Source organism: Tiliqua scincoides, chromosome 5, assembly GCF_035046505.1.
Source record: "Tiliqua scincoides isolate rTilSci1 chromosome 5, rTilSci1.hap2, whole genome shotgun sequence".
Taxonomy (NCBI): Eukaryota; Metazoa; Chordata; class Lepidosauria; order Squamata; family Scincidae; genus Tiliqua; species Tiliqua scincoides.
Window position 1 is genome coordinate 76,961,691 of NC_089825.1, and position 285,125 is coordinate 77,246,815.

Here is a 285,125-nt window from a genome sequence, read left to right on the forward strand (position 1 = left end):
CAGCAATCCATACTCCTTGTCAAGTGCCATTTTAAATTCTCAGGTGCCTGGCCCCTGACAATGTGTTGGGAATGGGACATGTAGGAATTTTTAAATGGTGCTGGCAATGAGGACAAACAACTGTGACCTGTTGCTCTGTTTCCCATCACCTAGCAAACCATGGGGATGCTTATCAGGTGATGGGGGGGATAGCAATGAGGCAGGCAGAGCATTGCCAGATGTGGACCCCTTCACAGACGTGCAGGCCAGGTGCTGCCTATGTTCCCAGCTCTGTCCACTGTATTCGCAGACTGGGGATGCAATCCTAACTGCGCCCTGGGCTGGTGCGGGTCCCTTGCACTGGCCCAGAAGGGTCACAAACGTACCATACAGCATGTTTGCATTTCCATGGAAGTAAGTCACACTGGCACAGGGAGGTGTGTTGGCTTGTGGAAGCCAAATCTAGCCTCCGCGGCAGCAGGAGATAGTAGGTTCGCACCAGCCAAGCTCAGCTGGCACAGGGGTCTGGGGGGGTGGGTGGAGGGTGGAGAGGAGGTGTTTCAGGGCGGGGGGAGGGTGAGCGGGGAGCAGGAGGTAGGGCCGGGACCCAGCAGTTATGCCAGATTCTCACCTCCATTCACAGGCTGTGTGGAGCGGCTTCTAGCTGCTCTGTTCTGCTTGGATCTGCGTCACCTTGTCAGGTGGTGCAGATCCGAATAGACCCATTGGGGCCACTGAGGCTCTCCCCAGTGTAAGGGGGAAAGTTTCCTCTTGCCCCTGGCAAAGCCACATTTAAAAGGTTAAAAGAGAAGATGTTTCAGACCTCACTGATAAATTAAAGATCAATAAGTCACCGGGCCCTGATGGCATCCACCCAAGAGTTATTAAGGAATTGAAGAATGAAGTTGCAGATCTCTAGACTAAGGTATGCAACTTGTCCCTCAAAACGGCCACGGTGCCAGAAGATTGGAGGATAGCAAATGTCACGCCTATTTTTAAAAAGGGAAAGAGGGGGGACCCGGGAAACTATAGGCCGGTCAGCCTAACATCCATAATGGGTAAGATGGTGGAATGCCTCATCAAAGATAGGATCTCAAAACACATAGATGAACAGGCCTTGCTGAGGGAGAGTCAACATGGCTTCTGTAAGGGTAAGTCTTGCCTCATGAACCTTATAGAATTCTTTGAAAAGGTCAACAGGCATGTGGATTTGGGAGAACCCGTGGACATTATCTATCTGGACTTTCAGAAGGCGTTTGACACGGTCCCTCACCAAAGGCTACTGAAAAAACTCCACAGTCAGGGAATTAGAGGACAGGTCCTCTCATGGATTGAGAACTGGTTGGAGGCCAGGAAGCAGAGAAGTGGGTGTCAATGGGCAATTTTCACAATGGAGAGAGGTGAAAAGCGGTGTGCCCCAAGGATCTGTCCTGGGACCAGTGCTTTTCAACCTCTTCATAAATGACCTGGAGACAGGGTTGAGCAGTGAAGCGGCTAAGTTTGCAGATGACACCAAACTTTTCCGAGTGGTGAAGACCAGAAGTGATTGTGAGGAGCTCCATTAGGATCTGTCCAGACTGGCAGAATGTGCAGCAAAATGGCAGATGCGCTTCAATGTCAGTAAGTGTAAAGTCATGCACATTGGGGCAAAAAATCAAAACTTTAGATATAGGCTGATGGGTTCTGAGCTGTCTGTGACAGATCAGGAGAGAGATCTTGGGGTGGTGGTGGACAGGTCCATGAAAGTGTCGACCCAATGTGAGGCGGCAGTGAAGAAGGCCAATTCTATGCTTGGGATCATTAGGAAGGGTATTGAGAACAAAACGGCTAGTATTATAATGCCGTTGTACAAATCGATGGTAAGGCCACACCTGGAGTATTGTGTCCAGTTCTGGTCGCCACATCTCAAAAAAGACATAGTGGAAATGGAAAAGGTGCAAAAGAGAGCGACTAAGATGATTACTGGGCTGGGGCACCTTCCTTATGAGGAAAGGCTACGGCATTTGGGCCTCTTCAGCCTAGAAAAGAGACGCCTGAGGGGGAACATGATTGAGACATACAAAATTATGCAGGGGATGGACAGAGTGGATAGGGAGATGCTCTTTACACTCTCACATAATACCAGAACCAGGGGACATCCACTAAAATTGAGTGTTGGGCGGGTTAGGACAGACAAAAGAAAATATTTCTTTACTCAGCGTGTGGTCGGTCTGTGGAACTCCTTGCCACAGGATGTGGTGCTGGCGTCTACCCTAGACACCTTTAAAAGGGGATTGGACAAGTTTCTGGAGGAAAAATCCATTATGGGGTACAAGCCATGATGTGTATGCGCAACCTCCTGATTTTAGAAATGGGTTATGTCAGAATGCCAGATGCAAGGGAGGGCACCAGGATGAGGTCTCTTGTTATCTGGTGTGCTCCCTGGGGCATTTGGTGGGCCGCTGTGAGATACAGGAAGCTGGACTAGATGGGCCTATGGCCTGATCCAGTGGGGCTGTTTTATGTTCTTATGTTCTTATGTTATGTCCACTCCTAAGGCCTTCAGATCCCTCTTGCAGATGTCCTGGTATCGCAGCTGTGGTCTACCTGTAGGGCGCTTTCCTTGCACGAGTTCTCCATAGAGGAGATCCTTTGGGATCCGGCCATCATCCATTCTCACAACATGACCAAGCCAACAAAGGTGGCAAAGGTGGCATACAGCATCTTTGCAAAGGTGGCATACAGCAATACCTTACACTTTCATTTCAATAGGGGCAAGAGCATGCATGAAAGTCAAAAATGGATGAATGTCAAAGCATAGCCTTATTTAGCTTGCAAATTTATTTTGGCTATAACACATGCAAATGCATGCAATACCTAAATGAACAGAAATTTAAAAAATAAACATAAGAACATCATGGATGGTTGGATGAAACAGGACAAAAGGGGAAAGCATGTGGACAAAATTTGAAATGTGGTTATAGTTGAAAATGGCTGAAAGAGCAAAGCGATGGAAGTCAAGTGGATGAAAGTCAAGGTATTGCTGTGTACTTCACTCTTTTTACACAGTGTGAAGGAAAGCGCAATACTTCCAACTTTCCTTGTTAGGGAAAGTAGGGATCACATTGAATCTCAGAGAACACTACAGAAATGGGGTACTTTTCTTCCAAAGTTAATTTTTGCAGAAAGTGCTGGTGTTCTTAAAAATTTGGTCAGCCAAACACCACCTTGCAGTGCCTGGCATGGACTGGTATCTCCCAACTTTACGCTGCTTCTGACATTGGAGCCTTTCCAAGGACAGATATCTGCAAAGGGGGGGGGAGAGAAATAGCAAGCCCCCTCCCCCCAGAAAGAGGGAGACAGCAGGGGATGAAAGTGCAAGAAACTTTAGGAAAAGGTCAAGAGGCAATCTTGCAAATAACACTTTGTCAGCCAGCAGAGGCCATGTAGACATTCGTCATCTCTCTCAGAACAGATGTAAAATGTTGTGTGCTTTGGATTACTCCACTTGTATTAAGGACTCAGCCTTCCTGTGTTGCAAATAACACACGACCTTTGGGGGCAGTAAACATTCAGGCATGAGGAAAGCCATGTGCGTTTGGATTTTTCAGGCCATCCTTTGTCCTCGTGGTCGACCCACAAAGTGCTCTGTGAACTCAGTCCTCCAAAGGAGGGACATTGCCCCCGGTCCTGCACAGCACGGTAAAAACAGGAGAGTTAATATGTAACAATTGTATTGAATGAGGGGTAGAAAGGTGGGTGAGCTGAGATCCATTGCCCTTGGCTTCAGGAGCACCTCACTGCTTTCCTGGCACAAGAAGCAGTCACCAGGAACTCCTAACTTGAATGAGCATCAGAGAATGCTAACGTGTGAGTCACTCCTATTGCCCAGTTCCAGTTGAGACCCATCACTCCCTGCAACATGTGCAAGTCAATTCCTGCTTGCTGTCAGCTGGACTCTGACCCAAGCCATCCTGGGCTGCCTTCCTCTCAGGCGGTTACCAACCTTGCCTCTTCTCTCTGGAAACAGCATCACTGTGTACTGCCTCTGTAGAAAGTATAGCAGCCCAAAGTGGATGAGCTTTCTTTAGTGCCCCACCTGAGAATCACACCAGTTGGAGGAAACCAAGGGAGGCATTTATAAAGAATAGAGAAGAACTGATGGGGGTACAGTAAACAAAATTGCACAGCAGCGCAAAAGACAAGGGCTGTTTCTAACCTGAATTGAGTGACCCAACTTTCACGGTTGTTATTTTTCAACATGATCGATCCATGGTGAGGGGAGGGAGCTGCAGTGTCTCACAATAAGGCATCCCCTCAAAGATCTGCATTCCCTCTGAAATCCCTCGCTGTTTATCCTTAATGTCTTACTGCTGTCACCAGCCAGATGCAAAGAGGTTAGGCCGGCCGTGTGGGGCCTTGTGCTTCCATTTCTTGGAAAATGCCATTGGTGAATGCCAATTCGTTTAGAAGAACAAAGAAGCAGAAATACTACTCTGCCCCCTGCCCCCCCCCACCTCTTCCTGTCCTCCTCGAGGATTTGGGAATTCCACCAGGTATTTTTAAGATGATCTTTGCAATCTTAAGGGCAGAAGCTCACTTTGATTCTTTTTCCATTTAAATGTGTGACCTTTAAAAATTCTAAACATAGTGCCAATTTCAGCACTTATACAGCACAAACATGAATTGCATGTTGCCTTGGAGACACATCACCAGGAGATACGACTGGTATTGTATCACCTGCAAGGTGTCATTTGTTGCACAAGGGGTCTAGTCTCAATGCTGGGATTCTTCTGCCTTAGAATCATAACCACATAATAACACACAGAATCATAACCACAGTCAAGGAATGCCCCTGAATAGGTGCAGAGTGTGTGTTGTACAATCAGAACCGGCCTCCACATATCATTTATTGATCAAAGGGCGTGATTCCCAGGTAGGAATCAACAGATCAGAGGGCATGATTCCCAAGTAGGAATCAATTTTGCTCCTGTTGAAAATTAATCAATTTATACCAGTTAGGGCCAAACTACGTCCACAGGACAGCCATGATTGGATTTCCCAATGTCCTTTTGTTTGTTTTTAGAGGTTCCTTGGAACCTCTGCATGTACACAGCCTGCCTGCAAAGGAATCGGCTCTGAAGGCTGAGCAGTGCAAGTGAGGCTCATGGCTGCCAAGTGTTCCTCCGGCTTCCCCCTCTGTGCGCCATTCCTTCATGCTAGCCCTCCGCCTTCCACCAAAAATGTTTATGTAACACGTGAGGACAAAGCCAGGATGTGATGCTGAATAGCATGAAGTTAGATGATAAGCAGAGAGGCTCTGGGAAACTCAGGGAACATACTTTCCTCCGTCTCTGCAGTCTGCTGGCATGGTTAGTGGGACAAAGGTTGAGCAAAGGGGAGGAGCAGCAGAGTGTGCTGGGACAGTTAAATATAGTCCATTGGTGTTTCTCAGCACAGAAGGTGCCTTCTTGGCCTCCACATCAGCCCCATGCCAGCAGGAGTGGCATTGAGACCATAGAAGGAGCAACTGGGCAAGGAAAGCACGAGCTACTCAGTAGGCTGCAGATGTTGAACATGCAATGCCAGGACAGCAACAGATATCAGCCAGGTTGGGCGCCAGCCCAAGACCCACATCTAGCAGAACCCCCTGGACTCGAGGCGCTGATAGCATTGATGCTATCAGTGGATGGGTACAGGCTTTTGGGGGGGAGAGTCCCTTGCAGTGCCCCAAGGCCTTCAGCAGCCTGAGGCCAGCACTGTGCAGGGCAGAACATACAAAACGGAGTTCCTTTGTATATAAGTAGATATGCTGAAACAAAACAGAGTCACACAAATCCACAGAAAAAAGGGAGAAGACCATCCAAAGAAGCTGTGGAAAAAAGTTTTACTGTATCTTTTTAAAAAAAAGTTTAGGCAACTTGTTTTGAGCCATTGCTCTTTATTCAGCTTTAAACAACAAACGGGTAAGTCTGCATCAGTATCTGCAGACTTGGCCCTACCTGAGCCTTCCAGAGGTGACTAGAGCTTCATGGACTTTCTGAAGCCCGCAGAGGCAGCACATATCAACCCGCTGTGGCTGTTTTGGCCTAAAAAAGTGACTTCCAGTTTCCCTCAGGAAACTGGAAGTGACGTTTTTATGCCATATAAGGCATTCTGAGGGCCGGGAAGCCCTCCGGGGATCCCGGACATCAGAATGTCTTATATGGAATAAAAACATCACTTTCGGTTTCCTGAGGGAAAACGGAAGGTGCATTTTTTCTGCCAAAAAGGCCATTCTGAAGCCCAAAGAGGCGGCGAGCAGACATGAGCTGCCTCTGCAGGCTTCAGAAAGCCCTCTGGAGAGGACTGGAGAGCCCTTTGGAGGGCTTATGAGGCTAAAAATCACAATTATCCACAATTTTTGGTATCTGCGGGATGTCCAAGAATGAATCTCCCACTGAGGCCCCACCTATACGTGCAAATGGTTAAAGGGGAACAGGAATCTCCGCAGGATGAGGATTCATAGGATTGCATGTGTCAGAATTCTGAATTGTTGTGAGTTCCTTCCTATACAGGAAGCAATTGAATGACTGCCCAAGACAAAATCTATTCAGGATGTTGGCATGCTTCTGCTCCCTATGTGTGTGTATGTGTAGGGAGGAGAAACAGGAAGGAAAAAGGATCCTAAGTGACTTTTTTCTCTGTCCAGTCAAGGTCTGCCTTTCCCATGGGGAACAGATTTGGTTGGAAAATGGTGTAAAATATTTTAAATAAAAACAATAGGCAGGAGCTACCATCCTTCTAAGGATGCAGGTTTATGGAGCAATCCTGTGTGTTTTGTTTCTTCTAGGGGAGGGGACAGAGCTCTCAACCTATTTAGGACACTACAATGGGGGGGGGGGAGAGAGAGAGAATTTTTACAAATTATACTCCACCTCTCTTGAAATGACTCAAGGTAGTTCCCAATACCAAAAACAAAAAAATAATGTTAAACCACAATGGACAAAATTATTAGAAGCCATGAAAACAATTTCAGGAACAGGAAAAATAGAAACAAATCTAAAAGCTAGGGAGGAAACTATGGAAAGGCCTGGCAAACCAATGCGTACAATCCTATGCACACTTTACTGAGAATAAGCCCCATTGAAAACAATAGGACTTACTTTTGAGTAGACAAGCATAGGATGGGGTTTTTGTTTTGTTTTTTAAAAAAAAGCTTTAAGTTCTTAAATTCCGTATCATGGGAGCCATCAAGAAAGCCTTCCTATGAATTATCACCAGCAGAGTCTTACGGGGTTTTTGTTTTTTTTTTTTAAAAAAAGCTTTAAGTTCTTAAATTCCGTATCATGGGAGCCATCAAGAAAGCCTTCCTATGAATTATCACCAGCAGAGTCTTACAAGTGGTGGAACCTGCAAGAGAGTCTATCTTAACTTATAGGCCAGGCTTAGCTCTTCCTTTATTCTGCTAAGGGTGGGGTTGGGGTTGTAATGCCTGAGTTGGTTATAATATGGTTTTCTTGAGAAATCCCTATGTCTATTTTTGTAGGGAGATGAGGTGGAGAGGAGGTGGAAACCAGCCAGAGGAGTCATGGAAAGTTGTTTCAGTTTCCAACTGGATCTGTTGTTTATAGTTGGGCAATTTTAAAACAGCCTAGTTTGTTGGTTTCTGCTTTCTGACCCTTTCCCTTTATGCTAGGCTTCACTGCCTGGCAGTGGGCAGCTGCAACATTTGCATTCATTATAATAAATTAACATTGAAACTAAAACTGCCCATTTTGCTCCTTTGCTAGAGGTGACTATTGTATAATTCTTCTCTCTTATTCTCACACTCCCCTTGTTTCTAAATGCAATTAATAATGAAGTATGAAAAAAATGGGAAAGGCAGCAATAATTAAGAGTTGAAAGTTCAAAAATATACCTGTGTAAGCTTACTGTGTAAGGGTCAAACTACAAACGATGTCAAATATATTGGCACAGCATCATCATCATTTTTTTTTAATAGCAGCTTTGGGGTGTGTGTGTGTGAAGGAGAGCGGGAGAGAGCGAGAGAGAGATGGGCTGTTCTGTAGTGGAATCATGTTGTGCAGGTAACGGAGTTAACACTCTGCCCCCTCTACAACCCTGACCCAGATCACACCCTCTACCCTCTGATGTTGTTTGCCCCAAGAGGAAAGCTGTCATAATTTCAGGGCAGTTCTAGGGTAAATCACTGCAGCAAAGCAGGGAGAGGATGTGACCTAGGTGAATGCTACAGTGGGGACGGAACCCTTTCCCCTCACAATTTTGCAAATTGATTTCCCCTCCCAACTTTGTTAGCCACAAAGTGTGCATGGGGGAAAATTTAAGTATATAAGTATCAGCCTTTTCCTTTCTGCACAGTGAATGAAGTTCAGGAAACAGCACCAGGAGAGGGGTTAGAACCCCTCCCCCCCCCACAGTGCCAGAGCCACAATCCAAATTGAGCCCTTGCAGGTACTTTTCATTAATATCACTGGGAAATCTCTGGATTATTTATTTAGGGTCTTTATGTACCACCATTCAACATGTTTCTCAAAGCAGTTACCAAGTAAATGCAGGGATTTCCCACATCATGTGAATTTTGGTCTTCAGCCGGTTTTCTAAAAATGAAAACTGAGCAGGATTGATCTAACTTCCCCAGGGAGTTTCAGCATGAATAAAAAAATGATTTCCCCATATTTAAATAATTCAAGTTTACTTAAGACCGCAATAAACAGATCTGACTGTAATGTTTCATTAATCCTATGTTCCAATTAATCCTATGCTCCATTAATCCCAAGATGGTCACCATTACATTAGAGTTGTTCTAGCATCAAACACTGGAATTCTCTGCTCCCCCACAAGCAATAATAACAGCAAGGATAGCTGGAATAGCAATGAGGACAGAAGCTCTGAATCTCCAGCAACACTGCCACTGCTAACCAGTCACAATGTCATTCCTGATTATGATTCTGCACTGGCCATGTATGGAAAGCACCAATCAGCAAACAGTGATGGTGGGATCACCATGCTGATAAATTAAAACCATTCAATGCCTCCTCTTACCCACAAGCATGTTGTTAAAAATAATTCACAGTGTATGCCATTGCTCACTGAGTTCGCCACTGTGGTTGCAAAGCCTTGGTCAGGGTCAAAAAAGGCTGCAGATCTTCCTCAACAAATGATCCTCTGCAGATGGTGGTGGTGATGTCACTGCTGCAGAAGGCAATGTGTGATGACCACCCCAGAAGGAGAAGAGTGCTCCATAACTCCAAGTGACAGCCAGCTGCAGCGAAGGCAACTTACACTAGGCAAGCCCAAGCCTGGGAACTCCACTGTCTGGTGCAGTACACGCCAAACGTGATGCAAGCTGGCGCACAGGAGCAGATGTACGAGCAGCATGCCAGGAAGGGAAACAGCAAGCAGCAAGACTTCAATGCACATCCCTAGCCCCGGGCAAGAACAGGGCAACCTCTCCAGTACACATCATCCCAGTGCTGCACCAGGTTGGAATCCTGGGGGCAATGCCCTTCACTGGGGCCCCCTCAGTTTGTCCTCTGATAATATATTGGAGCAAACAGTGCTTCTGGAATATAGGGGTCAGCCTAGTGAGGTGAGCCCTCTGGGCTTAGACCTTTCGCCAGTGCTCAACCTGGACATCGCTTGATCCCCCCCCCGCATGCAGCAGCCGTCTCAGTGTGGGTACCATCTTCTGGGCTTGATGGTTGCCTCAAAGCTGTAGGGAGCTATTCTGATAGTCTCTCAGATCCTGCATCCCAGACCCTGACTGGCAACTCCTTACCAAAAGCTCTAGAGCTGGCTTTTGATTTCCAAAGTGAGTGAGAGGCTACCTTCTTAGGCAACTACTATTTCAAATTCCAATACTGATGCTTTGTGCTCCCAACATGGTGGACTCAATAAGAAGGAAACTTTCTAGTGTGATAGGACAAATAGATAACAAATTGGCTGAAATTTTTTTAGCCTATTTTTCCTTATTTTTGGACATTCAGGTTCCATTCTGTGCCGGCTCAGCAGCTTTTAAACATATTCCTGCAGCAGTTTTTGTTTGAAAATGCCATTTCCAGACAGCCATGTGCTGGATGTGGGGTTTGGGTGTTCATGTTTTGAGTAACCAAGGTTCCTACTGTGACAGGCATGACTCCACCAATTGGGCAGCTAAATCTGTCTAAGTAAAGGGGGGAATGGAGCGGCCAGGTGGATCCCAACCTCTACAATCCAGTAAAACAACAACACCATCAACCTAGCTTACTTAAGCCATTTCTGCCCAACGCTGCATATACACAACAGGGTTCAAATGTGTACACCTATGGGCTGGGCAGAAATGTGTTAAGTTCACAGGGATCTACCTAGCTTACTTAATGCACAGGGATGCATGTATGTGTTTCTGCCAGGTCTGCCATGAAATCTAGTACTGGTCCATGGAAGGCATACCCACTTACTCTCCAGTAAGTACAGGGACTTTTGCATTTTGACTTCTTGCCAGCCTAGTCTATGGTCACAGGTAATTCACAGGTTGTGATGTCTGATCAATCACAGATGTTACTGCAATGTGAATTATTGATAAGAACCCTAGGGTTCTGTGCTCTCCTGGAAGTTTTCCCCACCTGCTCCCTCAACTGGTCTCTTTAGCCTGGGATGATGGCAGCAGATAGAACTACCAGTTTACCCCTCCCAATTCAGCTGCTGACCCTGCAGAAGGGGAAAGAAGAGAGCAGGAAGCGGTGCTTGAATGCTAACCATCAGGCGCTACTTCCCTTGGTCACCTTGGCCTTCCCTGGCTAACTTCTTGGACAACCACACATTAAAGAAGGTGACACAACATTATTGCTGCAATTGCCAGTTTTGCCTTGCAAGCATAGTGTGATTAAAGAGAAACTCAACTTGTTGGTGAGTTGAACCAAAGGTGCAGAGCAAAAGGCTGATACAGCACTCAACATGGCCTCTAGCCCGCAAAGAAAATGAAGAACAACGAACTCTAGGACACGCTTATTGGTCTGGAAAATAGGTCCCCCAGGAACAATTTACTATTTTGAGTCTTTCCTGAATGGGTCACAGATTCTAATCAGAAGCAATTCTAACAGGACTGATGGGCAGAATGTTTCTGTAAGATTCTACCCAACACAATCACAATAAGGCCCAAATCCTAACCAACTTTCCAGCAGCGGCATAGCGGTGCCAATGGGATGTGTGGTGCATCCTGCAGTTGGGGAACACTCGCAGAGGCCCCCTCAAAGTAAGGGAATGTTTGTTCCCTTACGTCAGAGCTGCATTGCCCTTATGTCAGTGCTGGAAGGTGGTTAGGATTGCGTCCTTAAATACACACTTATATCATGACAACAAGCTGCATGTGAACACTAATCCTTGTATTGCAAGACTATGAGCCAGTTCCTATCTTGCATTTTTTTTTTCCTGCCTGTTCTTTGACTGATAAACTAGCCATTATGGAGCCCAGATGGAGTCATTCTGAGGATCCTTACTTTGGAAGAGCTTCTGTTTGTTGACAGACAAATATACATTCAAAGACTATTAAAAAATTACAGGTTGAGCCTCATTATTCGCGTGGGTTCTGTTCCAAGCACTCACGTGGATGGCAAAAAACGCACTATAGCAAATCAATTTAAAAAACAAAGTTTCTTTGCTCTGTGATTTAAAAACAGCCTTGCTGACCTTTGTGATGTAAGATAAGAGTCATTAAGAAGACAGTCCATCAATCAGTCATCCTCCAAGCACTTAGAAAGCTTCACTCAGCCCCTCCCTTCACCAATGTTAAGTAATCACCTTTCTTTCACGTGCTCAGGGGGCAGGGAGGGGTCACCTGGGGAGAGTATTGATGGATTGTCAGCCCCCTCTCTCACTCATTAAGGAGACTATTGTAAAAGGACTGTTCAGTCTTTTAAACTGATTTTAAAGAGATGCATTTTTCCCCTTCTCTAGGGATCAGCACATTCCTTCTCATTTGCAGTGGCCATTCGTGTTGAGTCAAATCCGTGTATAAAAAATCAATGTATAAATAAACTGGACCTGTATATATATTCAAAAGTTAGCAGACAGGAGGAGGACAATAAAATGAAATTGGGGTCACACAGGTTGAAATATTATTTGTAAAGGACCTGATCTCATGTTTCTTCAAGAGATACCTACATCAAAGGTGCAGAAATGTCAGGCTCCTCTAGTACTGGAGGCAATTTATAGCTCCTGGCTTCTGAAAAACTTAGAGTACCTGATGTTCTGGGTGAAGATAAGAACTTTGCTCTCTCTCTCTCTCTGTCTTTAAATAGAGAACTGGATTGATGTTATATTTCATTAACTAAACAAAAAGAACGAACAGTATAATCTTATCCTTGTCTTTGCAAGATGGATACAGTATTTTCTAAGTCCCATATGCTAGTGTAACTTTGGGTCACAATAGCATAGGGAAGGTACAGTGGTGTCCTGATGTCATTACAACATCACACCCTTAAGTCCATGTGAGTCTGGTATAGCTATACTGGCCTAAGGGGGAAAGGAAGGAATGGGGGTTTTATTGGGATAGTGAACAAGGACCAGAGGACTAGACTACTCGGACCTGAACCAGCAATTTAGTGGGAGAAGTCTGACTGGACTTGGGTAGGCAGCTCAAGGCCAGAATGGGGATAGGATATCAGCAGTGGCACTGCTGCTGCTACCACCCCCTTCCACCCTTCCCCTGCCCTGTTCTCCACCCATTCATCCCCCTCCCCCTGCCCCATTCCATTCACTCCCTGCCCCCACACAGACCAGTGTCAAGGCTCCTTTCCAGGCCACCGGCCACGCTGAATGCTGTATTGCTGTTTTGCAATAACCCTAAAAGACCTCACACTGCTAGAACACTAGTCCTCATAGGATTGAGCTGTAAGACAGCAATTCAGTACACATATACCTGGGAGTAAGTCCCAGTGAAATCAATGGGGCTTATTTCTGAGTTGAATGCATAAAACTGCACTGTAAGTATTTGAATAGCACTTTTGAGTGTTCAAAGAATTTCACATGTACAGCAATATCTTGAATAGCACAGAGGATATGTCCCCTGAAAGTAGAGTTGTTTGAAACAATGCTATTGGAGACATTGTCAATCTAACAGGTAGGAATGAGTGCTAATTGGCCCAGAATGTAATGCTCCCATGGGTTCCAATGGCTGTCAATGGCCCCCAACAGCAGCTTGCAAGGAGGGCAATATATTGTACATTGGTGGGAGCTTAGGATCTCCTGTGCTTTATCTTCTTTGGCCCAAAGAGGAAGTCTGGTTAAAATCTTCCTCAGTTTCCTTCGCTCATTGAATCCTGAAATAGTCATGAAAGATTTCTGCACGCATTGTGCTATGTAGAACAGCTAAGGTGGGGCCTGAAGGTGACTGATTTTGGACCCTCCTGAATCCTAGTTCCACGTCTGCACTGTCCTGACCTTCAGGGACATGGCCACTGACTGCGCAGATTGCAGCAGGTCAAGGGCTCTGAGCCTGGACTTTCGTTGCTAAGTGGAGATAAGTCAGGCATTTTCACTGGCTGGTCAGCAATGATTAACCCCACTCTTCCCAGGGGCGCTGGGACTGGACAACATCACGTTTTGGTCAGAGAAGTAGTTGCTTGCGATATCAAAGCTCAGAGTTTCCTGGAACACAAGAAGAACAAACTACATCAATGATAAACAGAAAAAGGTGGCCATTTTCCTCAGTGAGAGGTCTAGGGAGATTCCAACCATTGTGTTTTCTGCCCAGACAAATTGGGTCTGGGTTTGGCAAAAGTGACATTTTCTTTTCCTCACTTACCTCCAGGTTCTGAGTCTTATACACACCAACCTGGTCCAACCTTATAATTTTTCCTGCATGGTTTCCAGTTCCTCTCTCACACTCCAAGGTGACTGGATTTCTCATACCTAAGTATTCAAGACTTCCTAAACTCTCTACAACAGTATATTTGCAAAAGACTCTGCAGCTTTGAAACCTACCACAAAGTAGTGTCAATATCTTTCTTATGTTCCTTACAGCCCAATCCTATGCTTTTCCCCACTATAGCTTGCAGCCGGTTTCCTGTTCTATCTGTGTGTGTATGTGAGTGCACTTGCACTTTAGTGCAATCGTGCAAGTGAATAATCAAAAACAGAAAATAAGAGCCAAATTCAATATTGCCAGTGGTCAGAACAACTAATTAAAGAATTGATTTCAGGGACGTTCTCCCATGAGATGGTTTAGAATGGCTTTTGATTTTCCTGGCTTCCAATTCTTTAAGTAGTAATATCCTAAAGTAAACTACAAACTACAGTGTGTGTGAGGAAACTAACTCACAAAATTACCGATTCAAGTGTAGTTACCTACAAGGAGTTACTTTAAAAGACATCAGGTGGGGACAGTGGCATAGCTAAGGCATCTGACAACCACAGACACAAAAATTTTTAACCCCCCCATAAACAAAATCAAATTTAATACCCCCCCCCCATTCACATCCAGGAGGTGGTCTGAGGCAGGGGAGGCCTCAGACTTGATTCTCAGCAAATATACTGAGGGTATTACCTGTGGGAATGGGCATGGGATTGGTTAGGTAATCTAGCACTAGTAAAGGCTGTGCGGGACCACAATTTTCATCCGACTTCCAGTCAATTGCAGACAGACAATGCCTCAGCAGTGCTAAATGGCCCTACTGTGGAAAGGGCTCAGAATTTGTGACTCTTGCAATGATATATACTTACTTAATCAGCAGTAGCAAAACTGTGATTGCAGCTTCTTTACTGTTACTGTTTTATTTTTGGTGTTAACTTTTTTCCCCTGCTCCAAACAACAAACTACATATGACAGATAGCAAAATTTGATTTGTCAAAGGTGTTAGAATGTTTGTGGCATGTTCAGGAGCCTGGTGGCGGGTACACTGTGTCAATAGCCAGCTGTTAAATGGCCCTTATCAAGTGGTTCATGCTGATAGTGCTGGTCGAGAGGGTCAGAATATGGCACTCGGCGAAGCACAAGAACCCGGCGTGCACAAGAACACTTCAGGCAATCAAATTGGATTGAGTCAGCATTCTCCAGGTCCCATTTGCAGCTAGTGTGATAGAAAAACTGCTGAACAGAAATGGAATAGGAGATAGCAAGGTTGATGCTGTTGCAGAAGGAAGGTGAAACCCACCTGAAAATGGATGAATCAGAAGAAGAAGCTTTGTATCTCAAGTGCAGCAGAATACTGGGCTTCAGCGCCTTGCTCTTAGTTGGGGAACCCACTTGTTACGTCTTCACGCCCCACTTCCTCAAAAATCTAGCATTACCCATGTTCAAGCTTCTATTAGAGAACTGGTCAATGGAGGCTTATGGCATCTTTATAATATTTACAGTATTTGCGGATATATAGGTTTGTGCATTTGAACAGGGTTCAGTAGCATGCGCTCCTGCAAACGTCATCATCTACATATATTTCCTAAGCATGTCCCACCTCCCTGCCTACACCTGGCTGCTTTCCTAAGCAGTGGGCAGCGGGCAGGTGTGTGTGAGACTTTGGATGGGCAAAATTTGTGTGCCATCTTAGGCGGCATTTGGTCTTGGACCAGTCCTGGAGCAAAATTGGTTTAACGAAAGCACTGACTGGCCAGCGTTCCTGGCTGATAACCATTTCACATGGTTGCTTTCTGATATATTGGGTGTCTCATTGAATTGTTCAAAGATGTTAAGTGCTGCAGTCAGAGACGTGTGGTGGGTGGGGAGGCAGGTGAGGCAGAACCTCCCCACCAGAGTCCTTTGAAAAGCACTGCTGCCATGTGAGGCACTCAAGAACCCACAACCCACGTGCTCTGCGTGTGGGTTGTAGGTGTTTGGGTGCCTCAAACAGCAACAGCGCTTTTCAAAGGACTCCAGTGGGGAGACTCTGCCTCACCTGCCTTCCCACCCACTACACGTCCCTGGCTGCAGTCACCTCTACACTTTAGGGGAGAGTGAGGTAATACTGAGTCACAAGTTACCCACTCAATGAGCTGTACTAGCATCTGGGCACATTCAACTCAGAGAATCATATTCCCCTGTCACAAGAGTCCCATGTAATTCCATGTGAGGTGCAGCATACAGACCCAAATCAATGATGGAAAGAGGTGGGGTGGAAAGAAAACGTAATATGAACGTGATTATGACACTGTGAAGAATTAACACACTTTCTGCACGATGGCATCAGGCTGTTTTGGATGGCCTGCTTGTCCCCTTTATGTAAGTTGCTTTAACTTGTTTGTCCTGAGCAGATGTGGGGAAGGGAAGCACCTTTGACCAAGAGTTGTTTTTGAGACCAAACTGATTTTGGGTCCAAAGCTCAACCTACCAGACATCGGAGGGGATAAAAGGCAGAGAGAGCTGGTGAACAGCGCAGTGCAATCTCAGCACTGACCAAAATAGCTTGTCGCTCACCCAGTGACAGAATGGAAGCCAGCATGGACATTCTCCACCACTCAGGCATCCAGGCGACGCACTATCTCCAAGCAAGCTACCCAGGATCCCAGGATTGGTTCCTCTTTATTTCTTTTGCTGCTGACCTCCGGAACACCTTCTTTGTCCTCTTCCCCATCTGGTTCCACCTCTGCCAAGCAGTTGGGATCAGGCTTATTTGGGTGGCTGTGATTGGTGACTGGCTGAACCTTGTCTTCAAGTGGTGAGTAGCCTGTCTGCTTTTCACATGAATGCAGGGCTTCCTTGCCTGGACTCAGCCCTGCCACATGAAATGTTACATGGTTGGAGTGATTTTGCACATGTGCCTTTACAGCTTTCCCTCACCATTCAGTAACCATAGCTAGCTCACGTACATTTGGAAAAGAAAGGATGATCTTGCAGCTCAAAGGGCCTGGCTTCTAGCCTATCTATTTAATAAAATAACCATTGTGGTTACTGATCAGGCTACTGCCTGACTACCCTTGCCTTCTTTCTGCCCTATGCTTCTGCCTGCCCTTTTCCATCATCTTCCCTTTAAGTTCAACCTTAGCTTGATGTGCTCTTTTCCTGGGTCCCAGGAATGGGAGGAAAGATCCTCAGTTATCCCTAGTTTACTTGAGTAGTATGGCTGGTGGTTTGTAATTATTTTTGGAGCTAGCATCTAGGACAAATATCTGTTTACCAAATGGATGGGCCTGCCCTACTTCTGTTTCTTTCCAGCACCAGACACCATGAATGTGACCCTTTGCCCAGGTGTCTCCTAGTTCACCTGTTTATCTACATGCTCACAAGACTTTGAGTGAATTTGTGGAATTATCTTTTGGCCCTAACCAAGTCTGTTAAAGGGAATATCTACCACATTGCCTGTTGCAAATCCTCATAGGCTCCCAATGCCCCTAATAATCCTATTCCCTTTCCTTGCAGGATCCTGTTCGGCCAGAGACCATACTGGTGGGTGCATGAGACCAGTTTCTACCACAACACCTCAGCCCCTGCAATCCAGCAGTTCCCCGTTACCTGTGAGACTGGCCCAGGTGAGACTTCAAAGGACCTATAGCCAAGGCAGGGATGGCAACTGCAGCTGCAGCAGTAGTACAGCAGGCAGGGTGGGGTGCAATGGGCTATGATGGGGGCTAGGCTAGTGTCTCCCTTAGATGAGTGTGACTGTCTTGTACTTAAAGTAGTGAAGCATCTTTTTAACCTTTTAGCCTGGCTGCATTGTACATGCCCAGTTTAGGTATTGTTGTCAACTGCTGAGCACCCAGAGAGATGGAAACGGGGTGGGGAGGAGGAGCCTGATTTCGGAACCCGCTTCCAAGTTATCAGACTTTTTATCCTTCTAAAGCAGTGATTTCCAGACTTTTTCATCTTATGGCACACTAACAAGGTGCTAAATTTGTCTAGGAGCACCACCAGTTTTTGACAATTGACAAGGCATATGCACTGCTGGTGGGGGCTCTTGCCCCCCCAATGGCCTTACTGTCACCTCCTGAGCGCATCACCCAGTGCGGTCTGCACACCCACCCCACACCCTCCTAGAGATGCTACTGTACCACATGCAGCTGTTCCAGAAAATGCTGCTTTGGCTTTGATTCTGGTAGCCTCCAAGGGGAGGAATGTTATGTCTGAATGGGATATGTGGGGCTCATATAGTCCTAACCAACTTTCCAGCACTGACATCAGGGCAATGCGACTGTGAGGTAAGGGAACAAACATGGCCGTACCTTGAGGAGGCCTCCATGACTGCCCCCCAACTGCAGGATGCAGCACATGCCCCACTGGCACAGCTATGCCAGTGCTGGAAAGTTGGTTAGGATTGTGCTCTATGTCACATCATTTCACACATTTTGTTTTTTCAAAAATGTGCATCACAGTGATGACTTGGAAAGGTTTTGCTCAGCAGTTCCGAATCTGTGGGTCTGTGGCCCAGTTTTTGGGGGTTGCAAAACTGACAAGGCACATTAGCATCAAGGGTTAAACAACCTGCTACTTGGGGGAGCACTGCTGTCCAATCACCATTATAGCCAAAGATGCTTGAGTGGCTGGTAAACTTTTTTTAATGTGAATTCCGAAGCTAAAAAGTTTGGGAACCACTTTTCTAGTGGCATCTTTCTGGAAAAGCTTGAAAATGACCTGTGGTTTTTAGATGCAAGGTCTCTAATGCTTGTCTTTATTTTAGGCAGCCCCTCTGGTCATGCAATGGGTTCAGCCGGTGTGTACTATGTGATGGTAACAGCCATTCTCTCCATCATCTTGGGGAATAAGCAGCCATTGTGGAAGCATCGGTAAGCAGCAGCAGCTGAAGTAATAATAAAAGACATACTTGGGGGTCAAAACAGATGTGACATTAATAATAGTTCCACTTGTGGGATCCCACTTGAGTGAGTAGTGATCTGGTCTTCTGTTGCATGTGCCTCTGCTTTTCGGTATTTTTATGCATGTTGTTCCTCTTTATATTCAACAGCAGGGACAGAAAGCTGTTGGACTGAACCCTTGGCCACTTTCCTGCCTGAGATTATTGGATAATTGAGTACTTCTCTATGAGTTTCAGTAGTCTCAATAGTTAAATGTTAATTTAGCTGATAGTGTTAAAGTTAAGTATTAAGTGCTGATCCATGATTGGAGAGTCCTCCGGGAACCTGAGTGAATGCAGTGTGATTGCGCGTCTGATGAGAGAAAGAAAAAAGACTTGTGGGGATTTTTTTTTTTAAAAAAGGAATGAGATAGAGAAGTAAACATGCATTAAATGTCACATCTCTTTTGACTCTGAACAAGAAGAGGGAAGTGGTGGAAATGTCTTGTGCTTCAAGGAGAATGTATTTTAAAATGTACAGTCAGGCACATTTTGATCCAGGTGCTTCCAATACTAAAAGGCCAAGCAAGCAGCCTTTGTGTCCCCTGGTGTTCAGTCTCAAATGGTTAGGCAAGAAAGCAGTCACCCCGTAGTCCCAATCCTGCAGACTGCAGATCATAGAAAGGAAGAGAGTGGGAGCTCACTTTAAACCACCAGTTTCCTCCTGCTGAACTGGGCCAACCCCAGGGCCACAAACGGAGTCTCCAGGCAACCCATGGCTTTCTCCCAACTATCGGGTTGCTGGTGATCAGGAAAAAGTGATGATGCCAAGAGAAGTGGCATAGCTAAGGCATCTGGCACGTGGGGGCACAAACATTTCAACACCCCCTGGGGGCATCAGGAAGCCTCAGCGAAAACCAGAAGTACCTTTCTGAGGCCTCCTCAGAACTCCTCCCAGACGTCCGTCTGGGTGTCCGTCTGCTTCGGGATCCATGGTTGGGGGTGCAGGTTGGCACCCCTTTCAAGGCATGGTAACCAGGACAATGTACCCCTCTGCCTCCCCTTAGCTATGCCACTGGCCAAGAGTGAACAAAGAGAGTCCATGTGTAAATGGTGTTATCACCCATATTGTCAGCATGGCCTGAAATAAAAAGCAGGTTGGGGAAGAGAATCTGTCTCACTTGGCTCTGGGTGAAGACAAGTGCTCCATATCAGAGCAGTAGGGTTGCTCTGGAAACAACCTCACTGTGATCAGCGCACAAACATGCCTGTTCCTCCCCACGGTGCTACTCTGGCAAAATGTGGTTTCTGCCTGGCTGAAGCAGGATCCAGCTCTGGATGGCACTGATGCTGTCACAAGAAATGTTTTCTCCTTCTCTGGAGCAGTTCTGCACTTATAAAAAGGCTTGCTTTTTCTTTCCAATGAATTGGGCCATGAATGAACAGAGAGTCATGCACATTCATGGTGTTTTAGAAGTTTAAAAAGGCAGACAACCTGCTTGAAGCATGGCAAAGACCAACAGCTCATCCTCTGAGATGCCCCACATCTGTCATTTCGTTTGCAAGGCTGCACCATAGCCATGCTCACCCTAATTCTTAGCAATATGCTCTGAGCTCTATTTTTATATTATGGTTGTCTTTGCCTGAAGTCCCACAGAGGCTGAATGTAGAGTCTCATTGAATGTCCAAATAGCAAGATGCCCAAAGTCCAGTGTCCCAGCATCCAGGTGGCAAAGGTAGAAAATACCTTTTGACCAAGCAACTGAGCTCAGGGAGTGTCAGACAAGAAGGCATGCTGTCTTGCTTGCCTATGCTCACCCTCACGTTCTTCTCTGTCTCCTTTTTCAGCCTTTTGCAGGCAGTACTGTGGACCGCATTTTGGGCCGTCCAAGTCTGTGTCTGTCTCTCCCGTGTCTTCCTGGCTGCCCATTTCCCTCACCAAGTCATCGCTGGTGTCTTCTCAGGTCAGTGTTGGCTCTTGTGCATTTCATCTATCACTGTTTTTATAGCACCCTTCCTCTAAGGGGCATAGCGCTTTATATTTAGCTCTGCCCCCAACTTGCTGTGGGGTAAGTTAGGCAGAAAGCATCTTGGCTGAGTCGTAATTTAGCCTGGGTCTTCCTGATCCAAGTCCAGCACTCTGGTCACAATGCTACATATGCTCTCTACATTTAACTCACAGTTGTTACCTAAGCATGTTAAAGATATAGGTGGTTCAACACTGTCAGGCCACTGCTTTGACGGATGCATTGGTTACTAATTTGTTTCCCGGCCCAGTTTAAAGTGCTGGTTTTGACCTTTAAAACTCTGTATGGCTTGGGGCCAGGGTATTTGAAAGATCGCTTACTTCTGTGCAATCTGGCTTGTCCCCTCTGGTCAAAGAAGAAGGCCCTTTTAAGAGCCCATGGACGTGGCAAAAAATAGGGCCTTCTCAATAGTGGCACCATTCTCCCTCATAGTTTATGAACTGCTCCCTCCTAAGAGGCTTTCTAGTGGTGCCGAAAGACTTTTCAAATAAGCCTTCTGAGTTTGCTGCCTTTTAAATAATATATATAAATTATTTGCCAGGCGGATTCGATTTTACATGTTTTGCCCTTTCTTAAAAAGTCCTGTTGCTAGTTTTGTGTTTCTATTGTAAGTTTTTAAAGTTTATTTTCAATGTTCAGTGATATTTTAATGGAATATTGTAATAACTGTTCTAAATAATATTTTATGATTTTTTTTTTTTTGGTAAGCTGTTTTGGGTGCCCTTTTGGGAGAAAAAAAGAGGGTTAAAACTGAGTAAACCAACAAACAATACAGTACTGCAAGGCTGCAGCCGTTGAGCTCATTAGTCTTTGCAGCCATACAGCCTCACAAAGAGACCAGATTCTAATAGGGAACCACCAACATCACCATCCACTGTTTGGCAGACAAATAAACTATTCTTCTGCTACCTGATGATAGCTAATCCATGCAAAATTTGGAGTAGGCTCCAAAATGAAATTATGAGATGTCTCATAATTCATACCTGCACACCTCTTGAGGCATGTCTGTGACTGCCGGGTATGTCCTGGGACTTTGTTTCACTTGCAAAAGTCCTCCGCTATTTTGCAAACTAAATATCTACCTTACAGTATTTGATTTTCAATACGTTGGCAGTAGGAATTACCTGACCTGCTCTGCTTTCTATTCCCAATCCAGGCATGCTGGTTGCCGAGTCTTTCCAGCATATACACTCCATCTACAATGCCAGCCTGCGGAAGTATGCAGGCACCACTCTCTTCCTCTTCTCCTTTGCCCTGGGCTTTTATTTGCTGCTCAAGATGATGGGCGTGGACCTCCTCTGGACTCTGGAGAAGGCCAAGAGGTGGTGTGATCATCCTGAGTGGGTCCACCTCGACACAACCCCTTTTGCTGGCCTCCTGCGCAACTTGGGGGTTCTCTTTGGACTGGGCCTGGCCCTCAATTCCCCAATGTACATGGAGAGTTGCAAAAGGAAAGAAGGACAGCGGTTGTCCTTCCGACTGGGCTGCATCGGGGCCTCCCTCATCATCTTGCACCTCTTTGACTCTTTCAAGCCACCTGCCAAGATGGAGATGCTCTTTTACATGCTCTCTTTTTGCAAGAGCGCTGCTGTGCCCCTAGCAGCCGTTGCCCTCGTCCCCTACTGTGTCTCCCAGCTGCTCAGCAAGCAGAACAAGAAGACTGTATAGTTGTGGGGGCTGGGACTTTTGTGAACTTCAGCAAACGAAATGCTACAGTGCAAGACTTCAAGGGCCGAAGAACAGTGTTCATGATGATGCTGGTATCTAGGGATTCTGGGTTGGTTGGTCAATGTGGGTCCATGTTTGCCTTATGATCCCTGCTGGATTCAGGGTGAGATTGATACTAATCAGGCACCCCACTGTTAGTTCCCACTGCTGCCAATAGGGCAGATATCAGGCAAGGCATGTCCCTAAAGAGGCAAACCTGCACTCTTTTTCACCACCAAGAAAATCGGTTACCGGCTGACTGGATGGGATTCTCCAAATGGGAGCATGCTGGCACATTGTTGCAAGGGAGGGAAAGGGAATCATATGGGTCATGTCTTGTGTCTTCATTCTTCAGCAATAAAGAAGCAGGGAAGGATAAGCCCTTGGGCAATCCCAAGGCATCTGTGCCCATCACCACAATTATTCATACCCCAGGGGAACATCTCAGTGCAACTAGCTGGTGATTAAAGTTCAGGTAAATGTCCCTAACTGCATTATGGGGATTTTCCATCACTACAGGAAGGATGGTGGGGAGGATGTAGAGATGGTTAATCCCTCCATGGCCTACCACAGCCTCAAAATGGCTGGTCATGTTTAATGCCCAGAAATGTGAGGTTTTTTCTTTTTTTTGTATGCATTCCATATTTCTATATTTGTATCCAGATATTTTTGTTATTAATAAAAAAAATTGTCTGTTTCATTGGCAAACTAAGAACAGGTCACCTTGCATTTGAAAACATTTTAAAATGAATTAATCAGGGCAGTGCTTCCCCCTTCCCTGTTTAACCATAAGTGAACCTGTGACGCTACTCTTCCACTTCACTTGTTCCAGAAGCACCTAAGGGCCTAATCCTGTCCAACCTTCCAGCACCAATGCAGCCATGCCCATGGGGCCAGGGTGACCAGATGTCCTCTTTTTTCAGGACATGTCCTCTTTTTTAGCCTCATGTCCTGGAAAAGAATTTAAATGTCCTCTGTTTCTCTGTCAGCAGCTCCTGCAGGCAGTGCATAACCTTCTTGTAATTAATAAATTATATGTAATAAATTATATGTAATATAGCTTTACATTTAATAATAAGTAATATAGCGTGTAAATTAACCACATGAAATCAATATACAAATGTTTTAGCTTTTATTTTGTCATGTCCTATATTTCTCTTGAACGTCCTACATTTTGGAATACCTAGTCCTCTTTTGCGGTTATGACATCTGGTCACCCTGAATGGGGCATGTGCTGCATCCTGCAATGGGGAGGTAGCCAAGGAGGCCTCCTCAAGGTAACAAAATGTTTGCTCCCTTACCTCGGGGCTGCATTGCCCTTAGCTGAAGAAATCCCAGCTGGCCCCTACACAATCTTTGCTCTAGGGCAGGAGTCTCCAAACCCCGGCCCAGGGGCCAGATGCGGCCTGTGGCAAGCCTCTATCTGGCCCGTGGCCAGCCTCTGGTCCCCTGAGAGCCTCTGGCCCAGCTGACCAAACACAACTAGAGCTGTGCTTGTGGGGGGGGGGGAATGGGGGTCAATTTAAGTGTGTGCCTTTTTTTTCCTGGGGTGTGTGTTGGTGCTTGGAGAAATCCTGGAAATTTGAGCTCATTCATTTATTCATTCATCTAAGTTCCATCTCTAATGTATTTATTTGCATTTTATATTTCAAATTATTTTTTCTGGTCCTTGACACTGGGCCAGATATTTGATGCAGTCCTTTGGCCAAAACCTTTGGAGACCCTGCTCTAGGGCACTAACATAATGTTCATATAGTCATATCTAGACTACAGCAAGAAGAGCCTGCATTGCCTACTCATCTGAATGCCTTCTAGGGCTTTTATGAAGTAGTTATTAAATATAGATTACAAAATGACCTCAGCATTAAACCAGAACTGTTTAATTAAAACTAACATTTGTAGCATTTTTCTAGGGTTCTGCTCCAGTCTCTTTCTACCCTCTTTCATTACTACATGTAACTGATGAAACATTCATAGTACATTCAGTATCTATACAGTGGGTGATTAGTTCATGCCAAAAAGTACGTTTCCAGGCTTTGGTGATTCTGTCACTCATTGAAGGGGATGGGGAGAATGGTTTGTGGTGCTTAATTTATACAACATGAGGCTCTACACTTCTTAGAAAACTGTGACTTCTAATCATATCACAGCCTCTAGTCAATGTTATGCATAAACTAGCTGTGTTGCTCACTACTGAAGGAAAGACACTCTGCACATGGTCAGAGACATGATCCTCTTATAATTTCATGTCTTTCAGAACTAAGAACATAAGAACATAAGAACAGCCCCACTGGATCAGGCCATAGGCCCATCTAGTCCAGCTTCCTGTATCTCACAGCGGCCCACCAAATGCCCCAGGGAGCACACCAGATAACAAGAGACCTCATCCTGGTGCCCTCCCTTGCATCTGGCATTCTGACATAACCCATTTCTAAAATCAGGAGGTTGCGCATACACATCATGGCTTGTACCCTGTAATGGATTTTTCCTCCAGAAACTTGTCCAATCCCCTTTTAAAGGCGTCTAGGCTAGACGCCAGCACCACATCCTGTGGCAAGGAGTTCCACAGACCGACCACACGCTGAGTAAAGAAATATTTTCTTTTGTCTGTCCTAACCCGCCCAACACTCAATTTTAGTGGATGTCCCCTGGTTCTGGTATTATGTGAGAGTGTAAAGAGCATCTCCCTATCCACTCTGTCCATCCCCTGCATAATTTTGTATGTCTCAATCATGTCCCCCCTCAGGCGTCTCTTTTCTAGGCTGAAGAGGCCCAAACGCCATAGCCTTTCCTCATAAGGAAGGTGCCCCAGCCCCGTAATCATCTTAGTCGCTCTCTTTTGCACCTTTTCCATTTCCACTATGTCTTTTTTGAGATGAACCAGAACTGGACACAATACTCCAGGTGTGGCCTTACCATCGATTTGTACAACAGCATTATAATACTAGCCGTTTTGTTCTCAATACCCTTCCTAATGATCCCAAGCATAGAATTGGCCTTCTTCACTGCCGCCGCACATTGGGTCGACACTTTCATCGACCTGTCCACCCCCCCCAAGATCTCTCTCCTGATCTGTCACAGACAGCTCAGAACCCATCAGCCTATATCTAAAGTTTTGATTTTTTGCCCCAATGTGCATGACTTTACACTTACTGACATTGAAGCACATCTGCCATTTTGCTGCACATTCTGCCAGTCTGGAGAGATCCTTCTGGAGCTCCTCACAATCACTTCTGGTCTTCACAACTCGGAAAAGTTTGGTGTCGTCTGCAAACGTAGCCACTTCACTGCTCAACCCTGTCTCCAGGTCATTTATGAAGAGGTTGAAAAGCACCGGTCCCAGGACAGATCCTTGGGGCACACCGCTTTTCACCTCTCTCCATTGTGAAAATTGCCCATTGACACCCACTCTCTGCTTCCTGGCCTCCAACCAGTTCTCAATCCATGAGAGGACCTGTCCTCTAATTCCTTGACTGTGGAGTTTTTTCAGTAGCCTTTGGTGAGGGACCATGTCAAACGCCTTCTGAAAGTCCAGATAGATAATGTCCACGGGTTCTCCCATATCCACATGCCTGTTGACCTTTTCAAAGAATTCTATAAGGTTCGTGAGGCAAGACTTACCCTTACAGAAGCCATGCTGACTCTCCCTCAGTAAGGCCTGTTCATCTATGTGTTTTGAGATCCTATCTTTGATGAGGCATTCCACCATCTTACCCGTTATGGATGTTAGGCTGACTGGCCTATAGTTTCCGGGTCCCCCCTCTTTCCCTTTTTAAAAATAGGCGTGACATTTGCTATCCTCCAATCTTCTGGCACAGTGGCCGTTTTGAGGGACAAGTTGCATACCTTATTCAAGAGATCTGCAACTTCATTCTTCAATTCCTTAATAACTCTTGGGTGGATGCCATCAGGGCCCGGTGACTTATTGATCTTTAATTTATCAATGAGGTCTGAAACATCTTTTCTTTTAACCTCTTTGGCATCAGTTAGAGTCCTGATGCCAAAAATATATTATCAAGCAAACCCCTGTCACAGATTAAGCTGTTTACTAGAACACACCTTTCTATCTGTAAAATATTCCTCTCAGAGAATTGTGTGCAGTACTGTCAGATTTGATATCCCTGTGGCACAAAGCACCCTTTTACAGTAAGTCAGATGGAGAATGGCCATAACTGGAGATTGATCTCTTGCCCAAAGTGAAATGAACAAAGGCAGCAGAAAGAGAGGTGAGATGGTAAGGCCACAAGGACAGACCCATTCATGGACAGTGCATGGCAAGTATTGAGTTAGTATTGCAGGTTAGAATGAGGGCTGAAGCTGGTTTGGATTCCCAACGGAACATCCCCCATACAAAACACCCTTCAGGCTGTACCACAGATCAGATCTTAATCCATTTCTGCCCAGCCCATTTGAACCCTGTTGCTTATTTGCAACTTTGGGCAGAAATGGCTGTATTTCCCCTTCAAATATCTTCCCAGTCCAAATACTGCATTCCAGTGCAGGCAGGAACAGTGATTTAAGTGCAGATGCATTGCAGTTTTAAATTTAAATTCAAATTTTAAAACTTAAAAAAAACAACAACCCAGAATAACCAACCATCAGCCATCTTTTTTTCTTCCTTTCATCTAGCTTAAGGAGTTGTAAGCCGCCTTGTGTGCCCCTTGGGCAAAAAGGCGGGGTATAAATTAATAAAATAAATAAATAAAAATAAATATTCCTCCATTCCCTTTTCTTGGGAGCCTTGCTGTTTCATGCATGCATGTGCAATTTCACACAGCATGAACATTCCAGCTGCTTTGAGCTGGGGAGTGATGCAAAACAGTGAAACTGGAATTCTTGTCCTGTCTTGCCATATGGGAGAGCAAGGAGAAGATACATAGTTGGTTATGTTCTCCCTGCCTTCCTTTTTCAATTCCATGAGCTACTGGAGAGATTCAGCATTACTCTCTCCTGCCCAGCCTTTCAAAGTGAGTTCTTCAGGATGTGCCCTGGTTTAGAGCAGCCAGTTAGGAGCTAGGAAGCTTTCATGTTTTGGCATAAACTATTTTCCTGGCTATCAATATTGTCTTAGGCAAGATGGAGACCAGAGGCTAGGGTGTTTAGTTCAGAGTTAAAATGACCAGAGTCTGGGATGTTGGTAGGACAAATCATGGTCATTGCAGTAGACAATATGCATTCTGCCATGCCTGGCTATGCATCTAAATAAGGAGCCTAGTACAAATTAGGCTTCTTACATTAGAAACATAAGGAGCTGAAACCAAATGACCAAAAGAAGCCAAATGATGCCAATCAACCCTCCAGTTCTTCCAAACAAGAATCCCTTTCTGGAGGAGGGATCGTGGGAAAGGGACATGTCACAAGTTAGTATGAGGCCCCAGAGAAATGACGCCTGAACACAGAGATCAGGACTGTGCAACTCAGCCGCTGGTGACATTTCCTCAGCACTAACTTGGTGATTAAGGCAGGCATAGTTTAAACAAGTCCAATGAATGGTTGACCTCTAGCTGGAAAAGAAAAGAAGTTGGAAAGGAAAATAGGTTCCCAAAGCCAATTTTTTAAAATTACATTTGTGCTTGGACCAGTGGCATAGCTATGGGGGTGGTAACTACTGCAGGCGCTGCAACACAGCATGTAAGCAGCCTGTCCCACTCACCATTGGAGCCAGTGACAAGTGACTGTGCATTGCCATTGCTGCTGGGAAGGGCTCCAACAGGGAGTGGGAGAGGCCACTTACACAGTGTGTTGTGGCACTTGCAGTACTTACCACATCGTCCCCCTGTAGGGAGGATTTCTCCTGCAGCAAAGCTACTGCACCACCACAACCTCCTGACCCTCCCATGTGCCATTACGAGATGGGTTAAAGGCTGCTGGTCTCTGAACTTGCTTATCAACAGTACTTGATCCACTCAGCAGCTGAAAAGCACTGGGCTAGGCCCATTCCAGATGCTTTCTGGGAAACCTTTTCTTAGAACTAGCAAGTAATGTATTAATCTCAGAAGCTTCCTTTATCACCAGTTCAATTACTCAGACAGAGTGCCACAGACCGCACCCTGGCTCTCCTAAGGTATGCAGAGAGGCTGCACTGGACCAGCATTTTTAGTTGCAAGGCCCACACTGTCACAACACAGCCTGAGCTGGCCTCTCTGCTTCAGCAGCACTTCTAAGTGGAGTCAAGATGCCCTTCCTTGGCATTCTAGACCGGATTTGAAACAAATCTGGAGAAAAGAGCTGGAAACATGATTATATGTTCTCCTAATTCTGTTTTTCCACCTAAAGAAAAGTGATGGATAAAATATTGTCCTGCAAGTGAATACCTAACACAGCTGTCTTGACCTTTTATAATTATGATTAATCATTTTTGAGAATATTTATATAGCGCTTTTCAACAAAACAAGTTCAGAAAACAGTTTACAAACAAGATCAAATAATTAAATGACCCCATGACCCAAAAGGGCTCACAGTCTAAAAAGATGCAGAAGAACACCAGCAACAGTCATTAGAAAAGACCTTGTGCTGGAGTGAAAAGGGGCAGTTATTCTCCCCCTGCTAAATATATAGGAACAACACTTGAAAAAGTGTCTCCTTGCCCAGTTAGCAGGGATGGGGACCACTTAATCAGCTTCAAGCACTCCCATCAATCAATGAGTCCCACTATGAAACAAGCTTGAATTTCTCTAGGCATTTTAATTTTCCCCTTTCTAGTGTGGGACTGGAACACGTGTGTGTGTTTCTGTTGGGGGACAGCCACATTCTATTAGCCAGGCCAGATGGGTTTGTGGGTCTGTGACTCAGAGGCCGAAATTCCTTGTACAAATAAATAAAGACAAAAGGGCTCTCTAAAGAGATAGCCTTTAAGATTCCACTGTTGTTTCCTAGTAACAGCAATAGTGTGGGATGCAGGGAAGAATGTTTCCAAGAATAGATCTGGGTTCTCCCCAAAACCAAAAACAACCATGGGGTCAAATTCCATGATATGTGACCTTTTCTGCCCTATAAGCAATCCTCTCCTGCCACTTCTAAAAATAGAGCCAAAGTGTTGCATTCCTAAAATGAGAGGTGCTGGGGCTCAAGCCCACTCAAAGTTACACTATTTGCTGTGGAAATCCTAGAATTTGTTTGTTTGTTTAATGTTTGAAGAAGTAGAAGAAGAATCCCCTACACTCAAGGGGATTCAAGGCGGCTTACAAGATAATACCAGTACTAATAAGTTAAAACAATGCTAAAAACATTAAGTATAAAAAGGTCAAAACATTAAAACAGAACAGAATCACACAACTATTAAAATCCATCTCATTAAAAATGTCACCCCACAATGTCAGTCAAAAGCTTTCCTGAATAAAAAGGTCTTGAGCCCCCAAGAAAAGGTTTCCAAAGAGGGAGCCATTTTTCAGTAACAAACCCAGCGCTTTATAAATGGGGCAAATGCCCTGGGCGCTGAGCCCTTGTGATGCTAGGACCAAGTGGGAAGCCTGCCTGAGGCTCCCAACATGGTCGGAAACTATACTTCTGGTTTCCCGGAAGTATAGTTTAAGACCACGGCGAAGCCTCAGAACGTTTCCCCAATGGTTCCTGGAGTTGTGCGAGGCTCCGTTGTGATCTAGTGAGTGGGGGGGTACTATCTCGGGAGGTACTATCACAGACCTTTGCCCTGGGCATGGGGAGGGGGACATTTGCCACTGCCATTTATAATTCCAGGGGAAGGGAATTCCATAAACAAGAACCCACCACTGAGAAGGTCCTATTTTAGCCTCCATCCCCCTGATCTCTGCTGGTGGCAGCACAGTCAGAAGGGCCTTACAGGACAGGTAGGATTGTATGAAAGAAGGCAGTCCCTCAAGTGTATGCAGTGTAATTACTCTTTATATGTCAGTAAAGCCCTTTAAGGGATACTATTAAAGGATGCATAAGGGCCCATCTATATATATCAAAAGACATGAGAGCCTGAATACTTCAGAATTTGGAGCATAAATTGAGGGAACATCTGGCAGATTGCCATGTCAATCCCCAAATCTAGAAAGAGGTTGAGCTGCTTAAAACTTAATTTGCAGTGAAACAAAGTCCAGGCTCCAAAATTAAACTACTTGTTCAACTTTCCTGGAGCTTATAAGCAGCCTGTAATTACCTGCCTGCCTCTAGTGGCTGGAGCTGTGCAGCACACCCACTGCTAAAAGCCTAGGTTTTAACCCCATACTTCCCAGGCCTGGGCAAGGGGCCACTGTTGGTACCACACCTTGGGGAATCTTGCACATTCCACTACATGGGGTTGCAAAGCCATATTTGTGGGATCACAGCAACTTAGAAAAACAAAAATGGCTGACAATTATGCCAAGTCATACTGTTGAAGTGGCATGGTGCAGTATGGGGGCAGAGGGTTGCATATGGGTCAGCATTCCACACGTGAAGGTCTTGACACATTGCTTACATACATAGAATTGTTACTGAGCCTTGCTCCACTGTTATACTTTGCTGTCTGCTGCATGTCATCCTATGTTACTCTGTAGTAGCCAGTCCAGCACTGATATAGAAGTCAAGAGACTTTTTATCTTGACAAGATAAAACTTATTATCTTGATGGGACTTATTATCAGACTTATTATCTTGATGAGAAAATTGGTTGTGCTAAGTTCAAAAAGAGCCTTCCCTACTATGGCCTGCGGGGGCAGGGAGTGGGTGGTAATGGGGTGGGGGTGTGCAGATTGGGTCCCGGGAGGGGGGTGGGATCAATGATGGGTCCCCATTTTCTTTCTTTCTTTCTTATGGCATGAAAAAGATTGGTCTAGAGCAGAGTTTCTCAAAACTGTGGGTCAGGACCCACTAGGTGGGTCACAAGCCAATTTCAGGTGGGTCCCCTTTCACTTCAATATTTTATTTTTAATATATTTGTTGCTACCATGGTATGTGACTGCATTTGGGGAAATGTTAGACCTGTACTTTTGATAAGCTACTATGTATATTCTTTTAACAATGATAGTCGATGGGACTTACTCCTGGGTAAGAAAAATTTTCCTGCTTGATGATGTCACTTCCGGTCATGACATAACTTCTGGTGGGTCCTGACAGATTCTCATTCTAAAAAGTGGGTCCTGGTGCTAAATGTGTGAGAACCACTGGTCTAGAGACTCACTACAAGGGCTGAATTGGAGGATGTTTGCATGATTCTTAGTCCTATGACCCGATTTTGTTTCCTCTAGTTGTGGTCTGGGTCCTGTCAGTTTAGTGCAGTGCTGGAACTGCTGTCACATCAGGTCATTCTGCAAAACCCACATGTGACTATGGAGAAAACTAGGGCCAACCTATCACAGACAGCATATCCATATTTTTTACAAATTGAAGCACTTGGAAATGCCCCATGAATGTTGCTCCTGGGAATGTGCAGAAGGTCAAGACAGGCCTCTTTCAAAGGAGTGATCTCTTTGGGGCAGTTTCTTTCCCATGGCATGCAGTCCTTAAGGTCACGACTTTGCAGATGTGAACTATACCATGGTCTTTGGTGGGGATGAGCCAAGAATAGTGACCCATTCCCCCCAGACAGAATTAATATGCATCAAGTACACTTAAACCAGGAAAGGCTGACTGGTTTGAACTAACATTGTGGTGATTTTGTGAGGGTTTCTCAGTTTGGCTTTTATGTTTTTGTACACGTTAAGTTGCTTATGTACTTTGCAAGTTGAAAAGGAGTGTTAGAACTTACAGGAGAGTAGGCAACTTTGTCTGAAGCTATTCCTGGAGATTTTCTTTTTCCTAAGACAATATGATGTCATTAAATGGGGGGGGGAGGGGGCTCTTAAAATCTCCATGTTTGGTTCCAGTGGTCAGCTGGAGATGGATGCCAATTCCTGGAAACTCCAGGTCAAATTCCAGCAGGTACAAACTGCAACAGAGGAGATTCTGGTTGGACATCAGGAAGGAATTCTTGACGGTAAGGGCAGTTGGCAGTGGAACAGATTGCCACAGAGGGAACAGAGGAAGGTAGTGGATTCTCCCTCACTGGAGTTCTTCAAGCAGAGGCTCGACAGGCACCTGCTGGAGAAGCTCTAGGAGGATTTCTTGTGACAGGAAGGGGGTTGGAGTAGATGACCATGTGGATCTCTTCCAACTCTTATGATTCTATGATAATCCTGGAGGGTTAGCAATAGTATTTAGCAGCCACTGTACCTTTTTTCACCACAATATCTCAGAGGCTGCAACTGTGTAGAGTTGGGGTTCTCAAAGGTTCTCAAACCCCCATTGGAAGGGGGTTGCAAAACTCTGAAGAAGTAGGTTACATCCCTGGAATCTCCAGAGAGGCCTTGGGAAGACCCTTCTCTGAAACTACAGAAAGCCACTGCCAGTAAGTGCAGGCCAGTGGTCTTCAACCTTTTTTGTACCACAACTCCAATATATAAAGTTTGAGAGTGGGGATCCCACTGTCAATCCTGCCTCCTTCCCAGGACCCTATCTGCCTATTCTCTCCCCCCATAATGCTCTCCCAGCACTATTCACGGTAACCAAATATTCTTATTAAAGAGAACAGAAAAAGCTATCATTTTGCCTGCCACTGGTGAAAGCTATTTTAGCACAATTGCCATGAACCTGAGCATGACTGGGGCACAATCACCTGGTACCTGAAGGGATATACCAGATACCTCCCCCTTTACCTGGTGGTGCTCTAGTCCAGTGGTCTTCAACCTTTTTCATTCCCATGTTGCCACGACCCCACAACTGAGGCTTTGTGACCCCTTTGGGGTCCTGGCCCCAAGGTTGAAGAGTTGGATGGACCATATCATACTCAAGTGGTTTTCAAAGTGTAGGTTGCAACTAACTGTTGTATGGGAGGGTTATGTAAATTTATACATTATTTTTCAGGAGTGTCATGAGGTTTGAGAACCCCTGGTTTAGAGTACTATAAGGAAAAAACAACGACAGGGCTGCCAGAAGGAGCTCTGATGCTCCTTGAAAACTTTAAAAGCAAGTCTGCTTTTTTAAAGCAAAAACTCCAGCTGCTCTGCAACACCACAAGGCAATTGCCCATAGCCTGTTAGTTATGAAGATGAATGGGGTCTGAATGGACCATGTGGTTCATGCACCATTTGGGCCTCTTAGGCATTAATTTTCTGATGAATGAAAATTCTTCGGAATGGGCCCCAGGCCGTTCAGTTTCCCATTTGTTCCAAAACAGACGCATACCCCAGAATGTGTTGGAGCCAGTAGCGTAGCTACAGGCGACAGGGTGGGGGTGCAGGGGCTACAGCGCGCAGGCAGCAATGCCCACGGGGCTGCTGCAAGGCAGACACAGGCGGAAACAGGCTGCTGCAGGCACGCAGCAGGAGAGAGGAGACAACAGTCGACTCACTTGCTCCTGGCTGCCATTCCCCACCCCCTGCGACTTAGGCGGGGCGGGGAGCAGCTGAGATGGCGGCAGCAGCTGGGGACTGTGTGGTCTGCTGCTGCTTGCCCTCCGAGACTGCTGCGATGTCCAGCAAGAAGATGATCTCTGCTGCCTGCTGGGGGCGGGGCGGGGGCAACAATTTAGCTCCAGACAGGCACAGGGAAGGAGAAAGGAGAGAAGCCCAGCCCTATGCATGCCTACTCAGAAGTAAGTCCCGTTATAGTCAATGGGGCTTACTCCCAAAAAACTGCATAGAACTGCAGCCTAGGTTCGGCTGCAGGCGAGGACTGGCAGCCAAGAGGGAACTGCCTGATGTTGCTCCTCTTCCGTTCTCCCCTCGCCTTCCCACCTCCCTGCCTTCCTGGCTGCGATCTCGCCCGTGCCAGTTGCGGTGGGCTCCCTCGGGCGCCAAGATCTTCCGCTCCAAACATTGTCGGGCAGGAGGGGAGAGCTGGCAACCAGACACTCGGAGCTGGGACCAGCACAAGGGAGGGGAGCAAAAGTTGAGCCAGTGTGTGCCGACAACTGCAGCCCAATCGAAGCTGCTCACCGGGGTTGCAATCTTATCCACACTTTCCTGGGAGTAAGTCCCATTGACTATAATGGGACTGACTTCCAAGTAGGCATGCATAGGATTGGGCTCCAAGGCTGCAATCTTATCCACACTTTCCTGGGAGTAAGTCCCATTGACTATAATGGGACTGACTTCCAAGTAGGCATGCATAGGATTGGGCTCTCAGTTGGCTAACTGGCTGGCTGTGATGAGTTCCCTGCACAGGAACCTGAAGAGGAGAGCAAGGCAAGGTATTCCAGGAAAGCTCCAGGAGCACTGAGCAGTACCTGACACTCAGAGCAGGCCTGGCCTGGCCTCTTAGTAATAATCATCATCATTTATTTGTAATTCATTGATCCCTATTCTATTCCAGTTCCTAAAGGTAAGCTGTTGGCTCTTATCATTGTCTCCAGCTCCCTGCACCTCTTAAACTGTAAATGCACACTTTCCTGGGAGTAAGCTCCATTGACTATAATGGGACTTACTTCTGAGTAGGCAGGTACAAGATTGGGCTCTAAATTAGATATGCCTTTTAGATTTGTGGGTGGTTTGAAGGAGGGCCCCTTTGGTTTCCTCCCTTTATAGAAGCCTCCAGTGATCTCTAAGAGCATTTCTATTTCACCAAGCCTTCTGATTTTAGTCTTCTCTAGCACCTGACACCTGCTAATGTTATTGATGGTTTTATGATTTATTGTATTTTATGTGCTTATGTGTTCATCCATTATGCCTGTGATTGTTTGCTGCTTTTTTACATACATACATACATACATACATACATACATACAGGTATTTATATACCGCCTTTCTTTGGTCGTCAGATTTCTCCTCAAACTTTAATCCAAGGTGGTTTACATAGGCAGGCTGTTCTAAACCCCCCCCCCCCCAGGGATTTTTACAATTGAATAGTTTTAGTCTTTCATAGAACTCCTCCTTCCAGCTGGATTCCTTCCCAGTCTGGTCTGTCAGTTCTCTGGTACTTCCAGTTGTTTCAAACTGGCAGCCTCAGATCTTCAGGCATACAAGGCAGCAGCTCTACCAACTCAGCCAGACCTCCTGCTCCTTACATTGCATTTTACAGTTTTATTTTAGATGTATATATGTTCAAATCATTGTTAGCCACTTTGGGTGCCCCTCAGAAGAAAGTGGGATGAAAAATTAAATAGGTAAATAAATATATAACTCAACTTAGTTTTAATTCATACTACTTATGGCCCAAACCTAACTTTCAACAAATGCTTGCTTTTCTAAAATATTAACTAATCTCACTCACTTTAAGACCCAATTTAATTAATTAAATTGGATTTCATTGGGGGGGGGCTACAAAATGTTCTTTGCACTGGGTAGTAAATGGCTTAGCTATGCCACTGGTTGGAGCCACCTTACTACTGGTGCAACAAATGAGAGAACCTTTCACTTCCCTCAGGACCTTCTGGCACTGGCCTGAAAGTCACCATTCTTTACCAAAAGAACTTCAGTTTGTTATTTATTGAAGTATTTATACCCTGTGTGATGATGCCCTATTCCCCCCTCCCATTTGTCCTTACATTTGGACACTTCTAATCAGTGCTTTTTTGTAAATAAAAAGGTGCAGGAACTCACAACTTGTTAATCTTTTATTTATTTATTTATTTATTTATTTATTTATTTATTTTTAAACCATTTTTATTGGAGAAATAAAATATTTTTTATGTGCTTCCCCCTTAAAGATGAACTTACTTCTGAGTAGACATGCATAGGATTGGGCTGTCAATCTCCACATCCCCTTCCCCCTAGCTACTTTTTCTACACATGGGAAAAAAATACTGTACAGGTGCACTTGTAGCGTGTAGTATGTAGTGTGGCACTACTTCAAGGAGAAGAAGCAGTGAATGGATTCCGGAAAATGGCTTACATGAGTTCCATGTAGTAAAATTACTCGAAGGAAGAACGAGCCTGTAACTGTGGCCTTAGAGAGGTAGACTGTCTTTTACACATTGTTTTGCACTGTGTTGGAAATCAAGTGCCTAGAGATCAGTACCTTCTCCCATTATTAAGAACTAAAAAAGGTCTTTCTGAGAATGCTTGCCTACAATTTTTGTTAGCGGGAGATTCTAAACTCGTGACCCTTCCAGTTGCGAAATTTTTACACCTGAGTAACTTGAAGAGGGCTAATCTGTTGGTCCTAAGCAACCTGGAGTTACCGTGCAAGTAAATTGTTGTGTTTTAACCTTTATCTTTATTTGCTTTTTAACATATATTTGTATATTGGTTTGTTTAGAGATATTATGTGTTAATTTTTATGCCTAATAAAGGTTTGATTGATTGACAGTAAAATTACTCTAAGCAACTGTGGGAGTAAGAACAAAAAAGGAATTCTTACATGAGAGGGGTCCTTAGGTGCACATAGAAACAGCTACGTTTGTAAACAAGCTATTAAATATGATTTAATTCAGGTATCAGAATACTCTGTGTCTTTGGGAAGGCGCTTGGCATGCAATTGTATGTTCTCTGCTGCCCTGAGCAGCTGCTGTGCATTGCTGGAGAGGGGCTGCAAATGCTGCTGGCAGAGGGCATGCTTGTGGGGGAAGGATGAGGTGGATCTCTGGCAAGGCTGGACACACATTGTACACATGTAGAATCCCTTTTCACCTGCCCTTAGCATGTGAAAACAGGTGCAGATATATATCTCTGCCAGGATTTTAAGAGCCCAATCCTAGGTATGTCTACTCTGAAGTAACTCTCATTCTAGTCAATGGAGCTTACTCCCAGGAAAGTGCCTAGGATTGCAGCCTAAGAGCCCAATCCTATGCATGTCTACTCAGAAGTCCACTTTAGTGAATGGGGCTTACTGTGGATAGGATGGCAGCCTCAGGGCCCAATCCTGTGCCTGTCTACTCAGAAGTCAGTCCCATTAGAGGCAGTGGGGCTTCCTCCCAAGAAAGTGTGGAGAGGACTGCAGCCACAGAGCCCCTCCTCTGCCTGTCTACTCAGGCTGCAAGGCTATGACTTTCCTGGGAGTAAGCCCCATTGAACACAATGAAACTTACTTCTGAGTAGACATGCTTGGGCTCTCAGGCTGCAAGGCTATGCACCCTTTCCCAGGAGCAAGCCCCATTGAGCACAATGAGACATACTTCTGAGCAGACATGCCTAGGCTCGTGCTGCAGATTGGCACGGGGGCTGCACCAGCCAGCTTCCTTCCCCTCCTCCTCCGCCAAGCCAGTACCTGGGCATTCCATGGGTGCCGCAGCTCGTCTCCCTGGCTGGCTGGCTGTCCGTCCTCCTCCTCGGCATCAGCGTGTGTCCCCCACCCCCTCCACCGGCTTGGAAGCTGTGCTGGGAAGCAGAGCGCGGGGGGAGGGGAGGCGGGCTGGGCTCAGGCGAGAGCTTGGAGATGGGGGCAGGAGGGGGTTGTTGTGCGGTCAGGCAGGGGCCAGGTGTCCACCCGCCCTGCACCCCCCAGCACCCACCCAGCAAATGCCTCTATTTTGCTCCCCCCCTCCTGGAATGCCTCCAAAGGGGAGGGGCCCCTGCAAAAAGGTGCCGGAACTCCGTCCCCCCACGTTCCATTAGAAAAAAAGCCCTGCTTCTAATTCCCCAGAAGCTACTGCGCTGGTTCAGCAGCCTAAAAGCTGCTGGGATGTCATCATCATCATCATCATCATCATCATCAGTGGTGTGACAGCCCACCCAATGTTTAGACTAGAACTTTTGAATGCTCACTAGTTTGAATTGTACCCAAGAGTTTAAGAACTAGTGAGATATTGCCATATAATATCTGATGTTCCTAGTAGTGCAGCTTGTTGCTGTTGTTCAGCTGCTATCTTGTCAGTGCCTATATTGGCCAGATATTTCTTAAGGGCCTTGGGGTTTTAGTGTACCAATGATAGCAGGGTTGGTATTTTTTACTTTTCCCAAAGGCACTGTATTTCAATTTCCAGGTCTTTGTATTTTGTGATCTTTTCCAAATGTTTCTCTTTGCACATGGCCACATCAATAAGCATCCCTTGTTTTATTTATTTATTTTATTTATGTTTAATTCCTTTTTCTTTTGAAGTTTTAATGAAAGCTATTTTTTAATAAAAAGTTTTAATAAAAAATAATTAATAAAAATATTTTCACTCTTTGCCTGTTGTCTATATTCATTGTTAATTCACTGGATAATCATGGGCACTAATATTATTTTAAATTAGAACTTGTAGGGTTCCATGCTGTCCTGGAATGGGTGGCTTTTCCCCAGATAGCCCCCCTCTGCCTTGTCTCAGCCTGGGGTTGTGGTATTCTATCCACTAATCTTTCCCTCCATTCAGTTGCTGACCCAGGAAATGAATGAAATGGAAGGAAGGAAGAGGTGCTTGAGTGCTAACCATTAGACCAGGGATGGGCAAATCCCGGGCCTGTGGGCCATTCGTGACCCTCAGGGACCTCCAATCCAACCTGCAGGGAGCCCCCAGTCTCCAATGAGTCTCTGGCCCATCATAGATCGTTGGAGCCCATGCTGGACCACAACTGCCAGTCGCAACTGCCAGATGCAAGCTGTGGCCTGAGTTACAGCAAGGCTTTTTATAGTCTCAGTGTGTTTTCTGCTTTTCCCTGGGCATTATTTTAACCCCTTTCCAATTGCCTCTGAACAATTTATGTCTCCGTGTTTTTCTGGTTTGCTCTGTATGTTTTCACTGTGCAAGAGATGTGTGGCAAACAGTTCATAGTTCTCATGTGGTTCTACATGCCTGTATTATAGTTTTCATGTGTATTATAAATAAGCTCAGCATAAATAAACCACCACATCCCTAAACAGCTCTTATATGGTGAGCTGTCTCAAGGAAAGCGATCGCATGGGGGACAAAAGAAGCGATTTTATATTGCTGAAAGCTTCTCTCAAGTTCTTGGATATTGACACCACCAGCTGGGAAATCCTGGCACAAGACCGATCGACATGGTGCACACTGATCCACCAAGGCTGTCAGGCATCTGAAGCCAGAAGGACAACCATAGCACAAGAGAAGCGTGCACTCCGTAAAGCCAGAGCTGCAAATGCTGCAACTGTGATCCCTACACATGTCTGCCTGACATGTGGCAGAACATTCCGTGCTCGTATCCGCCTTATTAATCACATGTGGACACACCGTGGACAGTCCACAACCCGTTAGATGTCGAGGTCTTCTTCGAAAACGATGGATGAACATAATCAAATAAGCTCAGTAAAATTCATAAGTTTTGTCTCATAGAAGTTTTCCTTTTTGTAAATGTTTGTAAATATATTCAAATTTGAAATGTAAATTAATTCTTTTTTTCCCTGGCCCCCCAACACAGTGTCAGAGAGATGATACGGCCCTCCTGCCAAAATGTTTGCCCACCCGTGCATTCGTCACTACTTTCTTCAGTATTTCTTTCTGGTGGGCTCTCCTTTCCTGCTCAGTTGGCTACCAACAAGCAAATAAAATGATAAAACACATATAAAGCAATAAAAGACGATAAAGCAGCAATAAAATCAAGTAGCAGTAGATTTAAATCCCTGTTAAAATCAGCAGTTAAAAGCTTTAGGGAACTTCAGAGGAAGAATTGACCACGACACTGTCGAATTCGCAATCTTCAGAGAATTCGATTCCATTGGGTTAGATTTGCTTGAATAGAGACCATGGTTTCCTCTCGCTACAGACACTAATCCACAAAAGTAGGAAGGCTGTGTTATCATCTACTGCAGCTGTTGTGAAAGGTCACTGGCGCTTATCTACATTTAAACTTTACACAGAATTGTCACAGACAGATAGGTAGCCATGTTTGCCTGTAGCAGCAATAACAATAAAGAGTCCTGTGGCACTTTCAAGTAGGGCAGCCCAATCCTGAGCTGCCCGGGGCGCGCGGCTGCAGCATCCTACACACCTCAGCCTGCCACGGGCAATGCCTCAGGAGAAGGGAACTTTTGTCCCCTTCCCCCGGGTAAGGGAAGCAGCCCCGCAATGGGGCTACTCACTTTACCACTGACCAAAAGGTCGACGGTAAAGTAAAGGCATTTGTGTAGGGCACCGAGCCCTACATGAACAGCCAGGATTTGGTGGAGCTGGACCCGCCTCCTGCCTCCCTGCTCCCTCCCCCCAGCATGCCTCCCGCCTGCCCTCTCTCCATCCTCCACCTGCCTCCCCCCTGCTTCCCCCCTCCCCGGAATGCCTCCTCGCTGCCCCCGCTTACCATGCTGTGGCTTGGAGGTCCATGAGGACGGGTGCCCGCCCGGCAGTAGCCCAGTGCTGGCCTTGCAGATGAGCTCAGGATTGGGCTCTAAGGCTGCAATAGGATTGGATACACACTTTCTTGGGAGTAGAAAGTGTGTATCCAGTCGGAGGGGAGCCTCATAGAACACAATGGGACTTACTTCTGACTAGACCTGCATCAGCTTGTGCTGTAACTGTGTACCACATTTATTTCACACTAAGCTTTTGTGGACTGCAGGGCCCTTCACCAGTTGCATGAAATGAAATCTCCAGTGAGCAGGGTGTGCATGTGCTTGTATAGTATTGTCACAGCAGCATAAAAAGAGTCCAGACTGTTGCCTTCATGAGCAACACAATGAAGTTCCATTAGGGCAAAACCAAGGGTTGCTTCCTCACTTCAAAATGGTTGTGCTGGTTTGAGGGAAAAGTGGGGCCTCGGATATTAAAGGGGCAGCCATCATTCTTGTTTGCATGCGTTCCAAGGCCAGAGGCCATCAGTTCTGCAAAGCAGAACACTCTGTGCTCTGACTGGGAGCACATAGGTGAGCTTGCACGCTGGTAGGGAAGGGGAGCGCTCAGACTCTGCTCTCTCCCTCTTATCTGCACTCTCTCCCTCCCCCTCCTTCTGGGAGACTAACCTTGACCCCAACATGTGTCACTCAGTGATCCTGCCTGCCTGCCTGCTATTGAGCTGTTTTCTCCTGTTATCTGGTCTTGTGGGGTTCCCCACACACTCCAAGTTCACCCACCACGTCTCTGTCTGCCTGCATCACAGCCACACCACCCCCTCTCCTTCCTTGTTGGACTTATTATTCCATGTGCTGTATTATCACTGGCTCTTGTCACATAATTGTATTTAGGACCTTGTTCACTTTGCTGCTGCTACTGCATGTCAGTCTGCTAGCTGTGGTGTTTCTCCAGTTATGCAAGATCATGCCCTTTGAGTCCCTAGATTAATTAAGCATTCTGGAATGTCTACTTATTCTCCACCCCTATGCCTCAGTAGTGAGTTGGGACTGAGATCTGAATGAGAGCTGAATTATGCAACCTGTTGAGCAAATGTGTTTCTCTTTGTTTATTTGACGTAATTTATTGCATTCTGCCTGTGATAGGGAGGGACAAAATGCAACTTAGGGTGTGGAAGCCTTGGCTACTAGAAATGCACTAACCTGGCTTCTGCTATCTCACATGGCCTCACCACACCCTTTCAAGACTGCCCTTGAAAGGCTAGAAACCCTTATGGGCTAGAAACTTGCTTTTTTGAACAATGAAGTTACACATTTTCTTAAAGTTTCACAGATGAAATTAGAGATGTGCTTCTATGATTCCCACTCCAAGGCTCACTGTCCAAGGTGTCCCTTTCCACACCCACCCACCCACACACACATTGCTGAAGGTTGTATTCTGACTGCCATATGCTGTGTTCATTTATCTTGCAGTAACCTTGCAATAACCTGCCATCCATTTTGTTACCAAAGGAATTGCAAGGGGAACTGAATGAGGATTCCCTAGAGTAGAATACAGGGTAATCAGTTCTGGGAGGCTGGAATAGTTAAGGCACAATGAGACAGCTCCCTGATAAGGAATCTTTTAACTTTTTACAAGCTGCTTGCAATACAGAGAGGTCTTTCTAAAACCTTATGGTACCCTTTCAATATAAGGACCAGTTGAGGCTTGGGAAACCGGAGGATCCTAATAGTTGTGTGTCAGCTGTTTTGGGGAGGGACATGTTTGTTTGTGTAAAAGATGTTTCACTTTCCCAAACCCCCAAACTGATAAGAGGCAAACTCTGCCCAGAACAATCTTATGCCCACACATTCCTTCTCAGAACAAAGGACTTGCATTGAAACAACAGGCATCAGAGGCATCATTTAATATCAGTCCTCATGTTTTGAAAGAAACATTTTTCATTGTCCGTTGATTCATCTAGTCCAGAATACAATGTAGAGTTGGCATAAGCAAGCCATTTGGCTTGAGTGTGTAGCCTTACATTAGGGCATATACATATCATGGTTACATACACACTTACACACCACACATACCATATATACAAATACCCACATCAGCACTTCCCAAAGTGTCAGCCACAACTCACTGGTGGGTTGCGAGCCCAAGCACAGTGGGTCATGATCTGGATCCTCCTGCTCGCCCTTGGGCTGGTTTGGCTTCAAGTAGGAGCCATTCCAGAAGCCCCATTACTTACTGGAGCCAACAGTCTTCAGAATGGCCCTCAGAAGCCTCAGTAAACCACTTCTGATTGGTTTCCAAAAACTGGAAGTGGCTTACAGGGGCTTCTGGGGGATATTCTGAGGCCCACAGTGACCTGTAGAGTGTGTCTCTGGGCCAGGAAAGGCCTCCAGCACCACCAGGAGCATTGCAACCCACTGCAGAGGATGAGGTGGTTCATGGCACTGCAAAGTTTGGGAACCCCTACATTATACTAAAAGCAATAAAAATAAAACCAGGGGGAAAAACACCAAGGGGAACAATTGATTTAAAATGCAAGTTGCTGTTTTGGCTTAAAGATGGTCCCACATCCCTCCCACCAGAGATGCTAAATAACCACTGGTGACTAGAACTGGGAGTTAAATCCAGAACAATGATAAAATTTTCAGCTTGTCAGAAATAACAAGGACAACATATGAACAGCAATTTGCCAGGACCAGAAAATAGGGACTATCGTAAATAGATATGAACGTGAGAGCAGTTATAGCTGTGATTCTCAGAGCGCTGAATTCTATGCTTGCACGATGCAGTCACAGCATGCAAAAGAGCCCAGATTGTGGCCTTCATGACCTCCTAAGAAAGAACTGCAGGATAAATCAAGGGGCCATTTAATGCACCAGTGGCCAGCCAGGTGCTTCTTGGGAACTCCCAAGCAGGGCGTGAAGGCCACATCTTATGGCTAAACAAACAAACTGATGTGTTTCCATCCAATCGGTTTTGTTTGTCTATCTGACTCTTAGCAAGTGTATTTAATAAAAATATAATACTAATAATAATATTCACCTTACAAAATGAATGGATGTAGAAACAGCAACGAGATGGTAAACATGAAATGCTTCTTGGATTTTCAAGAGACATGTGGCAGGTTTGGAAAAAGGCCTTACCTGATGATATGCCAGTCTCTGCTCCTCCCCCTCTCCAGTGTTCTACCTCAGCACTCTCCTCCTTCCGTCCACATTTCCTCTTTTTCTCTGTCCCTCTCTTCCAGTCTAGGGAGTGGAAGGAGAAGGAGGCGCAGTGGAGGCAACTAGGTGGACAGAGATGGGCATCCCCCCCCCCAATCTGTTGCCTGAGGTGACTACTTCAGTTGACCTCATGGATGGGCCAGTCCTGTGAACAGTACCGTTTGGGAATAACAAGGCTCCAGTCTGAGAAATGCAGGTGGACCCTACACTATGCAGAAGGCCCATGGAGGCACAACTTAAGCAGGGATTGTCTTCAGGGCAGAGTCAGTACTGGTGGTGGAAATGTCACGTCAGCTGATTTGCATCACTGCCACAAACAGGATCTCTGTTGCATCTTCAACAAACAGGAACATCTCCCAGAAATGCTTGCATCATAGCAGAACGGCCCTCAGAATGGCCCTCAGTTTTGGAGGCCAGGAGATGCAGTCGTTGGATCTTGGGGAGGGTGAAAGGATGAGTAGCTCTCCAAAAGACTTGTATGTCAACTCCTTCTCCCTTCTGGCCAGTTTTGCCCCCACCTTGTCTCACCTTGACCCTTGGAAGCTTAAGCCTTTATCTCATGTCTTCTTATAAAGAATCCTGGCAAGGCAGGGTAGCTAGAGCAATGTGCTGAAAAAGTGTTAGAGAGCCTTAACCTGCTCCTTCACAGAGCCACAGTTCTCAGGGTTCCATGGGGAGAAGGAATTGCAGTTGAAACCATTTTAAGTGCATGCTGCAGCTGTGCCCTCTGAATTGAGACGGGGGGGGGGGGACTCCTGCCAAACCATGGCACACAAACACACACTTTGCTTTATGCTGCAACCTCTGTCAATATTATTTTGAACAGGGGAGGAGGTTAAAGATCAAAGTTCAGGGGGTTTGGATGTGATAAAGGCTGCAGAAACTAGCAAGAACAGAGGTGGAAGTCAATCCCTCTGTAAATTACACCATGGACCTCTTGCACGGAGCAGGGGTCCAGGCCACCATCTACCTCCAAGAGAACTTCATGGATTTCCGGGACTGGTTCCTCTTCATCTCTGCAGCTGCTGACCTTAAGACCACTTTCTTTGTCTTCTTCCCCATCTGGTTCCATCTGAGGGAGGCTGTAGGGATTCGGCTCATCTGGGTGGCTGTGATCGGCGATTGGCTCAACCTCGTCTTCAAGTGGTGAGCATGGATTCTAAGAATCTTGATCACCATATTTACAGTCAGGGACAATTTCTGCCCTAAGCACATTACCCAGAGACACTGAGTGCTGTTTTCGTTTTCCCCACTGCCCATGCAGTGTGCACCTGTGCTTAATTTGATTCTGGACCCTTTTTCCTTGCTGTGGAACAGCAGAAACAGTACAGTACTGTAATATAAACTTGGTTCAAATGCAATGGCAAACCATAGTTTGGCACTATGAGAACAAGTCTAAAAAGTCTTGATTCTCGTTTCCAATAGTGATTTACAGGGCAAATGCAAACCATTGTTGCCTGTTCAGATAAAACTGCAAACTATGGTTTACTGAAAACCAAGACAAAACTGATTAAGCTTGTGGGCAGAAGGAGCAAGGAGTATGCAAGTTCGAGTTTCTTCTAGCTTCTTTTCCATAATGCCCAAATAAGCCTGCCTCATAGAGAGTGCCTTTGGGTACTTGCAGGTTGAATTTTCCCCTTTGTCAACTAACGCCAGCCAATCCCATGGGGCAGGGCTCCCAGGTCAGAAGGTGTGGCTTTCAAGCAGGCTGGAGGATCCTCATCAGTTTATTTAAAAAACTAAGGGCGCAATCCGAACCCCTTATGTCAGTGCTTTCCAGCACTGACATAAGAGCAATGCAGCTCTGAGGTAAGGGAACAAACATTCCCTTCCTTTGAGGAGGACTCCATGAGTGACACCCAACTGCAGAATGCAGCACACCTCCCATTGGCACCGCTATGCCAATGCTGGAAAGCACTGATGTAAGGGGTTAGGATTGCGCTCTAAGTTAATTCCTGATGCTTCTTTCAGTAGCTTTGATGATCTGGAGCTGGCCATGTCCCATAGTTATCTTCCTGAAGTGCATTTGCTCTCTGGTAATGGCTGTCTGACACACCACAGTCTAGACTTCATGGGCTGGTCTGGGAAGATGTTGATTGTGCCTTTGTGGCAAGGAATAAGCTCAGCTATCTTTGACTACTTCATAGTCTGTGATTCTCCAGGATATGCTGCCCTTAAAAATGAAGCAACATCTGTCTCTTGTAACTATGCATTCCTAATTTCTATTATAAAATTAGTTTTATTTTGCAGAAATTAAAAAATTAAAATAATAAGTTTAGTCAGGGGCTGCAGTTTAAGATTTTATACACATGCAAATACGGTCACTTTTCTATTGAAACAATGTTCAAAACAGCCCAGTTCTTACTGAGGACTGAAATATTGCAACTGAAGGACAATAAAGGACAATAAAGGTCAACTGAAGGACAATAAAGAATTGAGACCTTTTAAAACTTAGAAGTGGAAATGAAATAAACAGAATAAAATAAGTAATTAAAACTGACAGCAAAATGAATTTCCGGTAAGTGCCAAAGAAGAATCCATAAGCGCATAGGGGAAGGGGAAGCACAGCTGGGAACTGGAAATGGTTCAGAGTCTAAAAGACTCACCCCAGATTATTCCCCTTTCTGAGGCTTTTAGGAGTAGAAGCTCTCCTGCAATACTTTGATGTTACTCTGAAAACACAAGGGCTAGAAACATAAAGTTATTTAAATAAATACATTGCATAGATTCATGAAGGTGCTTGTAAATGGCAGTGTCTATTTCTTCCCTTATACCGTCAGGCACCTTCCACAGTTCCTGGGGTTATGGCTACCACTCCTTATTTTTCCCTTCCTACAGGATCCTGTTTGGGCAGCGACCCTACTGGTGGGTCCATGAGACAGATTTCTATGGCGTCACAGCACCTCCTGAGGTCCAACAGTTTCCCATCACCTGTGAGACTGGCCCAGGTGAACCTGCAGCTGTTTGCTCCCATTGATTCTCTGCCCCTTTCTTAAGTAGGGTCCCCTCACCTCCTCCCACTAACTTGTGTGCTTCTCTCTTCCAGGCAGCCCTTCAGGTCACACCATGGGGTCTTCTGGGGTCTATTATGTCATGGTGACCGCACTGCTATCTCAACTATTGCTACTGCAACAAAAGACTTGGACTGCTAGGTGAGACCCCCACTTCCATTCTGCTCATGACAGCTGAGACCTTGCTTTTAGGCACGGGAGTTGGTGGTGTCTCCAACAGAGCCCCTCCAGGATTCCTATTTTCTCTCCTCCTCCCCTTTCTTTTAACTGTGTATACTATTACAGAAGCCATTCCAACTTCCGTGAGGAGACTTTAAAAAAACAGTACCCTCTGAACAGGGCAGTGGAACTATTCTAGAGAGCCTTTTCTTGGGACAGTTCACTCTCCAATTTTTTCTGCATATTTGATATGATGGCTGTCAGTCCACCACATGGCGAATCTAGCTGCCATTTATTATTATTATTATTATTATTATTATTATTATTATTATTATTATTATTATATATTTATAAACTTTATTTATATGCCGCCCTTCTCCCCAAAGGGACCCAGGGCGGCTCACAACATATTAAAAACAGATTAAAAACATAATTTAACCACAAATAAAAACATATTAAAAACACATTAACATATACCCATAAAAACCATAGTCAGATAAAAAGTCAGATAAAAAGAGCAAAACGTAGCAAATCAGAGGAATCAGGCCTGTAAAAATACTAAAAAGATACAGAAAAGATGTTTAAAAAGGCCATGCACTCAGAAGGCTTCTTTAAACAAAAATGTCTTCAGGCCTCGCCGAAAGGTCTCAAGAGAGGGAGCCATTCTCAAGTCAAGGGGAAGGGAATTCCATAATGTTGGTGCCACTACTGAGAAGGCCCTATTTCTTGCCACCGCCCCACATACCTCCTTAGGCGGCGGCACTTGTAAAAAGGCCTTCTCTGATGACCTAAGAGGACGAGCCGGATTGTACTGAAGAAGGCGATCTCTGAGATACCCTGGCCCAGAGCAGTATAGGGCTTTAAAGGTCAAAACCAGCACCTTGAATTGGGCCCGGAAACGAATGGGCAGCCAATGCAGCCCCCGGAGAAGTGGGCTGACAGAGTCAAACCGCCTAGCTCCAGTGACCACACGGGCCGCCGCTTTCTGCACTAATTGCAGTTTCCGAACCGTCTTCAGGGGCAGCCCCACATAAAGCACGTTACAATAATCTAACCTCGATGTCACCGTGGCATGGATCACCGTGGCCAGGTCTGCCCGATCCAAGTACGGCCGCAGCTGGCGCACCAGCCGAAGCTGAGCGAAGGCCCCCCTAGCCACAGCCGCCACCTGGGAATCCAGGAGCAGCTGCGAATCCAGGTGAACCCCCAAGCTGCGGACCTGCTCCTTCAGAGGGAGTGCAACCCCATTCAGAGCAAGCCAATAGTCCAGTACCTGTATCGAGGATTTAAAATAGCTGCCTTTGTTTTTCACTCAGTGTAACAAAAATGTAATTTTTCAAAAGCTAAGTCTCAAAGCTGCCCTTTAAAACAGAAAAATCTGCAGTCAACATTTCAGACTCTGATATCAAATCTTTGCCAAATTTTGAATGTGTGCAAAATTTCATTTCCCCCGCTTCAATGTCTCTAAATTTTAGCCTCCTGGTGCTCTTCTTCATTTCACTACTGGAGCCTTTATGAGGACCATGTTAAGTGCAAGAGCATCCTGCAGCCATCACCTGATTGGTTTATTCAAATTGCTTAGGTCAGTGGTTCTGACACATTTAGCACTAGGACCCACTTTTTAGAAGGAGAATCTGTCAGGACCCACTGGAAGTGATGTCATGACGAGAAGTGACACCATCAAACAGGAAAAATTTTAACAATCCTAGGCTGCAATTCTGCCCACACTTACCTAAGGAGTAAGTTCCATTGACTATCATTGTTAAAGGAATATACATAATAGCTTGGTAAAAGTACAGGTCTGTAACAGTTCCGGAAATGCAGTCATGTGCCAGGGTAGCATCAAGTCTAATATATTAAAAATAAAACATTGAAATGAACGGGGACCCACCTGAAATTGGCTCGCGACCCAGCTGGTGGGTCCTGACCCATAGTTTGAGGAACACTGGCTTCTGTAACGCAATCTGTGGTGACAGCTATAATCAAAACCAGGCAGCAGTAAAAGGTTTTCTCTAGCAAGTTTATCGTTTCTGAGGGGGAGAGAGAGATTATGGCTTTTGCCATCTTGAAGATCCTCAGTGGTTGGTTAAGAACTTCTGCTCTTGCTCCTGTCTGAGTACATCCTTCTCACTCCCAGATGTTTGCGTGGCCTCCTCTGGATGGGATTCTGGGCTGTGCAGCTCTGTGTCTGCTTATCCCGAGTTTTCCTGGCTGCACACTTTCCACACCAGGTGATATCAGGTGTTATCTCAGGTGAGTTACTCCTAGACTTGAATATTTCAAAAATACAGCGCACTGTGGAGCATCTATGTGTAAAATTAGCATTAAATTCCATGTCTGATAGAAACAGCAGATTTAGGGAGGAGGGAAGTCTCTCAAATGTTTGCCTGGCAGTATCAGGGACTGCACGATATTATTAAGAATATTTATATACCACTTTTCAACAAAATAGCAGTTCACAAAGGGGTTTACATTACATGCATATTGGTTTATATTACAGAAGATGTTAGAAGTGCACCAGTAATCCCTGTTGAGGTATGATGTGTAGGCTGGCAGCTCTTTCTCATGCTCAGGACCTGACTGATCTTCTTACTTGGAATCATGAATGAAATTTTACCCCATCCTAAATTGATGAGTGACCCTCCAGATTGCCATTTTGTATTTTTGTGGTCTGCTGCAGTGCATGCAGCTTGGCATGTTTGTATGAGCTACCTGGAGCTAATGCTACCTCCTGCTTGCTTTTAGCAGTGCACCTGCTCACTGACTTGGTGCTATTTGTCTTGCTTGTGTGGACTTTCCAATATAGGGGGCTTCCAGGTGAACAGTTCAGAACAGGAACATGAGTTGAATGATCTACTGTTCCCTTCCAGCTCAATGAATCTTTGAAGGGGAATATTCATTCTGTTCTATGCAAGACTGAGACATTCTGGTGGAACTGATGGCCTACACTAGCCTTTGTGTGCCCTGACATCAGTGCTTTGCCCAAGGACCTGGATACTGCCTAGGAAGATATTTATATCCTGAATTTTCACCCTATCAGAATGTTGTTCAAGGTGACTTGCAAAAATCAAACAATTACAAAGGCCAATTAAGTTCAATAAAAGAGTTGGTAGGACCAGGGGTGGTCTAAGACCTCCTGACACTTGAGGTGGTATGCCAAATGCTGCTGCTCCTCACCCAAAGATGTGCCAGCCTCTGCTCATCCCACTCCTCAATATTTTCGCTCAGCACCCCCCTCCCCTCCAATTTTTTCTTCCTCTCTGTCTCCCTGCTACATAAATGGATGCCCCCCTACCAATCTCTTACCTGAGGCCACCACTTCAGTTAGCCTCATGGATGGATCAGCCCTGGTTAGATGCTTGGCTAATCCTGATGTGTGCTTGCATACCTGGGCAGGAGAGACAAAGTAGTTCTCATGCAGTTGATATTATGAAGCTGTATCATTGATTTCTCCTCCTGTGAATTATTCACATCTGGGTTCAACGGGGAGCCAGGGAGAGTATTTGATACTGCATGCATGAAATAATTGCCTGTTTGTTCAGTGACGTCTCAAGCCTGCTGCCAGGCCCAAGGCTGACAACGCTGAAAAGGAGGCAGCATTTCCCTTATGCATATAGATATTATTCAGCCCCAGCTAACTGAGTGATTTTACTCATTCTCCCAGGGATGTTGGTGGCAGAGATTTTTGAGCATGTTCACTCCATCTACAATGCCAGCCTTGCTCGCTACATGAGCATCACTCTCTTCCTCTTTGGCTTTGCCCTGGGCTTCTACCTGCTGCTCAAGATGCTGGGTGTGGACCTCCTGTGGACTTTGGAGAAGGCCAATAAATGGTGTGAACAGCCAGAGTGGGTTCATATTGACACCACACCTTTTGCCAGTCTGCTCCGCAACTTGGGAATCCTACTTGGGCTGGGGATCGGCCTCAACTGCCCAATGTATGCAGAAAGCTGCAGAGGGAAGCAAGGCCAACAATGGACCTTCCGCCTCACCTGCATTATTGCTTCACTGATCATCCTGCACCTGTTTGATTCTTTTGAACTGCCCACTGACAGGGAGATCCTCTTCTACATTCTCTCCTTCTGCAAGAGCACTTGTGCAAATGTATGTGCTGTGTCGCTGATCCCTTATTGCGTCTCCTTGCTCCTCCGGCAGACAGAGAAAAAGGACTTGTAGGAGATAGCTTGAAATAGTATGACCTCAGTCATGGTCTTCTCCATCCCAGGGCTTGCAGGCACCATGGGGACTCGTGCCTAAAGGTTTACATAGTCACTCAAGGAGTGTTGGCTCTTTAGTGGAACATGGAACAGAAACACACATACTGATGAATATTGTCTCATTCAAGTTGGGAGCATTCTGTCATACAAGCAGGAAGAGCTATGAAGTTCAGAGTGTTACAGCCCAAGAGTGGAGGGAAACTTATGCTTGGCTATAGGTCTTGAAAATCTTTGGGGAGTCCAATTTAGAACAAAGTCAAAATACCAGTTACATTTTCAGGCAATCTGGATCCATTTATGAGAGGTATCCTATGTATTTGATAGTAGTGTGGGAGAGTTAATTTCAGTCTCTGCCATACTTTTTTGTCCCCTTGTCCTGGTGCTTAAAGTAAACCAGTGCTTCTCAAACTTTTTAACACTGGGACCCACTTTTTAGAATGACCATCTGCTGGGACCCACTGGAAGTGATGTCTTTAACCTGGAAGTGATGTCATGGCCAGAAGTGACATCATCAATTTAATGAGCTGTGATCAGCCAAAAAGTCCCATTACATAAGAACATAAGAACAGCCCCACTGGATCAGGCCATAGGCCCATCTAGTCCAGCTTCCTGTATCTCACAGCGGCCCACCAAATGCCCCAGGGAGCACACCAGATAACAAGAGACCTCATCCTGGTGCCCTCCCTTGCATCTGGCATTCTGACATAACCCATTTCTAAAATCAGGAGGTTGCGCATACACATCATGGCTTGTACCCTGTAATGGATTTTTCCTCCAGAAACTTGTCCCATCCCCTTTTAAAGGCGTCTAGGCTAGACGCCAGCACCACATCCTGTGGCAAGGAGTTCCACAGACCGACCACACGCTGAGTAAAGAAATATTTTCTTTTGTCTGTCCTAACCCACCCAACACTCAATTTTAGTGGATGTCCCCTGGTTCTGGTATTATGTGAGAGTGTAAAGAGCATCTCCCTATCCACTCTGTCCATCCCCTGCATAATTTTGTATGTCTCAATCATGTCCCCCCTCAGGCGTCTCTTTTCTAGGCTGAAGAGGCCCAAACGCTGTAGCCTTTCCTCATAAGGAAGGTGCCCCAGTGCCGTAATCATCTTAGTCGCTCTCTTTTGCACCTTTTCCATTTCCACTATGTCTTTTTTGAGATGCTGCGACCAGAACTGGACACAATACTCCAGGTGTGGCCTTACCATAGATTTGTACAACGGCATTATAATACTAGCCGTTTTGTTCTCAATACCCTTCCTAATGATCCCAAGCATAGAATTGGCCTTCTTCACTGCCGCCGCACATTGGGTCGACACTTTCATCGACCTGTCCACCCCCCCCCCCCAAGATCTCTCTCCTGATCTGTCACAGACAGCTCAGAACCCATCAGCCTATAGCACAGCACGCTTGTGCTGTTATTTTGCATAGCTTGGAATTCAAACATTCCAGCTCGGAAGTCAAAACAGAATGTAGACTTGAATCCTTGCCCAAGCACACAGCCCTCTTCCCTTTCCAGCATCCCATCTTCCCACCTGTTCTGAGCAAAGCACCATACCTCTTTCCCACTGAGAGCCCACCTTGCCCAGCAGCTCTGTACCCTGTATTTTCAGCTCTGTGTTTTCAATGGCAGCTGAGCTAGGTGCTATGCAACCCACCTGAAATTGGCTTGTAAACTACCTGGTGTTTCTGACCCAGTTTCAGAAACACCAAACTAAACCATTAGCCCCTCTGTTTCTCTGTTTGTTGCAGTGGCTAAGAAACTGAGCTGTGTCTCACAACTTCCCCAGTCTGAATCTTGGCATCAGGTGGCATTAGGCCAGTTGCTCCCTCTCAGCCTCAGTATTCCCCATCTGCAATAAAGAGGTAATAATGGGCATGTTACTGGGTTGCTGTAAGGATTACATCAATATATGTGAAGTGCTTTTGCACACTCAAAAAGCCTATACAAATGCAAAATATTGATATGTACATCTTTCCATTTGCTCCCAACTCTCTGTCTCAGATTGTCTTGTTTCTTCCCCCACTTTAGTCCTTCCTGTTCATACTCTGTCCATATTTTGTCTTGTGAACTTTTTGTATAACTTTTCCATTATCGTAATGGAAGGCACATTCTATTTGCGCAATATAGTCTAGTCCACAATCATAACCATCTACACATTCCTCAATCCTGTGTGTTTCACTTTCTTTTGAAGGCACCTTGCTGAAGCAAACCACCAAGTTTTGTTTTATTAGGGCTGCAATTCTAAGATACTTCCTAGGAAGTGAATCAGTCCGAGCTGGAGCCCAGGTCTACCCAACAGGTTGAGCTGGGCTATGGAGTTAAGAGAGTACTCATGCCCCCCCCCCAACACAAACACTGGCTCTGCCCTTGGGGTGACCAGATGTCATAACCACAAAAGAGGATAAGGCACCCCAAAGTGTAGTGCATCCAAGAAAAATGTAAGACATGACAAAATAAAAGATAAAAACACTTGTATATGGATTTCATGTGGTTAATTTAAACACTACTTGATGTTGGCATCCTTGAATCTTGGAAGACTATGGTATCACGCTCTGAATAGTGGTTCTGGAACAGAGTGTCCTCTCCAGTGCGCGAAGCCTGGGTAAAGTAGGTATGGAGGATAGGCTGTTACCCATGCAGCAAATCCCCCCTCTCCACATCGCTGAAATGGTCCAGTGGAGAGGCAGAAGCCAATACGGTTACAGCAGCATCGCAGGAGTTACCAGAACGTGACTGTGTTTAGCCATGAACTGCCTCAGAGACTCCGGCTCTAGATTTTGCCTCGAGGTTGACTCCTGAAGCCTTTTCCATAACTGGATGTAGCCATAAAGCAGCGGAGGTTTGGGAGGAGAGTTTTCCTTCTCTCAGATGAGCTGCCTTCCCAGGCTGACGAGTCCCATCTAGCTGGTGGCTGTTTAGTCGCCTCTTACAAGTACAGCCAAACTGAGGGCTTATTCTTATCCCCAGCCCCCAGGGGAAACACTACTTATTACATTTATAACTATATTACATATAATTTATTAATTACAAGAAGCCCTGTGCTGCCTGCAGGGGCCTGCTCACAGGGAAAAGAACATTTCAGTTATTTTCCAGGACATGAGGCTAAAAAAGAGGACATGTCCTGGAAAAAGAGGATGTCTGGTCACTGCCTCAGGTGGAATCAGTGGACGTGTGTGCTACAGCGCAATGCGATGCATGTCTTCTCAGAAGAACGTCCCATTGTATTCAGTGGGGCTCACTCTCAGGAAAGCGCATACAGGATTGCAACCTTAGAAGCCTCCTTTTCGTTTGCAAACAAGAGACTTTGAAACTGCTACACCTCACAAGTGCCACAATTGACAATTGAAAACACAGACCTGAACACTTTTTGAAATGATAGCTATCTACTTCCTCATTGTGTCTGTAGAAAGATTAACTAGGATCTCTAAACAGGAGCCGGTGCACAATGATTTAATCAACCATCACTTTTCCAATATATATTGCAGGAGAATAGAGGAGAATGGCGATGGCAGGCTGGGGAGCAGGGAGAAGAATCTCCTTGAATGCTTGACCTTGTGCAGCCATCATCTTAGACTGACTTATTCAAAACCTTATTAAGGATTTTGTTCTCCACCTGACAAGTTAATCCTGTCAGATCCTTCATGAAGTCCTCTTAAATCATTTCTGCCCTACGTTGTATACAGGTTGTACCTTGTTATCCATTCCAGAAATTCCAGAGGATTAAAAAAAAATCAGTGGATACCAAGTAAGTGGAAAAATAGCTTTAAAGACCCACTTCCAGGTTTCATGCTCCTCCATTACTCCTAACGGAATAATTTCATTCTATTCGATTCCATTATTCACCCCGTCTAATGTCTGAATATCCCATCCAGTGGCTACACCAGTGCATTCTGGGGCAAGAATCGAGGGGCAAGAAACCTGGAACTGGGTCTTTAAAGCTATTTTTAACCCCAAGAAGCTTGCAGCTGGTGCATTTTAATAGCACCAAGGTAGGAAATTGGATTTTTGGTGCTTTTTTTCCGTGTTACAAGGCATTTAAATGTAGACCCCAGTAACAGTGGTAAGTCAAATCAGTGAATACTGAGGTACTACCTGTATACACAACAGGGTTCAAATGTGTACACTGTGAGCTGGGCAAAAATGGGTATGTTGCAGCAAAAGTTATCACTCAAACAACCTTCTCTTCCAACTGTGCAAGAAGAGCAATCCAAAATGCAGGAGATCGTTTCTGTGGAAAAGCCCACATGTTTAGCTAAGCAAATAAATTCTTTCTCCCCTAAAGTGGTATTCTTTCATTAGATGTTTGACCCAATATTCATACTTACTGGTGTTTGATTTTTAGCCAATAAATATTAAAAGAGACTGTGCTTTGAACAAACAACCAAGTGAGCATTTTGCTCTGTATCAAGAAACACAGAGATAAAATGACAGATCTGCAGCTGAATAACCAGGGTCAGAGAGTCCCTTGATGAGCATCAGCTGGGCTCCAATTACAAACCCATAGATGACAAATGTGCATGGAGAAAATTGTGGGGCTGGCAGAAGGACTTACTGGTAGCCCCTCTGGCTGAAAGCTCTTCACCCCATTTCATAACAGCCCTATTTTAAAAGTTAGGAACTAGACTTGGTAGAGATAAAATGATGCCATCTCTGATAAACTGATTTATCTCATAACTAACAGACCTCAACATACAGACCTCATAACAGACCTCATAACTAACAGACTAATCTCATAACTAACAGACCTCAACATAGGACTTAAATCTACTTCCTCCCAACCACAGTGTTGCCTGGGGTGATGACACTGTAATACCACTTCCAGGTTTGGAGGAGGGTAGCAGCAGCTTCGCAAAGGGGCTGCCACCACTCCACCCCTTCTCCAGCAGCTTCCCAGCCAATTTTCAGTTTATGCTGAGCCACAGTGCTTGCAGGAGCTTGGCGGAAACTGAGAGTCAGATGGGAAGCTGTTGCTCAATGGCACCCAAGGCATGTGCCCTACATTAGAAGTGGACTGACAATTTACTTGGACCTTTCTCTCTAAAGATGGTAATTCTTCATCACTTGGACCATTGATAAAAGATAAGATCGTGCAAGGTACTCCCTTAAAAATGACTGGAGTTCAGCAGATACCCGAAAGAAAGAAAGAAAGAAAGAAAGAAAGAAAGAAAGAAAGAAAGAAAGAAAGAAAGAAGTAAAAGTGTTTGTAACTCCAAACTTGGACCACTTAAACACATACATCTACCCAAATAGAAAATTACTCCTAATTTTCTTACATAGTGTAATGAGAAGGAAGTAGAAGTGACAAGAGAATGTAGAAGGGATACCAATGGCTTTCTATCTCTCTGACTTAGGTCCCAATACTATCCAACTTTCCAGCACCGATGAAGCTGCAATTCAGCCTTAAAGTAAGGGAACAAATGTTCTCCCTCATGCAGGGGAAGCCACCATGATTGGCCCTCCCCCACAGCGGGATGCAACTAGGCCTTGTTGACACAACTGCATCACTGCTGGAAAGTTGGTTAGGATCGGGCCCTTCCTGTGGGAGGGATGACCAATCCTGTATTAGGCAGGAAAGTGGAGGACTGATAGCAATACAGGTCCATTCAAAATAGAATTAGAGACTGCAGTTCAACTCTTATACAGGAAGCAATCTCACTCTGAGAACCTGAAATTTCACTAAGGTGGTCAGCTACTGCTGCTGAGGGGGATTAAGGTGTGTTAAACACGCTACCTGCTGATATTACAAACACAAGGTCAGCACACCACCAATCAAGTCAGATTTTTGCCTCTGAAAGCATGGGATGTTTCTACTTTTCTTGACAATCAGTAAGGGAGCATTTTCAGTATATCAAAACTCAGCGGGAGGTACCCCAAAGGTGAGATTTCAAGGGGGAACTTTGGGTGAAGACACCTTGGCATTACAGGGTTGGGAGTAGCATAGCTGGAAGGAGTTCCACCCCAGGGCACATCTTCCAGGGCTGTCCCCTGATGTGGGCAACCCTGTACTCTGAATGTGACTGCCCACACACGGCCTCCCTGGGCCTCAGAAGGCCTTCCAAGGCCTCGGTACAGTGGTTCCCAAACATTTTAGCACTGGGACCCACTTTTTAAAATGACACTCTATCGAGATCCACCTAGCTTAAGAAGACTTTTTTAAAAAGAGAACTAGAAAGACATAACAACCACCCTTAAACATTTATCTCCTGCTTGCAAACTGCAGGAGCCAAGCTCTTTGCAGGGTAGTTAGCAGTTACAGTGTCTGATTTTTCAATAGTGTCAGGGCTTGAGGCAGTTATCTGATCTTTCTATCACCCTTTGGCAACCCACCAAATATCAGGTCATGACCTACCAACAGATCCCAACCCACAGTTTGGGAACCACTGCCTTAGCATGTCACTTCTGGTTTTTCCGGCAAAAACTTGCTGCTGCTCTATGCTCTTTTTACCTATTTTTATTCTGACTGCTGTTTTTTTATGATGTGTTAATATGTTTTTATTTGTTTCTAAATTATGTTTTTTAATATGTTGTAAGTCGCCTTGAGTCCCTTCGGGGAGAAAGGCGGGGTAAAAATAAAGTTATTATTATTATTTATTATTAACATATTAAGACCTTCTGAGGGAGCACACAGCATCCCTTGGGCCTCAAACACCCTCCAGACATGACCAGAGCACAGCTCCAGTCATGTTCTGGGGGGTGATTGCTGCAGGAGCAGCATTGCCACCCTCCCCCAAACTTTGCCCTGAAGCACAGCATCTCCTGTGCCCTCCCAGCTACAGAACAGCCTGTTTTTTGACATCCAAAAGGAGTGTTCAAGAGTAAGTAGTTCAGGATGAGGTTCATTAGCCTGTCCTGTAGAAAAGAGCAGGGATGAGGGTGACAGAATTTACTGTAGCTTTGAACACACAAAGGCTCAGGCAATTCAGTAACTGGCCTAGATGGTGTTTGTTTTGCAGTTAGCGAGGAAATGTCTTTGGGCACAATCCTGCCCTTCACTTAGGCTGGTGCAAGTCCCTTGCGCTGGCCCAGGAGGGTCACAAACATGCTATACAACTTGTTTGCGCCTGCTTATAAGGAAGCCGGACTGAAAGAAGCAGGGGAATGGCGGGCAATGGGTGGCCCTGGGGGCGGGCGGGGGGGAGCAGCTCATGGGCTACACTTTGAGCAGCCCTGATCTACGTGAACTTGCAAGCTAAGTAATAAACTACTTTATTTTTCTTTTGAACTTGCCTCCAGTTTCAACCCCTCATATAGATTTGGGGAAGACATCAAAGCTTTTTCATTCATTAGGAAAGGATTTATGTGAACTATCCTGTTAGAAATGCGCAATGTTTATACATACAAGTGCTGAGCTTATTTTCAGATGTTCTTGTAAGACAATGTAAGACAATGAGGGCACAATCCTAACCAGGTCTCCTCAGAAGTAAGTCCTATTTTGTTCAATGAGGCTTACTCTCGGGAAAGTGTGGTTAGGATTGCAGCCTGAGTTGGGCAGTTATGCCTTATTTAAGGAGACAGTTCAACTCAGCTCAGAATCCGGGCAGAGCAAGTAAGGCATTCAGAGGCTTAAAGGGAAAAACAAACCCATGAAGTATAGCCCAGTGTACTCCATGCTTGAAGAATCCTTTCTTTCAATGATCAGCTTTCAAGGCAGAAAGCAGAGTTTGCTACTCCATACATCTATGGCCAAAGCTTTTTGGGATTAATAGCCCCACAGGAAGAGGTAGGAAGCAGTGATGATTCTGGCTCCTGTGCTGCCTGGGGCCAGGATTAAAAAATGCTGGTCGCCTCTGGAGGCCTTCTAGGGGCCTGACAATATCGCTTCCAGTTTTCCAAGAAACCGAAAGTGATGTTTTAAGGCCCTCTGGAGTGCAACCTCTCCGGCCCTCAGAAGGGCTCTAGATGGAGAGGCAGTGGAACCTTGGTGACCCTTGGGGCAGCACAGCTTAGGGGGCAGCACCCCCTCAGCCGTGCCACCCGGGAACACTTGCACCCGTGTACCCCCCCCCCCCCCCCGGTATTCCACTGAGTCAATCACATCTTCCAGGCAAATCAAGTTCACCTAGCTCTCCTCTGTGGGGTAAGTCAATTCTCACAACAACTTGTCATGTGCCTGAGTGGAGAGATTTTGAACAGACCCTAATATACTGGATGAGAACCTCTGTTCTCTTTTGAGTGATCCGATAACATATTATACTTGAGAAGTTATGTAGTGTTCTCGGATGCAAAGGTAGGAACCATCTAGTAAGACAACTAGCAATGAAAAAAATAACTATTTTTATTCCAACATTATATAATACAATAATTTCTATTTTTATCCAGAGCACAGTTGTCCATTTTATCCACCAACACTGTTGCTAACTTTGATAGAAGGTCAACTTGGGAAGCAACAAGATTGTGTGATGCCACAACTGTTGTCCTTGCAGGAATAAAGATTCTGGAGGAACATGTTGTTGAAAGTGTCCATTCAAATGCTGAACTGATTGCTGGTCAAATGGGAATGAATTCTCTACTATAATCCCTCTGTGCCTTTCTTGAATTGAACTGGATGAGTCAATGTAACCATAAGGATGTTGGTCACATAGACGTGCTGTAGATTTTCTCTCACTTGTCTCCTGTGCATGGCCTTTCCAAGAAAAAGGTGAGGGTGGAAGCAGCCAGAGACTGCTTGGACTGCCCTCCTTGATGTCGTCCAGCTGGAGCAACGGTGGCCACCCTATAAGAATATTGTGTTGCAGGCAAGGGAGAGTTGGGTATGCAAGGCAAGAATTAGGAAGGCTTGCAGGCCTGGCTGTGTTTGCCTCTGTCCAAGAAAAGTGCCAGAGTCTAAATAGACACAAACTCCTCCCCACAACTGCAGCAAGGATTCCAAGAAAACAGCAGCACCCCTGTCTCCACATAGGAAGATGGAGGAAGTTATGAAAACGGGACACAAGATAATAGTTTTCACAGTTCTTCTCTTTTCTGCCTTAGTTTTTGTTTGGAAAGAGTTGAAAATGTTGATTTGAAGATCTGTTAAGTTTCTCTGCATATAAAAATGTTCTCACTTTCTTTTCCTTCCCCTTTCACTCTCCTGTCCCTTCCTCAGATTACAAAAGATCTGAGTTTGTTATCCTTCTTCTGACCACTGCCTCAGTTTCCCCTAAGATTCCTTCCTTCCTTCCTTCCTTCCTTCCTTCCTTCCTTCCTTCCTTCCTCAAGGTTCTCCTCTCATCCTCCCTTGCACAGTTTGTGACCATCTACCTCAGTTTCATTCAGGCCTTTCCATTTCCCACCATCTCTCTTTTATTCCCTCTTCCTTCCATGATGAAACCTTTCTACCGACTGATGGCCCAATCCTATCCAATTTTCCAGTGCCGGTGCAACTGTGCTAATGGGGCATGCGCTGCATCTTGTAGTGGGGCAGCAGTTACGGAGGCCTCCTTAAGGTATGGGAACATTTGTTCCATTACCATACCATTGTAGTTGCACCGGGGCTGGAAAATTGGATAGGATTGGGCCCTGACTCTTTTAGAGCACAATCCTAGGTGCTCATTGGGCTGGCACAAGTCCCCTGCGCCATCCCAGGAGTGTTGCAAACATGCCAAAAGGCATGTTTGCACCTTCTTGTGAATTGGCTGGACCAGAGCAAGGTCGGGTGCCAGCCTGCAGAGGCCAATCCAGCCTATGTGCCAACACAGCCAGGTAAGTTTGGGTCAGCCTCCCTAGGTCAGCACGGGGTTTTGGGTAGATACGGGGAGGGTGGACCAGTAGGCAGACCGACCTGGGTGGGATCAGGATCCAACACCCTGGCCTCAGCCCAGTCAATCTTACACAGGCTGGCACAGTGATTTTGCTGGCAGAAATCCGAGTAGCCCCATAGGGCTGGCTGGGGTGTTACTTGGAGTAAGGGGACACAAGCCCCTTACCCCAAGTTGTGCCCCAGCCCACACCTAAGCTGCGCTGGATACAGCACAGGCTGGTCCACCTACCTGTTCCAGCACAGGTTAGGAATGTGCTGCCCTTCCCTTTCCCTCCTTCCCTTCCAACATCCTCCCTAAATTCACCATCATCATCATCTTTTATTCTTCCTTCTCTCTTCATGTTTTGGTGAACTAAATTTGGCCACACTGAGCTCTCTTCTTTCAACATTTTCTTTCTTAAGTTCTTTGGCTCAATATGCCACCACATACTTGTCTTTTATTCCTTTTTTTTTAAACCACAGAGCTCTCCCCTACACTTTTAGACTCAAGCAGTCCACATAGCTCTCTTTTATTATTTTCTTCTTTCTCACAGTATCAGACTCAATCTGCTGCCACATGGCTCCATTTTCTGCCCTCTTTTCTATCCTCCATTATCAGGCTTAATTTGGCCACTACTTATTTAATTTTTCTGACGTTATCAGGGTCAAACTGACCACACTGAGCTCATTTTTCTTCTGTTCTTGTTACGTTACCAGTTTCTGTTTGGCTACTATTGATCTCTCCTTTATCCTTTTTTCTTTCCCACCAGTTAGCTCGCTTTCATTCCTTGTTTTCTTTCTTTCCTTATCAGGCTTTCTTGGGCCACTGATCTGTGTCTCTTTCCCCTTTTCTGCTTCCCACTGAGCTTTCCTGATTCCAATGCCCCCCCCCCCAATGTTATCAGGCTCAAATTTGCTACACTTGGCTCTCTTTTATTCCTTCTTTTCTTTTTTCCCTGATCAGGCTCTATTAGGAGGCCACCACTGACCTGGGTCTTCTTTCTTTTATTTCCTACTGAGCTCTCCCTCATTCCATCTTTTTTCCTATGTTATGAAGCTCCATTTCTCTGCACTTCTATCTCTTTTATTCCTTCTTCTTACATTATGAGGCTCTATTTAATCACCATTCAGCTCTCCCTTTTTCCTTTTGTTCTTTTTTCCTGTGTACCTGGTTAAAAATGGCTGTCTCTTACCTCTTTTGTATTCCTTCTTTTCTTTCTGACATTGCCAGGCTAACTTTGGCCACACTTCCTTTTCTCTTATTCCTTCTTTTCCTTCCTACATTTTCAGGCTCAGTTGGGCCAACACTTACCTCTGTCTTCTTCCACTTTCTTTCTTTACCACCAAGCTCTCCCCTATTCCTCCACTTTCTTTTATGTTATCAGGCTCAATCTGGCTACACTTAGCGCTACTGTACTCCTCATTTTCTTCCTTAAGTTTTCTGGCTCTATTTGGCCTCTGCTTACCTGTGTCGTGTTCCTTGTTTCTCTTTCCCACTGAACTCTCCTTCCTTTATTCTCCAATATCATCAAGCTCAAGCTGGTCACATTTAGCTTACTCTGATTCCTTCTTTTCTTTCTTGCCATATCATGCTCTGTGTGGCTCCCTTTTATTCCATCTTTTCTTTCTTAGATTATCAGGGTTAATTTGGTCCCACTTACCTCTCATTCCATTTCTTTTTCTTTCTCACTTAGTTCTTAACAGGATCAATTTCCTCACACTTAATTCTCCCTTATTCCTTGTTTCCTTTCTTAAATTAGTTTTACTTTCCCACTGGGCTCTCCCTTATTCCCCCCCTTATTTTATTTTTTTGTTGTTGGTATCAGGTTCAATTTGATGACCACTGAGCTCTGTCTGTTCTGTCTTACATTATCAGGCTGTATTTGACCTGTACATACCTATGTGTCATTACTTTTTTCCTTCCCACTGACCTCTCCCTTATTCCAACTAGGTTATCAGGCTCAGTTTGGCCACACTTTGCTCTCTTTTATTCCTCCTTTTTTAAATATTACCAGGCTCAACTGTGCCACTACTTACCACTGTCATTTTTCCCCCTTTTCCCACTCAGCTCTTCCTTATTCCTCTGCTTTTTTTGTATGTCACCAGGCTAAATTTTGCCATCTCCAACCTTCCTGTATTCCTCAGTTTCTAAAATTCTCAGTTTCAGCCTGGCCACCAATTAGCTCTCTTTTATTCCTTTTCTTTCCCATTGAGGAAATGACCCATACACCCCCCCAGCTCTCTCCGATCTCCTGAAAATCAGCGAACACACCAGGGGGTCCTGACCCCCAGGTTGGGAACCGGAGGGGAATATTTCAGTACTTAATAACCTTTCAGTACTTCTGTACTATGTTGGCAATGTAAGTTGGGAATATTTCATACTTTACCTGGTTCAGACAGGTCATCTTTTAACTCTTTTGTATTCCTTCTTTTTACTTATTTTACCAGACTGAATGCTTTCTTTTTACTCCTACTGACTTATCAGGATCAGTTGGGCCAACACTGCTTAAAAAAGAAAGCCTTAAGATAAGAAAGTCTTATCATTATGACTTTCTTATCATTATCACTGAGCTCTCCCTTATTCCAACATGTCTTCCCTAAGTTCCCTAAGCTCAATTTCTCCACTATTTAGTTGTGATTCCTTTTTTTTTTCTATTCTCAGGCTCAATTTGGCCACTGCTTAGTACTCTTGTATGCCTTCCTTTCTTCCATTCATTAGCAGGAATGGGAACTCAAGTCAAGTGACACGAATCCAAGCTGCAAAAATGCACGTTTTTCACTGACTCGTGTGAACTGGAGTCACGCATGTCAAGCACTCAGGCAAACACTTGAAACTGGGGCTCCTAACTTGGGAGCTCCCATGAATTAGGGCAACTTGAGTTGCCCACAGGCAGCATGGTGTTGCACCACCTCTGTCTTGCCCAAAAGACCTCTTGCGTTGATCCGGAAGCCAGGATATGGCATTTGAGCAGCAACAAACACAGCAGGGAACATTATGTTTAGAGACGGGCTGGGGGTGGTGGAGGGAAACGGTTGATGTTTTTGTTTGTTTTGGCTCAAACTTGCAGGGTTGAGAGTTGTAGAAGTAACAACTTTTGCAAAAGTAACAATTTTAGCTGGGTGGGTACTCCCAGTGAGGGTCCTGCACATGTACATAACATAGGGAAGGAGGGGCTTCTTCTTGTCCCAAGGCCATCCATTGGATGGAGGATGTGTGTCTCTGGGAGAGGGAGGGGAAAGGAAGAGCCATTTTTTGCAATAGGGACAAGTGGGTTTTACAAGCGAGGGGGCTGAAGGAGGTGAGGGGAAGCTGGGGGGAGGCGGTTCCTGGAGGGATAGAAAAACAGCCACCCACAGCTCACATGCTCATTGCGTCGCTTGCTCCCATGCAGCAAGCCATAGTTCTGTCTGTGCGCTCTCTCCCAGCACAGCGGCCATCCAGGCACGCAGTGTCTGTAGTTTTTGGCTAGGCAGGCAGGAGGGGCTTCGTTGGGATATTCTTCTGCAGCATCAGGGCCTTTCTTTTTTGGGGGTGCTTCCTATACTATACAGGGCAGGATTGTTTTCTTCTGCTCAGGGGTTGCTATAATGGTACGCACAGCAATGCACAGTGTTTCTCAAATATATTTTCATTAGCAGCCCAGTAGCTTCAGCTGATGTGGGTTGGGTTCTTTGCATCGACTCTGATCTCTCATTGTCAGCCAGCCTGGGCAACAATTACCACTTTCTTTTAGAGACTGCATTAGGCAGCCAGAGATGTAACAAAGAAAGAAAGGCAAAAGATTAGCATTTCCTAGTCTACTCTCAGTTCCAGCAGGCAGTGATCTGGTGTGCTTTTCTGCAGCACCGAAAAAAGTCAGGGTCTCTCTCTCTCTCTCTCTCTCCCCGATTTTGGGTAAGGGGTGAAGAAGCTAACGCTCAGCTTCCCACCACCAGCCAAGACAAGTATTCTGTTTTTTGGGGGTGCAGAGAAGTCAAGACACAGGCTCTCACACCCCAAGCTTATAAAATCGATCTTCTATCTCTAATAGTAGGCAATACATACTCTGCCTCCAGAAGGAGGGGGACTTGCTGCTGCTATTATTATTATTATTATTATTATTATTATTGTTATTATTATTATTATTATTATTATTATTATTATTATTATTATTAACAGTATTTATGTACCGCTTTTCAACTAAAAGTTCACAAGGCGGTTTACAGAGAAAAATCAAATACCTGATGACTCCCTGTCCCAAAAGGGCTCACAATCTAAAAAGATGCAAAAAGAACACCAGCAGACAGCCACTAGAAAAGACACTGCTGGGGTGAGGAGCCACCAGTTGATAGGGTGGGTCACATTATAGTATGCATGTTTGACCGAATGTAGCCAACCACTGCCCAGCTGGATGACAATCTCAGGAGAATACTATTATTTCCCTTCTGAGACATTAGGATACAGACTCGTTCTATGTCTTGTAGAACTCACTCCTCCTCCCTGCTATCTCTGATTCTGGGGAAATGGATCCTTCCTTTCTCCCAGGAATCTACTATATTTTGGCCAGTCCCCTCCACTGGTCCTGCCCAACACAAAGAGGCAGGCACCAGGCAGACTGTTCCGGCAACAAATTAGAAACCTTCCAGAGAAATATACACTTTTTCCTTCTCTTTCCTGCTGGCTCTCTTGAGATACTTAAGAAAAGTACAGTCAGTGTGTAGAGCTGAGCATCGGAGCCTCATTTTTCCTAAGAGCTGCAAGCATCCGATTAAGTCCAGCTGCCCTTCAGCTGCACTTCCAGACCTGACATCCTTCTCACTCGGTGTCCTGCCTGGGTGAGCAGTACAGCCCGTCTTTGGCTGCATCTCAACACCCAAACCCCCCGCTTTGAAGACCAGACAGATTAGACTGCATACTGCCCACTCGGTCCTTGCTTCAAAGCAATGAGTTCTTGCAGGGTGAGGACACTGATTCTTTTGGGCTCACCAACCTGCAGAAACTTGCCAACGATCGCACCTCTGCTCAGTGCATTTTCTGCCAGATCACCATCAGTGGCAAATCATTCTCCAACTCCCCAAGGCACCTCAAGGCCTGTCATCTAGCAAAGTTGGAGGAGTTTGAGTGTTCTGTATGCACACATGCTGCTGCCATGCCCTCCCAGACCACACTGTCCAATTTTTGTCCTCTCCTGCACAGACTGCAGATCAGGGCCCAACCAACACTTACATGGCTGCCAACCCAAAGCAAAAGAGAATCCTGTGGTCTGCTGTCCACTAATTGATCATTGGGTGTTCCCTCCCTCTGTTGTTGGTGGAAAGGCCACAATTTCAATGCTGCCAAGAGGAGTTTGACACTCTTTGTTGAGAGATGAACAAAAAGCTGGTTTGTGTTGAAACAGCCAGATGGTACTCCGTGGCTAAAGCCGACATCTGCAGCCTTCTGGCCGAGGCAAGCGATATGGCTCTGACCCTCGACATCTGCTCAGACTGGAGAATGCGATGCTTCCTCAGGGTGACGGCGCATCCGATCATGGACTTTGAGCTGCGGACCAGATTGCTTGCTTGCCAACAATTTCAGATGAGGCATAACAGCGCAAACATCCATGAGGTTTTTGAAGGGGCCTGAACCTCATTCAAGATTGAGGAGAATGTGAGGTATGTGGCAACAGACAATGCGGGCAACATGGTGAAAGCGTTCACGAGAGACTTCCCTTCCCAGGAGGACTGGTCCAATAGCCAGGAGGACAAGGCCAGTCTTCCTGAGGTGGAGGGGTGCCAGTGTGGAGAATACAGACCTCTGGCACGATACAGAGGACCACATGGATTTTTCCCTCATGCATCAGGTGGCGTTGGCAGATACAAGCAGCCCTTTGATGAGAATGTCGTGCTTTGTGCACATCCTCTGGCTGTGTGTTGGTGATGGCGTGAAGGAGGCCAAGATCCAGGCAGCCCATGCCAAGGTGTCGAAGATGCGTGGTCTGCTTCACACCAGCACCGTCTTCAAAGACACGTTTAAAAGGAGCTTTCTGGTCAGCGTGAGCATTGCGCAAGTCACCAGCAGCGCTGAACAGCATCCTGCACGGCATCAATTCCTTCCTGGCTCTTGAGGAAGAGTGGCTGAGGTCAGTGCTGGACAAAGCGAGCCACTCCAACTTGAAATCTTTTCTCAGGGAGTACTCACAGTTGAAAGAACTGAGTGGGGTTCTGCAACTTTTCTAGAGCCCAGGGCGTGCAGTCCGACCATTTCCATGGTGGTGCTCTTCATGGTTGGACTCTGTCGCCACCTGCGCAGTCTACAGCCCATTCACCTGGTGCAGATGGTGAGGAGCAGCCTGGAAGCCCGCTTTGGAGGCATTCTGGCGATTGCTCGTTTGATGCCCATGCCACTGGGTCCAGGGGATAAACTGCTCAAGTTCAACGAGTACCTCCAAACTCCAGCAGTTCTGCAGCCTGCTTCTTCATAATTTTCTGAAGAAGTCTATACAGTGCACGATGAGGAGCAAGGGAGGCCATGACACCAAGGTTCAGCTTCCCAAAGAAGAAACTGCATGTCCTCTTCTTCCTCCCTCTATGAGTACCCAGAGGTTGACAACACTGCGAATCCTGCTGCTGCCACCTCCGGCACAGTCAGTTTCAAGCATGAGATGCGCCTCTACCGTGATCTGGTCAAGCAAAGCGCCAACTGCTGTCCCAGAGGTGTTACAGTTCTGGAGAAATCACTGTAGGGAGCTCTGTCTGCTCAGCACTGCTGCTCTGAGCCTGTTCCTGGTTCCTGCCAGCCCTGCCCCTCTTGAGCAGGCATTAAGGCAAGGCGGCCTGGTGATGAGCCCTCACTGCAGCAGGCTGGGGGTCGGTCTCCTAGAGAAGATTGTCTTCCTGAAGTGCAAAGAAGCAGAGTTTGCCTGATGACCAGTTATGCTGCTCTTATGCTGCTCTTCAGCATATGCTGCTCTTCAATAAATCAAATTCTGTTCTGTTCTGGCAGTGGTGTCGCCAATGTCTGACTGCTTCCTGTCCATCGCACTGTGATAGGAGACAGAGCCTCCGCTGTCTGCCCTTCTCCTCCATTGGGCTCCACTGTGGCAGACAAGCTGGTGCCAGCCATGGTCAGCGTCATTCTCCCTGCCCGGCCTGCTGCACTCACTCACTGCACTCTTGTGCTGGATCATCTCACTGGGCCTCAGCCCCACATAGTGGGCATCTATCTCACCTGGCTGTCACCTTGTGGACCAGGTTCACTGTGTCCAGGTCTGCACAACTGCATGATTGTGTAGGTGCAACTGGGGCCCCAGCCAAACCCAAGCTCAAGGTCTCTGCAGCCCCCTGGGAAGGGAGTACATGACACCCTTCCTGTCTTTCCAGAAAGAACATGCTGCTCCCTTTGTCTCTCAGACCAGGCTGAGCCCACCACCTTTCCTTGGTCTGACCCCTTCCTTGAGTTCCTTTGCAGGCAGTGAGCATCACACAACTCTCTCTTCTTTCAAGGGGTTTATACGCAAGGGTGTGTTGTTTGTTTGACATGAGCTGTCCCTTCCCAGGGTGGATCTATAGCCACCTTCTCTAGGTGCTTTTGGAGCACACTGCACACACTGCCTGTATGTACTCCACAAGTGAAAGGTCTTGGGCCCTCATCGTGATCGTCTCCCACCCCCTCCATCGACCCTTCCCTTCCTATTGAGATGTAGCACAAACCTATATATTAGAAAGAGCAGGCGGCCTGTATGTTCGACCTGTCATGCTATGCCCTTTGCAACCCACAGTGGCTCAGTCACACACACATCAAGGCTATGTGCAAAGTAAGGTGGTCCCTTCTTGTCCATATCTTGGAACCCTCAGACTGCTCTGTGCTGTGGCATCACATGCCCTGTGACTTGGGGCCTTGCCGTCATGGTCTGCCCACCTCATCAACCCTTCCCTTCCTATGGTACTGTATTCAATCGTAGCACTGTATGCCAGAAACTCCAGACTTCCTTTATGTAGGACCTCACCTGCTGTTCCTCAGCTGCACGTGCACACAGGGTGTGTGCGTGAAGCAAGACAGCCTCTTCAGGGTTGGGTCCATATACTGCCACCCTCATACTGCTCTGTACTGTGGCGTCACAGGCCCACTGACCTTGGGTCTTCATCTTCAAGGTCTGCCATTGACCCTTCCCTTCCTATCATATCATATTGTAGCACAACCTTCCTGTATTCCAGAAAAGAGAGGCTGCCAGTATGTAGGACCTTGCTGGGAACCGTTGCTGCTAGTGCCTTAGACCACTGGGTCATCTGAGTACTTTGCTGTCTCTGCCTCTGCCACCAGTCATTGGCTGGGCCACTGAGATGCTGGTCAAGGTGGGACTGTTGTCCTGACCAAGGGTGCCTGTGTGCATGCTTGGAGGTTTACGCGCTGGGGGTGGGGATTCCCTGGTTGGGTGCTGACACTTCTGTCTCCTCTAGGCCAACTCCAATGATTCTTGCTGGAGCTAGTGCCGGTCCAACCATGGTGACGTCCATCTGCAAATGTGTCACCCCTGCTTGTCCTGGACTCTCTGAAATGCCTGACTGACTGTCAGCCTCTGTGTCTGGCCTGTGCCACTTCTGATTCCCCAGGGCAGTGCCCTCCCTTGGCGCCATGGGTTGCAATGTACCACATCTTGCGCATTTCCTTGGGAGGGGGCCAGCCCTAATGGAATGCAATGCAGTGTGGGACCGCATTCTTTGCACCTGATTACAGGTCTGCCTCTCTTTTTGGGGAGACCGAAGGCATGTCTGAGCCACACAACTGGGACATTGGTTCCCCTGCCTCTGGACCACACTAAAGGTCGGCCCATCATTACTGGATGACTGGAGGCGTGTCTCTCAGTGGCACTCCTGGCACTTCTCCTGCCTCCACTTCTTCCTGACACTGATGCACAGCGTCCACCCATGGTGACATATGTTGCTGTGTCAGCCCCGCCTGTCCTGGGTCCACCAGAGTGCCTGACTCTCTCTGCCTCTGGCCCATGCCAGTTCCTGGCCCCGGTGCAGCCCTTCCTTTGGGGCTGAGGCTTCTGCAGGAAGCGGCACTATCTGCAGGCATTCAGAGTGGATCATGAAGCTCAAAAACCTCAAAGATGACTTGCTGGTGGCAAGTGCCTGGGCTCCCTGCCCGCTCCTCCCCCTCTCTCCCCACCATACGTATCAGAGTACACCCCTCCTATCTTCCAGCAACAACAGGCTGCCACCTGTGATTCCAAAAACAGTTGGTCTGCTGACCAGGCCTAGGCCAGATGCCTGCCTGGTGGTCCCAGGCACTTACAGATGCTTTATTGTTCAAGAATTCTTTGCAGGTTTCCTATGGCAGGTGGCCTCCCTGCTTATCATTGGAGTTGCTGCATCACCATCCTGCCCCCCACGGGCTTGTGTCTTTCCTTCCTTCCTGTGAAGGAGGACTGGGAGAGACTGTACACTTCCCATCTCGGAGAACACCCCCTCCTTTCTTCCAGAAACGCCTCCAAGCATGGCGCTGCATGAGGAGGAGGTCTGGGGCCCCGCCTGAACCACTGGGCACTCTGCTCAAAGGATGAGTGGAGCGGCACAGCTGCGTCCATTCTGCTGCTTGAATAGTTTTTTGAAACTGTCTCAGAGAACACCCCTCCGCATCGTGGAGAACACCCCCCTTTCTCCCAGAAACATCAGGTTGCCTGTAACTGTCAGTCACTGTGTGACTGAGCACAATGTTGTGTCTCTAGCCTCCCTTGATTCGGCCTGCCTGATGGGGTTTACGGAGCTCCTCCTGGTGCTGCCAACCACTATTTCATGCAGTAAGAGTGCCACCCATGCCCTTTTCCACCCCTGGGGTTCTGGCCACGCCGGCGGCAAGCAATCAAGTGCCCTCCCTGCTGCTGCTGATTGTGTGGTTGGCGGAGGGGACTGGGGTGGGGTGGGTGCACCGCGCATCATTCTTCCCTGTTCCTTCTCACTGTCCTCCTTCTCCCATAGGCTTTGTGAAGGTCCCTCTAATCAGCCTGCCACCATGGGTGTGGATAAAAGGGGGGGGGTAGAGTGACTGGGTCTCCCTCTGTCTCCTTTTGCTGCTGCTGCTGCTACTCTTCCCATGCACATGTACTTGGACAATGGAGTAGCAGTCATTACTCTGATGAGGTCACCCGCCAGCTGGCCCACCTGCCTGACTGCCTGCTTGCTCCCAGACTGCCTGTGTGTGTGCCTCTGTCCTGTGCCTCCTTTCACCTGTGCGCCATAGGCCAGGCTGCAATCAGTGAATGAATACTGCAGTCCACTCGTGACTCCACAGTCACCTGGGAGGAGGAAGCCCCTGTCTTTGAATGGTGCAAAGAGACTCTTGGGGTTCTGAGTACTCGTAGAACTGCAAAGGAGGAGTGGGTGGGTTGTAAGCTATCCTCCCAGCTGCTGCGGATGAGAGACGCATCTCGCCCACCTGCCTGCGGCCGCTGCTGTTGAGCCCTTGTTCGCTCGCTTGTGCTGCCCCCGTGTCCTCCTGCCTTGCCAAGCTGAGATGCATCCTCCCTGTAGGTCCACTCGTGCCTCTGATGTGAAGGGGTGGGTTTTGTCACAGCTGGGGTGGGATAATATAGAGGAAACCGATCGGCATGTTCTGCACTACTGCCTTTCCGATGGGATGGGCAGGGATAGCAGGGAGTGTTTAAACAGAACTCTGAAATACACACACAGCCCGGCAACAGCCCCTTCTCTTCAGTGGAACCGTAGCTGAGTTTTGAAAGGAGAAAACCCTTCACTCCAGTCTTTTTGAGTCATGAAAACGCTCTGAGCGACTCGGAAAGTCCACCTGTGAGGTCTTGTTTTTGAGTTGAGTTGCGGGGGGTGGAGACTCGCGACTCAATTCGAGTCAAGCTGTGCTGGACTCGCCCATCCCTGTCAAATAGAGCCTCATAATATGAAAAAGAAAAGGATTAAAAGAGAGATCAGTGTAGCCAAATTGAACCTAATAACATAGGAGAGGAAAAGAGGAGTGTGAGAGAACTTGGTGGAAAAGGAAAAACAGGAGTAACTTTTTTTTACAAAAAGGAATAACACAAGTGAGCAGAGACCAAATTGAGCCCCATAAAGTAAGAGAGAAAAGTGGAAAAATGCAGAGCTATGTGTGGGCAAACCCAGGCTCATAAGGTATGAAATAAAAGATTGTAAAACAGAGGGCTTTATTTGGACTTCTAAGCCTCATAAAATAGGGAAGAAAAGGAGGAATAAGGGAAACCTCCATGGGAAAGAAATCAAGGAAGAAGGTCCAGGAAAGTGGTGTGCAAACGAGCTTGATAAAGTCCTGGAAGTGGTACGCAGTGGCCAAATACAGTCTGATAATGTAAGACTGAAAACAAGGAATAAAAAAAAACTATACTGAGCCTGATAATGTAAAGGAATGAAAAACAGTTAAGTGTGTCCAAATTGAACTGGACAAAGCAGGAAGGAAGGAAGGAGACTCAGAGCCCAATCCTCTAGTGAGTGCTTTCCATAAAGTGTTTTCCAAGAGCAGAGAGTAAGCAGCACTGGAAGAAAGACCTGCACCGTCCTGCAGACGCCACATCCTATCTGAAGGCCACAGAGGCAGGTAAGTGTTGCACTGGGCAGTGGACGGGCAGAGGTTAGGGTAACGAAATGGCATTCTGGAAGTGGGAAAGGGGTGTTAATAAGAACATAAGAACATAAGATCAGGCCATAGGCCCATCTAGTCCAGCTTCCTGTATCCCACAGTGGCCCACCAAATGCCCCAGGGAGCACACCAGATAACAAGAGACCTGCATGCTGGTGTCCTCCCTTGCATCCCTTGTACAACAGCATTATAATATTAGCCATTTTGTTCTCAATACCTTTTCCATTTCCACTATGTCCTTTTTGAGATGTGGCGACCAGAACTGGACACAATACTCCAGGTGTGGTCTTACCATCGATTTGTACAACAGCATTATAATATTAGCCGTTTTGTTCTCAATACCTTTTCTAATGATCCCAAGCATAGAATTGGCCTTCTTTACTGCCGCCGCACATTGGGTTGACACTTTCATCGACCTGTCCACCCCCCCGCCCCCAAGATCTCTCTCCTGATCTGTCACAGACAGCTCAGAACCCATTAGCCTATATGTGAAGTTTTGATTTTTTGCCCCAATGTGCCTGACTTTACACTTCAGGGTTCAGGGTGGGAAGGGCGGGGAGGGGGTGGTTTATGCCCCAGAGGTAAAGGGGGCCGTGAAGCAGGCCTCCACTACATCCTGACCCCTGTTCCAGGTCTGCCAGGGTTTATGGCCCTTTCTTACAACCAGAGCTTGCGCTGTGGCCACAGTGCAGTTACTTATAGCCCATAGGATTGGGTTCTGAGCCTGATGATGTAGGGAAAAGGAGGAGAAATGAGGGAGAACTGAGTGGGAAAGAGATCCAGGTAAGCAGTGGCCACAAATAGCTGAAGGAAAAGGAGTACAGAAAAGCAAATGTGACCACACAATGCCTGGTAATGTAAGGTATTAAAATAAGGCATATTAGAGAGCTCAGTGTGTCAAACCTGAAAATGGAATCTGACACCATAGTGGGAAAAAAGAAAAAGAAATAAGACAAGGCAAGTAGTTGCCATATTCAAATTGCTCATGTAGAGGGATGGGAGAGTCCAACATGGCTTGACTCGAGTCGAGTTGTGGGTCTCCACCCCCCTTAACTCGACTCAAAAACAAGTCCTAAAAAAAGTCATGAATATTTCCCTTAAAAGAAAACGGGGCTGCTGCCAGGCTGTGTGTGTATTTCAGAGTTCTCTTTAAACACTCCCTGCTATCCCTGCCCATCCCATCGGAAAGGCAGTAGTGCAGAACATGCCGATCGGTTTCCTCTATATTATCCCACCCCAGCTGTGACAAAACCCACCCCTTCACATCAGAGGCACGAGTGGACCTACAGGGAGGACGGGAGGGAGGATGCATCCCAGCTTGGCAAGGCAGGAGGACACGGGGGCAGCACAAGCGAGCGAACAAGGGCTCAACAGCAGCGGCCGCAGGCAGGTGGGCGAGATGCGTCTCTCATCCGCAGCAGCTGGGAGGATAGCTTACAACCCACCCACTCCTCCTTTGCAGTTCTACGAGTACTCAGAACCCCAAGAGTCTCTTTGCACCATTCAAAGACAGGGGCTTCCTCCTCCCAGGTGACTGTGGAGTCACGAGTGGACTGCAGTATTCATTCACTGATTGCAGCCTGGCCTATGGCGCACAGGTGAAAGGAGGCACAGGACAGAGGCACACACACAGGCAGTCTGGGAACAAGCAGGCAGTCAGGCAGGTGGGCCAGCTGGCGGGTGACCTCATCAGAGTAATGACTGCTACTCCATTGTCCAAGTACATGTGCATGGGAAGAGTAGCAGCAGCAACAAAAGGAGACAGAGGGAGACCCAGTCACTCTACCCCCCCCTTTTATCCACACCCATGGTGGCAGGCTGATTAGAGGGACCTTCACAAAGCCTATGGGAGAAGGAGGACAGTGAGAAGGAACAGGGAAGAATGATGCGCGGTGCACACACCCCACCCCAGTCCCCTCCGCCAACCACACAATCAGCAGCAGCAGGGAGGGCACTTGATTGCTTGCCGCCGGCGTGGCCAGAACCCCAGGGGTGGAAAAGGGCACGGGTGGCACTCTTACTGCATGAAATAGTGGTTGGCAGCACCAGGAGGAGCTCCGTAAACCCCATCAGGCAGGCCGAATCAAGGGAGGCTAGAGACACAACATTGTGCTCAGTCACACAGTGACTGACAGTTACAGGCAACCTGATGTTTCTGGGAGAAAGGGGGGTGTTCTCCACGATGCGGAGGGGTGTTCTCTGAGACAGTTTCAAAAAACTATTCAAGCAGCAGAATGGATGCAGCTGTGCGCTCCACTCATCCTTTGAGCAAAGTGCCCAGTGGTTCAGGTGGGGCCCCAGACCTCCTCCTCATGCAGTGCCATGCTTGGAGGCGTTTCTGGAAGAAAGGAGGGGGTGTTCTCCGAGATGGGAAGTGTACAGTCTCTCCCAGTCCTCCTTCACAGGAAGGAAGGAAAGACACAAGCCCGTGGGGGGCAGGATGGTGATGCAGCAACTCCAATGATAAGCAGGGAGGCCACCTGCCATAGGAAACCTGCAAAGAATTCTTGAACAATAAAGCATCTGTAAGTGCCTGGGACCACCAGGCAGGCATCTGGCCTAGGCCCGGTCAGCAGACCAACTGTTTTTGGAATCACAGGTGGCAGCCTGTTGTTGCTGGAAGATAGGAGGGGTGTACTCTGATACGTATGGTGGGGAGAGAGGGGGAGGAGCGGGCAGGGAGCCCAGGCACTTGCCACCAGCAAGTCATCTTTGAGGTTTTTGAGCTTCATGATCCACTCTGAATGCCTGCAGATAGTGCCGCTTCCTGCAGAAGCCTCAGCCCCAAAGGAAGGGCTGCACCAGGGCCAGGAACTGGCATGGGCCAGAGGCAGAGAGAGTCAGGCACTCTGGTGGACCCAGGACAGGCGGGGCTGACACAGCAACATATGTCACCATGGGTGGACGCTGTGCATCAGTGTCAGGAAGAAGTGGAGGCAGGAGAAGTGCCAGGAGTGCCACTGAGAGACACGCCTCCAGTCATCCAGTAATGATGGGCCGACCTTTAGTGTGGTCCAGAGGCAGGGGAACCAATGTCCCAGTTGTGTGGCTCAGACATGCCTTCGGTCTCCCCAAAAAGAGAGGCTGACCTGTAATCAGGTGCAAAGAATGCGGTCCCACACTGCATTGCATTCCATTAGGGCTGGCCCCCTCCCACGGAAGTGCGCAAGATGTGGTACATTGCAACCCATGGCGCCAAGGGAGGGCACTGCCCTGGGGAATCAGAAGTGGCACAGACACAGAGGCTGACAGTCAGTCAGGCATTCCAGAGAGTCCAGGACAAGCAGGGCTGACGCATTAGTGGATGGACGTCACCATGGTTGGACCAGCACTAGCTCCAGCAAGAATAATTGGAGTTGGCCTAGAGGAGACAGAATTGCCAGCACCCAGCCAGGAAATCCCACCCCCCAGCAAGTAAACCTCCAAACATGCACAAAGGCACCCTGGGTCAGGCCAAGAGTCCCACCTCGACCAGCATCTCAGTGGCCCAGCCAATGACTTGTGGCAGAGGCGGAGACAGCAAAGTACTCAGATGACCCAGTGGTCTAAGGCACTAGCAGCAACGGTTCCCAGCAAGGTCCTACATACTGGCAGCCTCTCTTTTCCGGAATACAGGAAGGTTGTGCTACAATATGATATGATAGGAAGGGAAGGGTCAATGGCAGACCTTGAAGATGAAGACCCAAGGTCAGTGGGCCTGTGATGCCACAGTACAGAGCAGTATGAGGGTGGCAGTATATGGACCCAACCCTGAAGAGGCTGTCTTGCTTCACGCACACACCCTGTGTGCATGTGCAGCTGAGGAACAACAGGCGAGGTCCTACATAAAGGAAGTCTGGAGTTTCTGGCATACAGTGCTATACTTTGACATGATATGATAGGAATGGTCGATGAGGTGGGGAGACGATCACGACAAGGGCCCAAGGTCTGTCACTTCTGGAATACATACAGGAGGGGTGTGCAGTGCGCTCAAAACCATCTGGTAGAGGCAGGTAGAGAAGGGCGGTTTTCCCTTCTTCCGGGGAAGGAATAGCTCTTGACAAACACAGCCCTGTGGATAAACCCCCAGAAAGAGGAGAGAGTCATGTGATGCTAACCATCTGCAAAGGATCTCCAAGGAGAGGTCTGACCAAGGCAAGGGTGGTGGGCTCAGCTTTGTTTGAAAGACAAAGAGAGCAGCACGTTCGTTCTGGAAAGACAGGAAGGGTGTCATGTACTCCCTTCCTTTCTCAGGGGGCAGCTGTGCCCAGCGGTAGCAGTGGCCTTGAGCCTGGGTTCGGCTGGGGCCACAATTGCACCTACACAATTATGCAGTTGTGCAGACCTGGACACAGTGAACCTGGTCCACATGGAGACAGTCAGGTTAGAAAGATACCCACTACATGGGGCTGGGGTCTAGTAAGAGAATTCAGCACAAGAGTGCAGTGAGTGAGCGCAGCAGGCGGGTTCAGGGAGAAAGGCAGAGAGACTGATGCTGACCGTGGCTGGTACCAGCTTGTCCGCCACAGCAGAGTCCAATGGAGGTGAAGTGCAGACAGCTGAGGCACTTTCTCCTCCCTCAAGTCCCTACCACAGTGCAATGGACAGGAAGCAGTCAGACATGGGCCAGAACAGAACAGAGTTTCATTTACTGAAGAGCAGCAGAACCACGGACTGGTCATCAGGGAAACTTTTCTTCATTGCACTTCAGGAAGACAATCTTCTCTAGGAGACTGACCCCCAGCCTGCTGCAGTGAGGGCTCATCACCAGGCCTTGCCTGAACGCCCGCTGAAGGGGAGCAGGGCTGGCAGGACCAGGAACAGTCTAAGAGTGGCCGTGCTGAGCAGGCAGGGCTCCCTGCAGTGACTTCTCCAGAACTGTAACAACTCTGGGACAGCAGTTGGCCCTTTGCTTGACCAGATCACTGTAGAGGCACATCTCTCACTTGAAATAGACTGTGCCAGAGGTGGCAGCAGCAGGATTCTCAGCATCGTCGACCTCTGTGTATTCTTAGAAAGAGGAAGAAGAGGACATTCAGGTTCTTCTTTGGGGACATGGACCTTGGTGTCATGGCCTCCCTTGCTGGTCATCACGAACTGTACTGACCTTTTCAGAAAATTATGAAGAACCAGGCCACAGAACTGCTGGTGTTGGGAGCTGCTCATTGAACTTGAGCGGTGTATCCCGTGGACCCTGTGGCGTGGGCATCAAACCGGCAATCACCAAAATGCCTCCAAAGCGGGCTTTCAGGCTCCTCTTCAAAGCCACCACCACCTGCTCCAAGTGAACAGGCTGTAGTCTTTGCAGGTGGCAATAGAGTCCAACCACGAAGGGCACCACCATGGAAACGGTCACCTCCCTATCTGACTCCATGGCCAGGGTGACCTCTAGCAAGGGTCGCAGAACCTCACTCGGTTCTTTCAGCTGTGTGCACTCCCTGAGAGAAGATTTCAAGCTGGAGTGGCTCGCTTTGTCCAACACCGACCTCAGCCACTCTTCCTTAAGAGCCAGGGAGGAATTGATGCAGTGCAGGGTGCTGTTCCAGCACTGCTGGTGACTTGTGCAATGCTCACACTGACCAGAAAGCTTCTTTTAAATGTGTCTTTGAAGACGGTGCTGGTGTGCAGCAGACCACACATCTTTGACACCTTGGCAACGGCTGTCTGGATCTTGTCCTCCTTCATGCCCTCACTGAAACAGTGGGAAAGCACGGCATCCTCATCAAAAAGCTCCTTGTGTCCACCAACGCCACCTGATGCAAGAGGGAAATATCCACATGGTCATCTGTATCGTGCCAGAGGTCTGTGTTGTCCATGCTGGCACCCCCGTCCACCTCAGGAAGGCTGGCCTCATGCTCCTGGCTGTTGGGCCACTTCTCCTGGGAAGGGAAGTCTGTTGTGAACACTTTCACCATGTTGCCTGTGTTGTCTGTTGCCACGTACTGCACCTTCTCCTTGATCTGGAAAGAGGGGCACATCCCTTCAAAGACCTTGTAGATGTTTGCACCGGTATGCCTCATCCGAAATCATTGGCAAGCAAGCAATCTGGTCTTCAGCTCAAAGTCCATGATCGGATGCGCTGTCACTCTGAGGAAACTGTGCATTTTCCAGTCCTAGCAGAGGTTGAGGGTCAGAACCACATTGCCAGCCTGGACCAGAAGGCTGGAGAAGTCAGCTTCAGCCACAGAGTACCGTCTATTTCAACACAAACCAGCTTTTTGTTCATCTCTCAACAAAGAGTGTTGAACTCCTCTCAGTAGCATTGAAATTGTGGCCTTTCCACCAACGACAGAGGGAGGGAACACCCAATGATCAATTAGTGTGTTCTGGGAGGGCATGTCAGCAGCAGCATGTGTGCATACAGAACACTCAAACTCCTCCAACTTTGCCAGATGACAGGCCTTGAGATGCCTCAGGAAGTTGGAGGACGATTTGCCACTGATGGTGGTCTGGCAGAAAACGCACTGAGCAGAGGTGCAATCGTTGGCAAGTTTCTGCAGGTTGGTGAACCCAAGAGAATCAGTGTCCTCACCCTGCAAGAACTTGTTGCTTTGAAGCAAGGACTGAGTGGGCAGTATGCAGTCTAAGCTGCCTGGCCTTCAAAGCCTGGTTTGGGGGTTGAGATGCAGCCAAACACGGGCTCTACTGCTCACCCAGGCAGGACGCCGGGGTGAGAAGGATGTCAGGTCTGGAAGTGCAGCTGAAGGGCAGCTGGACTTAATCGGATGCTTGCAGCTCTTAGGAAAAATGAGGCTCCGATGCTCAGCTCTACACACTGACTGTACTTTCCTTATGTATCTCAAGAGAATCAGCAGGAAAGGGAAGAAAAAATGCAGTGTTTTTCTGGAAGGTTTCTAATTTGTTGCCAGAACAGCCTGCCTGGTGCCTGCCTCTTTGTGTTGGGCAGGACCAGTGGAGGGGACCGGCCAAAATATAGTAGATTCCTGGGAGAAAGGAAGGATCCATTACTCCAGAATCAGAGACAGCAGTGAGGAGGGGTGAGTTCTACGAGACTTTGAACGAGTCTGTATCCCAGTGTCTCAGTAGGCAAATAATAATATTATTATGAATAATTCTTCGGAAATTGTTATCCACTGGCAAGTGGTTGTCCCCTGCACAGTGGATGGCTGCCTCCGGTCAACCCTACATACTATAATGTGACCCACCCTATCAACTGGTGGCTCTAGCAAGCCCCCCTCCTTCTGGAGGCAAGGTATGTATTGCCTACTATTAGAGATAGAGGATAGATTTCAAAAACCCAGTGTCTGGCCGATAAGATGAGAGAAAGCAATCAATATTCTAAATTAATCATAAGCTGGGGGTGTGAGAGCCCCCAAAAACAGAATGCTTGTCTTGGCTGGTGGAGGGAAGCTGAGCTTGAGCTTCTTCACCCCTTACCCCCAATCGGGGGGGAGAGAGAGAGAGGACAGACTGAAGACCCTGACTTTCTGTGCTGCAGAAAAGCACACCAGATCACTGCCTGCTGGAGCTGAGAGTAGACTAGCAAATTCTAATCTTCTGTCTTTCTTTCCTTGTTACATCTCTAGCTGCCTAATGCAGTCTCTAAAAGAAAGTGTTATATCATTGCCTTGGCTGGCTAACGATGAGAGATCAGAGTTGATGCAAGGAACCCAAACCACCTCAGCTGAAGCTACTGGGCTGCTAACGAAAATATTTTAGGGAAATGCTCTGAATTGCTGTGCGTACCATTAAAGCAACCCCTGAGCAGAAGAAAACAGCCCTGTCATGGGTGGTTGTTTTTCTATCCCTCCAGGAACTGCTTCCCCACCAGCTTCCCCTCAGCTCTTCCAGCCCATCTCCCCCCCACTTGTAAAACCCACTTGTACCTATGGCGAAAATGGTTCCTCCTTCCCCCTCCCTCTCCCAGAGACACACATCTTCCGTCCAATGGATGGCCCAGGAGACAAGAGAAAGCTTCTCCCTCCCCATGTTCTGTACAAGTGCAGGACCCTCACGGGGGGTACCCACCCAGCTACAATGGTTATTTCTGCAAACAGCAACCCTGCAAGTTTTAAGCCAAAACAAAACAAAAACATTAACCATTTTCCTCCACCACCCCCGGCCCGTCTCTCAACAGAACGTTCCCTGCTGTGGTTGTTTCTGCTCGCATGCACAAATCCCAGCTTCCAAACCAATGCAAGAGGTCTTTTGGGTGAGACGGAGGCGGCGCAATCCCAAGCCATTTGTGGGCGACCCGAGTCGCCCAAGTTCATGGTGACTCCTGAGTCAGGAACCTCAGACTTGAGTGTTGGCCCGAGTATTTGACATGCGTGACTCGAGTCTGCACAAGTCAGCAAAAAACGCTCATTTTCGCGACTCGGACTTGAGTCACTTGACTCAAGTTCCCATCCCTGCAATTGGAACACTCATGGCTCTGCCTTCTGCTTTCTTCTCTGTTTTATCTTATCCATCTCATTTTGGCCTCTTCTTCCCTGTTCCTTCCCCAGTGAGCATTTCCTACATTATCAGGCTTCATTTGTCAAACTAAACTCTCTTTTATTCCTTCCTTTCATTCTTATATTAACAGGCTAAAACTAACTACCACTTATTCCATTTTTTTCTTTCTCAGCAATGAGCTCTCCCATATTCCATCTTTTCCTCCCCATGTTATCAGGCTCAGTGTGGACACCCAGCTCTCTTTTATTCCTTCCTTCCATTCTTACATTAACAGGCTAAGGGTGCAATCTTAACCCCTTATGTCAGTGCTTTCCAGCACTGCGCCCTAAGACTAGGATTGCACCCTAAGACTAACAACCACTTACCTGTGTCTTATTCTGTTTTTCTTTCTCATCAATGATCTCTCCCATATTCCACGTTTTCCTCCCCATGTTATCAGGCTCAATGTGGACACCCAGCTCTCTTTTATTCCTTCATTTCTTTTTTCAATTATGAGGCTCTGTTTGGCTAGTCCTGACCTTTCATTCTTACATTAACAGGCTAAGACTAACTACCACTTACCTGTGTCATCAGTAAGCATTCCCATATTCCACCTTTTCCTCCCTGCGTTACCAGGCTCAGTGTGGACACCCAGCTCTCTTCTATGCCTTCATTTCTTTTTTTCAATTATGAGGCTCTGTTTGGCTAGTCCTGACCTGAGTCCTTTCATTTTTACATTAACAAGATAAAACTAAGTAACACTTACCTGTGTCATCAGTGAGCATTCCTATATTCCAGCTTTTCCTCCCTGTGTTATCAGGCTCAGTGTGGACACATGCCTCTCTTTTATTCCTTCTTTTCTTTCTTACATTATGAGGTTCATTTTGGCCACTTCTTATCCTATTCCTTTAGGCAGAGTTTGAGCACACTATTTCTTCCTTTCATTCTTACATTACCAGGTTAAAATTGACTAGTACTTTCCTATATCTTATTCTGTTTTTTCTTTCCCATCAATGAGCTCTTCTGCCTTTTTTGCCCTGCTACATTATCAGGCTCAGTGTGGACACACTTGGCTCTCTTTTATTTCTTCATTTCCTTTTTTTAAATTACCTGTGTGTTCTTCTTCCCCCCCCTTCCCACTGAGTTCTTCTTTATTCCACATTTTTCTTTCCTTAGGGCCAACAATTTGACTACACTAAGCTCCCTTTTCTTCCTCCTTTCCTTTGTTACATTGTCACTCCCAATTTGCCACCACTTCTGTGTGCCTTATTCCCTTCTTGGGCTTCCAAGTAGGCTCTCTCTTATTCCCCCTTTTTTTGTATCTATATTAACAGACTCATTCAATGTGGCTGCACTTCGGTCTCTTTTCGTGTCATTATCAGGCTCTTACTGACCACAACTATATCTACATGTGACTCTTCCTTTCTTCACACTGAGCTCTCCCTTTTCCCTCCATTCTCTCTTTCTCTTTTCAGGTTCAGTTGGCTACACTGAGCTATACTTTATTCTGTCTTGTTTTATATGCTTAGTATGCCCATGCTGAGCTCTCTTTTATTCCTTCTTTTCTTTCTTACATTACTAGGCTCTAATTGACCCCTGCTTACTTGTGTCTTACTCTTTTCTTCTTTCCACCTGTTAGCTCATCTCTATCCCTTCTCTTCTTATTTACATTCTCAGGCTCAGTTTGGCCACTGCTTCCTTCTCCCTCATTTCTCTTTTTGCTCCTTTCTTTCTTCAGTTTTGCTTCTGCTTCCCACTGCTTAGCTCTTTTTTATTCCTTCCCCCTTTCCTTCTTCAGTCAACTTCCCACCATCTGTCTCTCTCTTTTTCTTTCTCATGTGGACAGGTTCAACTTGGCCACAGTTTGCCTCTGTATCAATTCTGCTTCAATCTCCTACCATCTGCCTCCCTTTTACTTCTTCTTGTTATGCATTAATTTAGTTGAGATCTTCCTACCACAGCCTTGCAGCCCCACAGGGGCCAGCAGGCTGCCCTTCAGCAGATATTAAACACAACAGCAGTATTTTTGCCCATGTTTCATATGATCAGGGCCTTAGTTTCTATTCTATCTATTCACCTCCTATCTCTGGCTTCCTTTCCATAGCCTCAGTTTCCCACCACCTCCCTCTCTTCTGATTTATTTTGTCTTCCGTTCTTTCTTCCATCCTGCCTGAATTTCCCACCTTCTGCCTCACTTGAATCAATTTTTCTTCCTTGCAAGAAAAGAGAAAGAGGCTGTGTTAAAACTTGCAGGAAAGTGTTTTGACATGTCCTCTTTCTTTCTCTCTTTCTTCTGCTTTTGTTTCCAGAGACCTTTGTTTTTCTGTCCACCTGTCTTTTTCTCTCAGTCTGTGTACTCTCTTTTGTTTTTCATGTTTCTTTCTCATTCCCCCCCCCCATTTTTATAGTTGTCCTCCAGTTCATGCAATGTTCTTTTTAGTTTTTTTGCCTTACTTTTGGTGAGAAGTTGGTTTCTTGGGCAGAGGGAGAACAACTCCTAAGCTTGCCATATCCAGGCTGTGGGAACCCCCAATTCTTCCCTGGTTTCAGAAAAATCCTCATTGCCTAAAGTCTTCATGTTACTCCAGCTGGGACATCTGAGGTACGGCACTCAGGTTCTGAATGTTGGCTCACATCTCCTTCTTGGTCATCAATATATTTATATAATGTCATCTGGAGAGAAGAGAATTGAAGAGAAGAGTTACTTATGTTTTTGATTTTGGAAAGGAGCTAGGAGGGTTGGTCACCAGACAAGTGGAGGAGGCTGGGTTGGATGGGTCAGGGTTGTGCTGGGGTTCCCAGAGCAAATGGTAATGGCTACTTCTGTACTTGCCTTTTGGCTGTGAATTCTTCTAAGAAAGGGCCATATTTGTTCTATGGTACATTTGGGATTTTGGGAGACAGTGACTTGGGCTGTTGGTAGCTGGACCCAATTAGACATGACTTTGATCATTTTATTGGTCCTTACATTTTGGAATCTTTCTCCCCTATAAATGCCATATTGCCTGAGGACAACCCAGATAAGAGTTGCAGTGAAAGGCAAGGGAGGTTTAAAGCCTAACTTCTTTTGCAGTTTTAGTCAGGGGCTCCCTGTGCCTGTTTTATATGTCCTGGGAAAAAAGCTTCTGTTTTGGCTTCACTGGGTAAATGGCATGAACAGAGCTCCCTGGTTTCCATCTGGATAATGGGGGTAAGTAAAGGCTAAAAGTGGCCAGACCCCTCCACAGTCCCAGCCAGGATCAGAAGACTAGAAGGTCAGGGTGAACTCTTCTCTTTGAGTATCTTAATAACCTGTGTCCAAGGATTTCCGTTTTAGGTCTTGCAATCTTCAATTTTCTTTCTCTGTTCAAGCAGTTCTTCATGGACCTGGAGATTGTGCTTAATGCCACTCAGCAGTAAAAGCAAAAGATGTGGTATGATGGTGTTTCTGCATCTTTAATTTACCTGCTGAGACAGAGAGCCCCAGAGGAGCAAAGTGGATGATCCTGTTGTGGCTGAAGGTGGGGCCTCTGAGAGGAATTTTATCAGGGGGTATGAAGTTTCATTTGGGCCCCTTTGCAAAGGGGGAGGGGTGCAGCAGAACAGGGCAGGGTGAGCACAATGGGGAAGGGAGGGTGAGGGTGGAGACAGTTGGAAAAGTCTTTGGAGTCCAGCTCCACCCACCCATGTGGCATCAGCAGCTAGATACTGTAATATGGAAAACCAAACACTTTGGCTCCTGGGCCCCCTTTTTGACCCTGGGCCCGGGTACAAATTACTCCCTTAACCCCCTTCTCTTAGGCCCTGGCTGAAGGGCAATTGTCCCTGGGCAGGCTTTCTCCATCCCTGCTTGAAATGGAAGGAGCATTTGCCACACCTTCTCCTCCATGTGTTTACCTTGTCAGTTCCCACAAGGTGTTGTGTCTTTGGGTGCTGCCCAAACCAGCCCTGCAGCAAGATGCTGAATGTTCCAAAGAGAAAGCCATCGTAAGGCTGCTTTCCTTAGCCTCTTCCTTCTCTGTGGGTCGCATAATGCCCCCTGGCCAGCAGGAGTATTTGTTTCAGCGCTGATAAGTGTTGTCCTGCTAAGTCACCCTCAGGTCTTGAAGACAGGAAAGAGCATCCTTAAAGTCGGTAAGAAGAGTGCAAGCTCTGTTCCCATTTGAGGGAAGGCTGGATGGAAGAAAAAAGAGGACACTGTGTGAAGAGGGACAGCTATCCAGGCATTTGGGCATCTGGTCGTGGCAATGGTGGACCTCCCCAGCCCCACACCTGGGGCAAAGGTCCACAATGGAGCCCTCCCATGGTCTGTTGGTGCCCCCCGGTGTGAAAATTCTCCCTCCCTACTCACCTGAGGCTCACAGAGCCTCATGCGACCTAAGCCTGCGTCAGAGAAGCCTCTCTGACGTTCCCCCATGCTATAAACTGCTTCCAGGAAAGCGGAAGCACAATTTCCAACCCCGTCAGGAGCCTCAGAGAGGCTTCTGTGGGATTCCAGAGGCTCACACATGGGGCATTTGCCCCATCAGACCTAATGGTAGGTACGTAACTGGGTAGTGGGCAGGAGATCATGAAACCTCACCTGCAGGAAGGTGAGAACTTTGGGCTCCAAACACCAACAAGTGGTTTAGATCTGCAGTGAAGTGAAGCTTCTTCCACAACTGAGAATTTCCTGGTGCAGATGAAAAGGGAAGAAAGTTGGATTCTTAGATGCTCAGGGGTGGGGGAATTAAATGGTCTTCTCTTGCCCCTCTCAAAATCAACATTTCCCAATTCTTTTTGCTACTGCTACTACTACTTGTTGAACTGCCTGTGTAGAGACCAGGGCAGTGAGACATCCCTTCCTTTCTTGCAGAATATCAACTTCCTCTGTGTCTTTTCCCAGGGCTTGAACAGTTCTGTTTCCTTGCCTGCACAATGATGCATTCCTACCCTGGTTCATCATTTCCCCCACCCTGACAATGCCTTTTTACTGTGAAGAGATGTTCACTGGAGACATTTCATCTTTGTTCATATGTGATGGTCCTTGTAGCCAGGAAGGCGGGTGCAGGCTCCGATCTGAGCAGGGCATCTTTCATCACTGCCTGAGGGAGAGCAAGGGGCGAGACAGAGAAGATGAGAGTTGGACTCCACGCAGTAGAGTCCAATAGGGTCGCTCTAGCCCCTCCCACATTTCCTTTACTCCAAATGTCACAGTTCACTGGTTCTTTGTCAGTTACAACTCCTCAGGACAGGAATCACCTCTCCACAGTACCTGTTTAATGTTCTTGAAATCGGATCTGGCAATTTGGTTACAAATGGCTGCATGCTCCCTTCCTGCAGCCACAACTTCAAGCTTGGCTTCGCTGGACTTTCTTTCATCTGATCCTGGGTCATCTCTCCTACCAGGTGGATGCTGTGGATTATAAAATACAATCAATATCATCATCCTCTCCTTCTCTCCCAACAATTTCTCCTTCTCTTCATCCACCACCACCACCTGATGGTAGACTCCAACCCACCTCTAAAAGTGATCCCAAAGCCAAAGAGTTTCAGCATTTCCTTGTACAGATGGTTTTAAACAGCACCTTGCAAACATCCTCTTCTTTGGACTGCCTTCTAAGCCTTATTTCATCTTATGCTGGTTCTACAAGGGCTTTATTCTTCTTAATTTCTAAACTGCTGTTCCCTGGATCCCTCTGAAAGAACAGGATTCAAGATAGTTCCAACCTAGAATAGAGCAATGGAGAGTTGCTAAACAGTGGAACTGGCAACATCCTCTTGCCCTGGGTTTACTGGCCATCCAGAGATTGGTTAACTTCCAGAGACAGAATCAGATGAGGAGTCCTTCTCAGAAGAGAGTCCTCCCAGAGGCTTCTGCATTGCTTAAGACTGAGAGGGACAGCACATTTCAAGGGGATGCCTGATAACACCTCAGGATGATACACTGTCTGGGGCACATGAGAATGAGAGGGCCAAACATGCCCCAACACCCATGCAATGCAGCAGAACACAAGCGAAGCTCAGGCAACAGCAATAAAGTCCTGGGATTGGATGGAGGAAAGTAGCTGTCTCTTCATGTCTGTGGATGGCCTCCTGTTCTCTGGGTCTGGTCTCAATAAAAATCTCTGGCCAGTTATGAAGGACAGAGAGGGACAAAGCAACACAACTGGAAGTGTCCAGTTGGAGTTACTTGAGATTAAGGGATGCACTCAGGGGGGTACCCACCTTATTCTATCAGGGGGTCTTCTGTCTTAATCTTGAGCCCTTTTGTCTCCGCAGATGCTGTTCTTGCATAATGTATTTGTCCAAAAGTAAGACAGCCACGAATGGATGATGATTCCCCTAAAAAGAGAAAGGTTAAACACAAAATGTATTTTACTCCAAGCCGGTATTCAATACGCACTTTGGATATAAATTCTTTACTAATAGTCAATCATTCTTTGCCACCTTCTTATGCATTACGCACTGGACTGCAGCCTCCCCAACCCCTAGCCAAGCTCAGCCAGGGGTCGCCTGAGGGGTGTTTTCGGCATGCACCCACTGCAGACCCTAGTCACACCCCTGGCACCTCAGTGGTGGTGTCATTCATGGAAATAAATGAAGCTAGAAAGCAAGACTAATAAGCCTGGTGAAGAAAAGCCCCCCTTCCCCCCACAATAGAGTCCGAATAAATCAGGGATGACGAAAACAGCCACATTCAACTTAATTTTTCCACCCCCAAAATGCCCTTTGAAAGAAGAAGAGGTTTTGACTTCAGCCTCCAGTATTTACAGCAAAGGAAGTATTTATCAGCCTTCAGCACAAAGAAAGGAGCGTGAAAGGGATTGGTGAGACTTTGTTCAATCTTGACCTCATGGCCGGTGTACGATTCCTTGTGGTCCTGGCAGTGGCAGGCCCAGCAGCTACCTGGGGCCTCTCTTCCAGGAGATGGTAGCAGAACTGGAAGCACTTTCGAGATGCCCACCTCCCAAATTTTGATGATAAACTACTGAAAAAACTCTTCATCTTCCTTTCAGGTAGATATAGGATTTGTGGATAAAGCAAATAGAACTGAAATGCCACAAAATCTCCTGTGGTCTCTCCTCCAAAGGAAACTGAGTTGAGAGCTGATTTGCCAAGGAAAAGGTTGGCTGCCTTAAAGCATTTAATCTGGTCCCAAGCATCACTTTTCAGATAACTCTCCCTTGGCTGGCAAGAGGCAACTACCCAAGTTTGCCTCCAGTATCAGAGAGATTCAGAATGTAGAAGCCATTAAGAAGTCCTTCCTAGATCTTTCATATGTTCTCATCTTTCAATCAGTATAGACAGGAGGAAAAGAATGAGATCCCTAACAAAAGCACTCTCTTTCCTGATTGTTAGAACCAACACAATTACTAATAAGCTACAATAGCCAATGAGATCACTAATAACAATAACCAATAAGATCACTAATTCTTCATCCCTCCCTCTTCCTCTCACTTACTCACAGCCCAATGCTGAGCTTCCTGGGGCCCACTGGCGCAGTGGTGCCAAAGTGGCTACACTGCATCCAGTAGGCACCAAGAAGCAGCCAGAGGTCTTCTTGGGGAAAGCCCCAAGTCCTTCTCAAGTCTGCACCAGCTATTTTGCCGGTGCAGACTTGAGAGACTCCGTGTCAAACCTTGTGGTCCAACATGGAGTTCAGGATCTGGTAGAGCAGAGCACCACTGGTCCCACCCCCCCTCCTGCCTCAGTTCCTCCCCCCACCCTCCCCCACCCCCAGAGGCCATACCACCACCTGGCTCCCTCACTTTTTCCTACCAGCAGCACATCCTCCTTTTGTTCACACTGGACCTAGAGCCTGACTGGCACAGGCCCAGCGCCAGAGCTCCTTACTTGCCAGATGTAACAAACGAGCTATATGGCATGTTTACGGCACCCAGCACTGGCAAAAGGTCTCAGTGCCAGTGCTGGTCAACTTTAGGACTAGGCACTTAGTCTCTTTATAATAGTAAAAAAAAAATTAGAGAAAGCCAGGAAAGATTTACTGGTCTTTCTTGTCTAGTGACAGCAATGTTCTGACCAACTGACTGTTGAACCAAGGGATTATGATGTCAGAGTGTGATGTCACAAGAAGGCCATCACACTACCAAAACCCCCCTGCATAATCAGAACATAGTGGCAACATTAGTCTAGCACCCTGCTTTGCACAGTGATTAGTCAGAGGTTTCTGGGGAGCCCAGAAGGAAGGTGTCAAGGCAAAAGCAAGTGATATTCAGTGGCCTCTGAACTAAGAGGTTCCACCTGACAATCATGTTTAGTAGCCACAGATAGGCCTCTTCTCCATGAAATTGTCTCCTCCCCTTTTAAGCCAGCAAACTGGTAGCCATCACCACTTTCTGTAGCAGCAAATTCCAGAAGTTAATTTTGTTGTCTTTTATTTATTTTCCCAGTTTTTCTCATTGCCTTGTATACTGACCTTTGGCATAAGTCATTAGGACATTTGGCAGCATAGATACTGTACATTAAACACTTATCTGAACAATAAGTCTAGGGGCTTTATGAAGTCTCTAGCTGGTGCCAAAATGACATTGTATGTTGCAGGGATGGGCAAGCACGCGCGGCATGACTTGAGTCAAGTCACAAGTCTCCGCCTCCTTTTCCCTGTGACTCAATTCGAAAATAAGTAGGCAGACTTTCCAAGTTGCCCAGTGCGGTTTCACAACTCAAAAAGACTCGAGTCACGAGTCTTTTTGATACACGTGTTGGGCACAAAGGAGACAGAACTGTTGCTGGGGTGTGAGTGAGAGAGAGTTCACTTTACTCTCCTGCTGACCCATCCCAACTGTAAGCAGGGCAGGAGGGGGTGGGATGGAGCAGGACAGAAGCGGCAAGAAGGTGGAGGGTCACGTGCAGTAGCTGGGAGGTCTATCAGGATGACCCAATCCTTTGCAGCAGTTGTACTCAGAAGTAGTCCCATGTGTGCCTATCATTCAAAAGGGACTTCCTTCTCCCAAGTAACAACAGAGCTCACAGAAGCAATGCAATTGGAAAGCATGATCTCTACAAATTAACCCCCCCCCCCCGCTTCTCCACTTCCTTTTTCTCTGGCCTTCTCCAGTCAATTCTACAGCAAGAACCCCTTGGCTCCTCCTCCTGCCCTCCCTCATCCAAAGAAACAAATCAGACAACCCATCCCTCATCCAATGACCATCAGTTCCTTCTGAGATGGGCGAGAGAGCCCGCTCCCGCCTCCCCCGCTCCTGCTCACTGCTAAAGCAATCATTAACCCTTCCCTGCCTCCTGGCTGGAACTTCCCTGCTGCTCGCCTGGTCTGAATGATGGCCCCATGAAGTCTTTCATGCCACGAAAAAGTAAGCAAGCACATCCAGACACAGACAGACTTGAGTCTACATGCGTGGGGACCAAGTGTCAAGTCAGTGGCCTCAGACTCAAGTCAATTCCTGAGTCATCAGCGCAGATGACTCAAGTGTACATGAGTCAGCAAAAAATACTGATTTTTGGGATCGAACTCAGGTCACCTGACCTAAGTTCCCATCCATGGTATGTTGTGTGATTAACTCCTCTCTTCTGAATCAATGTCCATCAACTTCATTATGTCACCCAGAGTTATGGGAGATGGAAGAGAACTCGAGCCACTTTCTCCACAGCATGTGTGATAAATCCTTGTATTTCCCTGGGGTCCCCATTTCTTTTTTGTGTCTTTTTGTCTGTTTCCCTGTATTTTGGGCCAATTTAACTCACCAGCAGCTTCTGTGCATTCAGCTGCTAGGAGCATCACAGCGGGTAGCTTTGTTACTTTGTTTTGTAAGCACCATAAACTCCTCCTCTACTATTTGGGTTGGAGTTTCTGCCAGGGAGAAGGATGTGTCTGCTCACTGGCTCACATTCCCATGAGGCGGGAGGGGGGCAGACAGATATCTAGGTGATCCCTTTCCACTAATCAGGTAAACGGGTGACATAATGATAGCCAAATCTTAAAACTTGCAAGCCCACCGGGAACTGAGTGATTATTCCAACTGCCCAAGAGCCCGCTTTGTGGGTCTCAGAGAGAAGCACCCACTCGCAGATCAGCAAGAGAAAGTGAGCTGCCATCTTCCAAATTCTATATTTCAGATAATTAGGACAAGGACAGAGTCTAGCACAGATTCGTCAGGCTCTGATTCATTGCAATTCAGATTTCCCACTGGTTTACAAAATGTTTCTGAATGAGGCAAGCAGATTTGTACTGGAGCTCCTTCTGCTGGCCATTAGCAGTAACCTTCCATTACCCTTCTGATCGCACATTTTTATCCGGTTGCCTTGTTCTTTTTCTGCTTTATTTACTTCTCTTATTTAATCTTTGAATAAAACTGGTTATTTTTTAACCCTTGGTCTGCCTGGTTCCTGGTATGGGAAGTACAGCTTGCCTGTTCCAGCACAGGATAGGATTTCACCCTTAATTCCTAGAGGCAGGGTGCTCCAGCCCCTTGATTATTTTATTTGCCTTTTTCTGCATCTTCTCCAAGTCTACAGTTATCTTTTGTGAGATGTGGTAACCAGAACAGTACACAATATTCCAAATATAGCTGCACCATCATTTGTTTAAGGGTATTGCAATACTAGCAGTTTTGTTTTCAATTCTTTTCCTACTAAATCCCTAGCATGCTTCTTGGCATCCCTCGCACATGATCAAAACTGTCATTGAGATATCCAACAAGACCCCAAGTTATTTTTCTTCCACAGTCATCACCAGTTTGGACCCCATCAGTGTTCATATACAGTTTGGATTTCTTGCCCCATTGTGAGTCATGATATTTACTCACAATGAATCTCCTTTACCATTTTGTTGACCAGTCACCCAGTTTGGAGAGGTTCGCCAGAGCTCTTTGCAGTCAGCTGGAGATTTCTGTGGGAGAAGTAACAGCAGGTGAGTAGATATACACCAGAGGATAGTTACAAATGGTACAATTTGTTGCCTGTAACCTATTTTGTTAGAACTTGTTGGTTGTTTCTCTTCTTATATGTAATTAACATCCTTGTTTGGTTTTGGTTTCCTATTCTGTAGTACAAGCTGTGTAACAATGCCTGCAGTTTTCTTATTATATTAAAGTCACCACCAACTCAACTTTGCTTTGTGTGGAACTGATCATTTGAGTCAGCTCTAACAATTTCATCATGACATATAGTGTCATTCGAAATAACCTCTCTGAATTCCCTCTTAACAACTAACACAACATTCATTCACATTCTTAACAGTAAATCACAAGGTATTACCCTTGCACCTCCTGGAAATAAAATGTGGATTTAATCTAGGGGGTTTAACCTAAGGCCACTTTATTTAAATCCAATACAGAAAATTTTTTGCAGTAGGGCCTAATTCAAGCCCCCTGTTGTGTGATATCTAAGATGGGGAAAAGTGCTGGTCATCTGTTTCCCCCTGGCTAACCATGGGCATGCCATCTGCCTCAAAGTTAGGCTGGTTTGTCACAGCCAACCCCAAGGTGAGGTCAAGACAGCTGGCCCGTGCTGAAGGCTGCAGTAGCCCAGCAGCCCACTTTGCCTTGGCCAGTCAATGAACTTGCCAGCCTGCCTCTCCAAGCCAGACAAGCAATGTGTGAGCAGTTCTGGCTCGCCCGTCAACTTTGTTGTCTCAAGATACACACCAAATATCCTCAACTGCCATTAGCCTGCATGACACCTGCCACACAGGGTCAGCCTAGGGCTTGACTCCCACCGCCCTAGAACGAACCCTGCTGTAAATCGAAAAGAAAACCATCAGAACCAATAGGAGATAAGTGCACTTCATCAGCTCTGAAACACTCAGGTCAAGTGTATTGTATGTTTGGGTGCAGAATACCATCCCATTCTGATGAACATCCCATCCAGAATAACATCCCATCCTGACGAAAACCCTCCCCCAGGTAAGTGTTAGGTTTCCACCTGGTGGCATCCAATCTACGGGGAACCCTAACCCCTCTCCAAACCCTTCTAGGGAGCAAACAGGACCAGAGGATAAAATCCCTGGGACCCAATCACATTCAAATCCTGCCTGACCTGCAGCCTCAAGGACAACAATGTCCTCTGGCTGAAGTGGTTTTCACCTAGATGGAGCAATACCTGCAGGGGGAGGTGGATGGGAATTCAACTATTCAACAAGTGCTGGTAGCAGTTGGCTCCATTTCATGCCCCTCATCACTACCCAGTTAATGCTGGCCAGGTTGCCCAGGCCAAGTTAGGTGCCGAAGTCGCTCGAAATGGCTTGTTTCTATGCCCCTCACAAGATGGAGTGTCTGCAAAGGAGCACCCACACTGTATATGTCCAACCAGGACCTGCGTAAAGAAACAAGAGCAATCAACTGTCTTAATAAACGAAGAGCAATTCATGAATGACCTCACTTCACTATCCCAAAACTGACCAATGAAAACCCAAAATACCTAGAAACCCATACCCAGGTGAGCAGTGCCAATGAAGGCAAAACAGACGCACCTGCAGATACCCTGAGACAACCAGACCAATGAAGGTCAACTGGACCAATCAACAGGCGGACCAAGAAACTGTAAAATCCAGCACCAATGAAGGTGTGACAGGGCAATATCCCCCAAATTTCAACCAGCAACAGCAAAAAAGGGGAGTCCCCTCAGGGACAAACAGCAAAACAAAGAAGGGGGGGTGGCTCCTATTTTCTAATGTAATACTTAAACACCCCAGACCACCACTTGTCAATCCTCTGAATGGCCTCCCCCAAAAGCCCCAAACTGGCCGCCATAGAAGCTGCTCCGATCTGCAGCGAATGGAGCTCATAATCATCAGGTGGCAGACCCATAAAGCTAAAGAGGGTAAGAGGGGACCAATCTGTGTGTTGAAAAAATGGGCCCTCAAGCAGCCAACAGATCCATCCTGGCCCACACAGGGCAAAAGAGGCTTTTGGGATCCTGCTGGAGCCAAACCATACATCCAACCCCCCACTGATTAGTCTTAGACTTTTGGATCCTAATACTCAAACCCGTCCTGTAGCATCAGATTTTGAAGGGTTCAGCACTTCGCCTGACCTAAAAGCCCCAAAGAACATTACCAGGCAGGCAGCTTTAAATTAAACTGTATCCCATGGTGAAGCACATAGGAAATTGAAAGCTCTACATAGGCATGGCAAAATCGGGGGGGGGGGGGGAAGTGATTGGTCTTCAACTATCTGGCAGAGGAGGACTGTCCCTGTGAAAACCCTCCATTGTTTTCCTAACATGGAAGCCTGAAATGAGATTGGGCATTCTGGCTGCCCTTGAGTAAAAGGCAAGAGCGACCAGGAAAATCCCACATGATCTCACTGCAAAACCCAACTCCCGCAGGTGGAGAAGAAACCACATAAAATGTTTGACCGGCACCAGCCGCTCATTGGGAAGGGAAGCAGACTGTCTAAAGGCCTGAACATGCTCACTTGCTCTCTCACCTGACTCCACTTCTCCAACTGACACTCCAAACTGCCTCAGAATGCTCTTGTCCTTCAGATGCAGCTCCTCACCAACAGCTGAAGACGTTATAAGTTCCAATTCCAATTCCAGTTCCATGATATCCTCCCAGCAGCCTTAAGAAATTCATTTTGCAGAAAACTAAATATACTCACAACTATCTGGAGGGGCATATGCTAAGTTCTGGTCCCAACCCCTGGCCAACCACTGGGGGATGCCTTGTTTAAGACTAAGCTCAGCTGTGAGTTGTTCAGCTGCCTTTTGACCTCTTGATTCCCCTGGCATCCTTAGGTTCCAGTTAGGAAGCCTGGATAGCACCTTTCCATTGCTCCACAGGAATAGGGACCATGTAATCCCAGGAAACCAATTCCCAAGTCCCTCATAAAAGGGGAAAGTTGGCAGGGACTTTGAGTGAGCATGTTGGAAAGAGGCATGATCCAGGCAGCCTCTCCAGTGTAGGAGGTGAATTTGTTTCTTCTGAGACAGTGGATCTTAGTGCAAGGACTGTTGAGTTAGAAACTGGCTTTCTTTTCTCTTATTTTGCCTGCAAACCGTGTGTTGTCCTCTGCCTCTTCTTTCAGTCTCATAATACATCTTTTCTATAATTTGAATGCATCCATCCTGCCTGCCTGGAAAAAGACAAGAGCCAAGAACTATTGGCCTCCTTGTTCGCCAAGAAACAAGATCTTGGAGTTTGACCAGGAGCAGAGGAAGGCCTAGTCCATTGGCTCCCCTTTTTCTCCCCCAGCAACACGTTCAGCACTGAGAGATGTGTAGGTCAAAGGGTTAACTCACAGACCAGTGGAAAGACTTGAGAGGAAGCCTTAACCTGTCTCTGCTGGCAATGAATCTACTCCTTCCCCCCCCCCCCAGCTATTGGATGGGGACACAGCAGTAACAGCCAGAACAGGCTGCCAAGGTGTATGCTGAAGTCTTCCCTTCAGGAACCCAAGAGTGAGTGCAAGGTGAGACATGGGCCAAGTGTCCACACTGGCAAATATCTCAAGGCATTTGGCCGGATGTTCTGGCTTCTGAACTAGCTTGCAGTCTCCCAACTTAACATCAGGTTCTGTATTCTTCCTGCAAATGATTTGCTGATTCACTTGTATCCTTACCTGTAGGCTGCTGTGCATTGTTTTCTTGTGTTTTTATTCACTCTTCTCTCCCTGCCTCAGATAGTGTGAAAGCAAATAAAAAAGGTGTGTTTTTTTTAATTGTTCGTTGGTGTCAAAAATAAAATATAGACCTGGCCTCCCAGTCAGAGTCTGCCTTTTTGTCACCGGGGCCAGATCTACCCGTCTATGGGGCTCACCACTTACCACAAGCATGGCAGCTGTACTCATGGCTGAGATGTCCCTCCCCTCTCCCCACCCCTTGCTGTCAGTTGTGTCAAAGGAGGCTCTGCAGCTCTGGTGTACCAGGCTTCCCGATGTGGGGCCCCAGTTTATCCGCCTGGCAGATCTGGCCTCCTGGTTGGCCTGGCCAGGAAATTTCTAGCTCCCCTCCTTTGGTGCCCCCCCATTGTGTCATCCAGTGCAGTCCACACCCCCATAGTGTGGTCGTCATACAGATTGTTGAGGACCCCAGCTGCTTCTCTCCATTGCAAGAAGTGCCCCTTTTTTCCTACCTCCTGCTTCCTGATCAGTAGCGTAGCTAATGATCATGTAGCCAGGTGCCAAGCTCAAAATGTTGCCCCAGATGCGATGTCACGACCAGAAGTGATGTCACACCCAGGCTTTTTAAAAAGTGAAAATTCGGAGGAACCTACTTCCTTTCCCCAGCAGCTTGCCCCCCCCACCAGACAAAATCAAATTTAATTAAGTAAATAAATAAAAGGTGTGCCCCTGATTGGTTCGAGACACTGTGCTGGTGTGCAGAGGGATGGTTATTCTCCCCCTGCTAAATATAAGAGGCACACCACTTGAAAAAGTGCCTTTTCACCCAGTTAGTAGGGATAACTGTATTATGATACATGGAAATGAGAGCTGACTCATATTAACACCTTATTGGTTTCATGCTGTATCATAATAACATGTCAATAACATAACAACATGTCATTGGCTCTCAAAACAATCAGTCTCATAGGTCAGTACTGAGTTAAGAAAATCCACTTTTTGTTCCGTAATGCAGTTGTGTTTTCATTTTCTGGTTAATTGGCCATAACTTTTGATAGAATATAGATATTCCAATGCAGTTTGTTTAATTTCATTCTGCATTAAATTACTTTTCCAATGATATATAACATGATGGTATTATTCATGCATACCAAGATTTTCACAATTTTGGTCAGTAGTGTCAAGCTCAGCTTGTTGCCCCCCTAAAGCTTGATGCCCAGTGCAACCGCTCCCCCCTGCACCCCCTAGCTACGCCACTGTTCCTGATGAAGACCCCTCCTCTTATCCCATGATGGCTCCCTTCACTCAGAAACCTTGGCAACCTCACAGCTCAATCCTATCCACAGTTTCCTGGGAGTAAGCCCCATTGACTCTAATGGGACTTACTTCTGAGTAGACATGCATAGGATTGGGCTGTGAGTCCTGTTCAGTCATTCAAAAGCTACAAACATTTGACCCATCTGAGGAAGAAGTGACACTGTGATGCTCACTCCATTGGCTTGGCTGAAACTAATGGCTATTTGACTCCTTCCTCCCAGAATGGTCTTACCTGGCTACATCTGAAAGAGAGGAAGGCAGCAAGGCTCACACCATCAACTGTCCTTTGGCTCCTCCCTCTCTCAGAACTGTCACCCTCAGCTGACATTCCATCTGGGCATTAGAACAATTGTGTTGCATTATGCAGGAACTGAGATTTGCTTGCTTCCACATTGGGCAAGCTGAGGAAGGCATGAGACACTCCTTAACACAGGCTGCAATCCAAACCACACTTTCCTGAGAGTAAGCCCCATTGAACAAAATAGGACTTACTTCTGAGTAGACCTGGTTAGGATTGTGCCCGCAGTGTCAAATCTGGGAGGAAACTGGCCTGCTACAGTAGCTCTTTGACTTGTGGATCCACTTACCATGAAGGAATGTAGAGGAACTGAGGGACACAGCTGTGGGGCTACAGCAGCTGCAGAAGTACGGTTTGGTACATACAAAACACTTTCCACATTCCATAAATACAGTGATGCTAATTTTCTGCCATGATTTTGTATACTTAAAAGATTTGAGGGAGAGATGTGTTTGGTTTTCGATATTACTGTATCTAGTTGTCAATGCTGTGTAGGCGAATAGACCTGGGCTCCAAAGACTTTTCTGGCTGTCATCATCCCACCCTGCCCTGTTTTGCCCCCTCCCCACTCCTGTTCTGCCCGTCCTTGTCACCTCTCCCCCTTTGCGCACAGGCCCAAAATAAACTTTGTACCCCCTGATAAAATTCCTCTTGGAGTCCCTGGTATGCCTGTATGTTTGATTTGTGGATCAAGGATCCCAAGGTCCAAACTGTCGAGGAACAAAAAAAGTGATATAGCTGGAACAGTTTCTATTCAGGATTTCTGTGGATATGAAATGTCAGATGCTGGACAAAGGACCCAGTAGAAAACTGGGAGGTTGGTTGACCAGAATACATGAAGGATGGAGGAATTGCACAGGATGGAAACTGTTGTTTCTGTGCCACCCGAATCGCCCCCTGTGCCCCCACCTGCATGGAAGAGGAGAGAAAGCATGTGGGTGAGCAAGTAAGCAGAAGGACAGGTGAGTGGGCTCATGGCATTCATGACCAAGCACCCTTCAGTGGATGCTGGGAGGAGATGTGCCACCTTCCCCCTACTTATCAGGAGTGCAGTGTGCAGCATCCCTCTTCCGCACCACTTTTGTTTTCAATGAAGAGAAGAAGTGTGTGCTGCTGTACGCACTGCAAAAAGCAGCAGCATGGAGGTGGGAGGTGACCTTTACTGCCCATGTTGCTTTAGAAGAGACAAGGAGGAAAACCCATTTCCAGCATCCTCATCCCAACCACAATCCCGGCTTGAATGGATCCCTCTTTGGCACACAGAAGAAAAGTCATGATGGTGGGGGAATGCCATCTATCATCCAGGTATGTCTAGTGCAGGGGTGGCCAAATTTGCTTAATAAGTTCTTAAATATATTTTCTCACTGTGTATATTAAACTTCTGTTTTAATCCAGTGGACTCCCAGTTTATACCTGGTAAATTATGAAGCTTGAAAAGGAGCTCAGCCAACATATTTTCAAAAGCTGCACATTGTCAAAGAGCTGCATGTGGCTCATGAGTCATGGTTTGGCCACCCCTGGCCTAATGTATCCCCACCAGTTTCTCTTGGAGAAAGTGGTGGAGATATGACTCTTTGAAGCAGATCCAAGGCCTTCTAAAGCCTCCAGAGGGCCTTTAAACATCACTTTTGGTTTTCAACCAAAAACTGGAGTACTTTAAAAGGCCTTCTAAGATCTCCAGAGGGCCTTAAAACATCACTTCTGGTTTTTGGCCAAAAACTGGAAGTGAAAAAATCACTAAGGCCCCAGAGGCCTTAAAAGGGGGGGTGGCACCTTCTGGTGTGCCCCTGGGTGCCACAGTGGCAAGGACCGCCACTGCCTTCCCTCCTTTTGTCCTCACAACAACCCTGTGAAGTAGGTGAAGCTGAGAGATACTGACTGGCCCAAGGTCACCCAGGAAACTTCATGGCTGAGTGGAGTTTTGCATCTAGTTCTTTCGGGTCTTCCAAATGTACTACACCATCCTGGCTCACCCAGGAACAATGTGAGTAATTAGAGTAGGGATAATACTTGTTTAGCCACATCAGCTTGAGATTTGTTTGACTTTCAGCTTGACTTTTAACCTTTGTGCCAGTCTATGCACCCCTTCTTGTTTAATTCATTGAGCAGCATCTTGTTTTTGTCTGTTTCTTCTTCCCTCCGTTGTCTGGATTTTGCAGTCTTTTAATAAACTTTTAATAAACAGTACCTTAACTGTTTTACCTGCCTGGGCCAAGTTCACTCAGGAGGGAGACGGCTTGCCCCATCTCTGAGACCATCACATTCTGCCACTGCCTGGTTTTAAGGGATTCCCTGGATTTAGGGGCTCTCTGTTAAGAAAGGCTTTCCCCAAGGTGGTCTTTTTAGCTTCTGGACTTCCTAGCTTCAGTTGGTAGCAGTAAAGACCTACCTTTTCCCAATTCTTCCCAGTTTAACCACTAAGAAGAGTGAAGAGGTGAGCAAAAGAGAAGGGAGCCATTGCTAGATGCTGTGCCAGTTTTGTCTTTTAACTTCCATTACAGTACACCAACATGTTAGGGCCCAATCCTATCCAATTTTCCAGCACCCATGCAGCTGCAATGCAACACCAAGGTAAGGGACTAAATGCTTCCTTACCTCCAGGAGGCCTCCCATGTAGTGTTTATGTGGAGACGCTAGCCTTAGCCTTAGTATGTTGGCAATAAAGCAAAGCACACTTTGCACTTGCACAGAGCAAACTCGGCGCAGCCTTGGTGACATGCTGAGTCTGAAGCTCTGTAGCCTGTCAACAAGAAGATGTTATAGAGAATCATATCTAGGAATGTGGATTGCGGTTAAGCTAGAGAGCCGGCTAGTTATAGCCAGTGTGAATCTCTGCATCCTCTTTTAATTTTCCCTATTACGCAGACTTCTGACTCATGGCTTAGTATTGTAAACAAGATAAGAGAATGGAAAACCCCAGCCTGTTGTGTATTGTTTGAGAGGGAATAAAAGCCAGAGAAGGCTGAATCCCAGCAGCCTTCCTTCTGCATCTCGCTTCTATACATGTCTGTTGTTTTATTCATTGCTCTAACTCTTTGCTCCTCGAGTTCTAACTTTTAAACCCTCAGAGTGCTTCTGCTTTAGCACTCTCCTTCAGGCAACAAGATACAGTCTTGTGTGTCTCCCACCAAGCACCAAGGCCCCCAAAAGCCTTGAGTGCTCCCCAAAGCAGCATCTTGTGCTGCTACACTTCCATGACTGCCCCCCACTGCAGGATGCAGTACATGCCCCATTGGCACAGCTGCACCGGACCTGGAAATTGGATAGGATTGGGCCCTTAGTCTCCTTCATTCAGCCATTCTGCTTGTAATGTGGTGGGACAGCCCTGAATAAGAATGTGAGGAACACACCAGCATTTAGTCTTCTCTCCCTTGTAGGCACTGCAGATGAGGTGCACCGTTCCTTGACAAATCATGTTTCTTGGGTCTCATTAAAGCCTGGAACTGGGATAACAGGATACAAGTTTTTTGGATATTGAGGAACAACACAAGATAAATTATCTTTAGATGACATTTCAGCCAGACATCTTGGAGAAAGAGTGCCCTCCAAGGACAATGTTGGGCTGCATGCAGTCAGCTGACCTAGCCTACATGTGGTTAGCTGACACTCCCACCACACCCGTCTTATAAAATACTTGCCTTCACACCCAACCCTGAGAAACTTGTTGCAAATGATTACATGGAATTTGACTTCAGCCTGGTTGACACTCTGGACTTTTGACTCCAGCCAGGCCTCTACTTCAAGTCATTCACTTTGCACTTTGTTGTGGCCAGCCAAGGTGTGACAGTTTGCAGAGGCACAGTTCAGCTGTCAGAAAGAGAAGTTGTAGCAACCCACGGCAGTACTCAACTTTGTACAGCGCCTAGTCCTGGGGCATGAAAGTCATTGGCAAGTGCCTCAGTGCTTTTGCAGGAACCATCTGGATTTGCAAGAAGTTGCTTTTGGATTGACAGCATGGCTTCCAGGCACATTCTGAAACCTTACAACTCGCTCTACTTGAACCCCTGAAAGAGCTCTTGTGTCCAACCCTACTCCCCTCCGTGGAATTGAACCACTAACCACTCCCTTTGCTGGCATACTGACATGCACAAAACAAAAACACACAGTAGACAATGTATTTATTGTATTACTTTTGGAGTCCTTATGGGGCACTGAGGCTGAACTTTTCAACGGTTATCTTTGTCACTATCTTTATCAACTATCTGTCCAGTTGTTCATGCCGTCACTGCTCTGTGCTCTGGTGGCTGGTAAACTCCTGCAGAAGGGCTTCCACCTCTGCCCGCCGGCTCATCCGTGTGGCTTTGCCCTGGTAGCGGCCACGCTTCCCTGCCCCTTTCCCTTCTAGCAGTTCAGCCACCCTTATGAGAAGAACAACAGAACTGGAGTTAGTGCGTTTTGTTGACTAGCTTTATTTCAGCTCCACAACAGTGTTTGCCAACAGTGTTTGCCACTGCTCCCATAGATTACACTAGCAGTTCCCAAACTGCACTGGTGAACCTTGGAGAAGGTCAGCAGATGCAAGTTCTCCTGGGTGGCACGACTGGTTCCGCACCACTCTGAGGGCCACCCATTGTGTCACGTCCAGAGGTCTTCTGAGGGCTGGAGAAGCCATGTGCGGCCTCTCTAGCCCTCAGAACACTTTCTAATGCCTTCGGAAGGCCTTAGAAAGGTACTATAGGTTTTCCTGAAAAACTGTAGTACCTTTCTAAGAACTTGTAGAGACAGAACATCTCCGGACGTGATCAGAGGTCATCCCCAGAGATCCGCAATTACTTCCAAGTGGGGGGGGGGGGTTCAGATGTGCCGCCCGAGCTGCACAAGGCCCAGATCCCACTGCCAAACTGCGTGCCATGGCACCTGGTATGGTGAATTCTCAGAGGTGTTGCAGGATATCCCTGGCGGCCTTTTCTTCCCAGCTCTCCTGGGTGTTGTTATCTTGGATTGCACAAGATCCAAGATGGCAGCACCCAGAAGAACCAGGAAGAAGAGGCTGCTGCAAAAAAGGGCACCATGATCACAGTAAGTTTGGGAACTGCTGGATTACAACAACGATAAGCCTCAGTCAATTTCCTTTTTCCGACACACACACACACACACACACACACACACACACAACGATAAGCCTCAGTCAATTTCCTTTTTCCGACACACACACACACACACACACACACACCCTGCTCAGTCCAGCTTGTGAATTTTTGGGGGACATACTGATAGTATTCAGTCTCCCTTCCTCATTTGACCTCAACCCAGACACCTGCCAATCCAGGCCTTAATATATTCAGTTGGCTTAAATGAAGAGTGACTTACCTAGGGCCTAGTTTCTCCACAGCTTCAGGAGGGCCCGCAAGCAGGAAGAGACCAGCTGCTTTTTCATCTCCCACAGATAAGAAAATGAGGGTTTTCTGCAGAAAGGACAGAGTTTCAGAGCTGCTGCTGCTATACTGCAAAAAGACTAAATACTTATGCAGCCTTATGTTTAGAAACGGGCCAATCATTGTTAGAAACCAGGGCCTGGCTGCGCATATATTGGCTGCCCATATATTACAACTATGACCCTCGAAGTTTGTTCTATATGATGTTCCTTGAATCTAATCAGCCCCTTGCTATAAACACTTTGGAAAAGAAAGTTAACTTGTTCAGGCTGTCTTTTGAATGTTTAGGCTCGCTTCCATATAAAGAGGGATATCAGTGCATCAAATATAGATTTCTTGACATCGAAAGGCAGGATCTTTATAGGATGGCAAATAGAGCATGTTCCCCATAAAGTCTGGAGATTCCTATATTGCATGGTCAAGTAGCCTTATAGCTTTACTCAATGCATGCTTATCAAAAAAAGGAGAGCTTTCTCCCTTGCTAGATTTAATGTGCTCCCGTCTGCTGTCCTTTTTGGGAAATTTCACAAAATAGCTCATGTTGAAAGGCGATGCCCTTGTGGGCTAGGTTGTGTTGAGACCATTGTCCATTCTATTTTTTATTGTCCCTTCTACACTGAGATCCATCAAAGATATCTGGATCCTATACTGAGAACAAGAGGAGGATTTACAGATGTGGCAAAAATATGCTACCTCCTAGCCCAAGGGTGTCAAACATAAAACCCAGGGGCCGGATGCGACCCATGGAAGCTTTTTATCTGGCCCTCAGGCTCTCAGCTGCTGAGCAGTGCTGAGGTGTTACTGCTAAAAGAGCAGCCCCCACGAAAATTGGGCTCTCCCATATCTTGAAATATAAAGATTTGCATGTTTTCTCGTCTGGCATTTGAAGTTAATGAATTCCTAAGTGAGAAAAAGTGCTAATTTTTGGTTTTGAGTTGTTTAATGACATCACTTCCTGCCTTAACGACATCACTTTCGGCCCTCAGCAGGTATCATGAATACCATTTGCCCCTCGGTATGACACCCCTGTCCTAGCCGATTCTTCTGCGGAAATAACAGATACTGTGGCAACTTTCCTATATGAGCTCACTGAGCTGCGCAATCGAGAAGTTGATTTGCTATCTGGCTGACCAAATGTATATAGTTGTAGATTTGTTGGTTTTATATGCCAATAAAGGATTCTATTCTAAATGACTGAACAGTTCCCTCTCTGTAAGTCTTCCTGGTGGCACATCTAATTTATCAACATGCACATTTCATTGGTTCCCCACAGTTGCCCATGGCAGCCATTTCAGAGTAGCTGTGTTTTGCAGCTGTATCTTTGACTCTGCTCAAGTTGTAGGATGGAGGTTGGAGCTGGGAAGATTCCAGTTTGGAAATGGGTTCCTGTTTGGAAAAGGGTTCTTGATCATCTCAGCTATTGGAAAAAGGGTTCTTGATCATCATCTCAGCTATTGGGGAGCTATTTCCATGGTGGATGTGAGGAAGCAAACTTTGATGTTGCCCAACCTAACTTACATGCCTTTTTTGACAACCCTTTGGGCAACTGTAGTTGAGAAGTAGCACTGCATCCATACCTACAGAAGTAACAAGTAGAATTCAATCCAACTCAGAACATGGGCATCAACAAACAAGACTGATGTCACCAAGCTAACATTAATATCTTTTAACCTTTGGGAGTGTAAGCTGTTGATAATTAGGGGTGCAGCTGTGAGGGAGTTCCAAAAATCAAACTACCAGTAATTCAGTTTATTCGGGGATTTTACATTCTGGATTTTACATTCCAAACTCTGAATCATCAGTGTATAGCTTTTGCCTATAAAGTAATAGTTCATCCCTTGCAGTTGAATCTAGGACACAGTGGCCACCCTGGAAGAAGACCATGCAACTGTCACCCTGATCACTATTAGTAACTTTGGCCAATTTAATAAGAATCTTCCTTAATTTACTTGAAAGTCACACTTGCAATACATCATCATTTTTAATTGCTATTTAGTACCATCACAACCATAGGAATATTTTAACTACAGAATTGTTAATTTGGTATTAAACTACTAAATCGGAATTCAACTATTAATCTTTTACACTTGATGTTTTTGTTTTATTTCACTATATCTCCTCCTTCCTTACTTTGTTAGATTTAATAAATGGCCCATATCACACATCTACACACAAACAATGACTACAAATAACAAGCAAACAACAACAAGCATACGTATACACCCAACTGACCTTAAAAGACTGCTAATCTTACGTTTTAGTTTCATTTTGATTTGCAGTTCATATGCTTTGAAATTCAATAAAGTTGATAAAATGCCTAAATTGACCTGGTTTGTGTTGAGTGGAGCATACTGGAAGTGGAACATACTTTTCACTTAACACCAGGAAGCTTTTGTCAGTCCCTAACAGCTAACACAGCAATTTTCAATCTTTTTAATTTCACAGCACACTGACAAGATGCTAAAATTGTCTAATAACAACAACAACAACAACAACAACAACAGGTATTTATATACCGCCTTTCTTGGTCTTTATTCAAGACTTTATTCAAGGCGGTTTACATAGGCAGGCTTTTATTTAAATCCCTTATTAAATAAGGATTTTTACAATTTGAAAGAAGGTTCTTTCTTTCAAGAACCACTACATTCAGGTGTTTCATTCCGATCTGGCTTCACATTCTGGCCTCCATCCTCCCACGCTCAGAGCAGATGGAATCGCTCGGCTTCAGCTTGTCAGCTGCTTCAAGGTCGTACGGTGCCGGTGGCCTCGAACTGGTGACCTTGTGGATGTTATCTTCAGGCAGACGGAGGCTCTACCCTCTAGACCAGACCTCCTGCACCTCAAAGTGCACCATCCTTTTTTTGAAAATCGACACTGCCACCCGGGGGCTCATATCCTCTAATGGCCCTACTAATATATGATGCTCCCTCAAACACCTGCAGCACACCTGCAGATCATTCACAGCACACCAATGGGCTGTGGCACAGTGGTTGAAAATTGCTGATCTAACACAGCACCACAACACCGAGGCAAAAGCTCAGAGAAACAAGAGAGGAGGGACTCACCTCAGTGCCAATCTCATTTGCGATGATATTCATAAACTCAGAATCACCATCCTTCCTGCAGAGACGAAGAAGATATTATAAGATTCTGTACATAAGGTCAGCTCATCTGTGAGGCCGACTGAAGGGGGAGCCACTTTCACCAACCCATCCACTGCCCCGCCTCCTCATCCTACTCCATGGATTGGAAAAGCAAAAGAACACTGGAGACACTCCAGCCTACCACTCCCCACTTTCTCTTCTACCCTGTCTATTTCTTCCTTTTCAAATCCAGGGAGTGAGAGGAGCAGAGGCTGGCACATCACTAGGTAAGAGGGGGGCAGCATTTGGCATGCCACCTCAGGTGCCAGGAGGTCTTGGCCTGGCCCTGTTATACAGGATCCCAAAATCTGGGAGGGATAAGCCCAAATTCCACCTTTTCCATACCTCCCTTCCCCCAGTTCACCAGCCACAAAAGAAACTAACCATGCTTAGACAAACCTGAGATTCATTTTAAGTCTTAATAATTCAAAATGTACTTTTCTTGATCCACAAAGTTTAAAATTTAAAGTGTAACACACATTTTTCACTTTGACAGGCTCCAAAAAACCATTTATTAGGAAAAAAAAATTGTTCCCATAGACAGCTTTCCCATTGTTAAAATCAGTACAGGTATTCTATTTATGAAGAGTAAGTTCCTGGTATCCAGAATTTTTCCTTCTTCGGGAATTTGGGTTGTGGGGATTTGAAACCTCCCATATTCGTCCCATGCAAGCCTCATTTTGAGCTAGTTACCCTCACCTATGTAATACAAATAGTGGTTCTCGAACCAAGTTGTTCCTGAAATTCTGAGCAGTCAGGACAGCCAAATCTCTCAGCAGGTTCAAGTTGTTCTGAAAGAGAAGCAGATGATGGGATGCCACAGACACGGACTTCATTCCCACATTCAAACAAGAGTGAGAAACCAATCCCTAGCACTGTCAAGACTGAATTTTTAAAGGGGCAGGTTCTGGACATAATAAATATCAGATGGGCTGGATATTGTCATGCCAAAACTCTGGCTCTCAGAGAATTACATCTAGAGAACTGTACGTTGAGACAGACAGAGCCCATCAGCCACTCTGAAAAGTCAGGGAATGCTAAATTCCTGCACTGCTCTTACAGGACTTTAGCCCTGATTGGCTTTCATTCTTGTTTACTCATTGGCTGGAGGCCACATAAGTACTTCTACATCATGCCAAGTCCACCCTGAACTACATTTGCAGCTGTGACATTGCAGCCCTGACCAACAAGCCGGGTCTGCTCAGCTCTAAGCTGACCTGCCTTCCACAATCCTGACTGCCATTCCCCCTTGACAACCATCATCTTCCTACAAGGTTGCCCTCTAATGATTGATCTTGGCTGCTACATGTATGAACCACAGAATCCTGTCTGAACCCTAATTAGAGTAAATGGTAGGTTTTACTGCTCCCACTTGAGAATCCAGACTCCAGACCCTTCTGAGGGGAATACCTGGTGCCAGCCAAGTATACCTTCTGAAACTGCTTTACAGAATTTTGCAATCTCTTCACGGCTTCCACGTGCTCCTCAGGACCATTCCTAAAATAATACAAGAACTAAGGGTCAGCAGGGAGCATCACTGCGCCATCCTAATGATGAGCTTGGAGGTGAGGGATGCGTTAAAATGGAGGACGTGAGACAGCTTGTGTTAAATGGGGGTGAAAAATCAAGCTGTAATAGAGTGGTTGGATAGCTTGGGAACAATAATCTTTCCAGGCAGTGTGTAATGTTGAAATACTTTTGTTATTTGCCCTGAACTCCAAGACCAGGCCAGGCTATGTAATGAAAGAAATCAGCAGTCCAAGAGCCTATTCATTATTTTCTGCCTTGAGAGAAAAATCCCAACTCTTTTCCTTTGATGGTTTATATGGAATTCATGGGCTGATGGGCTTTAAATAAACATTCAGATGCTTTGCCTAACCCCTTGCATTCGCTAGTGCAGAAGGTGAATACTTGCTTAAGCAGCGACGTGAGGACCTTCTCAGTGGCATGGCTTCGCTCCAGAGTTTTCAGCACTCGGTTTCCAGCCAGGAAAACTAAGTTCGTCTTGTTCTTTTTCCCCTTTTCGGTCCCCAAGAGCTTAATAACCTTTGAAATAAACACACATTGCTCTGAGTGGAAGAAGCTAATTGTTCATTGGGACTCGCTGCTGGGTAAGTGCGCATGGGTGAATTGTATTGTCTGCATTTGTCTTTGCAAGTATTTGCAAAAATTTGCAAGTATTGTCTGCATTTGTCTTATCCTTTATATTCACTGGGAAAATCATCAGCCATAAAGGGGCACAACATTGTTCCCACAAAGCACACAGATGTGGGTTGTAGGACAGAAGTGTGTTCATGTCTAAGAGAATTCAAAGTGCAAAAGCCTTGATCCTGGAGCCACAAGGGCCAACCAGGCCTCACCTGCAGGTCACTGAGGTTGGAGACGTGTGTGCCGCAACACATGTTGGAATCGATGCCTTCGATGCTTATTATCCGAACAGGCCCAGCATGGTCATCTGGCAAGCCACGGCTCCTCACCTGCAATACAATTCCTGGTTAGAAGTCACCATAGGTCAGCTCCACTCTACTCTGCCTAGCTCGGACGCCTCTTACCTTCTCGACTTCAGGGTCACCCACCGCCAGCTCTCGCAGCACCACAGGGATTCGGGCTCGGATCTTTTCATTCACGCTCTGCTCAAGAGCAGCCACCTGAACAGTTGTCAGTGAGGGGGTGTCCAGCTCAATAGTGCTTCGCTGGCGGCCTAGCTCCCTGCAGAGAGTGGGAGAGAGGCAGCGGTCATCCCCAATCACTAGGGGGAAAGCTCTAAATCACCCCATTTTTTGATCAAGGGCTACTGCACTGAAATTAGGCGTGCACTGCAATCCTAAGCACATTCACTAGAAGTAAGTAAGTTCCAGTGTGTTTAATGGGATTTCCTTTTTAACAAGTGAGTTTGGGATTGCAGCTTAAAGCACTGAACAGAACTTCTAAGGTTCTTTGCTTCTATCTTAATGAAGAACATGACTTTCCAGGCTCCAGATTCCTTTAGCGTTTACTTTATAAGGGTTTACTTTTCATCCTAGAATCTGGGTCACAGAGAAAAAAAAGACTTTGCTTATTAACAATCTTTAGTCACTAGAAGAGTTGCTGATGTATACATGTTCAATGATACCTTAATAACCCCTGCTAATTGGGTAAGAGGCACTTTTTCAAGTGGGTGCTCCTCTTTTTTTTAGCAGGGGGAGAGTAACTGGCCCACCTCACCCCAGCAGTGCCTGTTCTGGTGGCTGTCTGCTGGTGTTCTTTTGCATCTTTTTAGATTGTGAGCCCTTTTGGGACAGGGAGCCATTTAGTTATTTGATTTTTCTCTGTAAACCGCTTTGTGAACTTTTAGTTGAAAAGCGGTATATAAATACTGTTAATAAATACTGTTAATAATAGAAAAAAATAATACAGGAAATTGCAACATAATTCTGAGAGTGATTTCTCTGGAGAATTTTGTGGGAAAGGAACAATTTTTTATTCTCACTGAAAAAGAAAAACACCATCTGAGAATGCTATGCTACAAAGCAATGCTGCCCTTTTAGTTCTAATTAATAGTCTCAAGAGATATGGAACAGAAAGATAGTGTCACATAGGGCTGATTAGTTAATTTCACTACTGATTAGTAACTTAGAGCCCAATCCTGACCTCACACCGCTGGCGCTCCACCACCGGAGAGTGTCACAAAGGTGCCATAAAGTAAGTTCGCAGCCCTTCAGCACTGGTCCAGTACTGGTACTAGCTCAGTGCCAGGCAGCACTGGCCTAGCACGTGTGGATCAACAGTGCTCTGCAGCTTGGCAGTTGCGCGGACTGCCAGGTGGCGGAGAGGTGAGTGGAGGAGTGGGGGGAGGAGGCATGCTGGGGGAGGGAGCGGGGTGGGATGGAGGCAGCTCCACTGGATTCTACACCTCCGTGCTGGGTTTGCCACCCAACACAGAGACTTGCCATAGAATCAACGAAGGGTTGCCGTAGAATCAAGCAGCCCCATTGCTGGGCTACTTCCCTTACCCGGGGGAAGGGGATGAAAGTCCTCTTTCCCCGAGGAGCAGCCAGGTTGTGCTCAGGATGCTGCAGCAGCCATTTCGGCACCATGGTAGCCCCACACTCCGGCCAGCTGAGGATTGGGCTGTTACTATTCATAGAGACCCCGATGGTGATCTGCGCAGCTTCTTGTCAACCTGTTTTCCCTAGAGGTCCTTAAATTCTCAAAAGGCATTGTCATTTCTCAGTTTCCATCCCATTCCAGTGCACACAGCACACGCAAACAGGAAGGGATTTCATTTACTGTTTTACACACCAATGCCCCTTTTCCCCTCCCAGGAGGAAGCTCCACAGTTGAGTCGTGCTCACCATGAAGTTGTCTTGAATCCAAACATCAGATCTGCTAAGGCTGTGATAAGATGTTGTCCTGCAAAAGAGAATTATACGGCAATTCTCTTTTCGCCCCTCCTCTCTGTTAGGAGATTTGAATAAGATTTAAAGTTGCATTCTCTGCAATTACTGCCCCACTCAAATGCATGGGTATCACAATCACCAGTTGATTACCTGAATGCTGCTGCATGTGGTCAAACCTTCTGTCCCAATCCAGAACTAGCTGCACCTCGCTGCCTGGCTCAAGGGCTGTCTGGACGAAATGTAGAGCATCTGGACCTTGTCGCGTGACTCTGAGCACTGAGATGTCATTAATGAACCCCCGGTCATCGGGCTGGAGGAAACAGGTGAAAGTCACAGGCCCAGTTTCTGGGAAATACCACCCAATTGAACCTCACAGGATGGATTTGACAGATACTTACCTGTCTGATCAGATCCATACAATTAAAGATGTGCACGCTCATAGCTCACGTGCTCATAGCTTGCACATGTCCTAGCCCATCTTTTTGCTCCTGGACCAATTTCTTTAATTGTATGGGGAGGAGAGTTACTTAAAAAACAAAACCAAATAAAATATTAAGGCTGCAGTCCTGGGACGGGCAGCCTGATCCAAATATCGGCTTGAGTCAGCACAGCCCCCTCATGCCAGCTCCCGAGTGTCACAAACATGTCATCAAGCATGTTTGGGCTGACTCAGAGGCCTGTGCTGGCTTGCCCAGGTCAAATTCTGCAGCTGTGCCAGCTGTACATGAGTTTATGATGGGTGGTGCAGACGGTGGGAAAGGGTGGTGGGAAGACATTCTGGGGGTGAGGAGGGGGCATTTTTTGGTGGGGAGAACATAAGAACAGCCCCACTGGATCAGGCCATAGGCCCATCTAACCCAGCTTCCTGTATCTCACAGCGGCCCCACCAAATGCTCCAGGAAGCACACCTGACAACAAGAGACCTGCATCCTGGTGCCCTCCCTTGCACCTGACATAGCCCATTTCTAAAATCAGGAGGTTGCACATACACATCATTGCTTGCGTAATGGATTTTTCCTCCAGAAACTTGTCCAATTCCCTTTTAAAGGCATCCAGGCCAGATGCCATCACCACATCCTGTGGCAAGGAGTTCCACAAACCAACCACATGCTGAGTAAAGAAATATTTTCTTTTGTTTGTCCTAACTCTCCCAACACTCAATTTTAGTGGATGTTCCCTGGTTCTGATGTTATGTGAGAGTGTAAAGAGCATCTCTCTATCCACTTTATCCTTCCCATGCATAATTTTGTATGTCTCAATCATGACACCTGAGGAGGTGTCTCTTTTCTAGGCTGAAGAGGCCCAAACGCTGTAGCCTTTCCTCATAAGGAAGGTGCCCCAGCCCAGCAATAATCTTAGTTGCTCTCTTTTACACCTTTTCCATTTCCACTATATCCTTTTTGAGATGTGGCGACCAGAACTGGACACAATACTCCAGGTGTGGCTTTACCATCGATTTGTACAACGGCATTATAATATTAGCCGTTTTGTTCTGTTTTGTGGGATGGAGGGAGGATTGGATCTGTGACAGCAGTGCACGCCATATCCTAATCCGCACTCCTGGGCCTGGAAACCTTACATGGGCTGCTTGGATTTGCACCAGCTAAATCGCTGGTGCAAATCTGAGAAGTCCCATAGGGCAGATTGGTCTTGACACAGGATAAGGGGGAAAATATTCCCTTTTCCAAAGATGACCTCTAGCCTCCTCCTAACCTGGATACAGCACAGGCCAATACAGCCTGGTTATACCACAAGTTAGAATTGCACCCTAAGTTCCCTTGAATTTAATAGAATTTTCTTCATACATAGGATTTTGCTGTTAAACTAGTATTAGCAGCAGATGTAGAGGGGTGGTTTGGTACCCAACTTACATCCTGATTAATGAAACTCACCCAAAAGTGAGGGAAAGGGCTAGGATGCGTGTGCACCATGAGATTGCAGGTTTTGAAGTGTGCAGGGCTGGTTGGGCAACTTAATTTTTGCCCAAACCAGCCCACAATAAAATCATATGTAACTTTGTTCATTTACATCTTGCTAATCGTTGTGGGTTGTGGTATAAAGTATGTTGACAAATGTCATTTTCTATGTACTCCTCCCCAACCAAATACTATTTGGTTATAATAAACCAGGAAGTTATAGTACATTGTTACATAACTATGAAGGATCCTCAAATCACTTTAGCAAATTAATTAGCTCCACTAAAAATCTGAATTGCTGTTAATTACAGACAGTTTTTCAGGGAGAAGGTTTAAACTGTCCCATCCCTGAACACCTAAAATATGTTTCCTGTTCCCCCCCACACAAATAAATATTTAAAATAAAAGTAGTACAGACAAATACTGAATTTAAGAAACTGCTCAGCCCTAACAAATATGTGGATCAATAACAGCAGCCTTATTTTCAAAAGTGAAGTCACCAGGAAATTCCAAGTAACATATTAAAGAACTACAGAAACATGCTAACACAGATTCTACTCTGAATCAGACAAAGATCAATCACCTGCCCACCACCCTCAGGAAAAAGAATTGTGTCTTCCAGGATGACATGGAATCCATGCAGAGTCTCCTTCTTTCCACCAGTTTCTGAGGGTAACTCTGCAGGGCAGCAGGAAACCACCCGTGTAGTAAACTGGAGACAAAAAAGAAAGAAAATAGATGAATGTCAATGCAGCAGTAGAAAGGATCTGGAGACTGCCAGGTTCAGAGGTAATAAAGTTCAGAAAAGTACATACATCAAAGAGATGTGCCAAAACAGGTGTTCAGATATCACAGAAGCCAGATGCTGGAAAGTGACAAAACCCAACCTGTTTCCAAAATGGTCTTGTTTTTGACAAGTTCCTTTATGTGTTCCAAAGTGAGATATCAATTCCTGTCTCCTAACTGGCTTTTTGGCATGGATTCTTTTCTCAGCAAGGAGCAACCTGTAGATTCTATTTTATATATTTATCATTTGTCTATACTGTCTTTTGAAACATTCCCAAGGCAGTTTACAGGCAATAAAACAATACATATACAACTATAAAATAGTTTAATTCAACAGTTAAACAGCAGAGCAACAGTAACTAGTTAAATTCCAGATGCCTAGTGAAATAAAAGTACTTTTACTTGTCTCCTAAATGATAGCACAAGGGCTCCTGAGGGGGAGTATTCAACAGCTCTAGAACCCCCAAGTGACCAAGGGTTCTGCTTTCCCTCCTGCTGACATAAGGTTATTTTTTTTATTTGGCAACATCAATATATATGGTGCTTTACCAGGATGGTGCTTTGGTAAGGATGGTGCAATGGTTCGGGAGTTAGACATGGAAGATCCCTGCTGAGCCACATAACTTCCTAGGTGATTTTGGGTCAGTCACTCTCTTTCAGCCTCACCTATCTCACAGGGTTATTGTGAGGACAAAAGAAAAGGAGGAACTATGTACACCACCCTGACCTCCTTGGAGGAAGGGTGATATAAAAATGTGAAAAAATAAATTTACAGATTGAAAAGTTCAGATATAAGACTGTGACCCAAGGGTTTAGAATCTAGATCGGGGTGCCAAACATAAGGCCCGCAGGCCAGATGCAGCCCCCAGAAGCAATTTCTTCTGCCCCCATTATAATTGGGCTCTCCCAGCATGACGATTGGGCTCTTTAAAAATTTGAACAAAATTTGCAGATTTTCTCTTCTTTCATTTGCAGCTAATGAGTTTCTGTGAGAACAAAGTGCTTATTTCTGGCCATCATCTGCTTAATGATGTCACTTCCTACTTTAGTATGTCACTTCCAGTCCTCAGCAGGCACAACAAGTACTAACTTCGGCCCTCTTTATGAAACGAGTTTGACTTCCCTGATCTAGATATTAACACACAGAAGACAAGGGATGTGTTGTGATTAGATGTTTATGCAATTTTATTGCATGACACAAGTCACTGTTTCAATTGTGCTAATATGGAATTATGGTATGCAAAACACACTGAATGGCAGCAGTTATGTGGGAATGGAAACAGATAAACCCAAGAACACAATCTGCATAGGCTTGCATTTATCACCAGTGATATGTTGAGCATGGCACAGATTACAGGGACGTGCGGTGGGTGGGAAGGCTGCCTCCCCACTGGAGTCCTTCAAAAAGCTCCGCCGCCATGTGAGATGCCCAAGCACCCACAATCCACATGGAGTGAGGCAGGTGAGGCAGAGCCTCCCCACCTCATGGGCCCTCTCATGGGCCCTTTGAAAAGTGCTGTCGCCATGTAAGGCACCCAAGCACCCACAACCCATGCCTCTAGCTCCCTCCCTCCTTGCTCCTTGTGTGGGTTGTGGGTGCTTGGGTGCTTCACACAGCGGCGGTGCTTTTCAAATGACTCTAGTGGGGAGGCTCTGCCTCACCACCACCGCAAGTCCCTGGCAAAGAACACAGAAATGATCCAGTTCAAGCCTTCAAGGGCAAAGCAAGTTTCTAGTCCTCCATGATCCATTCATGTAAAAAGATAATGTCAGGAGGAGGGAAGTACATCCACATCTAGCCTTCTCCGTTGGGCTGGAGGAAGATGTCCCCCCCCCCCCATTAAATAAACTTGCACACTTTACCCATGCATGCAGTAGAAGATGACTAAGCACCACCCCTCAGCCCAAACCCCTCACTGCTTGACACACCTGCTGCAACCAGCAGTCCCGCTGGCACTTGAACACCATGAAGCCCCCAAGCAGCTGCACACAGAACGACAAAGAAGCAGTTACTGGGCTCTTTTGGCTTCAGCAGGGAGAACGGCACATGCTACTAGCAACTTCCGCCCGGCCTAAGGCGAGCGGAGGAGGACATAATTATGGCGCTGCGCTCCGTCTCGCATTTTCCAATGCTCACTTGAACAAGGCAAAGAGCTGAGCCTGCAGCAGGCATAGACTTATTCGCTATACTAGACTGACATGCAAGGTTTACTATCGCGTTCTGTAGAGTTTTCCTCTGATGCTGTGATTGCTGCCCATGGACCAATCCAGGATGTTGTCATGGTTGTGTCTGGGTAACAGCCAGGGCCTCCAAGGGGAATTTTCTCACGGGGTGCAAAGTTTCTTTGGGGTCCCTTCTCAAAGGGGGAGGAAGGGGAGGAGATAAAACAGAGCAGGGGAGGCTGGTGACAGGGGTGGGCAGGACAGGGGTGGGAAGAGGGCAACACAGAGCAGGGAAAAGTGGCAACAGCCAGACAAGTCTTTGGAACCCAGGTCTACCAGGCTTCCCAATGCAGAGCCCAGGTCTACCTGCCCATGCAGCATCAGCAGCTAGATACAGTAAAATGGGCAGCCAAACCCACTCCCAAGCCTCTCTAAAATCTTTTAAATGTAGAAAATAATTGCATTAGCATCATCATATCTAGGCTCACACTAGAATGTGAAGTGTCCTATTTGCACCAAAACACACTTCTGCAGCTGCTGTAGCCCTGCAGCTGTGTCCCTGAGCTCCTATACACTTCTTCATGGCAAGAGGATCTACATGCCAAAGAGCTACTTAGCAGGCTTGTTTCCTCCCAGATTTGACATTGTATTAAGGAGTAATGTATGCATTCCTTGGTCCAGGATATATGGCTATATATACTCCATATATGGCAGCGGAGGCAGCTGTGCACCCAAAATCCCATGTGGGCAGCAACAAAATCCTAGGAAATTTTTGGGCCCCCTTCTTTGGCTCCCAGGGCCCCCTTTTTGCCCCTGGGCACAGGTACAAATTACCCCCTTTACTATCCTCTCATGGGCCCTGGTAGCAGCAACTTCCCATTCCTCCACTCAAAAACCAAAACCAATTACAGGCTATGAACTCATTCAATGGGATGTACAGTACTCCCAGTAGGGATAAGTGCATATAGGATTGCAGCCTAAGCAAGAGATTTGGGCTAGGCAGTGATCTCTTGTAAAGTTTTAGAGTGTCACTTTAATTTTATATCTCATTTATGTTTGGAACTTTGCTCATTTCGAACACATACTTTTGGGCTATTCAATATTTATTTTTATATCTGTTTGCTTGCTTTGATGTTTTCCCCTTTGTGGTTAACTTTTTACCATTGGTTCTTACATTATGGAATAAATATCTTGCCTGGTTTTCAACAGCACACAAGCAGTATATGTGGGAAGCAAGGACATGGACAGGCAATCTGAGCTGGATCCTAATTTTTTCCACAGGGTACATGGTTGCATGCCTTCCATTTTGCCCATATGAACAGCCCAATCCAAAAGACCCCCACCACCACCATCAAAACACATGTTGTATCCTGCTGGGGTGGAGAGTCTCGGAGGTTAACGTTTGTTCCCTTGCCCAGGAGGTAAGCTCACTAAGACCCACATCCGTGATATAGTTGGTGCGAGCCAGAGTGAACATGGGAGATGGATTGAGGTCGAGAAGGGGGATAGGATACAGGTGGCACTACTGCTGCCAATACCACCCCCCTTCCTGGCCTTGTTCTACCCCCATCACAGTCTCTTCCTCATTCCTCTACCTCCACAAGCCAACCCGGCCTCCCTCCTGCACCACTCCCACTGACCTGCTGGGCACTGAGTGTCATCTACAAGCCACTTTCAGCAGCTGTGGTGGCAGCCTGGCCTCACTGAATTGTGTGTTGCATTTTGTGACAGGCATAAAGGACTTTGCACTGTCAGAACAGCAGTGCAAGGCCCTCATAGACTTGGGCTGTAAGACAGCATGAAACAAGCCTTGGTAATTCTGCTGTATAGACAGTTTAGAGTCAGAGTTATATCATATGCAGTCAAGGTGTGAGAATGCTTCTTTCAGGCCACTTTGAATTTCTGTTGCAGTGGCAGGTGGGGGACTCTGAAAATCTCTCTTTGCACTGAACTACAAGCTGCTTTCTTAGTAAACTTAGTGAGAAGATTGCAATTATTCATATTTGGTGATTAGGGAGAGAGGGTCTCTTACTACTTTTGCACCCTTGGCTGCAGTGAGGGAGTTTGTGGATTGCAGCAGTGTAGATGAAGAAGGAAGAATAAATCATAGTTTCCCTTTGTTATCTGAAGCACTGGCTTAACAACCAGTATTCCTTGTCCATTTTCTGCTATCGGTTCGAGACAGCTGATCTTTCCTTTTGAGCTTAGTAGTGCTTCTGATTAATCAAAATCACTCTCTCCTGCTGGAATGGATGATTCAGCCAACAAAAGGTACCAGATATCTTACAATAATTTATTAGCAGACATTAGAATAGCTTCTTATCTGTATGTATAACATCCATCAGAAATCCTGCAGAAAGAAGGGAGTCAGACAGAGAGAGAGAGAGTGTGCACTGAAGGTCAAAGAGGCTGGACAAGAAAGCAATATCAGAATATAACCAGACTGCCACAGGCCATAGGAGCTACTTCCAGTCATCTAAAAAGCAAGCCAGGAGGTATGCAATACTCATCCAGGAACAAGATCCCCAGTCTGTCGTTAGCACTAGCACCTAGTGTGCTGCCTTACAGCAAAACTGTGAAACACAGAAGTCCTCAGGGTACTAGATACTCGCTCAGCGACCTCCATTCTGTCCCATCTCTTGATGCTGTCCCAACGGTGCTTTGTACCTGGGCAGGGGGAAAAATGGTGGTCACAGAATTCACAGCATCTCACAAAAGAAATAAAGGCCAAGAGAGACTGGGGCACGTGTCGTATCAACTAGCAGAGTCTGCACAGTCACTGTCACTTTCAGATACTCAGAGCTGGGGGGGGGCAGGGGTATCTGTAAAAAGGTGCCCAGGTACAAGGCTTGCTTGTAATGATAGTCCAGAGAGATTCTGCTTTGACAATTTGAGGATGCTTAGAAAATTCAAATATAGCCAAAGCTGTGATTGCCTGCAGTCCTTTTTCAACAACTGTTTCAGAATTGCCAGATCCAGTTTACTTGCTTGCTTCCATAAGAACATAAGAAGAGCCCTGCTGGATCAGGCCAATGGCCCATCCAGTCCAGCTTCCTGTATCTCACAGTGGCTCACCAAATGCCTCAGGGAGCACACAAGACAACAGGCACAACCTGCATCCTCGTACCCTCCCCTGCATCTGGCAATTAGAGGCAGCTTGCCTCTAAAACCAAGAGTTTGCACATACCTGCTATGACTTGTAACCCATAATGAACGTCTTCTCCAGAAATCTGTCCAATTCCCTCTTAAAGGCATCCAGGCAAGATGCCATAACTACTTCTTGTGACAAAGAGTTCCACAAACTAATTACACACTGGGTAAAGAAATATTTTCTTCTGTCTGTCCTAACTCTCTCAACACCCAACTTTCATGGATGTCCCCTGGTTCTGGTGTTATGCGAGAGGGAAAAGAACGTCTCTCTATCCACTCTCTTCATCCCCTGCATGACCTTTGGGCAATGCATTCCTAGTCTCATGGCACATGTTGCTTACGTATCCACCCCTTCAAATTTCAGAAGAGCTGCTTCAACTTACACCTGGTTTAGGTGCCAAAAAGGTTACCTATGGGGCTTGTGCTTTTCAGATGTCATCCTGCAAGATATAAGAATAGACAGGGAAGTATCAGTGCCTTCACAGCAAGAGCATCACATCTCACCAAATGATGCAAGAAACTGTAAAAAAAACTAAAACTTCTGAACATAGTGAAGATCCTAACAACCCTTGAACTATGTTCACAAACCTCTTTCAAACTTGTCTGGGTTCTGGAAAAGAGCAGACATGTCTTAAAGCAGCAACAGGTCAGAGCAGAACAAAGCCCAAACAACTCCCTGCTTCATTTGTCTGTGAACATGGCAGAATTTTGCAAAAACAAAAGTCTATCTATGAGGCAGCAGATTGCTGGGGTCTCCCACCACTTGCTTCCACTGCTCCTGACACTACCTGTACTGGTAAAAGAAGAGGGAGACCGGGTGGAACAGGAAGCTTGGAGGAGAAGAGATTGGTGGCTAGAGTGTCAGAGCTGAATCTTTCAATACAAGTAGTGGGACAGGAAGAGCTGCTGCACCACCAAAAAAGGAGAGAAGCTTTTGGCACACTGTCTCAGGCACCAGGAGGTCTTGCTGAGAGCCAATATGGAGGTAGGATGATGAGACTCTGGTCACATGGACCTCACTTGCTTGTTGCTTCATAAATGATGGTACTTACATCTAGGTCATCCATGGCAGGGGGAGTCACCTTTGTGGTGACTTTTTGCATGAGCTGAATGGGAAAGAAAAGAGTGCATGTGAACACTGCTGCTTAGAACACCTTTCCTGTCCTCCATAAAGAGGCAGCTCTCATGCTAGAGATGGGGAATGGATTGGCTTTATCCTCCTGACTTATGCATGCTCATATGGGCTGCTGTACAATGAAACAGACACCACAGCAGGAGACCTTTAAGGTCCTTTTATCAGCTGCCTTAGACTTGTTCTTATCCTTGAATTGGCAGCTTCACTGCTGTCTCTGTCCCTGCCCAATTTATTGGGTGAGACAAAAACCTGCATTTTTCAGTGTTGCATGACCATCACAACCTTAGAAAGCAAAATGTAGTGTATGAAACCACATACCATTTTATGATAAATGAGACAGTTACCAGAGTGGAGTTTGACTAATGTTTTGGCATCTTTTTTTACATGACATGCAGCATAATCCTAACCTACCATGGAGCAGGCAGGCCAGCACAGTCCTAACCTACCATGGAGCAGGCAGGTCAACAGACCTGTGCAGCATCCAAGGCAGGATTGGGGTAGCAGGAACTGAGAATTGTGATTCACCTGATGCTTTCCAGAATCACTTCCCTTTATCCCAGGTAAAGCAGCAGCAGCAGCCCCTATAGGGCTACTTGGATCTGTGCCACCTCAAGAGGTAGTGTAAATTTGACCAGCCTGGGACTCCCCTGGGCCACCTGGGAATGGGGTTAGAATCCAGCAGAACCCCTGGATTCTGGCTCCGCCTTCCACTCCCCACCCGCCTGTCCCTGGGAATGCCTACTGCCCGCCCTCCCACCTCCACCCTGCTCCCCGTCCCCCCTCAGACCCCTGCATCCACTGAGCTCGGCCGATACAAATTCATCCTCCATGGGGCCCAAGTTGGCAAGGGCCAAAGGGCAGTTGCATTGGCGTGAAAGTGCTTTATGGCACTTTCACAACAACATTGAGCTGGCGCAAGGGACTTGCGCCTGCCTATCTGCAGGTCAGGATTGCACCCACAGAGAAACAAACTAACCTTGCTAATAGTCACATGGATCTGTGAATAAAATACTGAATTTGGCTACAGTAGATTTGTTTTCACTACCATTTTCAGTTTCCATTCCGATTTCCATTACCCTTGCTCTTACAAGGTACAGTTCTTGTACCTTGCTTGGCTTTTTCTAGGCAGCCCTCCAAGAGGTGTAGAGGCAAGAATGCTCCCCCTCCCAGTGCAAAGCAGACCACAAGTTGGGCTTAATTAGCCTGACAGCAGCAACCAGGATGATTCCCCTATGGACTGGTCAATCTTCTGGTTCCAGCAGAGCTCCTGCACTTTTGCAAACTACCTGACAGGAAGTTGTGTAATAGGCAAAGCCATACCCAGCACGGGGATGGTACAACTGATAAAGATGTTTCTGACTGGAAGAACACTCTCATTCAAAACTCTATCTTAGTTCCATGGTTGGACTCACCTCTGCATACTGCTCGACCATGGCTGCCTCGACCTCCTCATCTCCTTCCCAGTCCCGCCAGTTGTCAAAATCCACTGAGAGCCATACTGGCTGCAAGTAAAATGAACTATTTATTTCAATGCACCACAGGCTCCTTCTCCTTGCTGCTTTCCCCTACTGGTAGAGCATTATTTGGCATACAACTGCTAAAGGAAAAAATTGCTTTTCTTAATTTTTTTTCTCATGTAGAGACAGAGTTGCCTCTTCCAGATTATTTTTCCCCTTTTCTGTTCTTGTTTCCCAATGACGTGCACTATAATGCCAGATAGCAGCAGGAACTGAGAATTTTGGTTCACCTGGTACTTTCCAGAAACTGCATCTGACAGCTCCTTAGGATATTAACTATTTTTGTGTGACAGAAATGTCAGTCTTCCCAGGAACCACTAGGGGAGGGCTGAAGGTCAGTGGTAGAACCACATGCTTTGTGTGTAGAAGATCCCAGGCTCAGATCATGGCTTCTCCAGACAGGGCTGGGAAAGATTTTTGCCCAAAGCTCTGAAAAGCTGCTGCCAGTCAGTGTAGACAATAATCAGCTATGGACTGATTGTCTGACGCAGGTTTAGGCAACTTTCAACACTTTTTGGCAAATGCAACTTCAGTCTTACTGAGGTCCTTCTTGGGCTTCAAACTGAGCGTGAATTCAGCACCGCAGACACCCTACCTGGCTTTACTTTCAAAGAAGTCTCCCTGTCCCAGTTCTGCAAAGGAAAAGGAACCAGCAAAATGCCCCACCTTGATATCCTCCTTGGTGAGGCGAGGCCAGCCCACTTTGTCCTTCCACTTGCGCACAAAGAGTGTGATGGACCTGCCGGAGCGCTTGTGCTGAGAATCCTGAAAGAGATTGTGCTGTTGAAAAAGAGCACATCAACCATGGGGCTAGTTTGAATTGAAACCAACATTTTTAGGAAGTTCTCCACATTTGAGGATGTGTGTGGGCTGATATTCAGGTGCACTACCATTTAGCACATTTGTCAAGAATGGCTTGCGCTGTCTTATTTCTCATACAGTCAGTTCTGTTATCTGCTAGGGGGTTCCTGGAAACCCTAGCACAGTGGTTCTCACACATTTAGCACCAGGACACACTTTTTAGAATGAGAATCTGTCACAATGGAGAGAGGTGAAAAGCGGTGTGCCCCAAGGATCTGTCCTGGGACCGGTGCTTTTCAACCTCTTCATAAATGACCTGGAGACAGGGTTGAGCAGTGAGGCGGCTAAGTTTGCGGACGACGCCAAACTTTTCCGAGTGGTGAAGACCAGAAGTGATTGTGAGGAGCTCCAGAAGGACCTCTCCAGACTGGCAGAATGGGCAGCAAAATGGCAGATGCGCTTCAATGTCAGTAAGTGTAAAGTCATGCACATTGGGGCAAAAAATCAAAACTTTAGATATAGGCTGAGGGGTTCTGAGCTGTCTGTGACAGATCAGGAGAGAGATCTTGGGATGGTGGTGGACAGGGCAATGAAAGTGTCAACCCAATGTGCGGCGGCAGTGAAGAAGGCCAATTCTATGCTTGGGATCATTAGGAAGGGTATTGAGAACAAAACGGCTAATATTATAATGCCGTTGTACAAATCGATGGTAAGGCCACACCTGGAGTATTGTGTCCAGTTCTGGTCGCCGCATCTCAAAAAAGACATAGTGGAAATGGAAAAGGTGCAAAAGAGAGCGACTAAGATGATTATGGGGCTAGGGCACCTTCCTTCTGAGGAAAGGCTATTGCGTTTGGGCCTCTTCAGCCTAGAAAAGAGACGCCTGAGGGGGGACATGATTGAGACATACAAAATTATGCAGGGGATGGACAGAGTGGATAGGGAGATGCTCTTTACACTCTCACATAATACCAGAACCAGGGGACATCCACTAAAATTGAGTGTTGGGCGGGTTAGGACAGACAAAAGAAAATATTTCTTTACTCAGCGTGTGGTTGGTCTGTGGAACTCCTTGCCACAGGATGTGGTGCTGGCGTCTAGCCTAGACACCTTTAAAAGGGGATTGGACATGTTTCTGGAGGAAAAATCCATTATGGGGTACAAGCCATGATGTGTATGTGCAACCTCCTGATTTTAGAAATGGGTTATGTCAGAATGCCAGATGCAAGGGAGGGCACCAGGATGAGGTCTCTTGTTATCTGGTGTGCTCCCTGGAGCATTTGGTGGGCCGCTGTGAGATACAGGAAGCTGGACTAGATGGGCCTATGGCCTGATCCAGTGGGGCTGTTCTTATGTTCTTAGGACCCACAGGAAGTGAAGTCATGACTGGAAGTGACATCATCAAGCAAGACCATTTTTAACAATCCTAGGCTACAATCCTGCCCACACTTATCCAGGAGTAAGTTCCATTGACTGTCATTGTTAAAAGAATATACATAGTAGCTTGTTAAAAGTACAAGTCTGTAACAAATACAGTCACATACCATGGTGGCATCAAGACAAATATATTAAAAATAAAATATTGAAATGAATGGGAACCCACCTGAAATTGGCTTGCGACCCATCTAGTGGGTCCTAACCCACAGTTTGAGAAACACTGCTAACGGATAGTGAATTTGCAGATAATGAACCATTGATCCTATAGGATCAACGGGGTTAGGTACATAGGGTAATATGGAGGGGGGAAGGCATATCTTCCTTGTCATCAGAAAAATCCAGCAGAGACCCTCAGGAAGCCAGCAAAGTGCAGCAGGAAGTGTGAAAATATCTCTGAATGTTGCAGAGATCTTCCAGAGGCTGCAGGGACCTTCAGAATGGCCAGGGACCCAGCTTCTGTTGGCCATTTTAAAGGGGTCTGTGCTGGTCACAGGCACCATTCTGAATGCCCCTGCAGCCTCTGGAAGGTCTCTGCATAGCAAGTAATGAGAAAAGAGGCGCAGATAATCAGAGAGGTAGCCGGAGACAAGAATTTTAATTACTACAGCCAGGTTTCTGTTTCTGCTGATGGAGGTGTATTAGGAGACTCATGGCAAGGAACAACGGCTGAGGCCAAAAACAAAGCACTTTGCAGCCCTTGGCAGTCTCAAGACACTTCCAGACAACCACCTTGTGTCTCCAGCCAGCCACTACATTTCTGCATGTCACAATCACATGCAGAATTGCAACATTCCCCCCACACCACAGGAGACACAGCATGTTTTTGCAAGACTCTCTCCTTTTTAACTTTCCAGTTTCTGGGCATCTGCCTCTCAAAAGAAAGATGGAACAGTAATGTTAACAATAGCCCATGCTTATGGTCATTACGCTACTGTACCACTGGCCTCCAAAAATCTGGCTTTCTATGTTAATAAATGTGACAATTTCGGCATAAAGAAATCACAGGTGGTCAGCAGATGGGCGAAGACATCATATGAATCCTCACAGGACCATCACAAACCAAACATCACATCTGAAAGTGACCTCAGTGCCATCGTTCCAAGACTGCACATTCAGGTAGTGTTCAGGAGAAAATTGCTAGACCTACAGTCCTCCTCTGACACTCTTCACTTTTCTTAAATTTTTTCCACCAAAGAAACATGAATGTCTTCCCTTAGTTTGCCAAACGCTGGTCCTCTCTTGGAGTCTCATTTGATGAGATCCTCACCTTGCAATTAACCCGAGCATAGAAGTGGATCTCGTTGTACAGCTCCACATCATCAGCATTCTTGCAGCTACAGAAAGACAAACATGTATGCAGAGTTTCTTCAGATGTGACATCTGAATAAACAAAGAGCAATGTGACTGATCAGTAATTAAACTACATTACAAAAGAAGCCAGCTCTCTCTGGTATCTTGCTGTCTTTGGAAGAATCAAATAAATAGAATTTTCTCATAGCTGAACTTTTAAGACTACAATTCATACTTTATACAATTTACCAAAATTCTCTCTTCCCAGAAATACTGAGATATATATCTCAGAATAACTGATCAAGCTGTTGGATCCTTATAATGCTTAGGCGCTAAAGCCTTGCCCATTTATCAGCTTAAGAAGCAATTCAACAGGTTAGGTGTGGTTGTCCATTGATTACAATGGATTTAGGGATGTCTAACTGCACAGAATTGGTCTGCACAGATCATATGCATGAAAGAATATATACAGCCTGAATGTTTGAGTGTTTACTCAGAAGTACATTTTTACAGGATTCAGTAGGACCTGTTCGTCAGGAACTAAACTTAGGACTGGCAATCGAAAAACATTTGTGGCAATCCCCCCCCCCCAAAAAAAAACCCCTGATCTGTTGTGGATCAATAAATGAATATTAGGGTGTAACCAAGTTCTGTTATACAGAGAGAAGCAAAGAACTGTGGAAGTTATATCAAGCAGTCTTGAACCATTTCTGCTTGGCCATATTTGGCCCCTGTTGCTTATATGCAACTCTGGGCAGAAATGGCTTAAGCATTCTTAACTGGGAGTAAGTCCCATTGGACATAGTGGGATTAACTTCCAAGTTACCATATATAGGCATATACTGTGAGCATGATACTTTATATATGGGAGAAAAATAAGCTAGCAAAGATTTGCTTATATACCAAGACCAACTTGGACGCATTTAATTATTGCACTTTCTGTTTTGTTTCTCTTTTGGCATTTTACTTGTTTCTCTATGCTGTACACAACTTTGAGCACTCCATTTATGCGGAGGGAAAGGGAGAATCAAAAACATTTAAATAAACTGTGTAGACAGAAGTGCCAGTTAAAGACTAAAGCTCAGCAGGTGGAGTCCATGAGAAAATAGTGACATTGTGTGAGGGGATTAGTGGAAAGGGCAGTTGGTGACTTGTGTTCCTCCCTTCCCTCCATCCTCCCTCATGTCACACCTTAGGTTTTTCTATGCAGATAAGAGAACTTCCCACCTGAACACGACTTTGTAGTCATCAAGGTCTACTTTGACATCTTTGCTGTCTTCCACACAGAACTCCATGAATACATAGCGTGGACGGTCGTACCACAGAGTCTTCGCTGCTTGCCTTAAGAAATGGGGAACGACGACACTAATAAGAAATGGGGAACGACGACGGCTAAGTTTGCAGACGACACCAAACTTTTCCGAGTGGTAAAGACCAGAAGTGATTGTGAGGAGCTCCAGAAGGATCTCTCCAGACTGGCAGAATGGGCAGCAAAACGGCAGATGCGCTTCAATGTCAGTAAGTGTAAAGTCATGCACATTGGGGCAAAAAATCAAAACTTCACATATAGGCTGATGGGTTCTGAGCTGTCTGTGACAGATCAGGAGAGAGATCTTGGGGTGGTGGTGGACAGGTCGATGAAAGTGTTGACCCAATGTGCGGCGGCAGTGAAGAAGGCCAATTCTATGCTTGGGATCATTAGGAAGGGTATTGAGAACAAAACGGTTAGTATTATAATGCCGTTGTACAAATTGATGGTAAGGCCACACCTGGAGTATTGTGTCCAGTTCTGGTCGCCGCATCTCAAAAAAGACATAGTGGAAATGGAAAAGGTGCAAAAGAGAGCGACTAAGATGATTACGGGGCTGGGGCACCTTCCTTATGAGGAAAGGCTACGGCGTTTGGGCCTCTTCAGCCTAGAAAAGAGACGCTTGAGGGGGGACATGATTGAGACATACAAAATTATGCAGGGGATGGACAGAGTGGATAGGGAGATGCTCTTTACACTCTCACATAATACCAGAACCAGGGGACATCCACTAAAATTGAGTGTTGGGCGGGTTAGGACAGACAAAAGAAAATATTTCTTTACTCAGCGCGTGGTCGGTCTGTGGAACTCCTTGCCACAGGATGTGGTGCTGGCGTCTAGCCTAGACGCCTTTAAAAGGGGATTGGACGAGTTTCTGGAGGAAAAATCCATTATGGGGTACAAGCCATGATGTGTATGCGCAACCTCCTGATTTTAGGAATGGGTTAAGTCAGAATGCCAGATGTAGGGGAGGGCACCAGGATGAGGTCTCTTGTTATCTGGTGTGCTCCCTGGGGCATTTGGTGGGCCGCTGTGAGATACAGGAAGCTGGACTAGATGGGCCTATGGCCTGATCCAGTGGGGCTGTTCTTATGTTCTTATGATACACACATCAGGCTAACAAGGCAAAGGTGCAAACGCCTTTGCTAGTGGAGCAATGGGGGCTGAAGCCATCTTGAGTTATAATGTGGGCACAGTTAGATCCCAAATTTTTAACCTATCTGAAAACCATTTAAAACCATCATGTGTGGATTTTTCCACTCCTTCATGACTAACTTATGAAATGAATCTTTGTATATAATCTACACATTAAGCACCTTGGAATTATGACACAGCAGTTACTACATTCTCAATGAACTACATTCTACAATGAACTTTATTATTAGAGGAGGGGGTGATGTGGGTCATTTCAAAGGCTGGGCAAAAATTTCCTGCTGGGAGTACAACTTACCCCATTTATGCCCAGCCCACTGTTGTACACATTTGATTCCTGTTGCATATATGCAACATTGGGCAGAAATGGCTTAAGTGTGATTAAAACTGCTGGGGGGGGGGGCACAGAAGGAACAAAGCACATTTTTCCAAGCAGCAAGCTTCATCCCATATTTTAGATTTCTGAAAGAGAAACAACAGTACAGCAAACCCTTGATCTAATGAACTTAGAAATGGCAGGCATTGTCTGCTTCTTTTAAAACTAGTTGCATGTTTTGCACTTGTGCATTGTCATAAATGCGCTTGGATCTAATGTATGCTTGGCATTAACGGATACTCCTTTTCCCTATTAGTCATTTAAACTGAGAGTTCATTGTATATATTCTACGTACATTATGCTCCCATCCTAAATATAAGTAGGCATCAAGTCCATGGGCAATGGCTCTTCAATTAGATCAACGGTTCTCACACATTTAGCACCAGGACCCACTTTTTAGAATGAGACCCACCGGAAGTGATGTCATGAAGGGAAGTGACATTATCAAGCAGGAAATTTTTAACAATCCTAGGCTGAAATCCTTCCCACACTTACCCAGGAGTAAGTCCCATTAACTGTCATTGCTAAAAGCATATACTGTACAGAGTAGCCTGTTAAAAGAACAGATCTGTAACATTTCTCCAAATGCAATAACATAACATGGTAGCATCAAATCTATTAAAAATAAAATATTGAAATGAATGGGGACCTACCTGAAATTGGTTCACAACCCATCTAGTGGGTCCCAACCCACATTTGGAGAAACACTGAATTAGATTGTTCATGATAAAAAGAAGCACTATACAAAATGAGCTTTTTCTTTGTATAAACATGAGAATCCAGTAATGAGGAGGGTGGTGGGGCATAAGTTTGGGGGGGGGGTACTTGCTTCCTTATGCCACTTGCATGTGTACAGCAGCCCTCGACTAGCCTGAGAACTGAGCCTCATGGCTATTGCAGCTCCCTTTTATGGGATGATTGCTTTCAGATCAGCTGTGTTTGGGAGATAGCAAAGAGGAATTCCTGCACCGGGGGGAAAGGCTATTTTCTGCGCTGTGTTTCCTGAGCAGGGAGGTGCTGAAGCACCAGCCTAGCCATTAAAGAAAGGACGCCACTTTCTTTAATTTGGGAACCCAGCCTCCTCTGCAAGTGCATGGGAGCTATTTTTGGTTGCTCAGTAGAGAGAAGGTCTTTGTGCACGCTCAAAGGCTAGCTTCTCATTGCACATAGTTTGGGGGCTCAAGCATTGCATGCGAATCTAAGAGCTCATTTACTTATTGGCATTCAGATGCCACCCCCCCCACCCCGGTCGGTCTTACAAGGCGAGTTGGGCACCAGCACAAACTGCAAAGAACCGTGGGGGGGGGGGCGCCCCTATCCAGGAAGGCTGGGAAAGGGCTGAGGATCTTTGGTCCACAGAGCATGTCCATTCTGCTTTAAGGGAATCCTGCCTGGGCATCCAGAAAGGCAGGTGACCATCGCAGTGGGCAGGGGGACTCCGGTGACTGGGAGCAGTGGCATAGCTAGAGGGGGGCAAAGCACTAAGTGTTGCAGGGAGCCTCCCCTTCGGAGCCATTCCAGGCAGGGGGAGCAAAATGGAGGCGTACGCTCCCCCTCCAGCTACGCCACTGGCTGGGAGAACTCCCCTCCCCCCAAGTCGCTCACCTTGCCATGCCTGCAGCTGTTGGTCTCAGCGCCTCTAGTGCCAGCGGGCAGGCGTTTCCCCTTTGGCCAGGCGGAGCCGAGCCCAGCGCCGCCCCCTGCCCAGCTGCGGCTGCCCATCACCGCGTCCCCCTTCCCGGGAGTCCGGAATTTTCCCGACGCAACAGGTTGAGAGTCATCCCAACAGCCACGCGTCTCGTTCAGACCCACTGAGATGCGGGAAAGGCTGCGTGTGAACCGATCAGCCACTCTGGGAGCTTCAAGACAGTTTGCGACAGCTTAAGATCTTTCCACTCGCACAGTGTTGGTGTTTTGAGGGAGCCCACATTTCTGCCCACCTTCTCCATTGACTTCCTTCTCCATTGTTTCCTATGAACAGCTGGCACTTTTGTTGAGTGGGAGAAAGAAGCGGCCTGAGGCACAGGGAAGCCCCCCCCCCCAAAAAAAAAAAATTAGAAGCATTTTATCTTTTTAAGCCAATTTCAAGCTCTTTCTAGCTTGCGTGGAATTGTGCTTTGTGTGGGGTTTTAAAATAAGTTTTTAAACATTTTTAAAAAGTGATTCACCAATGGCAAAGCAAAGATAGTCACAGGCTGCAATCCTGCCCACACTTACCTAGGAGTAAGCCCCATCAATTATAATGGAACTTACTTCTGAGTAGACGTGCATAGGACTGGGCTCTCACTGTGCTACTATCGTCTTATTCCAGGTGAGGGGTGTGTGTTGTTTCAGAGATCCATGCCAACACTGGCATGTGCTGCGAAAGTGTGAGGAGGTAGTTGCAGCAACTGCAAGCCTCCTCTGCTCCTTTGCTTGAAAGCAGGTCCCACTGTGTTCAGTAGACCTTACTGTGTACCCCCAGGGATACTTGCCAGGATGTGAAAAAAGAACTGAATAATGGTAGAAAAAGGAAGGTCTGTATTAGAACGCCTTGAAGGGCTGGCAAGCTAGGAAGGGAAAGCAGCTAGCTGGCTGCGAAAGCCCCACCAGCTGCTAATTTTGGGTCATCAATTTGTATATTATCAGATGTGGATCAGTAGTTGAAAACCGGCACAATACAAAACCTGAAACATAATGTGGAAATGAAGAATTTCTCAGGACAAGTCTAACACTTCGGTGCAGACAGTTAAAAGCACAGAGCCCAAACCTATACATGTTTACTCAGAAGCAAGTCCCGTTTGAGTCAGTGGGAGTTACTCCCAGGTAAGTATGGATAGGATTGCAGTCACAGAGCCCAATATTTCTGTGGAGGCAGGCAAGGAAGTCCCATTATAGCTAATGGCGTTCTTTCCTAGGAAAGTGTGGATAGGGCTGCAGCCTGAAAGCCCAATCCCATCCACACTTTCCTGGGAGTAAGCCCCATATGCATAGGATTGGGCTTTCAGGCTGCAGCCCTATCCACACTTTCCTGGGAGTAAGCCCAAGGAAACTAAGTAAGCCCTGGGAGTAAGTTTCCTGGGAGTAAGCCCCATTGGGACTTACTAATGGGACTTACTTCTGAGTAGACAGGCATAGGCTTGGGCTGACCATCTTCAAACGGGTAAAAAGAGAAAATACTATGATGAGCACATGAAGTTTGGGTTTTTGTATACAGAAGAAGAGGGCTCTGACTGGGGAAGGGTTGGGAGCCACTTGGCAGCAGTACACCCACTCCCCCCACCCATCGGAGGACGAAATGGGCGGGGCTCTTCCGCCTTCGGCTTCACTGACGTGCTTCCGCCTCTGTGCCGGAAGTGACGCTCGGGGCGTGAGGGGAGGGGGCGCGGCTCCTGTGTGGACGCTGACGCCGTTGCCGTGGGCAGCGCTGCGGTGGGTTCGGCGCCGAGGCCATGGAGACGGCCGCGGGGGGGCCCGGGGAGCGCTGGGCGCCGGTGGGGGCGGTGGCCGAGGCCCAGGCCGGGGGCGAGGCGGAGGTCGAGGCCGAACCGGACTCCCCGCGGTCGCTGCGGGCGGAGCGGCGCCGCCTGCACTCGGCGCTGCTGGCCCTGGCCTCCCACTTCGCCCAGGTCCAGTTCCGGCTGCGGCAAGTGGCGCGCGCGGGGCCGGCCCAGCAGCAGCGCCTTCTCCGCGAGCTGGAGGACTTCGCCTTCCGCGGCTGCCCCGGATCCGGCCTCGGCCTCGCGGCGGCGGGCGGGAGCGCAGAGGTGAGCGGGCGCCGGGCTGGGACGGTCGGGCGGGGCTTGCCCTCTGGCTGAGCTCCGAGCGGGAAAGGCGGGCCTGGAGAAGAGCTTCAGTGTCCTCCGTTCCCTGCGAGCCTCCTTGTCTTGAATACATGCCACGTAATGCAGCGTTAAACATACTGATGAGAGTGTTTCTCAGACGGTGGGTCGGGACCTACTAGGTGGGTCGCGAGCCCATTTCAGGTGGGTCCCCATTCATGTTCATATTTTTTATTTCAGACTTGATGCTGCCATGGCATGTGACTGCGTTTGGGGAAATGTTGCCCACCTGTACTTTTAACAAGCTACTCTGTATATGTTTTGGACAACAATAGTCAATGGGACTTACTCCTGGGGGAGTGTGGGCAGCATTGCAGCCTAAGATTGTTAAAAATTCCTGCTGATGATGTCACTTCTGGTCATGACATCATTTCTGCTGGGTGGTGACAGATTCTCATTATAAAAAGTGGGTCCCAGTGATAAATGTGTGAGAACTATAGTGAACCATAGTAACTATAGTGTTTAAATTAACCCCATGAAATCCATATCCATGAGTGTTTTTAGTTTTTAATCTTGCCACATCTTACATTCTTCTTGGATGTCCTACATTTTGGGGTACCTGGTCCTCTTTTGCGGTTATGGTGTGGAAGGACATGCTCATGATGTATCTTTATGGTGGAGGGTGGCTGTATAGCAGTCATAACAGCTGTATGTCCAGCAACCCTGGTCATTCCTGTCCCTTGAACTCGTGGTCACATGCGCATGTGCAGACTAGGGTAATACACCTGTAATGAAACCAAACAAAGATATAATACATGTGAAAATTTTTGAAAACGCTGTCCAAAAGGTGAACGGTTCTTGCTGTGGACACCCTATGGCAGGAGTTCCCAATGTTTTTTCACTTGCTTACCCCTTGGTAGCCCATTTCCATAAATTGCACCCCATGTATTAGCAAAATTTGTAATTAATATAATTGCTGTAATTTCAAATTTATGTTTCAACTACTAATCCATATCTGATAATACACAATTTGATGACCCAGGTACTAGCAGCTGCTGGGGCTTTTGCAGGCAGCTAACTGCCTTCCTTCCTGCCTTGCCAGCTCCACAATGCATTCTGATACAGACTTGCTTTTTTATACTATTATTCAATTATTTTTTCAAGTACCCCTAAAGGTCCTGGCAAGTACCCCTTGGGGTACACAGTAAGCTCTACTGAACACATTGGGACCTGCTTTCAAGCAAAGGAGTGGAGGAAGGTCCTGGCAAGTACCCCAGGTTGGGAACCACTCCTCTTTGGTGTGAAAGAACATGCTCATGATGTAGCTTTAAAGTGGAGGGTGGCTGCACAAGAATCATAACAGCTACAACGCTGTTTTGTGCCCTTGTTTTGTGCTTCGGTGACTCTGAGATAGTGATTTTGACTGATTTGATGTCGAGATAGCGATTTGGAATGATTCAAGGTTTTGAATGATTCGAGGTTTTGTGCCCCTTGCTTAAAACAGCTCATAGCAGAAATAGAGCAAGAGGTTGAAAGGAATGCAAATAATTTTTTACAGCATATTGTGTTGAGATAGGAGGGGGAGGAAGAAAAGGAACAGGGTGGATGTAGGCAAGTACTTCTGTACTCTTAGGTGTGTTTGTTAAGTATATTTCTTGTCCGCCCAAAGAAGCCATTTGACTAATTGCTTTACAGTCAAAGCAGTTTCTACTTGAAAGTAAGACACATTGTGTTCAGTGGACCTGACAGCCAAGAAAGTATATACATGATTGCAACCTTAATCCCTTTGGATAGTCATGCCTTGGAGAAGCATCAACTGGTAACCTTTTCAGGTCTGAATGGTGAACATGCTGGTTCCTGATGTCCCCAGCACAAAATTATTAACTTGCATTCAAGACCAACTTCAAATCCAAAGTGATGCCATCAACCTCCTCAGATCTAATTGTTTGTATGAAAAGCAAAGGCAGGGGGTGGGGAAGGTAGCGTAACCATGTTGAATTCACATTTGCAACATGAATAGTGGTGTGAATGGTATGTAGATCTTATAAGTAACTTAAGGAGTGTGATTTAGAATACATACTTTTGCTGCTTCTTATTCCAAGGACATTCCCCCACCCGCATTTCTCTAATAATCTGTAGAACTGACAAATCATTCGGCCTTTAGTGTTGTGATAACTTTCTTCTAGAACAGGAGCAGTTAATGCCAAACTCTTAACACTTGACATGAACACTGTGTGGCACAGCTTTGTTCACAGCTGCCATGTGCGGGCCCAGTAGTATATCAAACCTTCAACCCTCCTATCACATAATATAGGATTTCTCAAACTGTATGTTGTGACCTAATGTCCAGTGGATCTTGGTTGTGCCCTACCATCCTCGTGTCCAGTTGGCTCCATTGAAACCCTCTGAATGCAGTTGGAGGCTGTACTGGGCCTCTGCAGGCCCCCCAAGCAGCTGGAAAGTCACATCCAGTTTAGTTCTGGGTTCATAAAAGTTACTTCTGGTTGCTTCCAGAGGCCTGTGGAGGCCTGATGCTGGAGAAGGAGGTGGGTTGTGGCACCCTCATCCAAAGTAAGATGGGTTGTGGCAGGGGGAAGTTTGAGAACTCCTGATATGTCATAACTATCCCAGGGCTGAAAAATATTTTTATTATGCTGTAATACAGTATTTATATATTGCCTTTCTCACTGACTCTCACAATGAGTGAGAGTCTTGCAGACCCAAGGCTGTTCACATAGGAAGACTATCACCCCATTTTTACAAATGGAGGTCTTTTTACAATTAATGTTCTCAGAGAAGCTCATAGAACCCTTTATTTCCAGATGTTTCTGTCACAGTGTGGTCGTCATTCTTTTTGCTGCACTTGTACTATCCAAGCTTCCATCATGTTCCATGAACATATTATTCATTCTTGACCTCTACACTCCTCCACCTCCTGGCAGCTTACCCTGGCAGTTACTCCTTCACCTCTCATGGTTCATTGATCCCAGCAACTCCTCCTTGCCCCATTCTCTGGCCTTATCAGCTGCTTCAGTCTCCCCTCCAAAACATAACCAGAGTTACTGCCACTTAGCTTCTTTGGGCAGGACAACAGCTTAACCTCCTCACCACACCAATATCACAGGCACCTAAATAATTGACACTGATGCATAGAACTTGTTTTGAAAAGTTATGAATAGTTTTCCAGGCTCTAATTAATATAGAGGAAGCAACCGCTCTTGGCATTAATCATAGGATCCAACAATTATTGACACAAGTTATTTGAGGATTAGACGTATTTGGAGGTAGAGTACAGACAATGACATCCAGAAACATGCCTCCCACATTCAGGAACAGTATGCACCTCTGACACAGAGCTTCTGAGATCGCCAGCAGCATATTCATGGAAACAATGAAGCTTGATGTTCTGAACTAATAACTAATAACTATTAGTATATTATGTGGTGTGAGAATTCCCGAGTCATGGCACCATAGATGTCCTGGTCTGTTTCTGGGCTCAGTTCAAAGTGCTGGTTTTAACTTTTAAAGCCCTAAGTGACTTGGTACAAGAATATCTCAAGGATTTCCTCCTCTCACACAAGTGTCTGAGTATTAAGATCCTCATTGGAGGCCCTTCCATGGGTCCACCTTCTGTCTGAAGTGAGGTTGATGATGACCACAGAAAGGGTCTTCTCTGTTTTTGCAACCCACCTCTCCAGAGATGCTTACCTACAACTGTCCTTGTTTTACTCTCAGCCCTAGATGAAAGGCTTTTATCTGTTAAATAGACAGGAGGGCTGGGTTGAGCCTCAGGCTAGTTCCAACATCTTGGGTGCAGTTGATAAATGGCAAGAATGCAGTTGGGGCAGCTGGGAGTTTTCTATCTTGTACAAACACCAGGCTTGCTATTTCTTTTTATCTTGCTTTTGGGGGGTAGGAGGGGACTTGAGTATCTTGGAAACAGTCCCCCCCACACCATCACCCTCAGACAGAGGAATGCAGTCTGTTTACTTATAAGTCAGATCTACTGGACCAGGGGTGTCAAACCTATTTCATACTGAGGGCCGAATAGCATCCATGATGCCTGCTGAGGGCCGGAGGTGATGCCATTTGGGAGAAAGTGATCTCATTAAACAGGTCATAACCAAAAACAAGCACTTTTTATCACTTAGGAACTCATTAGCTGCAAACGACAGAAGAGAAAGTATGCAAATCTTGATCATATTTCAAGATACTAGAGAGCCCAATTTTCATGTGGGCTGCCCTTTCAGCAGTAACACCTCAGCACTGCTCAGCAGCTGAGAGCCTGAGGGTCAGAGAAAAAGCTTCCGTGGGCCTCAGCAGTCACCCGGGCCTTAGGTTTGACACTCCTGTACTAGACATTCTCTTTTTATTATCCATATTTTGAACTTGGAGGGAATTGTAAGTGCTACTAACAGAAAGATACTCTTTTGGTTGATAACCCAAAGATTGCATTTAATTTGCTTGTGCAGAGGTCTAGGGCATCAGCCTAAAAACTTTCTTGAAAGCTCCAGCAGACTATAGGATCCGGGAAGGCTTGGAAGCTACAATAGTTTGGTTTGAGTCGAAATATATTCGTGCTGAATGGGTTTGTGCACCTGAGCAATGTCTTCATTTCTGGCATATGTACGTCATGCTTCAGAGATTTCAGGTTTGCTGCACAAGAGGTTTAACAAACAGATAAGGAGGTCTTTCTGGCGCTAAAGTATTTGCAATTTGGGTGCAAGGTTGAATGCCAGTGTGCTAAGTACCTGTTAAGTCAACGTTTTTGTGCAGCTTGTGGGTATTTGCTAGTTTTGGGTTAAGTGGACATAAGTGGCTTCTTTTTCAAGCTTTGCTCAAAGGTGAGATAAGAGATGTTCTCTTTTTGTTTCAGAGTGAACATGAGAAACAGGAACAGCTGGAGGTGCGGAAGGAGAAGCAACGGGAGCTCATCCTGCAGCTCAAGACTCAGCTGGATGACTTGGAAACATTTGCCTACCAGGAAGGCAGCTATGATGCACTACCCCAGTCCATGGTCATGGAGAGACAACGGGTGAGACCTGCTGGCATGCAACCAAACCAAATCTTGGTGTATGCATGGAGGCATGCTTCTAAGCTATTTGGGGAGATCCTTGGGAGAGGGAAAAAGATCTTCTCAGCGAGTTTCATGTGTGGCCTTTCAGGTGATTATTGAGGAGTTGATCAAGAAGCTTGACATGAACTTGAGCGAGGACATCGCCTCACTGTCTCCAGAGGAACTGCGTCAGCAAGTAGATGCTGCTGTGGCACAGATTGTCAACCCAGCACGTGTGAAGGAGCAGCTAGTGGAGCAGCTGAAAACCCAGATCCGGGACCTTGAGATGTTTATCAATTTCATCCAGGGTCAGTAGACACGCATGTCCTGTGTGTTGGAGGCATTGCATTGGGAGTTTGCATAAGAACAGGGGGTGAAGGAGCATAATGGAATGTGTGCAGAAAATCTGAGAGTTCTGGGGTCTAGTGGAACAAAGAGACTAAATTTGCACAAGCTTTAGTTTGGTTTGTGTTTATGGAGGTTGAAGAAGAGGGAGAAGGGGAAGCAGAAAGACTGTTTAATTACTGAGGTTGAGCTGGGTATTCATAGGGTTTGCTGAGTGCGTATCAATCAAAGCTGTCTCCGGGGCCTGATGCCATTCCTACCATCTGGCTTAAAGAAGATCCTTCGTTTTGGACATCTGTTTTGGCCCCGCTTTTTCATCCATTAATGCCTCTGGTTGTTTTCCCAAAGTTTGGCTTAAAAAAGGCGACCCTAGTAAGCCGAACAACTACAGACCCATCAGCCTTATTTCTGTAGTCAGCAAGCTGTATGCTAAACTTCTCCTCCAGCGCCTTACCCAATGGATCACCCATTTTAACATCATGGGTATAGAACAACTAGGCTTTAGACAGGGGCATTCCACTTTGGACCATGCCCTTATTCTTCAACATCTAGCGCAAAAGTATTCTATCCAATTGAAATCTAAACTTTTTGTTGCATTTTTGGACCTTAAAGGGGCTTTTGACAATGTGAACAGAAATCTCCTATGGATAAAACTAGCTCGTATGGGGCTAGATCCTAAACTACTTGCTCTTATTCGGGGCTTATATTCTAACACATCTGCCCAGGTCAGATATACCCCTGGAGGTAATTGTACTGATGAATTTTTTACCAACGAGGGGGTGAGGCAAGGTTGTGTGTTGGCTCCCACACTGTTTAATCTTTTTTTAAATGACCTGGCTCCCTCCCTGGCTACTGTCGACGGTCACCCCCCTAGATTGGGGGACTTGCAGGTCCCAATCTTACTTTTCGCTGATGATGCGGTCATCTTATCCCATTCTAGCCTAGGGCTAAAACGTCTGATTAGAAAGTGTATTGAATTCTTCTGCTCAAATAAGTTACAAATTAATTATACCAAATCAAAAATTATAGTTTTTGGAAGATCCTGGAGCCCAAGTGTATGGCGATTCAATGGTCAAATTATAGAACAGGTTAAAACATTTAAATATTTGGGCATTCTTTTCTCGCATAAAACGAGAAACGAACATGGACGTCCCATTGTTGTATGGCTCGCTCTCTTGCTAAAGCCTCTTCGCAAGCCATTGTCAGCTTTTTTCATAGTAAAGGTGGCTCGTATATCCTGGCGGCGTTGAAGGCCTTCAATGCGAAATGCTCCCCCCAAATTTTATACAGCGTTCTGCTTTGGATTGGGTCATTCAGCAGTTCATTGGAGCAGATTCAATCAGTCTTCTTAAGAAGCACACTGGGCTTGCCCCAGTGCGTTTCTTATGAGGTGCTCTGTATCGAATCAGGCCAAATCCAACTTGAAACACTGGCATGGATTAGAGCGATTAAATTTTGGCTCAAAATTCTCTATAATACTGACCCCAACACTCTTCTATATCACCTCCTCGATGACCCCTACTTTTCTGATAAACTTGAAAATAAAGCAATTGGGAGTTGAGCCTGACTTACTTGGCCATTTGTCACAAGTTGAGGCTTTTAGGCTTATTAAAGGGAGACTTTTGGACATTCACTCTTCCAATATTTTATCTGCCGCCAATACAACTTGTTCACCTTTATATTATCATTTACCGATTTAAGTAGGCGAAATCCCCAATTATCTTTACATTTTGGAATGCCCAAAAATTAGAAGGGCCTTTTCTATGGCCCGTTGTAATTCTATTCCATCTTCTGTTCTTTGGGGTAGATTTAATGGCATACCTTTCCAGGAAAGAATTTGTCCTTGTCCTCTGTGAGTTGTTGAAACGTTAGACCACCTTCTCTTTCATTGTTCGCTCCATAATGAGGCTAGGAAGAAATGTCTAGCTCTTCAATTTCATCTTAATTCCCTTTTTGAGGACTCTGCTTTATTGCAATTTTTTCTAACCACCCCTGACTCTGACATTGTTTCTCAGATAGCTAAATTTATTTCACAAATTGTGGCGTCCAATCTGAAGCGTGCCCCTACTTTCTGAAGATCTAGTTTATAGATGTTAATGTAGCTTGGTATGTTGATAGCATATGAATTGTCTATTTGGCTTTCCCTAGCTTTTATGTATGAATGAAAGTTCTCAATGTTTTGTAATTGTATGCCAATAAAGGTACTGAAACTGAAATCAAAGCTGTCCTTGGTTTTATGTTTGATCAACATTTTCTTTTTCCAACACTGCAGAAGAAAGCAGTCCAGGCAAATCAGAGGATGGGCATTGTGACTCTTCAATTGGGAAATCTGGAAGTGGTGCTGGGAAACCGAACACACGACAGCCTCATGCGAGCAACAGAGGTGAGTATCTGGGCAGACTTTGGGAAGTTCTGTGGCTTTGCTTTTGGTTAGTGAGCGGCATTTCATCTGCTACTTGGAAACTGACAAGTTAAAGTGATGGGAATTTGAAAAGGGGCTGGAGGCAGCCATAGCTTGTGGTCCACCTGCCCCAACCCCTGCTGTTTCTTCTTGTGCTTCTGGACTCTTGGTGGGGCAACCACAAGTAGCCTGTATAAGTTGTGAGACTTCTCAACTTGTGATCCTGGCTTCTAGAAGGAAACAAGTAGAAACTGTGCAATAACTTATTCTCAATTAGGATTCCTAGAAGGTCCTTCATGGCCCTTGAAATTTGTTCTTGGCTCCCAGCAGAATTGCAGTACAGCAGACTTGTTGTGTCTGTTATGCTTGAGGACCATGGGCCCTGATCTTGGCAGCAAATGGTGTTGGTGGTGTCTACTGCCATTCAACTACATCACATGTTCTCAAACTGTGGGTTGAGTTTGTTGTGTGTGTTGTAAGATACCTGCAGCAAATTAAAAGAGCAAGTTCTCCTTCTAGGTCAGTTGTTAGAGCAACCAGGTAGTCCACTGCCTCCTTTTGACTTTCTCCTGTCCAACACCCCTCCCAACCCCACAGAGTTTCACTGGCTGGCTAGGATGGTTCCTTCACCAGCCTTATTCATCCACTAGCAGTTGTATCAATCCCAACCAGCCCTATTCTGTTTCTTCTCTTCCTGTCCCTCTTAGCTACTTATTCTGAATGAAGCCAAAGTGGGCCTCTCCCTTTCACTACAACCCTCATACATTCCTTTGTCATTATCTGACCCAGATAATATCAACTTCTTATAAGAAACCCCAAAGATATTAAAGTCTTCCTCTGAGACTTGAATAAGAAGCAACTTTTGGAACTTTCTCTCTTCAAGCATTGACTTTAAAAGCAGATTTCATAGATCAGAGCTGCTTGGACCCTGAAGTATTCATGTTTCCAGTGGCTGAGCATGTGCACTTGGGAAGAAGCACTTCTTCGAAAACCTTTGCCCTTGTTTTGTTCTGTGCAGCAGCAGAATTCAGGCAGCTGTTTGTCATGCAGATGGTTTGTGTTGGTTGGGGGTGGGTGGAATATAAAGGTTTAGAAGGGAGACCCTCGGTGTTCAAAAAGTCCTGCTTTCCAGCTTGATTGAGATTTGTGTGATTGACAGTCTGTATCACAGCAAATGTCCCCTCACAAGGATGGGTTGTGTGGGGCCATTTTAGTGAGTCTCCTCTTAAGGAATACTTTCCTTTCTCCTTGATTTTGCAGTGAGTCCTGAAGATGCCCAGAGGATGCGGGAGACAGGACTGCACCTCATGCGCCGTGTACTTGCTGTGCTGCAGATCTTCGCTGTGAGCCAGTTTGGTTGTGCCACTGGTCAAATCCCACAGCACTTGTGGCCAAGGGACCAATCCGACAGGGATTATTCACCCCTTGTGAAGAAGTTAGAGTTGGCTGTAGCCCATGTGAGGCAGCTGGCCCAGAAGTACCAGCTGAGTGAGTCAGAACATGTAATCAGTTACTCGGGCTCACAGGATGCCTCCATGGGTGGGCGGGATGAGCTAACATTGGCTGTGCGCAAGGAACTGACGACTGCTGTGCGGAACCTACTTGCCCATGGTCTCTACACCCCATCACCTGAGATGAGCTTAGTTCTGGCTCCTATTGCCTGTTTGCTGCCAGTCCTGAACTCCTCACCACAAACAATGCACCCCTGGGAGCTCTTTGTGAAGTATTACAATTCCAAGAATGGTCGTGCCTTTGTGGAGTCACCAGCTCGTAAACTTTCTCAGTCTTTTGCCCTCCCAGTGATGGGTGGGGTGCCTGTCACCCCAAAGCAGAGCCTGCTGTCGGCCATCCATACAGTTCTGTCAGAGCATGACCCATTCAAGCGTAGCGCAGACTCTGAGCTGAAGGCCTTGGTATGCCTGGCACTCAATGAGCAACGCCTGGTCTCCTGGCTCAACCTCATTTGCAAGTCAGGGGCACTGATTCAGGCGCACTACCAACCCTGGAGTTATATGGCCCAGACAGGCTTTGAGGGGGCCCTCAACATCCTTAGCCGCCTCAGTAACCTACACTTCAGCCTTCCTGTGGACTTGGCTGTCCGACAGCTGAAGAACATCAAAGATGCCTTTTGAATGATTGTGGGGGGAAGATTGATTGGGGCTGGATGTCCACCTGGACGCCTTTTGAGGATAGTACTTCTGGCTTGCTCCAGGAGGCCACCACTGTGTTCACATGGGGTAAAATGCTGCCAGTTGTTGGTGGTCTCCTCTTGCTGAGTTGCTGCTGTCTTCATTGCATGCACCAGTCCACATGGAGCCCATGCTTTAATAAGTAGGGTCTCCATTGGGGTAGCTACTCTGGTGCTGTGTGGAGGAAGTCCATTTACAAAGTTTTCAGCCACCAAAGATAGCCTAGTTTCCATTGTAGTGGAGCCTTTAGGCAGGCAGGCTTGGAAGCAGAGCAAGAGGGCATCTTTCCTACTCATAGAAACTTCTGAGAGACTGACAGGAAGTTGTTTCTGCCCTGAGATCAATTGAATCAGCTTACATTTACAACAGTATGGGCAGTACTTTAGTTGGATCAAGGAAAACTTTCCCCTCTCAATTATTTATGCAGGACCCATCACCTGTATTCTTACGTTAAAAGCACTGGCTATGTTCCCACATCTGAGTTGTGTTGGCAGCCTGAAGGTGTCTGACCAGTTTGCTGCAGGACCAATCACTTGCATGGAATGCTTACCAGATAAGCTGTTGTACACTGGAATAAGATCCTGCAGGTGTGTGTTTGTCTGCTTGTGTCCAGTGTTCCAGTCTGTTTGCTGGCATGATAGAATGTATGGTAATCTACACACAGCGTAGCAGCATGGTGAAACTTCTTACTAATGTTCAGGTGATGTGAAAGATACTTTTTGGAGTGGTTAGACACTCTTGGCTATAGGCAGAGGGTTCATCCTGGAGTTTCAGGAAATTGAAGGGCCTTAATCTGAGAAAGGGGGATGGGTGGAAGTGTCCCAGCTGGAAGTTGTTGAGTTTGCCTGCTTGATGGCAATTGTCAAAAAAATTTTCTTGATAGAGCAAGAAGTCCATTTAGTGGTGGCTAGGTGCCTTTAGCACACGAGACAACCTTTTCTTTGTTTTTTGCACAGCAGGCTTCAAAACTGCTGTTTTTGGAAACTAGAACTCCATGATCTTGAACCTTATGATCCTCAGGCCCCCTTTTGAGCTAGTTTTCTTCTGTGAAGCATAGTAGGGGATTTTACACTTGTACTCGTCCGTACAGCTACATACTTCCTCTGTGGGGAAATAAAAAGATGGAAGATGCATCTGAAGCTGTTGAGACCAAGGGGGCCAGTCCAGTTCGTGCAGGCTCCTTGTCCCTTTAGACCTTCAAAAGTGGACTGCTAGCACCCTCTGAAGATGTTGGGCACACATGATCTGTGTGACAATTTCTAAACTTAGATGTGCAGCAGCTGTAACTCTGTAAGATCTTCTTTCACCTCATATCTGGAGTGCTGAGAGGATGAACAAATGTAACAATGTGCTGTCTTCTAATCAGGTTTGATAATGCTTACTCTGAGACCATGTCAAGGGGGCCTGATGGCAAACAGTTCCCTTTTGGGCAGTGTGAAGTACACCGAGTCCCTGCAAATAAGTTCTTCAGTGATCTGTAAGTGTAATGAAGTTTCCTTCTGAAATGTTACTGTTAAGAGCTTTCTTACCCCTTGTTGGTGTCTGTTGATGCACTTCTGATAACTCTGTCCTGGTTCTCTCTGCAATCTTCCCTTACTAGTGAGTAATACTTTTGTTTTGACTCCAGTTCAGTACAAGAAGAAGATTGTAATAGAGAGTTGTCTGTCTTGCTGGTAATAAATATGTCTGGTGTCTGTTTTTTTTTCCCCTCTTGATCTTTTTGTTTGAAGAATATTTTTTTCTTTGTAGTTCACAGCATCTTCTAGATTTTGCTTTTTGTGCAGCATATCTTTCAGTAGCTGCAGAACCTAGGCAGCTCTGGTATGAATTTTGTCCTTCACATTGGTTGCTGCTAACATATGGGTCACCTTTCCTGTGGGATGCTGAAAAGCTACCTAAATATTTAGCAAAAATGTTAAAATAGTTTATGTGAAGTGTCTTTTTAGCAGGTGCCTGGTTACATTGAGCTCCACCTAAGGTATGTAACTTGCAGTGGGAGCTTCTCATCTCACTCCCTGCTCCATTTCCCTTTTGATCCCATTCCCAGACAGTGGGGAGGTTATCTTTTGTATCGCAGCATATGTTCCTTTGTAGGACATATGACAGTAGTAGGAAGAGAAACACCATTTGCACTTCTGTTGAACAGAATGTTGGGTTCTTCAGGTTGTGCTGAACAAAATCCTGTGTTAACATTTCCATTTTGGAGGCTGCACCTGCAGCTGACTCTTTAAAATTTAAACAGCCAGGTGCTCTTAAAAGTCTAGAAGAGGGTTGTGAAAGCTTCCTTCAAGGAAGTATTTTCTGTGTTCAGGCAGGCTTGCCTTCAGTGCCCCCCCCCCACAAATACAATAGTGCTTCATGTGCTGTGAGAGTAGGGTTTATTTTTGATAAAATTTATAGATTTCTTTATAGTCAAATCTTGTTCTATTTCAAGAAATTAAATCCCCCCCCAATCGTAGCGACTTCTTGACTGAAGGTATGGCCTATGAGAGGGGATGCAGGAGGTAATTTGTACCTGGGCCCAGGGTCAAAGGGGGGTGCAGAAATTTCCTGGGATCTTACATTTTCCTCTCTCGCCTGAACTTGCTGCCAGAGCAGGATGCTGGAGGTGCTAGCACGAGCATGCGGCAGTGGTTGCTGCTGCAAGCCATATGCACCTAGTCAAGGAATGCATACATGACATTCCTTAACACAGTGTCAAATCTGGGAGAAAACTGGCCTACTACAGTCGCTTTAGCTTATGATCTGCTTACCATAAAGGAGTGTATAGGAGCTCTAGAACACAACTGTGGGACTACAGCTGTTGTACAAGTAAGCCTTGGTACATGTAGGACAATTTCCATTCTATTGTGAGCCTAAATACAATGATGCTAGTTTTCTGCAATGATTTTCTATGTTTAGCAGGAGATTTCTAAGATTTTAGCAGGAGTGTTTGGTTTTTTATAATACTGTATCTACCGGCTGACACCATGTGGACAGGTAGACCTGGTCTCCACATTGGGAAGCATGGTAGACCTAGGCTCCAAAGACTATTCTGGCTGTCACCACCAAGAATCTTTGTACCCCCTGACAAAATTCATTTCAGTGTACACTCTGATAGTACTTCAAGATTCTTTCAGTAATCAGCTTTCAAGGGAGAAAGCATAGTTTACTATTGTTTGCTCTGGCTCTTACTCAATACTTCTGTTTTGGGATTAATAACCCTACAGGAAAAGGTAAGAAGAGTCAATCACATTTTCCAACCAAAGCAAGAACTGTCTAATAAAACAAGTAATGAAAAAAATCACTATATTAAGATTTAATAGAATAATTTCAATTTGTCAATTTTATCAAGCAACACTTTCGCTAATGTGGATAAAAAACCAACTTGAGAAGCAACAAGACTGTGATATCACAACTGTGGTCTTTGCAGGAATGAAGACTGGTGAAAGTGTCTGTTGAAATGCTGTTGAAAGTGTCTGTTCAAATATGTGTCAGACTGATTCCTGGTCATATGGGAATGAATTCTCTTCTATAACCCCTCTATACCTTTTCTTGAATTGGACAGGCTGAGTCAGTGTAATCATATGGATGTTGGTCACATAGATATTTACCTCCTGTGCTTGGACTTTTCCAAAAAGAGGTTAGGGTGGAAGTAACCAAAGACTTCCTGGAGATGGCTGCAGAACTGGCAGCACTTGCAAATTTGAGAAAGCTCCTCCTCCCATTTTGATTGGAAATTACAGCACTGGGAAAAAGAACTTTGAGGTACATGCAGGATCTGTGGTTAAAACAAAAAACTTAAATGCCACAAAATATCCTGTGCTCTTCTCCAAACTCAACAACTTCCACCGGGGCCACTTCCATCCATTCCACCCTCTCAGATCAAGGCACTGTTGTGATTGTGATAAGAACCCCCAATGTTCAGAATTCTCCTGGGGGCGTTGTATTGGCTAGATGGCCCCCTCTGCCTGCTCTGAATAGTCTGGGCTGGTGGCAGCAGCTATATTCTACCAATACTTTTCCCCATTGGAAGAGAACTAAATATACTTCCAACTGTCCAAAGGGACATATGTGCAGTTCTGGTCCCATCCTCTGGCCAACCACTGAGGGGTGGCTCATTTAAAATCTCAGCTGGGCTGTGAATTGTTCAACTGTCTTTGGACCTCTTTGAGTCCCCCGCCATCCTCATGTTCCAGCTAGGAAGCTGCCACCTGATGACCAAAATGTAGTCTAATTCTCAAAGCCCTTTTCCTCTCGAGGAGAAAATGAACCCCTTTTTGGCAGCTGGTAGGCAAATTTTGCAGCTGTTTCACATCCTGAGACTCTCAAGCTGTTGTGTAACAATATTGTACAAACAATTCATACACTTGCACCTTTTGCCCAGAGCTGAACTTGTCTGCTGTCATTTTCAAAGCAATCCTTCTTTGCTGCCATCTTGTGGAGAACTTGTGTGCTATAGCTATACAGTATAGCTCTCGTGTTGGCATCCTTCAGTCTTGGAAGACTATGGTATCGCGCTCTGAATAGTGGTTCTGGAACAGTGTCGTCTCCAGTGCACGAAGCCTGGGTAAAGTAGATATGGAGGATAGACTTACCCATGCAGCAAATCCCCCCTCTCTGCGTCGCTGGAATGGTCCAATGGAGAGGCAGAAGCCAATACGGTTGGTTCCAGCGGCATCGCAGGAGTTGCCAGAACATGACTGTTCAGCCATGAACTGCCTCAGGGACTCTGGCTCGAGGTGGACTTCTGAAGGACTCCTCAGGGACTCCAGCTCAGGGACTTTTGCCTCGAGGTGGACTCCTGAAGCCTTTTCCGTGACTGGATGTAGCCACAAGGCAGTGGAGGTTTAGGATCAGTTTTCCTTCTCTTAGATGAGCTACCTTCCCAGGCTAACAAGTCTCAGCTACCTGGTGGCTGTTTAGTTGCCTCTTATGACAAGTATAGCCAAACTGAGGGCCTATTCTTATCCCCCAGCCCCCAAGGGTAAGTATAGCTCTAAGCTTTTCACAATGCCCTACTTCCTTGCTTATAGGTACTCCAGTTTGGCTTTCAGCAATTTGATGTGCCCTTGCTAGTCTGTGTAAACTACAGAACTTACCATACATTCTTATTGGTCCTTCTTATTTAAAATGGAATCTCTTTAACTTCATATGCGAGTATAAAATTATATTCCACCTTTCAGGGCAGGAGGTGTAGTCTAGAGCAGTAATTCTGAAACTGGTGGGTTGTGACCACCAGCCTGACAAGCCCTGCTTTTGCCCCTTTAGGGGATGGAGAAAGTGGGAAGGCAGTGAAGCAATCCACAGGATCACACCCCTGCAGGGGACCTGAGTCCCTGCTGGTGTCTGGGGGGAGGGGTGCAAGGAGTCCCACTTAGCCCTCTGTAAGGCTCCCTGCACCTCTAAGCACTAACAAAACATGATCATAACCTGCTTCCAGGTGGTGATTGTGAATCCGGAAGTGGGTTGTGATAATGTTAGTGTTCAGAGGTGTGGGGAGCCTTGCAGAGGGCAAGGGTATTTTTATGTAAAAATACATAAAATCAATGGGTTGATTTACCTACAAAACCAAATGTCCAGCCTGGGGTGTCAAACATAACGCCCGGGGGCTGAATATGGCCTGCAGAAGCTTTTTTTTCTGGCCCTTGGGCTCTCAGCTGCTGAGCAGTGCTGAGGTATCACTGCTGAAAGATTGGGTTGCTATCATGCAGAAGAGAAAATACACAAATATTGATCATATTTCAAGATAGGGGAGAGCCCAATTATTATATTATTATATTGGGCTCTCCCCTATCTTGAAATATGATCAATATTGCGTATTTTATCTTCTGCAGCTAATTAGTTCGTAAGTGAGAAAAAGTGCTTATTTCTGGTTGTGACCTGTTTAATGACATCACTTACAGCCTCATGACATCACTTCCAGGCAGGCTGCCTCTGATTGCCAGATGCAGGGGAGGGCACTGGGATGCAGATTGTGTCTGTTGTCCTGTGTGCTCCCTGGGGCATTTGGTGGGTCACTATGAGATACAGGAAGCTGGACTAGATGGGCCTTTGACCTGATCCAGCAAGGCTCTTATTATGTTCATTGGGCATCATGAATGCTATTCTGCTGTATGAAATGACTTTGATGTGTGTGATCTAGCCCCTGCAGACACTTGTCCTGTCCTGGGATTAGAAGTGGAAGCTGCTAATAGGAATTGATGGAAGAATTCAGAGATTTTATAGAAGCTGTGACAAGATAGCAGTGTGCACTTCTAGTAAAGGCAGGAATTCCTACTGTTTCTAAATTAGGTCTTATTCTGTGTATAAACTGAGTTTGTGTGTGTGTGTGTGTGTGTGTGTGGAAGTGCCAGCCATCTCCATGCAAGGTAATAGGGCACAAGAATAGCTCCACCTCTCCCTTGTGAACTACATCACAGGACCCCTTGTAGGGCACTGTCCCTCAGACAGAACCCTCATCACAGCTGCCCACCATATGGAGATGATGGGACTGGTTGATAGAGCAAGTTTTTGCAGGCATAATGTTTAATTCAGTTGCAAATCCAGGAGAAAAACAAAAGGCAGCCCTCACAATACACACTCCCAAGCTGCAGCAAAAATCAGTGTTGTCTTTGCCACCGTCATTGTCTCCTCATTGAGCAAAGGTGCACTGCTGTGACACTCTAGCCCTTTGCTATCTCTGTGTCTTGAACGCTGCATTCGCAACGCGCAGCCTCCGCGCTTGTCCTGCCTTCAAATCGACTAGCACGCATGCGCAGTTCACGCCCCTGGCCACGAGTGAAAGGCTGAAGGAAGTGGGTTCTTTTTCCTCTTCCGGTCCGGGTGTCGGCGGTGCTGAAGCCTCAGTAAGTGCAGGGGAAGGGGGGGCGAGACAATCCGTTGCCATCCTCCCAGCCCCAAGGGAAAGCGGGGCTAAGGGGGTGCTCTGGGTGTGGGTAAGGGTGGGGTGATATAGTTAGGCGCTGTTGGAAGTGAGGTGGAGCCTCGCTTGGGTGCTTTAGGAAGCTGTGATGATGGAGGCGAGTTTGGTGCTTGTGGTGGGCTGCTAAGAACGTAAGAGCCCTGCTGGACCAGGCCTGTGTCTCACCGTGGCCCACCAGATGCCTTAGGCAGCACACAAGACAACAGGAGACCTGCATTTTGGTGCCCTTCCTTCCAGAGCGAGAGGTGTAATCAGTCTGTGGAACTCCTTGCCACAGGATGTAGATAAGGAAATTCCCACTGGATCAGGCCAAAGGCCCCTCTAGTCCAGCCTCCTGTATCTCACAGTGGCCTTCTAGATGTCTCAGGGAGCACACAGGACAACCAGAGACCTGCATCCTGGTTCTCTACCTTGCAATTAGGGCCTTTCTCTGCCCTGTTCTCAAGATAAGATAAAATAGTCCTATCTTTGGGCGGGGGGTTGATTTTTTCCCCTCCTTTTATGTCCTTTTGCAAAAAGGTGGAGGGTTGGCTCTTCAGTATCTGGCTGAAACTAGAAGCAAAACTTTGAAATATCAGGAAAAGGTGGATGTGGAAAGAACCCATCCCTAATATTCTGTGTGTGACTTTTTGATCAAACACTTAAGGAAATTCAGTGTATCTCCATGTGTGAAGTTGCTCCTGTTCCCCTCCCCCAATAGAATGGGGTTGAAAGAACAAATATTTTATATGATTGGTGCCCAGTCCCCACAACTGCTGTTGAGAACTCTTTAATTTAGAAATATGGGGTTGCTGCACCTTGCTTGGGTGGAGCAAACCCACCTTGCTTGGGTGGGTGGAGCATACTGTTTCATATATGCTCAGGTATATATGGGCTGGTTTGGGGGTGGAGAAAGTGCTAGATTTCATCAGTTGGGGTATATATGAATGTGTGCTTGCTTTTTAAGCTTGTCTCCTGCTTCTTTTCAGAAATGGGCAAGTTTATGAAACCTGGAAAAGTGGTTCTTGTACTGGCTGGACGATATTCTGGCCGTAAAGCTGTTATTGTTAAGGTGAGAAGGCTGGACCTCTAGAAAAGGGGTACTTTGGGTGCAGGAAGGCAAGGAACTTTTGAGATATAGTATTGGGGGAAGGGGACCTAATCTTTGAGACTGTAATAATTGCTGATAGGCTTGCCATTTGGTATGTGCCTTTGGGTCCAAGGTAACAGAAAACATTTGTCATCTGTATTGTTATATTCATGCATCTCTTAGAGAAAATTCATTGGGAGACTGAAATCCTACTCACACCTGAGAGCAAGCCTGTCTGAATAAAATGTCACTTTTAGTAAACATGTATACGATTGTGTTACTATTGCATGTACTGCCTAATGCAAATTACTTGGTGAATGGTGTGTTTGCTGTCCCACCCAATAAACAGCAGCTATATTTCAATTTATCTTTAAAATTAAAATTGTCTGTGTTTTGAGACCACGGTCCATTAAAATTTTGACTATCTGACATTTTGCCCATACCTGTGGTGGACATTATCAAAAAATGACAGAACACAGACACTCCAACTGTCCTGTAGAATGTAGATGTTCGTTAAAAGCAGACTACTAGTTATATCCAGATGAGTGAGTGTAAAGTAGTCTGTTTTCTTTCAAAACACAGATAATTTCATTTTTAAAGATAACTACATCAACCACGAAAGACTTAGTGTGTGTGTCTCAATTTGCAGTAGCCATGTTGCAACTGCAACATGCCTTTGCACAAGGCAAGTTAGTGAAGGTGAGGAGGTAATGACTTTTATTTGAAATACGATTTTAGATGTTGCCTCTACTTATTTCTGTAACCTAGTGCCACATAGTTCATCAGTAAAATTTGGCTTGATAGTCCCATTTCTCAGAATCTGTGGGATTGCTAGTGAAATATATTGATGAAACTACTCCCTTCCTTAAGCCATCCAGAAATAAAATGTTCTTATGACTGTATTAGCCAGTTAACGTATAGTTCAGTGGTTGTGGTTTTGTGCTGGTTGTGATGCCTTGTTCTTCTGGTGACTTGCTACAGAACATTGATGATGGCACCTCGGACCGACCATACAGCCATGCCCTGGTGGCCGGCATTGATCGTTATCCACGCAAAGTGACAGCCAGCATGGGCAAGAAGAAGATAGCTAAGCGGTCCAAGATCAAATCCTTTGTGAAAGTTTATAATTACAACCACTTGATGCCAACTAGGTGAGCAAGGAACTTCGTACTTTTGCTTCATGCTTTTAAGGGAAAGAAAACAGAGAGCCACCTCTGTCTTGAGAGTACAAGAGATGAGCCGCTTTTTTTGATCCCTTTCTCCCGTATTTTGGTCACAGTTGTGGATGTCTAGGGAAGGCAGGAGTGAATCCAGCTCTGTGACGTACTTGCCCTTGTTGTGTTTTTGCCCAGATACTCTGTCGATATCCCCCTGGACAAAACCATTGTCAACAAGGATGTATTCAGAGATCCTGCTTTGAAACGTAAAGCACGGCGAGAGGCCAAAGTGAAATTTGAGGAAAGGTGAGTCATGAGAAAGATGCCCCTCTTCCCCCACCTGGCACAGACTGCTGAGATTTCCATGTTGTTCAGATACGTTTCCTATATTTGTATCAATGGAGCATGGAGAGGTGTTTCTTAATCCATTAGATATGTTGGGCTGAGGAACTAAGAGCTCCCGTCCCTGGATTTCCTGCATCTAAACACTGCAAGTGCTCACTCTGAGTGGGATCTCTTGTTTTAGATTTAGTCATTTCACTTGTCCCTGGAGCATGAGAATCATGATATGTGCAGTGGTTTGCCTTTTGGACTGGAACTAAAGTGTGATTGGAAAAGTATTAACAGGAGGTGTTTTTGTTTTGTTTTTTCTCTTTTCCAGGTACAAGACAGGCAAGAACAAGTGGTTTTTCCAGAAGCTCAGATTCTAAATAGCATGTAGCTGTACCAATAAATGTTTTTGAAAAACCTATTTCTTTTGGTCTGGATTGCAAAGTTCCTTCCTTTTCTGGATTATTTGGAGTGAGAAGAGGTAGAGAGTGGATAAATAAATACAAAGTGAGGCTTGTGTAAATGAGGAAACTTGTTCTACAATCACTGCCCAGCAAAGGGATTTTTAGGAGGTTGAATAAAAGAATGAAATTTCTCTGTGGGAAATATTACTTGAATGGGACTTGAGCAGTGAACCTGGAATATGGGAAATATTCAGTAACTGCAGTTCACTCCCTGTCAAAGGTAAATGACCTCTGCATCAGATAGTGTGACTAGATGGGTTTGATCCTGCAGGGCCCTTCTCATGTTCTTGTGACTTGCAATCAGGTCTGAATCCTGCCACCCTGTATTTCAAAATTTTGAAGAGTCTTCCCAGGCCCTTAAGGGGAGCAAACCAAAAGGCTGTGATGGCTTGGGGGTAGTTGCTTCAGTGGAATGTGAACTGTGAGGGGCAGGAAATACTGAGATGCATACATAGCATCTTGCTAGGTCCACCTTTTGTTTCTGCTTCCCCGCTTCTTTTGTAAGATCATTGTGGGGGTCAGCTTCCTATGAGGGAACTTGGAGAGGAAAGAAAGCGGCCCCTCCCAGAAAGCATTAGTATTAAGAAAGCATAAACTGTTTTTAACATTACGGTGCTGGTTTTGGAGGGGGGGGTGCTCAAAGCTTGAGTCTCAAAGTTTGATACATGGGCATGTGTGTAGAAACCAGTAGCAACGCATGATGAACAAGGTATTTAATGTTTCACAAGGAGAGTCCAGTGACTCATTCTATGATGGATTCTTGCATCCCTAAAGAAGCCCGAAAGTCAGGTCTGAGAAAACATTTTCTGTGCCTGAATATTCAGGCTTGATTTATGGCACTCTGGAGTTGGTTTCTTTGCTGTTGTTTGCCGCCTTGCTCTCTCTCATTTGTGTTCCTCTTATTCCCTCTGGCTTTCTTTCCTTCTAGACTTGGGACATGCACTTGGTACAAATTGCCCTGTCTGTGCAGAGCAAATGGGAAGGTTCCTGTACTTGAGAATACCTTGCTTCCGTTTTTCTAGCATCTCCCTCTTGCCTTAAACTGAGCTGGATCTGTGAACTATGAAGTATGTGTCTCACATCTGAGACATTGTGAAGTGGGAGGGAGCATTTTCGCTGCCCTTCCTGTACTGTTGAATAACAAAAAGCTCACATCTGTGTCACTAGTTCTTCCTTATGGTTGTCCCCTAAGTGTACATTAGCTATGGCTAGTGAGTTGTAGAGGAAACAGGTACTGTACTCTGCATATGCCCCCTTGCAAATGCCCCAAGGGTGAGATCTAATGTTCACAATACATCCTTGAACAGCATAGAGCTGGCTCCTGTTCCATGGAGAGCCAGCTTCCTCCAGGGAGACCCTGGCTCTGAAACAACCTTGTCCCTGAAGCTGCAGGAGCTGGAAAAGGTCGTTTAGTTTTTGTTGGAAGTATGAAGTTCTCAATTTCCAAATAGATACACCTTTGAGCTCCTTAAAGCTGGAGGAAACGTCTTGTTGGAAGCATCTGATGCTAAACGTACATGGGTGGGAGCCCCGCCTTTCATTCAGACTGGTGCACTACTTTCCCAGCCACGGGAATGGGAGGGAGGCTGGGTTCTACATGGGGGCGGGCCTGGTGGGAGAGGCCGGGGCAGCCCTGAAACGAAAGTGGAAGGGAAGCTCGTGCAGCTGTCGAGTGCCGGAGGTGAGATGGTGACGGGGCGAGGAGGGAGGTGCGGAGATCGTGGCTGTTTTTCGTGGCATTGCCTCCCCCAGAACTCTCGTGCTTTGCATCCGAATGCCCTGGGTGGCCCTTGCCCCCCTATGCGAGCCTGGTTCCCCGATGGCAAAGGCGTTGATCAGCTGGGGGGCTTCTGGTCTGGTCCGAGACCGCTCCTGCTTGGCCTTGCGAGGAGGTCTGCTTCTGGCGTCTGCCGCCCCTCCAAGGAAAAATGCTTTGAAAGCGTTTGTGTTGCGCCTGGATCCCCTTTAATGCTTCATCTCTGTCGAGGAAAAGAAGGGGGGGCGTGGGAGAACTGCAGACCGATGGAGGAAAGAGCGCTCCTTTTTAGGGGATCTCCTTATTGCACCCCGGAAGCCCGCGATTCAGCCTGGGGTGGGCGCAGAATTCAGCAAGTTGGATATTCCCTTTGTAGCGGGTTTCTAGCCCTCATTGTGAAGCTGGGCTGGACAGTGAGAGAGCAATGCCTGGTGGTGGAACTGCAGGAAGGGGGGGGTGCAAATCAGGGGCATGCGGTGGTTGAGGAGGCAGGTGTGGCAGAGCCTTCCCACGGGAGTCCTTCAAAAAGAGGCTTCGCTGTGTGAGGCTCCCAAGCACCCACAACTCATGCGAGGAGCGCGATGTGTGTGGGTTGTGGGTGCTTGGGAGCCTCACACAGCGGAGGTGCTTTTCGAAGGACTCCCTCGGGAGGCTCTGCCTAACCTGCCTCCCCAACCACCACACGCCCTGGTTTGTGCAGTTCCAACACCAGGCACTGATCTCTCATTGTCCAGAACTACTACCCTACTACCAAGGGAATACTCAACTTGCTGATTTCTGCGCCCACCCCATGCTGAATTACGGGCTCAGCGCATGGGTTATGAGTTCTTGCGCACCTCACATGGTGGCGGTGCTTTTTGAAGGACCACTGCATATCCCTGGTGCAAATAAAGGAGATTTCCAGTCAGCAAGGCATAACAGAGGTTTCAGTGGTGATGGTGATTATTATTGTTTATTATTATTATACTGCTTTTCAACAAAAAAGTAATTCACAAAGCTGATTACATAGCAAAATAAATCAATAAATGTTTCCCTGTCCTCAAAGGGCTCGCAGTGTAGAAAGAGATGCAGAAGAGACACCAGCAAAAGTTAGCCGGGACTCTGTATGGGACGCTTTGTCCTTCCCCATGGCTACTTTCAGTAGAACAAGCTTTCTGCAAAACATTTGTCTGGTTTGCTTATGTGCAAATGTTGCAGACTGTTGTCTTCTATGTGGAATTTGGGTGATCTTTACTTGTTCAAAGTGCATTAAGTGTAAACTACAACCCATCAGTTTTTTGTTCCAGGTGTGTCACTGTGATGGATTCTAATGAAGTCACAAGGCAAGTGATGGACAAAGAAGAGTCTGCCTCAGCTTGTGACTTGCCAGAAGAAAAAGAAGATTGGGTGGGTTGCTTTAGAGCCAACCTATGTACAAATTAACATAGACTTCTGGGATGAGATGGTCTTATTTTGGTTCCCATAATAGTAACTGGCCAGAGGCCTTTCAGAAGTCCTCCAGCAGTATATGCAGGTGATAGCCCTCCCCTGGAGGCTCCATTTAGATATCATGGCCAGTAGCCATTGATAGTAATATCGTCTTTCATTATGTCATGTGATCTTCTTTCAAACCAACTAAACCAATGGCCATCTACACAACTTTGGTTGCAAATTCCATTACTTAATAGCAGGCTAGTTCAGATGATCCTGGAAGCCACTGTGTGAGGAGAAGCTTGTGTGCACACATGTCTTCCCCTCCTCTCCCAGTATAGTATTCCCAATGCATAATCACATGCAGAGAGGAGGAGGAGGAAAGAGTTTTGAGCTGTACCCTAGTTGTGCTGTTTCAGTACTGTACTACGTAGTTTGAAGTAGTCTTTAGGTGAAGTCATTTAGGTGAAGTTCAGACCTCTCCAACATGTGAGGCAGGCAGAACAGTATTTTGGGAGATGTCTGCTCATATGTTCCTCCTGATGTGATGGACACCTATATACTGAACCAGGCTGTAGTGTTTGAAGAAGTAAATCTTTTTGGTGTGTTGGGTGACTAATTAATTCTTGTGTTATCAGAGCAGGAGGAGGGGAAAAAACTCTATCCATTTTCTGCACATCATGTGTCATTTTATAAACCTCTATCAAGCCAACCTCTACCCCTCGCCATGGTTTAAAAAAAATTTTTTTTTTAACAAAAAGACCCCATACATCTTTTGTAGGGAAGTCGTTCTGACTCCCAGGTCATTTTTTAGTTGTTCCTTTCTGTATCTTTTTCAGCTGTTTTTGAGATGGGTAATTGGAACTATTTAAAATATAGTCTGGCTTATGGAGAATAGTCTCTGTGGGAGGAGATACCAGACCTGGGAAATGGGGATGGGTGGGATACTGTTGCACCTCTCTCCTCCATACTTTTGGAAGAAAGCTCTGCAGTTCAAACTTTCTTTTGCTCTGCAGGGCTGCTCCTTCATCCATCTGTCCAGTGAGGACATCACAGCAAGCAAATCTTTTGGGACAGCAACAGAACAAGTGGAGAAGTATCAGGTACCCCTTGGGAATGGGGGGGGGGTGTTTTTAATGTCTAAAATGAGATGTGCTAGGGCTCAGTCCTCGAAGCCCTTTCCTTTCATTCAATATATGCAAGACCTAATTTTGGTTGCCAAGTAGTGATTGATACGTACTCTGATCGTGCCCCATGGCATTTCTTACATCCCAGCTTGCCTTCCTGGTTTCTTGTGGTTTTCAGCCTTAAGGAACTCTACTTCAGATGTACTTGTGGAGCAAGAGATGTGACAGAACTGTGGTTGATTGTGCCCCTCCAGGAAACCTACAAGTCTTTGGAGTTTGACTGTAAGTCATTGGAGACGAGCAGAAGAGCAAGTGAGCAGGATGAATCCAGACTCCAAGGTGAAATTCAACTTCTGCGTAGAAGACTTGAGCAACATGACATGAACACCCAGGCTGAGAAAAAAACTTCCCAGGTGTGACACTCTTTAAATCAATTATATATAACTTCTTTTAAAAAAAATGTTCTTCATCAAGACAAGCCAGATCTTTTGCTCCTCTAAGTAGTAGTGAGGATGGAAGGAGAATAAACCTGGCTGCAGAGGCCCTCCTAAGCACCCCATCTCACCTTAGGTACTGGTGTCTTCCCCAGGTAATGCCTTGGGAAGTTTTTCTTTGCAGCCATAAGTGCTAAATACTGGGTTGAAGAGAAAATGAAAACCTAAATGTTCTATTGAATTTTGCATCATTGGTTACTTTTTGCACTCACAGAGTCTGATTGCAGAAAATACAGTCATGTTCCGAAGTCAATACAGGTTGAGCCTCATTATTTGCATGGGTTCTGTTCCAAGCACTCAGGTGGATGACAAAAAATGCACTATAGCAAATCAATTTAAAAAACAAAGTCTCTTTGCTCTGGTGATTTAAAAACAGCCTTGCTGACCTTTGTGATGTAAGATAAGGGTCATTAAGAAGACAATCCATCAATCAGTCCTCCTCCAAGAGCTTAGAAAGGAGCTTCACACAGCCTCTCCCTTCACCAATGCAAAGTGATCAGCTTTCTTTCACATGCTCAGGGGGAAGGGAGGGGTCGCCTGGAGAGAGAAGGATTGATGGATTGTCAGCCAGCTGCCCTCTCTCATTAAGGAGGCTGTTGTTAAAGAAGTGTTCATTTTTTAAACTGATTTTAAAGGGATGCATTTTTCCCCTTCTCCAGGGATCCGCACATTCCTTCTCCTTTGCAGGGGCCATTCCTGTTGAGTCAAATCCATGTATAAAAAATCTGTGTGTAAATAGACTGGACCTGTTCTTTATGCTAGAAGCACAGCTGCTTGGCTCAGCAACAGGGCATGCATATAAGGCCTCCACTTAGTGATATTTGGTTGTCTAACAGCAGAAGATGTTAACTGACTTTGTATAGTGGCTTGCCTTTTTCATTTTTATGTTTTGTTGAAAGTCATGTCCTTCCCACCGCACGCTCGTATTCTTTATCAGTCCTAATGAAGCAAGAAACTTTTGGGGCTGAGCACTTTTGGGGGTGAGCCCCACCACTAATGAACCTTTGCTTGTTCAGAAGTACCAGGGATTCTCCAGTGACTTGTGGGGTGGTGGGAATGAAGTCGAGAGTGAGGCCCATTGGCAAAGCAATGCATCGGCCAGGTGAAGCTTCTGCAGGTTGTCTGCAGTGGAAAGATCCCTTCTGTGATCTGTTCATGACTCTCCTCCTCCTTTTCTTCTGTAGCAAATGCTTGATTTGGAGAGGGAGAAAACACGAAAATTGCTAGCAGAAAAACAGGCATTGGAAATTGAATTGAGGGAACTGGAGAGGCTTCAAATTGACCAGGAAAAGTACTGCAAGGTAAGGGGTTTATGGGTTCCCTTTATACAGTCTTAGAAGGAGATGCCTTTGTTGGACTCCACTGCTACGCCTGGTCTTGTCAAGTGCTAGTAAGCAATATTCTTCCTAAGGGGTCTGTGCTACTGCATAGACTTTGGATACTGCCTGGTAACTTGGCAGCATTTCATCATACAACATCACCAGGCTTCCAGGAATGCTGAGCTGTGTGAAGCTCAGCTTCCATTGTGTGTGAGCTGTGCAGCAGTGTGACTCACAGCCCAATCCTATGCATGTCTGCTCAGAGGTTAGTTCTATTGTAGTCTGTGGCACAGTGTTTCTCAAGCTTTCTGCTCCACCATACCACTTCACATAGTCCATCTGTTTGAAGTACCACCAGTAGTAACTGGCAGTTACATTATTGCCAGTTGCTTCTGGGTTGGGAGGCCAGGTACAATGTAAATCCCAGTAAGAGGCTCAGGGTGGATGGGAGAGCTTTTTTTAAGTGTGGAAAAGCATGCTTTGGAACTGTTTCCGCCAAGTCGAGTCTCCTACTGCTGTTTGTTGCTTCACGTTCCTGGTCTTGCTGCCAGGCGGCAGGGGTCCCACAAGTACCACCTCAAGTACCACTGGTGGTACCACTGGTTGAGAAACACTGATCTATGGGACTTACTCCCAGGTGTGGATAGGATTGCAGCCTGTGAGCCCAATCCTATTCAATTTTCTAGCACCGGTGCAGCTGCAATGCAGCCCCAAGGTAAGGGAACAAATGTTCCCATACCTTGAGGATGCCTCTGTGTCTGCCTCCCCACCACAGGATGCAGTGCATGCCCCGTTGGCACAGCTGCACAGGCACTGGAAAATTGGATAGGATTGGACCCTTAGGCTGTTAGAATTCCTCCTGAGGTTATCTCTCGTCAGCAGAGAGCCAGGCACCGAACTGCTAGAGTTTGAACCTGTGTGCCTTCTGTTTTGAGAACCAGGTTTTGATACAGTATCACTCTGCACATGCACAGAAGCATTTTCTTGGCTTGCTAGTACTTCACATGTTCCACACTTGGCCCTCACTTTGAAAACACATTCTGGAGGCTGAGCTCTGATGAGTCCTGGAGTTGTGACGGAGGCTTGGGTGGCAGGCCATAGGATCATAGGCTGAACATCTGAGACCTAGCATGAAAAATCAGTTTTCTTCCAATATTGTCCCTCTCCACCAGGTACCAGACACCTTTCCTGACAGGGATATGGTGTTTAAAGGCCATGTGGAAGAGTTAATGAGGGAAAGAGTGTCAGATATGCTGACAGTCCTGCCACAGGTTCGATACCCCATGCCTGCAGGATCAGCCCTCATCACTTTTGAGAATCCTGAAGGTAGGAGTAGCAGTTCCTGATTATGCTGTGGAATTTTGGTATTTGATAGGCATCAGGATGGTGGCCATCAGCTATGAGATATGTGTAGATGGTATCAAAGACAGTAGAATAGAAATGCATTGTGAGAATCCTGCTGTCTCTTGCAGGAGCAGGAAGTTTACTGCCCTTAGAAGGGAAAACCCTCAAGGGGAAATTCCCATCCTTTTTGGCTGGCAGTTGCTTAAGGGATGTATGTGGATACATGTATTCTGCTTAAGGATGATTGACAGTGCCAGAGGGAGGGACTAGCATGACTTTTTCCACAAAGAAACCCCCAGATTGGAGTGAACATGTGGTTGCAATTCCCAAGTGGGTTCAAACTCTCAGATGTCTTTTCCCACAGAACAACTGCACATCTGGTGCAGTCCGTAGGGAAGAACTAACTCTGGGTTACTGAGCTGGCAGGGGATGGAAAAGGTTTGCTAAAGTTAAACTGGTTTCTTTCTCCCATCAGTTGCCAAGAAAATTGCTGCAATGAAACAGCATAAGGTTAAGCTGGACGAGGGGTTCTTTGTGCACGTGAAAGCTGAGCTGATTGAGCTGATGCTGCCTTCATCCTTGGAGGTGGGTTCTGCAGCTTTCAACCTCAAGTGGTGTGTGTTGGGGGGAGAGGTGGAGTTTCATGCTGCTTGTTGCTGGGATTGTCATTTCTCATAGGCAGGGCTGCATGTGTTGAAAATGGAAATTCTGTGTCAAGAAGAGCCGGATTCTGCAACTGGGAAATCTAGATTGGCAGTTCTTTACATTGTACATAATTTAATCTGCATTGAAAACCCACCCCAGGCCTGTGCAAGTCCTTCTCACTCCTCCCCTCCAACTTCTGAGATTTCTTGAGGCACTCTACAATAGAAATTTTCCAGCCCATCTCTGCAGCCATTGAGGTTAGAAACTGAAAGCAGAACTAGATGTGACCGCAGAAGCTTCCCTCCCCTGTTCATAGTGGGATTGGGACTACAGCACTGAAAGTGCAATTCTTCACATTCTTTCCCTCAGCTGTTTTCTTAGTGAAAATCTCCGCCCCAAGTTGGTGTTAGCCCCTGGGCACAGAGCAAAATTGCCCAGAGCAACTTTCATTAACACAATGGCACAGAAGAAAATGCTAAAGAGAAAAAAACCCACAAAAGTACAGTTGGCCCTTGTTGTTTGAGCATTCAGCATCCAAGGTTTTGATTCACTGTGGTTACTGACCTCAGAAGGCCTCCTGGAGGCGTCGGAAAGGCACTTCTGGTTTTCATGGGGTCACTTTCAGGAAGTCCTTTAAGGGCTTTCCAGGGACCCCAGTATCTGCAGAAATCAGTACCCATGGGAAGGGGGGTCCTGGAATGGATCCCCCACAGATACTGAGGGTCCACTGTATACAAACCCACAGAGGAGTTCTCCTCTGGTGTTCTTCCTCAACTGCGCGGAGGTGTGACCATCTGGTTCTTCTCAGGCCTTTTTTCTTTCCCCTTCTCTACTCCCCCAGATCTCACTGGAACGGATTCCTCAGCAGGTGGTGTTATCAGGAGTGGAGACCTCCTCATCTGTGTCTGAGGAGCATCTGCATGACAAACTTGAGCTGTTCTTCAGCAAACGGAAGAACGGGGGAGGTGAGGTGGACCGTATAGAGCAGCTGAATAGTCCTGGCCAACTATTGCTGACTTTTGCGGAGGATGAAGGTATGAGGAAAATTGTGGAGGGTTGTGGTTCCACATTCATGCTGGGTGCAGGGAACAATCTTCCAGTGGTGAATATGAAAGTTGGACTTTGCCAGTGATCTATCTGGTCCAGCATTCTATATACTAAGACACTGCCAGGGAAGCACATGAAGGTCGGGTGAATTGATGGCAGTCACCTTTAGTTTCTTTCTGAATATGGAGGAGGCACTCTCAACTTAAGAGGCAAGGTGCCTCTTGTTATCAAGCGCTTTTTATAACCAACTACAGTTTATACTTTGTCCTGTAACAGAGAGTTCCATAGGCTAACTGTATAATGTGAAGAAGTGCTTGTTTTTGTTCAGTTTTTAAACTCACTTGTTGGCCCTCACTTTGGTTTCAGTAAGTGATGTGAAGTTCTTGTATCTTGAGACTTTTTTCTGTTCTTTTTTACCCTGTACTGCTTATAATTTTACAACTTTTCTTGCAATCCGCCTTTGCTTTTTTCCTAGAAAGTTATAACAGCCCAGTGAGTGAATTGTTTTCTTTGCAAGTGAGGTGGTGGTTTAATTGCCCTTTCTTGCTTGAGTTAATCTATTGTTAATTAAGATTTATTTAGTCACAGCATTTTTATTGTCATTTAGTTAACCACTAGGGTTAAGTATGTATTCCTTTATTTCTGTATCATGAGGTTTTTTCTTTTCCCATAAACTGCTACTGTACTCAAAGTACTTGATAAAGCGTGGGTAAGGGGTTGAAATAAACAAAGAAACACCTTACTAGGCCCTGCACCAAACATGTCATGTAGTTCCTCCCTAGATGCCTCATGCCACAGTCTACTATGTTTTTTGAGGTGGGGTAACTGTGCATTTTTGGGCTTCTTAAGGCAGCCAAAGGGACCAAGTGTGCATACCCAGGCATGTCACTTCTTGTGTGTTTCAGTCACAGACCTTAAGCATGCTCATTTTTTCCCTCCTTTTTCTAGTGGCCAAGCACCTCATCCAAATAGGTCAGTTTCAGGTGCCCATTGGAAACGAGACCCACACAGTCAAGCTCTCCTACTACACAACTGGGAAGCTCACAGATTTGCAGGTGAGGATGCATCCCTCCGGGTAATTTCTTCTCATCTCAGTGCATACAGCATCGTCAGACCCTGCATGACATCCCCTGAAACTGGTTGGAGTCTTATCAAGGGAACTTGAACGGGGTGCATCTCTACCTTATTACTAGTGGAAGGATTAATAAAACATATGTTTGCAGTCCACTGAGATTAGAAATCCTCTTTCTCCCCCCCCCTTCCATACATGTAAGAGCATGGGTCCTGCCCCCTTGGGAAATGAAGTCACATGGCAGCAAAAGACACTGCCTGTTCAAAATCAACTGGTGCAATGGTTCTCAAACTTTTAACACTGGAGCCCACTTCTTAGAATGACCCACCAGAAGTAATGTCATTAATCTGGAAGTGATGTTATGGCCAGAAGTAACATCATCAAACAGGAAGTGCTATCATCATGGCGCCAAAACCTGCTGCTTTCCTGAAAGTGCAGAAATAAGTTGGGTTATTTCTCAGTCATGTTCCAATAGCAAAGTCAATCAGAAAGAAAAAAGACTATTTACAACCTTGACACATGCAAAATAACCACATAACCCTCCCCCTTTCCAGGGCAAAGCTCTTTCTCTCACTGGGAGCCCACCTTGCCCAACAACTCTGTACGTCCCGCAATCAGCTCACAAGCCCTATTAGGTGCGCACTTATCCCAGGCATTTGGTGGCTTGCAGAGCCGAGGCAGCCAACAGGAGTTGCACTGAGCAGGCCTATACACGATGAGGCAGACAGCAGAGCAGCCGGGCCAGGCACGCCAACTTCAGGGTTTCCCAAGGGCAAGGGCTTCTTCCTTGCTGAAAGCAAGCCTCTCAGCCTTCTGAAAACCTGCAGCGCTGGGTTCCTGGTGAGGACTACAGGGGGCAGGGTTGCCCAGGGAGGTACTGTACTATGGTGGGCAGGTGTGGGGCTGGGGGGGTGAAAGGAGCAGTGCCAAAGACAGCCCAGAAATGAATTTAACTTGTGTGGCAGTTTAAGCCTGTATTTTTAGTGGTGGCTGTGCTAGGTGCTCTGTGACCTACCCGAAACTGGCTCGTGACTCACGAGGTGAGTCCTGACCCACAGTTTGAGAAACGCTGAATTAGTGGAAATATGATTTTAAGGATCTTGTTAATGCTTGGACATATGTGTGATATGCTGCTGCTGCTTGAGTGACAAAGGCCACTGTGAAGCTTTGGCATCCTTCACCTTTTCTTCCTTGTTTCCAGTTCTCTCCTTCAGTCTGTTCTCGAACCGTCCTACTGTCCGGGATTCCAGATGTCCTGGAGGAAGATTTGATGCGTGAAGCCCTGGAGATCCATTTCCAGAAGCCCAGCAAGGGAGGGGGAGAGGTAGAAGCTGTTACTTATGTCCCAGCCAACCACCAGGGCTGTGCAGTAGCTGTCTTTGAAGGACAGGAGGACTGAGTTGCTTGGCTTTTCAGGGCCAGTTAATACTTCCAGCACTGGTGGTTGATTGTTAAAGAAGAACAAGAACATTTGTATGGAGTGGGTGGTTGGGGCTTCCGTTCTTATACCTCAGTTGATAAAGTAAAAAGATAAAGTAAAAAGTTCCCTAATTGTCACAATGGGTCCTGCCTTCCCTGGCCTATGAGCTTCGTCTTGATTGTATGCCATTTTGACTAGTAGTTTTCCCTGCAGGGTGGCTGTTTTGCCATCTCTTTTTGGTAATCCCATTGCTTGTCTTCAATGCCTTAATATTTATTCACCAAAAATGGAGAGAAAAACCTCAGAGCAGAATAGAGACTGGTAGAATCAAATTCATTGTTGTGTTTGCAAGAATTCATTGGATGAGTGCAGTCTTCACCCAGAATGTAACAGAGAATCCCACATGTTTGGCTCTGTGATGTAAAATTATACTGTACTACAAAATTTGAACAATTTTGTTTTTATCTGAATATTTTGATGTTTATTAATTTTGGTGCAAGAATTTCAAAAATAGAGCTATTTTTGGCATTGCATCAATAATTATGCTACTCCAAAATCTATGCAGTCATGTAATACAGCATGTCATGTATTACAATGCATTAGGATTGATAGAAACTCAAAATTTAAGATAACTAAAAATGTTTTAATGACACAAACAAAAAATAAGAATACAATTGGAATCAGCGCCTATGAATTATATAAGAAACATTAAAAATACAACTTAAACAATTTTTGTGTTACACAGTGTTATCTCTTGATTTCTCTGACACATCAGCTCTGTGGGATGTAATAGCAAGCTCTTGCATCTGCAGTTTTTGGGGGAATTACCCAAGGCGCAAGATGCGGCCACCTATGTAGCCCTGGACTTCCATGCATGCCATTTGGCAGGGAAGAGCAGAAGCAGTTGTCAAGTAGTTCATGCAAAGTGTGGGAAGGTGGGTCCACTGTGAAAGACTGGTGTTTGAGGTGGATCCCAGTTCCTGACAAGCTGAAGACCAGTGCCATGAGGAGCATATGTTCATGGATGGAACCTAACCTTTTGGATTTGATCTTGCATTCTGTTCACTAAAGAAATTGGCAGAAGGAGTGAAGTCTTGCAGAGTGGCAGTTGTTCACACAAGGAAACTGTCTGAAGCGTAGTAGTTAGGTTCCAAATGTCCACTACTGTACTTGTATAACTAACAGTCCAATCCTATGCATGTCTACTCAGAAGTTGGTCCCATTGCAGTCAATGGTGCTTACTCTCAGGAAAGTGTGTATAGGATTGCAACCTAACTGAAATAGCTCCATCAGGCCATTGTGCTTAGTGAAGGTATTATTTAAGTTATAATAAAGAATATACAGGTATATCACTTTTCGAGACTTAACATGGACACTTACACAGGAACGAGAGCCAGGATGGTATAGTGGTTCGAGAGTTGGGGCTTAGATCAGGTCCAAATCCCCACTCAGCCACAAAGCTTCCTGGTGATCTTGGACCAGTCACTGTCTCTCAGCCTCACTTACCTCACAGGGTTGTTGTGAGGACAAGAGGAAGGGAGGAAGGAACCATGTACACCACCCTGAGCTCCTTGGAGTGATTTAAAAAAATTTAAAAATAAATAATTTGGCAGGCAGACATGGACATGTTTACATGATCATTCCACCTCCATAACAAGCCATAAATGCTAGTTTCCCTCTGATGAGATCAACTGATGTTTTTAACTTGTGGGCTATGCATAAGACCCACATAGCCACATGCGGACCCACATCCACACAAAAATGGGTGTTTTTAACTTGTGGGCCATGTATAGGACCCACATAGCCAAGCATGGATCCACGTCCACACAAAAACAGATGTTCTTAACTTGTGGGCTATGCAAGGGCTCTTTGTTCTCTTCCCCTCCTGCTCGCTTTCGTTTTGTATTGGTAGTGCTTGGTTTCATTTTTATTATTTTGAATGGCAAGTACTGCTGGATGGGGCTGTTGGTTGCTCCAGCCTGGAGCCATCAGTGTGGAAAGGGGAGCATCGCACCGGGACTGCAGCGGACGGGATGCACTCCTGGCCTCTGCGCATGGAGGGTTCCAGGGAGTGGCGACCCCCGGGGCACTGCGCTGTGCCTGCCGTTCTGCAGCCTCCTGCTCGTGTCTCCCTTGTGTGGGTTGCCGGAGACGCACAAGAGTCAACACACACACACACACACACACACCCCCCTCCCTCTGCCTGCCTGAGTTTTCTCTCTGCCAAGAGAGGCGGTTCGAAGGCGGGAGCTGCTTTCACTTTCGTTTCCTCTTCGCAGCTCCTCTTGCCGTTGCCCCGGGTAGGTGCTTGTAGGCCCCATCACTTATGGGTCTCGCCCCCCCCGCAGCTCTGTCTCCCCCCAGCCTTGGACCCCCATTTCCTGCGTGACCCTCCTTTGCTGCCCACCGCGAACTCCAGCACTTGCATGCTCAGCCCTCTCAGAGCTGCTTCCTCCCTGAGGGCGACGAGCCACACGCCCCACTTGGGGGACGGACAGTATTCAGGGGGGCCCAACACTCATTCCTGCCTCTGGGACTTAAGAAAATACTGTGTCTTTCTGGGGGGTGTTGTTAAACCCCCACTATGGGGTGCCTCTGGGGACTGTTTAATACTGTGTTTCTGGGGGGTGTTAAAGCCCCACTATGGGGTGCCTCTGGGGACTGTTTAATACTGTGCTTCTGGGGGGTGTTAAAGCCCCACTATGGGGTGCCTCTGGGGAGTGTTTAATACTGTGCTTCTGGGGGGTGTTAAAGCCCCACTATGGGGTGCCTCTGGGGACTGTTTAATACTGTGCTTCTGGGGGGTGTTAAAGCCCCACTATGGGGTGCCTCTGGGGAGTGTTTAATACTGTGCTTCTGGGGGGTGTTAAAGCCCCACTATGGGGTGCCTCTGGGGAGTGTTTAATACTGTGCTTCTGGGGGGTGTTAAAGCCCCACTATGGGGTGCCTCTGGGGAGTGTTTAATACTGTGCTTCTGGGGGGTGTTAAAGCCCCACTATGGGGTGCCTCTGGGGAGTGTTTAATACTGTGCTTCTGGGGGGTGTTAAAGCCCCACTATGGGGTGCCTCTGGGGACTGTTTAATACTGTGCTTCTGGGGGGTGTTAAAGCCCCACTATGGGGTGCCTCTGGGGACTGTTTAATACTGTGCTTCTGGGGGGTGTTAAACCCCCACTATGGGGTGCCTCTGGGGAGTGTTTAATACTGTGCTTCTGGGGGGTGTTAAAGCCCCACTATGGGGTGCCTCTGGGGACTGTTTAATACTGTGCTTCTGGGGGGTGTTAAAGCCCCACTATGGGGTGCCTCTGGGGAGTGTTTAATACTGTGCTTCTGGGGGGTGTTAAAGCCCCACTATGGGGTGCCTCTGGGGAGTGTTTAATACTGTGCTTCTGGGGGGTGTTAAACCCCCACTATGGGGTGCCTCTGGGGACTGTTTAATACTGTGCTTCTGGGGGGTGTTAAAGCCCCACTATGGGGTGCCTCTGGGGAGTGTTTAATACTGTGCTTCTGGGGGGTGTTAAACCCCCACTATGGGGTGCCTCTGGGGAGTGTTTAATACTGTGCTTCTGGGGGGTGTTAAAGCCCCACTATGGGGTGCCTCTGGGGACTGTTTAATACTGTGCTTCTGGGGGGTGTTAAAGCCCCACTATGGGGTGCCTCTGGGGAGTGTTTAATACTGTGCTTCTGGGGGGTGTTAAAGCCCCACTATGGGGTGCCTCTGGGGAGTGTTTAATACTGTGCTTCTGGGGGGTGTTAAAGCCCCACTATGGGGTGCCTCTGGGGACTGTTTAATACTGTGCTTCTGGGGGGTGTTAAAGCCCCACTATGGGGTGCCTCTGGGGAGTGTTTAATACTGTGTTTCTGGGGGGTGTTAAAGCCCCACTATGGGGTGCCTCTGGGGAGTGTTTAATACTGTGTTTCTGGGGGGTGTTAAAGCCCCACTATGGGGTGCCTCTGGGGACTGTTTAATACTGTGTTTCTGGGGGGTGTTAAAGCCCCACTATGGGGTGCCTCTGGGGAGTGTTTAATACTGTGTTTCTGGGGGGTGTTAAAGCCCCACTATGGGGTGCCTCTGGGGACTGTTTAATACTGTGCTTCTGGGGGGTGTTAAAGCCCCACTATGGGGTGCCTCTGGGGAGTGTTTAATACTGTGCTTCTGGGGGGTGTTAAAGCCCCACTATGGGGTGCCTCTGGGGAGTGTTTAATACTGTGCTTCTGGGGGGTGTTAAAGCCCCACTATGGGGTGCCTCTGGGGACTGTTTAATACTGTGCTTCTGGGGGGTGTTAAAGCCCCACTATGGGGTGCCCCTGGGGAGTGTTTAACAACACTCCCCAGAAAGACAATATTAAACACTCCCCAGGGGCACCCCATAGTGGGGCTTTAACACCCCCCAGAAGCACAGTATTAAACAGTCCCCAGAGGCACCCCATAGTGGGGGTTTAACAACACTCCCCAGAAAGACAATATTAAACCCCCACTATGGGGTGCCTCTGGGGACTGTTTAATACTGTGTTTCTGGGGGGTGTTAAACCCCCACTATGGGGTGCCTCTGGGGACTGTTTAATACTGTGCTTCTGGGGGGTGTTAAACCTCCACTATGGGGTGCCTCTGGGGAGTGTTTACCATTGTGTTTCTAGGGGGTGTTAAACCACCACTATGAGGCTGCCTCGGGGAGTGTTTAATACTGTGTTTCTGGGGGGTGTTAAATCCCCACTATGGGGATGCCTCTGGGGGTGTTTAATATTATGTTTTGGGGGGGGTGTTTAAACCCCCATTAAACTGCAGGTTTGGGGGGCAACACTTAGGGGAGCTGCAGCTGGCCTTGTGTAGTATGACCTGCAAATGTAATGTCACCAGAAGTTCCTCCCACCCTTTATTTACCAGTTCTTTCTAATCGCTGGAGGGCAGTGTGCTGAAACACATACCATCCCTCACCATGCTGAAACCTTTAAAAAATATTAAACAATGTTAACTATTACAGTAGTCCCTTTTAGGGAGAAGAGCGGGATATAAATAAAGTTTATTATTATTATTATTATCATTATTAGTCGAGGAAGCTCACAGACTGCAGTTCAGAGTTGGCCCTCCAGGGCAAGGTGGATTCTCTGGGACTGTAGAGAGTCCCCTAGTGGGTAATCCGGGTACCTTAGGTAAGTGTGTCAATACCTAAATTTGTGAATAAAATCTGGTGGGTGATTTCTGGAAAAACAGCCTCATGAGATTAGAACAGATCTGGTCAGATTTTGTGCTAGTGGTGACTTTCACTGAAATTGTGACCGACACCTGGTCCTGCACACATATTATGTTACTTTTATATCCTGGCACATAGCTTTTAAAGTCCTTGGGGCAGTTTACAATACATTACAAACTCTAAAATATTCAGTTGCATTAATAATGACTAGAAGTGTTTGAAAACAGTGTTATTTATTTTGCTAAGAAGTAAGTCCATTGTGTTCAGCAAGACTTAGTCTATCTGTACTATCTTACTCACCAAAAACAAACTCCTATAACAATCACATATTTCAAAAGGATAATTAAGCATCAGAAAAAATTTAAAAAATAATAATAAGTAGGTATTTATATACCGCCTTTCTGGTCATCAGATTACTCCTCTGACTTTATTCAAGGCGGTTTACATAGGCAGGCGTTTCTAAATCCCTCAAGGGGATTTTTACAATCATAGAAGTTCTCTCTTTCAAGAGCCAACAACATTTCAGAATGGATCTTCCTGGTTTGGTCTCACTTCTGGCCTCCAGTTCTCCCACGCAGGCTGACAAACAGCTCCATCTCTCACATGGAGGGCAGCCAAGACGCTTCTTGCTCACACCAAGAGCAGGTGGAATCACTCAGCTCGGCTTGTCAGCTGCTTCAAGGTCTCGCCATTCTCAGCCGTTCAGGGAGCTGCCGGTGTCTTCGAACTGGCGACCTTCTGATGTTATCTTCGGGCTAATGGAGGCTCTACCCTCTAGACCAGACCTCCTGCCCATGACCCTGCTTCTGCTCCTCCTCCTAGACCAAAATAGCCATGAAAGTTTTTCTAAGCCTACCATAAGATTCTGGATAAACTATTTTTAATTTCCATAGATTTGTTGTCGTAATGTGGTCTTCACCAACTTTCTTGGGGCCATAAGTGGAAGGGACCTGTTACTTTTCATCAGAGAGAGAGAGAGTTCCAGTAGGTAGGTACCACCACTGAAAAAAGCTTTTCTCTTTGTGCTGCCAACCTAACTCAGCCAAGTGCCATGTCTAATGTGGGGAGAATACCACTTTTCTAGAAGCATATATCAAAAGGGTGTGGAGGAGGAAACCTGTCATTTTACGACTCTGATTGTATGACATGCTGATGAAATGGTGACCAGTCTGCATTAGATATCTGGAAAATTCACCTGAGCTATATTTTTTTGCTTAGATGAGTGAACTGTTGAAATTCCACATGTTCCTTTCAGAAGGCAGTGCTGCTTGTGCGTAGCTACCAAGTTAGTGAACTTCCATGACATCACAGCAGCGCAGTCAAATCAACCAGCTCACTCAATCAACAAGCAGTGATTAGCATGGATTGGGGATGTAGCCTGAACCCTCTCATGACTCCATAGTCCCTTCTCTGCTTCAGTATGGAGCGGTGACATAATAGTTTGTTTGAACTGTTGCGCCATGACTCATGTGAAACTGGGAACCATGATGCTAAACCATGATTCATGGCTTCACATGAGCTGCAGAACAGTGGTTTAAACAGACCGAGATGTTGACAGCACGTGAAAAGAAGTGAGGGAGCACACAACCCCAGCTGGCTTTAGCTGCATTTCTGATACAAATTCTAAGATTGCAGATAATGTGAACTGACTGAATGAAAGTGATAACCAGGCTTTAAAAAAGTTTATTTCTATATTTAAGATTCTCAAATGCCATTCTTAGTTAAAACACATGTTGGATATATTTCACCCTTCCTTTAAGATAGACTAAGGCTTCTTTTTCATTTTATATACAAATCCCCACATTGGGGATTGGCTATCACCAAACCTTGTGGTGATGAACTCCATAGACAAGTTGTACAGGGTGTGTGAAGACAAGAGTGCCAAAATGAGCAATTTTTTTGTCTCATTCTGCAAAGAAAACCTGGAAGCTTTCATTTGGATGCCCTCTGAAAGGTTTTGCCCTGCTTTGAACTTCTGTCACAGAAATTTGCCTCCAAAGCAGTGTTGCCATACAGTCTAGGTCTACCTTGTTCAGAAAAGGGATTTGAAGGCCTGGCCAAAAGATGAGTGTTTGACAAATCCTATCCTTCTCCAAGTCCCTGACTTTCTCCTGCTAAACCTCCTTGTCTCCTCCCTCCTACCCTTCCTTAGGTTTGTGCATATGCATGCTCCTGTCCCTGCACAGGCTTCTTGCTTTATTCCAGTTAGGCTTAATGAGTTGGAAAAAAACAAAAGAAAGAAAGCCCTAAGGCACACATGAATATTTATAGCCTGCACAAATGCCATCTTTGCATGTTAATGTGGTCTCTGGTGAATAATTCAAGATCTGGGAGTCTGCACTGGCACCTGTGCTGGGGCAGCCAAGCCTTTGAGGGAGTTGAGGGAAAGGCTCCTGATGCACATTAAGCAGGCCTGGTACCTCCTGTTGCTGCATTATTCATGCGGGAGGTGGCCCCAGCAGCTGGGCTGGGTGGAGAAGCAAATGCAAGCTCTTTGTCTACCATGGAAACATGCTGGGCTAATGCTGTGATGATCTGGTGGAAGAGGAAAATGTGGTTGGGGGGAGGTGAAAGAGGGGGAGGATGAACTTGCCCCTTGCCAGTTGATCAGGCGACATTTGAAATTCCATTAGCAATGGAAAAGAAAGTGTTCTGAGAAGTACCCCCCACACACACACACACACACAACCAAGACACATCCATTTCTCAAGTTTCCCAGCTGTACATCTTCAGCAGCTTCTGTATCTGTGTGGTCATGTCCTGGCACAACAGATCTATAGCATTATTATTACAGCTGAACTTGAAGGATATTCAGTTGTTTGGCTATGGCTAGTCAAGCAAATGTTGTGGTTCTTTCATTTTCCCAAATTACCCTTTCCCCTTTCAAGAGGAAAATAAGTAGGAAAGGTATTTTCTTTTTCAGTCAACAGTCAACAAAACCTTTATTAGGCATAAAATTTTCTTTTTCACCCCCTCCCACTAAAACCCAGTGGTTCAAATGTCTTGTAGCAGCGAGTTCCACGGGTCAACTTCGTAAATGCAATATGCTTGTGACCTGAACAAGTGGGAAACCCTGGCCTCTGAGCCGCCTGCTTGGAGGCAGGCTGTGCAGCATGGCCTTTCCCAGTTTGAAGAGACACTTGGCCAACAGACTGAGGCAAAGAAGGAAGGCCCATAGCCAGGCAGACAGACCAGGGACAGACTGCACTTGCTCCCAGTGTGGAAGGGATTGTCACTCCCGAATTGGCCTTTTCAGCCACACTAGACGCTGTTCCAGAACCACCATTCAGAGCGTGATACCATAGTCTTTTGAGACTGAAGGTTGCCAACAGTCACAGTGTGCCAAGGTGACTTTGTCTGTTTTCTGTATTCTTGCAGCTGCTTCTATTATCCAGCAGAGATCACTAGTGCTTAGATGGGACTGAATGATTAATGAGTTGCTGTATGGACAGAACTCTTTTTCTTGTAGCGGTGGAGCTGATAATATATATACTAGCATGCTAGACCCCTCCATTCACATACAGGTTTCCTCTCCAGGTTTGAAACCATGTCCAACTGCTGTACTGTTCGTGTCCATGGATTGCCCACTGACTTGCCACTGGAGCGAGTGTCAGACAAGCTGATGATCCATTTTCTGCGAGCCCGCAATGGTGGTGGAGAAATTGTCCACATTGAATTTCTACCTGAATCCCCAGGCTGTGCCATGGTCACCTTTGAGGATGCAACAGGTCTCTAAACAAGCAGCACCTTTGTTTTGTCTGGTAGGGAGGGGGGAGGTTGATTGTGGCCAAGTAGCAGTTCTTTCCTGTATTCACAGTGTTTTGACCTACTCTGTTGCTTTAGCAAGGAAGGGCTTTGTTGCTGACTTCTCTTGATTGTTGTTTTTCTCATTCAGTGACTCAGCAGGTACTAAGGGCTGAAAAGCACATCTTGTTTGTCAATGGGAAAGAATATCCTTTGGAAGTGACTTCTTACGCTGCTGAAGTGAACCCCAATGAGGTAAGGGACTGAGTGGCACATTTCCAAGGGATGGAGTGGGACTCAGACTTGCTGGGTTCGATCTTGTGTATGTGATGTAAAAGAAAATCCAAATTGTATATCCAGAAAACCTCAATTCTGCAATATGAACAAGTTGTGTTAAGTAAATACATTTGCATTTGTTTATTTAAAACATTTATGTCCCACACCTTCTGTCCCCAAAGGGGCCACCAGGTCAGCTAACAGCAGTTTCAAGCAAATAAAACAATTCAAACAAAATAATCAAAATCTGAACGTAAAAGTAAAAACATTTAAATCAAAAACTTAAGAAAGGGAGCCACAAGCAAATACATGAGTTAAGACAAGCAAGGGCTGTGACTCAAAAAGAAAAGATTCAGTGGAGTGCTAACTGGAGCAAGTGATCTTTTGCTGCCTGTTTACACATGGGTAGCAATTGGGTCGCTAGGCCTCCTTTGGGAGAGAATTTCACAACCGTGGTGCCTCCACCAAGGAGGCCCTATCTTACATCCCCACCAAACATCTTTATGGACCCTCCTGCCTTCTATAATATCTTGGGATTGGATACATCTTTAGGATCTGAGTGGGAAGGAGCTGGACCTTTCCACACATGATATTGAACCTGCTTGTTCAACCTGTCTCCTGCTGGTTATGTGGATATATGATTATTGTCACTGTTGGACAGAATTAGTAGTAACGTTTTTTGAAATAAATCCACATCCTGGATGATGTAGGTTTCATATTTGTAGTAAAGACATGGTATATGCCATGTTCACTTTTAATGTCATATGTGAAAATGCCCTTAGGAGAGTTTCAGGTTGGCTAAGTAGATGTGGTGCTAGTGGTTAGAGAACTAGGTGTGAAACAGGAACACCTGGGTTCAAAACCTGCTAGCCATGCAGCTCACTGGGTTGCCTTGATCCCAGTCACAATCTCTTTGCTTAAACTGTGTCTTTAGATGGGAGGAGGTTAAAACCTGGAATGGAATAAAATGGAATTTAAGCTATGCCTAACTTCTTGGTGAAAGGGCAACAGGGTACAAATGGGATAAATAATAACAACTTAATTCATCTTTAGAATCCCAGTAGGGAACAATTTGCTGTAATTATCTCTGACCACAGAGTGGCAGCAAAACACCATTTTCAAAAGAATATTATTTTCATTAACAAGTACTACCATCTGGAGTACGTATAGGCATGCACAGAGTGCATTTCCAACACTGTTGAGTAACTGGATCCACCTGAGATGACAAAGGAAGTATTTAGCTGAGAAAGAATGCTTTCTTGGGGTCCTGAGCTCCACCCAGTTTATGTGAAAAATGAAATGAAATAAATTACACAGCTTTGGGGGTAGCTTCTGTGTTTTAATAATAATAATAATAATAATAATAATAACAGGTATTTATATACCGCCTTTCTTGGTCTTTATTCAAGGCGGTTTACATAGGCAGGCTTTTATTTAAATCCCTTATTAAATAGGGATTTTTACAATTTGAAATAAGGTTCTTTCTTTCAAGAACCACTACATTCAGGGTGTTTCATTCCGATCTGGCTTCACATTCTGGCCTCCATCCTCCCACGCTCAGAGCAGATGGAATCGCTAGGCTTCAGCTTGTCAGCTGCTTCAAGGTCGCACGGTGCCGGTGGCCTCGAACTGGCGACCTTGTGGATGTTATCTTCAGGCAGACGAAGGCTCTACCCTCTAGACCAGACCTCCTGCCCTACATTTTACATTTTCTGCCAAACAAAGAATTCTGTGTTAATTTAATTTTGGTCATGTAAGGATTTTTTAAATGCATGAACACAGATGCATAAATCACCTTAGGGTTTTAAGAGCAAGGAGACCTACTTGTTGGTTTAAATCAGGAGTGGGAGGAGGAGGAATTTATGGGTGGCTTTCATCCTCTCTCAGGGTGACCATACGTCCTCTTTCTCCAGGACATGTCTTCTTTTTAACCTCGTGTCCTGGAAAAATATGCAAATGTCCTTATTTTCCCTGTGAGTGGGCCCCTGCAGGCAGTGCATAGCCTTGTAATTTATAAATTGTATGTAATAAATTATATATAATATAGTTTTAAATTTAGCACTAAATAATATAGGTTTAATCACATGAAATCAATATAGGAGTGTTTTTGTAGCTATTATTTTGTCATATCCTACATTTTTCTTGAATGTCCTACATTTTGGGGCGCCTTGTTGACATTTATGGTTTTGGCATCTGGTCACCCAGTCCTCTCTGTAAACATGAATGTTTTAGGACCTTCCTGCCACCAGCCAGCAGGGGCATTCTTAGGAGCTGTGGGGTCCAACTGGAAACTGTTCAGTAAAATATATTTTTACACTGTTCTATAATTAGCATATTATATAATTCGAATACAGTAAAACAATATCAAAATATAAATAAACACTACTGGCGTTTTAAGAATTCAGAAGAAAATAGAATAGTTGCTATTTTATATAAAATCTGCAATGTGTTGTTTTGTGTATTTGACAAGACTAGAGAAGATTATCCTAGCACTGGGCCCCTTAGGTGCAGGGCCCAATTCTTAGCAATTGGTCCAGTTGGCTTAAAGCCAGACTTGCCTGCCAGTACACATACATCTGAAGCTTTGGAAGTCTGGGTTGTAAACAATACTTAATACCTAAAATAATAATGAAGTAGCTCAAATTCTTTCCAGAAATTTTGTAGTTTGAATTTTAAGTCTGAAATGTGTATGTTTTGAAGGGAAAGACATTTCAGAATTTCCTTTAAAATCTGTTTGACTGAATCCACTCATGCAGGGGTTCTCAAACTTCTTGGGAGTAAACCAAGTCTTTGTGGGGGCAGGGGAAAAGGCAGTGATGTGATCCCCAGGATCATGCCACTGTGGGGGCAGGGGGACTTTTTTTCAACACATCTTACTTTCTGCTGGGGGATGCGGGGAGCCCCATGGACCACTCTGCAGGGCTCCCCTCAGCTTGTAAAAAGCTTCTGATTCTGCGATTGCAACCTGGAAGTGGATCATGATCGCTATTTTCCCTTTCTACAAGCGGTGGGGAGCCCTGCAGAGAGCTCCATGGGGCTCCCCACTCCCCCCCAGACCCTGGCAGAAGGTAAGATGTGTTGAAAAAAGCCTCCCCTGCTCCCACAGCACCACAATCCTGGAGATCATGTTGCTGCCTTCCCCCTCCCCCACCCCATAAGGGGGCAGAGGCCAGGGCTCTCAGGCTGGGGCATCATGATACTCTAGTTTGAGAACCACTGCACTAGTGGAAGGGCTAGGATGAAGTAGGCACTGTGATTGATCACAATAGCAGTTGTTGGTAATAACTGTCTTTGTGGCTAAGCTAGGTACAGTAAATCCTCAGCAAGTGTTGTGCCTGCTGGAGAGCCTTGCCTCAACAAAAGCTTGAACAGATAGAATCAAATCTAATATATCGGTTTTCTGCCGGAGAATGATGGAGCAGGTCAGCAAAAGAATATCCAGGAGGCTGAAATACTCTGGGCTGGTTTCTCAGTGTTGCCTCTTTTGGTACGAGATTTGTGTCCATTTATTATTTTATTAAAGACGTACATGTTTGTCCTGTGCAGGCAGTAGAAGACATTGTTGCCAGGTAATGGCATATATCACGCTGGAGGATGTGCAACTGACTGAGCCTCTGATGTTATTAGGCCCCGTAATAGCATTGCCAGAATGGATACAGGGGCAGAGTTGGAGGCTGGTTTGTTGAAAGGTCTTAAGAACATAAGAACAGCCCCACTGGATCAGGCCATAGGCCCATCTAGTCCAGCTTCCTGTATCTCACAGCAGCCACCAAATGCCCCAGGGAGCACACCAGATAACAAGAGACCTGCATCCTGGTGCCCTCCCTTGCATCTGGCATTCTGACATAGCCCATTTCTAAAATCAGTTGGTTGCACATATACATCATAGCTTGTAACCCGTAATGGATTTTTCCTCCAGAAACTTGTCCAATCCCTTTTTAAAGGCATCCAGGCCAGATGCCATCACCACATCCTGTGGCAAGGAGTTCCACAGACCAACCACACGCTGAGTAAAGAAATATTTTCTTTTGTCCTAACTCTCCCAACACTCAATTTTAGCAGATGTCCCCTGGTTCTGGTGTTATGTGAGAGTGTAAAGAGCGTCTCTCTATCCACCCTGTCCATCCCCTGCATAATTTTGTATGTCTCAGTCATGTCCCCCCTCAGGCGCCTCTTTTCTAGGCTGAAGAGGCCCAAACGCAATAGCCTTTCCTCAGAAGGAAGGTGCCCCAGCCCAGTAATCATCTTGGTCGCTCTCTTTTGCACCTTTTCCATTTCCACTATCTCTTTTTTGAGATGCAGCAACCAGAAGTGGACACAATACTCCAGGTAATACTCGCCTTACCATCAATTTGTACAACGGCATTATAATATTGGCCGTTTTGTTCTCAATACCTTTTCTAATGATCCCAAGCATAGAATTGGCCTTCTTCACTGCTGCCTTCACTGCCACTGCACATTGGGCCGACACTTTCATCAACCTGTCCACCACCACCCCAAGATCTCTCTCTTGATCTATCACAGACAGCTCAGAACCCATTAGCCTATATGTGAAGTTTTGATTTTTTGCCCTAATGTGCATGACTTTACACTTACTGACATTGAAGCGCATCTGCCATTTTGCTGCCCATTCTGCCAGTCTGGAGAGATCCTTCTGGAGCTCCTCACAATCACTTCTGGTCTTTTCCACTCGGAAAAGTTTGGTGTGGTCTGCAAACTTAGCCACCTCACTGCTCAAACCCTGTCTCCAGGTCATTTATGAAGAGGTTGAAAAGCACCCAGGACAGATCCTTGGGGCATACTGCTTTTCACTTCTCTCCATTCTGAAAATTGCCCATTGACACCCACTCTTCTGGTCTTCAACCAGTTCTCAATCCATGAGAGGACCTGCCCTCTAATTCCCTGACTGTGGAGTTTTTTTAGTAGCCTTTGGTGAGGGACTGTGTCGAATACCTTCTGAAAGTCCAGATATATAATGTCTACGGGTTCTCCTGCATCCACATGCCTGTTGACCTTTTCAAAGAATTCTAAAAGGTTTGTGAGGCAAGACTTACCCTTACAGAAGCCATGCTGATTCTCCCTCAGCAAGGCCTGTTCATTTATGTGTTTTGAGATTCTATCTTTGATGAGGCATTCCACCATCTTACCCGGTATAGATGTTAGGCTGACTGGCCTATAGTTTCCCGGGTCCCCCCTCTTTCCCTTTTTAAAGATCTTGCCCCTTAAAGTCTTGCCCCTATGTTTGTGTGTCTGTGTTATGTGTCCTGTAATAACACAAAAATGTAGCATTTTCAGTTTCCTGGGGCTGACTGTAGGTGGATTGCACCTACTCCCAAGCCCCATGAGACGGAAGTATCCTTGTCCAGGATGGACTGTAAGTCATTGATATGTTGATTTTGGCTGAGAGCTATGCTATCTCTTCTGGGCCGTTTCTTTTCCTCTACCTTGTTTTTCAAATCTTCCCTCTTGGAGTCTTTTCAAGCCACTTTCTGGCCAGTTCTCTTCAGCTCTGAGTAGAAACTTGAGGGGATAAAGTAAACAGTTATGAGTTGAAATTACAGCTGTGTGACCTCTGTACCACGCTTTTCTTTTGCAGTAAATGCAGCTCAGAAGCTGCAGCCTTGAGGCTTATCAGGTAGCTGTTATTTTTATTTATTTGTTTTTATTCCTGTGGGCTGGTACAGGCTAGCAAAGCTTGAGTTCTCCACAGAAATAAGTATGGTGAGTTCCTGTTACACCCATGTGTCAGTTCCCTTTTGCCTTTCATTTTGGCAGCCCTGCTTGGAGATGGAGCTCCCAGAATCACGTGCCTCTGTGGTTTGCTGTCAGTTAATATGGCCCAACAAGCAGGGCTTTGCAACTGCAAGAGGAAAGCTTTAACCTCTTCTCTGTCTACAGCTCATTCAGGCATATGCCTGAGAAGCCAGTAACTTGCCAGTAACTTATGTAGCTGAGTGAGGTAGTTGGCAGTGAAACCATATGCCTTTCAAAAGATTTGAACCTTGGTTCCAATCTTAAAATTGTCTTTCAGGTATTCAGGAAAGATGACAGACAGATGTAGTATATTACTATTAGATGTAGTAACAAAGAATCCTCGATAGCTTCTTAGCAAGATGGCAGCTCTTGTGGAAAGGGAGGGGAAAAGTAGGCAAGATTTGGCATGTATCACACTTTGTCTGCTCCCATTGAACAAATGTTGTTTGGAAGGCTTATTTTGAAAACTAAATTTTATAGGGGGGGCCTGAATCTGTGGATCCTGTTCCACAGTTTCAGTTAACCACGGATCAGATATGTAGGGACCTACCACATGCACCCCCTCCAGAGGGTTTTCTGAGCCCAGTAGACGCCCTGCACGTCCAGCTGCAGCCTCTACCGGGGTTTGAATGACTGTAGGTATTGAAAAAATGCTATTCCTTTTTTTTCGTGAAAACCAGAAGTGATGTTTTTAATGCCTTATAAGGCATAGGTCTGGAGGGCTTTCCTGGGCCTCCCTATACCTTTAAGGCATTAAAAACATCACTTCTGGTTTTCATGAAAAACCAGGAATAACATTTTTTTTCAATACCTTCATTCATTCTGAGCCTGGCAGAGGCTGTGGTTGGATGCACATGGCCTCCACTGGGCTCAGAAAATCCTCCGGAGATGAGGGGAGCTTTGCTCCCCTCGCCTCCAGAGAGTGTGTGTGTGGGGGGGGGTGTCCCCATATCCGCAGATTCACAAATCCATGGGGGGAGGATTCCGGATACAGGGCAGATACGGGGGCACGCATGTATTTGTAAATTCAGCCAATACCACTTCAAATGTAGTGTTTTGCTGCCTCTGTGTATTCTTACCCCTGCAGTATTTCCACGGGGCTAAATGAGCACTTCAGGTTATCTCGTGTCTGGACTGAACTCAGCATAGTGGTGGCAGCCCTGCTTGTTAGTCATGAGTCTGTCCCTTTCGCATATAAAATTGGAGGGGGGGAGGGAAGGATCAACTTTTAATATCAAAAAGGGCATGTGGGTGAGGGGAGCAGACATCAGTGTTGTCCATTGCCTGAGCTCCATTATCCCCCCACCAAGTTCTGATATCAGAAGTGAGCCAGACCAGGAGAAAAATACCTGGGACAATGCAATATGAAATGGAATAGCAGAAGCCTCTTTGAATCCTTTCAGTTATTTTGCTATAAAAATTAGGTATTCCTCCCCATGTCCCACTATAGATGTCAGTGGGACAGATACTTAAACAAGCACAACCTCCTTGTACAGTAGTCCCAATCTTGGTATAGCTAATCTTGGTATAGCTAAACTTGGTATAGCTAAGCAAGGTCTTTTCTCTGTCTCCTCAGGTCATTGTGTATGTCTGCATGAAGATCGATTATGGACGCTTCCCTGATGGGAAGGATATCTTATGGAATCTGCGCAGGCAATATGCTGGTGTGCAGTTCAGCTTCAACTTGCAGGCGATGACCTGCTCTGTCAAAGGCTCTTTCTCAGAGTTGCAGGCCTTCAGCTCCGAATTGCTAAGTTGCCTTGGGACCAAGCAAAGGGGAAGCAGCACCTCAGAAAATCGAGAGAGATCTGCAAACAAACACGCTGAAGGTGAGGCCTCATATCAGAAAGTGTTGGAGACCCAGGAGGAGAAGGATGAGAAGAAGAAGAAGAAGAAGCAGAAGAAAAAGAATGGGAAGGATGGTGCTGGGGGCCCATCACTGCCTGGAAACCCCATAGGGAGCCGTGAAGAACCTCTGGAAGACTTCTCCTTGGTGATAGACTCAGATGTTCATCTTTATATGCAAAAGTTTTGCAGTAAGGAGTTCAGCAGTATTTTGCACTGTCATCAGGTGGGTGTGGTGGATGTCAGTAGTGATGGTGTTACCACCCTCTACCTGCGAGCAATATCTGATGAGGCTGGGGACATGGGCACCCTTGTTTCAGCTCACCTGGCCATTTCTCAGCTGTCCCAACAGTTGGAGCTCACCCTGCGAAAAGAGAAGATCAGCAAGAGAGATTTGGGGGCCTCTGCTTGTCAGGGACTTCCAGAAATGTTGCAGGGCCTCTGCCCGCTGCTGTTATGTCATGAGGATGACAGGCATTTCTATCTCATTGGAAATTTGGTGGAAGTTTCACAGGCCAAGCAGTATGTCCAAAATTTGATTGCTGCAAGGGAACAGGATCAACAGAAACCTGAAGGCTCCCAACAGTTGGCATTGATCCAGGATAAGAGTGATGTTCTGGGCCAGATCAAATCCCTTGAAGAATCTGTACCAAGGAAACCGAGCTCACCAAAGTTCACTGGCAAAGCTGAATGCAAACTGGCTGCCAAATTTGGCTCCTTCCCATCCTTTCCAAGTCGGAATGCTCCATTGGACAGGCAGCTTCCTAGAGCCTTGCCCCAAGCAGTTGATTATCAAATTTCAGATAGCCAACATTCCCTGGAAGTTGTGGCTGCTGCCAACAAATCAGAGACCCTGCTTAAGCAGCCTGTAGAGTATGGGAAAGCACCAGATAGGATGAAAGCAGATCCTCTCATGCCCCTGGCTACAGGCAATGTGCCAAGTTCTGATGGCTGGGCAAATCGTGGTCTCACGCATTCTTTGCCCTCCCATGTACCCTCAAGCACCCTCAGATCCCTGAATCTGTTTGATACCACAGGGGCCATGGCTCTCGAAGTTTTGGAACCCAAGCCTCTTCTCAGAAGGTGCAGCAGTTCTTTGTCGCTAAAGCCTCCAAACAACAGTGAATCCATGGCTGAGCCATTGCCAGTGGATAGGGTCAGCGTGGACCATTCACAGCAGAAGAATATCCACCCTCCTTTGCAAAAGGAGATCAGCAAGGAAGAGGTGGCCCAGATGGAGAGAGAAGTGAGATCTTGCATGATTGAAGAAAGACCTGCTAGTCCCTCCTCACTGACAGTCCCAAGTGATTCAGGCACACAAAGGATGGAGATCCTTGCAACACATCCTGACTACATCAGTGAGAGCTACAGCTACTCTGAGCTGGCCATGGAGGGACCAGAAGATGAGGCCCTGACCGATCTGTGCAACTACCTGAAGAAGTGCTGTGGCCAAGTTCTCATCAGCAAAGACAAGTACAAGCTGGATATTGCCTACCCACGTGATGTGAAGTTGCAGGTCCTGGAAGCATTTCGCTGCTTTTCCAGTCAGAGGGTGGCTGCCCTGTCAAAGCAGCTTCTCTCTTGCGACTCACAGCAAGGGAAAATACAGAATGAGATTCCAATTGCCGAAATCCAGAGAAGCTCTCAGTGGTTGAAGGCCAGCAGCAGAGCCAGCCTGCTGGAGAATCCCCTTTCCCTGGGCAGCCTTGCTAGAGAGGAATCCAGTTCCCAGATTCAGAGATTGCTAGATTTCAATAGTCTCCAGCCTGCAATAGCCCAGAATTTTCCAAATGACCGGAAAGCATGGCAGACTAAAGGCCTTGACAGAGTCCCAGATTTCAGCAAACAGAGCTGTCCTGGGAAACCAATTGTGGAGATCAAGCGCGGGTTGCCAGACAAGTTCCACTTTGGAAGAGACTGGAGCAAGGAGAGGTGTGGCCGTGAAGTAGAGGGGGCCCCATGGTCTTTGCCTATTATGCCATTGAGCGAGTCTGCCCCAGTACCAGCACAGGCAGTAGGCAAGCGCTCCCCTCCAGCTGGAGAAGGTGACACTCCAGATGTGACTCTGAGAACTGCCAGCCCAGGGAGGGAGTCCAAAGCTGGAGCATGTGAGCTGTGCCGTAGTGCCCATGCAGACACATACCACACTCCCTGTGGCTGCACCCTTTGCAAGGCATGCTTTTCAACCAGTGATGTGGCCCCATCCTTTTGCAGGGCCTCTCCTGCCATTCCTGGAGCCTTTGCAGCCACCACCATTTCACAGAACCTCCCTGGCTACTTCCGAGATCCAACACTGAAATTAACATATGACATTCCTGATGGTGTGCAGCAGGTAAGTACCCAGCTGCCCACACTGCCACCTCTGTCCTGCTTGTCACAAGTGGCAGGTGGGAATTCTTCAGTAGCTTTGTAACAAGTTGTTTAAATTTGTAACACCTGCTTAATGGTGTATTTTGCAGCTGTTATGAGCCCTTCCACAGATTCCATCCTGACTGGATGTTTCACGCTCTGATCCCCTGCTTTGGACGTGGAAAGTGCTCACAGTTCTTTTGCCAACCAGAGGCCTGGCAATTTCAGAAAAATAGAAGCAATGAAGTTCCATTTATAGTTGAGGCTTTCCATATTCTGCCCGAAGCAAATTATTGCACTCAGAATAGCAGAAATCCTTCAGCATGAATAAAGGAAATGCTTCCTTATTTTGTACAATTTATTCTGCTTCTGTTAGTGGTGGGGAGTAGGAGGTCAGAACTGCAGAAGGCATAGAAGCCCCATCCTCTAATACTCAGTGTCTCAATTACACTTCTTCGGTCCCCACCTAGCACCTGGAATTTCAACAGCCATGGCTCACAGCTTGTCAAGCCCTTGTTTATCACTGCGAGAACCTGTAGCACTTGCTTTTTTAAAAAGTGAGATTGGAAATTCTCAAGATGCTGATTACAGTGCTTCTCTATTTTCTGACATTGCAAACCAAGGGGCTAGTCCTCATAGTTTTATTGGGTTTTGCTTTATTATTGCTGTAGTGCTGGTTGGCAGTCACAGCTGTACTGGAAAACTTGGAAGTGTGTGACGAATATGCAGTAAAGGATCAGAAGTTGGACTAGGACTGGACAGAGTTGTTAGTGATCAGTACATATAGTTTATTATGCTGTGCAGAGCTTTGCCCATTTCCATAGCTGCTGTGCCCTGTCCCTGGAAAGAGGTTTGAGAAGATGTGTTTGGATAACACTTTGGAACATTTCAGCAACTGAAAAGGAGATAGATTTCCAGGACAAAGGACTTTGGTACACGGTGTAGATTTTTTTCTTTTCCTGTGACTAGCATAAACAGAATACATTACGCAGCATATGCAATTTGCATGAGCTGTATACTTTGCAGCTTTGCTTGGTACAGAATGTTGATGTTTTAACACAAAAGCTTTCCCCTTAATGCAGTTGGTCATTTGCCAGCCACTTCCTTGAGCTTTATTTGGTCTGAGCCCTGCCCCCCCATCAAACTTCAGAGTTCTTTGAAAACCCAATACAAGCACATCTCATTTTACTTGGGGGGGGGGTTAATGCTTTAAAAAAGCAGTGCATATCTCAAAAACATGTAAATTGAAAACATCACGTTTGAGAGCATTATTCCAAAAATTTGTGAGTGTAATTTAGGTTTTAGTATTAAAGTAACCCAGTGTATTTTTCCAAAAATGTCTAAATCAAGCACGTATAAAGTGAGAGGTCCCTGTATTTGCAGGCAGAATGAAATGAGGTTTAACAATTCAACATGAGTGCATAATGGCATGGTTCTGATTTCTTTGGAGACAGAACTGTTATGTTTTTCCTCTTTATGGGGTGGATACAGATCCATTCATTCTGGTTTGCAAGGGAAAAGTACTTATCCAGGATCTCTCCGTTGAAACCAGAGTTTAAACATGCTGACATTTTCTTGCCACCTCACCTTGTCTTCCGCCTGAGCTGGCTATTGGCTCCTTCTCCAGACTTACTGCCAGTCGTTCTTATTCAAGTATTAAACCTTCCTCTCTCTCCGGAAGGCAAGAGATCCTCGTCCAGGATATCCATACCAAGGGGGCCACTTTGAGGCCTTTCTCCCTGACAATCCAGAGGGGCAGCGGTTGATGGTGCTTCTACACAAGGCGTTTGAGCGTGGCCTGACATTCCAAATCCGATCCTCTGGCTCCGAAGAGTGGGTGACCTGGGGACTAATCCCCCACAAGACTTCCATGGAAGGAGGCAAATCCAGGTGGGTATCCTGAGGACAGCAGCAACTGGTCCCAGGAAAGGGCATTCGAGTGACTAATGCAATTCCATTCCACATTAGGGCATTTCACTAGGGAGTGATTTTGACCTGTTGATTTGAAAGCAGCACAAGTTTGACAGGGCTATATGTCTCTGTCAGTTCTGAGGGATTGTAGAAAAACCACAGATTGAGATAATGGCTGAGGGAATCTTTGCTTTCCCTGAAAATTGTTTCTAGCCCTTATTACTGTGATTGACACTGCATAGGACAGTTTCTGAAATCTAAAGTGTCAGAGAATTGACTGACTTAGGTTTTCAGGGGAGGGAGAGAATGCTGCAAATGAGCTTAATTTACATAATGCATAAACTTGGATTGCCTTGCTGCACAATTTTTTTAAGATTGAGTGATTACACAGAATTCTGGCTTTTCACAGAGTTTTTTAAATTTGTCACTGCCCAGAATACCGTTGCTCCCTGTACAGTGGTGCCTCGCAAGACGAAAGCGATTTGCGATTTTTTCAGTGACTCGCAAGGCGAATTTTTCTATGGCCGTGCTTCACAAGACAAATTTTTTCCTTTTTTTTTTTTTGGGTTTGTTTTAAATCAAACTTTGCAAGACGAAAATTTCACAAAACGAAATGACTCACGGAACGAATTAATTTCGTCTTGTGAGGCACCACTGTATCTTGTACAAAGATCAATAGCTTTTCCAGTGAAGTCATTTTACACTATGATATTCATTATGTCCTTATTTTTTAGAAATGCTGTATTTTATAGTAGGCTATACCTAATTTTAAGTCTAGGACTTTAGTCATAGTGATTTTGGAAAGGGTGTGTGTACATACACAAATATCCCTGTGGGCAAATAAGTTTGCCGGTAGGGTGTTTTTGAGTTCCCTTAGGGGTGGTCAAACTTGCTTAATGTAAGAGCCACATATAATAAACTTCAGATGTTGAGAGCTGCAATATTTAAGAAGCATTTCAATTCTTAAATATATTTATTCACCATGAACATTAAACTTGTGTTTAATCAATAGACGCTCAGTTTATACCAATACATAATCAGAGCTTGAAAACTTGCATTTTATATTAATTGTGGTGCAAAATAGAGCTCAGCCACCATATTTCCACAAGCCATACATTATGTCAGAGTGATAATGTGGCTTGCAAGCTGCAGTTTGGCCACCTTATGGCATAAGCCCAAATACACACAGTGTATCTGTCTGGCTTGGTAAAGGGTTGCATAATTTTTCCTTCTGATTTGCAGAAATGGCTACCCAGATGCCCAATATCTCCGGCAGCTCAGCCAAAAGCTAGAAGACTTGGGCATTAAATGAAGACAACTCTGACCTTCCCTCAAGCACCTTGGGAACAGAACCATCTTCTACTTCTCTGTATCTAACAATCATTGTATCTATTTGGCATCATGGAAGAATTCTCCTTTTCTCAGAGAGGGACATTTGCTAGTCTCTGCCTCTCTAGTCTGTCAAAGAAGACCTTTGAGTCCTAACAGAACCTCCTCTCAACTGCATTCATCCGTTTCAGCTACCCTGCGCCTTCAGGATCATCTCAGTCTATACCTCCTTGCAATCTGAAGCCTTTGGCTTGTGTTCCCTCTACTGTACTTCCAGTCTTCTATAGGAGCAGTTTAGGTGTCAGGGAGGCAGATTTTCCATGCATGCAAAGAGATTTTGGCATGAAGGATCTTGGGCTTTAGTGAGGAAGAGACACTTATAGCACTTGCCTTGTTGAATCTGCTTTGACAGTTTCTTGTGACTCTTTAGAGCCAACACCACTCATCACTGAGGCCAAGGGCATTTGTCTCCCCCCACCACCAAAGCCTCTAAAGGAAAACAGTGCACTGAAGACTGAAGATACTGTACTGAAGTGAGGGATGTCAATAGGAGCAAGTCTCTCAAAGTAGTGCCTTTCCTCCCCAATGCAATGTACAATTTTACCCTTTGAGATTATCCTGTAAGCATAAAAAGTTAAATGGAGGAGATAGGCCTGAGGCTGTTTTCTGCTACTTTCCAAGCTCAGGCTAGGAACTGCCCTTCTCAGGGAGGGAAGCATATGAGGATAAGTCTTACCAGTCCCTCATCTTGCAGTCTACAAAGATGGAAGAATTTTGAATAAATTTTTACTGGTTACATTGCAGTGCTTCCTGTCTTTCTACCAGCAGGTTGTGTCAGAATTGTCTTCTCCTAAGCTCCAGGTAACATTTCTTACAGGGACTTCAGCTTCCACACAAAGGTATGGGTATTTGTCTCTCCCACCCCTCTCTTATTAAACTATATCCTGAAAGATTTTCAGAAGAAAAAAAGGACCTGTGAATGAACAACGATCAAGGAGCACAGGACAAGTCAACTTTTTTTTAATGCTTTTAATGAATACCCAAAAAACACATAAGGCATATGGTAACATTTAGGCAGACTAGCATTTCATGTCTGAATCTGTGTAAACAGCATTGGCACATTTGCATTCAGTTTGACACACACGCGCGCACACACATACACACAAGCAAAAGAGCTGGCTTCTTTTCAAACACCATAATGAGATTTTAGGAAGTGTCTTGAACCTCACATACGGAAAAAGGTGCTCATGACCCGCTAATAGAGGAGTTAACTGGACAGATGCCACAGCATGCTGGGAGCAATTGAGTGCAGCATTGCACTGCTGGATAAGTGCCCCTTCCCATCCCCAGCACTTTAGACTTTGAGGATATCTGCTCAGCAATTACAAGTGGTTTCACAGGTAAATCTAGCAGTGTACCTGCATTCTGTCTGGATGTCCATCACATGTCACTCAAGTCTAAACCACACAAGACCAAGATACAAATGGAACAGCTTGCCTTGACCCAGATAGGGCCCTCCCTACCTTCTGTATTCCCCTTACCAGTTCTTGCTTTCTCCTTCACTCCCCAGAATCCCCTGAACCTTTTTTTGGGTTCTTGTGAGCCAAGCTCAACAAAATCAAAAACAGGCTTTCTAATATATTCATATAAAACCACCAGCATCATGCTGGCAAAGGAGACAAAGGTCCATAAAGCATTCCCTCTCTTTAAACATTTGTGGGAGAAAGACCTGGTTAGAATAGTAAAAAAACAAAAACCTAGAAATTAAACCATCTCCCACACAAAATTTCAGTACACTGTTCAAATCTGAATCCTGAATTTAGGAACATTTGAATTTGTCTTGTTAATCTGTTTGATGATAATTCTTACTTAGCCTGATGAGCAAAATACAAGTTCAAAATCTGATAACTTTGGGATATGGTAAAAAATCCAAGGCAGTTACACTTTCAATTTATGATGCCTGAATGGATCCCTAGGTGGCAGGTGCCAGCATTATCCGTGATAGATCAAATATGCTTGACAGTAATTTGTGTGAATAGGATGGTTACTTGCTTGTACCACCCAAGGCTGCTTGTCAATCCCATGAAAACACTGCAGCAAAATGGTTACAGGTAGCTTGCTGCAGCTAAACATAGCTTGCTTTTTAAGCCTTAAATAGGGTTAAGGGTACAATTCAGTCTGAAATGAGCTAGAAAAAGGAGTACAACTCCAAGAACCACTCAAACCTCTGGCCCTTCGTATAAATGCATCATGTACCTGTGGCACCATTTTTCAGCTCAAATGCCATTCCACCTAAAAACACTGCAACAAAATCAATAAAGACAAAATAATACATTTAGCTTTTTGGGACCAGTTTTGCCCTTATTCAGTATCACACAATAGAGGTTTCAAAATCTGGGCAACATCTTAACTATTTTCCTGCTTTGCTTTGGTCCTTAAAATCAACACCAAGCAGGTTTAAACAAAGACCAGTAAAAACAAAACCACAAGCAAGGGTCAAGGGGCATTATGTAATACTTAGAATGGTCGACTAAAATGCTAAATAAAGGCGCTACTATAAAATGCAGAGGCTAGGGTTAGTCAGAATGAGCAAATTTATAGTACTTTTATGTTGCCTGTATAAAAAGACTTCAGCTACTGAGTAGTACTAGACAAATCTATTTTAAATCTCCAGCACAAAAATGCTTTCTCATGTGGGAGGAGTGACTCAGCTGTCACTCCACCACAGAAAAAAGGCTGCAAGAGACTTGCAGGTAGGAAACAGAATCACTTCTTGCTGCTAAGTGTTAAGTTATTTTACTTTTGCACCTGTGCCATTGTATAGGTGAGAAGTCATTTGCCCCACCTCTTCCACAGTTGAAAGGAGTGCAGTTGCAAGAGATGCTCATCTCCCCCACCCAATGGGCACTTTCAAAGACACTAACAAAATTCAAATTAACCATTTTCTGTCATTCACAAGAGGCCCGGTTTACACTGGATTAACAATGCAGTTTGCCATCATGATTTATAGTTTTATACATTTTCAGTGTAGTGGATTAAGAACCTTCATAGGGGTGCCTTGGAGTCTGATAAGTCCTTAAGCACCACTGTGAAAATGCCCAGTGACTCTCCGTGTGCTAAACTGGGGGGATTCTGAGAGAGCACAAGTTCCAACACACGCACTTGCAGAAAAATGCACCACTTTGTGTGGGCCTCCTCAATGGTTGTATAACACAAAACAGAAATATTGTTCTGTAAATGGTTCCTCTCCTTTTTTGGCAATATTTGTTTAAACAAGCCAAGTTTGGCGAAGGCTTCTGGGACTGGATAAACTTTAATCGCTGTCCGGAACAAGGCACTGGTAAAATGGGGAGTGGACGCTAGTGTTACAATGCAGCATACGTCAGAGTTCTCCTAAAGGCAAGACTGATCCTTGAAGTATCAAAAGAGGATGTTGAGGTTACAAAAGTTTTCGAATGCCATCCTGAGTAAGGCACCAGGCAGCAGCAAGAAGCAAGGCAAGAGAAAGGTAGGTTGTGTTTCACAAATTGATTAATGACGTTTTGCATCATTTCCCAGCTTTTGTAGGCCCTAGGAGTTCTGCAGTGGGGCATTCCTGTCATTTTTGCTGTTTAAAACAAGGGCTAGGTGGATGACTGAACTCTAAGGAGGCAGGAGTCCACACACTTCTAGTGGATTAAGAGACTTGAAGAGGGGAAGCTAAAATTCTGGGCCTTAAAAAGCTGATAAGCAGACTTGAGCTAGCCTCTGGAATGGGGGCTCTTGCCATGTGCTTCAGGATTCCAAGATCCATGGAACTGAAGAACAGGGATGAAGAATAAAATATTCTTAGGTAGACTGAGCTTGGACTAGTCAACTGGAGCTATTTGAACAACAAAAGTACCAGCTCTCTGCTTCTGGCCCCTGGTGGACTGGATTGCATTAGAGTGGTTTGTGGGTCCATAGGTCCTTTCTAGGACAGAGGAAGCTTCCTTTTGTTGGACTGCCCATTCCAACTAGTGCAAGAAAAATAGTTCCCAGAATTGGTACTTTCTGGAAAGGCCTTACTAGCAGTTACTTTGAACAAGTTTGCTAGAGTTACTTCTGCAGTTTTGGAAAGTGACCATCCCTCACTACATTAGATCCAATAGCAACTCCTGTGAGTATCTGTTATCTACAAGATACCTAAAAGATACCTACAAAATGCATTCATGATAGAAATGGTGATGGTTTCTAGCAAGCAGGACCAGAACAGCTGACAGTGGGGGAGATCTCTTTGCAGACCTAGCACCCAAACTCTGAGGGTGTGAAATCTCCACTTTGAGCTGGTAAGGCATTGAGACAGAACACACCCCTCAAATGGTAAAGAGATGAATTCTCAGAATTATACAGTATGCTAAGAGGCTACATCCAAAGAAGGGGGTGGGGAAGAGAAAAGGGGAATTTTCTAAGGCAGGCCTCATGAACAAAAAGCTGACGATCCTATAAAATGCCTGGGAACTGAGAACCATAGAAGCAAATAGCCCAAGGACAGCCTTCATGTTCACAAATGATATCCCAAAAAGAATATTTTTGGCCCCTTGATGGGAAAAAGAACTGCAGAAATGTGGGTCATATCAATGCCATCTCCTGCTATCTTCTGTTCTACCTCCCAGAAAGAGAAACATACTAGTTTAGAATCTGTCCACTGCTGAGCACCAAGAAAGGCTCCAATTTGACATCCTAGGACCAACTAGTTGCTTACTGGCCTGTATCCTAGTGTCAATCTGGTAACAGTACCACACTAGGAAAAATGTGGGAACGCAACCTCAAAAGTGGGAAAAGTGTCAGGTCCATATCTGCACAGGCATTCCAGTACAAATTAATGCAGAGGCTGGGTACAGCTCTGAGGTTCTTTTGCTGAAATGGGACAGAGACAGCTCAGAATTTAAGAATGATCAGAACCTGGGGGGGGGGGCATGAACTTGACAGAAAGCAGAGTCACAGCAAAGCTGCCTATCTAGCATACAATGGCTGCAGAACAGAATCAGTTGGCACACATTCACAAAGCGATCAGCTGTGGCTATGTCAAGACATGATTCACTAACAAGGATGATTTTTGCCTCCTCTCTTGCCCCTGCAGAGAATTACTAGTGCCTTTCTCACCCTGGCAAATGCCACAAACACAATATACAGCCAGGACTTGCCTCAAATGCTATTGGCATGCACACATCCAACATGAACATGCGCCAGTCATTTCCAAGAGATGTATCCCCTTTTGGTCTCTAGGAAAACCCACGATCAGATCTGTAAGAGGCAATGGTTTAGTATCCCAACCTCCAACCAGCTGAAATCAGACAAGAACAAGAACATAGAGTTCTTCCATGTCTTAACACTGAGAATGTGCCTCTTGTTTTCACATTAGACCAGCCTCTCACCAAGTCACATGCCATTTGCATAAGAACATCAATTCTGCAAAGCAATAGCATAATTTTGAGGTTACAAGCTACTCTGGCATCCTCAGGCATGTGTCTATGCTGCCCATTCAAACCAGAAGAAGTCAAAACTTCCCATGAAAGAGTCTTGGCAAGGTATTGGAAATTCTCTTATTAGCAATTCCTTCCTCTTCCACAGAATTACAGTTTCCACAACTCCTAGATTGGAAGCCATGAGAATTAAACAGGGCGAAATGGATAGACTAGGTTCTTCATTAGGCCTATGTAGCACATGGCCCACATGCCTGTTTGGGGGCAGCAGGGGGAAATTAAGGGCTTTGTTGCTGCACCAAGTTACATGAATGGCAAACAGTTCCCTTCTTCCCCCCCCCCCAATTTTTTTCCAGAGACAGCTGAGCTGCAACAGTCAGGCATGTTTCACATTAATACGCCCTGCCGTAGTGGCAGGTATAAGAGGCTTTGTTTCTATGGAAACAGTCAATGGTTGCTGTAACAATGGGAGTTGTACAGGCTCTAAAGTCATTAGTCACTAAATGTGAAGAGGTGGCAGGGTGGGGAAGGAAAAGGGGCAAATCATTTAGTTGGGAGTCTTGTGGAGTTGTGGGTGAGAAATAAGGGAAGCAGAGAAGGAATTGGGAGGCATTTTTTGGGATGCATCCCACTTGCATCTCCACCCTCAAGCAGAGCCTTATCCCTTTAACAGAGTGAAGTGTTGATACTGCAAAAAGGAAAGATGCAGGACTGACAGGATCTCGTTTAAGATATCTTTTATTAGGCTGGCCAATGGTTTACAGAGATGGTGCAACCCGAGTTTGGCCCAATGAGGTGTTCTGTGAAAACTCCGAAGTATGCACCATCTTTAAAACCAACCAGCCACAACGCAAGACTCCGTCTCATCCTCTGTCACATATTCCATTTACAGCAGTGAGCCATCTGTCCATTCCCACTTCCCTCAAAAGGGTCAGATGGGGAGGGGGGCTTAAACAAACAAGCAAACAAACAACCAACATGAGGACAGACAACCCATCCATGCCTTTTGCTTTAGTTCTCCACTTTCTTGCTTTCTTCCTTCGGTGGTGCTTCAGGAACCAACACAACTTTCCCAATGTTCTTCTTCTCTTGCATCTGTTTCATGGCATCCACCACCTGCAGGGGGAAGAGAAGGGGAGGAAACTGACAACCTTAAGGGGAAGATCTATCCACTGGTGCTGATCTCCTATTGCAGTGGTTCTCAATCTCTCTGGGAGAGTTTGAGAGCCACTAAGTTCTTGCATGGGCGGGAGGGGGGAGGTAGCAGGGGCAGGGGAAGGCAGCGGCACGATCCCCAGGATTGCGCCACTCAGGGGGCTACAGGGGCTTGAGTACATGTACCCAAGCCCCTGCAGTCTCCCAGGGGTGCGGGGAGCCTGGCACGACCTGCAGCAGGGCTCCCCGCAGCAGTGAAAGTGGATGCGGAGCAATTGAATGTACCCAAGCCCCTGCAGCCCCCTGAGCGGCACGATCCTGGGGATTGCACTGCTGCCTCCTCCCTGCCTCCAGGCTGCCCCCGCCCCTTAAGGGGGCAGGGGCCAGGGCCCACAGGCTGGGGCGTTGCAATGCCCCAGTTTGAAAAGCCCTGTCCTATTGGTTTACTTGGGTGACAGGCATCAAGATTAAACTGTCCCATATTCTTCCCCAGTCCTTCCATGTATTCCCTCTTTCCATTATCCACATCTTTTCAGATTGTGAGCCTTCAGGATAGGAACCTGTCTGAGTTTTAAACATCTGTACAATGCAAGGCAAAGAGGTGGCATAATAGTGGGCCTTTGGCCTTGCTGGGATCAGGCCACCATCTTCCAATACCAGCCGGCTGGTTCTGCCTAAGCTGCATGGAACCCCACCCTGCTCCTGTCAGGGTGCTCCAGAGTTTGGTGATCACTGAGCACACCAGAGCTACCACCATAGCCACCATACAGTTTTATATGTTCCCTGTAAAAATTGTACAATGGCAATTAGCAATGGCAATGACAATTAGCCATCAATTGTTTGTTCCCAGCATCTGACAGTTAGATGTATTCTGCCACTGAATATGGCTCTTCCCCATTCTTAGCTATCATGGACAGCTATTCATTGTCCAATCTATTAACACTCTGTGCCAGGGACCATTGCAACATCTACTGGCAATTCATTCAATAGGTTGTTAATTCACTGTCAGAAAAACTACTTCCTTTTGACCATCCCTTGACCTACAGCCAAACTACAGCCAACAACTTCTGGAACTCTCTCAAGGATCATGTCTAGAACACTGCGGCAAGATGGAACATGGCATTCACAGCAAAGCCAAGGTGAAGGAGTGCTTTCCATCATGCAGGTTTTCTGCTTCATTAATAGAGGCTGGACATGTCACAGCATGTATCCAAGTGGGCACATGAGAGCCACAAGAAGTACTCACCTCTTGAGAATCCTTCCCTCTATACTTTAGCCACCTGCATCATCACAGTACCTCAGATTCTATGGCACAGATTACAAATAGCCCAATGGAATATGGCAACAGAGCACCAAGATGAACCTCTATGCAACTACCACAGCACAGCAGCTGGCCCACAATTTTGCTCATAGGCTTAGTCCTCAAACTTGTTGTCAACGTTGTGCCCAATTCTATGGCAACACAGGATGCCATAAAGGCAGAATTGAGGATGTGCACCAGCCCAATAGCCTTTTTCACTGCCAAGGCTCAGCCCTGGTATAGATGAAGACATGAACAGCAACTTCTGAGAATAGGCCAAATGCACTTCCTCACACCACTTGTCAAGGGCCATCCTGTGCATGCAGCAGACTGAGGTGGTCATCTCAGGCAGACATCCACCTCCATTGTGGCTGCTCCTAATCCCTGGATTCAAAAAGGAGGGGAAATGGGGTGAAGGAGTAGCATGAAGAACATGCACCCAATGCTGTAGCCTCCCCCCTCCACACTTCCTCTTCTATTCCATCCCCTCCCCCAGTTTTTGAATCCAGGATGAGGGAAGGCAGAGGCAAAACTTGGCACACCACCAAATAAAGGGGTGAATTTAGTATACCAAGTGGTAGCAGCAGTATTGAGTGTGCCCTCTCAGGCAATCTTGGGCCTGCCTTCCATCTGCAGAAACACAATGCAATTCTGCTGGGTCGTTTTTCTCCCCTTGTCTCAAAAGGCAGGCACATGTGCAAGGGTGATCAACGGCCTGCCAAGTTTACTCATTCATCTTCTTTGTCCATCAAATTATCAAAATATAGAGTTGACCTCTTACAAGGCACCTCCCACCTCACTTTCCACATACACCTCCAACCCAGTGGCATCACTAGGGTTTGTGTCACCCAGTGTGGAAGTCACCCATGATGGACTTCCTCCCATGCAGCAGACAGAGCAACCACTCAACAGCCCAGGTGGTGGGAGTGGTGATGTACCATCACCCCACCCCCACTGGTTTTTTGGCTATACCTTTTGATAGAACGCAGATATTTCAATGCAGTTTCGCTTCATTCTGCATGAAATTCCACATTGATATACAACATGATGGTGTTATTCCTACAAACCGTGCTTTTAGCAGTTTTAGTTACTAGTAGTGTCACCCCCTTAGGATGTCAACTTGCTAACACCTTATTAGTTAGTGTCATAACAACATCTCTTTGACTCTTCAAACAATCAGTCTCATTGGTCTGTTCTGAATTAAGGAAATGTACTTTTTGGTTACCCAAGACAGCTGCAGTTTTGCTTTCTGGTTTTTGGGGCCATAACTTTGGATAGAATTGAGATATTACACTCCTTTTTTTCTCATTACATTCTGCTGTAAATTACACATTGAATGGTATACAGTGATGGTATTATTCCTAGAAACCGCAATTTTGGTCACTAGTGGTGTCATCCCCCTTTGTGCATCACCCCCACTTTGCATGTCACCTGGTGCAGCCTGCACCCCCCCCCCAAGTGATGCCACTGCTCCTAACACTTATTGCTTGGCCTCTTGGAAGTACGCCTGGGAACTTACACAAGGCTGCCATCTATATAGTAACATTTAAAGAGTGAGAAGTGCACATGACATGGCAGCATGGACACAATTCAGATTCACATCCATCAGTCATTCCTGCAGGAGCATGTCAGTGGATGCTTAAGCCATTTCTGCCCAAGTTGCATATATGAAACAAGAACCAAATGTGTACACCTGTGGGCCAGGCAGAAGTGGGTTAAGGATGCCTTGAAATCACTCTTAAGTAGCTGTGTGCACAGTGCTTGGTTTCTAAGATGCCGAGGCACATGCCACATTTAAGAGTCAGTTGAGTTTGTAGTGTAGCATGTGCTCTCAGGAAGAGCAAGTCATGCTGCCAAGACACACTCACCTGCTCAAAGGACCACACAGAGTCCACCTTTGGCTTGATTTTTCCTTGATTGTAGAGGGCAGTGAGCTTGGTCACCACATCACGCAGTAGCTCCTCTTCTCCATCTAGGTAGCCCAGGTGGTAGCCACAAACAGCCTTGTTGAGATGAAGCAGCTGTAAGACATTGATGCTGAACTGGTTCCACCAGGTCTTTGCCATGGCCATGAGGTTCTTCCTCTGCCCCGTTAACAAGTTGGCTACGCCTGATAAATTGAAATGCATACAGTTTTAGCATCCATGTAGCAGGTATTTTACAGTCACCAGAGGAGAAGCCATCCCCCAACATCCTCTCACTTGCCCTGTACAGGTAGGATTAATTTCTAAAGATGCTGCAGGAATGAAATGGGGGTGATGCCTGCCCCAAAAATCACACTTCTGACCTGGAAACCCTGCCCTTCATGGATGTTGACTGCAACTACTCAGCAGTAACTGAGGTGGCTGCAACTACTCATGAGATGTGCTCAGGTATATCTAAGACAGGTTCTGTTTTGGGACATTATCAGGAGAGAAAATATTTCAAAGTTTATTTCACATTCTCCCCCCCCCCCATCTTCTACTAGGTCATGGGGGGGAAAGGGGGAAGAAACCACAAGCTCTTCCTGCCTGCCCCCCCCCCCCGGCTCCAAAATACTTTCCCCTTTCATCATTGCCCCATTTCCTGGAAAAAATATATTGTGGTGCTGCCAAGTGGCTAATGGCCCAGAATTTTAGAGATCAGGGCATGAAGCATCTGACCAAAATTGCCACATTTGGGTCTGGAATTTTCATTCCACCAAGACAGCCGAGAGCAATTCTATGTCAATCACTTGGCCAAGAGCATGCATGAGTATCATCTTTCCCTATAGCTTTGCTCACCTGCTTATATCACAAATTACAATCAGTCCTCACTATCCACACACTCTGTTCCTGTGGATTCACTTATCCGCAGGAACAAGCGTGTAACTTACCTCATATCATCTGCTGCCTGTTCTTGACTATCCATGACATCCATAGCGATTCTGAACCTATCTGCTGCTAGCATTCCTGACCAGGTTAGCTACCCTAAGCTCAATGATTTGGTATCCGCTGGTTTTTCCAGGAACCTAACCCCAGTAGATAATGAGAACGGACTGCACTCGTTTACGGACACTTTTCTACTGTGCAACTTCAATGGACTAAAAGTGGCAAGTGATCCCACGTTGCTGGGAGTGGAAGGAAGAAGAGGTGGGAGTGCTAAGGCTCCAGAGCCTTCTTACAACTTCCGGATTCTAAAAGCAGAGAGGAGAGTAACCATGTGGGGCACTGTGCCAGGGTCACCAAGTTTAACCTTTTGGCTCCACTGCCACCAACTACCAGGCTTGCAAGATTCCCACCTCCCCTTCCAGTGTGGCTGTGTAAGAGCTCTGCCTGCAGGCATAAAATTATTGCAAGTTCACTGCCGGGGGGGGGGGGGGAGAGAAGAGAAGCGTTCAACAACTTTGGAGTCTGCCTCCCACTCATCTCACAAAACATTTGTTGCAACAGCAGGGTGTTTAGCTGACTCAAGGGGGAACTTGTTCAGTGTATCTCAAAGGAGTGCAGATTTACCCTCTCCAAACCACACAAGGGAGAGTGATCAGGACTCCATCAAGTTTCTCAGAAGTGTATTTATACTGCAACATAAATGCCAGAAAGTTAAACCCTAAAATAAAGCGAGACAAGCAGTGGTACTCAGGCCTACTGGGAAGAATACTTTTTGCCTATAAAATATTCCCCTTAATTCTGTGTGCAAGGTTTTTTTTTTTTTTACACAATAACCCAATTATTGTCCTTTGACCAAATCAGGGCACTAAACACCAGGTGCTGACCGTGGGCTCTGAATGCATAATAAGCCTTGCTGTATAAATCCAAATACAGATTTCTAAAATTGGTTGAAACCCACACAAAAGTTGTGCTTTCTAATCTGGGTCCATCCTTCTTCACCAGACCCACTCCAACCCTAGATGTGGAGGGAGCTGGTTGTGGTTATTCAGTTCAAGACACTGCACAAGTGAACAGAACAATGGCAGGAATTCACAATCCTGTAAACTTCTTAGAGACATCTAGTCAGTCTCTGTCAGAGATAAGAAGATGGACCTTTGGTCTTAGCAAAAGTTTCTGGCATCTTATGCATTGTTATTGCTCAGATTCCAGAAGCAAAGCCTTGACCACTGTACACTAACTCTAGGGTTTAACATTACCTCACACAGCACATGCACAAAGACATTTTTCCCTGCCCCTGGTTCTAGGTTTGCAACTGGAGCAGGACTTTGGTCAATCCTCAATTTCAATTAACCTAAAATATTTCCACTTACCATAGCTGACCAGTTTGCCCATTGGCTTCAGGAGGTTAAAGCCTTTCGTAGTATCTGAACCGCCCAAGGGATCCAAGACAACATCTACACCTAGAAGGCAGTTGGGGAGGAGAGAGATGAGAGAAAGTTGCTATTGGGGAAAAAGAGTGATCGGGAATCATTGGTAGATTAAAAAAAAGATGGTGTATACCGCATCTACTTCCCCGCCCCCATTATAATCCGTGTTCTGGTGTTCCTATTATAAAATTATCACTCTTACTAAAATTACTAAAAACCCACATCTTAAATATTTGTCGGCCAGTGTGAATTACTTTCCTGTCTGACAAGTCCCATGCAACTGAAGACATACACACCTGATCTCACCCTCCCCACTCACAGGGCTTTTTCCTTAATTATGCAAGGAGGTTGTTTGGACAAAGCACCTCTCTAGATACACCATCCAAATGCTACTCAGCTGAACTGTGCTCTTCTGGGGCAGATTACAGAAACTGTTCTGGAGGGACCAGAGAATGTGCATGCTGTCTTATCAAGTGGGACCAGTTCTGGATCAAAAGTACTATACAAACCAGACCGATTTTGGCCAGGTGTTTGTATTTTCAACAACATTACCTTGACAAACACACACTTTATAATACAACTGTGCATGTTCGTGCGCACCAAATTCAGCAGCCTACACCCAGTCTTGCTAGAAAGCCTCTGTACCCATTAGGGTCTGTTTTTGGACATGCTAGAACTCCTTGGGGCTAGAATCTCAAAACACATAGACGAACAGGACTTGCTGAGGGAGAATCAGCATGGCTTCTGTAAGGGTAAGTCTTGCCTCACAAACCTTTTAGAATTCTTTGAAAAGGTCAACAGGCATGTGGATGCGGGAGAACCCGTAGACATTATATATCTGGACTTTCAGAAGGTGTTCGACACAGTCCCTCACCAAAGGCTACTGAAAAAACTCAGCAGTCAGGGAATTAGAGGGCAGGTCCTCTCATGGATTGAGAACTGGTTGAAGACCAGGAAACAGAGAGTGGGTGTCAATGGGCAATTTTCATCTTGGCGTGGTGGTGGACAGGTCGATGAAAGTGTCGACTCAATGTGCGGCGGCAGTAACGAAGGCCAATTCTATGCTTGGGATCATTTGAAAAGGTATTGAGAACAAAACGGCTAATATTATAATGCCGTTGTACAAATCGATGGTAAGGTCACACCTGGAGTATTGTGTCCAGTTCTGGTCGCCGCATCTCAAAAAAGACATAGTAGAAATGGAAAAGGTGCAAAAGAGAGCGACTAAGATGGTTACTGGGCTGGGGCACCTTCCTTATGAAGAAAGGCTACAGCGTTTGGGCCTCTTCAGCCTAGAAAAGAGGTGCCTGAGGGGGGACATGATTGAGACATACAAAATTATGCAGGGGATGGACAGAGTGGATAGAGAGATGCTCTTGACACTCTCACATAACACCAGAAACAGGGGACATCCACTAAAATTGAGTGTTGGAAGAGTTAGGACAGACAAAAGAAAATATTTCTTTACTCAGTGTGTGGTTGGTCTGTGGAACTCCTTGCCACAGGATGTGGTGCTGGCATCTGGCCTGGGCACCTTTAAAGGGGGATTGGACAAGTTTCTGGAGGAAAAATCCATTAGGGGGTACAAGCCATGATGTGTATGCGCAACATCCTGATTTTAGAAATGGGTTATGTCAGAATGCCAGATGCAAGGGAGGGCACCAGGATGAGGTCCCTTGTTATCTGGTGTGCTCCCTGGGGCATTTGGTGGGCCGATGTGAGATACAGGAAGCTGGACTAGATTGGCCTATGGCCTGATCCAGTGGGGCTGTTCTTATCTTCTTATGTTCTTAAGATCCTACAGTTAGGCCAGGTAGTTTGATGGATTTAAAAGGTGCTCCTGATTAACTGGGCAGCTGCTGTTCCCCTCCCCAACACTGAAAACTGCAGTTAAAGTACTCACACACACTGAGTAGGAGGTCTTATTATAGAAAAAACATGCCTTCTCCCCCTCTTGCAGGCAGGGATGCCTCTTCTAAGAAAGCCTCTGCTATATCAGGTGTGCATGCACATCTTTAAACATAAGAAAAAAATGCTTCTCTCTTCAGAATTACTACATTCATATGCAAAAGTATTCAGTTTTTGCTGCTTATGTGATTAATGATTAATGAAATATGTTTAATGAACTACACTTAATTGGATGACTATGATACTTGAGATGTTTGCAGATAAATTCAGAGTAGGAAAAAGTTGCTTTAAAATTCCCACCCCATTCATCTCAACTGTAAACTATCATCCCATGTCACAAAAAGAAACCCAGAGAAGGAAGAAAGTCTTGAATCACCCTGTCACCTCAAACCCCCCCCCCCCACAACTCCCTCTTTCCAGTCCCTATTACTGACCTTTTGGTGAGATTTTCCGGACCTCAGCCACATAGTCAGTTGCCCGGTAGTCAATAGGGTGGGTGACCCCATTCTCTTTGAGGGCATCATGCTTTGAGGCAGAGGCTGTGCCAAAAATAGTGACATTCTCCACAGTTTTGCAGAGCTGGACTGCTGCTGTTCCCACTCCACCTGGGGGGGAGGGAAGAGGCTCAAGTAAGCAGGAAAATATAAAGCTTTTGGGAGTAGCCCAAGAGCCACTGGCAACAGAAAGCAACATGCATAACTTTGATACAATCCCATCCTGCTTCACTTGGAAGGCGAGGGAAATTCATTGAGACTCTAGAGAAAGTTGACCATCAACTTTAATAGACAACAGGTGCTGACTTTGGCCCCTTAGGTTACAGATATAAGGCAGGCCAGGGCTAGCTTATCCATGAGGTTGACTCAGGCAACTGCCTCAGGCAACTGTTTGGCAATAGTGCCCACCCACCTCCACTGCTCCTTCTGCCTCAGAGTAGAAGAAGAGGGGGACCAAGTAAAAGAGGAAATGTGGAAGAGAGGAGTTGTGAGCTAGAGTGTCTAAAGCTCTAACCCACCTCTCTTCTCCTTCATGTTTCCTCTTTTGCTCAGTTCCCTTTCCAATCCAGGGGTCAGAAGGAGAGGTTGGTGTATCATTAGATAAGTCTGGGCAGGGGGAAACAAACATTTGGCAGACTGCCTCAGGTGCCAAGAGACAGCTAAAGAATACTGTGACAGACACTTTTAATTTGATGGGCATTCAACATGGTTGCCTATATTCTCTCCCCTCTCCCAGACACTTGAAATTTGTTGGATTTTTGTTGTTTTTTTTAATGGAGAGCAGTAAGTTCTTAGAGAGCCTTTGCAATTTGCGGAGTTTGACCCAGAACAATTGAACATGATTGATACAGATTAAAATTTCAAGCACAGGAAGAGGAATCAAGAACCACTCTGGGAGTGGTTCTCTTATTTTGGAGAGCTGATCTATGACTCTCCAGCACAAGAGGAAGAATTTATTACCTGCTGCCATGTGGACAAGGATGCTCTGGTTAGGTCGCAAGTTGCCAAAGTCAAAGAGGACCATGTAGGCAGTGATATAATTGACCAGGAAGGCAGCTGCTTCTTCAAAACTCATCCCTTCTGGCATAGGAAATGTCTGGCTGGCCGGAACTGTCACAATTTCCTGCCAGAGCCCTGACCTGGCCAACAGCATCACCTTATCACCTACCTGGCAAAAGAGGAGAGAAAATGAAAGTCAGCTCTGATGGATACAAGCATCACAACCTAGTCCCTGCACCCCATCTTTTCCAGACAAGGGATTCTCTTACGGTGCAGTTTCATGGATTCAGGCAATTTTAGTAAAAGCAGCACTTCTGTCACTTCAATGAGGTATTCTTTCATTAATATTTCCAAACATAAAGAATAATTTGCAGGTTGTGGATCAGCAACTGGGGTGCCCTTACAAACAAGAATGCAACCGCAAAGAACAGTTCTTTATACTGTCTCCATTGTGTCAGTTCTCCCTGAAAGTTAAAACTAGTATAAAGTTCACATCAGTTAATCCGAACTGGGGCAGACCAGCCAGGGCTCTGCTCTAGTCTGATTTTTGAAGGATTCACAGAAGAGCCAGGCAAAAGGAATATGGTACATTTAGCCTTGACAAAGGAACATTAAGAGACGAGGAGTTTGGAAATGACAGTTTGCAAACACTTTTTAAAAGAGGGCATCTGAAAGAAGAGAGGGGGAAACTGTAGCCCCTTTATCCTCTGAGGAACCCCACGGACAAGGTCACAAATGAGAACACACAGTCCAGAAAGGTTTCAATCCATTCCCACCAGTCGCTCTTGGCAGCCTTGAAAAACAAAATGTTCATGTGACAAGCTCAGGTCCGGAGGCAGGGATGACAACGCTGGGGTTGCATGGCAGCCAACAGGCTATCAAGTTCGACTTCCTTGATGAGCATTCGGTGTTCAGTGCTTCCCACTGTAGGCAAATGCTGACATTCAGATAAGGGAGGCGTGCCTAGCCAGAACAGGGGCAGGAGGATGTGGTCATTCATTCATTCTATCCTGCCTTTCAGCCTCTATGGTGACTCACACCTTGAACGAAACAACCAATATATACCAAAACATTGTTTTTTTAAATTGGGCAGGGTAAGGTGCAGCAAAGCAGACAGTCAGATCCATAAGAAGAAACATGGACCTTGAAATATTCTGGTCCCAGGCCATTAAGGGTTTTAAAGATTATAAGCACCCTGGATTAAGTCCAGAAACCCACCATTAGCTAACACAAAATGGTTGTTACATGCTGCCATGCTCAAGCTCTCGCTAAAATCCATGCAGCAGCACTGAGTATTAACTGAAGTTTCTAGACTCTTTTTCGGGGGTAGTCCTAAGTAAAGCACACTGCAATAGTCCAATCTTTAGCTGCGACTAAGGCATGTGTTTCACTGACCTACTCATTTCAGAATGTGCATCTTGCCATGACTGCCACCTATAATTCTGCTGTGGCCCTCGTGTATGCTCCCCTTGGAAAAGCGCAAAGCTAAGCAGGAGCTTTGAACTATGTCAAAAATAGGACTGACTAGGCGCCGATAAACTTGACTCTCAAAAATATATAGTTGCCATGTTCAAAAGGCAGTCCATCTCCAGCCACTAGAAAGCCCAAACCCTGGCCTGGGGGCCATTTGCAGCCCTTGGGGACTCCAATCCAGCCTGTGGGGAGTCCCCAGTGACCAATGAGCCTCTGCGCCTCCGGAGACTTGCTGGAGCCCGTGCTGGCCTGATGCAACTGCTTTCAGCGTGACAGCCAACTGTTTGACCTCTTGCGTAAGCTGAGGGCTCCCTCCACTGCTTGCTGTTTCACATCTGTGAAGCAGCAGCGGCAGCAAAGGAAAGGCTGGCCTTGCTTCGTGCAAGGCCTTTTATAGGCCTTGAGCTATTGCAAGACCTTCATTCATTCATATAAGTTCCATCTCTAATATATTCATTTATGTAAATTTAATCAAATTTGAAATGTAAATTAATTCTTTTTCCCCCGGCCCTGACGAAGTGTCAGAGATGATGCGGCCCTCCTGCCAAAAAGTTTGGACACCCCTGCACTAGAATGACGCTGGTGTTCCACATCACATTACAGGTTATCAAGTTCAGGCCCACCCACCCCCCCAAACCTCCAGATGCCCAAGGCAGCACCCCAAATCCTACCCCCCTTTACTTGCTTTACTTGACACTTGCTTCTGCTTTTCCTACTTAGAAAAGCAGAGAGAGGTTTAGAAAAGGAGAGAGAGGGGAGAGTGATGGGCTAGACCACCTCACATTCTCTCTCCCATTCCATCCCCCATTCTTCATTTTCCAGGCATGGGTGTGGACATGGAAGATGAACAGAGAATGCAAATGGGCAAGCAGGAGTAGGAGCCTACTCAAAACTACTGCTTGAGGGGACTGCATCAGTCCATGGACTGGTTACTACCATAAGACTGAATGCTCAGCTGGATTACTTGGAAAACACTAGTGTCCATGGGAAAATTCTTCAGTGAAAGGACAGATGAGCTTTCCTGAATTAGAAGAGAGAGTTCTTGGGGAGGGGCTAAGTAGCGAATGAAACAGAATGGTCTTCAGGATCAGCTCTTGAAGATTACCTGTTTTTCACCTAAAACTGCAGGTCTAGAGACCGGGTAAGAGACAAGTGCTAGTAGAGGCACTGTTATCAGAGTGGCTTCAAAGTATCTGGAAAGTTTAGAGCTCGGCTCTAGAGCTTTCTTTTCAGGACTTTGCAGGTAAGGCAGCAGGGGAGTCAATGCGGAAAGACAAGCTGCTGAACCCCTGTGGAGATACCATCTGATCGAAAGAAGAGATTTGGAAGAACTAAGTAAGTGCTGTTTATGTTATGCAAATTCCGGCTATAAAGGACTGATGTAACTCAAGGTTTTGGAAGATAAAGAAAGAGGGGGAGGACTCCTCCACTTTACTGCTCAATGAGAAGATCAATGAGAAGATCATTGAGCACTTGGTATTATATGGAGCATGATTTCATTGATATACATTTATAAATGTGTAACCCTGCACTGGATATAATTTCCTTTTATTAGACTTTCGACTTTGGACTATTTTGGATCCTTCACCGCGGCAGGATTTCATGAAATACAAACTGGTGAATAGTCTCTGTTGTGTCTATTAATGGAGACAAAAAAAATTCTTCAAATTCCATAGGAAAAAAAACAAAACGCAGGAGGAACTTTATAGTAAAAGAGAGTTGACATCTAGTGGACTAAAAGAAAATTGCAAGGAGAATTGATGGAACCCCCAGAAGAGGAATGGCAGATCCTGATCCGCAGACAGCTGGAGAATTTGCTTGTGATGAGCAGAAAACAGAAATCAGCAGAAACTGTAGAATTCAAATTCTAAAAATACAAATTAGTGTGGAAACTTTAAACCAACAAGTAACTAAGCTGTGTGAACTGGAAGTAACACCGGAGAAAATTAATGATCAACAATTTGAGCCACTAACTTATGGGGTAAATTGGAAGATAAGAATTCAAAAATTATCATATTGGATTGGAGAAGAGATACCACGAAAAACAGATCTTGAAGGAATTGATCAAGAAATTGGTCAAAAGATGGGGAGAATGTATCAGGAATATTTGAGAGAAGAAAAAAATATTTTTTGTAATATTTTTTGTAATATTTTTGAGAGAAGAAAAAATATTTTTTGTAATTGTTTTTTGTTTGTTTAATATTCAGTGATATGATTTATGATTCAGTGATAATATTCAGTGATATGATTTATGAGCTCATATCCGTCAGATATGAGCTGACGGAACATACCAAGATCCAGGTCTACAGAGCTTGCGTCCTGAGTACACTTCTGTACTGCAGCGAGTCATGGACTCTTCGCTCACAACAGGAGAGGAAACTGAGCGCTTTCCACATGCGCTGCCTCCGACGCATTCTCGGCATCACCTGGCAGGACAAAGTTCCAAACAACACAGTCCTGGAACGTGCTGGAATCCCTAACATGTATTCACTGCTGAAACAGAGACGCCTGCGTTGGCTTGGTCATGTCGTGAGAATGGATGATGGCCGGATCCCAAAGGATCTCCTCTATGGAGAACTCGTGCAAGGAAAGCGCCCTACAGGTAGACCACAGCTGCGATACAAGGACATCTGCAAGAGGGATCTGAAGGCCTTAGGGATGGACCTCAACAAGTGGGAAACCCTGGCCTCTGAGCGGTCCGCTTGGAGGCAGGCTGTGCAGCATGGCCTTTCCCAGTTTGAAGAGACACTTTGCCAACAGTCTGAGGCTAAGAGGCAAAGAAGGAAGGCCCATAGCCAGGCAGACAGACCAGGGACAGACTGCACTTGCTCTCGGTGTGGAAGGGATTGTCACTCCCGGATTGGCCTTTTCAGCAACACTAGACGCTGTGCCAGAACCACCTTTCAGAGCGCGATACCATAGTCTTTCAAGACTGAAGGTTGCCAATACTGATATGATTTGGTAGCTGTCTAATATTGATTTGGGAGAAGAGAAAATATATGTTAGTATTTTATAGGTTCATTTTTATGAATTAGATTTAGATGAATTTTGATGAATTAATTTTGATGAATTAGAATGATAAGTAGTAGTAATTTGTATTAGAACAAGCTGTATTAAAAAGAGGTTTTTTATTTTTTCACATTTTTAAGTTTAAGATTTTATTGAAAGAAGGAACATAAAGAATGATGGGAAAAGAAGGGGAGAGATAACTGATGATGATGAAAATGATGAAGTATAGAGAATATGAAACAGGGTTTTTAGAGATGAATATGTATTTTTATTTTTTTCTTCCTTTTTATAATTTTTTTTATTATATTAAGAGATATAAGAAATTATTGGTAGAACGAATTCTTAATTAATTGGCATATGGTATCCTGCAACCTCAATGTTTGTATGTATGTGTTTTTGTGTCTGTGTTTATATACAAAAAAAATTAAAAAGAAGAGAGAGTTCTTACTTGCAAGTACCAAAACTATCCTGCACTGTGCAGCCACAGGAGAGTAATAGACATGTTCTACAGAACTAATCACAGTGTGATAAACAGGCCCAATATACCCATGTTAAGTGAATGTATGCCATAGAATCCTTTGCAACATACAGGCTCTGTTACAGAAGCACAAGAATTATACAGCTGCCAATTGGGGGGGAAGTTCAAGAAAAATGTTGCAAGCCAACCGAGCCTCTACTTGAGCTAGTAGGGCAACTTAATAATCATATTTTGGCATTAAAGGGACCAATATAATATTTGTTGCTTATAATAAGCTCACACATACACACACTGTTACTGGTTGGGTGGGTGCCTGTGGAAACAGCATGACTCTCTGGCGCCACGTCCAGATTTCTGCCTGCCACAGATCTCCTGTGCTGAAAGAAAACACAACCATTTCCTCTGCAAAGGGGAAATCCTGTGTTTATCTGGCTCCAGTATCAGGAAGAGACCATCACTGTGGGCCAGCATCCTTCACCTTTTGCGTGAACCCCTCTCTCCAATACAGTCATGCCTTGGCCATGAACACTTGGTGGATGTATCAGTTGCAGAAGGCCAGATAATGAGCACTTTCTTGTTCAAATTAACAAAAGAGACAAACTGAAGTTTGAGTAGCACAAGAAGTGGAAGATTGTAAATGGACATTGAATGGACAAGTTGGATCTTGGGAAAGCCAGGTTCTGGTAGCATGACAGTTATGCAAGTGCAAGACAGACAAGTTCTTTCCTCCCCCTCACCTTCTAACCAAACACATGAAATGAGTGGTGGATTTATCCAGATACAAGTCTCCAGATGCTATCATTTAACCAAGTAAGGCTGCAATTGTGAACACGATAAGGAGCAAGTTCAATTGAATCTGTTGGACTTACTTCAGAGTAAATAGGATCGCATCATCATGCTACAACAGCTGTCAATAAATATCTCAAAACATTTCGCAAACACAGATTGATCACAAGCTATTACTTGCCAGAGGTCTCAGTCTGTGTGTGTCTAAAGCTCCAATCCTATACATGCTTCCCCTGGAATAAGCCCCACTGAACTGAGACATACTACTGAACTGGCCAAGTAATTAGCCAAGGGGCTAATTATATGAGAATACTCAGAGGATTCTGTTACATAAGTTTATTTTCAAGTACAAATTTTTAATACTAGCTTGTTGTAGAGACACAAATCACAAACAGAAACACACTTGAAAAAAAGGAACTCTCCAGTTATGTTGTTGTTTTTGGACATCCCATTGCTGCAGTTTTCACTTGTGTGCAGTATGCTAAGTTTTCCAACTGTGTAATCAGTACACATTAACTTAGTTGCTTAAAAGTCAAACAACTCAAGGTCACATTACAGGCAACTTAATGAAATAAGCTCACATGAACTATGTTGCTATTGAGTGGCTTATGTCCAGGGAACTCTTGTTACAGATCTCCTGGTGCAACTTTCAAGTTTTTGGCTCTACCGACTCCCCCAAATGTTCCCACACTGCTGCACTGAGGCAGACACTAGATGACCTATGAAGGAGCTAATAATGCAAAAGAAATGCATAGTTTAATCCCCCTGTGAAATCTAGATTACTCTTGCTGAAATGTTGGGGCTAGTTCAGAATATATAGATCTTCTCTACTACCAAGACAGCAGGGGATCTTAAATCCAGCCTCCTTCTGTCAGCATCAACACCCATACTGCCTGCTTTCCCTCAGTCCCATGATTTCCCCCTCCCATCATGTGCCAAAGCCACAGAGAAAACAGCTCCAGATCTGCACTGTGAGCAAGTTGATAAAAGCCAATGATTCATACACATGAGCTTCCCTGTCAGCTGTACATGTGCATGCACATATACCCCACCCTGACCACTGGTTGATCTGCTGTGACACAATATGAAATTTTACAAAGCATTCCAACTGCTGAGAAGTCAGTCAGCAATAGAATTGGAAGTAGAAGGAAAATCATATTGCTTGAAAGAGGAGCAGAAATGTTAGGGCTGAGCATCACAGTGGCTCAGAACACTGGGCTAAAGAAGTCACCAATACATTTATTTTGTATAGTGTGAATTCCCAAACTTCATTGTCCTCAAAGGCTCAAGGTAGGCAATATCCCAACACCACCATCACATATAAAAACTGACCTAATTAGAATTTAGGTTCCATTTTGTGCGGCGAGATTATTGGACGCACAGTCTTGGAAGACCACCTAAATTTCTTTGGTAGAAGAATGGTGGATAAAGATTCTGGACTTAGCAGGAACAGATAAACTTACCATTTTACTTAAAGAGAAGACAGTTAGTACTTTTATGAAGAACTAGAAACCATTCATTGACTTTCTGCATATAAAGAAAAAATGTGATATTTGTGGATTTGAGGAGTAAAGATAAATGAATTTATCTTTATAAATGATTTTATCTTTATAAATTAGTAAAGATAAATGAATGAACTTAAAATATTGGGAAGGGATTAAGAGAAATAATTGATATGAATAGAAAACTTAAGTTGTCGTTTAAGCAATATACCAGAAAGAATGGTCAGGGATTTATGTCTTGATATTTGATGTTATGGAGCATAAAAAAATGAATGTTATAAGTAGAAGGGACCGGCGGGGCAGAGCTGAGTTCTGCCACATCCAGAGCCTCCGCGTTGGGCTGTGGGCCCAACAGAGAGCCTCTTGCCCAAGGGCTGCCACAGAATCAAGCAGCCCCATTGTGGGGCTGCTTGCCTTATCTGGGGGAAGGGGATGAAAGTTCCTTTTGGGTGCCACCAGTGCAGCCTTGTTAGCGCTCAGGATGATGCAGTGGCCATTTCTGGTGCAGCGGTAGTCCCATGCTCGAGGCAGGATAGGATTAGGCTGCCTGTTAGGAGCCGACTAACCTCATCGACTGCCTCCAAGCCATTGGTTGACCTACTGTGATGTGAAAGAATGTTGGCCATTAATTGATGACCAGGACAGGAGGGCTGGTCTAGAGCAGGGGTGCCCAAACCCCGGCCCCGAAGCCACTTGCGGCCCTTGCAGCCTCTCAATGCGGCCCTCAGGGAGCCCCCAGTCTCCAATGAGGCTCTGGCCCTCCGGAGATTTGTTGAAGCCCGCACTGGCCCAATGCAACTTCTCTCAGCATGAGGGTGACTGTTTGACCTCTCATGTGAGGTGTGGGATGAGAGCTCCCTCCACTGCTTGCTCTTTCACATCTGTGATGCTGCAGCAGCAGCAAAGGAAAGGCCAGCCTTGCTTTGTGCAAGGCCTTTTATAGGCCTTGAGCTATTGCAAGACCTTCATTCATTCATATAAGTTCATCTTTAATATATTGATTTATGAAAACTTATGTAAATTTTTTCAAATTTTCAATGTAAATTAATTCTTTTTTTCCCCTGCCCCCGACACAGTGTCAGAGAGCTGATGTGGCCCTCCTGCCAAAAACTTTGGACACCCCTGGTCTAGAGGGTAGAGCCTCGTTAGCCCGAAGATAACATCAGGTTGCCAGTTCAAGGACACCGGCAGCTCCCTGAACGGTTGAGAATGAGACCTTGAAGCAGCTGACAAGCCGAGCTGAGTGATTCCACCTGCTCTCGGTGTGAGCAAGAAGCGTCTTGGCTGTCCTCCATGTGCAAGATGGAGCTGCTTGTCAGCCTGCGTGGGAGAACTGGAGGCCAGAAGTGAGACCAAACCAGGAAGATCCATTCTGAAATGTAGTTGGTTCTTGAAAGAGAGAACCTCTATGTTCATAAAAAAAACCCTTGAGGGATTTAGAAATGCCTGCCTATGTAAACTGCCTTGAATAAAGTCAGAGGAGTAATCCGATGACCAGAAAGGCGGTATATAAACATCTAGTTTATTATTATTATTATTATTAATTCTTGGGGATGAGGAAGGCTGGTTATAGCTATAGTGCTTATGAGCATTCTATGTTTCATATGTTGGTTCACATTAACCCTTACAAATTTTTGGCTTTGAGCTTATAACACACTGTATTCTAATTTTCTTTTTCAAGGTAGATCAGGGGCTAACTATTCATAAGAAGCAACTACATACCACAGCATTTAAAAAATATTTTTAAAAGTAACTTCAAAGAAGGAGCAATTTAGAGAAGCCATATATATTTCAGGAGTGATGCTGGCTTCTTCCTGCACCTGCTGCTTCTCTATCCCAACTCTCCTCCTCTTCCTCCTCCTCCCCCCCCTTAACCCCAGGTTTGACAAGCCTTTGTATCTGCAGATTGCCCTGGAACCCCGGAGAGGAGGTGGAGTGTTTTTATTTGGTGCAACACAGCAGCACGCACATGTTGTGTACATCCAAATGTATCCTCTGAAATGTATCTTCTCCCAAAGAATGGAAACACTACACAGCCCTGCCACCGTTTTTTGACACATAGTTGCTGGTAATGTGCGGCAAGTCCTTTGCAATCAACTATTAAAATCACAATAGAACTATCACTGTATGTTCCAGATGCTTCAAATTTTTGAATACAGCATGCACACCAGTCCTTATTCAGCATGCAGAGAGGGGAGATGAAAGACATCTGAAAGCTGCAAATGGCATTCAGGCAGGAGAGTGGCTGTGCAAGCCTGATAACAGGTGGGCTAGGTGATGTTTTTAACTCAAAGAGACAAAGAGGTCTAACTTCAACTCTCCGATACAGGGAAAAGAAAAAGTTGAACTACTTGGTAATGCCATTCTAGATCTCAATAGGCAAAGGCAGCTAGCTATCCCCTTTAACTACTCACAGAAGTGGTCTACTTGTGTCGGGGTCCCACCCAGATGCCCTGACCCCCCAACTTACCCTGGAGCAGGCACCCCATGCCCAGGGTGGGGAGGCTTCCCTGCCCTTGAGGGGGGCAAAGAAGGTTGGCTCACCCCAACCAGACAGAGGGGGCTGGCAGGGTAAACAAGGAACACAGGAGGAAACAAGCCAGGAACAGGAAAGGCCTTTTCTGCCCCACCTGGAGGAAGGGGAGGGGCCAAAAAGGGGGCAGGCTTGCTCCATAAAACAGGGAAGCCAGGGATGAGAGGCAGGCAGTGTGAAGCAGGGAGCTGTGAGGTGAACAGCTCCTGCTCCCAAGCCAGGTGTGGCAGCTGCTAAGGAGGAGGACAAGGGTGCTGGAACCCCTTCCCCTCCGGCCAATCTGAGTCCTCCCTGGGGGTGGAACAAGCCTGCTCCAGGCCCCTCCAGGGGTGGGCCCCTACAACTTGCATAAGCAGTACCGTATCTCTTGTTGAAAAGCAGTACAGTACATTACAGTATTATTAAGATTTATAACTGAGCAGGGACATACAAAGACTGCAGCATTTCCATGACTAGACAATGAATGTAATTTTTCTAGTCTAATCCTCTCTGTGTATCTCCATTTCAGATGAGCAATCACACATGCAATAAACATTGCTACCTATTAGATTTTATCATCTAGCAAGACAGTCATGGACACATTTCAATCTAACCAATGGCAGAGTTAATCTTGAGGCCGCAAGTACTGGTTACACACCTATTGTCCAGGCACCAGCCCAAGAGCTTGACACACTAATGTAGTGGTCCAGAAATGCAGCAACAACTAGTTCGCTATTAAGTAGTGCTTCCAGTGGACAAGGTTTTTTTCTGCAAGTTTATGCACTTGAAATGGACAGGGGGGAAAATAAAACTTCCTGATCATCATGATTTGATGGTGTGGATGTATCCTGAAAATGATAAACAGGTTTAGACTCCTGGAAGCATGCACTGGAGACAAAATGCTGGGGCCCAAGACAGCTTAGCAGGCAAGTTCTACAGAAGAGAAACAAGAATACACAAGACAATCCTGCAAGACGTGATGAATTAGTTAACCGCTGTTCAGATAACAGTAGATTGAGTAACCACAACCTAAGGAGAGGCAGAGAAACTGACAGCAATTTTTCCAGCGAGTTGCTTGCTTCCAGACAGTTCAGATATATCACAGAAGTCTTTATGAGGATTCCAAACTTCATATTCTCATGGAGCTACATTAGAATGGTACAGCTTCTTCTCTTGCAATGAGAGATGTGACATTTAGGGACTTCATTTACATGCATTCTAACACATGTGCCTAAAGAAGAACAGAAGCTATCATACAGCTATGCTTGTTGGGAAATAATTTACATTAACGATACACATCAGCTTTTTCCTCAAGCAGAGCAAAATCTGACAGTATAAGTTTTGTGTAGGCTGCACACCAAAAATATTAAATCAAGTGAATACATCCAGAGTCTGGAATGGTTGAATGGGACTGGGATGAAGAAAAGGGGCATCATTGATATTACAAAGAGGTAGCCAGCTCTGAGTAGGTGGACAAAGGCCTACAAGGTAGTCTCACCTGCCAAATGAAACTAGATTCAGGTGTGGCTTCGAGCCAGATTATGTCATTTTGGGCATGAATCCAAAAGGAGACTGAAACAAAACAGCCAGGATGAAAACAACCTTAAAGAGCAAACACATCTTCCAGAAAGATTGTCCATTACTAGCATAACACTGCAATGAAAGACCCAGTCAGAAAGTGGACTGAAACATTCAATCTAACAGAATGTGAAAATGTGTTCTTCTGGTCTTGACCTGAGAGAGAGGTCCAAGTCTAACCTCCTCCAAAATAAGTCTCCAACATCGCCCTCAGTGCCTGAAGTGGGACATAAAGATTCAGGAACTGCTAAAGAGACATACCAAAGCATGACTTTTTGTCTGCTAGGTCTCATGACTCCCTATGAAAGTGGACACACTGTCAACCTTTCTGACCTGTTGGTTCATAAGCTCTTACTAGTACTTTAGGCACAAGTAGAAATGAATAGAAGACTTACTGAAAGACACAGACAATTTGTATCTGGGCTGCTAATCACAGAAATCTCATGTCGCCTTGAACTTCAAGTTAGGGTGAAGGAGACAGAACACTACTTATTAAGAGAAGGCAGGGTCAATTTCTATAGTTACAGCATTTCAGGATCATGCCAATGTAACTGAAGCTTGGTCTACAGGTTAAAATGCTTGTAGAAACAAACAGATGTAGCATTTAACAGATACTATATGCTGGACTGTTTTCTAGCAGCACCATGGACTCTATAAATACGTACCTAGGTGAGGATGATCTGAATAACCAATGCTGAAAATAAGAAACTGTAAAGTCTGACTGTGTACTAATACAAACCCTGAACAAGACGTGTTCAATCTTGTTTGTCAAATCTAACACACAACCAGAGACCCTTTCACCCGCAAGTGATGGCTTGACCTTCCAGATCACACACTCACACTATCAAGTAGCAATGCCCTGGTAAAGTTGTCCTGTCATGAGTTTACTGGATGGCCAAGAGAAGAATTTCCTGGTTCCCATTCTTATGGCTCTGTCTTCTACCCCAATTCCATACATGCAACAATAGGGAAAGGTCATAGTTCAATGGTAATGCACATGTACTGCATGCAGATCAGTCTGAATCTACTGCATCTCCAGGAAGGGCTGAAGAAAACACTTGTGTGAAACTCTGGAAATGAGTTGCTAGATGAATCAATGGCCTGACTCAGTAGGTGTCTTATCAACTCTACTGCAAATGCACAAAATCGCTCTACTGTGCACAGCAGCCCACAAATGCAGAGTCACTGATGACTGTCGCAAGAATGACAATGGAACTGTGCTTGTGGTTGCTGCTTAACACACAGATGTAGTTAATCCAATATACAAGTTATCCGTTTAACAAACGATCACATTATATTGTTAAATCCAAGTGTCTTGTAGCAACATCCAGCTTAATTTCAGACAGGAATTAAAATATTGTGGTTTGAGACAATATGCTTGTGCAATATTGAAGATCCCTGCACAATTTTATGATAATGAACTAGCTCTTCATTACACAGCATTACCATGTCCAATGAATGGTGCTGACCCATCAATCTGATAACAATTCTCTTTGGGCACATTGTGCAATGAGAACTTTCCTAAGAATTTGATGCATGTGATGGTTAGATTCACCAACATTATGGGGAAAGGCAGTATCCAAGTTCTTCATATTCAAGAAGAAGTACTGTACTTCTGCCTTTAAGTACAGTAGTACAAAATATGGTGCTAACCTTGCTTTCCAAGCTGCCATTTTGCTTCTCTGTTATACAGTATAAAGGTTATGCACTATTGATACAGCTTGACAAATATCAAGAATAAATTCAGACCCCCACAAATCTTGGGGAAAATTTTTTTTACTTAGGAATGCCCAAGCATGTTAATTTTTTTTTTATAGACTAAAGATATGGGGAGAAAAAAAAGACCTGGCTTCTCTATTTTGGAGCCAAAACTGGCTCAGAAATCAGTAAGAGGATGTAGAAGACAACAGAACTTACAAATCTTGCGTGAACGGGCAGGAAGAAAAGCAATGCACAAACCAAAAATGAACAGGCACCCTTCCTTGTTCACTCAGTGAACAGGTAAAGAGGCAGAAGTAATTACAGACCACCAGGGGATGTACAGTAGTCTGGAAGCTGCTGTCTGTCTCTGATTTCCCAGCACGATGCCCATTTAGGTAGAAAAAGAACCAGCTGCTGTCTCTTATGGAAATCATGCTTGTTCCCAACAGCTCAGTCCAGACTCTTGCCTACTCTCTTGCAAGTGCTCCCAACTACAGAAATGCACCCATCCCACAGTTAAGCCAGACAGATGGCAAGTTGTCTTCCTTTATCCATTAACACTAACTGACTTAATGACCTCTCAAAAGACCATGTGTTTCCTATGTCCTGATGAAGACCACAGATCCCTATTAGATGTTAGAAACTTGGGGTGGTGAAGCCCCAACAACAAAATGATTCAACTCAACAACCTTCCCCCTGCCTCAAGCACTTGACAAGGTGAGCATCCTGAAGACCAGTGAATTTTGGACAGCTGTCCCCCAGTTGTGGGTTTCTGGCAAAAGCTAACTTTGGTCCTAGAGCAGGGGTGCCCAAACCCCGGCCCTGGGGCCACTTACGGCCCTCGAGGCCTCTCAATGCAGCCCTCAGGGAGCCCCTAGTCTCCAATGAACCTCTGGCCCTCCAGAGATTTGCTGGAGCCCACACTGGCCAGATGCAACTGCTCTCAGTGTGAGGGCGACTGTTTGACCTCTCGTGTGAGCTGTGGGATGGGGGCTCCCTCCACTGCTTGTTGTTTCATGCCTTTGACGCAGTAACAGCAGCAAAGGAAAGGCCAGCCTTGCTTTGTGCAAGGCCTTTTATAGGCCTTGAGCTTTTGCAAGACCTTCATTATTCATACAAGTTCATCTTTAATATATTCATTTATGTAAACTTATGTAAATTTATTCAAATTTTAAATGTAAATTAATTATTTTTTTACCCCCAGCCCCTGACACAGTGTCAGAGAAACGATGTGGCCCACCTGCCAAAAACTTTGGACACCCCTGTCCTAGAGGGTTGGAAGGCTTTCCTAATAGATCCGCACATCTGAACAGGGCACCATTAAAAAAGTGCCAGCCCCCAAAGGGTTAAGACTGCACAGAGAGCTTAAGATTGCAAAGTGAGCCTTCTGTAAGGAAGTCCACACAAGCCCACAGGAGTATGAAGTGGACAGGGCCCCCTCTTAATGATGATGAAAATCCAGTCACTCCCAGTTTAGGGCATTCTACGGTCAGATGAAGTGGGGGGGATACATGCTCAATGTCAGGGGCATGCTATATAAATGTGCAACACATACCAGCCATTCTGGGATTGCATTAGTCACTGCTAGTCTGAACAGTAAACTGAGCTTTCAGGATCAGCATGGGAAGTGGGTACAGCACAAATAGGGACTGTACAGCATCTCTCCTAAGCTAATAGGCAATCATCTTCCTTGTGTTCTTTCCTTTTGCTTTTCATTCAGTGCTACATCAGGCCATGGGGATGTTGCTGCCTAGAAAGAATCCTTTGACAGCACGGAATTCTTAACTGTACAGTCCAGCTTCTTAACATGCTGATTCTAGAGCTCAGTGGCGCTCTCTCTGTCAGCCACATCCTTAAGGACAAAGGAACTGGGGGAGGGGGAAGAGACTGTGGGTCATGGAGCCAAGAGGCAGCCGGATTTTCACATAATTGATTTGAGCTACCCAGTGAAATCTTTGGCTGCATGAAGTTTTTGCTTTGTATATGCCCAGTCAGGTTTTTTAGACTTACATCTTAACATCTTAATATGTGAAAATTAGAATCTCACCACCTTTCATTTCAGAGTAGGCTAATTGGGAGGATCAAGACTGATGACATACATTTCTTAACTTTCATTTATCAAGTGGAAAAGGAGAAAGAAAGCACTTCCAGTCTATTCCTGGAGAGTAACAAGACATCTTAAAGTCATCCAACTACCGGGATGTTTCATCAGTGTTGGCTTTACAAAGTTGCCTTAAGGCTCATCCAGAATTTGCAGGAGGGCCCAATTAATACCACCACCAATGACTAGCAAAGAAAAGGAAGTCTAACCCTTGCAAACTAGGCCTTGAATTAAGCTTTGGCATTCTTTGTCGTTTTAGCTTTTCTTGGGAGTCAACCAACCAAAAAGTGCTTGCATTGCTGTGTTCTGCTCAAATCCAAGTTCTTGGACATCTCTGCTACAAATAACAGAAGCAGATACATCTTTGTTCACTGTACACAGAGTGTTTGGAATTGTCCTTGTGGAGAAAGTAGGAGCGTGCATCAGGTCTTCTTTTCTCCCCCCACCATCTGAAACTCAGAGATAAGTAGGTTCCCCCCCCCCCAGTAAGTCAGACAGGCCATCTTACTGAACTAAATAGGCTTACTTCTAAGTAAAACAGACACCACTTAGAGATATAGTTATGCTATATAAACGTGCACAGACACGTTTATAAATCAAGTGATGCAAAATGAATGAGATAACTGCTACATTCACACCCTCTGTGCATATCAGGAGAATCTGTAGATCAAGAAAAAAGGTTTGTAAGTGTAGCCAAGTTTCTAAAATAAGAAACATCAGTGCTCAGGCCTACCAGACAGCCTTATACTCTACTTCCAAATATGAGATACATATTTGTATGTACATACATACAATACAGCGGGAAGCATAATGCACATGAACACATAATGCGTGCATAACACATTATATCCTGTAATGTGTTTCAAGGTTGAACTCTGGCATTGAAACCCAGTTCCCGAGCTTAAAACCCTGGGAGAACACCATTACCAGACCCTTGTGTGGAGAACCTGAATGAAGGAATTCAAGGTACTGTATTGTACTAATGATGACCACCAGAGATGCACACAGAAAGCAACAAAAATGTCTTCATGGGCACCCATGAGCATCCCTGTCCCTTAATTCCCCTCTCATAGAACAGTGGGGTCCCCCCACCATTTCATGTGCCACTACAAATGCCCCGCCCAGCCCAGGGAGTGCAATGAGCCCCAGCATTTCTCTGAATCTTGGAGCCCCAGCATTTCTCCCAACCTAGTGGCAGAATTGCACCATGCTGCGGAGGTATCCAGAGAGCCTCAAAGCACTGCACAACTACAGGGACAATCCTCCACCATCTCTGCAGCCCAAGTTAACTATGCAGTTGGAGCTTGTTGCTTTTGCACTATTCAAGTGCCCAAGCATCTCAGATTGCCCCCCTTCCACACTAGGGTCAGGGAATTGTCTGCTAGGTTGGGGAGGGGAACCCACCTTTTGGGAGAAGGGCGGGGTCTTTGCAACCCACAAGTGCTTGGTGGGCTACCAAGGCTATCTAAGGTTTGCAAACCCCCACCCATAGCACTCGCCCTTCTCAAAACCCACCCCAAGTTGGGAGGCTCTTACACATTGCCCTCCCTATTGCCCCAAATCAGTTCTCCAGTGGGCAATGGGGGGAGGATTCCACCTGCGTTTAGCTGAAGAACGGGGGGTGGGGTGGAGGGTGACAGGAGCTCGCCCCACTTCAACCCCCGCCTCTCCTATTGTCCTAAGCGGGAGGGCAGGCGAGAAAAGGGGCCCACGCCCACTTCTCTGAAGGGCGCAGTCATGCTGCAGCTCTCCTCCCGCCGTCTCCAGAGCCTCCCTGAGAGGTGGACGCCCCCAGCGGCCACACCTTTCTGAAAACAGGCGAGACCCTCGCCCCTCTCCTCGCCTCCCACCCTCAGGCTCCCCACTGCCGCTGGGTTTGCGCCCCCTCCCCAGTTCCCCTCCGCTGTGGGGAAAGTGATTCCCCCCCATCTTCCTGCCCCCCAGAGCCTTCCTCGCGGGGAGGCTGCGCTGCCCCCTCCCCAAATTCCTCTCCCGGCCACGCCCACTCTCCACCGCCCTGCAGCCCTGCGCCTCCGAGGGGCTTCCGCAGCCCCCTCCCCAAGCCTACGGGGAGGGAGGAAGGAAGGGAGGGAGGGTAACTGCTGCTGCTGCGCCCCCAGCCTCTCCCCACGTCGCGTGGCGCCCCCCGCCCTTGCAGCCCCGCACCCACCTTGGGGCTGGCGACGCCCTCGCCCACCGCCAGGACCGTGCCCGCCGCCTCCATGCCGGGGCTGACGGGGGGCGGCGGGAGCCTCTCGTAGAGCCCCTGGCGGGCCAGCAGGTCGGCGAAGTTGAGCCCGCAGGCCCGGACCTCCACGCTGACCTGGCCGGTGCCCGGGCTGGGCTCGGCCTGGGGCAGCTGCCGGCTCTGCAGCTTCATCTTCTCGTAGCCCCCGAAGCCGGTCAGCACCAGCGCCCGGTAGCGGCGCCCCGCGGCGGGGGCGGAGGCAGCCGCTGCCTCCTGCTGCTCCGGCTGGGCAGCAGCCTTGCCCTCCTCCCCGGGCGCCGCCGCCGCTTCTTGGGGCTGCTGCTGCTCTGCAGGCGGAGCGGCGTCCGCGGTGCCCGCATCGCCCCCGGCAGCCTCTTCCCCAGACATGGAGCCTCGAGATGCCCGCGCCCTGGACGGAGGGGAGGACGGAGGGACGCAGCCCGTGCAGGAGGACGCGGAGAAGAGGCGCGCAACAGCTGGAGAGGCGCAGCACAAGCGCCGCCCGCTGGAGCTGGGCGCGGCTCGCGGAGGACCTGCTGCGCGGGGAGGGAAACCCGGAACGGAAAGCGCAGCCAAAGTCTCCGCCTCGCCCGACGCCCACTCGCCCCTCCGCCTGCCAGAAAACGGGGCGGGGACGGCAGGCAGGCAGGCCGGCAGGGCGGGGGCGCCTTTCCCACACCACGCGCAGCCCCGTCGGGGTTGGCGAGCCCAGTCCTAGGCAGGTCTACTCAGAAGTCACTCCCGTTAGAGTCAATGGGGCTTGCTCCTAGGAAAGTTGGATAGGATTGCAGCCTTCCTCCTTTTTTAATGGGGCTTAGGCTGCACTCCCAGCCACGCTTTCCTCGGAGTAAGCACCACTGAACACGATACGACTGACGTCTGAGCAGACATGCGTAGGATTGTGCACTCAGAACCCAAGGCTATGCATCTCTACTCAGAAGTAAGTGCCATTAGAGTCAATGGGGCTTACTCCCAAGAAAGTGTGGATAGGATGGCAGCCTAAGAGTCCAAGCCTATGTATGTCTACTTGGAAGTGCCATTAGAGTTAATGGGGCTTACTCCCAGGAAAGTGTGGATAGGATGGCAGCCTAAGAGCCCAAGCCTATTCCTGTCTACTCAGGAGTAAGTGCCATTAGAGTCAATGGGGCTTACTCCCAGGAAAGTGTGGAGAGGATGGCAGCCTAAGAGTCCAAGCCTATGTATGTCTACTTGGAAGTGCCATTAGAGTTAATGGGGCTTACTCCCAGGAAAGTGTGGATAGGATGGCAGCCTAAGAGCCCAAGCCTATTCCTGTCTACTCAGGAGTAAGTGCCATTAGAGTCAATGGGGCTTACTCCCAGGAAAGTGTGGAGAGGATGGCAGCCTAAGAGTCCTAGCCTATGCCTGTCTACTTGGAAGTGCCATTAGAGTTAATGGGGCTTACTCCCAGGAAAGTGTGGATAGGATGGCAGCCTAAGAGTCCAAGCCTATGTATGTCTACTTGGAAGTGCCATTAGAGTTAATGGGGCTTACTCCCAGGAAAGTGTGGATAGGATGGCAGCCTAAGAGCCCAAGCCTATTCCTGTCTACTCAGGAGTAAGTGCCATTAGAGTCAATGGGGCTTACTCCCAGGAAAGTGTGGAGAGGATGGCAGCCTAAGAGTCCTAGCCTATGCCTGTCTACTCAGAAGTAAGTGCCATTAGAGTCAATAGGGCTTACTCCCAGGAAAGTGTGGAGAGGATGGCAGCCTAAGTCCCAAGCCTATGCATGTCTAATTAAGTGCCATTAGAGTCAATGGGGCTTACCCCAAGGAAAGGGTTAATAGGAGTGTAGCCTAAGAGTTCAATCCTATACATGTCTACTCAGAAGTAAATCCCATTAGAGCCAATGGGACTTACTCCCAGGTAATTGTCGATAGGGTTGCAGCCCCAGTCACTGGCCGCTCATCCTCACCATGTGGCTTAACTCCCCTTTAGTCAGCACTAAGCCTTGCTGTAGTTCATGAGCCTTACTCTGAGGGAGTAGAATTGATACAAAGTATGTAGAATTGATTACAGCTATGCAGCCTGGCTACCTGCTTGGAAGTGAGCCTCCTGGAGTTCAGTGGGATTGAGGGCACAATCCTATGCATGGCTACTTGGAACTAAGTCCCATTGCATTCAATAGGACTTACTCCCAGGAAAGCATGCATAGGATTGCAGTCTTACTCAGAAGCAAGAGGACAGGATTGCAGCTTACCTTCTCACATCCTCCAAACAGATTTCTCAACTGCCTTATCATAGTGAAATGTGATTACTCATATTTTTCCTCTCTGTTAATATGCACCAGCATTTTCTCTCCTTCAAACCCATTATCGTATTAGTCATAATTACTTTCTCTTTTTTCATCCTAATTACCTCTGTGTGTGCGTGCCTGCCTCTACTCAGAGAATTAAATACTGTATATTTAATGAATATCGACTGGGGGCTTGCTTTTGAGTAAACATGCTTAGGGTTGTTCTGCATAACTCACATTTTGTGCTGGTATTGCACTGGGCCCCATAGACTGAGCAGTGAACTAACTAGGAGGTGTCTGACTTGAGTCTCAGGGAGGCAGAAGATGTAGGAGCCTCCAATACCTGGCAGCTCCAGAGGGGAGAAAGAAAAACAGAAGAGGGGGGAGAGTAAAGCTCTTCCATGTCACAGAAGACACTTGACTGTGTATTCTAATCAGCCTGTAAACATGACTAACCTCCTGGCTTCACATTCAATCCGTGACATAATTGTTTAGAGCAGCTATTTTCAATCTTTTTCTACTCATGGCACACTGACAAGGTGCTAAATTGTCAAGGCACGCCCTCAGTTTTTTAATCACATTAAATTATTACATTACAATTAATAAATACAATTACATTCAATTGAATTAATACAACTATTTTAATTAATACAGTTAAATTATTACATTATTATATGACAATGAATCATTTATATATTAAATGATACAACTTGGTCATCATCTACCTTCCATTTTTTAATTACAAATCTATTACAAGTCTAATAAGCCCAGGGGTTCCCTCAGGGATGTGATGCAGAGCCCAAGCCTATGCATGTCTTATTCAGAAGTAAGTCCCATTATGGTCAATGGGGCTTACTTCCAGTTCAGTGTGGCTAGGATTGCAGTCAAACTCACATGCACTGTGCACGCAGAACACCAGACACTCTGCTCTCAGGTCTCCAGGAGGTTGCTACAAGAACTGCAGTGCTTCAGGTGAGGAGAGTAGGAATGGGAAGCAGGTATGTGCCGAGCACAGTACTAAGCCCAGTATGAGGTTCAAAGCAGCAGCTTCTGGCCACTTCTAAATGCACTGCAGCATGGGGTGCAAAGCATGGGGTGAAAGCTCTTCAACCAAGCCAGAACATTGGCTTGGAGAGCTCTTCAACCTCTCCAGACTTTTCACAGTGGTTGAAAAGGGCTGCTGTAGAGGTTGCACACAATCTCTACAGGCCTCTGAAAGGCTACCAGAAGGGCACCTCTGGTTTTCATTAAAACCGGAATAACCCTTCTGACAACTCTGGGAGCTTTTGAGGCCCGTAGAGGCTGTGCAAGTCTCTCAAAACAGCTCCAGACATGACCGGAACCTTGTTCTGGATGCCCTATTGGACCGCAACCTTTAATTATCTGTGTGTTTCAGTATCCACAGGGGGTCCCAGAACGAATCCCCCCTTATACTGAAGTCCAACCTGTAGTAGTAGTATGGCTTTGCTGCAAGCATAACACACATTCAGCTGGCAGTGACTGGCAAAAAACGGCCATAAAGTGCATTCTGGCAGCACGCTGAGCAGCTGAGGGGGCTGCAGACCCCGGCTGCCAAGTTGCAGGGAGGAGTGACACCTCTAGTGACCAAAATTGGTAAAAGTTATTAGGAATAATACCATCATGTTATATACTGCATAATTTACAGCAGAATGCATAATTTACAGCATAACTGATGCATAATTTACAGCAGAATGCAATGAAACAAACCAGAGTGAAATATCTCAATTCTATAAAAAGTTATGGCTGAAAAAAAACAGAAGACAAAAATACAACTGTCTTATGTAACAAAAAGTAGATTTTCTTAACTCAAAATGGACCAATGAGACTGGTTATTCAAAGAGCCAATGAGATGTTATTAGGACACAGCATGGAACCAATAAGGTGTTAATAAGGTGTTACCCAGGGAGGGGTGGGTGTGTGTGACACCACTAGTGACCAAAATTGTGGTTTTTAGGAATAATACCATCATGTTATATAGCATTAGATGTGTAATTTACAGCAGAATGCAATGAAACAAACTGCATTGAAATATCTGTGTTCTATCAAAAGCTATAGTCAAATAACCAGAAAAGGAAACACGATTGCCTTGTCACAAAAAGTGGATTTCCTTAACTCAATTACCAATGAGCCTGAGTGTTATGAGAGTTAACAAGGTGTTATTATGACACAGCATGGAACCAATAAGATGTTATCATGAGTCATCTTCCTTTTCCTTGGATCAGACTCAATAATCAAACTCCTTTTCAGTTGTGTGAGTGTCATCAAGTTGACCATTTTTTTTGTTGGTTACTGATTAGTTTCGTAACCTGTACTGTTCTATAGTAAAATAAATAAATGGTGGTGACACCATGAGTTACTAGACTGGGTGACACCAAACCTAGTGATGCCACTGTGGGAAGGCTGGATGTTGTTGATCACTGGTTTACTTGACTTTTAAAGTGGATGACTTTTAACATTCATGGTGGACTATAGTCTATCAGTGGTTATTAACCATGATGGCTACATTGAAACTCCAGATGCAGGGGCTGTATTCCAGAGTCAGGGACAGATTCAATGTTTGTATTTGGGGGCAATACGAGCACTCTTAACTCCAGAGCCCACATCAACCAGGCGGGTAGACTAGGGCTCCCAGTTGAACTTCTGTGGCTGAGGTTTGCTGACCAGGGCTCCCGCTTGGAGTCCAGATCTAACTGCTGAGTAGACCTGGACTCCCATTCTGACTGTCCTCTGGAGCCATCTCTTCCAGGTGGGTAGCCCTGGGCTCCTGGTTGAACTTTGGCCTTTGGCTGAGGTTTGCTGGGTGGGTAGACCTGAGGTCCCACCCAGACTTGAAACCCAGATTAATTCATTTCATTGTATGGGGACCTGCGTGTCAAATGATCTAGCTATGCTAGTGGCTGCAGCAGTGGAAGGGAAGGATAGGATTGGGTTGTTAATTGCACACATAGCTAAGAACGCTTTGGGCACCTAAAACTCATATCTGTAGACACTGCGGTCCTGTGAATACTTTCCTTGAGAATAAGTCCCGCTAAACAGAGCCTATCCATGTTTAAGAGGTGGGTATTTGTTACCCCTTAAGTAAGGATTAGCATTTCCTTGAAGGAGTGGGGCTTAACAAGTGTCTTTCCTCCATCCTTGCAAGCAAAATGAAGATTCTAACCCATCATGTCACAGATTGAATGTGAAGCCAGATGTTTAGTTATTACAGATCAATTAATACACAGTTAAGAGTGTTCTGTGTACAGCTTTACTCTCTTTCTCTCTCCTAGTCTCATTCTCATTGCTGGAACCTCCAGGTATTGGAGAATATTCCCGAATCTCCAAAGCATATATTTGTTTTATTGACAGATACATGCACTATCCTCTAACAGAAACATCCTCTAACCAGCAATCAGAAATATTTAATAATGTGCGCTTTGAATGCATATACTCTTGCTCACTCACTCACCCACTCACTTTCTCTTTCTCTGTGACACACTGAAGTTGTATACTTCAATTCATTCATTGCAGATTAGTCATCCTTTCAGACATTGCCTTTTATCTACCATTTGTGTACTTAAAATCAATGGGAATAAAGGGGGCAAAGGAATTCTCTTGTACCAACATTCTCTGGCAACATGAAAGCATTGTGCATCCCAATGTTCTGGCTTGGTTGGGGACAGGCAGGTGTTTTCTTTTAAGCCCAAACCCAAAGTTTTCCTGCATGCGTTGGTATGAAGGAAGACAGGGTACAGAGGCCAACATGGGCTCAGTGACTAGTGTTTAGTAGCAGCCATTTCCCCCTTGCTTTCAGCTTTGCTCCTCTTACTGGTCAAACTGGAATTTATTGGGAAATTGGACATCTTCCTGCTGCCATCAGCCAAGGCTGCAAAGCCCAGACAGAAAGAGGCTGTCCTGGAGTCGCTTCAATCCCAGATGAATAAACAGCCCTTACAATCCTCTTGCAGCCATGCAATAGCAGAACTTACATGATCTGGTAAGCCTGGCAACCCACCTGTTCCCAGGTGAACAGATCACACTGGTAAATCAGTATCAAATAGCAGGGGGTTATTAAAAGAGGATGTGCAGGATCAAAACAAGGCAAGAGCCAAAAAGTAAACAACATGGAGGCAAAGGTTTGCCTGGAGATCAAATGAAAGCAGCAAATAAAACCAATGTCCTGATGCAATTAACTGAATTAGCCCATTCTCTTGCACATGCTCTTGCTCTAAAGCTGTCATCTGCCCTATTTTCTCAGGAGGGAAAATGGGGGGGGGCTAGATTTGGAAAATTGCTCTGAAGGAAAGAGTTAATGAACCCTCTTCCCAATGCCACTCTCCTGCACCAATTGCAGAGGGCACAGCTGCATTGAAGAAAATGAGTTCTGATCTTGAATTTCCCATGTTGCATATAGTTTGGCACTTAGATCACTCCAGTTCAAGCTTTCCAACCTTGAACATAGCTTTGTTTTCAGTCAAGGAAGTGTCCCTCCTCAGTCTCATTGCCCTTGCATTCCATACGAGGCAAACCAATATTCAGATCCTGGCCAGCTATGTCAAGGTGACTTGCTACTCTGGCATGTTAAATTTTCTTCTCAATTTCTAAACCAGCATATTGGGGCTGCTTCAAGCCATGGTCTAATATAGGGAATGCTTGGCCCTTTCACCCCAGATATGTCTCTGTATATGCTTAGTGACTGCAAGTCTTCAAACTAGGTTTCTTAATAGGACACTTTCTGAGTGTCCAAAGCACTTCACATCTGTCATAATGTTGTTCATACAACAATCCTGTAAGGTAAAAGCACAATCCTATGCATGTCTACTCAGAGATAAGTCCCATAGTTTTCAGTGGGGCTTACGCCCATACAGGATTGCAATCTAAGATTATCCCCATATTGCAGGTGGGGAAGACTGAGGCTGAGAGTGGGTAGCTTACCTAAGGCCATCTAGTGAGTTCTTGGTAAAGATGAAATTTAAACTGGGAAAGTCCTGAATCACAGCTTGGTCTTGTGCAGCGCAATTCTATCTTGCACTGGAATAGGCAGGCCAGGAGGCCTGTGCTGTGTCTAGCTCAAGATAGGGGCCCAAAGTGGCTCAGCCAGAGGTAAGGGGAAACTCTTCCCCTTACCCCCAGGTAAGCCACCACAGCCCCAAATGGGTCTCCTCGGACTTGCACCACCTCTGGAGGTGGCATAAGTCCAAGGAGAGCGGAGCAGCTTGCAGCCACTCTGCGCTTCTTGGGAAAGGCATATCTGTGGAGTCCCAGCCCTGCCTCCCACTCCCCACCTGCCCACTCCAGGACCACCCTCCCCCACCCCAGAATGGCTCCCTCCAGCCTCCTCCCTGAGCTCAGCCAACCCAAGGCTTCCTGCCTAAGTCGGCGCGGAGAATGAATTCAGCCTGTGTGGGCTGGGGCACTTTCCTGTGCTGGCCCAGCCGACTCTAGAGGAGGCGCAAGTGTGCTTTATGGCACGTTAGCGACCCTCCTGGGCCAGCCCAAGGGCGAGTTTGGATTGTGCACTTAACCACTACGCTACACTAGCTCTTGAGCCTAAAAACTGGTGTTTGGGCCAGGAAATCACCCAGAATCAGGAGTTCCGCAGTGAGAGGTACATCTATAGAACAAGGCACTTCAAGTATGGTGCCTCCTTGACCCATTTCAGATCAAGCGTTCTTAGCTACCAGGCTGCTTCTATGCCCTGTACAGCTATCTGTACCTCACAGCTCAGTCCTAACCGGTGTCGGGGCAGCAGGGCTGCTTATTCCCTGCTGTATCCAGCACTGGGAAGGAGAAGGCTGGAGGTCTCCTCAGGGTAAGGGGACAAATTTCCCCTTATCTAATGTAAGTCCCCAGCCTATTCACTGGGGCAACTTGGTTCTGCTCAATAGCCAGCGCATGTCAGAACTGCCCTGTGTTGGGCTTTCAGACCCGGGAAGAGGGATAGGACTTGATGCATACCAGCGCCACCAATCCCGCCCCTTCCTGGGTCTAATCCATCCCTGTTTCCACCTTACACTCTCTCCCTGCCCTTCCCGTGGTCCTGCACTGCCTGGTGGGAGCGTACCTGCTCCACTGGGCACTACTTTGGGATCCAGTGCTGGTGGGATGGTGCAGGCCTCCCTGCTGGCACTCCTTATTCACCAGGTGTCACGGACACTTTTGCAACATCCTAGGCTGGCGCAACAGTCACTGCACCAGTGCTACGGGAGCTTTGGATAGTGCCACCAAGCATGATAGGCGCTTAATGCCTCCTCAAAACAGACACCAGGACCGACTCCCTGCCCTCTTGAGGCTTGGCTCAAATGAAGCATTATCTCACTCAGACCTCTGGAAAGATTATTTTAAAGCCCTTTTCAAAATCAACTGGGTTGTATGTATATGAGGACGCACAAGACAGTGTATTTCTGCAGTCACTCAGGGTCCATGCACCAGCAATTGTTTTTTTTTTCTTCCTCTCAAACAGAGGAGCATCACAGAGAGAGAGAGATTTGTTTGCAAACGCTATGTGCTGTAGCCATGTGGAGCTTGTGGAGTTTATGGGTTCATTTACTAAATACCTCCCTCAGGCTCCAGATGGAGACATCTGTGGTGAGAAACAAGGCTTGGAAACATAGGACAGGATCGACAGGGAATTGTCTGTAGCTGAATCAGGTGCTGTTGTTGCAGGCCTGGCTTCCTGGGCCAGCCACCTGGTGCCTCTCTGAGCAAGAGAGCTTATACTCCTTGAGGGAGGGGGAGTGGCACATGATTAGGACTTGGCTGAACTTGTGGACTTTCTAGGGTCAGCATAATCTAGAAGTAAATCATACATCTCAATTTGTTTAGCAGTTGCAAAGGTAACCTTGAGGTGTAAGCAGTACCTGCAGTTTGTTGGGTTGGGTTGGGTTGGGTTGGATGGACACAAGGCAATCCCAGTGATCTGGGCATCTCTTTTTCTGGGCTTCCAGACTAACTCAGCATGCAACCCAAGCCTAACTCCCATGGTTTCCAAACCAGATCAGGGAGGTGATTTGCATGAGCGAAAAACATGAAAGAAAAGGATTTGATAGCATGGAGGCTGAAAGCTGTATTCTTCACCTAGAAAGAGTGCTGTGGAATGCCAGTTTTCATGGACTGCTGAAGCCAATTCCTTTGTCACTGTGGATCAAGTGGCAACAGCCCTACAGCTAGACTGCAAAGGAAGAGTGAAACAAAGGTAGGAAAGGAGCCACTACTGCAACTAGAACAGGCCCAGGGTCCAGTGCTTCCAGTGAGTGTGGGTGTGATGCTGCATAAATCATGCATGAACACAGTTAGAGCAGAAAATGGTGCGCCTTCTGCAGAAGCATAGGCAGTTCTGTGGAATATCGATACTGCGTGTGAATGTGCATGCATCCATGTGCTTTCAAGGCACATTTTCCTTCTGAATATGCTTAAAAAAACAGCTCATGGGAATGCTTAGTGGTGTTAAAGACTGCTGTTGGGGGGGGCAGCTCTTCTCTTTGCACCTCAGTAGATCAATGCATAGAGTGTTGGAAGGGTGGGTGGTGTATCACATCCTGGCCAGGGGCTCCACCTCTCCCTGGAATGTCCTGACTAAGCTCCTGTTTCTCCATGCAGGAGGGAGGAATTTATTGGCTGTGCTGCTTATCACTGGAGATGGGATACTGCAGCCAGTAGCAGATGGGAAGTGCTGGCCAGGAGAAATAAACAAGCATTTTCCTTTTGGCTTTCCATTCCCTCCCCCCACCCTGTTTTCTACAAAGATCTTTGAATTATGTTTGAACAGTTGAGACACACTAAGAAACAGTGAGGCTGCCTTGTGCTTGTTCTCACAGCCTAGTGAGACAGAGATGTTGTCCAAGCCAGTGTTTCTCAAACTGTGGGTCATGAGCCAATTTCAGGTGGGTCCCCATTCATTTCAATTTTATTTTTATTTTATTTTATTTTTAGTATATTAAACTTGATGCTACCATGGCGGGTGGCTGCATTTGGGGAAATGTTACAGATCTGTACTTTTAACCAGCTACTATGTATATTCTTTTAACAATGATAGTCAATGGGACTTACTCCTGGGTAAGTGTGGGTAGGACTGCACCCAGCAGAAAAATTTTCCTGCTTGATGATGTCACTTCCAGTCATGACATCACTTCTGGTGGGTCCTGACAGAGTCTCATTCTAAAAAGTGGGTCCCGGTGCTAGATGTGTGAGAACCACTGGTCTAAGCACATCACCTTTTCAAGTGGCCCAGCTTTTCTTGTGCCTTTAAACTGCAGCCTCATACACTGAAAAAAAAAAATTCATACATGCAACAACAAAAAATAATAAGGAAGGAAACCTTTATGACTTCATTCATACCAGGAAAACACCACCTGCAAATTTCTGAGTGTCAGCCTGTTGCTTAAGGAACAAGACCCACCAGTGACTGCTGTTGTGCATTAATAACAGTCCTCATCACGCATAGAATGGATTTCCGTAGATCCTGTCCTTCAAATACTTCATAGTCTTTTGACTCCACTGTTTCTAATCTGCTTTCTTCTTTATTACTCATGTATCAGTCTTTTACATACTTCCTGAATTTGATCACATTTCCATTAAAGCGTAGGCCCCAAGAAATATGCTTGTCTTTAAGGTGCAACATGATGACAGGGCTGTTACTTAAGGTGGCATGCCCTTTGGAATATAATCCTGTTGTTGGCATCTCTTGTGCCAGCTTTGCCCTAGGAGCAAAGTTGCTTCCAGGGTCTGACTGCAGACCTGGCAACCATCCCACCTGGAGCAGGAGGTGCCAGATTATAAGTTTTATCTCCTCTGCCCCAGCACACATGTACAAGTTGAAATCTGATCTCCTAACAATGACTTTGTTATGATCAGTTTCACCTTCTGTGGGAGCCAAACTGCACTTCAGGATTTAAGCAAATGATTGATTTTTCTTTTATTTCTTAACCAATAGCGCATGGTGGGTATGTGAAATGCCCGAAAACCATTGGGATAGGGAAAGGTGGACCCCGTGATTTCTTGCACTGTTGCTTCTTGGGTTTGTGCATGGCATGCTGCCCATTTTTCCATGTGCTAAGCTGCTGCACATATTTAGGTGTGACATACTCTTGCATGCTTGTGTGTGACATGTTGCTGCATATGGTGTGCTGCACACATGCTGCACACGATCTACTGTTTTGCATGTTTCTGTGTGAGAGTATTTGAGAGAGGAAAGCTGCCATGGCTTTGATTTGCAATCCGTTTGAACTCATTTTGTTCCACCTCACCTGCAGAAGATGTGAAATGGGGCTGAAAGACACAGACAAATGTAGGTGCATGGAGATGGAGTTATAAGCAAGTACAGCAGGTGAAAGTGTAGAATGCATTTAATGCAGGGGTGTCAAACATAAGGCCCAGGGGCTGGATGCGGCCCCCAGAAGCTTTTTATCTGGCCCTTGGACTCTCAGTTCCTGAGCAATACTGAGGTGACACTGCTGAAAGGGTGGCCAGCATGATAATTGGGCTCTTCCATATCATGAAATATGATCAAGATTTCTGTATTTTCTCTCCTGTCATTAGCAGCCAATGAGTTTCTACGTGAGAATAAGAGTGTTTATTTCTGGTTTTGACCTGTTTAATGACATCACTTCCTGTGTAATGACATAATCTCCGACCCTCAGCAGGCATCATGAATGCTATTCGGCCCTCTGTATGGAATGAGTTTGACATCCCTGATTTAGTGTTTATTGTCATAGTTATGGTGAGCATTTGGAGAAAGCTATAGCTTCCATGCTTCTTGGTGCAAGAATATGTCAGCACCGTCATGCAACTGTTTAACCACGTAGGTGTAAATATTTTACTAAACTTCAGAGAGTGTTCTGAGTTTCTGGATCTGCATTCTAGTCATGTGTGAAAGGTGGAAATAAACTGTAAAGCCCCATATCTGTGTCTGCCAATTAATTACTATCTAGTTGATGGTCATGATAACATGCTAATTGATATTCTTGACCTCGCAAGCATGGGATTGAACACCATCCCTCTTCTATGCGCACCCTTTAATGAGAAATGGAATTTTGACAATAGTGCCATAGAATCATCCCTGTTAACTCCAATACATTGTGGGATGGAGAGGAAAGAAGTCCACTCAACACAGGCAACTTAACTGCCCCAAATTGTCCACTAACAGAAATTTTCACACACCATCATAATTCTTCATACTCTCAGCAAATGGCTGGCCAAACTAGGGCAATTAAAGTCAGCTTTTCAGCAACTGAGCTTGCTTGATCAGAGTTAAGCACTTTGGAAGACTGTCTTCCTGAGCTAATTATGCAAGCCTTGCAAAACCAGAACTGCTGGATGGAAATTCTTTGCAAGACTTCAGTACAAGGATTGGCAGATCTGTGAGTTCCTTCATCACATACATTTCCTCCTTCTTGGATGATGAGGATAGGACCCTGTGTCTGAAAAGATGCTGCCCACTCATTTTGTGGCTGACAGGTGGTTTTACAGGATTGCTTGACTGCTGTGGAAACAATCATGGGTGCACACAGATTGCTTAACTCCCAAGGCTTTCCATGGGATTTAAGCCGTCTCACTCTGCAGTACAAGACAGTGTGTGCCTGTACACCCACACACTGCTGCAGGAGCATTGCACCATTCTAGTTTGTGCTCCTGGCTCCACCTGACTGTAAAACTGGCTCTTGACAATTTTGATGAAATGCTGCCTGCAAGACCAAAAACACATTTAAAAAAAACACAACAATTTCTCCGTGGGAAATGATAGTGCTTTGAATTCTACTTGCTGGATGAATTCTGGTTATGCATCTTGTCTGGAAGGGAGAATTGAGCAAAATGTCTTTCTGAGTCTAAAAGATTGCTGGAGCAAATTCCAAGATCCTGGAGGCCTGCCAGCTGATGGCCTCAGAACTGGCAGCTTGGAAAAGGTTAGAGGGATGTTTCCTTGTGCGTATGATGCATTGTTGTAAAAAGAGAACACATGCTCAGAGGGGATTGCAAAAGAACTGTTCAGTGTATATATACAACCAAAATCAAGAATCTGCAAACACAGAACTTTGAGTTGGGCAAGGGTGAAGCCCAAGCCAATTGAAGTGGGCAAACCCTTGCTTTTAAAATGAAGAGGTGCTGGGGCTCACCACCTGGCCTGAAAGCCCTTCCTAATGTTGTGGAATTGGTTTATGATCCAGATGTTTAGATTCAAAAGCTGAACATTGCAGAGTATTTTCATTTGATAGCCAGGATCATTATATAGGAAGCACCCTAAAATCCTATCCAAAATTATTCTCCAAGACCTTCTCTCCATGCTGAGAGCAAGAATGTTCAGTTTGGTTTGTTAGTTTCAGATGTGCCTTGTTAGTTTCAGATGAATGGTTGCTTTTAACTAAACAGATAGAAATCTGCTATCTTCCAACAGTGATGGCTTTTCCCCAAACTAGCTTTTCTTGGCTTTTTATCTCAGCTATCAAATAATCTTGTAATTTTCATTTTTTTTTACCCCAGGTCCAAGTTGGTCCTAACATTTTGCTAATTGCACTGGATGGTCCCCCTAATCCCAGACATGTAGAGGCTAGTTATAGTTACCATAAGTAGTGACAGAAATGCACTCTGTACATGATCATAAGAACTACCTTTGTGATATGGTTTCCTGCATTCTGGGATTGAACACCAACAGTGAAAACGCAATCCAGGGCTGAGTTCTGGTGAGAGCCTGCCTCCAATTCAGTGGTTTTCAAACAGTATTCTGGATATCCCTGGGTTTACTCAGACATTTACCTGAAGTTCCTCCATTAGAAAATCAGTAATCTGATCTTCTAAGTGTCCTTGAAAGACAGCCTGCCCCCCAACTTCCAGGGCCCAGTTCTACCCACCTTTCTAGCATTAATGCAGCCATGCCAGTGGAGTGTGTGCTGCATCCTGCAGTGGGGAGTGTGTGTCACAGAGTTCTACCATGGGGTTGCATTTTGGCTGCATTGGTGCTGGAAAGTTGGATAGTATTGGGCCATCAGTCTACCCTGCCAATCTGTAGCTCTAGTTTTGTGTGTGTGTTTGGGTGCATTCTCAATTCACAACACTTCATGGGAATTGAGAATATGCCTGGGGGTATTTTGCATTGTGAAAGGATGCACTGTCAAATAAGCTGGTGAGGAAGGGTTTCCTAAGGAAACCAAATTTTAAAAACTACTGCTCTGGTGAATCATTGGAAGTGAAGACACTGATATGAATCAGCTGATATACATCCATTGCATATGTGCCACTGACAGATACTATGCTGACTAGAACTGGGGAGACCTGGGTTTTAATCTCCATGCAACTGTAAAGCAAACCGACAGCTAAGTCCTCAGTGGTGCCCAGTAAATGTTTCCTTGCCTCGTGGTTGGCAATGGATCTCTGATCTGTGCCCACTATTTAGCAGGTGCAGAACTGAGGAGGCCTGTGTCAGGCTTCTGGGCGCCTAGTCTGCCACTATCCCTGCCCCCTCCCGGACTCAATTCTCCCCTTGGTTCACCCTCATTCCACTCAGTTCCACCCACCCCACACCTTCCTCCTGCCCCGAAAAGCCTCGCTGCCGACCAGCGGGAGCACTTATTGCCAACCACTTCATTTCATCATCTTCAGCACCAGTACTGGCCTCAGCACCAGTACTTTGTCCTCTCTACCAGCTCAAGAGTGTCTTACAGCACTTTTGCAACAGTGGTTGCCAGGGCAGTGCACCAGGTACTGGATTGACATAGGTTCAGGGCCTGGGTGAACTTTGGGCCAGTGGCTATCAGCCTAACCTACTTTGCAGGGTTGATGTGATGATAGAAAAAGGGTAACCCAAAGAACCTGAGCAGAGCAATAAGAACTTGCTTAGAGTTTAGGAAACAAGGAATTCTCCCTGGGGGGAAAGAAAGAGATGGCCATAATGTCAGCAATCAACCTAAGGCCAGAATCCTAACCAATTTTCCAGCACTGACGTAAGGACAATTCAACTCCTAGGTAAGGAAACAAACATTGCCTTACCTTGAGGAGGCCTCTGTGACTGTCCCCCAACTGCAGGATGCAGCACATGCCCTGCTAGCACAGCTATGCTTGTGCTGGAAAGTTGGTCAGGATTGCGCCCTAAGTCACACACCACAGGTGAAGAATCCCATCCCCATAGAAAGAGCAACACTCAGAGACCAGTGTGATCAGAGGGAATAGTTCTTAACCCAACTCAAATACAACAATGTCAGAGCAGAGGATGGGGTCTGAGGTGCTCGTTCCCCATAAGGTGTGATTTGGCTCACCTTTAGTCATCTGGAGCTATTTTCTCCACTGACACCACGTTTGTGGCGCACCTGATCTCTGTAACACATTGAATTTGAGACTGTATAGGTTGATCTTGGAGAAGGGAAATGCGGGGACAACGACACCCTGGACTACCCTGTCTTTGGACAGGTAGTTCAACTAACTGGCTTTCTCATTCTTTCCGGATCTGTGATTCTACCTTCATTGCACACAAGAGCTCTGACGCATCTGCCAGCCTGAACAGTTTTCCTCATTGCCATTTTAACAGAACAGACAACAGAAAAGTGTGATGACATGTCAATTCAGTCTTCCTCAGATCAAAACATTCCCCCAGCTGCTTTATTAAGGCAGAACCGGCAGCTACTCTGTTTTCTTTCCACTACTAGACATGACACCAAAATATTTTCTACACAAAATAGTGGACTGATTTAATCCAAATTAAGAGCTATGATGAAATTTGGGTTACCTAATGCACATAGAACTTTTAAACCAAACGAAGTCCCCATAATCAAATTCTTTTGAATCTTATTTTTAGTAATATTAATCCTTACCTAGAAATGCTGCCTTTAAAAACAAGAATATTTAATTAATTTAAAGTTCCTAAAGTCCAGAAGCTCATCATGTCACCCACTCTCAGGCAGGCCCCATTAAGTTTATAACAGACCAAAACAAAACAACTATAAATTTCTTCCTTAGAATGTTTTCTAATGCCACTTATTTCTACTTTGAAACTTACTGTACTTCATTTAAATATGTAGCTCATTCCATTCCAAACTCTTGGAGCGAGTTGAAATAGCTGTAAAATAAATGCTTACAGATTGAAAAATGGAATTTTTAAAAATCCCAAATAAAAATGAAAGGTATATTACAGTGCTAGTCTACATATGACTCAGAAGTAAGTCCACTGTGTTCAGTAGGGCTTTATCCCAGATAAAACTGCACAGGACTATATGTCCTGATGCAATATGATGAGCAACATACTGCCTCTCAGGTAACCATTGGACTAGACACTGACATATGCCCCTAGGCAAATTTCTCAATTTGCCACCTCCTGAGCCTGATGCTTCTTCTCTGCTAAGGTACTTTGAAAAAGCACCTGAGTGCTCCTAAGAACATAAGAACAGCCCCGCTGGATCAGGCCAAAAGCCCATCTAGTCCAGCTTCCTGTATCTCACAGTGGCCCCAAATGCTTCAGGGATCATAAGAACACAAGAACAGCCCCACTGGATCAGGCCATAGGCCCATCTAGTCCAGCTTCCTGTATCTCTCAGCGGCCCACCAAATGCCCCAGGGAGCACACCAGATAACAAGAGACCTGTATCCTGGTGCCCTCCCTTGCATCTGGCATTCTGACATAGCCCATTTCTAAAATCAGGAGGTTGCACATACACATCATGGCTTGCAACCCATAATGGATTTTTCCTCCAGAAACTAGTCCAATCCCCTTTTAAAGGCATGCAGGCCAGATGCCATCACCACATCCTGCGGCAAGGAGTTCCACAGACCGACCACACGCTGAGTAAAGAAATATTTTCTTTTGTCTGTCCTAACCCTCCCAACACTCAATTTTAGTGGATGTCCCCTGGTTCTGGTGTTATGTGAGAGTGTAAAGAGCATCTCTCTATCCACTTTATGCTTCCCATGCATAATTTTGTATGTCTCAATCACGTCCCCCCTCAGGCATCTCTTTTCTAGGCTGAAGAGGCCCAAACACCGTAGCCTTTCCTCATAAGGAAGGTGCCCCAGCCCCGTAATCATCTTAATCGCTCTCTTTTGCACCTTTTCCATTTCCACTATGTCCTTTTTGATATGTGGCAACCAGAACTGGACACAATACTCCAGGTGTGACCTTACCATTGATTTGTACAATGGCATTATAATATCAGCCGTTTTGTTCTCAATACCTTTTCTAAAGATCCCAAGCATAGAATTGGCCTTCTTTAAGCTGATGTTGTCATCACTCCTATTGCAAGAGAAGTTTTGGAGCTCTGTTCCCCCCTGCTCTCCCAGTACTATATATCTCTCTCACTAATGACTAGGAACATGAAACCTTGCTTTCTCTTCTTTATTATTGCTTCACAAGTAATGCTGAATCCAGCATTTAAGATTCCAAAAGCAGGGTCCCACCAAGGGTTGCCAACAGACCAGAAACAAGTGACCTGGCTTGCTCCCATACCTTTAAAGACAGCTTGATTGGCAGGTAAAGCCTTTCATGGTACAGTAAGCTTCCCCACCTTCCAATGTCTGCCGATCAATCTGCTGTTGAACGCGCTTAAGCAGAGTCCAGTAAAAATAGTTGGCAGCTCTCAATTGCCCCTCATCTGCCTTGTTTTGTCTTGCCTCAGAGGTTATAGAAAGTTCAGCAGCTGGATTCTACTGTGTTGAAAGAGAAACAGCCTATTCTGAAGCAGCTCTCTCAAAATACTGTGTGACTGCCAGAAGTCAAAAGGTAAAAATTCTCTGCATTAACCAGAGGAAGACACTTGATTGAAGTCACATCTGGCCAAAGTGGCCCCCTGACTGGCCCCCTTGTGGTCATGTTTAGTAATTGCTTTATGGCTTTGGAATTTCCTGACCTTCTCTGATGGATGGGGAATGCAAGAACAACTTCCAAATGGATACAAATTAGACTGTGATTAATTTCTGAAATGAGGCACTGCAGCTCAGGCCTGCCTGGAAGCCACACCCTGAAGCTATGAACATACTACTGAGTCAGACCATCAGCCCATCTAGCTCAGTCAGCACTGAAGGGCAGTGGCTCCCCAGGGTTTTAGACAGGGGGCTTTCCTAACCCTATCTGAGCAAACAAGTGCTCTACCACTGAGTAACACCCTACCCTTCTGGTCTGGAAACCACCTCTTCTAATCCCAGATGAGAGCGAGCTGATGGGGGCGACTCCATGTTGAAGCAAAAGCGCTTTGCACATGATCTGATGCATTCTAGAATATCAAAAATATTAAAACATGCTCATAGTAACTTGTCACTGGCTTTCTCTGCTTGCCAAGCTTCTTCAGATCTCAAAGCCCCATATATCAAAGGGGTGACTCAAATCGCCAATGAAAAGCATTGACACTGGCAAAATTCCATGCAATGGGCATCATGTTTTCAAAATCTCCCGCTCCAGGTATCAGCCCAGAACGCATGGAGTGTCACTACATCAGGGTTTGGCAAGTGTGGTGCTGCCATGTACGTGTTTCAGCCATTGTGCACAAAAGAGGCTTCAAAGGACTTTGCACACCACATGGAGTGCCTTCACAGGAACATGACTTGCAGAGGCCTTCACTTGAGGCTATAACATTGAAATTGTACCTAGGAATGTCCTGGTAGACTGAACAAGCAACACAGCATGAGTGAGATAATTGCAGTTCTTTAAGCAGAAAGCTTCTGAGGCAAGCATGAACCCTAGCAGCACCTACAACAGAAGCAGACAAAAGTCCCTTGAGAATTCAGTTCAGTAAGACCTTTATCGGCATAAAATACAGAGAAAGAACAAAACAAAACAAAAATATACAAAGACGACACAACATAGACATCAGTCTTTTCCTCACACACTGCCCAGATTCCCAGAGCTCTGCCTGGCTATTACCCCAGATAAAAAGGAAGTGACCTTATCAAGGGTCTCAGAGTCAGGTGTGGAAAGGAGAGACTGAAGCATGATTGAGTCCTCCCAGCCCTGCATCCTAGCTAACAATGGGCCTAGATATTTCTTGTGTGAAACATCACGTATCGGGCAGTAGAAAAAGGTATGTGTTATAGTCTCAATACAATCCCTACCACACTTGCATTTCCTCTCCCAATAGGGAATACCACTGAACCTGCCCGTTAACAAGGCTGCTGGAAGAGTGTTATATCTTGCAAGTGTGAATGCTCTCTGAGCCTGTAGGCACTCCAGGTGATAAAAGAAGGAGGCCAGTTTCCCAAAACTGACTGGAACATGGAGATAGAGTGGAGAGCATGTGGTTCTGGTGGCACTAAACAGCTCTTGTTGTTCAATATCAAGAATTCTTTCTTTGACGATTCTGTAAGTAGCATCATAGCCAATCATGCCTAGCTCTGCAGTGTCCAGCCCTATTGACTTAAATTTAGTTAGAAGATCGGTGATCTCTAATGGCAGGTCTGAATCCGACAATAATTGGTGCATTAGACCAGAGGAGGTAGGGTTATATAAAATCCTAAACCAAAATTTCAGTCATCTTAGTCATGCAGTCCTCTTTAGCCGAATTAACCCCACCTCGAGACACAGAACCGAGTAGGGAACACACCTGGGTAAACCCAAAATCTTCCGTAAAAAGGAGGCTTGAATGCGTTCTAGTGGTTGGTTAATAGCCTTATACCAGGCAGGAGAGCCATAAAGAACCTGGGAAAGAACCTTTCCCTTAAACGCCTCCAGAGCGGCCGGAACATAACCATTGCCACAGGTGAAAAAGAAACAGGAAATAGCTGAGGAAGCTAGTTTGGATGCGTTCTGCACTGCCTTACGATGAAAAGCCCAAGTGAGCCTGTAATGGAAGTTGATTCTTAGGTACTTTAAATGCTTAACCTGCTCCATTTTATTGCCATTACAAGACCATTTAAAAGCCTTCCATCTGTTGGCAAATATCATTATCTTAGATTTAGCATAATTGATTTGCAATTTTTGGACAAAAAAATACTCTTCAGTGCAATTCAGCAGACGTTTTAGGCCAATCCTAGTACAAGATATCAGTACTGCATCATCCGTGTACAGAAGTAGCGGCACTTGGCTTGCGCCAAGCTTCGGACAATGGCTATCTACTTCCTTCAGGGAAGGGGCAAGATCATTTAGAAACAGACTGAAAAGCATGGGGGCCAAGACACAGCCCTGTTGGACCCCTTTGTCGATGGAATGAGTTAGATTCCCACTCCAGGAGCATCTAACCCTGCATGAAGTATTTAGATGGAGAGACCTAATCATCAGCAGCTATCTTTTATCAATCCCCATGTTTTCCAACTTGAACCAAAGAAGCTCCCTAGCCACAGAATCAAAGGCACCTTTCAAATCAAGGAAGGCTACATAAAGGTGAGCCTTACATATCCTAACCTGCTTATGGGCCAAATGAGATAGGATCAGGCAATTGCCCAAGGTTGATTTGCCCCGACAGAAGCCAGATTGCTCGGGGCCTAAGATGCCTTGTGAAGTAACCCAGAGAGTAAGTTTATTGCATAGATATTTAGCATAGATCTTACCTATTACCGAAAGCAAACTAAAATTTCCTGGTGTGGTAGGGTCCTTTTATGGAAAGGAATAACTGTCACTGTAAGCCAGGCATTGGGCGATAGGCCAGATCTATCGATCATTGTAAAGACATGGGCAAGTAACTGTGCCCACCTTTCCGGATCACCTTTTAAAAGCTCAGGTGGTATTTCATCTGGACCTTCAGCCTTCCCTGGCTTCAATTGCATAATTAGCTCTTTAATTTTCTCAGGGGTCACAGGAGGCCAGATAGGCAGATTCACAGAGGTGAAGTCAGGGTAGGTGTCTGGGGATTTATCATAAAAAATGTCTGTGAAGTGTTGAACCATGTAGATGATGGAATAATAGCAGGGTCGTATGTTTCTGATCTACATGAACCCGCTACAACTGCCCAAAATTGTTTATTATTTTTTTTTGTTGAATCGCTTCATGCAGCTTGTTCCATTGAGTTAAAACAAACTTTTTCTTTTTCTCTGTCAATAAAATTCTTAGTCGTTTTTTGAGAATGGAGTATTTAACCAAACGATCAGGGTCATTGTACTTTCTAAAATCTAAATAAGAAGCCCTGATACACACCTTAAGATTCCTACATTCACTGTCAAACCAATCCTTTTTGTCAAATGCACCGCATGTTTTAACCAACTTGGGCTTGGTACTCAAGACCTAAAAAATGTAACCAATAAAACCTTCAAAGGATTTGATTTGAACAAAGGGATCAGAATCCTGTAGAATGGCCGATAAAAAAATCTCTGCTTGCTGGTTCCATACTTAGACGATGGAAATTTGGGGAAAGGGCACTGTTAGCCACAATTTTATACCTACACTCTGGATTTGTATCTACCTCAGCTTGTGATGGAACACTCCCAGAATGGAGGTCAAGGACCAAGATTAAAGGTAAATGGTCACTAAGGGTTAGGTCCCCAATGGCAAAATCTTTCACATGATGTTTCATTTTAGAGGAAACTAAAATGTAATCCACAACGCTGGCACCACAAGAGGATACAAAAGTAAATTCATCAGCATTGGGGAACTTTTTTGGACCATTACGCCAGATCAGGTGAGAGCTGATGGAAAACTTAGCGAGGGCCATACCATTAGCATTATAGTATGCATCTTTGGACCGCCTGCTCAGTGCACAAATGGGGGGGGGAGGGAGCTGTCCTCATCCACATCCCAGGCTCTGCGGAAGATTTCTGCTGAATTCCCCACCCTGGCATTTAAATTGCCCAGCGCTGACGCAGATTAAGTCAATGTCTGCAAAAGACACCCTCAGTGCTTGTATCTTACAACAACCTGGAATGATGTCTAAAGGGCATGACTTAAACCGCTTCAGTACAAGGCTGGCTAAACCCACCAAAGGACGACCATTAGAGGTGGGTTTAGTTGCAGGTACTACAAAAGCCTTGTAGCCAGGGATATATAGATGGTCCAAAACCCATATCTCCTGCAACAGAATAATATCAAAGGTTCTAAGATAGCTTAAGAAGCCGCTGTCATTTTTCTTGTTCTTTCACCCTGCAATATTTCAGGAAAGAATTCTTCGATGGGAAGAGGTAGTAGGTACTAGAGAAACATTAATTCCTGATAGACACTCAGCACCAGCTGTGAGACACATAGCTACTCAGGGCTAAATTGGCCACAGGAGATGGTGTAGAATCCCTGGAATGAGGGGCGGCAGTTACCTCCGTGGTTGCTTCTGGAACAGACAGATGAGCTGAAGGATTTCATAGGTCAAAGTTTCCACGTTGTGATTGAGAAGTTCTGCTTTAACTCTGTCCAGGGATCTGATATTTAGTTGTTCTGGTCTTGTGAGTTAGTTAAAGGCACTAATGGCACCCTCCACAATGTCATCCCCCTCCAGCTGTAATTCCATTATCAGATCTTTAGCCATCAATGCAGGAGGATATGCCCTAAAACCTTGTTCTGCTGACAAGGGGCCTTTGGGAGCTGTGAGCGCCTTTGCAATGAGTGAATAGTCATCAGTAGGTAAGTGCATTGGGAGGTCAGTAGTTATTGAATTAATTGATCCTGAATTTTGGCCATCCACTTCTGTGTCCACAAGGGACCTGGAGGGTAGGTGGAAGGCAGGAGTCTCTGGCAAAGCTTTCCAGGACTCAAGAGCTGATTTCAATTCCTCATTGCACGGAACAGCAGGCGCTGCCCCCGATGGCACCCCATCCAGGGTTTTAGATAAGGAGTTCATATTAGGCTGTGATGACCTTGGGGAAGATGACAAGACCTGGGCTGAGTCTCCAGGCAATTGTTGGATAGCCAGAACATGATGCAAGGCCTCCTCTGAGTTAGTTGAATGGCACAGCAAACCCACCCCATTGAGACAGTCCACCTCACTGGCTGATTCATTCATCAGCACAGGCTTAAAGGCTTCAGAAGGAGAGCTATCCATAGGCTCAACTGCTCCAGCTGGGGGGGGTATGCAGACGGAAGGTGACTGAGCTCCCACCATCTCAGATATCAATGAAGAATGTACCTGGTCTGGTGCTTGAGCTTTGGTGCTAGTGCCAAAAGGCTGAGTTTGCTATTTGCTATTAGAAACTGCACTAGTTGAACAGCCAGTTGTTAAATTAACTGGCTGGGAGAAAGCCAAAGCTTGTGGCTTATGCAGTGAAGATTTTAACTGAAGTAAAGCATTTCCTAAAGAATCAGTGGCAGCCTTTAACTCATGAACATTAGGCAGCGCCAAAGGACTTGAATCAGGAGAAAAGCAATTGGCAACTCCCACGCTCTGGGGATGGTTATCTCTCCTCCAGTGACTGGGCGCAGAGCCAGCTTCAAAGCTGATGGAAGGAGAGGAGGGGGAGGCTGCATTCTATGCCTTGGGAGCAAAGGTTTAACAATCATGTCAGCAAAGACTCTCCACAAGAAGATGCCAAAGGAGCAAAGAAACCAGCTCTTCCCATGCAGCTGGCCCGGGATCCGAGAGGTGCCAAACCTCAAAAGATGTCGGGTACAATTTGGAGTCTGGGGAATCCAAGGGAGTTTTATGATTTCCTGCAGATCAACACAGTCAGCCTGGGATGGATCAAGGTATAATAATCTGCATAGAGAGTCTTTCGCCCTCAATTTGTTGGCCCAGCGCCCCTTACGGATGGGGGAGTCCTGGAATTCCAGCAGTATTTGATTTTTCAACAAGCAACAGGCAGTTTTACCACAATCCAGATTCTCACACAGCCCCAGCAGTTCAGCTTCCCCTGGTTTGTTAGAGTTCAAACCCAGAGCTTGAGCCCAGAGGGAAGATAAGGGCAGTTGAATGGCCTTGTGAAGTGAGTCCAGCTGGGCAAGAATAGTGTTAAGCTGTTTACATACAAAAAGGGTGTTTCCAATAATAATGTTGTAATCACCCAACAAGGACAAGAAACAGTTGCTGAGATCATTCTCCTGAGATAATGACTGCTTGTCCTGTGGAGAGGGAGCCAAAGGGTAGGTGAAGGAGGGCAGGCTGAAGCCCATATGACTGGAGCCCATATGACTGGAGGGAGACTGGTAGTTTCTCTCCGCTTCTGATTTGGAAACATGAAGAGCTTCATATCTGTTGGGAGAAGCGAGATTCATGAGCTCACCTACTGTGTCTGACCATGCTGGGAGGTCCTCCAGATGTAACTTGATAGGAGAGTTGCCCTGTCCAGGGGAGTGTTTATGCCTTCTCCTCTTCCCCATCGGAGCAGCTTTTTAGAATCCACTGTAATCCAAAGACGAGGGTGCAGACTAGAAAAAATTGGTAGTGTTGCTTTGCTCTTCCAGGACTCAGGAAGTATCCAGAGAAGGAAAAAGAGTCAATGGATCCAACTGAAGAGAAATATCAGGGCATATAACAGGAGCACAATAGCAGGGATTCTACCAGGTGGCCATCTTGGAACCTCTGCTCCCTTGAGGGTGTTACTGATCTTAAAAGTACCCATCCTCCTCCCTGAACCATCACTATTTAGTACCAAAATTCTCTCCTTTGGTCACATCTTTACAGACAAAGCAACATACAAGTACATCTGAGCATGTGCAAAGTGTATTGAACAACTGCAGCTTTCTCAGATCAGTATTATTTATCTGTCACACTCTTACACCACCCTTCCTCCAAGGAGCTCAGAGTGGTGTATGTAGCCCCTCTCCAATTTTTGTCCTCACAACAATCCTGTGAGGTAGGTGAGGCTGAGAGTGACTGGACCAAAGTCACCCAACAAGGACAAGGAAGGACAAAGTCACCCAACAAGGAAGCTTCATGGCTGAGTGGGAACTTGACCTTCCATGTCTCAGGGCACAATCCTAACCAGGTCTACTCAGAAGTAAGTCCTATTTTGTTCAATGGGGGTTACTCTCAGGAAAGTGTGGTTAGGATTGCAACCTGACTCCCAAACTACTATCCTGGCTCTCTTTGATTGGTCTTCCTTTTAGGGAACTTGGAGGGTTCCCTAAAAGCCTCAGCCGCTGTGGCATGTCATTTGAAAAATTAACCCTTTCCACTTCTCTCCTGGCAGTATTCAAACTACACAGTGCCCAAATGTTCTGAAATGTAATTTAAAGGTTAGAGGGTATGACACTATTCCCATAGTGTTGCTAATCAGGTCTTATCATAAGATAAAGGGAAGTCTGCAAAGTAGTCAACTTTGCTATCACCCCCTGCTTCTGTGCCTTTAACAGCAGTGTGCTCAAAAAACATTAGTGGATGACAATGCTTATCTCCATGCCAGGGGAAAGCTCAAGCTGTTGTCAGAGACAGGGAAGCCAGGCTGGCTGCTTTCCCCACAACCCTATTCAGGTGACAAATGGCGGCAAGGGGGATGGATAGCTCTGACCAGTGGCAGCTCCAGCATTTTGAGGGCTCTGGATAAAAAGCCCAGGAAGGGCCCCTCAGTGGAGTGCTTCCATTTGGAAAGCACATGTTCATGGAATGTGCACCTCCCCCCCCCCATGGTGCTCAGGAACTGGGCAGCAAGTAGATGCAAGTTCTTCATTCTGCCATCTGCACTTACAGCAGTTTAGAAGGACTCTCATCCATCTGCTGCCTAGTTCCTGCTTAGCTTTTCTGGCCAGTTCCCATCAGTGGTACCCAACTAGGAAAGCTACCAGACTGGATGGGTGACCATTCTCCATCACTGTAGCCACCCCTGGCTCTGACCCACAGAACACAATCTAGAGGAAGGAGAAATGAATGAGAGCTGCCCAACAGCACTTTTGAACCTGTGCGTGTTGCGGTGCGATACGGATTTACTACCTGCGGCCCCCAAATGTCTTGGGACAGCCCTGTCTTCGCTCTACAAAACGCTGGCAAATTCTTATCTCATTTTGTACTAGTGGAACATTTTGCGAGGGCAGTTTGTATGGGAATAACCCCTCCTAGCTGCATCTCCTTCCAGCCAGAAAAGTACTAATATTTATTCATGAAAGATGAACCTGCTTTGAAAAATAACGAACTGGCTCTGTCAGCTTATCCATTAATAAGTATCCTAGCAGTGCTGCCAAAAACATTTTAATCTCCATTCCATCAGCACCTCTCTCTCTCATTTTGCTTTTGTTCCATCCTCGCTATTATAGTAAATCTCCAGAGTTCTCTGCCTTTTTGTTCCGTGACTCAGCCTGCCAGATCGTAGCTCAGACTCACTTGCCCTCCCATCTCTCTTTCTATAAATTGCTCTCCTAATTAAAATGGTAAGATGTCATTTGTAGACATTTGAATGTAGTTTGTAACTTCTGGAATGAGATGTCCCAGCACCAGGGTCAGCAGTGTGTAGGAAGCAACATAAAGCTGTTCATTCTGAAGTGGGGTGACAGCATCTACAAGAGGCATGTTGCCATTTGACAAGGAGATTTTGATTTTTTTCACATCAGGTGCAGAAAAGCCGAGGGCCAGCAATGTCCTGGATCTCAATTCTGCTGTAAGATGAGATCAGAGGTGGAGGTTTGGATCTTCTGCATATACTGAGCTACAGGGCCCAATCCAATCCAACTTTCCAGGGCCCAATCCTATCACCAACTTACCTTGAAGCTGCATTGCAGCTGCATCAGTGTCTGAAAGTTGGATAAGAGTAGCCCACAGTCTCTTCCAAATAAACATTAAAAAATGTAAACTGCAGATGAAGCAAATAAAAAATGTGCTGTCTCCAAACAGCCAGCTTGAGCACAGCCAAGTGTACCCCTTTTGCAAGGAGGCATTAATTAGATCCTGGGTCATTAGTCAGTCCTCTTCTGCTAGGCTCACAGTATGCCAAGAAGGGCAACCATTGAGCCAACTACTGTTCTCCACCTCACCAAGCACACTGTCCACATTCTCAGACCATAGCACCTGAAATTCATCCCATGAGACAAGCCAAGGACTAGATGGCTCTCTGGATATATCCATAGACTGAACCAAAAAACTAGCAGCATCCTAGGTGGATGTGAGGGACTTTAACCCTCCAGTTCTTACCAAACACATCACAGCAAATCACCAAAGGTTCTGGACATTAGTGGGTCAAGCTGGAGGAGACTCAAAATCAACTCTGGCCTCAGTTTTCCGCTTTGTAAAATGGGAAAAGCAGTAACCTCCCAACACAGTATTGTTGGAGGGTGAGAACTACAGAGGGCATGAAGCACATCAAAAGTGTTGAATAAGTGAAAAAGTGTTAATGGCAACAGAAACACCCATCTCTTCTCCAATTCCTTTTCCACATATTCTAGCAGGATTTGTTACTAGCACCAGATAAAAAAGCAATTATTATTCTATACCCAGGCTGCACTGAGAGAGCTTTTAAGGGTCATGATAAGCAACAAATGATGCACTTCCGAAATAAATCTCATTATAGGACACTAAAATGGGACCAATCCTGACAGACATCTGTGCTTGATTTTGTCTGGATGAAGATCCTTTGACTTCTGTTGGGTGGGTAAAAGCAGGCTATGTGAATGACAGACTTGCAGATGGATTCAGAGAACCAGCCTTTAGATTCTAAGGGCTGAAATCTGAAGCAGGGCATGGGGCAAGGTTTGGTCAGCATCCTATCTGTAACTTGCACCATCTTGTAACCAATGTCAAGATTTTTGCAGGTTCATGTGTGATACAGGGAGATGTATGTGGAAGTGGAAGAGTCTAGACAGCAAAGCAGGGTTCAGGCTAAGATTTGCTTTGAAAACCATGGTTGAGACCTGGAATATATAATAATGAAGAATAAGGCAGCATTTTTTAGCATGTTCAGTTGTGCGGTGCTTTTTCAAACATTCAAGCCAGGTCTGCACCCTTGATATCTTTTTGAAAGTTCAGAGGTTAGTTCTGGAACAAACCAAATTTCTGACTGGCTCCAGCAGGTCTCTTGGTTTTTGTGAACATCAGGCTGTTAAAGGTAAAGCTCATGTGAATATTAAAAGAGAGAAGCTCTCCTTTGGCCCCGGGATCAAGTAAGTAGCTCTGAAATGTTCTTCTGAGTGAATTCAGCAGCCTGGGGAAGAAGAGGAGACCCCAATAAAACCTAATAATGAGGACGAGAAACCTGCTTGCTCTTTTCTTTTTACCAAGAATGCTCAATATGTCAGAATTCCAGGGACAGTCAATGGATGTGGTCAGAAACTGACAATCAAAGAAGGTAAAGTACATCCCCTCTGTGTTTCTTCATGAGTTTCTGGCCAGATCCATGATTAAGGGCCCAATCCTATCCAACTTTCCAGCACTGGTGCAATCGCAATGCAGCCCTGAGATAAGGGGACAAATGTTCCCATAGCTTGAGGAGGCCTCTATGACTGCCTCCCCACTACAGGATGCAGTGCACGCCCCTTTGGCACAGCTGCACTGGCACTGGAAAATTGGATAGGATTGGGCCCAAAGTAGGCAAACTTAGAGGACTGATTCATGTAGAGAAATGCAGCAAATTATCTTCCCATCAAAGATGTTGTCTTTTTTATTTTATTTTTGTATTGAGAATGATTTGGTGTATTAATCACACCCAGGGCAGGATAATCCCCCCCCCCCCAAGAGGCTGGCTGAGAGAAGGCAAGACCAGAGCAGTGACTTATGCTGATGGGGTGTCACCTCCTCTGTTACAGGTGCTTGAGGCTCAAATTACCCTACAATTTATTATCTCTCTAGTGGCACAATTTGGAAATTAATGTATTATGATATGCTCTTTGTCAACTATCCCGAGCAGTGTGATTGAAAGATGGAGAGTAAAGTTTGAAATTAAAAACGTAGATGTTATCATAATACAATCTTTCAGGGGGGAAAAATCCATTTTCATAAGTTGGGGGCTGTGCTAGAACTGTGGAGCAACCATAATATCTGATATATAATTAAATATATTTAGGCTCACCTACACGCTGGTTAGTGGTTACATTAATTAGCACTACTATTTCCTTCCTGCACTCCCTGGTTAGAATCTTGGGAGAAGAGAAGTGCGTTGAGCACCCCCACGTGGCCAAAGGAAGAAGCGGCCAAGATCCACACAAACATAAAAACGATCATTAAAATGTTGGATGAATCATGTCATCGTTTCCCCCCCCCCCCTTTCTTTCCAAACATTCTAAGCATCTTTCATGAGCACCTGTGGCTTTGGAACAGCATGTTTCCCCTTTATTTTATTTTATAATTCCCATTCGCAGACAGAAAAATGCAAGGAGGGAGAAATGTTGTCTCCTGTAGGTATGTGAATTTCTCATTGCAGGGAAACATTTTGGGAGAACCTCTTCCAAACTATAGGATTTTTTTAAGTGAGAACAAGAGAGCCCTTTTAGCACCATCCTCACCCCTGGCAGCCAATGGAGAAGCACAAGCAAACTTTACACGATGAGGAAGAACTCGCAGAAATAAAGCATGGCACTGCCATAGAAAATATAAGGCAAGAGTGCTCCGCAGATGGGCACGTGCCAAGGACTCACACCTGCGCTCGGCCAGCTCCTGAGACAGTGAGGCGCTGCTTCTGCCTCTGACCCACAGTAATCCTTACTGAGCAATTGTGGGGCTGCAGTGGCCATCTTTTTCCCCCCAGTGGCATTTACAATTCCTGGATGTCCTATTGTCTGACATGGTGTCAGGTTTGGAGGTATCTGGAAACTGGAAAGGGCACCAAGGGAAAAAAAGGAGGATGTGCTGCTGTGCCAACCCTTGGTAAGCCTACCCAGAAGACTTACTGGGATGCAGTGAGGAGGAAGAGGAGCAGCAGCAACAAACCATCCTCTTCGGGCACAAATCCTCCTGCTGCTGCTTCTCAGTATCTGGTAAGGCAGTCATGTGTTCAGGGCCCAATGGGGAGTCTTACTAGGAAGCAGAGGAGAGCTGGTACTAGCAACGGACGAGAATCCTCCTTCCCACCACCCCCTAACTATAGTGGCAGCAGTAAAGCAGGCCTGTTGCCTGTCCATTCCTGGACATCATGGAGGTGGTAGCTGGTGCACATGCACACATGCTTAGAATGTAAGAAAAGCCCTGCTGGATCAGGCCAAAGGTCCATTTAGTCCTGCTGTGTCATATCCTATCCTCCATCTCAGGCTGCAAAGCCCGACACAGAGGCTCTCAAGTCTGTGCTGGCAAAATAGCTGGTGCAGGCTTGAGAAGCCCTATTGTGGGGTCTGGGGCTTTCCCTGGGGCAAAGGACAAAAGTTCCTCTCCCCCCCCCCCAAGAAGACTGCCAGCGGCACTGCTGGATACAACAGTAGTCTTTTTGGCATCGCTGCACCCATCTGCCTCTGGGGATAGGACTAGACTGCCATCCCACTGGATGCAATGGGGCTTACTTTTGAATAGACCAGCATAGGACTGAACTCAGTCATCCTCCTTGAGCATAACCACAAGTTAAAAAGCACTGGTCCCAAGCTTCTGGAGAGACCCCATTTCTTATTTCCCTCTGCTGTGAAAATTGCCCATTTCTCCCTTTACTCTTTTCTTCCTGTTCTTTAACCATTTTATCAAGCTATAGAAAGATCTGTCCTCTTATCCTGTGACAGCTTACAGCCTCACTGAAAGTTCCTGAGTAAGCAGTTCAAATATATGCCACCTGAACTGCCTAGATCCACATGCAGGTGACACTGTTAAAAAAAATTTAGGGCACAATCCTAACCCCTTAAGTCAGTGCTTTCCAGCACTGGCATAGCGGTACCAATGGGACATGTGCTGCCACTCAGTTGGGTGTTGCTCACAGAGGCCTCCTCAAAGTAAGGGAATTTTTATTCCCTTACCTTGGAGCTTCATTGCCCTTATGTCAGTGCTGGAAAGCACCGACATCCTTATGGGTGTCCTAACCCCTTGGTTAGGATTGCGCCCTTAGTGAGGCAAGACTTACCTTTACAAAAACCATGCTGACTCACCTTCAGCAAGGCCCATTCTTCTGTATGCTTAATAATTTTATCTTTAATTATGCTTTCCCCGTTTACTTAGAAAAGACATTAAGCTGCCCTGTAATTTCCCAGATTCCATGGGATACTTTGGTCAAAATAACAGCAATTTCACATTTGAGCTCTTTAAATGGGGTGGATGACATCCAGACCCATTGATTTGTTGATTCTTAATTTGTCAACACAGGACAGAAACTTATCCCTTGTCACATCTGTTTGACTCAGTTCTGCAGACTGTCTCCCTGGGAAGGTCAGTTCAACCCCAGGTATCTGTCTGCTCTACCTACATCTTTTGTAGTAAAGACAGATGCAAAGAATTCATTCAGCTTCTCTGCAATCCCCACATCCTCTTCAAGCTTCCCCTCTTATTATCTCATTATCTGACAGTTCAACTGCCTCCCCCGCAGGCTTCCTGCTTCTGATGTATTTAAAGCTGTTTTTATTGTTTGTGTTAATGTTTTTTAGCTATTCTTTCCCCCCTTCCTTAGCTTGCATTTCTTTTGTCAGAGATTGTGCTCCTTTTCTGTTCTCCTTATTTGGGCAAGACTCTGCTTTTCTGGAGGAAGGCTTTCCAAGTTTCCCTGCCTCCTTTTGGAGCACTCCACTCCTCAGCCATGCTGGCATCCTCCTAGACCGCTGGTGTCTTTCCTACTGGAAGACTGGACCCTCCAAACTGTCCGTTTCACCCCCTCTTTTGAAGTCATGCTTCCAAAGCATTGGGGGAACACCCACTGTGGGACCCTCACAGGGCTTTTGACTCAGGACCCCTCAAATGCTAGAGATGACACTGACTGAGGGCCCAATTCTATCCAATTTTCCAAGGTGGTGCAGCCATGCCAATGGGGCGTGTGCTGCATCCTTTGGTGGGGAGGCAGTCACAGATGCCTCCTCAATGTTAGGGAACATTTCTTCCCTTACCTCCAGGCTGCAATGCAGCTGCACCGGTGCTGGAAAGTTGGATAGGATTGGGCCCTGAGGTGTCACCCAACACTGAGGGGATGTAAAGAAAAGGGCAGGTGTTGTCTGCCTTTTCAACCTGGAGTCTTTCCTCTCCAAGGAGCCCTATAAACTACTGGTTAAGGGCCCAATCCTATCCAATTTTCCAATGCTGGCGCAGTGGCAATGCAGCCCTAAGGAATGGGAACTAACATTCCCTTACCTTGAGGATGCCTCCTACTCAGGACGCAGCGCATGCCCTGCTGGCAGGGCTATACCAGCGCTGTAAAACGGGATAGGATTTGGCCCGAAGTTTGGAGCTGGGCTGGACGCTTGGCGAAGGTGGCGATGCCTGATGCAGAGCCGGAGAAGGCCCCTCCCCGCGGGTAGGCTGGAGGAGGCCCACTCGGCAGAGCCCCCTCTGGCGACGGCGCGCAAGAGCGCAGGGCTGGCTGCCGCCAGTCGGCTGGAGGGGGAGCTCCAGCCTCCGGAGGGCGGAGCGGGGGGCGCGGCATGAGGAGCCGGGGAGCTGCCGCGGCAGTCGCCGGTCGGTGGGACCAGGGAGGTAGGCAGCTGCTGCGATGCTGCCGCGCCGGAGCTGGTAGGCAGCGCGCTGTCGGGCGGCCAGAGGCAGGCAAGCGGTCGGTCGGTCGGTGGCGGAGGCGTCATGGAGAGCCAGCTGGCGCGCTGCAAGATCGTGGTGGTGGGCGACAGCCAGTGCGGCAAGACGGCGCTGCTGCACGTCTTCGCCAAGGACGCCTACCCCGAGGTAGGGGAGACCGGGCTGGGGAGTCCGGCGGGCGAGGACGCACTGCTGGGGACCCGAGGGGGCCAGGAGGGACGTGGCGCCGGCTGGGAAGGTCGCGCTGTGCGCTGGGAGGCAGGCGAGAGTGGGGCGCCCGGAGGAGGCTCCCTCGGGGCGCAGGCAGGCAGGGCTGCGGGGGGAGCCCGGCCGTCCCGGGGTGCAGTCGAGCTGCGGGCTTGAGCCGAGTGATGCGGGGAGCAGGCGGCTCTGGGGTGGATCCTGCTCCAGGGATGCAGGTGGAGGCTCCCAGAGTTCAGGCATTGCGGTGACTTACTGGAGACCCGGAGTCCAGATGTGGGGAGGGACTGGGAAGGGAGTGCCCTCGTCCCCTCACCCGAAATGGTGCACCCTCGAACTGGGGAGCTCCCGCAGAAGGTGGAGGGGGGGTGAAAGTGGTCTGAGGGCTGGAGGGGACTTCCTAGTGCAGTGCAGGGATTCGAAGGGGTTTTCTTGTTATAGTACCGGAGCAGGAGGACAGCCAGGAAAACTCGGGGGGGGGGCTAGTTTGAGCGAGATGGGGAGGGAATAGGAGAGACAGGTCCTGGTTTAGGAAGCCAGATTTGGGGGGGGGGGAGCTAGAAGGGAAATCTAGGGGTAAATGCTAACCCTGGAACTGGGGAGATGTCAGAAAAAGGATGCTTGGATGGGGGGGGGGCTGCTTGCTTGTATGGAGTACCTGATACTGTGGATTGAAAATCTCTATAAAGGTCTAATGGACTCATTGGGCTGAAAGTCAGAGCCTGTGGTCAATGCCTGGGCTCTGCCATGGACCGAAGAAGTGCTTCTAGGCATGTGTAGAGTGCCCCCCTTTTTTGCCAGAGCCCAAGTATCTGAAATAAGGAAGAAGGGACTTCCAGGTAGTTGTGAGCACCGGCAGTGCTCCTTTTAGACATGACTAGCTGGAGGAAGGGGGGTTCCAGCAGCAAGAGGGGATGCAGAATATCCCAGGAGGCAGGATGTCTCCTTCCCTCTGGTTTCATGCATTCTGTTGTCTCTCTTCCATTCTCCACCCCACCTGCAGAACTACGTCCCTACCGTGTTTGAGAACTACACGGCCAGTTTTGAGATTGACAAGCAGCGCATTGAACTGAACATGTGGGACACCTCAGGTAAGGGGGGCAACGAAGGGCTGGAGCTTGAGCCGCATCCACAGCTCGGCCCTCTGATTGCTCTGTTGCATTTGCCAGGGAAGGACTGAAAGCTGTGTGGAGGTGAAGTTTGCTATCACCTGTTTCACATTTGTGTGATTTCTTCTTAGTTACTTACAAGTATGCAGGCCCTTTGTAGAGGAGAGATGGATGATTCAACCTAGGTATACACCCTTTCCCTGATTTGTGAGCAGTAGTTAATTACTTTGGGGCTTAAGTCTGCTTTGATGTCTTGAAGCTTTTCTCCCTGATCCCACTTGCCTGTAACCTGCCTCTGGTTGCATGGTCAGAAAGAAATGAACTTTGCACATGCTCAGTGATGCTTTTGTTTCTTGTATCTGGAAGCAGTCATTAAAATGTTTGTCACGACTCTTCATCACAGCAGATTCTCGGATCCGCTCTTCTTCTTCCCACCAGAAATGGCCACCCACATTTTACACAATATGGTTCTTCCATCACTTCTTGGATGAGTCTTCTCCAGACACAAACCTATCCAAAAATCATTCCTTGGTCTGGGGAGCCCCTTCCGCCTCCCCCAAGGCAGTAACAGGTGTTCTGTGAATGTTGTGAAGGAGAAGCTTCCTTTCTGATATGTTTTGGAGCCGAGTTCTGGCACTCAGTGTTGGGGCTGAAACCTTGTAAGCCTTGGTGTGACTCAAGTCCTTTGTTTTGTGGGTCCTTGGCGGGAAGGAAGGACATCCTGCATGTGCCCCACATGTTCTAGAGTTGAGCCTTGGCATTGAAAAAAGGCTCTGGGGTTACTGAGCCCTTTGGCTTCAAATCTCACTTTGGGCAGACCTTCTATTAAAAAAAAAGTCTCTCTCACCCACAACCCAGGTCATTAATCTCCCCGGGTTCCACCCTGATATGTCCAGCCTGTGCTGTAGAGCTTGATTTGCTGTTTCCTGCAAAGCAGCTGATTAGGAGCACCTTTTTGAGACAGTACAGAATGAGTTCTGAAGTTCAGGGTGAGGCCAGGAAAGAATGAAGCCGAAAACTGAGCTGTGGATTCACGTGTGGGCCTCACCCCTGGGAGGAATGTAAGAGAAGAAGGCCCAACTTCTTGTTTTCCTGCCTGTGCATGGGAAGACTTCCTTGATGCCAGGGCACTGGTGGCAGCTGTCTCAAAACTACACTTGGGCTCTCTGACTCATCCTGTCTTTGGTTCGTCTTCTCACGTTTTGCCTTTTATTTTTAAAACCCCCAAACCTTTCGTTATGGTTTTCCATCTGTCAGGAAAAAAAGAAAAACACACTGCACTTGGCCCTGGATGCTACAGAGCAGCAGCAGCAGATGTGATGCTTCAGCCGTGATGATGTGTGGGATAAATGTTCTTGCTGGGGGGGAAAGGGGGGGAGATAGTCTGAACTGCTGGTGCTTCCTTGCTCTGCCTCAGCCTTCACTTGGCATTCATTAACTTTACAGCATCACGCTTGGCACTGTCAAGCCCTTCCCTTGGCACGGCGTCCCTTGTCTGCTTTGTTGGATTGTGTAAGGGGCTCTTGTTGTGCGCGGTGCAGCTGTGGCAGAATTGCTTGTGGCTCCTTGGGAGGCTGCAGAAAGACTCTTCTGTCTGGGCAGAGAAAGGAACTGGTCTCTTCCTTGGGTTGTAATCAGAGACACTGGGCTGTGGGAGGAGGAAGCGAGCAAATAATTCTCCTGCTGTGGGAGGCCAGAGTGGTGCATGAAACGATAACCAACCTTCAGCGTCTTCCAGTGTTTAACAGATACACACATTGTCCAAAGCTGAGACACAGTCAATGCAGAGCACGACTAGGCTAGGACCTGCAGCCAAAGAACTGGCAGGTCTTGCCAGGCAAGAAGAGCGATAGAAATGCTTAGTAATGACAGTGGATTCAGCTAGACGTCCAACAGGCTCATGGAGCATCTATCACTGTCTGTTAGCCCTATTAGCTAATTTGGAAATTCCAAGTTCAGAAGGAGAAAGATACCTCTGATTGCCAGATGTTGGGAATAAACTGTGGAGAATGGCTGTCTTGATCATACATCTCTCCCCCAATAGGTGAGTTTCCTGGGGGCATCAGAGAGAGCAGGTGGGTCTCAGTACAGTGCAGAAGCTCCTGCAAGGGGCTTGTGCTAGCCAGCACAACTGGACCTCATGATGCTTTCCCCCCTCCCACCCCCACCATGTCACAGTTTCACACATTGTTTGCTGTGCAGCATGGCTAGGAGGAAGGAGAAGTAAATACTAGCGCACCCCCCCATACTAGTTCCACTGTTCGTTCAGCCCTGCCTAAGGTGTTGGGTTAGTTGGACTTGAAGTTCTTAATTTGAATGAGCTTGCTTTGAGCTTTTGCTCTGTCGTTTGAGTCACGCCTTGTATAATTTGCCCAAAGTAATTGATTGGGAGCATTTTTGTGGCCACAGGAACCACAAGGAGGAAGAGTACAGGGGTGAACCGCTGTTAATATTTAATTGGTTGTCCTGGAGGGGCTGGTGGTTGGGAGCAGGATGTGAAATTAAGAAATGGGAAATTTTCTGCTTTGGGCTTGCAGTCGCTGTTCCGTTTCTCTGCTATTTAGCCTGCTTCTTTTAATTGTTTAAATTTTAATTTTCGAGGGTTCTTGAATATGTCACTGCTTTGATCCTGCAACTGCCGTAATGCTAACCGCAAAGCTGAAACAGATGTCGCAGGGTACGTCTATTAAATACCAACGTTCTGGAGCAAATTTTTACTCTTAAATGTAAATGCTCCTTTTTAAAAATTTTCGGGATGACATCTCTAAGGGAGAGTGCCAAAGTACCAGCCTGCCTGGAAGTTGCGCCCTTTCCCTCCTTGAATCTGTAATCCCATATAATGGAGAATTGGTTGCTGTTACAGGTTCTACCTATGCTCAGATGCACTCTTGCTGGTGAGTTGCTGATTTGCATAGTCTTGATCATTACAGTCAGGTTTTGGGGTTTGCCTCAAGCTCTGTACTCTCCACATGTTTGGAAGGCACTTTCTTCCTTGTTGTTTTTTTCCAGATAGTGATAGATCAATACACCACAAAACTGTTCTGGAGCCAAATCCAGCTATGAGTCCTGCCTCAAATGAAGCACTTTTTGCTTAGTCCCACAAACTCCCCCTATCCTTGGGAAGAAACTTTGACAGCCTCCTCCCTTCTATATGCGATCCTGCATCTCATAGTGTCTCTAGGACTGTATTGCAGATTGAAGCAGCTTGGTGGAACTGCCTCACCCAAATTATTTATTTACTTCCTTACATTTATATCCCAACCTTCATCTCCATTGATCACAAGGCAGCTAACAAAACATAGCAAAGAGCAATTTAATACAATCATATCAAAATGCAGATTGACACATCCTGATCTGGCTGCCGCAGACATTCTTCCTCTTATTGCAGCTTTTCATGTTTGAGGCTGGTTCTTCTGTGAAGTGACATTCAGAAGTCTCTTCCCCCCCACCTCCCCTACCTCCCAAGATCATATGAAATAATAATGAGTGCCTCTGAGAATGCGTTTTTGCCAGTGAGGATGCTTCTCTGCTCAGTTGCGAGGATATTTTCAGCTAGAGATTTTATGGCCCTCTTTTGCCATTCTGGAGACAGAAGTATCACAATGGCATTGGCTGGGCCACAAGGGCTTGCATCTCTAAGTATCTCCTCCTAACTACCTTCATGTGCTCCTAGCTGCCTTCCTCTGATTCCACACACCATACAGCTTAGATTCTATCTGCCACACTGGGACTATAAGGAAGGGGTCTAAATTTAATTCTTCTTAAGGCCAGTTGTGAGGTCGGTGGTGGTGGTCTATAGAGTGCTATCACTATTCATGGCATGTTTTACAGTGTTTTCAGAAAACATAAGAGCAGTCCCTATCCCCAAGAGCTTACAATTTCAGATTTGACCAAGGGGCAAAATCAGAGGCAAAGGAGGGATGGGAGTGGGAAAAGCAAGGCTGGGCTTAGCAGGAATACAATTGAGCAAATGCACTTAGACCTTGGCTCAGCTGGGGAGGACAACCAAGATTTAAGCCAAAAAGATCCTAAAAGGGAGGTGGAAAATGGGGTGATACAGAGGTGTTCTGGTGATTGTCTCTGTCCCAAAGGATACAAAAGCCAGTCAAATGATGTTTTTAACCAGATCTTTTGTATAGGATGGAGCAAGCTTTCCAGTGTCAGAGACTGCTTCCTCAGTCTTGATAATGCTGCTCCTCCAGCAGGGGTGGCCCATCTGTAAGGCAAGGTGATGAGGGTGGCAGATCGTTGGGGAGGAGGCATGAGAGGGAGGTGGAATTGGGTTGCCCTTCACCTTAAGCCTGCTGCTGCCACCACCTCCCTCCATCCTGCTGCAGATGCAGTCCACAGTGATCTGCTTTCTGCCTGCACCTCCTTACCTCGGCCCTGGTGCGGTCTCTTGCAGAAGTACAGGACTTCTGGCTTGAGCTCCTTCATTTGAATGATCCCTTAAAATCAAATCCTGCACTCCTGCAGCAGAGGAAACTGTGCAAGGTGTGCAGTGAATGGCTGTAGTTTTTTGCTTTTAATTTTGCGGAGGTGGTGGCATTCCGGATCATGCTGCTGCTATTCTTCCATTCTGGTTTCTTCACCAATCTGTGGAGGGCACAGGGAAAAGCAGAGCCAGCATGTGTCTCTTGTATCAGGCAGATAGTTTGCAAGCTGTCTGGCAAAGAACTCTGTGGTGCTCACAAGCTTCCGTTCTCCTGTACCAACCCAAGTTGGCCCCATGAAAGATATTACTGTGCCTGATTCATCTGTGGTCTTTTTCATACACTCCCTGAGCAACTGGCTTGGAAAGAGATTAAAATGCTAGGCTCTGCTTCCTTTGGTGCCCTTCAGAGAGTGGTGAAGAAACCTGGACAGGAGAAGAAGCTTATTGATTTTCTCTTCCTTCTTCCCCAGAGAATTATGTGGCTGCTGAATTGCTTGGATAAGGTCTGTGCTGATAGATGGATGCAAATCGCAGTGTGCTGAGAGCACAGAGTGGATGGATGCCATTTCTCTTGGAAGGAGCAGTGATCCTGAAAAGGACTTATTGAGAGGAGCCGGGGAAGGGATTGTCATAAGAAGAGAGAGAGCCACACTCTGGCATAATCCTTTCACCCAAAGGCCCAATGCAAAGTTTAATCATTTTGAACCAAGGTTCTCCAGGGAGTGACCTTTCCAACTTGTTCTGAGTCTGAGGGCCCAGTCCTAACCATCTATCCAGCACCAATGCAGCCCCCGTGGTAAGGCAACAAACATTTCCTACCTTGAAGAGGCCTCAACCTCAGTGATTGCCCTTCCATTTCAGGGTGCAGCACATGCCACATTGGCACAGCTGCATCAGTGCTGGAAAGTTAGATAGGATTAGGCCCTGGGGAGTAGTGGCTGAGAAAAGGGCTTCTGAGAATGTGCAGGATGCCGTTCTCTCACTATTAGAGGACACCAACCAGCCGCCACAAACCCCAAACATTAGATAAATAGCCTTTCATGTTGGAAAAGATGACTTGGCTAGACTTGAACATTGGCATGTCATATTTAAGGAACTAAATGCTGACACAGTGCTAAAAATTCAGAGAGCATTAGGATTTTAAAAGGAGATGCTGCTTTAAGTGATCTCCTGAAATTGCCTACAAACAGCAAAATCACCCAATTCCCTTTGGAGGGCTGTGACTTGGAATGAAATGGGAACTTGCAGGTGCTTAGTGATGCTGCCTGGACTACTGAGTGGAGAGGGAAAGGCATGTGTTACATGGGTCAGAGGCATCATTCTTCCAGGCCCAAGTGTTGGCACTGAAAATAGAATTAAGGCTGAGCTGCCTGCAACTCATACAGAGTCCTCTTTTTGACATCATCTGCGGTTGTTGATGTGTTGCTCTTGCCTGAGAAATGGTTCAAATTGAGAAGATGGAAAAGGATGCTTAGTTTGCCCATTGGAACATGTGAATTCCTAAACAAAAAGAAGATTTTCTGTAGAAAATGGGCAGAGTGACTTTTTTTTTTAAATGATCCACCTGTAAATGTGGAATTAGGTGAAGGGAAGTCAGAAGCCTAGTTCCCTGGTAGGCCTGAACCCAGGGTCATTATCGTAGGAAATAAAGCACTGGCTGAAGCATCTTTTTTAGAAAGGCATTTTGGCCCTTTTAAAAACTCCAAACATGGAGAAAAGTCTTTGCCTCTGGAATTCTCCCTTACTGTTCTGCCCTCTCTCATTCAGCAGGCATTTAGCCTTGAGAGGAGTGTGGGAACCTGCAGCTTCTGATAACAGATCCCCCGCCATTCAGAAGGGGGGCATAAAGAATGTTGAGGAATATTGATGAGATTAAGGAGACAAATGCAGTTGGGAGGGGGAGAAGACACAGTGGGACTATGTTTGTGTGTGTGTGTTGCTCACTCCCTTGTTTTCAGAACTAGAGACTCTACTGGGAAGGATATATAGGAAAAGGCTCCACTCTGTTATGTACTAGGTGCTGTACAGAACATAACTGGGATACTGTCCTGCTCAATGGGTGTGTAATCCGTATACCATACCTAGAGTTTGGGGTCTAAAATGACTACTATGTGCAAATGGGAAAGGGTAATGTAGGAGGTTGCCTGTGAACTGGGTAGAGAGAGGACTAGTCCATTCTTGGATTCTTGTCCTACTTGTGCCTCACTTGTCATGTGGCACATACTGACTCTTCACTCATAGGAGTGAAAATTGGAATGTCAAATCAGTTTGCACTGTCTGTAAAATGGGATTAATAATGAGTTGGTGGTTGAATGGAATAAAGAGAAGCAGTTAGCAAACGATACTGAGGCAAGCTACAAAAATGATGCATGTTTGACAACATGCAAGATTTTGCGGCAGGGTTTGCTTCTGGGGAGGAGGTCATCTGATCTGAAAATCAGATGCTCAGGTGCTTTGGTGGAAGAGAATCTCCAATTTACAGTGCAGTTGACCCTGCAGGGTTTGTCTCCTTTGGTGTATCTGACTTAGAATGTCCCTCGCTGTTCAAAATGTACATGTGGTGTTGCCATGACATCACTGGGGAAGCCTGGATTGACGGCTGGTGCACAACTGGGTTGCAGTCTGTGGTGGAGATGATGGACCCTGCCACAGGATTTCTTCTCAGAAGTCTTCAGAGGCCCCAGGCATGTCCTCAGTTTCTTTTCCATTCTCCTTTTTGGATCGAGTCTGGTAAAGTTGCCACCTTTTTACTAGCTAGACAAAGGCTTTGTGACTTTTAACAGTGGTCTTAGTAGTGGATATTACTAGTGCACTACCAAAATTTTCCCATCACTGTGACTCCATGTTGGGAAAATTCTTACTTTCCCTTGGATCAGGAGCTGTTCAATCACAGCCTGATTCCATGGGACTAATTTTTTTTTTTTTTTTTTGCAGACAGCTAGTTCTCATGAACTGCCAGCTACTTAAGCCGTGCATATACCAGGAACCAGGATGGTGTAGTGGCTGTGCTATTGAACTTAGGGTGCAATCCTAACCCCTTACGTCAGGGCTTTCCAGCACTGGCATAGCGGTGCCAATGGGACATGTGCTGCATCCTGCAGTTGGGTGTCACTCATGGAGGCCTCCTCAAGGTAAGGGAATGTTTGTTCCCTTACCTCAGAGCTGAATTGCCCTTATGTCAGTGCTGGAAAGCACTGACGTAAGGGGTTAGGATTGCGCCCTTAGACATGGAAGATCCTGATTCAAATCCCCACTCAGCCATGAAGCTTCCTGGGTGACCTTGGGCCAGTCACTATCTTTCAGTCTCACCTACCTCACAGGGTTGTTGTGAGGGCAAAAGGAGGGGAGAAACTATGCGTACCATCTTGAACTCCTTTGAGGAAGGGTGGTATAAAAATGTGAAAAATAAACAAAATATACTTTGATTCCTGATCACACCTTTTAAGATAGTGGGTCCAGAATTCAGCATTCGAAAATCTCATCTTGAATGTATTGAAATTCATACAATAAGTTTCTAGTCTTTATGGCTACAGAGAAAAGTTTGAAAAATGTATGGACAACACCTAGTGAAAGCAGAGTCAGAGAGAGCACTGAGAGGGACTTAGAGGGGTCTGCTAGAGGTGGAGGAAGGCAGGAGCAGTGGCATCTCTAGGGTTTGCATAACTTGGTGTGGGAGATCAGCACGTCACCCCCACGATGGACCTCCTCCCATGCAATGGGTGGGGCAACAACCTGGATAGTGAGCATGGTAATGTACCATTACCTCTCCCCCACTAGTTTATTGGTCATAACGTTTGATAGAATGGAGATATTTGACTCTGGTTTTTTTCCACTGCATTATGCTTTAAATTACACATTGAATGGTATATATAACATGATGGTGGTATTCCACAAACCGCGATTTTGGTCACTAGTAGCATACCCCCCCAATATGTGTCACCCAGTGCAGGCTGCACCCCCCCCCCACCTCCCTAGCGACGCGACTGGGCAGGAGCTTCATTGTTCTGTACATCTACCTTGTGCTGCCAAATGGTGAGTCATAGAAAATATATTGTGAAAAAGTATACTTGATTCACACTTAGAACTTGAGGTACTAGAACTCTAGTACATTCACTTAATGTTGCTAAGGTCAAAATTGGTTTGAAAAACTGCAGCGTTATAATATGAGAGAATTGCTGTGCTGAATCTGACCAAAAATCTATCCTAGTACACTCTTTCCAAACTTGGTCAGCCAGATCCCCTGGGAAGCTCCTAAATACAGCATGATGCACTTAAATAACTATCATGTGTGGTGTCCCCCAACATCCTGTATCTGAACATAGAAGGTCTGTTCTTCTATAGAGCACAGCTATCGCTAGACCTTTTTCCCCATGAGTTTTTGGTCCTTTTAATCTCTCTCACCCTCCCATTATTTTCCTCAGCCAGTTATGGCTGTGCCTTGCCCCTCATGCAAGCAAGACATTGACAGATACCCAGCATCTACTCTTGCTGTAAGCCAGTACCCTTACACTCACAAATCATCCAAGGGAGCATCACTGAGGAGGCCACGTAACAGTTTATTTTGCTCTTGCTACTTCTTTGCATGCTTGACGGAATTGGGAGTGCAGGTTAATTGCTGGGAGTTGACAAGCTGTTGACTTGCTAGCTTCTCTGCTCCCTGGAGAATGTGTTGGCCTGGCTGATCTCGCACCTCTGACAAATCATCAGAGCCCTTTGGTTTTCTTGGAATAATGCACAGTCTGGGTCTTTAAAAGTTTTGAGAGGAGTTCCAGGACAGAAACTGTCTAACTTTCTTTCCCTGGGTTGTGACTGGAGCTTTGGACACTGTAGCTGGTAGGAGGGAGGGCTGTTGAAGCTAACATGGATTTATTCGGAGGTGAGTGAGCAGGACTGTGTGGGAGAAAAGTGGGCTTTCTCCATTGAGTTCTGTGGGATGCAACTATTACGGCTTTTGCAGCCACAAATGAAGGCTAGTTGAGAAGTGCTGCCTTATTATTATTATTATTATTATTATTAACAGTATTTATATACCGCTTTTCAACTAAAAGTTCACAAAGCGGTTTACAGAGAAAAATCAAATAACTAAATGGCTCCCTGTCCCAAAAGGGCTCACAATCTAAAAAGATGCAAATGAATACCTGCAGACAGCCACTAGAACAGACAGTGCTGGGGTGAGGTGGGCCAGTTACTCTCCCCCTGCTAAAAAAAGGAGCACCCACTTGAAAAAATGCCTCTTACCCAATTAGCAGGGGTTAATTGCCTTAGTGCCTGTAAGTCCAGGTCTAAGTGAGTGGTGATAGAGACTTTGGAGAAGTGATGACTACAAACCAGTGGCATAGCTAAGTGGAGTGGGGGGATATATCGCCCTGGGTACTGTGTCTTGAGGGGGTGCCAACCCGTACCCTAAATGGTGGATCCAAGGTGAAAAAAATTGCTGGCTGCTCAGAGCAGCTCATCACGGGGGGGGGGGTGCCACTTCTCTGGTGATGAGCCCAGCTGAGCCCAGCCCTCCAGAACTCTCCAGTGGCAGCGCATAACCTCCCCAGGCCTCAGAAGGCTTTCTGGAGGCCTTGGAAAGGCACTTCTAGTTTTTGCCAAAAATGGAATTGCTTTTCTGGAGGCCTTCAGGAGGCCTTCTGAGGCCCGGGGAAGCTACGTGCATCCCCCCTGTCCTTCAGACCACTTCCTGGACATGACCAGTCACAACTTGCGTGTGTTAAATTTGATTTTGCCGTGTGGGGGGATATTAAAAATTTCTGTGCCCCAGGTGGCAGATGCCTCAGCTACGCTGCTGCTGCAGATGCTTTTAGAAATCCCACCTGATTCCTGCTAACTCATTCAACTGCCACCTTGCTCTCCCTGCACGAGAGCTACAGGCAGGCAGTGGTGGGGTTCCTTGTAGTATGTCCCTAACAATATGTGACTCTGCATAATTTTTTGTTTTGGTTCTGCCTTGGATGTGGCATTTGGTACCTGTATGTTTTTCTGTTCCCTTTTTGACTTATGGCTCTGTTTGGAAATGCAGCTTTTAAAGCCAGTGTGCACTTCTCCTGCTTTCCTTTGAACTCCCCATCATCCCTCTCTGACCAGCAGCATGTTGCTCATTAGTATCCAGATTGAGTCGTCCAGGCAAAAAGGGAGTGATTGTGGAGGGAGGGAGCTCCCTTCTGCCCTGACTGCAGGGAGTACTCTGGCAGGGTCTGACTGCCGCTTCTTGGCGAGGCCTTTGCAGCTGTTGGGATTGGGTTTCTGAGTTTTTCTCTTTCTCACTCGGCGCCACCTACTCCAGCCCGCCTCTGGGAAATCCAGGCTGGCTGCATTTCTCAGAGAATGGGGGGCTGTTTCCCAGGCTTGTGCTGCGGATCAGTCCAGATTCTATTGACCAGAGGCCTTTGGGAAAGCTGCCACCTCCATCCTTTTCACTCTCTGACAGCTTTTCAGGCAACTTTAAAAAAAATTCTTTTTAAAAAAAACACGCCTACTGCTTTTACTTCCCCCTTGGCAGATCCTGGCATAGAGACAATAGTTCAGCTGTTTCTCATGAAAATTTTTTCTTTGCTAGGTGGAGGAAGAGCTTAAAACATGATGGCTGCCTTCTACCTAGGGTTGTGGTGCTGAAGGATGAGGAAGGGGACAGAAGAAGAGTATTCTGTTTTATTTGCAGTGTGACACAGTGGTGGAATTTGAGTGGGGCGAGAAGACTCCAAAGTGCAGCTTAGTTCCCAAGCTTTTTTCCACTGTCGAATCTTGACTCTGGAACATGTTAAGAGACAAGAGTACACCTGAACTTGTGCAGTGACTTAGCCTCAGCCTAGCCAGAACTAACTACCTTGCGTCTAGGTTTCGGGTGAAGGGCTTCAAAGGCAAAGAACATTATTTTGAAGCATTATTTTGAGGGATGATGCTTTCCCTAGGAAGTTAAGGATTGTATGGGCTCAGATTTGTTTATATAGCTCATCTTGAGCTGCCACGGGCAAGTCACTCTGTCCGTTTCACTATTTCACAGGCAGTTGTAAGAGCAAAGGATAAGAAATGTCAACTATCCTGCAGCTAAAAAGTGCCATTGAATGAGGACTATTGGAGCAGGTAACCAGTAGGACTAGATAGAAGAATGTCCAGTGGAGCCTGGGATTGTGAGCAGCCTCTGACTTTGGCTTTAGCACAGATTAGGGCATTCAGGAACATCTCAGCATCCATTTGAATTGTTCCTAGACCTTATGATTATAGAGCAGTTTTTGGTCAGATTCACCTCCCTTTAATCTTCCCAGAACATATGCTCTGATAATGGAAAGAATGGATTCGCTTCAGGGAGAGCAGGTTTGTTTTCCTTTTCTGGGCAGTGGTTTTTATTTGTGTGATGAGCTTGTGGGAAACCCAGTCAGCCAGGTACAGCCCTGCTACCAAGTAATAGGCATGAGTAGGCTGTTTTATTGTGGGAAGATCTGCCAGCGCCAGAGAACCACAGTGCGTACGCAACGCAGGCAGTCAGCCCTCCGGGCCTGCATTTTTTGCAGCCTGCTGTGGATATCTTGTGCTTACCACTTCAACCAGCAGAAACTGCCAGTCTGTCCTTGAGGCAGTGGGCAGCATTTGGGGTCTGGTACAACTTGTCGCGTTCCTTGGAGATGAGCGAGATGGATGGTGCTGTACAAATGAGATTGCCTTGTGTGATCGTTGTGCGCCCGGCGGAGGAGGTGACTAATGGCAAAAGCAATTAGGGCTTCCTTCCTTCCTTCCTTCCTTCCTTCCTTCCTTCCTTCCTTCCTTCCTTCCTTCCTTCCTTCTATTAATCGTACGCTACGTGTCTGCAGGTGGATGTCAGACCTGTCCTCAAAAAGGTTGCATGGCTGGCTTTGCAAGAGTGTCTTACTCTCACACCTGTTCCTGTCTGTGCACCTCTAAGCCTCAGGCTCTGCTAAAACTCTGGGTTTAACTTTTATTGGGATGGGAGAAACACATGAGTGGATTTTGCTGTGCTTCATGAGGCACAGCTGCAGGGCACCCATCCCTCTTCTTAGTGGAGCGCTGGGCTCTGGCGTGATCTAGGGAGTGGTGGTTTTGCCATGCAGCAGGGGAGTCAGACTCAACGGCTTCTTGCACCCCATCCACCTCTTATAATGCTCCGATGTCATGAACTTGGCTGAATTCACAAGCTGGCTGCAGCCTCTCGCTCAGCTTTTCTGGCACCTTGGCTGTTCTGAGCAGGCCTTGGCATAACTAATAGTTGCAGTGTGCCAAAAGAGTGTGTGGGCACCCACCTTCCCTCTCTCTCTGAACTGGGGTGAGCAATTGTACAATCTCGTAGAACAGAGGAGGGGTTGGCCCTGTTTGGAGTGCAAAGCGCAGCTGTTTGTTGCAGTCCTTGGCCTGGCAGGAAGGCGATACATTTGGCTGAGTTGGGCCAGTGGTGTGGCAGCTAGCTTTGGGGGAGGGTATTGCTGGCACTGCCTGACTTCTGTAACAGATGATGGAGGGCAAAGCTGTTCTTGTTTGAAAAATGTATAACAATAAGTAAAATCATTTAAGCATGTGTGTGCACCCCCCACACACACACACGCATGCACACACAGTAGAGCCATTTGGGGGGGTAACTATTTTGTTCATAAAGAAGCAGCCAAGCCACAACACTGTTATAGAGGCACAGAGGACAGACCCATTGCCCAACCCATCGCCCAAGCCCCAGATGAAACAGACATGTTTTGAGCCGTCACCAAAAAGCTGTGAGCTGTGAGCCATCACCAAAGTTCTCTTCCCCCAGAAGAGAATTCCATAGTTAATGGCACTTCTACAGAGAAGGCTCAGTGCTGTGATAAACATACAGCTGCTGCTGAAAACAGCAGCCATGTGTCTCTACTTCCCCACATTATCAAGTTCAACTTGCCTGTATCCTGATGTCACAAAGTCCTGCTTTTATGCACACACCCCCACACACCCCTCTCCTCCACTGTTAGGCAGCAAGTGCTTTGTTCCCAAGGAGGTATCCAGCAATTCCCAGTCTGACCATGGTCATGGCATCCTTCCTTCACGGTGGCTTTTTTTTCTTGCTCTCCTGGCAAGAAATCTCACGCGACCCAAGATGGCAGTGCCTGGGAAAGCCAAGAAGAAGAGGCTATCAGGGACATTCTGTGGTGCCCCTGTGAGTTTGCCCTGATGCCCTCAGGTGTCGTGGTGCACTGTTTGGGAACCACTGCGCTAGTCCAAGATTGAGACTGTATGCTAAAATGCTTCTTCTCTGTACTTCTTCCACTCCCTAAATTGAAAAAGGAAGCTGGGGATGGAGAGGAAGAAGGAGGAGGGGAGAGTGGACTGCAGTATCCCTAATTCTCCACTCTCCTCTCTTCCATTCTGGCTCCCTCTTCCTTTCCTGTCCAGAAGCAGCAGTGGAGGCAAGTGGGTGGACAGAGGTGGGACCCCCTACCAATCTTTTGCCTGAAGCAACAGCCTCGGTCAGCCTCACAGGTGGGATAGCCCTGATTATCCAAAAGGGATTGCTTGCTTATTCTTCCTGTTTACCTTCTGTCATAAGCGATCCTCTTTTCCTCCCCCCCCCCCCCGGTCCAGAAAGCTGTGCTCTATTCATGAAGCCAAATGGACACCTGCCCAGTGTTGTGGTGTCCCAGCTCTGCTCCTGTTTACTGAGGACCACAGAATGCACCCCCAGATCAAAACATGCATGGGGCAAAAGATTTAATTCTCCCATTTGCATTTGAGAGAGGGTGGCGGTGGCGGCAGTGATGATCATTATTGGATCCTACCTCGGCAGAATACATAATTGCAGCCTGCTAATTTATGGCCCCTGCTCCGCAACACTGGCAACTCCTTTTATGTGCTGAAAAGCAAGGTGGCTGAATCCATTCCTGGCTGCCTCCCATTTAGTCGAGGTGCAAGGGCTCTTCTTTCCTTCTCCTCCTGTGTGACTTGCCACCTTGCCACTTGGTGCCACTTGCCACCATGAGTGACTTGCACAGCACTTTGAATGTGCAAAACCTTTTGCAATTGTAGTTCTGCCTGCCCTCTCTGGGTTGCAAGGCACATTTTACAGAAGGAAGCTGGGAAACAGTAACTTCCCCAAGGCTGCACAGTATGTCTGAGGCAGGAGTGGAGTATGGAACTAAATAACTTGCAAAACTTAGAACTCTGTTGGCAACTTCCCTGTACACAAGTGCGGCGAACAGCCTCAGAGATTCTCAATGCATACTTAAATGTGCCTTCTGTCTGACTTTGGAGCTGATTCAGGGCTGGCCCAAAACCTCCTGATGCCTAAAGCAGCATGCCAGATTACCCAATGATGTGCCAGCCTCTGCTCCTCCCTCTCTCCAGTGTCCTATCTCCAGCACTCTCCTCCCTTCCACATTTCCTCTTCCTATCTGTCCATTTGTCCAATCCAGGGAGTGGAAGGAGAAGAGCGGCAGCAGGTAGGCAGACACAGGTTAGTGCCCCCCACAAGTGCTACCTGAGGCAACTGTTTCAGTTGGCCTCATGGATGGGCCGGCCTTGAGCTGATTTCATTGAAGAAGGAGGAGTAGAGCACTCTTTCCCCCCCCCCCCAGTGTTCTGCTTTAAAACTGGCCAGGTGGAAGACTCTTGCTCTGCTTGTTAGATTATGAAAGGTGAGGGTGAAAGAAGAGGAGGCCTTCTTGAAGGAGTTCGTGTGTCCTGTTGCAATGCCTGTTCTGCCAAGTGGGGGTGTCATGGCTGCCTTAACTAAGCTGGCTTCCTTCAGGAATGACAGTGCTGGAGACTGAAGGTTGATCTACCAGGGGTGCCCAAGCCCCGGCCCTGGGGCCACTTGTGGCCCTTGAGGACTCCCAGTCCAACCTGCAGGGAGCCCCCAGACTCCAAAGAGCCTCTGGCCCTCCGGAGACTTGCTGGAGCCCACACTGGCCTGACACATCTGCTCTCAGCGTGACCGCCAACTGTTCAACCTCTTGCGTGAGCTGTGGGATGAGGGCTCCCTCCATTGCTTGCTGTTTCACATCTGTGATGCAGCAGCAGCAGCAAAGGAAAGGCCGGCCTATAAAATAGGCCTTCAGCTATTGCAAGACCTTCAATCATTCATATAAGTCCCAACTCTAATATATTCATTTATGTAAATTTAGTCAAATTTGAAATGTAAGTTAAATCTTTTTTCCCCCAGGGCCTGACACAGTGTCAGAGAGATGATGTGGCCCTCCTGCCAAAAGGTTCTGATCTATACAACCCTGTTTTCCTCCTAAGACCAATGTGTGAGGGAGTGGTGCTTGCAGGAGAAAAGTGATGGAATTGTGGGTTCCACCCACTACCTGCCATTCTTCCCACCAATTCCCACCAATTCCCACTTGTGTGTGTGTGTGTGTGTGTGTGTGTGTGTGTATAAAAAACCCAGCCTTTGGGAGTCACTTGCAGGAGAGATTGTTGGGTGCAAAAGGGTTTATGCAGCCCTACAAATGCCCCACTCCACCCCTCCATTTATGGGAAACAAGGATTTGGGAAACTGGCTTGCTGAGATATCCTGTAGTCCTGTCCTCAGGACTTGCTTCCAAAAAAATATATTGCCTAATTTACAGGTTGAGAAGGTCTATCAATAATTGCACCTGACACTGAAAATAAGGGTAGCAAACCAATCTTAGCCTATTTTGACTAAATAGTGTTAAGACTCATTCCATTAACCCCCCACCTAGGAGAGCTGAAATGAGTTTGGGAGGAAAGTGCTCAAGCAAGTGTATGCGCGAGATGATGAAATTTACACACGTCCTCCAAATTTGATATACATCTTTTGAAAACAGCTTTCTCAGTTAAGCATGTGGTTGGATTTTAGGGGCTTAAACAGTTCAGCTAATGGAATGTGAAACTTTTCATTTTTATACTTCTCATTACTGGTAAATATTTGTGGTCATGACCTACTTCTTAGTCCTGTGAAATAAAATCAAAGAATTCAAAATTTCCAGACCTCAGTGATAAAAATTGGTCAGCTTCTTGGGGAATGCTTTTTCAGCAGCGTAAGTGTAAGTTAGCTGTTTGGAATGACCTCTGCACCCCTGAACAATATAGATGTAATTCTGAGTGAAGGTTATATGCTACATTTAGTTCCAGGACTAAGCCAAAGGTTGTGCGTGTCTCTTATGCAGGCTCAACATACTACGACAACGTCCGCCCTCTTGCCTACCCTGATTCAGACGCTGTGCTCATCTGCTTTGATATCAGCCGTCCTGAGACTCTGGACAGTGTCCTGAAAAAGGTGAGGTGATCAAACACATTTGTGAGGTCAGCCCATTGTAATATGGGTTGGGGATGCGTGAGCGAGTCTTGCATTTTGGAGGAGCTGTTGGAAAAATTTTCAAATTTTAAAAGGGGATTTTTAAAGAATGAGCAGGAACTCAGTAAGTTACTTCAAAATCACAAGTGAGTTGCAGATCATAGGCAATGGTTTGTCGAACTTCTGGGAATGTTTTTTCTGGAGGTTAAAATGAGCAGGTCCCTCGTCCTGATGTTTGTGCATACGTGTTTGATAACTTGCAGACAAGATCTGTTATCCAAAGGGCACAGACCACATGTAAGAGTAGGTGACCTCAAATAGAACAGCTATACCGTGTGAAGGTGTGCTACATGGCAGGGATGGAGGCCAAGACTAGTACAACCTGAGTATAACTTTGAATGCTTGCTTGATGCATCAGTGTATGCAAATCCTGTTGGCAGCTGTGGATTATGGCCAGCATTTTTGAAGGGCTTCAACATACCTGGCAATGTGGTGGATGATGATGACACTGGAATGTTTGGAGCAAAAAATCTTTCTTTTTTGTGTGATCAGTGCTTAAGTTCTTTTTTAAGTGGTGCTAAGACTGCAATTTGCCTGAAAGTTATACTTTCAGGTGTGGAATCCCTTTTCCCAAGTGCCCACCAAGCCCAGCTTTGAGTCATGGATAGACTTCTGGAGTCTGTGAGCCCCAGTTAAACTCTGCATGCTCTCCAGTTTGTTCCCACACTGTCTGGAGTCTTCCCAGTTTGTTCCCACACTATCTAGAGTCTTCTGTCTGTCATCTTCACTGTTCACCTCCAGTAGTCTCTGCCGCAACCCTCCCACAGGCTTTTGGAGAAATGTGTGGGGTGTATTTTGACGCAGTGGCATAAAACAAATGGGTGTCCCCTGGGACTTCTCTTCTGAGCTGCTTCCCTCCAGTGTACATTTCACAAGCCTGTGTGGTAAGCAGAGCTCCTCCGGCACTGTGAAGTGGAAACCAGGGAGACTTTCCCAAAATCCCTCACATTTTGATAGGGAAAGGAATGTGGGAGACTTTAAAAGCTGTGTGTTTTGCCCCCAGGCCGAGATGTGAGTGTAAGGGGTGGGGGTTTGTGGGGGGAATTGTCATAATCACTGCCTGCTGGATGCAAAATAGGAACTAGCTCCTCTTTTTCACCAAGCTTTGACTTCATAGGAACAGCTTGTAAGGCCGGAGGCAAGGGGAGTCACTGGAGACTTTTTGAATCAACAGCTTTATTTCCTCTCTCCATGCAAACTTGATTTCTACTGAACTAGAACACTCTGGGTCACCTTGGTGGCTGCAAATTCTGTGCCACAAAAGATGAATTCTGAAAGCTGTATAAATCATACCAGGAGATTTGCTAGTGTTTGCTAATTTTGCTGAATTTGTCCTACTTATGTTAGTGATGGGGAGGAGAAGCAAAGAGTTAATAGAGGGCTCTGAAGGTATCCCTTGGCTTAAGGGATTCTTGCTCAGTTCCATCATCTGACTGGAGATTTTACCATGTTTTCAAGCCTGTGCAGTCTTAAGGGCTAGAAATGTGTTTTCTTAAAAACTACAAATAAACCCAGAGATTCACAGAATTTTGAAATAAGTAGCCAAGAAGACCAGTTGCAGCACTGAGGCAATGTGATGTAGACCAGGGGTGCCCAAACCCCGGCCCTGGGGCCACTTGCGGCCCTTGAGAACTCCCAATGTGGCCCTCAGGAAGACCCCAGTCTCCAATGAGCGTCTGGCCCTCCGGAAACTTGCTGGAGCCCACACTGGCCCGACGCAACTGCTCTCAGTGTGAGGGCGACTGTTTGACCTCTCACATTAGCTGTGGGATGAGGGCTCCTTCCACTGCTTGCTGTTTCACATCTGTGATGCAGTAGCGGCAGCAAAGGAAAGGCCAGCCTTGCTTTGTGCAAGGCCTTTTATAGGCCTTGAGCTATTGCAAGACCTTCATTCATTCATATAAGTTCCACCTCTAATATATTAATTTATGTAAATTTGTTCAAATTTTAAATGTAAATTAATTCTTCCGCGCCCCCCCCCCCCGGCCCCTGACACAATGTCAGAGAGATGATGTGGCCCTCCTGCCAAAAACTTTGGACACCCCTGATGTAGACTCATGAAATAATACCTCTGAGCACATGCAGACAGCCAGGCAGTCTAAGGAACACAAACCAACTACCACTAGTTTAGTAGTAGCAGTAGTTAAGTGCCTGGGCAGCTCAGTGCTGAACAATTTTTTTAAAATAACATCCTTACTGTAAAACTCCCAATATATATTTTAGCTTATACTTTAATTTTGCAGAGTATGTTCTCATTTTTACAGACTATTGTATTGGCAGGCATTGTCTCCCACTGTCTGGGATTTATTTATTTATTTATTGCATGCTCTTCATTAATAGAATCTGACATTGAGCAGCATTATCCATTATAATTTGTTGCTTTATTTAAAAAAAAAAGTTGAACAACCCAAGACCATAGCCATCCACACTGCCGAGAGATGCTTCAAAAAGGTGACTGTGAAAATCCAGAGGCATAACAGGCCTGTGAAATGGGTGGAGGTGGAGATGACTGAGCCAGCCCCCTCACAGGTGCTTATTTTAACCACATGTTTTGCTACCTCCTTCTTGTTTTCCCTTGCAGTGGCAGGGAGAGACACAGGAGTTCTGTCCTGGTGCCAAGGTAGTCCTGGTGGGTTGCAAACTGGACATGCGCACTGACCTAAACACTTTACGGGAACTCTCCAGACAACGCCTTATCCCCGTCACTCATGAGCAGGTACGTTTTTGAACAGAAGCTCGACTCACTTGGGTTAAGTGACTTACACAAGGTCACCCAGAAAGCTTCATGGCTGAGCAGGGATTTGAACCTGGATCTTCCAGGTCTAAATCCAACTCCCAAACCATTGCACCATCCTGACTAGAGGGCACATCGAAGATGAACAGTATGCGGTAAAGGAAGATAATCCCACTTCTGTTGCCTAGGCAGTATTTGCTTCCAGTCGAAAGCAGGTGTGAAGTAGCAGAGAGGACTTCAGGCAGATAACTGCAGCCAACCCCGGAAAACAAGCCAACCCACATGCTCAAGACTGCTAGTCAGTTTGGTCACAGCAGCATTCCTCTTCAACCCAAATATAGTACTGTATTAAGTTGCCAGAACTTTAATTCACACCAGTTTGTCAGTTGCTGTACATGATACATTTTTAGAATTCCTCCTTTTAAAAAAAACAAATTAAAAAATACACTCCCTCACTCTTCCCACAGCCCACTGTTTGGCCAATGCAGGGTGCAAGACAGGAGCTTAGATGAACAAAGCTAAGCCTACATGATCAGTGTGAGGAAACTCCAAAGTGCAGGTGCAGGGAGGAAAAGACACAAGGAACGGCTCTCTGTCACACCTGCTTGTGCTTCTTGGAAGCAGCTGAAAGAGCCGATGTACCTTGGAAAGCCATCCAGGAAGTTCCTGCATTCTTGTGCATCTTGGCATCCATGTACACCAGCATTCTCTCCCCTTCCTCTTTTGAACACCATCCCCTTCCCCCAGCATCTGTGCTGTGTGTGTGTGTGTGTGAGTGAAAGGTAGCTGTATCTTCACCTTCGAGGAAAAGTTAAAATTAACTACCAGCTGTGAAGTAAAGAAATGTGTGGAGCTGCAGAGTCTGGCAGAGGTGGTAGGGAGGGGGCAGCTTGCAGGGAATAGTTGCTCAGTGTGGCAATGCCATATGAATGGCACAAGGTTTTCAGAGGGCCAAGGGAGAAGTGCTAGACTGATGTTTGCCAGAATCCAGGGTGAGGCAGCAGTTTGCAAATAAATGAGTATAGCAAGTCCTCACCTAAAAGTCGCTTCATTAGAAAGTTGATGAGTAGGGGGAAAAAACTGATTCCCGGTGGGGGCCACTGTCTGTGTAGGGTCTGCATATTTTCCCATGTCCACATGAGTTTTCTCTAGCCCAGAAAGCTCACATTTGTTTCAGTGTTTAATATCAGAGGTGTTTTGGGTCTCTATTTAGGAGTTTGATGTTTTTATGACCTGAAATATGCTGCAGGAACATAACTCTTGTTTACATATATCAATTATTAACGCATAGTAAAATTGGTTTTGTTGTAAGTCGTTTCTCTTAAATTTGCCGTTTCCAAGAACCTATCAACAACTTTAAGTGAGGGCTTGTTGTATGAAAGAGAAAGAAGCAGAAGGCTATGGTTGAATTCTCCCACAAAATGTTGGTTATGTTCTCCCCCTTCCCTTTATGCAGGGCAGCATCTTGGCCCGGCAGTTGGGTGCCGTGGCATACGTAGAGTGCTCTTCAAAGGTGTCTGAGAACAGCGTGCGGGACGTTTTCCATGTGACCACACTGGCCTCAGTCAACCGTGTGCACAAACACCTCAAGCGCAGCAACTCGAAGCGGGGGCTAAAGCGGGTCACGGAGATGCCTGGACGGACTGACTTGTTGAATGACTCGGAGATCCGCAAAGACCGGGCCAAGAGCTGCTCAGTGATGTGAGAGAGGAGGAAGAAGATCCCAGAGGGGCCGAAGTATAACATTGTGTGACTTACTCATATTTTTTTTGTATAGTGACTGGTCATGGGGAGGTCTCTGCACTGTGGGCCAAACTCTCCAGGATGTTGGTCAGAGAAAATGAAGCCCTCCCTGCCAGCTAGTGGGTTGGGTAGGGAGGTTTCTGCCTGAAGTCATACATCTTATATGCATATGGTGAAAACTTCTGGATGGTCTAGTGTTGCACAGTATACAGAAATGCTCAGGTAGCAGACATCCTCCAGAAGAAAGGAGCACATCACTGTGTGTGGCATAGATGGGGGGAAAAATACTTCAGATTCTTAAGAGTAATTATTTTGGAGCTAGCCTCAACTATGTAGGTACCCAGGCAACCTGGTGTCTGGTATTTTTCCAGCCATGGCATGTGGCGGATGGCTATGTGCATGGACTAGTGTGCGTGTTCGCGCGTGTGTATGTGTGTGATTCTGAAATGTATGCACAGATGAGGTGTGGGGCTGGTGCTCAGGCTTGGGAACTGTCATGGAATAAAGAGAATTATGGACAAGTGAGAGCAACGTGTGATCATTTGAGAAGGCAGAATGGGGGTATCTTTTTGGCAGGGAAGTGATCCGTATGGTAGTATGCTGTTGGAGGGGTGGGTTGAAGAGTGTAGAAAGTGAACGTTGAACACATTTTAAATCCTGAGGTGGCTGGACAAGGACCCACTTCACAATCTTGTGGACAAATTCAGAATGCAGTTTAGATGAGACGCTGTCAGGTTGTGCCATTAAAGCTGTTGACCTCTCTCTGCCAACAAGTGATACTTACAATATCTTGCCCATCCTCACCATTGGAAAGCCCACAGCTCAGAAGTCACATCCTCTGGAGCCATTCCCCCTTTGTGGTGTAGCTAAGTGGGGTTGGGGGGGTTACATTGCCCCCGGTACCACACTGTGAGGGAGTTTCTTAGAGGCCTCCGAAAAGCATATCCAATTTTTGGCAAAAACTGGAAGTGCCTTTTGGAGGCCTCTAAAACACCCTGTCATCGTGTAAGGCAGTGTTAAAAATTTTGGGATGGTGCTATGGGGTAGGGGTGTTCAAAATTTTTCTCCCCCTTGTACCAGATGCCTTAGCTATGCCTCTGACCCCACCCCACTTCTCCCAGCCTCACTCTCCATTACCATGAATTATTGCATGGCCTCTGTGTGCCTCTTGCCTGCTTCTTAAGAAGGAAAAGGTGGCTGAATAACCTGATGGCATCCACTACAACGTTATGGAAGGAGGCCTGAGGTTGCGTCCCCAGCATTTCAGATGCTTTTGACTGCTGCAGTGTGGTGATGCAGAAGCACAGTGTTGTTTTTTTCCTCTGAAAAATAGAGAGAAGGATAACTCCATTTCCTGTATGCAGGTAGTAAATTAACCAGAACATTGCAAACCAGAAAAGGTTTTGGTGATTTATTGCAGTTTTGTCTTTCAATTCAGTGCTGCTTCAGGCTGTTGTTTTTTTTTTCCCCTTCAACCAAAGTAAATACATTTGGGGGTTTGTTTGGGGAGGGAGGAATAATGTTCCCACAAACACATTTGCAGCTGTGAAACCTGTCCACCACCAGTGTCTGGGCCTGCTTCTTTGGCGCATCAGGAACAGCCAGAACCGGGTAGGTCTGATGAGGTGGTATGGAAATGTTGATGTTGGCGACATCAGTCTTGAAAGTCAATGTTATCAAGCTCTGAATGGTGGTTCTGGAACAGTGTGACTGAATAGGCCGATTCGGGAGTGACAATCCCTTCCACACTGGGAGCAAGTGCAGTCTGTCCCTGGTCTGTCTCCCTGGCTATGGGCCTTCCTTCTTTGCCTCAGTCTGTTGGCCAAGTGTCTCTTCAAACTGGGAGAGGCCATGCTGCACAGCCTGCCTCCAAGCAGGCCACTCAGAGGCCAAGGTTTCCCATCTGTTGAGGTCCATTCCTAAGGGCTTCTTGCAGATATCCTTGTATCGCAGCTTTGTGTCGCTGTGGTCTTTAAATTCCTCCGGAGATGACTGAGTTTGATTTTGAATGAGTGTGATCATCAGTGGGACAACATGTGTCTGGGAGGCAGCGAGGGAGGAACCAGCAGCAGCAGCAAGTTGCATGTATTAATTAAGAAGCTGGCCAGACCTGTGAGGTGAGGTCAGCTCACTGAGTGAGTGAAGCAGGGCAAGGGAGCAGAGAGGTGGATGGAGCTACTAGTGCAGCAAGTGATCTTGCATATGGCTGGAAGGCAGAATTCTGGTAAGTTCTGTCGTACTGCCTGATGCAACTGGTGAAATGGGGTGTATATATGTGTGTAGGGAGACAGTTGGAGGACTTGATGGGTGTTCCTCCTTAAAGCAGAAAACGCTTACCACTATTGTTAACTTTCTTTCCTTTTACACTGAGGACTCTTCTGTGGGGCATGTGCTAAGGTTGCAATCCTGTGTACGCTTACTTGGGAATTACTTCTGAGTAATTGTGCCATAAGTGGCTATCTTTGCAATCCATGTCTTTCTGAACACTCTGCCTTCTGGCCTAGAACCCTCCTTCAACTGGCAGAACTCTTTCTGTAGTAGTGAAGGAAAAGTAGGCTTCATACAGTCACGACTACTTCATATGTTCCAGGGCCTGCCTATCCATGAAGTCAACTGAAACAGTTGCCTCAGGCAGAAGATTGGTGAGGGCACGCATCTCTGCCTGCCTGCTTGCCTCCACTGCTGCTGCTGCTCCTCTCACTCCCTAGATTGGAAAAGGAAGAGGGGGCGAGAGAAAATGTGGGAGGAGAGCACTGAGCTAGAACATTGGAGAGTGGGAGGAAGAGAGGTTGGGTGCATCATTAGGTGCACAACCTTGGATGTCAGGAGGTCTTGAGCTGGCCCTGGCCAATGTCTAGACTCAAAATTAAATTCTGGAATAGAGGCATATTCCTGCCTGGTAAGTGAAGGGGGGTGGGCTGCAAGCTGGGCAAATGAAGAATATGTTTCTGCGTTGGTCTTAATGAGCATTGTTGCTATTGGCCCTAATTTGAGCTAAGACTTGGGTATAAGCCAGAATGTGACGAACAAACCAGTATCTTGGCATTTTATTCATACCTGAGTGACCAAAGTCTATGTGTGGACTTTGGACTCCTAGGATTGTGCTTTCTCAGTTAGGGGATTGTGTCTCTTGCTAAGCCTCAGCCCTAGGGTCCCTCCTTCAGGGATGGTGGGCTCAGTGCCCCAGTTTGTCTGGCCTAGGGGAACCATTCACACGCAGGATTAGTGGGGCTGCCTGTTTATCGTCTCCACTAAAAAAAGGCACAATTGTTCATGTGCTGGACCGGAGCACAGCAACTCCATTGTCCTTGGTTTATAAGCCAGAACTGAGCAGCAGCTGGTGTCCCAGTATTCCTCTTGCAGTCTGAACTTGGTCTGCGATTTTGACCCAGGTTATTTCAGGCCACAGTTGACCAGTTCCAGATACAGAGAGAGGCTCAAGACCTGGGCCTGGGCTCTGGGCCTTCATTTGTGAAAACGGGGCTGAGGTGTATATGTGAGATGGGCAAAGTTGCCTGGAATGTGATGTCTCCTGTCATGGAAGCTTTAATCTGCAAGAATGAAGAAACAATGGGAGAGTGGCGTGGGGGACCTGAAGAATCACCTAAGAATCCTGGCTTGCATTGTGGAAAGATAATTCATGGTGAGCTTGGAGGGTTTCAATAAGGGTCCCGCCACTTCCATGCAAATCATTCAGGATAACTCCACTGAGTGCCAGGAGCTGCAACCGTCTTGTATCAGAGGGAGAAAAGCAGGTCAGTGACTTGGCATGACTTGTCTGCTAGGCCAAATCATTCCTTTGGGTTTAGGTATTTCATCATCACCACTTTTGTTGCTAATACATAAAATTCCATCCCTGCTGAAATTAAGTCCTTATTAAGAGAACAATTCCTCTGTACAGATTTTTTCCCCCTTCCCTTTCCCTTTTTGCAGTCCATCCACACTCTTAGCTGAATCGGAATGCCTGAAGCTGGGTGACATTAATGCTGACGAACGCACACGGTTGCCAAATCTCTTTCCTTTTTAAAAATTCCTCCAGATCACTGGGACAATGTAGTCCTCTGATTAGGATTAAAAGCCAGTTCTCAATCTCAGAACTTTTTTTTAAATTGCCATGCCTTAGCACTGAAACATGCCAAATAATAAAGAAGTGCCTCTGAGCATGTGCAGAATGTACCAGTTGTTGCAGGACTACTGGAATCTTAACTAGTTTCAGCCTCTCTCCATTTGCCTACCCCAGATTGCTCCGGACCTTGGGGCTAAATCCTATTCCCCCCCCCATTGCATCCCCATCAGTCCATTGATGATACATTGGGTGCTACTACAGAGGTCAGCCAATTGGGTAGGTCTTTGGAATTGTGTCCAACCTGATTATCCTCTGACATCTCTCCTGCCCATGCCCTGTGACTGAACTCTTAACTGATAGGTACCCTGTGAGACAGGGTAGCACTCTGTTGCAGTGATTTCCCTGTCAGCAAGAAAGTCCTTCATGATTTATTAATCCTGCATTTAGTGTAATAGTGCTGACCATAAATGAACCTCACTTATGGCAAAATTTAGAATGCCTTTATTAATCATTAATAGCTTCTTCCCACTGTGCTGCTTTAATGAAAGTGTCATAAATTCAAAAATTAACTAGCAGTGGGACTCTGGGCATGGGAAAAGAGGTGTACCCAGAAATAAATCAAAGGATCCTTTTTGCAAAGGAATGGCTTGTTTCAAAGTGTGCAATGCACAGGAGGACAGGCAGGGGGATTGATAGCCTCTGAGATTAGATTCGGCTGTCTGTGGCAGATGTGAGGAGGTATCCTGCTTAGTACTAGGCCTACCTAAAAGGTTGCAAAGACTTTTTTTTTTTAAATAGAACTTCTCTGTCAGGTGGCTCTGGGCTCTGTGCATTCACCTCATCTCCTATTGGTTTGTAAAGAGCAAGAACAAAGTCAATTAAAGGTGGAGATGTTGCTGCCATACTTGACATCAGCATGTTTCACTTTTAAAAACGGTGATGAGGCTGAAGACTGCCCCAAAGCCATTTCTGTCACCTGGGCAGCCCTAGCCCCGAATCCCTAAGTCAGTGATTTCCAACCTTGCTCATCTCATGGCACACTGACAAGGTGCTAAAATTGTCAAGGCACACCATCAGTTTTTTGATAAGGCATGCTGCATTGCCAGCTGGGGGTTCACATCCCCTAATGGCCCTACTAATTGATGACCCTCCTCAAACCCCATGTAGCACACCTGCAGACCATTTGTGGCACACCAATGTGCTTTGGCACAGTGGTTGAAAATCACTTCCCTAAGTCCATGAGAGTTGCTGTTTGTGGCTACTTAATGGTGACAACTTCAGGCAATGTGGCAATTTCAGGCTGGTTTGGTGGTGTTCTCTCCAAGGACTATCCAGTTCAGGCCTGAACTCTACCACTGCAGGGAAAGCAAAGTGCCAGTGTTAGAAGAGTGAACAGGTCTCATTTATGAGCCTTTTTTCCTCCTCCAGGTTTGCTGCTACTTGAATAATACATGTGCGAGCAGGGTGTGATGTTTGGCATACATTTCAGCAGGCTGTTGCTATATATCACACCTGAGGCACAGAAGGAGCTGGCTGGGGCTCAAATGGCATCCTTCAACTCAAATATCCCAGCAGAGAGAGGCTGGGTGATTAGGTGATAGTTTGGAACTGAAAGGCCAGCCTGCCCCATTCTTTGCCACAAGGCAGGACTGCCACCCACAAAGACCAATTCTAATAATTCAGACTTCTGGGTGCCATGTTTCATAGAGCAGATGCTAATAGCTCCAGAGGAAACTGAATAGTCCTAGGGACTATGAGTGATCTGGTAAAGCCACCATAGCCCACTGGGCAGGGAGGGGAAAGAAACAAGACATAGTGCTTATGCATCTGACCTTCCCATGTGCCCTTGGGTACCTTCTGGGGTGACCGTGACAGATATGGCACCCTAGCACAGTCTTAGAACAGGTAGTTGCCGCCACCAGCTAGGGAAGGCCAAAATGGGGCACTTCCCACACCCTTCCTCTTGCCTGGAAAAATCCAATTAATAGGTTCCCTTGGCATGTTAAAGAAGTGATGGGTCAAGTCCCAACTTCTCCACTCCTATGGTACAATGTCTTGCTGTGTGTATTATCTACAAGATACAAGACGGGCAGTAGCTCTCTGTTCTGACTGAAAGTGGGGTGAACTTTAAAAAATGGAAAGGGTTTATTCAAAAGGATGTGGTTCACCAAAAACAGCAGTTTGTATTTACCACTGTGCCAGCAGACAGATACGTGATTAGTTCAAATTAACAGGGTTAATTAGCCCTTTGTCTCACCAGCACCCTCATCTTTGGCCTCTCTTGTCTCCGAGTGCATCAACCTCCTTGACTGTCTATTCCAAACCTGTGAACAGCAGGCAGCTCCTCCTGTCCTCATGTCTCTGAGGTATCCCCCTTCCTTGCCATTCCTTGCCAAATTTACCTTTCACTTCACTTGCAGAAGTGCACCATCTGCCAATGTTCTGTTGTGACGTCACAGCAGTTTAGCCAGTGGAAGGAGGGATCTCAGGCAGGCAACAGCCAGTTTAGGTGCAAGATACTTCTAGATTGCTTTCTCTCGCTTTGACACTTTCCTTGCCAGGCATTCCATCAAAAGAAACCAGAGGCCTCTGTTGAGTCAGGTTTCTTTCAACTCTATTACTTAGCTGGGAATTCCGCACTTGGAATCTGTTCTGCCACCTCTGTGCAAACTTACTTTCTCTTAATGTGCCCCCCTCTCTTCTACGCTTGGTTGCCCCAGAGCTGGCTGTCTATATGCACTAGGTATACACAGAACCAGCTCTGAACAACTTGGAATCAACTCCTAGAGCATGTAAGGAGAGAAAGAAGTCTGTCCAGGTACATCCATTTTTCTTTGATTAACCTACAAGAAGTGGAATTAGGAGGAAAGGGCTTTCTGGTCCAAGTGGGCCAGTTCCAGGCGCTCTCTGGTTAGAAAGTGAGTGGGCTAAACAGGAGACCTGGCAGGCACATTTCAAAACAGGGGAGAAAGGAGGGGCAGCAGCTGAAACTGACAGCTGTGGAAACCAGCTGTATATTTTATAGGCTGCCTCTGGAAGCTGCCCAGGCAGTTAATTTTTGGGTCGCATTTACTGCTGGCTCACTTGGCAGAAAGGAGCACTCCTTGAAAAGACCACTGTACAAACCTAGTTTGCCTAGTTTCTTGTTTTATTTTATGAAACTTCAAGACCTCCTTCCATGTCTCCTTGCGACTTCTGCACTCCTATTCACTCCCCCTATTAATGCTGGATGTTTTCAGACCAAGCAACAATCCAATATCTGTACAACAACATAATATCTGTACTCAGTTGCTGCAAATGAACATCCTGGGGCAAACAGAAGTGGGGGTGGGGGCTGACTTGATCGGGAGTGTGGTAGGGCAGAAGATTAAGCTCTGTTCCTCATGCCATGGTCCCAGTCTGGTTGGGGGGGGGGGATTGATTGATCCAACTGCTATTTATTTAATTTTTAAAAATGCATGCCAATCCGGACCAGATTCTTAAAATAATATCTGACCCTAACACAAATTCTTAAAAACGTTTTCACCCCAGTTGAATAGTTTTTTTAAAAAAAATATTTAGAGGGAAAAACCCAGGAAAAATGCTTCTGGGTAAGAGTATGACCTTATTGCATGCAAACTGCTTCAATTTTAAAATGGGGGGGGGAGGAATTGGAGTCCATACTCAATGACATGAGAAATGCACAGATTAGTCGTTATAGATACTATAACTTCTTTATTATTTGGCATGTTTCAGTGCTGAAAGAGTAGTGGGCCAAAACGAACCCCACACTTCCCAAGTCTGGCCTGCTCCTCTTTTGGAGAATTGAGGGTACGCGCAATATACAGCAGAAGATGGGGCGGTACAGATTTGAGTCTCTGGATGAGAGCCAAACCAATCTTGTGTAAGCAATGTCATGGTAGCCTAAAAACATCCAGACTTCAGCAACTCCTCCTCTCCACCCACCCTGCATGCTGAGTGTAGACAGGGATGAAAACATGCACACTGAACTCACCCACACTTATGAATGCTTATAAATCCTTTGCTTTCAGCTGTTGTATGATAACACAAACTGTTTGTAACTGTTTAACACCACCAACAACAAAAAAAACAAAACAGCCCCTGTTGTTAATTTGCAGAAAAAAAGAGGGCAGTGGGGCTCATGCCTGCCTGGATGTCATGGTTTCTTGGTCTGAAGCCCTGGCCTCTAATCCCAGTTGTCTGGGTGTAAGCTATAGTTACTCAGTTGTTCAGAGAAAGGAATACTGCATCTGTTCAATCATTACTTGACACATTTGAATTAAAAATGGGTTCTAGGGCTGAACTCCAATTAAGCTGGTTTCAATTAAGCTGTGTTCAATGACAGGCTCTTTCTGCTACCCATTCTCCACCCACAGCACATGTTCAGACCAAAGCATACATTTTGCATCTAGAAAGGCCCAAATTTAGTCCCTGGCACCGTCATGTCCAGGGAACGCCTGTACCATGGCAGGGTAAGATGGTGGAAAGTAGATGCTAGATGAACAAGACTGGGCTGGGCTAGACAGACCAATCATCTTGGTATAAGGCAGGGGGTTGCCAACCTGCAGCACACCATGTGCCACTTTTTATGTACAGCATCTTGAACAAGCCACTACACCTTATTTTGGTTCTCTCTGGACCAGCTTGAGTGGTTTCACCTGCCCATGTGACCTGATGAGTCTCCACTTGGCTGTGTTCACCCCACACTGGGCCTTGTTGTTCACACTCTGGGCTTTGCACCAGGAGAAGGGCTGTGCAGTTCCAATCATAGAGGCTTGTGGCCATGACAGGCCATGTGGCCATGACAGGCAACTCTGCACATGCTGCGTAGGACGAGTTTGTGCACTACTACTATCATGCATGCTGAAGGTTGGCCACCCCTGCTGTAAGGCAACATCCCATCTGCTCTCCTGAATGAGACCAAACCAGCTACTTGGGCTTGAGTCATTTCCATGGATCTGAGTTATCAAGATGACTTCTATTCATCAAACAAAGATTACTTTCTGCTTTCTGGTATTATGAGCCAGCAGACTGTGTTGGCTGTTTGATGCAATGATGTCTGCTTTTCTTTCTGGCAAGGTTCTGGTGCCCTTAACAGCTGCCTGAAAGAGGGGGATTCAACAGGTGCAGATTTCTCCCATCATAGCATCTCTGTGACTTTGTCACACAAGAGCAATTGTTTGACTGTGATTTTGCTCATATCAGGTGCAGGACAGGCGTTAAAAAGACATTAAGATTTTGTTGAAACCGACATCACCTCCTGGGTGAATATGATTCTGTCAGGTCCAGTCTGTCCTCTCTGCACTTGCAGGTGCCCAACCCACCCTCACAGTCCAGCCACCCAAGCATTCAGCCAGCTGCTGTGGAAGGGTGACGTAATGTGGAACAAGTGCAGCTAGCCAGGCCCTGCACACGATGGCTGCCTGCATTGCGCTGTTTTCCCCACCCCTCTGCTGCAAGCATATCATTTCCCGGAGAGCGAGACAGAGCGTTTATTTAGTGCACTGAGTTCATTAGCAGCTGTGGCTGAGAGCAGGAACAGCGCAGCAGCACACTGAGCTAGTTCCCAGCAATGCTGGCGGTGTCGCTCCATGGCTCGCTGCAAAACACTGTGCTGAGCAGTTTGAGTGGAGCATGCTGCAAGGAGCCCATTCCGAGATGTTCATCTCTAGCCTATTTGCCATGACAACAACTGCTTCAATGCGCAATTTGTCGAACTAGGTATCCTGCGGCTCAAGCTTGTCTGGATGCCCTTCCTCCCTATTCAGGTGGTGGTTCCATAGGGTTTCACAGTATGTACTTACTCAGGTGAGTTTTGCTACTCAAGTGCAAAACAGGCAGAAATCTCCTTGAAGTGTGAAGGGCATGCTCTTTCAGAGACTTGGCAGTGGAGACTAGGAAAGGTTTGAGGCACCACTGTCAGGCTGAGCACTGAAGCATGGATGGAAGAGAATTCTGATATATTAAATAATCAACTCCAAATAAATTGAGGCTATGCCTCCAGCACAGCTTCTGTATCATTCTCCTTGTAAAGCAGGGCATAAAAGGGAGAGCTCTGCTGCTTTGGCCTGGATGCTGAAAAGCCACTGAACATGGGGGGGGGGGGGAGAAGAGAGAGAGAGAGATGAAATCTGAGATCCCAGGCAGCCACTGTCAGTTGGGCTTAATATACTCAGGATAAGAGAGTGCAATACGTTATAAGTCACAGCCTAGAGTTGCCAATATTTTTATGGGCAGTGGCCCTGTGCCTTTTAACAGAGATCAGCAGGCAAAACTTTCCCCTCCCCACTGGATACAGAGATGAAACAATGGGAAAAGCTTAACCAAAAGCAGAGTCCCTCTGTCCAAGAAAAACCAATGTGAGTTGCCAGGGAGCAGCACCTTCTAACTTTGCAAAGTGGTCAGGTACAGACAGCATCACAAATACCCAGATTGCTCACTGCCTTGCCAAGGACTGCCTGCTTCGCTCTTTGCCTCCTGCTGTCATATGTTCCTTTGCCAAACACCAGAGGGCCCAAGGCAGAGATGGGTATAACTGGCAGGATCATGCTTGGGTGGAAAAGTGCTGCGGCACAGCTGCCTGTTAGAGAGTACTGATTTCTGGCATATGCCAACTCCTGGGTGGGGCCAGAGGGGAATCCAGCATGTGAAAACATTGGCCAGCTAAGGTTATAGTATTAGCTTAGGGCAGGGCTGTATATTCTATATGGGGGGGGGGGGGATATTACCTCTGAATTCTGCTCCACAGTATGTGCGTTGAGGACTCTAGCACAACTTGCAGGTCAATACATAATGTCATGCCTTGACCCTTAGGCATGGAGGCCATTGTGCATGTGCAGTAGCTGTTCTGGATCCATTTTGGAGCTTGTTTTCCTATAAGGCAGTGGTTCCCAAACTGTTAGCAGTGGTGTTTTGGGGACTGCAGCATTCTCATGAAAAACATGCTGCCCTTTACAAGGTGCAGGACTGTAGCCCTAATGGGGAGCCACAGCCAATGGCCCATTAGGGCAAGGGAGCTGAATCTCAAAAAGGTTTGAGAACCATGGCAATAAGGAAAAGGAGCTGTCCAGCATGCTGAAGCCCCCACCCCAATGACCAAATCCTACCTTGTTCACAACCCTGTACATTTTCAGATGTCAGAAGCTAAAATGTTTTATCTGAATGAATGATGTTTTAGGACACAGAACTCTCTGCTTCCGCTTTGTAAATCATAGTTCCCTTGGCTATACATGGCTATGAAGGAAGCCCTGGTCCTGCTGGTTCAGGATTCTATTCAGAAACTCTCCTCTGGCTCCACAAATTCTCAGAGAACAAATCCAACATGCATGAGATATAAGTTTACACCCTATCCTGACAAGCAGGGTGGTCCTGCTTCCTTAGCTTTCTGTGCCCGTTTTCAGGTGAAGGGTATTGTAACTTGCATTAGTGCTTTTGAGGTTAGGACCACAAAGCACTATGGTCTGATTTTTTTGTATTCAGCACAAGATAGCTGCAGCGTAGCCTTGTTGCTTTCATAATGTGACCATATGGCTTTTCAAATCAACTGCTATACACCCAAGTTTTCTTCAGTTTCACAACTATGCCTAGATGCTCCTAGGACCAAGCTTTAATGTCAATAAATATTTTTAAAAGCTTGATTAGCTAGGAAGATTAGAGGATCAAGAGCCAATTCCAGCAAGCAGATGGCAACTGGTGATGGTGCAGCAAGGAGATTTATATGGAATAATGTGGTAGGAATCAGGAAGCCATTAGCTAAAACAGCTTCTTGATCCAAATAAAGCAGTTTATCACCTACCTGACAATGGGAATCAAAACACTGGTGTAGGCAGTGGTTGAGTTCATGTATCTAGAGATCTTGCAAACTAATGTTATAGAAAGCCTTTGTCCACATGGAGACCTTTTCTACCACAAGTAACCACATTCAGCCCCAATTAATGATGAATCTAGAATTAGCTAGCAAGAATTCCACAGTCCACGTCTAAGCACCTCTGCTGCAGATTCATTACAAGGCTTTGGGCATATTAGACTGAGTTTCCCATTTGTACAATCGGAAGTGACTTGCCTCCCAGGGTTCTTGCAAGATCATACTATCCAAATTGAAAAAGGGATACAGAGTAGGAACTGTGGTTAGTATTCAGATTAAAAAGGAAGAGTGAGTAGGACCTATGGTTGGCTCATTAGGCCCAAGGAATATTATTATTATTAACAGGCAACCTATCATTAGAATTGTTTATAATTTCTCATGTTGGCTTCATGTTTCAAAGAACTTTGCATGACGAAGAGGTCTATAAAACTCAAACTTTCATATGAATATACATTTGTTTGTCAAACAAACTATCTTTCCTTGTATAAAATTACTACTCTAAAACTACAGCTTAGCACAAAAGAGGGGGTGTATCATGAGATCAAGGGAGCTGCTGATCTATCCAAGTACTGTATCAGAGTTGTTAAAGGGGCAGCCACACCCTCCAAAATCCTTGAAACATCCTGTTCCACCTTTGCTGGCTAGAAGCCTGGGACATCTGCAGCCTCCT

At 46.1% G+C, this 285,125-nt stretch overlaps 9 protein-coding genes across 15 annotated transcripts; 7 read left to right on the forward strand and 2 right to left on the reverse strand.

Annotated features, from left to right (window-relative positions):
• Nucleotides 1-16,316: 16,316 nt before the first annotated feature.
• LOC136651528 (glucose-6-phosphatase catalytic subunit 1-like) lies at nucleotides 16,317-23,071 on the forward strand. The gene is made up of 5 exons (XM_066628017.1): nucleotides 16,317-16,586; nucleotides 17,288-17,397; nucleotides 18,543-18,648; nucleotides 20,505-20,620; nucleotides 21,840-23,071. The coding sequence occupies exons 1-5, from the start codon at nucleotides 16,357-16,359 to the stop codon at nucleotides 22,349-22,351; spliced, it is 1,074 nt and encodes a 357-aa protein (XP_066484114.1). The 5' UTR covers nucleotides 16,317-16,356; the 3' UTR covers nucleotides 22,352-23,071.
• A 6,864-nt stretch (nucleotides 23,072-29,935) lies between these two features.
• Nucleotides 29,936-150,438, forward strand: RPL27 (ribosomal protein L27). Of its 3 annotated transcripts, none has more exons than XM_066628590.1 (5): nucleotides 29,936-29,939; nucleotides 148,430-148,512; nucleotides 149,512-149,681; nucleotides 149,883-149,993; nucleotides 150,349-150,438. In XM_066628590.1, the coding sequence occupies exons 2-5, from the start codon at nucleotides 148,432-148,434 to the stop codon at nucleotides 150,395-150,397; spliced, it is 411 nt and encodes a 136-aa protein (XP_066484687.1). In that variant the 5' UTR covers nucleotides 29,936-29,939; nucleotides 148,430-148,431; the 3' UTR covers nucleotides 150,398-150,438. The 3 variants fall into 3 exon arrangements, with proteins under 3 accessions (XP_066484687.1, XP_066484686.1, XP_066484685.1); XM_066628589.1 differs by lacking the exon at nucleotides 29,936-29,939 and adding an exon at nucleotides 75,162-75,165; XM_066628588.1 differs by lacking the exon at nucleotides 29,936-29,939 and adding an exon at nucleotides 147,297-147,384.
• Nucleotides 44,612-51,035, forward strand: LOC136651889 (glucose-6-phosphatase catalytic subunit 1-like). The gene is made up of 5 exons (XM_066628620.1): nucleotides 44,612-44,835; nucleotides 46,528-46,637; nucleotides 46,736-46,841; nucleotides 48,997-49,112; nucleotides 50,524-51,035. The coding sequence occupies exons 1-5, from the start codon at nucleotides 44,618-44,620 to the stop codon at nucleotides 51,033-51,035; spliced, it is 1,062 nt and encodes a 353-aa protein (XP_066484717.1). The 5' UTR covers nucleotides 44,612-44,617.
• PTGES3L (prostaglandin E synthase 3 like) lies at nucleotides 101,080-128,467 on the reverse strand. 4 transcript variants are annotated; one of them, XM_066628878.1, is made up of 17 exons: nucleotides 128,411-128,467; nucleotides 125,196-125,309; nucleotides 123,946-124,012; nucleotides 121,107-121,205; nucleotides 120,336-120,425; nucleotides 118,841-118,894; nucleotides 112,273-112,401; nucleotides 109,924-110,083; nucleotides 109,729-109,786; nucleotides 107,947-108,103; nucleotides 107,755-107,871; nucleotides 107,310-107,440; nucleotides 106,825-106,891; nucleotides 106,094-106,185; nucleotides 105,317-105,371; nucleotides 102,187-102,281; nucleotides 101,080-101,234 (listed from the first exon to the last, which is right to left on the reverse strand). In XM_066628878.1, exons 1-17 carry the CDS (start codon nucleotides 128,416-128,418, stop codon nucleotides 101,099-101,101), a joined length of 1,629 nt encoding a protein of 542 aa, XP_066484975.1. In that variant the 5' UTR covers nucleotides 128,419-128,467; the 3' UTR covers nucleotides 101,080-101,098. The 4 variants fall into 4 exon arrangements, with proteins under 4 accessions (XP_066484975.1, XP_066484972.1, XP_066484974.1 ...); XM_066628875.1 differs by lacking the exons at nucleotides 118,841-118,894; nucleotides 120,336-120,425; nucleotides 121,107-121,205; ... (1 more) ...; nucleotides 125,196-125,309; nucleotides 128,411-128,467 and adding an exon at nucleotides 114,405-114,581; XM_066628877.1 differs by lacking the exons at nucleotides 101,080-101,234; nucleotides 102,187-102,281; nucleotides 105,317-105,371; ... (6 more) ...; nucleotides 109,924-110,083; nucleotides 112,273-112,401 and adding exons at nucleotides 116,911-117,305; nucleotides 118,199-118,228.
• Nucleotides 130,205-142,260, forward strand: RUNDC1 (RUN domain containing 1). The gene is made up of 5 exons (XM_066628165.1): nucleotides 130,205-130,551; nucleotides 135,443-135,601; nucleotides 135,732-135,930; nucleotides 138,240-138,350; nucleotides 139,629-142,260. The coding sequence occupies exons 1-5, from the start codon at nucleotides 130,237-130,239 to the stop codon at nucleotides 140,498-140,500; spliced, it is 1,656 nt and encodes a 551-aa protein (XP_066484262.1). The 5' UTR covers nucleotides 130,205-130,236; the 3' UTR covers nucleotides 140,501-142,260.
• Nucleotides 150,439-152,096: 1,658 nt separating the features above from the next.
• On the forward strand, nucleotides 152,097-162,844 carry IFI35 (interferon induced protein 35). Of its 2 annotated transcripts, none has more exons than XM_066628419.1 (10): nucleotides 152,097-152,162; nucleotides 153,524-153,623; nucleotides 154,664-154,750; nucleotides 155,029-155,187; nucleotides 156,453-156,569; nucleotides 157,760-157,913; nucleotides 158,407-158,516; nucleotides 159,418-159,610; nucleotides 160,572-160,678; nucleotides 161,897-162,844. In XM_066628419.1, exons 2-10 carry the CDS (start codon nucleotides 153,537-153,539, stop codon nucleotides 162,092-162,094), a joined length of 1,212 nt encoding a protein of 403 aa, XP_066484516.1. In that variant the 5' UTR covers nucleotides 152,097-152,162; nucleotides 153,524-153,536; the 3' UTR covers nucleotides 162,095-162,844. The 2 variants fall into 2 exon arrangements, with proteins under 2 accessions (XP_066484516.1, XP_066484515.1); XM_066628418.1 differs by having other exon boundaries at nucleotides 152,133-152,190.
• Nucleotides 162,845-164,397: 1,553 nt separating this feature from the next.
• Nucleotides 164,398-185,309, forward strand: LOC136654325 (uncharacterized). The gene is made up of 7 exons (XM_066631287.1): nucleotides 164,398-164,415; nucleotides 168,199-168,293; nucleotides 170,843-171,033; nucleotides 171,201-171,304; nucleotides 178,656-181,256; nucleotides 182,955-183,163; nucleotides 184,427-185,309. Exons 3-7 carry the CDS (start codon nucleotides 170,853-170,855, stop codon nucleotides 184,494-184,496), a joined length of 3,165 nt encoding a protein of 1,054 aa, XP_066487384.1. The 5' UTR covers nucleotides 164,398-164,415; nucleotides 168,199-168,293; nucleotides 170,843-170,852; the 3' UTR covers nucleotides 184,497-185,309.
• A 240-nt stretch (nucleotides 185,310-185,549) lies between these two features.
• VAT1 (vesicle amine transport 1) lies at nucleotides 185,550-217,980 on the reverse strand. Its single transcript, XM_066628109.1, has 6 exons — nucleotides 217,400-217,980; nucleotides 200,051-200,258; nucleotides 199,031-199,201; nucleotides 196,632-196,721; nucleotides 194,281-194,522; nucleotides 185,550-191,073 (listed from the first exon to the last, which is right to left on the reverse strand). Exons 1-6 carry the CDS (start codon nucleotides 217,823-217,825, stop codon nucleotides 190,969-190,971), a joined length of 1,242 nt encoding a protein of 413 aa, XP_066484206.1. The 5' UTR covers nucleotides 217,826-217,980; the 3' UTR covers nucleotides 185,550-190,968.
• Nucleotides 217,981-249,944: 31,964 nt separating this feature from the next.
• Nucleotides 249,945-273,035, forward strand: RND2 (Rho family GTPase 2). The gene is made up of 5 exons (XM_066628087.1): nucleotides 249,945-250,155; nucleotides 251,213-251,300; nucleotides 267,861-267,970; nucleotides 270,630-270,764; nucleotides 272,239-273,035. The coding sequence occupies exons 1-5, from the start codon at nucleotides 250,054-250,056 to the stop codon at nucleotides 272,485-272,487; spliced, it is 684 nt and encodes a 227-aa protein (XP_066484184.1). The 5' UTR covers nucleotides 249,945-250,053; the 3' UTR covers nucleotides 272,488-273,035.
• The last annotated feature ends 12,090 nt before the right edge of the window (nucleotides 273,036-285,125 follow it).

Bases quoted from the DNA above. Each gene is read 5' to 3' on its own strand.
- LOC136654325 (XM_066631287.1), top strand. From the start codon at position 170,853: ATGTCCAACTGCTGTACTGTTCGTGTCCATGGATTGCCCACTGACTTG. The intron at 171,034-171,200 runs GTCTCTAAACAA...TTTCTCATTCAG, and splicing joins CACCTTTGAGGATGCAACAG to TGACTCAGCAGGTACTAAGG. The intron at 183,164-184,426 runs GTGGGTATCCTG...TCTGATTTGCAG, and splicing joins ATGGAAGGAGGCAAATCCAG to AAATGGCTACCCAGATGCCC.
- LOC136651889 (XM_066628620.1), top strand. From the start codon at position 44,618: ATGGACCTCTTGCACGGAGCAGGGGTCCAGGCCACCATCTACCTCCAA. The intron at 46,638-46,735 runs GTGAACCTGCAG...TCTCTCTTCCAG, and splicing joins CACCTGTGAGACTGGCCCAG to GCAGCCCTTCAGGTCACACC. The intron at 46,842-48,996 runs GTGAGACCCCCA...TCTCACTCCCAG, and splicing joins CAAAAGACTTGGACTGCTAG to ATGTTTGCGTGGCCTCCTCT.
- RND2 (XM_066628087.1), top strand. From the start codon at position 250,054: ATGGAGAGCCAGCTGGCGCGCTGCAAGATCGTGGTGGTGGGCGACAGC. The intron at 267,971-270,629 runs GTGAGGTGATCA...TTTCCCTTGCAG, and splicing joins TGGACAGTGTCCTGAAAAAG to TGGCAGGGAGAGACACAGGA. The intron at 270,765-272,238 runs GTACGTTTTTGA...CCCTTTATGCAG, and splicing joins TCCCCGTCACTCATGAGCAG to GGCAGCATCTTGGCCCGGCA.
- RPL27 (XM_066628590.1), top strand. From the start codon at position 148,432: ATGGGCAAGTTTATGAAACCTGGAAAAGTGGTTCTTGTACTGGCTGGA. The intron at 149,682-149,882 runs GTGAGCAAGGAA...GTTTTTGCCCAG, and splicing joins AACCACTTGATGCCAACTAG to ATACTCTGTCGATATCCCCC. The intron at 149,994-150,348 runs GTGAGTCATGAG...TCTCTTTTCCAG, and splicing joins AAAGTGAAATTTGAGGAAAG to GTACAAGACAGGCAAGAACA.
- IFI35 (XM_066628418.1), top strand. From the start codon at position 152,168: ATGGTGACGGGGCGAGGAGGGAG. The intron at 152,191-153,523 runs GTGCGGAGATCG...TTTTTGTTCCAG, and splicing joins GTGACGGGGCGAGGAGGGAG to GTGTGTCACTGTGATGGATT. The intron at 159,611-160,571 runs GTATGAGGAAAA...TCCTTTTTCTAG, and splicing joins GACTTTTGCGGAGGATGAAG to TGGCCAAGCACCTCATCCAA.
- VAT1 (XM_066628109.1), bottom strand. From the start codon at position 217,825: ATGTCTGGGGAAGAGGCTGCCGGGGGCGATGCGGGCACCGCGGACGCC. The intron at 200,259-217,399 runs GTGGGTGCGGGG...CTCTTTTGCCAG, and splicing joins AGGGCGTCGCCAGCCCCAAG to GTAGGTGATAAGGTGATGCT. The intron at 194,523-196,631 runs GTAAGTGGAAAT...TCAATTTATCAG, and splicing joins GGGCAAACTGGTCAGCTATG to GCGTAGCCAACTTGTTAACG.
- RUNDC1 (XM_066628165.1), top strand. From the start codon at position 130,237: ATGGAGACGGCCGCGGGGGGGCCCGGGGAGCGCTGGGCGCCGGTGGGG. The intron at 135,602-135,731 runs GTGAGACCTGCT...GTGGCCTTTCAG, and splicing joins TGGTCATGGAGAGACAACGG to GTGATTATTGAGGAGTTGAT. The intron at 138,351-139,628 runs GTGAGTATCTGG...TTGATTTTGCAG, and splicing joins GCCTCATGCGAGCAACAGAG to TGAGTCCTGAAGATGCCCAG.
- PTGES3L (XM_066628878.1), bottom strand. The intron at 118,895-120,335 runs GTGAGTCCAACC...TTTCCCATTCAG, and splicing joins TGGTCGAGCAGTATGCAGAG to CTCATGCAAAAAGTCACCAC. The intron at 109,787-109,923 runs GTAATCAACTGG...TCTCTTTTGCAG, and splicing joins CCACATGCAGCAGCATTCAG to GACAACATCTTATCACAGCC.
- LOC136651528 (XM_066628017.1), top strand. From the start codon at position 16,357: ATGGAAGCCAGCATGGACATTCTCCACCACTCAGGCATCCAGGCGACG. The intron at 16,587-17,287 runs GTGAGTAGCCTG...CTTTCCTTGCAG, and splicing joins CTGAACCTTGTCTTCAAGTG to GATCCTGTTCGGCCAGAGAC. The intron at 20,621-21,839 runs GTCAGTGTTGGC...TTCCCAATCCAG, and splicing joins CATCGCTGGTGTCTTCTCAG to GCATGCTGGTTGCCGAGTCT.